The sequence below is a fragment of the Erythrolamprus reginae genome, chromosome 2 (genome assembly GCF_031021105.1).
Source record: "Erythrolamprus reginae isolate rEryReg1 chromosome 2, rEryReg1.hap1, whole genome shotgun sequence".
NCBI classification, from domain to species: Eukaryota; Metazoa; Chordata; class Lepidosauria; order Squamata; family Dipsadidae; genus Erythrolamprus; species Erythrolamprus reginae.
Window position 1 is genome coordinate 157,043,283 of NC_091951.1, and position 262,211 is coordinate 157,305,493.

General features: G+C 43.1%; 5 protein-coding genes across 13 annotated transcripts; 2 read left to right on the top strand and 3 right to left on the bottom strand.

Moving 5' to 3' along the window:
- Window positions 1-9,788: 9,788 nt before the first annotated feature.
- USP36 (ubiquitin specific peptidase 36) lies at window positions 9,789-53,352 on the bottom strand. Of its 3 annotated transcripts, none has more exons than XM_070740151.1 (20): window positions 53,221-53,352; window positions 46,783-47,088; window positions 46,476-46,691; window positions 42,178-42,288; window positions 41,369-41,471; window positions 39,219-39,286; window positions 38,426-38,496; window positions 36,233-36,315; window positions 33,942-34,053; window positions 33,612-33,752; window positions 30,637-30,737; window positions 29,148-29,286; window positions 26,434-27,096; window positions 24,347-24,462; window positions 19,670-20,182; window positions 17,826-18,049; window positions 15,476-15,628; window positions 13,593-13,708; window positions 12,602-12,736; window positions 9,789-11,350 (listed from the first exon to the last, which is right to left on the bottom strand). In XM_070740151.1, exons 2-19 carry the CDS (start codon window positions 47,033-47,035, stop codon window positions 12,605-12,607), a joined length of 3,315 nt encoding a protein of 1,104 aa, XP_070596252.1. In that variant the 5' UTR covers window positions 47,036-47,088; window positions 53,221-53,352; the 3' UTR covers window positions 9,789-11,350; window positions 12,602-12,604. The 3 variants fall into 3 exon arrangements, with proteins under 3 accessions (XP_070596252.1, XP_070596253.1, XP_070596254.1); XM_070740152.1 differs by lacking the exon at window positions 53,221-53,352 and adding an exon at window positions 52,894-53,194; XM_070740153.1 differs by lacking the exons at window positions 46,476-46,691; window positions 46,783-47,088; window positions 53,221-53,352 and adding an exon at window positions 42,442-42,529.
- Window positions 53,353-58,533: 5,181 nt separating this feature from the next.
- On the bottom strand, window positions 58,534-115,315 carry TIMP2 (TIMP metallopeptidase inhibitor 2). Its single transcript, XM_070740157.1, has 5 exons — window positions 114,473-115,315; window positions 80,364-80,464; window positions 78,039-78,147; window positions 67,615-67,739; window positions 58,534-61,078 (listed from the first exon to the last, which is right to left on the bottom strand). The coding sequence occupies exons 1-5, from the start codon at window positions 114,600-114,602 to the stop codon at window positions 60,881-60,883; spliced, it is 663 nt and encodes a 220-aa protein (XP_070596258.1). The 5' UTR covers window positions 114,603-115,315; the 3' UTR covers window positions 58,534-60,880.
- Window positions 115,316-140,105: 24,790 nt separating this feature from the next.
- Window positions 140,106-152,424, bottom strand: CANT1 (calcium activated nucleotidase 1). Of its 6 annotated transcripts, none has more exons than XM_070740159.1 (4): window positions 152,304-152,424; window positions 146,649-147,306; window positions 143,376-143,579; window positions 140,106-141,488 (listed from the first exon to the last, which is right to left on the bottom strand). In XM_070740159.1, exons 1-4 carry the CDS (start codon window positions 152,367-152,369, stop codon window positions 141,118-141,120), a joined length of 1,299 nt encoding a protein of 432 aa, XP_070596260.1. In that variant the 5' UTR covers window positions 152,370-152,424; the 3' UTR covers window positions 140,106-141,117. The 6 variants fall into 6 exon arrangements, with proteins under 6 accessions (XP_070596260.1, XP_070596264.1, XP_070596261.1 ...); XM_070740163.1 differs by having other exon boundaries at window positions 151,769-152,408; XM_070740160.1 differs by lacking the exon at window positions 152,304-152,424 and adding an exon at window positions 151,890-152,284.
- An 18,988-nt stretch (window positions 152,425-171,412) lies between these two features.
- C1QTNF1 (C1q and TNF related 1) lies at window positions 171,413-187,932 on the top strand. The gene is made up of 4 exons (XM_070740166.1): window positions 171,413-171,491; window positions 176,379-176,520; window positions 182,241-182,368; window positions 186,810-187,932. Exons 2-4 carry the CDS (start codon window positions 176,390-176,392, stop codon window positions 187,358-187,360), a joined length of 810 nt encoding a protein of 269 aa, XP_070596267.1. The 5' UTR covers window positions 171,413-171,491; window positions 176,379-176,389; the 3' UTR covers window positions 187,361-187,932.
- A 27,843-nt stretch (window positions 187,933-215,775) lies between these two features.
- Window positions 215,776-251,363, top strand: ENGASE (endo-beta-N-acetylglucosaminidase). Of its 2 annotated transcripts, none has more exons than XM_070740164.1 (14): window positions 215,776-215,909; window positions 223,519-223,595; window positions 223,685-223,886; window positions 226,974-227,122; window positions 228,251-228,408; window positions 234,411-234,559; window positions 236,275-236,440; window positions 237,710-237,813; window positions 238,610-238,718; window positions 239,820-240,004; window positions 247,950-248,101; window positions 248,237-248,342; window positions 249,373-249,487; window positions 250,713-251,363. In XM_070740164.1, exons 1-14 carry the CDS (start codon window positions 215,788-215,790, stop codon window positions 251,154-251,156), a joined length of 2,238 nt encoding a protein of 745 aa, XP_070596265.1. In that variant the 5' UTR covers window positions 215,776-215,787; the 3' UTR covers window positions 251,157-251,363. The 2 variants fall into 2 exon arrangements, with proteins under 2 accessions (XP_070596265.1, XP_070596266.1); XM_070740165.1 differs by having other exon boundaries at window positions 248,240-248,342.
- Window positions 251,364-262,211: the final 10,848 nt, after the last annotated feature.

A 262,211-nucleotide genomic window follows, 5' to 3' on the forward strand; every position in this document is an offset into this window, starting at 1 on the left:
ATTGACGGCAGAAAAAGACCTCGTGGTCCATCTAGTCTGCCCTTATACTATTTCCTGTATTTTATCTTAAGATGAATATATGTTTGTCCCAGGCATGTTTAAATTCAGTTACTGTGGATTTACCAACCACGTCTGCTGGAAGTTTGTTCCAAGCATCTACTCCTCTTTCAGTAAAATAATATTTTCTCATGTTGCTTCTCATCTTTCCCCCAACTAATCTCAGATTGTGCCCCCTTGTTCTTGTGTTCACCTTCCTATTAAAAACACTTCCCTCCTGAATCTTATTTAACCCTTTAACATATTTAAATGTTTCATATTCTTTTTCTTTATTAAAATAGACTTCTTAGATAAGTGGGGTAATTATAACCCCAACTTTATGTTAAATGTTTGTGTGTTTGTCATTTTTATGAAAATTAATAAAGTATTTTAAAAACTGGAAAAAAAACATATTTAAATGTTTCCATCGTCTCCCCACTTCTCTTGTATACAGATTTAGTTCATTAAGTCTTTCCTGATAAGTTTTATGCTGAAGATTTATTTAAAAAATTATTTATTTCATTTGTTTTCTCACGTACGTATTGCTGGTATACAAAGATATAATATTTATATACATGATACAGTAAAAGAGAAACATTAGGACCGGGGACGGAAGGCACTCTGGTGCACTTATGCACACCCCTTACTGACCTCTTAGGAATCAGGTGAGGTCAACAGTGGATAATCTAAGAGTAAAGTTTTGGGGGTTAGGTGATGATACTACAGAGTCTGGTGGTAAGTGAGTTCCATACATCAACTACTCGGTTACTGAAGTTGCATTTCCTGCAGTCGAGTTTGGTGCGCTTTACTTTAAGTTTATATCTGTTGTGTGCTCATGTGTTGTTGTGGTTGAAGCTGAAGTAGTCGTTGACAGGAAGGACGTTGTAGCAGATGATTTTTATGGGCCATGCTTAGGTCATGTTTAATCCAATAAAACTGTAAATTGTAATTCTGCTGCATTATAATTGTAATTTTTAAAATTAATCTAAATAAATAAATAGTCTAAAATTCTAATTGTAATTTAATTGCAATTGCAATTACTAATTCGCCTGGGCCGTAGATAACATCCTACTAACAGCGTTTGGGAGAGTTGAGAGCTAGCAAAAGTTGTTTCTGCTTGGGAGTGGGTTGCGGTGCGTGGCCGACTTTGCTGCCCCCCACTTCCAAGCCAAGCACCCCTTCTCTGGTCCGCCATGTCGTTCTTCAATAAAAAAACAAAACCTCGAATCCAGAATTTTCCTAAGAATAGCTTTAAAAAGCCCCATTGTCCTTTAAAAACAAAAAGAAAGGTTGCTCGCTTCCTATTTTCTTAAGTCGGGTATTTTTACGCTGTGAGTGGAAATGCAGAAACTGATCTTGTAAATTATTAGGAGAAGCTGTTTTTCTAGCTGAGTGGGGGGGTTTTTAACTGCATCAAGTCATTTTTTTAACTGCATCAAGTAGTTTTTTTAACTGCATCAAGTAGTTTTTTTAACTGCATCAACTGCCCCAGAAGAAAGTGCATTGGGGAGATGCCCCCCCCCAAAGATTTAGTAGAGGGAAGAAGAAAATCACCTGCAATGTGAAGTCGAATTTTGAATGCTGGAAAATCACCCATTGCGCAGAAGGTGCTGATTTGGGGAAATTACCTTTCATGCAAGGATATCTGGTCATATCTGGCAATTTAACCAAAAAAAACCCCTGTTGTGTTAGAAAATCGAGAAAAAAAGTGGGAAGGAATAACAAGCAATACTATTTTTCTGCAAAAACCTTTCCAACAACTGCTGGTTTGGGTGATGTTAAATATACCGTGACCAATTACAAAGGAACTGGCAGTATTAGTTAAAAGCAATGAGATGGGAAAATTTAAAGCAATAAAACAAGCAGCAATAGAAAGCGCTCAGGCGGTAATAGTTTTGGGTTGGAAGGATGCGACAAAATGGACAATACAAAATTGGTACAAGTACATGGTGGATCATATTCAATTGGAGATTATGGACAAGAGGATGAATTCAGTTAATGAAACTGATTTGCGAGAACTGATGGGACGATGGGACAAGGTAAGTATGGTTAGTAGAATTCGAGACCAAGCTACAAGGAATAAATTGGAATCACTTTATAATATGTAAATAGATATATTGCTCTTGACTTAAAATGGTATATATAAGAAATTCCTCCATTTTGGTGGAGGGGTGTGAATGTTGTCTGGTGGTGGGCACAAATCACTGAGCCCTTGTTATATGTTGTGTGTGTGTTTTATATTTTATATTGAAATTAAAAAAACTCACTCTGGTTTAGTTGTGTCAGCTCAGTCATTATAGGTGTGCAAATGTAGCCTACATTTGCACACCTTGATGCACTCAAACCAGTAATGGGCTGCTGTGGGGAGGATGCAGTGGTGGTAGTAAGTTTATGCACTATTTATTGAATACTTAATAGTTTTTAAATTGTCCTTCCTTCTCTAATGCCTTAGTATGATCCCTAATTACTTTTAAAATAGGAAATAATTAAATAGTATATTTTTACCCATAAATGCTTTAATCATTTTAATCATTATCTAGAACTGAACTTTTATAGCAATGAAAGAAAATTGAGCTATTTGCTTAATCTGTTATCATACTGAACCTTGTGGGTTCAGTACAAAACCTTAAAATGTTACTGTGCTCCTCAACAAATAATGCTATTGTTTGTCCTTTTGGTGGCTATTCCAAAAATAACAATTTCAGTGGACTTAAATCAACTGAAAAAGAGTCCAAGCACCTATTTGAAAATTTATCTTGGTCAGTGAGCCACTCACATCCAGGCACATGACCATTAAGCCACCCCTGGTCACATGATTGCCAAGCCACTCCCACCTGGTCACATGGCTGGCGAGCCAGGCCTGCCTGGTCACATGACTATCAAGCCACACCCACACAATATGCCACGCCCACAGTGGTAATAAAAAAAATGCAGCCCTTCTCTGGCTCAAACTAACATTGATGATGGAGAAGATGGTGGACTCATCAGAGATTCAGCTACAACAAACATACAGCTGATGCAAAGCAGGTTGAGTTCTGCTGATAATAACTCCTCCCAAGGCTGAAAGGACGCTGGTTGGTACTGCTCTCCTCAGCAACCACCCCTTGCTAAGCCCTCTCAACCCAGCAAAACCATGCCACATTTTGGGAAAACTCTCCCAAGCTGTGACTTTTCTCATGCATAAATTCTACATTGGGCCTCTATGAAGAATCTTCTCTTTCTCCCTGTTCGTTGCTTTTTTTTTGTGTGTGTGTGTGTGTGTGTGTGTGGTGGGGGGGGGTTGGGAGTAGTCTGCAGATGTGCGAGACTTCAGAAACCCCTAACAATAATAAAAACACAGCCCTGCTCATTTATGACACATAAAAGCTATTAATCCAAAATGCTACAGCCGATTTATTTCGGCACCATTCTTCACAACTGAAAAAGGTGCCTCACAGGTATGAGGCTCGTAGGTGGCTCGTGGGAATTCAGATAGCAGAGAATTTTCTGGGTTAAATAATGTAGTATGTCATTCCTATTGCTGTATTAGGATAGAAAGGAAAATATAGAAACTGTTGAAGTTGGGGTGTGTGTGAAATAAGAGACTGGTAGGTTTCTATTATTAATTTGACTTCTATGCCAGCCATTCCCGTGGGACTCTTATCACCTCACTTCCTACACCTCCCTAAAGCTACCATCTTCCAATTGTGTAGTTTTCCAATTAAAAGACTATAAAATGTCAAGTGCTATCCAATCGTATTCAGGTTTCTACATGTGCTCTAGGGACAAATTGGAGGTCTACCCAATAGCTGGGTAGGTGATGGAATTCCCCTGAAATATTTATTTATTTCATTTGTTTTGTCAAGTACATATTGATGGTATACAGAGATATAATAATGTTTATATACATGATACTAGTAAGAGAGAAACATTAGGAGACAGAAGGCACTTTGGTGCTCTTATGCACGCCCCTTACTGACCTCTTAGGAATTGGGAGAGGTCAACAGTGGATAGTCTAAGGGTTGGGAGTTAGGGGATGATACTACAGAGTCTGGTGGTGAGTGTGCTGTCTCCAGAGACAGAGATAGTTGGACTGTATTTAAGATATTGCATTAGGGGAAATGTAGTGAAATTGCACTCTGGGTAATGTAGTTTTACATGTGACCACATTTGTGTATTCCTATTGGCACTAACTCGAGATGAGGGGTAATTGGAGAGAACATTCCAGAGGGTCTTTGTCTTCACTCACTAAGCCAGCCAGCATGTAGATGCTACACCTAGAGCCTGGGTCAATTCAACCTCTTTTTACCTGCACAATGGGAAAGATTGTACTGCAGAAGAATTGCATCATAACTGTGAGTTATTGTGAGAATTCCTGTAATAAAATGATCTGTGATACCTTATTGTGCTGAGTTATCTGACTGGGAAAAGTTGAACTTGTACCAGAACAGTGAGTTCCATGCATCAACTACTAGTCGCATTTCCTGCAATCGAGTTTAGAGCGGTTTTAAGTTTGTATATGTTTCTTCCATATTCTGGGAGTCAAGCTGGGAGTAGTTTAGGATTTTTTGTCCTCCATAACAGCTATAACTTTGTCTTAAGTCATTATCAAACTCATATATTTGGCCACATATTAAATCTTTTTTCTAAAAAAAAAAAAAATCAGAACAGTTCATTCATGATTGAGTGGGTGGGTGGGAGAGTGGGAGGGTTTGTGTTAATATTTTATCATCCCAGGTCATTTCACTCATGCTATTGATTTCTTTTAAATGTGGAGGACCAATTACAATATCCACACCAGGTGCCAAATCCCAAAGTCATGCCTGACTGGAGCATTATATAACCTTATGAAATTTTTAACACCATACTTTGACATTCATATGAGTCTCCCTTTAAATCTTATAAACAGCACGGAGATTGTAATAGAGAAAATCTACATGGTCACTAAACACCAATTTGATGGTACAAGCTTCTGAATCAAGGGGTCTCACACAAACATAAAGAATACATTGATGTTTCTCCTGACCAAATTCTTGTCTTTTCAATAAAGCACACATGCCCATTACCTTATATCTGGCCTACTAGGTAGACCAGAGTAGGAAATCCATTTCATGGGAAGGTTAAAAGTACTTCCGTTGGGATAGACTATAATATCAGAATCTTAAAAGTCTGACTATGCTGTTGTACCTCCTTCTCCTTCTTGTACTTCATTGAATTGGGAGTGTCTGAGTCATTTCTAAATGATTTCTGGATGTTTAAAAATGTTTAACCTTTCCTGCTTAGATAACAGCTTTTACATATCTGTCAAAGTTGTCTCTTTTACCAACTGCACCTTAGGATATGCTACAATAATCTTTAAAAGTGAGAGAAGGCTTTTATACAAATTACTGCAAAACAAAATATTCTCAGCATTTCCTGTCCAACATCAGCAGGCAAAATACCAACTTGTAAAGTGTACGGAGTGGAAAGCTGTAAGGCATCCTTTTATAATGATGAACCATTAAGGCAAACCTCTACTGGATTGTTATAACTCTTCTAATGGCTCTTCTTAAGCCATATTTGCTTTTTCTTTGAGAGCCCTTAGCTCTGCACAGTGTTTTAATTTTTGACAAAGTATATGCTGCATTCCTAATTGGAATGGGAATTCCTATGGGAATATAATTACCTCCATTATTGAGGAATAGATTAATCAGAAATAACAATAGTTCAACTAGATACTGCTTTTATATATCTTTAGATAAATAATTTTGGTGTGGAGTCCTCGGTGTTCTCTAAGCTTGATTGCTTGCAAACATTTCATTATTTAGCTGGGTCACATAGGTACTAGCTAGTGTGGGGTTTGCCCTATGTCATATGCAGTGCAGTGACTTGTCCTGCCAGCGTTGGTGGGGGTATAGTTTTCTCCCTGGTAGTTCCTTGATTGAAGTATTGTTTTCTGTTGGCTTGTCTGGTGATCTGAGTGTTGGCTGCGGAGAGGATGTGTTGTGGTCTTTTTGTTTTCTTTTGAATGGTAAACAAATGTGATTTATCTCTATGTTTGATTCTGATCTCTTTAAGGACCATTACTATTACCATTAGTACTTCAATACCAAGTTGCTAGAGGACATGCCCACAAGTGTGTCTTCTCTTGGAAAAAAAATACATATCATCCCTATTTAACTTCAAATGGGAGGGGGGGTTTGTGAAAAACAAGTTTTAAAAAGCAGCACAACAATTGCATGCTTAAGACCAGATAAAAACATTTGAGTAACCATAGTTATGAATTCCACCTACCTCTACTATATTGTATTCTACAATCCAAAATATTGTGTTGCTAAAATATATCTGTCTGGAACCCATACCCATACCACATCTCAGACATTAACACCCTTGAAAACATCCAAAGATATTTCACCAGAAGAGCCCTTCATTCCTCCACCCGAAACAGAATATCCTACGAAAATAGACTAACAATCCTGGGTCTAGAAAGCCTAGAACTACGGCGCCTAAAACACGATTTAAGTATTGCCCACAAGATCATATGCTGCAACGTCTTACCGGTCAATGACTACTTCAGCTTCAACCGCAACAACACAGGAGCACGCAACAGATTCAAACTTAATACGAACCGCTCCAAACTTGACTGTAAAAAATATGACTTTAACAATCGAGTTGTCGAAGCGTGGAACTCATTACCAGACTCAATAGTGTCAACCCCTAACCCCCAACATTTCTCCCTTAGACTATCCACGATCGACCTCTTCAGGTTCCTAAGAGGCCAATAAGGGGCGTACATAAGTGCACTAGTGTGCCTTTCGTCCCCTGTCCAATTGTCTTTCCTTTATCTCATATATTATATGTTTTCTTCCTTTCATATATCTTCTCTTCTATTTTCACTTTTATCCTTATATATATTACTTCATGTTTATTTTCTTCCTATGTATTTGTGTATTGGACAAACAAACAAACAAACAAATAAATAAATAAATAGAGGAAGTTGATGAAAAAACAAATCAGGCTATTCATTATTCCATCAAAACTAGTATTGTTGATAAGGATCTGGCTACTACATAAAGAGGTTATGTTAATTATTAAATTCATAAGAGAAGACTTAGGGGTAATAGCCATCTCCCAATACTAGAAGGAATGTCATAGTGGAGAGGAGGGTCAATTTATTCTGACACCTGCGGACAGGACAAGAATGGTTGGAAGCTTGTGAGAGGGAAAGCCAATCTGAAAATAGAAATTTCCTGACAGAACAATTAATCAATGGAACAGCTTGCTCCTATAAGTTGTGGGTGCTATATCATTGGAGATTTTAAAGTAGAGACTGGAAAACCATTTGTCTGGGATGGTATAAGGATCCCTACCCTGGCAGGGGGTTGGACTAGAAGACCTCCAAGGGCCCTTTTAGCCCTATAATTTTATACTCCCCTTTCTTTTATAAGTTGAAGGAACAATCAAAACACTCTTCTTTGGTAGCCAGTTCTGAGAAAAGGTTATTGGGATGAAACCATCCAATGGCTGGGATTGAATTTTAATTTTAACTTCCATTTCCTAGCTCTAGTGCAATTTCTGAACCTCTATGTCAGTGTTTCCCAACCTTGGCAACTTGAAGATATTTGGACTTCAACTCCCAGAATTCCCCAGCCAGCGAATGCTGGCTGGGGAATTCTGGGAGTTGAAGTCCAGATATCTTCAAGTTGCCAAGGTTGGGAAACACTGCTCTATGTGACACTGACAAAAACACATGCAACAGCAGGCACTGGTTCTTAAAATTTACACTGGAGATCCCCCCTACCATACATAAGAAGATTGTGGGGGGGGGGATTTCTCTGCTCAAGAGCTGGTATTTCCACTGAAACAGCCAGAAGTGATATAACTTCTAAAATGTTTTGCTTAACCCAATTCAAAAGCTGTTTCTAAACCTTCATTTTCTTCCACGTCTTTGGTAAGAAATCAATTTTACCAAAAAAAAAAAAAGGCCTTACATATATAATTTATCCAGTGTTTCTATGACAATAAGCAAGTAGTGGGAGGAGTTAACATTCATATTAATAGTAACAATGCATTACATAAATTAAACTGAATGACACTAACTCTCAGCTACTGCTTCTTGCTGATGACCCCTTGAAAGGGTACATGTGTTTGTGGGGTCATTTGACATGGATGCACAATGGATACTCCCCAATATACATACAATTCTTAAACATGTTTTAGATGTAGCCACACCCAGCTAAACTCTTCCCACTCGAAGAAAAGGATGGATGATCTCTGGCGGGCCCGGGACAGGGGTTTATCCTCTGTCCTGGTGCTTCTTGACCTCTCAGCGGCTTTCGATACCATCGACCATGGTATCCTTCTGCACCGGCTGGAGGGGTTGGCAGTGGGAGGCACTGTTCTTCAGTGGTTCTCCTCCTACCTCTCCGGTCGCTTGCAGTTGGTGTTAGTAGGGGGTCAGAGGTCGACCCCGAGGTCTCTCCCTTGTGGGGTGCCTCAGGGGTCGGTCCTCTCCCCCCTGCTATTTAATATCTACATGAAACCAGTGAGATCATCCAGGGGCATGGGGTGAGGTATCATCAGTACGCTGATGATACCCAGCTGTACATCTCCACCCCATGTCCAGTCAACGAAGCAGTGGAAGTGATGTGCCAGTGCCTGGAGGCTGTTAGGGTCTGGATGGGTGTCAAGAGACTCAAACTCAACCCTGATAAGACGGAGTGGCTGTGGGTTTTGCCTCCCAAGGACAATTCCATCCGTCCGTCCATTACACTGGGGGGGATTATTGACCCCCTCAGAGAGGGTCTGCAACTTGGGCGTCCTCCTTGATCCACAGCTAACATTAGAGAACCATCTTTCAGCTGTGGCGAGGGGGACGTTTGCCCAGGTTCGCCTGGTGCACCTGTTGCGGCCCTACCTGGACCGGGATTCGCTGATCACAGTCACTCATGCCCTCATCACCTCGAGGTTCGACTACTGCAACACTCTCTACATGGGGCTACCTTTGAAGAGTGTTCGGAAACTTCAGATCATGCAGAATGCAGCTGCGAGAGCAATCATGGGCGTTCCCAGATATGCCCATGTCACACCAACACTCCACAGTCTGCATTGGTTGCCAATCAGTTTCCAGTCACAAGTTTTGGTTGTGACCTATAAAGCCCTTCATGGCATCGGACCAGAATATCTCCGTGGCCGCCTTCTACCGCACAAATCCCAGCGAATCCCAGTCCCACAGAGTGGGCCTTCTCCGGGTCCCGTCGACGAAACAGTCATCTGGCGGGATCCAGGGGAAGAGCCTTCTCTGTGGCGGCCCCAACCCTCTGGAATCAACTTCCCCCCCAGATTAGGATTGCCCCCCCTCCTCGCCTTTCGTAAACTCCTTAAAACCCACCTTTGCCATCAGGCCTGGGGAAATTGATTCCCCCAGGCCGTTCCCGCTTCATGTATGGTTTTTGTCTGGGATGTATGACTGTTTTTATATTAAGGGTTTTAAATCGCTTTTTAAACTATTGGATTTGTACTGTGTTTTTTGTTGTGAGCCGCTCCAAGTCTCCGGAGAGGGGCGGCATACAAATCTAATAAATAAATAAATAAAATAAAATAAAAAGCCGCGCCCCTCCCCCCCAAAAATAAAAAAATTACAGCAGTTGTGTTTATATCTTTGGTACTACTAGTAATCTCTGAAAACTGGACATCTAAGATAATTTATTTAGACCTCCTTATTCTCATTCACCAGACATATTAGAAGAATCCACAAGAGCTTGACTGACAGACTGAATAAACCAGGACACATATTCAAAACATTCCTTTATTGCACCTTGAACCGTTGCTACAATGAGGGCTGTTAACATTAAACCCCAGTATGAGGTGCAAAGTGTGCCCACGTTCAGGTTATCTACATATTGGCAGAAGACTGTAAAACAGAAGACCCTGTTCCCCTCAGAGAAATAAGAGGCCCAGAATCCCTTGCGTCGGAGAAAAACAGCCTTAATGGTGAGCCCAAAATAGATACAAGGGCCAAAATTGGTAACAGTTTTTGTGTGTTGTACAGTGGAAAGAATCGAGTTTTCGAGCTTCACACCCCATCTGTGAATAGAGAAAATGGGTGGCAATGATAAAAAGGCAAATGGATGGACGGGAGAGAGAGATGCAGCATGGATGGAGTCCATTTGGACTGCCCTCTCAGAAGGGATCGTGCAGTACTGGCATATGACAGATGAAATATGTCAGCCTTAGAGAGAGCAGCCATTGTATTGGTGGGTAACAGGTACAAAGGAACCCCTTTTCCTATTGGCAAAATATCCCATTAAAAAAATTCTCGTAGGACTAATGTTCCTTTTTAAATGAGCAAGAAACTGATCCTGCTTTAACGCTAAAGCAGCGATGATTCAGTCAGCTTCTTCCTAACACTAAATCTGTTGCATGAATCAGATCGTCATTCCACTTCTGCCAATCAAATTGTGCAACAATGCCCACCAGAAATTAATTTGCACAAGGGCAGGAAGATGAGAAAAAGAACAGAGAGAGACACGTACTCGAATAGTCAAGACGCCTTATTTCGAGAGTTCCCAGTTTAGGATATGCAATGTTGTTTTCTAAATGTGAAAGGACCTTCAAATGTTCAGTTTTCGGGGTGCACATCCAAAATCGCAAGGATCCACCGATAAATAAATTTCTTCCAAGCTCCTTGAGAATGTAAGCTAATTGAAATCATGTTTAACAAAGGCAGGCCAAGCAGACCACCAGCTTTTCTTGCGGAACAGTTGCAAAGATCTCGTCTGCAACAAGAATAGGTGGTGGAGAATTCCCGAGGGGGGAATGTTTTGTGATGGTGAGGATTTATGCTCATCTGAAAGGCTGAAACCAAGGGCAGGTCATGCAGCAGTAAAGAAAAACCATACAAATCACACTCATAATGACAGCTGTAGGTGGGGGAAGGGTATGTTCCATTTCAGGCAATAATCTTAGAAACTAGGCGGAGTTCTCAGTTTACTTCACGTTCTCCTGGCAGGAAGGGCTGCTGAGGGCATCACAGCTCACCAAGCCTAGATTCCTGGGTGTGGAGCAGCACAAAGTTTCCTTTCCAAGGGGTGACGGCCCAGCCCCCATTCTCAATCCTCATCAAGTTACCCTGGAGCAGCGCGGTATCTGGTCACGCCCCTGATATGGTACGGTCAAGACCCTGTCTTCTCCAGAGGCTGTAGAGACATCCTAGCCCTCTGAAGAGCAGCACCCTACTCGGGGCAAGAAGAGGCCCTTCTCCTCCAGAAGCGGCAACGGGTGATTTGATTCTGGTCACCCGAAGCTCCACGGTTGTGTAGAGGTTGACCACTGCATTTCTTCCGCCAAGGCTCATCTGTTAGGTGGAAAAGGAAATGAGATTAATGACACAAAAAAAGTCCTCATCCTTGTGGAATCAGAATGACAGGATCCCAGGTTCAAACCCAGGTAGGGAAAAGAATGGTAGACGTAGTATGGAATGACTTCATCACTTATGTTCTCTAACTTCAGCGCCAAAATGCATCTTCTCCACCCAAGATAATGCAAAAAAACCCCCCCAAAACAATAAATGTCACATTTGACAACTGTAGTTTAGCTATGTCCAATAATATACATGGGAAAGCCAAGGGGGGAAAACCCAGAACGACAGTTATACAATTTAGCACATACCTAAGATATTTCTACTTGAGATTAGTGTTCCCTCGATTTTTGCGGGTTCGAACTTCGTGGAAAGTCTATACCAGAGTTTTTCAAAAATATTAATTAAAAAAATACTTTGCGGGTTTTTCCCCCCTATACCATGGTTTTTCCCACCCGATGACATCATATGTCATCGCCAAACTTTCGTCCGCCTTTAATAAATATTTTTTAAAATAAACTTTAATAAATAAACATGGTGAGTAATAATCTGAATGGTTGCTAAGGGAATGGAAAATTGCAATTTAGGGCTTTAATGTGTTAAGGGAAGGCTTGTGATACTGTTCATAGCCAAAAATAGTGTATTTACTTCCACATCTCTACTTCGCGGAAATTCAACTTTCGCGGGCGGTCTCGGAACGCATCCCCTGCGAAAAGTGAGGGAACACTGTATTATCAATACTATGCAGAGACCTGCACTTGAAGTGGACTTAGGTGTGAAAGTAACAATTTTCAGGAAAGTGTTAAACTAAATGCTTATTTTCTCAGAACCATTTGTCAATTGTGAAACATTTCAGCATGCAGGAACACACATGCATGCTCCAAGCCATATTTTGCCATCTGAATACACAAATAGCATTTTTACCCATCACGGACACTGGTTACCTTTCATTCTCTAATAACTGGCCATTTCCTACTCCATCTTAAGCAATTCTATATAAAATAACTATCATCAGTGATTCTTAATCTTTTTCTTCAACAGACTTCCTTTAAATACCTTTTGGGGCATGGACCATGGCCATGGACCACCAAGACTTAGGTCAAGATTTAAATCATAACATTTCTTCAAGACTTTGCAGGCCCCCTGTCACGACATTGCAGGCCCCCGGACCATAGGTTGAGAACCACTGCTATCATCACCACCACTGCCAGCCCATCTTTCTGCCAATTGGGTGTTCAATTTACTCACCTTTCAAAGCCGATAGCTCAAGCTAGCTACTTTGGCTGGATGTGTCACAGCCCAGAAGTTACGCCTGCTTTGCAATTTTTGGAAGACATTGTAGTTTCTCCTCCGTTCACGCTTGAACTTCTTACTTTTTTTCACCTATGAATAAGAAGTAGTTTTATTGTCTAATCCCTACTACTGAAACTGTGACATAGAAATTATCCTACAGAAATACAAAATGTAGACTGGACAATGCGTTTCTATAAAAGCTTGGCTTTAAACCAAGAATTGAATTTGCTACAAGTATTTTCAAGCTTTCACTTCTTCCTAAAACCAAAAGTGTTCTATCTATCAAGCATTCCAAGTTTTTCCAAGACTGTGTTCTATATTTATATTAGTATTTACCATATTGCAGAATGGTGGGAACGTGTAGGAGTAGCTGAAGCATCAGAATTTACTACTATGGGGTTCTAACTGAATCCAAGGCCTAACATATCCAGACTATGTTACTTTATCTTTCACTCTTACTCTGCATTCACCAACTCAGATAGCTATCTGAACTCTATAGTATGCTCAGTGAAAATTATGCTTATTTTTCTACTGAATGGAGAAATGCTTATTTCTAAACTTAACAACTTCTGCTGTAGAAATGTAGGCCTCACCTTCCCATCACTCACATTCAGTGGAACCTATTCCTAAACAAATGTCCACACAACGGAAACCATTAAATAAATGATCGTGCCAGCCTTATCTGAGCAGAGGCAGAGAAAAACAAACTCGTTTTCATATTAAAGCAGAATGTAACTTTGTACGCACAAGGGCTGCGTGATCAAAAGTTTTGGGTATGTTCTTGGACTCATTATTGGTATTTTCTGACCATATTGCATTGCAACAGCAATTCTCCACGTGCATGCATATTTACCAAAATTATCAATTTCAAATCAGAAAATTTTGAAACTCAGTTCAAATGGTGGAGTTGGGGCACTGATTAGGCTCACACGAAATGGCTCCATACCTTTCCACCATCGAATTCTTCATCCCAATCATCAAGGATGGACTGCTTCTGGGACCACATAGCATCATGCATGGCATCCTGGCTGATAGCAGATGCTTCACCATTCCATGTTAAAACTGTGGATTAAAAGTAGAGCTGAGATTGGCAGCATCCAGCCTCTTTATTTCCGCTTACAATAAGGATTCCTTATTTTTGCTCTGAAGAATCAAGCAAGCATCTATTTTCAGAAGTACAGGCAGTGAAACAGAAACACCTTACATTCACACATCACCATCATAAACCTCAGGGGGCCATCACAAAATAACCTATCTATATTTGCTTTCTTTCATTAAATGAAATATGAGTCCTTGCTGATTTAGAATGGCAAAGACCATTCCAAACTTGGCACATTTCCAGCCGTTGAAGAATCAGAAACCAGATAGAACTGGTCTGAATTATTTTCATATATTCTAAATCCTATTCCAAGCACTTTTCTTAGCTCCCAAAGTTTCTACTATATGATTCTGATGGAAGAAGTTAGAAAGATGTTAGGTAATATTTTTCAGGTTATAATTTACTGCTAGATATCAAATTCAGAGCCTGCTAGGTTGATCACATTTCATTATATTTTCCAAACCTGTAACTTTCCTTATTTATATAGATGATCCTCATTCAATGGCCACTTCCTCAGCACCTGTTCAAACTCACAACAGTGCTGAAAGAGTACTAGTTATGATCAGTCTTCATGCTTGGGTTAGCCACAGAGTCTCCAGTCACAGTCTCATTACTGGTGACCTTTTTTGCCAGCTTCTGCAAGCAATCACTGGGGAAGCCAGCAGTAGGTTGCTAATAACAGCCATATAAATGCCTTTGGTGATTTGTTGGCAATTGGAAGTTCAAGAATTTCTGCCCCTAATTGGCATGGTCACATTGTTTACTTACTAACTGTTGTGGTTAGCTCTGGCCCAGCTCCTGCCCCAAGGACTGTGGATGTGGGGGAGACATCCACATGCTGCAGGCCTGTTTTGCCCCCCCCCCCGGTGGAATCTGCTGATGAAGGCTCCTCTGACCAAGAAGACATGAATGACAGGGAGGAGGAGAGTGTGGCAGACAGCTCAGAAGGAGATCAATTATCTAGCTCCTCCTCGGATTCAGAACAAGAGTTAATGATACAGCCACGCATGCGGAGAGCGATGCATAGGCACCAACAACTGAGAGATTATTATCAAAGAAAATGAGGCCACCTGTGGTTGGGTGGGGCTGTGGTAATTAGTGAGGCTGCTATAAAGAGCAGCCTGTGGGTTTGGCCATTGAGGAGGATTATCTGATCCTTGTGTTTCGTGACTATTTTACTGACTTTGACCTTTTGAGTGCTATTTTCCCCCGCTTTGAAACTAAACCAGGGCAAAGTGTGTTTCACTTTGTGAAAGAAGAAGGACTGTGAATTGCCTCACAGCTGCAAGCTAAGTATCACAGAACTGATAAGGGACTTGTACAAATTACCAGTTTGTTTGGAGGCCAGTGCTCTTTGCTATACCAAAAGAGGGCTTAGGTTAAGGGAATTTTCATTATAAAGAACATTGTTTTGAATTTTCAAACGTGTGTGTGTCTGAAATTTGTACCTGTGAATTTTTGGGAGGAGTCTACCAGAGAGCCCGACAGAACACTAACAAAAATTCCAACTACTATTATTAACTACCTGTGAATGTGTTGTCTTCCCCTTTTTCCTTTATCTTAATTACAAAGTGAAGTACAACAGTAAAAACGGCATAGTAACGAGCATGGAGCCGTGTGACTCAGTAAAAACTTGGAAGAACATGCATGTTCCCACCGAGAAACGTTTCCAATGTCTTCGTGAAAGCTGTAACTGGAACAGGAGGGAATTCCAAAAGTACTGAGTGTACCTTGCTTTCCATAAGCTTTGTCCAAAGAATCCTTCAATAGCTCCTGAACTACATCAACTGGTCCACGTTCGTGCTGCGTAATTTCCTTCTTTGGGCTCAGGACATTGAGGGAGGACTTGTCCCTATGTCTGAGCTGGTTGCCCAAAGCCAATGCTGTTGTGAGAAGAAAAAAGCAAAGAGCATATTAATTTAATAAAGATGTACATTCATTCATTCATTCATTCATTCATTCGATTTGTATGCCGCCCCTCTCCGTAGACTCGGGGTGGCTCACAGCAATAATAAACAATATATAACAAATCTAATAATTTAAAAGAAACACTAAAAGCCCCATTATTAAAAGCAAACATACACACAAGCATACCATACATAAACTGTATATGTACATCTCTTTTTTGCAGGATACGTAAAGCAGGTAGCACAGAAAATAAATTGGAGAAGCTGATGGCACGATGGAATAAGGTGAAAAATTATATCTTAAGTAGAATTTATGACGACAATGTGAAAAATAAATTCCAATCACTTTTTGTATGTAAAGAAATGTAAACCGGAACTAAGGAAGAAATTAAAACTTATTGCAAATAATTTAACCCCCTAAATGGTGGTGGGGTTTTATTGGTGTTGGGCACTTTTTCTTTAAGTTTTTTGTTTGTTTGTTGTAATAAAATTTAATATATATACATATATATACATATATATACATATACAGTGGAACCTCGACATACGAGCAGCTCTACTTACGAGCTACTCGAGATAAGAGCTGGGAGGGGAGCGACATTTTTGTTCGCCTCCCGAGCTCACATTCGGGATACGAGCGCCAAGGAGCTGTCTCCTGAAGCCGAACACTAACTTCCGCGTTCGGCTTCAGGAGACAGCTCCTTGGCGCTCGTATCCCACGCACCGCTTCGCAGCTGTCTCCTGAAGCCGAACGCTAACTTCCACGTTCAGCGGCAGCGGGTTTTTTTTGTTGTTGCACGGATTAATTGACTTTACATTGTTTCCTATGGGAAACAATGTTTCGTCATACGAGCGTTCCGACTTACGAGCCTCCTTCCGGAACCAATTAGTCTCGTAAGTCGGGGTTCTACTGTATATACATACATACATACATACATACATATATACATACATACATACATATATATATATATTTAAAAAAGCAGGTAGCACAGTAGTGGATTCTAAATCCTGTTGCCACGTGCAACGCTTCTGCACCCGGGTGAGTGGGCGGAGCTTCCCACCGCCACTGCTATCGGTTCACAAAAACGGGCGGAACCAGGAGCAATCCACCGCTGATGTAGCAATAGCAATAGACTTATACAGTGCTTTGCAGCCTTCTCTAAGCATTTCACAGAGTCATCCTATAGCCCCCAACGATCTGGGTCCTCAGGTAGGACACCCATAAATGTTCCTTTAGGGCAGTGCATTCTTTTTTTAAAAAAAATAGAATTTATTAAATTATATACATATTTAAAAGACACACATAAACAGATCATTGTATTCTTAGTTTGTGAGTACAATTATAGGTTGTCTGTTAAAGGACAATACAACATATAATTCCATCCCACCGCTATCCCTTAATGCAGTGGAATGACAGGTAAATTTCTCACTTTCAAGGTGAACATATAATAAAACATTAGCACATACTGAAGTATTTTCAGTTCTCCCAATTATTCTTCACTGCACTAAATATTTTGTGAAATAGTATGTTGTAATTCGAGCATTTGTAGCCAGGATCTACCCTCCAAACCCATTCCTTTTGATAGTATCTTTGCATGTCTGTGTGCAGGGAAGAGAGGGGATGTTTACTTCTGTCAATCAAGGCTGATGAAAAACTAGCAATGTGGCTTATCCAGGAGCAGAAGCCTTATCTGCGAAATCCCCAAATGAGGTTTGGGTATAAACACTAGTGACACAAAAGGATCTTGGCGAAAATATATCTTGGAATTAATACAATACACTGGTGCTAACAGATGCTTCTGCTTTAATTCGGATGGACAGACATCTGCTCTTATTTCTGATGATGTAACAGACTTTTATTTACAATTCAGGTTGAGTGCAGTAAGTGGAAGGTCACTTACACCAGTGTTTCCCAACCTTGGCAACTTGAAGATATCTGGACTTCAACTCCCAGAATTCCCCAGCCAGCATTTGCTGGCTGGGGAATTCTGGGAGTTGAAGTCCAAATATCTTCAAGTTGCCAAGGTTGGGAAACACTGACCTACACCACATAAAGGAAGCCACAACACTATTTCAGGTGGGGATGCGACATGAATACCTTCGTTCCATAGATTTTGACCTCTCTTGCTTCCCCCAACCCAGTCAACTTTGATGCAGGTGTATTACCAACCTGGAGGGCTGTCTCTAGCTAAAGAAAGTCCATTCTCGTTTAGTTCTTCTTGGGGGCTACAGACTTCAGCCACATGAGAATGCAGTATCTTCCTTCGCTGATCTTTGCGGTGCTCACCCTCTCCAGAGGAAGTGCTCTTGTCTGAACTGGGAGAAATCAATTGCTTCTTCTTTTTCTTCTTCTTCTTTGCCCAACAGGAGCCGACTTCAGGTGGAGGAGAGCAGCTGCACATAACAGATAGAAGGGTTTTCTTATGTTGTTTTGTCACCCTTGCCAGATAAGGAAACTGACCAGGAGAAGCTAACTTTCTTCACTGTAAAGCTACTCTTAACAAAATCCTGCAGGTCTAAAAAGCACAATCTTCATGCTATCTCTTTATAGAGAAACATAGAAGAAACATAGAAGACTGACGGCAGAAAAAGACCTCATGGTCCATCTAGTCTGCCCTTATACTATTTCCTGTATTTTATCTTACAATGGATATATGTTTAGCCCAGGCATGTTTAAATTCAGTTACTGTGGATTTACCAATCATGTCTGCTGGAAGTTTGTTCCAAGGATCTACTACTCTTTCAGTGAAATAATATTTTCTCACGTTGCTTTTGATCTTTCCCCCAACTAACTTCAGATTGTGTCCCCTTGTTCTTGGGTTCACTTTCCTATTAAAAACAATTCCCTCCTGGACCTTATTTAACTAAAGTTCCTTTCTGATTCTCTTTGCCCAGCCCACTATCCAGCTGTGGGCTATGCTGTTGTTAGTACTATGTACATAACTGTTTGGGTTTCACAATATATAAACTAACAATGTATGTTTAAATATATTAAAAAACTATTGCTTTAAGAGTTAATGTTGTAGTTAGCCATAAGAGGGAGCCAGAAGCCTCTCCCTCTCTCTCTCTGATTATTCTTTGCTATTACAGCCTCTGTGACTGCTGTGTGTTAAATGCTAGTTTATAAATTTTGTAAGCTGAACAAATAAGACTTGTATATGTATTGACTGAATTAAATGTGTATAACTAGGACTGTTAGAAACATAGAAACATAGAAGTCTGACGGCAGAAAAAGACCTCATGGTCCATCTAGTCTGCCCTTATACTATTTTCTGTATTTTATCTTAGGATGGATATATGTTTATCCCAGGCATGTTTAAATTCAGTTACTGTGGATTTATCTATGTCTGCTGGAAGTTTGTTCCAAGGATCTACTACTCTTTCAGTAAAATAATATTTTCTCATGTTGCTTTTGATCTTTCCCCCAACTAACTTCAGATTGTGTCCCCTTGTTCTTGTGTTCACTTTCCTGTTCTTGACTAAGATATTTGCCACAATAAATTATGTATGTATGTATGTATGTATGTATGTATGTATGTATGTATGCATGCATGCATGCATGTATTTATTTATTTATTTGACTTCTATGCCGCCCTTCTTGAAGCGATTCAGGGCGGCATACAAGAGATACTTAATGTATCTGAATTGTATTACTGAATTATTATTCATATCTATGGGCTATCATTGGATATCTGCCACGTTACCTCTATGTACGTGTATCTTTGACCACTCAGAGATCATTCTGCACACTCTTTAACAGCTATCTTATCATTCCCTATGCCAGTGTTTCCCAACCTTGGGAACTTGAAGATATCTGGACTTCAACTCCCAGAATTCCCCAGCCAGCATTCGCTGGCTGGGGAATTCTGGGAGTTGAAGTCCTAATATCTTCAAGTTGCCAAGTTTGGGAAACACTGCCCTAAGCAGCATCTCTCTTCCCTGTCTTCGAAGGTCTTTCCCATATAACATTACAATTGGCCAAGCAAAACCTTGACTTGAGGACCAAGCACTTACCAGTTCCCAGGGGATAACAAAGATGAGCAATCTTCCTCCCTTTGCTGCAGCCTTTTCTTCTTCTTTTTCTTCTTCTTCTGGGTGGGACTACTTTGACCAGTAGCTGTTGCCCCATCCTCTCCAGCCCTTTTCTCTTCCTCTCCCTTCCTAGTCCTTACCAAGTTGGCTTCCTGTGCCGGGGAGATCACGATGCTGCCATTTCCCTCAAATTGCCTCCTCTTGCTAGGAGAACCGGAGAGCCAGTTCCTCTCACCATTGAAGTCTTTCATGTTTCGGCTACCCTGGTGGTCATCCTGATCGTCCACTGTGGAGCTGTGTTTCCTTTTTTTTCTCTTACTGCTGACAACTGATGGCTCTTTGCTGTCTGGGTAACAGAGGTGTGGTGCCGAGGTGGGTACAACAGGTGATGAAAGAGGGGTGGCAGCGGAGAGGCTGGATGAGGGCATGAAGTTGGCAAAGGGACTGTTGGCTGTTTGCGGAGGTGCCGAAGATTTGGAAGCAGGTGAGAGCACCCTAGAGAACCACATAAGCATAAAGTTAAGAAGTCCCAGCAGATTCAAAAGTTTGAAAATCTTTGGAAAGTATCATTGCTGTTGCAATTCATAGAAACATAGAACATAGAAGATTGATGGCAGAAAAAGATCTCATTGTCTAGTCTGCCCTTATACTATTTCCTGTATTTTATCTTACAATGGATATATGTTTATCCCAGGCATGTTTAAATTCAGTTACTGTGGATTTACCAACCATGTCTGCTGGAAGTTTGTTCCAAGGATCTACTACTCTTTCAGTAAAATAATATTTTCTCATGTTGCTTTTGATCTTTCCCCCAACTAACTTCAGATTGTGTCCCCTTGTTCTTGTGTTCACTTTCCTATTAAAAACACTTCCCTCCTGAACTATATTTAACTCTAAATGTTTCGATCATGTCCCCCCTTTCCCTTCTGTCCTCCAGACTATACAGATTGAGTTCGTGAAGTCTTTCCTGATACGTTTTATGCTTAAGACCTTCCACCATTTTTGTAGCCCGTCTTTGGACCTGTTCAATTTTGTCAATTCTCTAAAGGTCAGGGTCAATTGTTTCACTAATTCAATAAATCTGACAGCTGTGGCTAGGGGGACCTTTGCAAAGGTTTGCCTGGTGCACCAGTTGCAATTCTACTTGGATCATGAGGCTCTTCTCACTGTCACTCATGCCCTTATCACTTCACGGTTAGATTATTGCAATGTGCTCCACATGGGGCTGCCCCCAAAGAGCATTCGGAGACAACAGCTGGTCCAAAATGCAGCTGCGCGAGCTGTTGTGGGTGCACCTAGGTACACCCACGTTACACCAATCCTCCACGGACTGCAGTGGCTCCTTGTCGGTCTCCAGGTGCAATTCAAAGTCTTGGTCATTACCTTTAAAGCCCTATATGGCTTAGAGCCAGATTGTCTTCAAGACCGCCTCCTACCACGTAGCTCCCAGTGACCGATAAGGGCCCAAAGAGTTGGTCTTCTCCGGGTCCCATCAGCTAAACAGTGTCGGTTAGCAGGTCCGCGGGAGAGGGCCTTGTCTGTGTCTGCTCCAGCTCTCTGGAAGCAACTACCCCCTGAGATCCGCACTACCCCTATCTGAGCCACCCCATGTCCCCAGAGAGGGGCGGCATGCAAGTCTAATAAATAATAATAATTATTGGTCTTCTGGAAAGCTGTAAAGACCAGGCTTTACCGACAGGCCTGGGGCCGTTGACCTGATAATGTACCATCGGTATCCGGCCATAAATGGCATGTATGTTTTTTAACTATGGGATTTAAATTGTTTTAAAATGGTTTCTTAGATATTTTAATACTATTTATTAAATCTTTAATAAATCTTTAATTAATCTTCGTTGTGAGCCGCCCAGAGTCCCTTGGGAGATGGGCAGCATACAAATGGAATGAATGAACAAACAAACAAACAAACAGAATGGCATTATTACTTATCTGATTGCTTGCAGGTGAACATTAGAAATATTATTTTTTTCCTTTTTCGAACAGATACAAGAACCAACTTGGATCACAATTATCCCAATTCCAGAACTGGAGCTGTCAAAGATTTCACACCCCTGTTTTTTTCATCCAAAAAGAATCATAGAGCTGGGCATAAATGCAGGATTGTCAACTAACGTACTTCCAAACATGGACATTTTCCAATTACAGAATTTCTATTTCCTTATTTCACTGCCAAATCTGGAACCACTATATCATGTAACAATGGCTGGGCCACACATCGTGCTGGTTCTTAAAGTGGCTTGCACGGTTGCAACCTATGTAATTATATGTGAACTAGGTAATTGCGACTTATTTACCAAATCATTATAATAAATCAAGATTGATGTGAACACTAATTTGTTTTTCTCTTTAAAAATACATTTGAAGATATTTTATAGTCCACAAGAATAGTGATGTTCCAAGGTAGGACGGGAATGAAATGTTGCTGTTCCATATTATTTCTAGTTTATGTCTAGATATTTCCACCATTCATAGAAACATAGAAGATTGACGGCAGAAAAAGACCTCATGATCCATCTAGTCTGCCCTTATACTATTTTCTGTATTTTATCTTAGGATGGATCTATGTTTATCCCAGGCATGTTTAAATTCAGTTACTGTGGATTTACCAACCACGTCTGCTGGAAGTTTGTTCCAAGGATCTACTACTCTTTCAGTAAAATAATATTTTCTCATGTTGCTTTTGATCTTTCCCCCAACTAACTTCAGATTGTGTCCCTTTGTTCTTGTGTTCACTTTCCTATTAAAAACACTTCCCTCCTGGACCTTATTTCATCCTTTAACATATTTAACTGTTTTGATTATGTCTCCCCTTTTCCTTCTGTCCTCCAGACTATGCAGATTGAGTTCATTAAGTCTTTCCTGATAGGTTTTATGGTTAAGACCTTCCACCATTCTTGTAGCCTGTCTTTGGACCCATTCAATTTTATCAATATCTTTTTGTAGGTGAGGTCTCCAGAACTGAACACAGTATTCCAAATGTGGTCTCACCAGCACTCTATACAGCGGGATCACAATCTCCCTCTTCCTGCTTGTTATACCTCTAGCTATGCAGCCAAGCATCCTACTTGCTTTTCCTACCGCCTGACTGCACTGTTCACCCATTTTGAGACTGACTATTCTGTTAATATAGTTGTGTCTTTTGTCCTAGAATTCTCCTTTTTTTGTGGCAGACATCTAAACACTATTCTCAATTTTTTTAAAAAAAAAAATGCACATCCGATGACCTTTTGCTAAGTAAACTGATCTAAACCATTTGTTCAATTTACTTGGAAAAAAAAAGTTCTAGTATGTGAAATATCTACTATTGAACAGCAGGACTACTTTTTGTTTCCAGAGATTGATCTTTTGCTACGAAGCGTATTTATTACTAGAAATTTTAGGCAAGGTGCAGGTAGATTATTGGACCCTAATAGCAGTAGCACTTAAACTTACACACCGCTTCACAATGCTTTACAGGCCCCTCTAAGTGGTTTACAGACTCAGCATATTGCCCTCAACAATCTGGATCCTTATTTTACCATCCTCGGAAGGATGGAAGATTGACTCAACCTTGAGCTGGTAAGGATCGAACTCCTAGCAGTGAACTGAATTAGCCTGTAATACCGCATTCTAACCACTGCATCATCATGGTTCTAATAAAAGCTTTTCAGGAGGTGGAAGAAACAGAATTTACCAATATAAAATTACCATATTTTTCGGAGTACAAGACGCATGTCCCCCACCCCCCAAAAGAGGGTGAAAATGTTGGTGCATTTTATACCATTTTTGGTCTCCCGAATCCCTGCCCCCACTTTAATTTGTGTGAAAAATGGGGTGCAGAGAGGGCTTGGGAGGCCTGCAGAGTGCTCCTGGAGGCAGGCAAAAATACCCTCGGTTTTTTCTATTAAAAAATGGGCATACACCGGGCTATTTTTTGCAAAAACGGTGGTGTTTTTGCCTTATCCCAGGAGCACTCTGCAGGCCTCCCAAACCCTCTTGTGCATCCCGTTTTACACAAAAATGGAGAAAAACAGGTCCATTTTTGCAAAAAATGGGGTACAGATGGGGTTTGGGAGGCCTGCAATGCTCCTGGGGGCTGGAGAATGTCCATTTTTGTGAAAAACGTGGCCGCACAGACAGTTTTGAAGTCTTATGTTCTGAAAAATACCATCTGCAACAAGAAACCATTCTCAGGCATCATCCCTAGCTGATAATTAATGCTCCACCTCCCTGGATGCAATATTCAGTCCCAGAAGAAGGATTAATATATATATATATATATCCCTGAACCAATCAGATTCCTCTGAGCTAGCAGGTTTTTAACCGGGGTGAAATTCAAAAACTTTCTCTACCGGTTCTGTGGGTTTGGGTTGGTGCGCATGGCAGGGGAAGGATACTGCGAAATCTCCATTTCCTCCAGCATTTGCTGGTTCTCCAAACTGGTCGTAATTTCCAATACCGGTTCTCCTGAATTTACTGGATTTCACCCCTTTTAACCCAGATGTATTTATCCAAATCACCGGGAGGGATTCTAACAAGGAGTTTAACTAAGGCCTTATTGAGGAAAAGGATTAAACACGGCAGGTGCCCACATTCCAATGGCACAAGGGTCACTTAGGATGCAGGCTGTCCCGCCCCGAAGCCCCACTGGCCACGGCTTACCTGGTTTGGAGGGGTGCAGCAGCGCAGACGAATTGGGTGGTGTATGTGGCAGCTGGGGGGGAATGGGGCGGTGCCTGGTGCTCATTGCCGCTCACTTTCCTCAGGGTGTTGCTGCCCTGTAGTTATCGACATAAATAAAAACTTGGTGGTCTAAAAAGGAGGTTTCCATGACCCCAGGGATAGCGGGTGGCATAAGAAGAGAGGGCGGGCACAAAACAAAGAGAGGGAGGGGCGGAAGAGGGAGGGAGGGGGGAAGAAGAATCAGAAAAGTGTTTGTAGTTAGAAACAGAGGGAAAAACAAGGAAGGACATGTCAAAAGACAGAAGATGTGTTAGAATAAATCATGGGCTACTACTGACACCTCCCCATTTCCCAGGGCCTGATGGCTTTACCCCTGAAGGTCACTCCCCTGCCCAGCTGCTCTGTTCTGGCCTTATGAAGCAAAAGGCTCTCTCTCACACACACTCCCTGTCTCTCTGTCTGTCTCTCTCTTCTTCCCTCTCCCTCTTTCTTTTTGTCTGTCTCTGTCTGTCTGTCTCACCCGCTCTCTATGTCCCTCTCTCTGTCTGTCTCTCTCTCGGTCCCTCTCTGTCTGTCGGTCTGTCTCCCTCTCCCTCTTTCTCTCTCTCTGTGTTTCTATATGTCCATCTGTCTCTCTCTCTCTGTCTGTGTCTGTCAGTATGTCTCTCTCTCCCTCTCTCTCCCCCCTGTCTGTGTTTCTATCTGTCTCTCTCTCTCTCTTTCTGTACCTGTCTCTCTGTGTCTGTCTCACCCCCTATCTGTCTCTCTCTTTCTGTCCCTCTGTCTGTGTCTGTCAGTGTCTTCCTCTCCCTGTCTCTCCCCTCTCTCTGTTTCTATTAGTCTCTCTTTCTCTTTCTGTCTGTCTCTGTGTTAACCCCCCTCTGTCCTTCTGTTTGTCTCTCTGTCCCTGTCTGTGTCACTCTGTCCCTCTCCCTGTCTCTCTCTCCCTCTGTCTATTTCTATGTCTCTCTTTCTCTCTCTCTCTCTCCTGTCCGTCTCTCTCACTTTCCCTCTCCCTCTTTCTTTCACTGCCTTTCTGTACCTCTCTGTCTGTCTCACCCCCTCTCTGTCCCTCTGTCAGTCTCTCCCTGTCTCTCTCTCTTTCTCTCTCCCTGTGTCTCAATCTGTCTGTCTCTCTTTCTCCCTCTCTCTCCCTTTCTCTAAGCAACCTCATTTACTTGCAGAATGCAGCGTGGGTGGGCAGGTGGGTGGACAGACTGCTCATAAAGCCAAGAGGGCCTTCCTCAAAACTCCACCCCAAGAAGGCTCCCAATTCTCACCATGGCCAAAGGGGGAAATCTGTTGCTTCTCTATTTTAGTTAGTATCACCTCAATCATTCAATTCAATACCATCCCCCCTCCCATCAAAAACAAAAAGGTTCTACATCTTACTCTTCATAGCCAGGAGGGAGAGAAGCAAACTCAACATGTTTCACCCCAAGGCCATGGGAGAACAGTCCCAGTACAGAGACTGCAAGTATAAAGCATCCTTCCTGCAAATGCTCTCAAAGTGCGCTGGGGGCATTGCAAGTTTGCTAAATGAGGTTTCATTTTGGCGACTGCCTGCATATACAGGGAGTCCTCGACTTACCACAGTTTGTTTAGTGACCCTTCAAGGCTGCAACACTGAAAAAAAGTGACTTATGTCCATTTTTCACAGTGACAAACTTTGCAGCATCCCCCCCCCGATCATGTGACCCAATTCATACGCTTGGCAACTGGATCCCATTTGTGACCTTTGCTGCATCCCAAGGTCACCTGATCACCTTCTGAGACCTTCTGATAAACATTGTCAATGGGGAAGCCCAGTTCCCTTAACAACTAGTTATCAACTTATCAACTGCAGCAATTCACTTAACAACTTGAGGCAACCAAGGTCACATAATGGGGCAAAAGCCACTTGACAACAAAAATGTGGCGCTCAATTGTGCCAACAAGTCAAGGACTACCTGCAGATGCCCCTGAGCATGTAGTGCCTTTGCTGATGGGTTTTCCTTTATCGAGCTTCCACTCCACCCCCCATTCCTCCCCCCCCCCCAGTGCTCAATTCCTTCCCCCAAACGCACCTTCCTGGCAGAAAGAGCCAGTTTCTTTGCAGGTGGGGGCGACATGGTGCTTCCCAACTCCAGGTTGGCCAAATTAGCCAACAACGGGGATTTCAGCTTGGCAAACTTGGTGTCCTCAGAAGCGTATTTCCCAGACAAAGAGTCCGATTCCTGAGAGGAAGAGTAGCCACCAGCTCCTACCGTGGCCTGAGAAAGTCCCTTAACTGGCTTGTGAGCTGGGCTGGAGGAAGATGAGCTGCTAGAAGACGATGAAGATGTCAAGGAGGAGTCCTTGCTTGGCAGCTCCGTGCCTTCCTCCTGCGCTTTGGCTTCAGAGGTTCCTCTCGAGCTGCCTGACAGCTGCAAAGATGTCACCAAGTTCTTATCTCCCCAGGAGCTCTGCTTGGCCATCTCCAGCTTAACACTGTGAGCCTGAACGAAGTCCTGAGAAGTCTTGTGAGACGAGGGGGGCTGCTTCTTGGACCGCTTGCCGAAGTCATCCAAGAAAGCAGGCTTACTGCAGAGTTTGGGAGATGAGAATCCAACGGCAGGTATGAGCTTGGGGAGAGGAGAAGGAAGTATCCCGTTCTGAGTTTTGTTGTTGGAAACAAAGGTGTTGCGGGAAACAGGAACACCAGATTCCTCAGGGTCCGAAGCCTTTTTAACCTGAATTGTATCTTGTCTCTATGGAAAAGATAGCCAGAAGCGCTGGATCAATAAAAGCATCCATTGCACCACTATCTGCATACTAGCACATACACATGTATCCTAAACATGAAAAGCTGACTATAACAGGGTGAAGTTTTAAGCTTCGTGTTGCTGTAAATATGGAATATTTATATATATATATATATATATATATATATATATATATATATATATATATATGTATATATATATGTAGACACACACACACACACAGTATATATATATACACATGTATACATATATACACACACACACAGTAGTACCTCATGATACGAACCCCTTGTCTTACTAACTTTCGAGATACGAACCCAGGGTTCGGGATTTTTGTGCCTCTTCTTACGAACTTTTTTCGCCTTACGAACCTGCCGCTGTGAACGCTGAACCCGGAAGTTTGGCAAAAGTTCATGTTCGGCGTTCGAGTTCGTAAGGCTGTTGAGAAGCGCCGCCGCCCGGCTGTTACCTTTTGAAACAGCCGGGAGGCATCTTGGCATTCTCCTGAATGCCGAACCCGTAAGTTCAGCAAAAGTTCAGGTTTGGCATTTGGAATTCCATGGGCGGAGCTTTGACGTCACGAAGACGTCCTTCCTGACTGGCCGAAACGTGGACTCCAGGAAGGACGTCTTCGTGACGTTAAAGCTCCGCCCATGGAATTCCCTATTGGGATTCCCTACCTCCATTTGAGCCTCCCGACCTGCTGACAGCTCTGCGGCGGCGCTTCTCAGCATTCTCCCGAACCCCGAACCTAAACTTTTGCCGAACTTCAGGGTTCGGCGTTGGGGGAACGCCGAGAAGCCCCCCACTGTTTCAAAAGGTGACAGCCGGGCAGCGGCGCTTCTCGGCGGCCTCCCGAACCCGAACTTTTGCAGAACTTTTCGAGTTTGGATTCGGGAGGTGACAGCTGAGCGCCGCCGCCCAGAGGAGCGCCGTTTTTGCAATTTTTTTTCCTTTCACGCATTAATCCATTTTACATTGTTTCCTATGGGAAACATTGTTTTGTCTTACGAACTTTTCGCCTTACGAACCTCCTCCTGGAACCAATTAAGTTCGTAAGACGAGGTATCGCTGTATATATATATATATAAACCCAGCCATCTTAAGATTCAACCCCACTTGATCAACTAAAGTACTATATTTTTCAGAGTATAAGACACATCTTTTTCCTCCCTAAAAGAGGCTAAAACTCCAGGTGTGTTTTATACTCTGAATGCAGCTTCCCACCCACCCCCCAGCCCTAACTAGGTGCTAACTATCTTCCAAGCTCTTACTTTGCAGATTCTTTCATTGTTATTCTTTGCAAATAATGTTTTCGGCCTTAAGTCTTTGCAGGGTTTTTTTCATTGCTCTGCCTTGCTCCAAACATTTCTTTCCAGCCCTACCAAGTTATTAGGTTCCCAGAAATGTTCCCCCAAAAGTTCCCCTTGCAAGCTCTTTCATTGTTACTCTCTGTCAAGAATGTTTTCCAAACCCTGTTTTTGTAGATTTAATTGCTCTAATTTGCTCTAAATGTTTCTTTCCAGCCCTAACCGGGTGCTAATGATTTTCCCAGCTCTTACTGGCTGGCAAACTCTTTCATTGTTACTCTCTCTGAATATGGTTTTTTTTGAAGCCCTAACCAGGGGAAAAATAATGTGCTGAAGCTGACCAGACTAAAGATGCTAGCCAGATAAATATCTGGCAAGCAGATTCTTTTCTCTATTTTCCTCCCCCAAAATTAGGGTGCGTTTTATACTCCTAAAAATACAGTAAATTAAATGGAATTACTACAAATTACTACAGTAAAATTCTGCTGTCTCACCACAAATTTTGACAACAATAAATCTGTTCAGCTAGCAGCCAGATTTGGGAAATTAAAGGCAGAGCAAGATTTTTATTGTCGGGGGCGGGGGGGAGCTCTGCTATATAGATTCCTCTTCACTGGCCCAAAATTGACTACTTGGAAGGCAAATTTTCCCACCCATGTTTTCTGTCCTAGGTTCACACAGACACACTAGACCGACTCTGGAGTGTGGCTCTGGTATGCCACTCACTTTGTTTATCAGTGGTGATGAAAGGGTCCCATTAGTTGCACTTTTCTTAAAGTGTTCAGAGGAGATGCTTGTTCGGCTGGGCATTGAGCAATTGCTTTTGGAGACAAATCCTTCAGGATTCTTCTTAGTGCTTGGGATCCTTAAAGAAAATTATATTACTTCATTAATTTGCTCATACATTTGCCTGATCCTTTGCCTTTCACTAAACATTTTATTCTGAAGTACGCCCAGCAGCTAACTAGGAATGAGGGTAACCACGAGGGTCGCCCAGAAAACAATGCAGCACTTTTTTTTTTCTCAGCCTACAGTGATGGTACGAATGCGAAACTTTAGATACACATTATTTGAATTGTCAAGAGTGAGTGTGTAAATTTTGTGTTTCTTCAGACAGAAGACAGACACTGCAGCTGCAGCAGTGTTTCGAAATGGCGTCTGTAAGTGATGTACATTACAAGCAGCCTATTGTCATTGAATTTCTCACTGCGGAGAAAGAAACTGTTGGAAACATTCACAAACTTTTGGGTACAGTTTATGGAGAATCTGCAGTGGACAGAAGTAGTTAGTCGCAGAAGACATTTTAAGGATGACGAAGAGGTGATTTGCCAGTGCAGAAATGGGTTCGTGACCAGAACAAGGAGTGGTACCGACAGGGCATACATGCCCTTGTGTCTCGCTGGAGGAAGGCCATAGAACGGGATGGAGATTACGCGGAAAAATAGGGAGTGTAGGAGAAATTTTATTCTTTCTTGTGTGTAACTTTCATTGTGTTCAATAAATAATCGTTGGAAGAAAAAAAATGTGGTGCATTGCTTTCCTGGTGACCCTCTTTATTTGAACACTGGAAAGTTGGGAGCTGTTGTCCCAAGGGAGCATTTAGTTGCTATGTATTTTGCATACATTGCTCCCTGTAATAGAGTTCTGAAGACTATTACACTCAAAAGCACTTGGGATTGAGGATGTCCAAAGAAACATAGGAAATCGCTTTATTCCATGTTAACCCAGTCACGTAATCTGACTCTATATATCAACAGGCAGCAAATCAGAATTGGAATCTTCTCCATCTCTGTCTGAAAGTGCTGGGGACTGAACCCAGATCCCCCCCCCCCCGCAGCAACCATGTTGGCCCTTCCCCTAACAGAAAGGATGTGTGGATGCCATGATCCAGTGGACACATGTCCCAACAATTAACCAGACCCATTCAAGTTATGAGTAGCACAAGGAGATGCTTTCCACTTGGGCTACCTCCCAACCATCCAGACTTGCAATGGCACCAACTTCGTTATCCCTAGTATTAATGTTGTTGATTTTTGATAGATCCTGAAGTAGAATGCAATAAAATCCTATCAAATTTCACCAGATTTTAAAAGGACATTAAATAAGAAAACACAACACAAGAATGACTTGGACGACACCAGCTCAGATATCGGGGTGACAGCAACAAGGCCCAAGGGGGAAGTAGGAGAACCCAATAACCGGAAACATCTCTTACCTAAGATAGAAGAGTACATAGGCCTGCTGGTTGAGAACAACTTTGATGTTGCTTGAATGTACCAGAGAGTCATTCATCTGGTACCACTGCCCATTACTAGCCTAGATATACAAAGAAATAATAATTGGTCACTCATCATCATCATCAGCATCCTTCAATATCGAAAGACTAGAGTACCGTGTGCAGAACAGTTCCTAAAACTGCATCTACAGTAGTGGCTAAAAAGGCCAATCTGAGAGTGGCAATGCCTCCCATCCTGAGGGCAGATACATTCTGTCCCCTGCCCGGCCCCCGGATTTTGCTGGTTCCAGGACTGCCTCTTTACCTCAGCCTGCTGGACAGGTGTCTCTTTAAAAGTGTTCGGAAACTCCAGATCGTGCAGAATGCAGCTGCGAGTGCTATCATGGGGTTACCTAAATATGCCCATGTTACACCAACACTCATTGGTTGCCGATCGGTTTCCGGTCACAATTTAAAGTGTTGGTTATGACCTATAAAGCCCTTCATGACATCGGACCAGAATATCTCCGGGATTGCCTTCTGCCGCACGAATCCCAGCGACTGGTTAGGTCCCACAGAGTTGGCCTTCTCCGGGTCACGTCGACTAAACAATGTCGTGTGGCGGGACCCAGAGGAAGAGCCTTCTCTGTGGCGGCCCCGATCCTATGGACCTAACTCTCCCCAGATATCAGAGTTGCCCCCACCCTCCTTGCCTTTCGTAAGCTCTTAAAAACCCACCTCTGTCGTCAGGCATGGGGGAATTGAAATATTCCCTTCCCCTAGGCTTATAAAATTTATGTATGGTATGACTGTATATATGACTGATCTCTTAAATTGGGGTTTTTAGATTTTTTTATATTAGATATGTTTACGTTGTCTTTTTACTGTTGTTAGCCGCCCCAAGTCTGGGGAGAGGGGTGGCATACAAATCAAATCAAATCAAATCAATCAATAAATAAAATGGGGACGACCATGCTGCGTCTTTAGCCTCCAAGCTGAACTATCAGAGATCAAAGTTTCCAAGTTGTTAATGTCCATTCCCAAGGCCTTTAGATCCCTCTTACAGATATCCTTATACCGCAACTGTGTCTCCCTCTGGAGTGCTTTCCCTGCACTAATTCTCTATACAGGAAATCTTTTGGAGTCTGACCGTCAGCCATTCTCACGACATGCCTCAGCCAGCGTAGATGTTGCTGTTTCAATAGTGTATGCATGCTAGAAATTCCAGCACGTTCCAAGACTGCGCTATTTGGAATTGGTCAACTATCCCCTAGCACAGGGGGAGGCAAAGTTGGCTCTTCTATGACACGTGGACTTCAACTCCCAGAATTCCTGAGCCAATCATGCTAGCTGAGGAATTCTGGGAGCTGAAGTCCCCATGTCATAGAAGAGCCAACTTTGCCTACCCCTGACCTAGCAAAATCATCATTACGCTCAAATGATGATTACATGCATGTATTCATTTATGTCATTCATTTATTAGTAGCAGCAAGCCAGGAAAATCAGCCCAAGCACAGCAATGTTTAAACAATAATACTGGAGATTATCTAAGGAGGTGGATAATGTCATACCTAATTCTAATATGCTTTGCCTTTGGTGTCTAGCTAATTAATGTTATTAGACTAAAGACATTAGGACAATCACTGTCTGGACTGAGCTCAACTGAGCTTATGATGTCACATCACTTCCAGTAATCTGTAGCTTGGACATCTCAGAAAACCCCCAAATCAAGGGCCCTTCAATAACCAAGCAAATTTGGAGATGGATCACAAGACATAGAAACATTCTGCATGGATATTTAAAAAATCTTTCTCATATTATGAGAAACATGGTTACAATTATGGTGTGTATAAAACTGTGTGTATTTGAAAGAGATGTGATAGACAGTATACTGCCATTGAGAAATAGAAATGTTATGTATAAGTGTTGTGGTTAGCTCTGGCCCAGCTCCTGCCCCAAGGACTGTGGATGTGGAGAGACATCCACATGCTGCAGGCCTGTTTTGCCCCCGGTGGAATCTGCTGATGAAGGCTCCTCTGACCAAGAAGACAGGAGTGACAGGGAGGAGGAGAGTGTGGCAGACAGCTCAGAAGGAGATCAATTATCTAGCTCCTCCTTGGATTCAGAACAAGAGTTAATGATACAGCCACGCATGCGGAGAGCGATGCATAGGCAACAACTGAGAGATTATTATCAAAGAAAATGAGGCCACCTGTGGTTGGGTGGGGCTGTGGTAATTAGTGAGGCTGCTATAAAGAGCAGCCTGTGGGTTTGGCCATTGTGGAGGATTATCTGATCGTTGTGTTTCGTGACTGCTTTACTGACTTTGACCTTTTGTGTGCTGATTATTCCCTGCTTTGAAACTAAACCAAAGTGTTTCACTTTGTGAAAGAGGAAGGACTGTGAATTGCCTCACAGCTGCAAGCTAAGTATCACAGAACTGATAAGGGAGTTGTACAAATTACCAGTTTCTTTGGAGACCAGTGCTCTTTGCTATATCAGAAGAGGGCTTAGTTTAAGGGAATTTTCATTATAAAGAACATTGTTTTGAATTTTCAAACATGTGTGTGTCTGAAATTTGTACCTGTGAATTTTTGGGAGGAGTGTACCAGAGATCCCGACAGAACAATAACAAAGGAAAATGCATACTAAAAACATTTTTTTTAAAAAAAGAGGAAGAAGAGGGGAGAGAGGAAGAGGAAAGTAATTATTGCCTTTTTCATAACTTACATAGAACATGGTTGTCAGCCAAGAATGGAAGGAAGGAGGAAGACAAGATTCAATGTATCAACAAACCTAGGCTTAACTCAGAGTAACCTTTGGGATTAGATCCTTAGCCACAATAAAAGTGACTATAGTTTAAACAAAAGAATATCCACAGGGAAACAAAGTAAAAAAGTTCTGATATTACACAGCAATTTTGTGAACTTCTGATCAACTGGTACCCACAGGCTAGTGTATCAACGAAAACCCACCTTGACATAGCAGTAATAATGCCCTGCATGGCAGCTGTATCCTGAATGCACAAGTACAGCGTAGAGGCCATACCGGACAGGGTCCCCACTGCTCTGCGACATGTAAGGACGGATATTCAGGAATTCAGGGTAACCCACGTCCTACAGAAGAGAGCGAGAAAGAGTTTGTAAGAATGTGTTTCAACTTCTATTGACCTGCATAAAGAGCATCAGCCTCACCGGGCACAAGTCAGTGATTGAACTATCTGTAGATTGGACTGAGCTATCTAACAGATTGACACCCACTCTTAAGAAGGCCATCTGGATTCCCCCAGGCCCTCTCCTGATCACCTTGGTAATCTTGCCCCCACTGAAGTTGGCAAAGCGCTTGAGGGAGATGGTCAGGACATTAGAGGCCCGGTGGATAGTAAAACGCTTGGTGGCTGGAACTTTCTTCTTGCATCTGCAGGGAAGAGAAATGGGTGAGTTCTATACACCTGCTCAAAACATCAAGTACATTTGAAACACAGACCAGTCCCTAAACGTCTATCCTCAATAGAGGTTGCAGCTTCTGGGCTGCCACCAACAGGCAGGTTTGAAGCATCTTAGGAAGGGCTTTCAGTCTGCCATGTACCTGAAAGGAAGGCAGCCCTAAATTTAAGGACACACCAAAAGAAAGGTGGTTTAAAAAAAAAAAAAAAACCACCTTCTGCTTCTATTACTATACTTGCACTTAGGTTGAAGAGATGCTTCCATTTTAAGGAGAAATTGTTGGAGAAAAAATAAGTCACATGCACTGGATAATTTCTAAATGTTTACACACACACACACACACACACACGCATAGTCAAATTTGTAAAGAACTGATAAAGAAATAGTCTGAGACCAGGATAGATCTATTTCGAGCTTTTTAGCTCTCGTCAGCTAGCCATACCCTCATAGGATTCAAATCTGGGTTAAAGGTTCTAACCAAATTTGAAAACATGATTTGGTGTCTGGATGGCTCCTGGAGTGGGGTTGAGAGGCAAAAGGGAGCAGTGAGTTCCCTCCCATATTTGGATCTCTGGGTGGCTTGACAGAAAAACATATATATATATTCCATTTTTACTCAGTTATTTTTCTTATGACTCCATCCCTGCCAACTGATTAAATTATAAATGATTAGGTGGAGTAACCTTGCTTTCACATTTCTTTAGATCTCATCAGGAGTTGCAGACATGTGGTTAAACAAGGTAAATAATGTTTATTTCACAAAAGGCAAAATACCTATCCCAGGATAACGTTGCATGATCCAATCTGGATCAGTCACCAGGACTTCAAACTGAACCTGGCAACAGGTTGGAATGCATTACTAGACACAACAGAGAGCTTTCGCTTGAGAACCAAGGTCATCTCAGCAGGCAACATATGGTTGGGGAAGGAGTGCCTGACGAGTCCACCAATTAATCCAATTGGCCAACATGACCTGTGACATTTGGGGATGGGGTTATTTCCGAGTTTACTTATATTGAAACTGCAGGAAAGATTTAGAATTGGTTTTCCTTTGAAGATGTGTCGATATAATATACTCCATAAAGACCTTTGAGAAGGATGCTAGTCTCAGAATTCTGATTTGTTTGGGTTCACTAGTTGCAGTCCTGACATAGAGGTTTTGTCCTGGAAGTTCAGAGACAAAACCTCTGGTCCCAGTGACCGACCCAGATTGGATCCTGCAATACTTCCTCCTTCCCTCCCTCCCTGTATGTATATATTTATGTATATATGTATGTATGCATACATGCATGTATAGACAAATGTATATTTATTTTTATTTAATTTATTTAATTTATTAGATTTGTATGCCGCCCCTCTGCGTAGACTCAGGGCGGCTAACAGCAATAATAAGACAATATAAACAAATGTAATATTTCAGTTTAAGTTAAATTAAGAAACTATAATTTGAGAAACCAATCATACACACAGACATACCAAGCATAAATTTTATAAGCCTAGGGGGAAGGGAATATCTCAATTCCCCCATGCCTGACGACAAAGGTGGGTTTTAAGGAGCTTACGAAAGGCAAAGAGGGTGGGGGCAACTCTGATCTCTGGGGGGAGTTAGTTCCAGAGGGTCGGGGCTGCCACAGAAAAGGCTCTTCTCCTGGGTCCCGCCAGACAGGACCTGGAGAAGACCAACTCTGTGGGACCTAACTGGTCGCTAGGATTCATGCGGCAGAAGGCGGTTAGATTTCTATGCCGCCCTTCTCAAAGCGACTGAGGACGGTGATTAATGATCATTTGTTCAGCAACTATTCAAAGTTCCAAAGGTGCTGAACAAGAAGATTTAAAACCAAATCTCAAGGATTCAGCATCACCACAGTCAGATGTTCAGTTCAGGTGTTTCCCAACCAGCTCACAATTACAATCGTTGCAGCCTCCCAGTCTCGTGATTGCATCTGTGACCTGCACTGCCAGGTTCCAACAAGCAAAGTCAATGGGTCACAAATAGCGATCATGTTACTGTTTGGATGCTGTGCTTTAGAATCGTGTCCCTTAGCCAAGACCCAATAAACATTGTTAAACGGGAACTACCTATATGTGAAGGGAAGCGGTTTATGCACATAGCAGACAAATCAAGAAGGAAGACAAGCAAAGTAACTCACTTGGCACACATGTAGGCATTCTCCCCACTCAAGACATCGGCTTTTACAAATAATTCTAATGCCCGCACAATGTTGGCTGCTTGCTGTAATAAAAAAGAGAGAAGAGGAAAATTTAAACATAGAAACATAGAAGACTGATGGCAGAAAAAGACCTCATGGTCCATCTAGTCTGCCCTTGTACTATTTTATCTTACAATGGATATATGTTTATCCCAGGCATGTTTAAATTCAGTTACTGTGGATTTACCAACCACGTCTGCTGGAAGTTTGTTCCAAGGATCTACTACTCTTTCAGTGAAATAATATTTTCTCACGTTGCTTTTGATCTTTCCCACAACTAACTTCAGATTGTGTCCCCTTGTTCTTGTGTTCACTTTCCTATTAAAAACACTTCCCTCCTGGACCTTATTTAACCCTTTGACATATTTAAATGTTTCGATCATGTCCCCCCTTTTCCTTCTGTCCTCCAGACTATGCAGATTGAGTTCATTAAGTCTTTCCTGATACGTTTTATGCTTAAGACCTTCCACCATTCTTGTAGCCCGTCTTTGGACCCGTTCAATTTTGTCAATATCTTTTTGTAGGTGAGGTCTCCAGAACTGAACACAGTATTCCAAATGTGGTCTCACCAGCACTCTATGCAGCGGGATCACAATCTCCCTCTTCCTGCTTGTTATACCTCTAGCTATGCAGCCAAGCATCCTACTTGCTTTCCCTACTGCCCGACCACACTGCTCACCCATTTGAGACTGTCAGAAATCACTACCCCTAAGGAAGTTACAACTTGAGCACCTAGAAGTTCAGACTAGAGGGAAGTAACCTTTATCTCCCTGAGAGCCATCACTGGTGCTTGGGCCCAAAGATGTATCTATAATCATATGCATTCATATGCACAGGCAAACAAACATATGCGCACAGGCAGGCACACAAACTTATCCCCCAATAACCTCTCTCTTTATTTGTCTGCACACTCCCCCCCTTATCAATGTTGAAACTACTATTGTACAGTAGTGCAGTATCCTTTTGGGACATTCCAGATCTAAGTGGGGGGAATAAACCTGAAAAGCAAGCTGGGCAAAAGGATTACAGTGATCCCTCGATTATCGCGAGGGTTCCGTTCCAAGACCCCTCGCGATAATCGATTTTTCGCGATGTAGGGTTGCGGAAGTAAAAACACCATCTGCGCATGCGCGCCCTTTTTTTCATGGCCGCGCATGCGCAGATGGTGGAGTTTGCGTGGGCGGCGGGGAAGACCCAGGGAAGGTTCCTTCGGCCGCCCAGCAGCTGATCTGCTCGGCAGCGCAGCAGCAGCGAGCAGACGAAGATTGGGGTTTCCCCACCGCCCACGCAAAGGGGAAACCCCGATTCGGCTCCTCGCTGCTGCCGCGCTACCGAGCAGATCAGCTGCTGGGCGGCCGAAGGAACCTTCCCTGGGTCTTCCTCGCTGATGCCCCCGCTCGCCCGCCCGCCGCCCGCCAGCAAGAGGGGGAGAGATAGAGAAAGAGAGAGAAGGAAAGAAAGAGATGAGAGAGGGAGGAAGAGAGTGTGAGAGAGGAAGAAGCAAGAGAGAGAAAGAGAGAGAAAGAAAGATGAGAAAGGAAGAGAGTGACGTCATCGGGTGGGAAAAATCGCGATATAGCGTTTCGCGAAGAACGAGATCGCGAAAATCGAGGGATCACTGTATAGTCTTCCAGAAGTGGGTGTGCCCTAGCTACTTCCTCCTAGAACAGGGGTAGGAAAAACTGGCTCTTCTATGACATGTGGACTTCAACTCCTAGAATTCCTGACTCAATCATGCTAGCTCAGGAATTCTGGGAGTTGAAGTCTACATGTCATAGAAGAGCCAACTTTGCCTACCCCTGTCCTAGAAGTATTTTAGCAGCTTTTAATTATTATTATTATTATTATTATTATTATTATTATTATTATTTAGATTTGTATGCCACCCTTCTCCAAAGACTCGGGGCCAAGACTTTATACATGACAGCTGCCCTTTTTCTGCAAAGGCCATGAGCTTTATGAAACAGTATCCTTGGCACAGCTTCCTGAAAACTTATTTACCTCCTGGTTTAAAACAATTCAGAAGCTGGCCAATATTTCATTGTTATCACAACTGACAACTGGCTGATGCAATCCTTTGAATTGGATTTTAAAGATTAAAAAACCCCAAGAGAAATAACAATGCCGGCATACCCTGATTTCCAAAGCCACATCCAGGTAGGGGTCATAAGTATCCGAAACACTCTTGCACACGGAGCACTTCACTGCAAAGAAAGCAGAACAGTTGCCTGGCTGTGTTTCATGGTCGCAGCTCCCTGACAATGTCACATTTCACACTGAGACGACGAGGCATGAGGCTTCCGTCTCTGTGTCTAGTGAAAGCAGCACCAAAAACAGCTAAGCAACCAGATGCTTAAGATCCCCTTCGTAGCCTTGATGGAGGCTCAAAACTAAAAGGAAACATCTACAGCAGTGTCAAAGCCCGCAGGCCTCATCTAGCCCATGAGTGCTTAGATCTGGCCCACGGGGCCACCTTGGAAACAGTGAAGGAACGGTCCGTGGTGTCTCTGCCAGCAAAAATGGAACTTGGGAGGGCCGTGTGCTGCCCTCCCGAGCTCCATTTTCAGCTGCAACAGCCTCCTGCAACCCTCTGCCAGTGAAAATGGAGCTCGGGGGGGGGGCCACGCTGGCGAGCATTCAGGCCTCCACAGGCGCCCCCAAAACAAGTGACGTTGAGCTGGCCACGCCCACCCACCCACCTGAAGGCCAAACACAATCCTGATGTGGCACTCAATTAAATGGAGTTTGACACCCCTGGTGTCTGGAAAGCAACTACAAATCAACTGAATCTACAGAGGTATAATTGGGCACTGAAGGAAATTTTGGAGATGCCATATTATAACAGACAAATTTAAAAAAACCTGGAACATGGAAAGGAAACCTCCCAGCACACCCTCATTTGGGGCCTCGCTTAAGCTGCGCTCACCACGAGATCGGAGGTAGCCGCCAAAGATCTGGTGCACCAACGTAGTAGCCTGAGTCTGGCGATCTAACCTGAAAAGACAAGCAACCGGGTGATTACATTTCAGATATGCTTTTATTTAAAACAGGGATCCCCAAACTCTTCTGCTCATTGATTTCTTCATAATCTTTCAGATGGTTCATTCACCCCCAACATTTATTACATGAAAATGTAATACAATGTGAAATCATAGAACCATAAATAATAACAATCATCATCAATAATCCCATTGATCCTTGGAGATCAATACTGAACACTGGGAAACTGATTTAAAATGGGTGGCCTAAACAAGGATAAGAAATACAGTAGTACCTCTAGATACGAGTTTAATTTGTTCCAGAACGGAGCTCGTATGTTGAACAACTGGTATCTGGAACAAATGGCTTTAGACTTTGTTTTTCCCCTCCGAGATAACCAGAAGCAAGGATTTTTGCACCACCTAGTGGAAGCTCAGCTCGTATCCCGAATTTGAGCTCGGGTGTCGAAAAGAAATTTCGCTCCCGTCGTGGCTCGTAACTTGGAATACTCGCATGTGGAGCAGCTCGTATCTAGAGATACTACTGTATTGCTACACTATCTTTTCCAGGAATTGTAACTAGCATGGCCTGTAACATGGCAAGTATGTGATCAAAATGCAACTCTTCACTTATGAGTTAAAACACAAGCAATCAAAATCACCAGGCATGAATTTCCTCCTCTTAAGAGCAAAGAATACCTGCAACTCTGGGTTAAACTGAGGGGTTTGGGGTTTTCTATGAGCTCAATTCTTCTCAAACGTTTTTGTGAGCAGTGCACTGACAATATTATCTAGCTTGGTAACAAAACATCTTCAGGAAAGTGACCAAGCTCAGAGAACACCAAGAACCTAACGTGCTATGGTGACGCAGTGGTTAGGGTACAGTACTGCAGGCCACTTCTGCTTGCTGCCAGCTGCCTGCAATTTGGCAGTTCAAATCTCACCAGGCTCAAGGCTGACTCAGCCTTCCATCCTTCTGGGGTGGGTCAAATGAGAACCCAGACTGTTGGGGGGGGCAATACTCTAACTCTGTAAAACCGCTTAGAGAGGGCTGAAGCAGTATATAAATCTAAGCGCTGTTGCTATTTTTTCCTTTTTCCTTTGATAGTCTGCGGAGAGGGGCGGCATACAAATCTAATTAACAATAATAATAATAATAATAATAATAATAATAATAATAATAATAATAGAAACAGATGAAACAATCGACCACATACTCAGCTGTTGCAAAAAGATCGCACAGACTGATTACAAGCATAGACATGATGCTGTGGCACAGATGATCCACTGGAACTTGTGCCGGAACTACCATTTCCCAGTGGCAAAGAACTGGTAGGATCATAAGCCCGAAAAAGTGGTCGAAAATGAGCAAGCAAAACTACTGTGGGACTTCAGACTTCAGACTGACCGAATTCTGAAGCATAACACACCAGACATCCTGATTGTGGAGAAAAAGAAAGTATGGATCATCAACATCGCAATCCCAGGGGACAGCAGAATTGAGGAGAAGCAGCTAGAGAAATTAGTGAAATACGAAGATCTAAAAATCGAGCTGCAACGACTCTGGCATAAGCCAGTGAAAGTGGTCCCAGTAGTACTTGGCACGATGGGCGCAGTGCCAAAGGATCTCAGCGGACATTTGAAAACCATCGGAATTGACAAAATCTCCATCTGTCAATTGCAAAAGGCTGCTTTACTGGGATCGGTAAACATAATTCGCTGCTACATCATGCAGTCCTAGGTGCTTGGGAAGCGCCCGGCTGGTGATGAAATACGAAATCCAGCATAGTGATCTCGTTTGCTGTGTTATACTGACATAATAATAATAATAATAATAATAATAATAATAATAATAATAGTAGTAGTAGTAGTAGCAGTAATAATTGCTATCCTTAAAGCAAGGATTTAATATTCCCTTTCATAGCAAGGAAAGGTAGACCTAGTCACTGTTGCTCATGTAGTATGCATTTTCCCCCTTCCCCATATTTGGGAAAGCTAATGCTTCAGTAAGCAAATTTAACGAGAGGACACAATCACAAGATCAGTTCAACCCAGTGTTCTCCCCCAAGCACACAGCAAGTGAGCAAGTTGTTCATACTTGGTGTAACCGTTGAGGCAGGCCTTCTGCATGGCATCAATGGTGTAGCGCAGGAACTCATGGGCATCCTCCTGACTACCGAAACGGAAGTGCCGTGCAATCTCTGCCAAAGGAGATTAAAAAAAGAACTACTTACAGAACACATCAGAACAGTTATCAGAAACAGATGTCATTATCAGCACCCGTTTTTTCTCATGAATTAACTATCTCCAAAAAAACCCAACCTCTGCATCTAGCATATCTATGAAAAATGTTGATGAGTAAAACAAAAAACAAAATATAGTTTTAAAAAAAGTTTTTGAAAGAGCCAGTTTGGTCTAATGGCTAAGGCTAGAAAGTGGAAGACTGGGAGTTCTAGTCCAGCTTTGGCCGTAAAAGTCAGCTGGGTGACCTTGAGCTACTCACTCTTTCAGCCCAGGTCCACCTCACAGGGTGGTTGTTGTGGGGAAAATAGGAGGAAGGTTTGTGGGATATTATCACTGCCTTGAGTTATTTGTAAAACTATAAATAAAATAAAAAATTAAATAACATGTTTAAGTTTCACCCTTACAATTTTTGAGATGATATCTTTAGTTATATCTTGTAAAATCTTGAACAAGAGCATCTTTGGACCACAACTTTTACACTGATGGCTGGCATGTCTTATTGCTTCCCTTAGTAACCATAAATTCTAGAAATCTTGTTTTTTTTTAATTAAAAAAAACTCAATTCGCATGTAAAAGTATTTAAATTATGGTCAACATCTGAAAAGGTCTCTTGCCAACAATGATGAACTGGACAGGTAGACAGTATTCCAACCCCCTGCTTACTTTTAAGATCTCTGATGAAGGACACAGGCTTGATGGCGTTGCCACTATTGGCAAAAGCCTGGATCATGTGATTCTGCATTATGCACATCATGCAGAAGCCTCCTTGGTGACCTGGAACAGAGAGAGAAGAAAAAAAAATCACAATTGGCTATTTTCATCAATAGCTACATTATACACCTTCCGCTGTATCACTCTCTCTCTCTTTTTTGCTAGGGGCAAAATAAAGATAGAACTTGAAACCCTCAGTTTACTGACATAGCTTACCTATTGAATTGTGATCAGACCTATATGGACCATCAGTCAGTCACTCCATCCATCCATCCATTTTCTCTTTTCCTCTTTTATCTGCTGGCTAAAGCCCATAATAAACAATACAGATTGATAACACGGATAATTTAATAACTTCCTGTACCTGCGATGGCAAAACTATGGAGCATATTGATGGGCATGTGAGCTCATCGGTGGGCACATGAGCGCATGCATGCGTGCCCCAGCCAGCTGGTTTTCAGGCCTTTTGGGCCCAGTGGGAGTCAGGAAACGGCCTGTTTTCAGCCTCTGGAGGAGGTGAGGAAGTCATTTTCACCCTCCCCAGGCTCCTAGAAAGGGTCTGGAACTTGGGGAGAGCAAAAAACCAGGCCTTCCAGTTCAACCGGAACTTATTTATTTATTTATTATTTATTTATTACTTAGATTTGTATGCCGCCCCTCTCCGAAGAACTTGGCAAATGGGCCATTTTCTGCCTCCGGAGGGCCTCCTGGGTGGGGGGCATTTTCACCCTCCCAAGGCTCACAGGCCAGGGGGAGTCACACACGCATGCGGGGGGGGGGGATCTAGAATTATAGCTGTGGGCATGTATATGCACAACCCACCCGCACCGTCCTTTTTGGCACGCAAATCAAAAAAGGTTCGCCATCACTGTCCTATACTGATTCCAAACCTTTCCTGTCCCCTACCTGTAAATCTACTCAATGCAATTCTACCCGTTGAACAGCTAAGACAGGCAAACCGTACTCAAGCAAGGGGGGAAATTTCTGGAGTATGTGCATTAAGCTGCTGGCACCTTTTGAGCACAGAATGATCCTTGCTGCTGGTTAAATGGCTCATTTGATTTTTAAAACAAAACCACCAAAGCTGCCATCTACCTACCTCTACCTAATCCTAGATGTACACTCTCCAACTAAGAGTCAGTACCGTTAGTAAGGAAGGTATGGCGTTAATGAAGAAAGCAATTCTTATGTAACCTTACAGCTGGGTGAAGACCTTCACAGCTGCTCACATAGTCTGCCAGTCTCCCATCACAAGGATTGACGCAATGAAAAGCAGCTGCTGGCTGGAACGTGATACAGCACCGCATGTGGGCTAACCTTGGATTACTCATCCTTTCCCCATCCCCACAAGCCAAGAAAAAACCCACCCGTTAATCTCACACAACACTGCAGGTCACGGGTGAAATTCAATTTTTCTCTCTACCAAGTTTCACCCTTACAATCTTTGAGATATCTTTAGTTATACTGTATCTTGAAAAATCTTGAACAAGAGCATCTTTGGACCACGACTTTTACACTGATGGCTGGCATGTCTTATTGCTTCCCTTAGTAACCATAAATTCTAGAAATCTTGCTTTTTTAAATTAAAAAAAACCTCAATTCACATGTAAAAGTATTTAAATTATGGTTAACATCTCAAAAGGTCTCTTGCCCACAGTGATGAACTGGACAGGTAGACGGACAGGTAGACAGTATTCCAACCCCCTGCTTACTTTTAAGATCTCTGATGAAGGACACAGGTTTGATGGCATTGCCACTATTGGCTTGATGGGCATGGCAGGGGAAGGATACTGCAAATTCCCCACTCTGGGGCCAGAGGTTGTATTTGTCGGTTCTCCGAAATACTCAAAATTTCCGCTACTGGTTCTCAAGAACCTGCTGAATTTCACCCCTGCTGCAGGACCATTAAAGATAATCTTCGACTTACAACAATTCATTTAGTGACCGTTCAAAGTTACAACGGCACACTGAAAAAAGCAACTTATGACCATTGCAGCATCTCCATGGCCAAAGGTTTTACACTCAGGTGCTTGACAACCGGTTCATACATATGACAATTGCAGTGACTTGGGATCATGTGATCACCCTTTGTGACCTTTTAACAAATAAAATCAAGGGGAGAAGCCAGGTTCACTTAACAACTGTGTTATTAATTTAACAACTGAAGTGATTCACTTAATAAATAGGGCAAGAAAAATCATAAAAGGAGGAAACCTCACTTAACAAATTTCTCACTTAATGACATACGCTGGGCTCAATTGTGGTTGTAAGTTGAGGACTACCTGTATTACAATTGGGCCCAAAGTAATTCTTTGTCACAAGAAGCACAGCTCCTAGATTTCAGTTACAGAAATCAAAGACCCCAGTAACGGAACATATCCAAATCCTAAACAAAAAACCTCAAATGCAGTAGAATCTAAAATCACAACCTAACTGCATTATATAACACTTCTTTAACAGAAAACTACTTAAGATATTTCCTAGTGTCTTAAACACATTGAGAGTCTTCTCGTGTAAGTCTGTTAAAGCATTACCTCATATAAAAGATATTGGAAAAATCCTAATCTCTTCCTCAAAACACTATCAGAATAGAGGAATCAGAAATTTGTCATTATAAATTGTAGAGAGCAATTCAAAAAATAAGCTCCGGTCGACGGGAGGGGGGTATTTCCACATCAAATGGACAGAATTATTTGAGTGGTCAAATATTTTTACCTGCCTGATCTTGCTATGATCCTGTTATGTAAAAGGGCATAACTTCCTCCCACAATGTATGGAAGATTAACTCCAATTGGAGGAGATCCTATGCTCATGGGATTGATGACCTCATGGCAGAAGCAAAACAAGACATAATTTTCTAGTTTTGGGATAGTAATTCTGCCTGCATCGATGCTCTAAAAGTAATAGTAAAAGTAAAGGTGAGTTGTCATCACCCAGTTGTACATCTCCTTCCCATGTCCACTCGGTGAAGCAGTGGAATTGATGAGACTGTTAGGGTCTGGATGGGTGCCAACAGGCTTAAACTCAACCCTGACAAGATGGAGTGGCTGTGGGTGTGCCTTCCAAGGACAATTCCCCCTGTCCGTCCATTACCCAGGGGTGGGGGAATCACTGACCCCCTCAGAGAGGGTCCACAACTTGGGCGTCCTCCTCAATCCACAACTGACTCTAGAACATCACCTTTCGGCTGTGGCGAGGGGGACGTTTACCCAGGTTCGCCTGGTGCACCAGTTGCGGCCCTATCTGGCTAGGGAGTCCTTGCTCACAGTCACTCATGCTCTTATCACCTTGAGGTTCGACTACTGCAATGCTCTCTACATGGGGCTACCTTTGAAGAGTGTTCGGAAACTTCAAATCATGCAGAATGCAGCCGTGCGAGCGGTCATGGGTCTTCCTAGATATACCCATGTCTCTCCAACACTCCGCAGACTGTACTGGTTGCCGATTGGTTTCCAGACACAATTCAAAGTGTTGGTAATGACCTACAAAGCCCTACATGGCATCGGACCAGATTAATTACAGGACTGCCTTCTGCCGCATAAATCCCAGCGGCTGGTTAGGTCCCACAGAGTTGGCCTTCTCCAGATCTCATCAACCAGACAATGTCATTTGGCAGGGCCTAGGGGAAGAGCCTTCTCTGTGGGAGCCCCAACCCTCTAGAGTCAGCTCCTCCCAGAGATTCGTACTGCCCCCACCCTCCTCGCCTTCCGCAAGAGTCTTAAGACTCGCCTATGTCGCCAGGCCTGGGGCCATTAGATCTTGCCCCCCTGACCAATAAATGTGATGCATGGTGTGATTGGATTGTCTGATTGAGTAATATATAGGGTTTTTAGCTTTAGTTTTTTAATGTATTAGATTTGTTTTGTACGCTTTGTATATATTTATTCTGTGAGCCGCCCCGAGTTTTCAGAGAAGGGCGGCATACAAATCTAATAAACAACAACAATAATAATAATGGGGATGAGAAAGAAGCAGCTTACCAGAAGGAACCCTGAATCCATCCGATCCCTTTCAATTCCCTCAACACACACCAAAAGACATACACCAACAATGTTGTGCACATGTTCCCTCTAAATGCCTCCTTCCCTGGGCTACGCCATAACCTTATATTTTTTAGAACTCCATCCTTCATGGGCCTTTTAAAATGAAACAGATTGTTCCTACAGCCTTTGCTCTAAGGAGAAAAGAGATATGAACCAGTGGGCACATACAGCACTGCAAAACACACACAAACTCAGCCACACACTTACAGTTGCGGCTGTGCTCCTTGGAAAGAAGATAATTGGCTAGAGGTGGGGTGTACGTCAAACACTGTAGAGTTGAGTTGAGGAAGCAGGTGTTGCCCAGGTTGTGGAGACCGGCTCCAACACGGTACACCCGCTCCCATTTTAGAGAGAGTCGCTCCAGAGGGAAGAGGACCTTTTGGGGAGCAGGCACCCCATCACTTCCCGACACATGCTCATTACCTGTCGGAAGGAAAACAAGAGAAGTCAGCAACTCAAAAACAAATTAAGAACTCACTCTCCAAAAGACAAGCACCAGAAACGAGGAAGGCACCTTGTTTTCGTATGGGTCCCTCTTCAGAGTTCTTGTGCCGACTGCAGTTTTCTGTCCTTGGGTTCAACAAAACGTACTTGCTCTTGAGGGTCTCCAGCTGGTAGGAGAAGTTTTTGGAGGCTGGTTCAAACTCGATCTTTTGCAGTAAAATCTTCTTGGCAGAAGCAGCCAACAGTTTACCCAGGTCAACATCGTCAGCAGAGTCTTTGCGCCCAGGCTTTAGGGCTTCTTTTAATTTGTCCACTATCGGCATGGTGCGTCACTTGGTAAAGGCAACAACCACCATCCTAGCAAGGCAACTTCACTCTGCAAAAAAATAATAATATTCCACCTCAAAATCAAATGCCTCCAGCTCAGCCCTCTTTTCTCTGTGCTATGGTAAAATCCACCCTTAAATATGTTATTGAGAAAAGTGAACACAAGAACAAGGGGACACAATCTGAAGTTAGTTGGGGGAAAGATCAAAAGCAACATGAGAAAATATTATTTTACTGAAAGAGTAGTAGATCCTTGGAACAAACTTCCAGCAGACGTGGTTGGTAAATCCACAGTAACTGAATTTAAACATGCCTGGGATAAACATATATCCATCCTAAGATAAAATACAGAAAATAATATAAGGGCAGACTAGATGGATCATGAGGTCTTTTTCTGCCGTCAGTCTTCTATGTTTCTGTGTTTCTATGAGACAATCAGATAGTCTTTACTTTTTCACTTCTACCTCTATCTTGCTTCCCGTGTCTCTCATCTTCCTATGCTGAATAGGGATTATAAGGACATGGCAGGTACCTTTTAAAATTGCCATGAACTTTATGATCCTTTAGAAATCATGATCAACATCAATTTGGTTTCCACAACACAGATTCTGTTAAAAATCTAAAACCAATCTATCTTTAGATTAATTATCAAATCTGTATAAACGGTCAGGTAAATTCAAAGCACATCTGTAATTCAGATTTTCCAATCGTAAGCTTTCAAATAGAAATACATAGCAATAAATATTTACCATCTTTCCCTGAAAATAAAATCCTGCCTTATATTTTTTTTGAACCCTGAAATAAGCGCTCGGCCTTATTGCCATGCATTCAAAAGCCGATTGGGCTTATTATCAGGGAATGTCTTATTTTAGGGAAAACAGGATACTATCTATTAAAATACAGGAATAAAATTCCCATGAAATACACTTTTTTTGAAAGGTAGGATAGAAGAAAAACTTTTCATCTTTCTGAAAACCTTAAATTACCTACATTGTTAAATCCAACAGAGGATTAGATTATATAATAGTTTTGCTGCATATGAGGGCTCTAGATGTACTTTCATGTTGCTTTGCAACTAACTGAAAATTAACTTGTAAATGGTGCATTTCTGTTTTTTGAAATGACTGTGCTCTGGAACATGCAATTCACATTATAGCCTTTAATGAGGTGTGAAATTTGCTTAGTCTTTAGACAGACAAATTAGCAGCCATAGCAAGAAATATAAATAACATAAATAAATTAAAAAGGCTCGCACTATTATCTGACCATTTCCTGGATTGCCTTGAAGTTTGATTGGCAATAGTTTTACTTGCCATTAAGAAACCCCAAGAGTCCCTACTCATAGATTAAAACATGCTGCCAGGTTAAATAGACGAATCCTTCTTATAAATACAACAGGCCTTGCTGAAGGAAAAAAATCATTTAGTGCTCTATTTTTGAGGGGGTTTGCATCTTGTGTCTCTTTTTTGGGGAACCAGGTATTTAACACCCCCTTCTCTCTCTCTCTCTCTCTCTCTCTCTGTGTAAGTGGATGTATACACGGCATGCTATCACACACACATTATAGTGTACAGTGTTCCCTCGATTTCCGCGGGGGATGCGTTCCGAGACCGCCCGCGAAAGTCGAATTTCCACAAAGTAGAGATGCGGAAGTAAATACACCATTTTTGGCTATGGACAGTATCACAAGCCTTCCCTTAACACTTTAAACTCCTAAATTACCATTTCCCATTCCCTTAACAACCATTTACTCACCATTATTACTGGTACTCACCATTGAATAAGACACTTAGTGATCCTGATATTTATAAACATAATTATTTATTAACAATAATTATTTTTTTGTTATTTATTTGCAAAAAATATTAGTTTGCCGATGACATATGACGTCATTGGGTGGGAAAAACCGTGGTATAGGAAAAAAACCGCAAAGTATTTTTTAATTAATATTTTTTGAAAAACCGTGGTGTAGGCTATTCGCGAAGTTCGAACCCGCAAAAATCGAGGGAACACTGTACTATTATCTGAACATGAGCACTTCCTTAAAATAAACAGCAACAGGAGAGTTTCCTCAGTCTACCTTGCTTCAAATTTGCCACCCACATTTTTCCCCATTCTCCCACTGGCACATAGAAGTACAGGGTGCACCCCAAAAGTAATGCAATTGAATTTCCCGTGCCGCTCTTGGGGGCGGAGTGGGATCGAAGCACTTGGAGTAAGTGGGGGGGATGCTAAGCTTTGCCGCGAAACCGGTGTCAGTGTTTTCCAAGCTGTGGAAGCGGCAGGACGTCAGTTATTGTAAACCTCTGCGCGCCGACCGTGTCACGAAAAAAATGGAATCAGAAATTTAAAGTGAACTTTTGCAACGTATAGAAACTGAACCTGATTATTTGGACGTCATCACTGGTGATGAAACCTGGGTTTTTGAATACGACCCAGAAACAAAACGCCAAAGCTCTGAATGGCACACTGACCAGTCCCTCAAGCCCAAAAAGGCAAGAATGAGCAAATCAAAAGTGAAAACAATGCTCATTGTCTTTTTTGACAGCAAAGGAGTGGTCCATAAGGAGTTTGTTCCTCGAGGACAGACAGTTAACGCTGCCTACTACGTGGATGGGCTGGAAAGACTCCAAAAAAGGGTCATCAGGACGAGAAAAGCCAACTCCACTACCTGGCAACTCCATCAGAATGCGCCTTGCCACAACGCACGAGTCTGCAAGTTCCTGGACAAATACCAGATGCCAACATTGCTCCACCCCCCCCCCCCTATAATCCTGATGTTGCCCCAGCAGACTTCTTTTTGTTCCCTCAGATTAAGGCAGCCCTGAAAGGAACCCGTTTTTCATCCATAGAAAAGATCCAATCAGCCGTGACAAAGACCTTGCGAGAGGTTCCCGAAGACACCTTCCAGGGTGCGTACCGGTCATGGCAGAGTCACTGGAAAAAAAGTGTAGAGGCCCAAGGACAGTACTTCGAAAAATTTAACTGTTTGTGCAAATCCATTCAGTAAATTACTTTAAAAAATAATAATAATTGCAGTACTTTTGGAACGCACCCTGTATCACACTTATCTAACAAAACAGTCTCCCACACCTGGGATCTTCTTAGATGCTCTGGATTACATCCCATTATTTTCTGGCTAGTGGGCAATTAAGTACAGCATAGCTGGAGGGCACCAGGTGTCATATGCAAAACAAATCTCACCCACGTGGCAGCCAAGGGCACACAAAGATACAGATGCTAAGGAAACGGCATGGGAAATTGGAGGGGGGGTGGGGAAGGGCAGAGCTGCAGGCGCATTCTTGCACCTGAGAGCATGTCAGGAGAACTGAATCATCGGGGGAGAAGAAAATGTCACGGGGTGGCCTGGAAGCGAGCTTCTCCAGCGCAGCCTCACAAAGCTAATTCTACCCGAGATGAAAGAGGGATGATAGTTAATAATAATACGGTAATTTATTAGATTTGTAGGCCGCCCCTCTCCAGAGACTCGGAGCAGCTCACAACAATAATAAAGTGTACAAATCCAATACTTAAAGAACAATTAAAAACCATTAATCATTAAAATAATCACACAACCCAATGATGGTATGAATGGATCAAAAATAGATAGAAAATATGAAAATATAAAGTGTGAGTGGTTATAAAAATAATGAACATACAGTACCAGTATGACAGTATTATAGGATGAAGGCAGCAACTATAAATATGGTGAATTTTTTACTGTTATATGAGAAGAGAGACTAAAATCTCTTAGAGAATAGAGATCCTATTCTTTTTAATATGTTTGTGAGTGACATAGGGGAAGGTTTGCCTATTTGCCGATGAGTCTAAAGTGTGCAATAGGGTTGATATTCCTGGAGGCGTCTGTAATAGGGTAAATGATTTAGCTTTACTAGATAAATAGTCAAAGCAATGGAAACTGCAGTTTAATGTTTCCAAATGTAAAATAATACACTTGGGGAAAAGGAATCCTCAATCTGAGTATTGTATTGGCAGTCCTGTGTTAGCAAAAACTTCAGAAGAGAAGCATTTAGGGGTAGTGATTTCTGACAGTCTCAAAATGGGTGAGCAGTGGTCGGGTGGTAGGAAAAGAAAGTAGGATTCTTGGCTGCATAGCTAGAGGTATAACAAGCAGGAAGAGGGAGATTATGATCCCGCTATATAGAGCGCTGGTGAGACCACATTTGGAATACTGTGTTCAGTTCTGGAGACCTCACCTACAAAAAGATATTGACAAAATTGAACAGGTCCAAAGACGGGCTACAAGGCACTGTCCTTCAGTGGTTCTCCTCCTACCTCTCCGGTCGGTCGCAGTCGGTGTTAGTGGGGGGTCAGAGGTCAACCTCTAGGTCTCTCCCTTGTGGGGTGCCTCAGGGGTCGGTCCTCTCCCCCCCTGCTATTTAATATCTATATGAAACCGCTGGGCAAGATCATCCAAGGGCATGGGGTGAGGTATCATCAGTATGCTGATGATACCCAGCTGTACATCTCCACCCCATGTCCAGTCAACGAAGCAGTGGAAGTGATGTGCTGGTGCCTGGAGGCTGTTAGGGTCTAGATGGGTGTCAACAGGCTCAAACTTCACCCTGATAAGATGGAGTGGCTGTGGGTTTTGCCTCCCAAGGACAATTCCATCTGTCCATCCATCACCCTGGGGGGGGATTACTGACCCCCTCAGAGAGGGTCTGCCACTTGGGTGTCCTCGATCCACAGCTAACATTAGAGAACCATCTTTAGGCTGTGGCGAGGAGGGCGTTTGCCCAGGTTTACCTGGTGCACCAGTTGCAGCCCTACCTGGACCGGGACTCACTGCTCACAGTCACTCATGCCCTCATCACTTCGAGGTTCGACTACTGTAATGCTCTCTACATGGGGCTACCTTTGAAGAGTGTTCGGAAACTTCAGATCGTGCAGAATGCAGCTGCGAGAACAATCATGGGCTTCCCCAGGTATGTCCATGTCACACCAACACTCTGCAGTCTGCATTGGTTGCCGATCAGTTTCCGGTCACAATTCAAAGTGTTGGTTATGACCTATAAAGCCCTTCATGGCATCAGGCCAGAATATCTCCAGGACCGCCTTCTGCCGCACGAATCCCAGCGACCGATTAGGTCCCACAGAGTTGGCCTTCTCCAGGTCCCATTGACGAAACGTAATCTGGCAGGACCCAGGGGAAGAGCCTTCTCTATGGCGGCCCCAACCCTCTGGAATCAACTCCCCCTGGAGATCAGGACTGCCCCCACCCTCCTTGCCTTTCGCAAACTCCTTAAAACCCACCTCTGCCGTCAGGCATGGGGAAATTGACTCCCCAGTACCTTTCTCATTTTATGTATGCTTTGTCTGGGACTGTTTTTATATTAAGGGTTTTAAATTGTTTTTAATCATTGGATTTGTACTCTGTTTTGTTGTTATGAGCCAGTCCCAATCTCCGGAGAGGGGCGGCATACAAATCTAATAAATAATAATAATAACAACAACAACAACAGGCCAAAACCCAGCCCAGCGGTTCAGCAAAAGGCATTCTTGCAAGGAATCAGCAGAAACGTCCCGGTTCTAAGAGAGGAATGCGTCGTCTAACTCTAACCTGCCGATCTGTTTAAAACGAAACAAGACAAGAAGGGATTCAACTCTTTCCTCCTCTCGCCTTCCCCACCTCCCTTCCTTTTGCAAAGAGCGCGCGCGCATTAGACCCATCAGCCACAGCAGAGTCTGGGGTAAGCTACGGCGTGGTCCCCTTTCCTCCCACCCCCGATTCAGACATGCTGCCCCCCCCTCCGCCTAGCTGAGGTTAATCCGGCGTCCCCCGCAAAGCAAAATCGACAATGCGCTCCGGCGTTCGCGCAAGGGCACCTACACGCGCCGCCTTCCGGGGAGATGGTCAGGCAGGGCCTGGGCTCACGGCGGAGGAGGAGGCTCCTTCTCGGCTTGCGGGCCCGATTCCCCGGGCACGCCACGAGGATTCGAACAGAGGTCGCTCCCCCCCTCCCCCCAGCCCCAGGGACCATCAACCCCAGCAGCCACGGCCGAACAAGGGCTGCACAGGAATATCCACCATGCCGAGAAGGGGCAGGAGGGAAGCGGGGGAAAGAGTCACGGCAAGCCCAGCCTAGTCCGCGAGCAAGCCGACACGCAGCGACCCAAGCCGCCTCCGTCGCACCGGCCCGCGCTGCCCCTCACTCACCATCCAGAGCAATCCCCGCGCTCCTACACAGCGTGCGCGCGTACACAACACGTGTCCAGACGCAGCGCAAAGGAAAGGCGAGAGCGCAGCTGCTAGGCCGCGAAGCCCAGGCCTAATCCGCCTCCTGACGGGGCGGGGAAAGGAAAGCCAAGCCTGCCCTGACGCAAAGCAAGCACGTCAGATGCCCCTTAGCACGTTTCCGGGAGGCAGCGCCGCCTGGCTGAGTCGTCTTTGGCCCAAGCGAGCCAGCCAGCCGCGAAGCGAGGGCTTTGCTGTGGGTAGGCGGCAGAGGCCGCTGTGCCGCTCGACTCCTCGCTTGGCTGCTCTCCGGAATAAAAGTTGCCGCTTGGGCGACTCCCTTGAGCGGCTCTGCCACGGCCTGCTCGAAGCAGGGCAATTTGCCACAGAACAAACTCGCTTGCGGGACCAGCAGCGGTACATTAATATCGAAGAAATAAGCTGCAATAGCGGGATACACTCCAAGGCCAGGGAGGTATTAATACCACTCTATAAGGCCCTGGTCAGATCACACCTGGACTACTGCACTCAGTTCTGGTCAATACCCTTCAAAAGAGACATAGAAACTGGAATGCAAGGTTTAAAAGATTAATAATCAATATGTTTATCTCTTTTTTCAAAATTGGAAACTAGATTTTCTCGCTTTTTTGAAGTCTTTTTTTTCCTATTCTTTTTCAAGTTCTTCTGTAAAATGTTTATTTCCTTTCTTATTTTTTCTTTCATAAAATGTACATTTTGTGTAAAATGTACATTATGCCGCAACGAGTCTTCGGAGAGGGGCGGCATACAAGTCTAATAAATTATTATTATTATGTCAATACAACACAGCAAACGAGATCACTATGCTGGGTTTCGTATTTCATCACCAGTTGGGCGCTTCCCAAGCACCTAGGGCTGAGTGATGTAGCGGCGAATTATGTTTGCCGATCCCAGTAAAGCATCCTTTTGCAATTGACAGATGGAGACTTTGTCAATTCCAATGGTTTTCAAATGTCCGCTGAGATCCTTTGGCACTGCGCCCATCGTGCCAAGTACCACTGGGACCACTCACTGGCTTATGCCAGAGACGTTGCAGCTCGATTTTTAGATCTTCGTATTTCACTAATTTCTCTAGCTGCTTCTCCTCAATTCTGTCCCCTGGGATTGCAATGTCGATGATCCATACTTTCTTTTTCTCCACGGTCAGGATGTCTGGTATGTTATGCTTCAGAATTCGGTCAGTCTGAAGTGGGAAGTCCCGAATTCTGAAGCATAATACACCAGACATCCTGATTGTGGAGAAAAAGAAAGTATGGATCATCGACATCACAATCCCAGGGGACAGCAGAATTGAGAATTATTATTATTATTATTATTATTATTATTATTATTTACAGCGAACGTAGACTAAAATGTTTTCAATTTGATGTAAAATGTTTTAGACTAAGATGTTTTCAATTTGTCATAAAATCATATAAAACCCTGCATGTGCTTCTGACGAGAATCGGGATGTAGATCATCTTGGACATATGTATTTTTCTTTTATGTTTGTGTGTTTTTATATGTCTGTTTCGTTTTAAATAAAAAAAATTAAAGAAATTTTTAGAAAGAAACTGGAGAAGGTGCAGAAAAGAGCAACCAAAATGAATAGGGGACTAGAAATCAAGACTTATGACGAGAGGTTGCTAGAACTGGACATGGATAACCTAGAGAAAAGAAGGGCCAGGGGGGACATGATAGCAGTATTGAGGGGTTGCCACAGAGAGGAGGGGGTCACACTATTTTCCAGGGCACCAGAGGGCCAGATGAGGAACAACGGTTGGAAGCTGACCAAGGAGAGACTCAACCTGAAAATAAGGAAGAACTTCCTGACAGTCAGTGTAATCAACCTGCCAGCAGAGGTTGTGTACTCCCAAACTCTTGACATATTCAAGAAGAAATTGGACTGTCATCTGGCTGGGGTGCTGTAGGATTTCCTGCTTAAGCAGGGGGTAGGACTTGATGACCTGCAGGGTCCCTTTCAACTTTAATAATAAATAAGTGGAACACGGATAGTCCTTGACTTACGACCGCAATCGAGACCATAGTTTCTGTTGCGAAGTGAAATCCTCGTTAAGTGAATTTTGTCTCATTTTACGACCTTTCTTGCCACAGTTGTTAAGTGAATCACTGCTGTTGTTGGTGACATGGTTGTTAAACGAATCCTGCTTCCCCATTGACTTTGCTTGTTAGGTGGTCATGAAAGTTGATCACTGGATCCTGGGACACTGCATCTGTCGTCAACAGGAGTCAGTTGCTGAACGTCTGAATTTTGATCACATGATCTTAGGGATACTGCAAGGGTCATAAGTGTGGAAAATGGTTATAAGTCACTTTTTTCCAGTGCCATTGTAACTTTGAACAGTCATTAAATGAACTGCTACTAGTCGAGGATTACTGCAGGACCCTGGTTCCCAACATGAGGCCTACACCCCATGGGGGGGGGATTTGATTTTTAATGGGGGCAATTGGAACCTTGTTTAAACCAAGTTAATGGCCTTTTAGGCTTCTTCCACATGAGTAGGAGTTCACTTTTTGAATAATAATTATATGTGGGGGAGGGAGGCATCAGGATTTTAGAGATGCTTAGGTGGAGCATGGGCAAAAAAAGGTTGGGAATCACTGCTGTAGAATCATTAAAGATGCCAAAGGAGGAACAAAATGAAATGTGAATGACAATTTTTTAAAAAAAAAATATTTTAAACAATTAAATTGAATTGTCCCGCAGTAATTTGGCCATGGCAAGTTGATCACAGTGAGTTGTCTCATTCAGCTCTTGAGCACCACTGAAAATGAAGAGGGGGAGGTAGGACACTCCCAAGAAGGCTTTGGGTCCAGAAGCCTGGGTCCTGGACAGAACCAATCAAGGCTCCTACCGTGACCCAATTTAAGTGACCGCACATAGCAGTGCTCAGAGGATCCATCATCAGGATTTTATACAACACAAGATGGATGGTTGTCCTTTGAAGCCAAATTTATTATTTGTGTAGTTTTATTCCCAGATACCTAAATTGGGAGAGCTGAGGAGGTGGGGCTATGCTAAATCGGCTTCTAAATTAGTACAGTGGTACCTCTACTTAAGAACCCCTCTACTTAAGAACTTTTCTAAATAAGAACTGGGTGTTCAAGATTTTTTTGCCTCTTAAGAACCATTTTCTACTTAAGAACCCGAGCCTAGAAAAATTTCCCAGGAAATTTCAGAGCGGCACAAAAGCCCGGCCAGTTTTCTGCCATTCCCCCTTTAATCCTGGCCATCTCCAGCTTTTCTGGGCTGCCAGAGGAGCCTTTCAGTGGCGCTTAAGGAGGCCTTGGTAGTCCATAGCGAACGGAAGGAGGCGCGTGCTCTTCCTCACCACCTCAGAGTCCCTCTTTATTTTTTAAGCGTTAAAGTTTTGGATTATTTTTTTATTCCTCTCATCTCACATTCTTCCTTCGGCACCGACTGTCCTCCTCTTCCTCCTCAAATTCCAAGCTTTTATTTCTTTCCTAATGGGTTTGCACGCATTATTTGCTTTTACATTGATACCTATGGGAAAAATTGCTTCTACCGTGTTTCCCCGAAAGTTTTATTATTAATTTCTTTTAATAAAAAAGAAGGGATTTTTTTTCTTATTTATTTATTTATACATACATGCATACATACATACATACATACTTCTATGCCACCCAGTCCCAAGGGGACTGCCGCTCAGACACAATACTTTTCCGCCCACACTGGAAAAAAATTAGAGGGAACATTGCTTAAGAACCTGGTTACAGAACGAATTAAGTTCTTAAGTAGAGGTACCACTGTACTGGATAAGTTATTTAGAGATGTGAATAGCAGTCATGAACCATCAACCCCTTCTACCGATCCAGTGGTTTCTTCTAATTCTAAGATAGGAATGTCAAATTCAAGGCCTGTGGGTCGCATCTGGGCCGCAGGGTGCTTACAGCTGTTTGCCATGGGGCTGGCCTGGAAAGAAGCAAAGCTCCATTTTTTCTGGCAGAGGGCTCTAAAAACAAAACAAAAGAAACGTTTCCCCTTTTGTATTTGAGCGGGCAAGAAGGGACAGGAAACGAGAAGAGAAAGAGGAAAGACAAAAAGAAAAAGAAGGAAAGATGGGAAGAGAACAAGAAAGGAAAAATAAGGAAAGTAGGAAAGGAAGGAAGGAGGGTAGATTGTGAGAATGTTTCAGGGATGTCCTGCCATAGTGCCCCAACATGAGATGTTGAGCTGGCCATGCCAACAATGGCCACAGCTGACAACACCACCCACCTGGCCCTCTGAGATGAAACACAGCCCTCAATGAAATTGAGTTAGGGACTCCAATCCTAACCCTGCCGTAAGATATGTAGAGAGCTTCAATTGGAATTGTGCATAGTTAGTTAGGGGTATTGTATCTGAGCTGCAAGAATTCGAATGATTGCTACACAATAAGTGAAACAAAAATTATATTGGAGTGGGGTATGCCTTTTAGTCTTGACTACTGGCCACTGGACATGTCTGAGCAATTAATTGGCAAGATTTCAGAAGTGATTTGCCCTTACATCTTTCCAACGGCAGAGGAAGCGTGACTGGCTCACTCACCTAACTAGCTTCATAGCTAAGACAGGCCTAGGACTTATGGTTTCCCAGTTCCTAGTCTGGAGCCCTAACCACTAAACCAAATTGGCTCTGTTTGGAAATAGGGCACTTTATATTGCACTGGTTTTAAGTTATTCCAGGAGGAATAAGCAGAATTCCCGAGATCCTTTTTGTAATTTTGCAGTCCTGCTAAACTGAGGGAAGAGTGTGTGTTATATACTGCTCAAAAAAAAAATAAAGGGAACACTCAACACATCCTAGATCTGAATGAATGAAATATTCTCTTGAATCCTTTGTTCTGTACAAAGTTGAAGGTGGACAGTTTGATTTCACAGAAGTTTGATTTACTTGGAGTTATAGTGTTGTTTAAGTGTTTTTTGAACAGTATATATACAGTATGGAGCCTGATGTACTATTAAACAGTATTGCTGGATTTATTAATTGCTATCACTCAGATAATTGGCAACTCCAATTTTGGATTGGGAAGGGAACATCAAGAACATGAGAGAAATACTGAAAATAGACGGGAGGGGGAAATTTAAAGCCACTGATGCTGGGGCTATAGAGAGGGAATGGGGTCCTTCACTGATTTTCCTGCATTCTTCCATTCAAATGTTCTGAACTATTAAGTGGTTAAGAGGCCTTGCAGGAATTTTGGCCACCCCTCAGCAGAAACAAAGTGCGTACCACCCAAAAAGAGCCTGTTTCCATTTTCTTTGATAATACTGTTTATTGTCCGGAGACTCAAGTGTCCACATACGAATTATACAAAGCGTCAGAGACATGCACAGTCTGCTTGTCTATTCAGCAACTTTCATGTGTTCCCAGCACAAGAAAATCTCAGCTTTCAGAATCCAACAACAACAAAAACAACCCACCCCATATTATTCTACCCACCAAACAATCTTCCCACCCCAGCTGCTCCCCAAAAAGCTTTAAATTACGGCTGCAAGTTAATTTATTTTTTCATACTCACTAAGCAAAGATTTGAAAATAATGTAAACTTTATTTATTTATTTTTAAATATTTTCAAATTGCTGGCATGGAGGGGAAACTATTCTGTTGTGGGTGCTTCAGGGAAAGTTATGCATGACACTAAAACCCACAGCTATAAATTAAGCCAATTGAGGTGTCTTTTTTATTGTTTTTCCATAAATAGGTCTTTTGCAGGGGTTGCTTTCAACCGCTACTTAAATGGCCAATTTAGTTTGCTTGCTAGCAGGCTGGGAGCTGCAGTTTGGCTAGCAAGAAGCAGTCATATGTTGCTGCCACCCTCCAATCTCTGTAAAAAACTTACACATGCTGCAGGAGAAACCAGAGGAGAAGACCGGAACAGAATACTGCTTCCACTGGCATCCCGCAATAAGGGAAGGAACATGGTCCTCCATACATTTTGACATTCTTCCCCACTGTATGTTACAAGCTTCCAACGCAGAACCCCTTTACAAAGTAATAAGTGCAAATCTAACCGCTAAAGGACATAAAAAAAAACATAATAGAGGAATGATACAACTGATTGCTGAAACAAACTGAAAAAAATTAAAAATCAAAAAGTATCAACAGAGAGAAAGAAGGTAAATGTCACATAGGATATAACCGTACAGGAAGTAAAACAGGAGTCTTATACTGGACTGAACAGATTTTTTTTTTCCTTTTTCTTGTTTTAAAAATATATTGAAATCAACAGACTGGCCCAGTATGACATCTTTAAATTCTACCTTGATGAACAGCATGAAAAGGCCACAGGGGGCAGGCCTGGCTAAGAATAAGTGAGAGTATCCTTCAGATCTAGGTCTGAGAATCCCAAGGTGGGGGTCACACAGGTTGGGGAAATCCAGGAAAGAAAGGGGAAGATCAGAAGAGGGAATGAAAGGACTGGACTGAACAATACTCCTTTTTCAGACAACGGAGGGTTTTGTCATTGACCCAAAGGAGCATTTATAATCACAGTTTAATAATAAATGTGTGTGCATCACTGGCCAGCTCTCCTAATCACATATTTGAGAAGACCACATGTTTGCCTTCTGCAGAATTCTTTGTTGCAATAATTAGTTTCCCCATTCAGCAGGTCGTAGGGCTTGGAGCTGTGTCGGTCTCATTAAAAATCATTCTGTGCCAAGAACTTTAGAGGATCAGGAGGAAGGTGACAAGTCTACAAGTTCCAAAATCCTAATAGAAATAGCAAACCTAAGAGACTCTGACATCAGAATTACACTAATGGCACAAATACGAAAAAGGTGGTGGATCAAGAATATGGAGTACGTCCATATCCTGAAATACTTTTTTAAAAACTGAAATTTGATCATTCCAGATGCAAAGCTAAAAGTTGCATGTATCTCCCATGTCTTCCAAGCTATATATATATTAACTTTGTAACATAATTAACGTACCCACCCCCAATTTTTGCCCCTGAAAGAGGATACAGTCTCTCTCAGATAGTCAATTTTCAAAGAGTCGCTTAGTCCTTGGAAGATAACACCACTCTTCTCTTTGCCAGTGCAAAAGGATGCCCTGGACTGATGGCATCACCACTTTTCATGGAGCCTAAAATGCTTGTTAAGTGTCAGCCCACCACATGTGTTTCTTTATATGTGTCTAAGAGAAAGGAATGACTCTAAAGAAGTAAGTGTAGAATAATTTCGTAGGTGGAAAGAGGAGGGGTTTTGACTCAGGCAAAAGGTGGGAGAGTGGGAAAGGGAGGGTTTGCGAGTTTTCTTCCCAAGGAGGGATGTCTCTCAAGACAGTAAGAACCTGGTAGGCCTGCTACCCAGAATCAGAGACAACACCTCTCGGCCAATCGTACTGTTGATGCTGCCTTCCTCCATTATACCTTGGCTGAAATCCATAGAGTAAGAAGACACTCCCTGGAGCAGCACAGGGGAAGAAGCAGAAGAAACAATAGCTTACGAATGGCCTCAGCATCCCTTTCCTTAGCACTCTCCGCCCACCACTATTGGCCTGCCCGTAAGATTTTGTTTTCATGCTGTTTCCAGGAAGTGATGTCAAATGTGGACCGATCTAATTCCTTGCAAGCCATGCTGCCGGTGCCAAAGGAACTCAAGGATCCTCGATGTCAAGGAACTCCTGCTTAGGGGGAGCCACTCCGCGGTACCACGCACAGGAACCATCGCTCCGCTTGATGCAGGCATAGTGTTTTGCCTGCCGCCCGTTGATGTTCTTCTCCGTCACCCAGTCAGTCCACAGACACTCGTCCTGAGCAGAGACATAGCAGGGGATGGAGGGGCAGCGGGAAATCTGCAGAGAGAGAGAAAAAATACTAATAGCTTCATGATTTCTGAGCATTACAAGTGAAGATCTGATTGACCCTGCTGGCATTACATTCAGGTCCCAGGTATTGCAGCATTTTGGATCAAATATCCGATCAATTTGACATAAAGTCTGCTTTAGCATGCAAGACTATCAGCAAGACAATACCATCAGTATGGAATCATGTGCATTTTAAAGATTTACATTGGTTACCATTAGGCTTCTGGGTCCAATTTGAAGTGTTTTAAAGCCCCAAATAATGCAACCTTGGACAGGGTGCTGGATCAGAGTAGAACACTTCCTAGATCTCATTCAACTACAGTGATACCTCGTCTTACGAACCCCTCGTCATATGAACTTTTCAAGATACGAACCCGGGGTTTTTTTTGCCTTCCCCCCCTCTTTTTCCAAAGTATTTTCACCTTATGAACCCAAGCCGCCACCGCCGCTGGGATGCCTCGCCTCCGGACTTCCGTTGCCAGCAAAGCGCCTGTTTTTGCGCTGCTGGGATTCCCCTGAGGCTCCCCTCCATGGGACACCTCTGGACTTCCGTGTTTTTGCGATGCTGCAGGGGAATCCTAGCAGGGGAATCCCAGCAGGGGAATCCCAGCAGCGAAATCACAGCATCGCAAAAACACGGAAGTCCGGAAGTGGGGTTTCGAGGACATCTGTGTTTTTGTGATGCTGTGATTTTGCTGAGGCTCCCCTCGCTGGGAAACCCCACCTCCGGACTTCCGTTGCCAGCAAAGTGCCCATTTTTGCGCTGCTGGATTTCCCCTGCTGGGATTCCCCTGCAGCATCGCAAAAACATGGAAGTCCGGAGGTGGGGTATCCCATGGAGGGGAGCCTCAGGGGAACCCCAGCAGCGCAAAACGGGCGCTTTGGCTAGCAAAAGGGGTGAGTTTTGGGGTTGCACGCGTTAATCGCTTTTCCACTGATTCCTATGGGAACCATTGTTTTGTCTTACGAACTTTTCACCTTACAAACCTCGTCCCGGAACTAATTAAGTTCGTAAGACAAGGTATCACTGTATAAGAATCTACAAGGAACTCTGCCTAGTCGTCTGTGCATCATTCACCAGCAGTAGTCCAGGCAGCCCTACCTGTTTGCAATTCTGGAAGCAAGTTAAATCTGTTTCATGTTGGCCTGCCTTCTGAATTAAGATTCTGATTTTGCTACTAATCACCATGGCCTTTTTGTTTTTGTTTTGAGGCTGTATATCACCCAGATCCTTGGGGATTGGGGTAGGTTAATTTGTCGACTGAATAAATACTTTACTCTGCCAGTGCCTCCAAGAAAGCAAACTAAAGAGCAAATAGGAACCATGGACTAAAAGAACAAGCATCTTCTGTTCCTCACAGGTGGTCCAAAGTTGAAGGGGTTCAGGCCAGGTTACAAGTTGAAGAAGGCACTGACCACACTCACGGATGACCTGTGGCAAGAGCAAGGTGAGTGTCATAGTCCCCTCTAAGCTGAGCAGTGAGCAATCGCTCACTTAAAAATCATCATCAACTCAGAGTTTTCCAAACCTGCCCAGAAGCCGAGAGGGAAAGAGTGAGAGGGAAGGAGAGAGAGAGGAAGAGAGGAAGAGAGAGAAACAGATAGAAAAAAGAGAGGAAGGAAAAGAGAAAGAAAAAGAATGGGAGTAAGGAAGAGAGAAAGAAAATCAAAATCTAGTTTGAAACTAGCTCAACTATTTAAGTGGCATTTTGATATTGATAGAGTTGCCCTATTATGAGCTCACTGTTATAGACACACAGTACAGTAGTCCCTCGATTATCGCGAGGGTTCCGTTCCAGGACCCCTTGCGATAATCGAAATTTCGCGATATAGCGGTGCGGAAGTAAAAACACCATCTGCGCATGCGTGCCACTTTTCCATGGTGTTTTTACTTCCGCACCGCCAGCCCGCTGCCCGCCACTTGTCCGCTGCCCGCCCGCTCACCTCGCCAGCAAGAGGGGAAGACCCATGAAAGATTCCTTGGGCCGCCTAGCAGCTGATCTGCTCGGCAGCGCAGCAGCAGCCTGCGCTGCCGAGCAGATCAGCTGCTAGGCGGCCCAAGGAACCTTCCATGGGTCTTCCCCCTCTTGCTTGTGAGGGCGCTTCAACGTTTCCGGACGGCAAGCTCGGACTCTTTCTTTTTCCCTCAGAGGACGCTTATGACAGGCGGCTGAGGCTTCGAGTGTGTCCCCTTCCACCGCCAAGGTCTCCCAGGAGTCCACACCCCCTTTTAAGGCGCCCGCAGATCAAGCGCTCTAGCCAGGCCCGGGCGCACGCCCCCTCTTCCCGCTTCGGTGGGCCTGCCCGGCGCGGGGGTCTCTTCCCCCTCATGGACACTCTTCGTGCCTGGCTTCCTTCTCTCTCCTCCCTTCCCCCCGCTTTCCTCCGGGCGTGTTGGAGAAGAGGGTCTTCTTCCGCTCTTATTGTCTTGGGTGGGCGGGAGGCAGGAGCTGCAGAAAGGGAAACTTTTTTGTTTTCCTTCGCTCCGCCACCCAAGAGAGCGGAGAGGCAGCGGGGGCGCAAGGAAGAAGAAGCGGTGGTGGCGGCGGCTTCCTTCGGGGGCAACGCCAGCAAGAGGGAAGATGACGCGCGGGCGGCACAGGGGGGGGAGGCAAAGCTCTGCGGCTCCAGCCACTTTCAGCCAAGCCTCCCCGGCCACGGAGCCAGGGAAGCCGAGCCGGGCGTGGAACATCGGCGCAGGAGGCAGGACACGATCGGGCGACCGGAGCAGCAGCGCCGCCGCCGTCACGCCCGGCTCGGCTTCCCTGGCTGCGTGGCCGGGGAGGCTTGGCTGAAAGTGGCTGGAGCCGCAGAGCTTTGCCTCCCCCCCCCCTGTGCCGCCCGCGCGTCATCTTCCCTCTTGCTGGCGTTGCCCCCGAAGGAAGCCGCCGCCACCACCGCTTCTTCTTCCTTGCGCCCCCGCTGCCTCTCCGCTCTCTTGGGTGGCGGAGCGAAGGAAAACAAAAAGTTTCCCTTTCTGCAGCTCCTGCCTCCCGCCCACCCAAGACAATAAGAGCGGAAGAAGACCCTCTTCTCCAACACGCCCGGAGGAAAGCGGGGGGAAGGGAGGAGAGGTCTTCCCCCTCTTGCTGGCGTGCGTGGGCGGTGGGGAAGACCCATGGGAGATTCCTTGGGCCGCCTAGCAGCTGAGGGTCTTCCCCACCGCCCACGCACGCCAGCAAGAGGGACACTCTTCGTGCCTGGCTTCCTTCTCTCTCCTCCCTTCCCCCCGCTTTCCTCGGGGCGTGTTGGAGAAGAGGGTCTTCTTCCGCTCTTATTGTCTTGGGTGGGCGGGAGGCAGGAGCTGCAGAAAGGGAAACTTTTTGTTTTCCTTCGCTCCGCCACCCAAGAGAGCGGAGAGGCAGCGGGGGCGCAAGGAAGAAGAAGCGGTGGTGGCGGCGGCTTCCTTCGGGGGCAACGCCAGCAAGAGGGAAGATGACGCGCGGGCGGCACAGGGGGGGGGGAGGCAAAGCTCTGCGGCTCCAGCCACTTTCAGCCAAGCCTCCCCGGCCACGGAGCCAGGGAAGCCGAGCCGGGCGTGGAACATCGGCGCAGGAGGCAGGACACGATCGGGCGACCGGAGCAGCAGCGCCGCCGCCGTCACGCCCGGCTCGGCTTCCCTGGCTGCGTGGCCGGGGAGGCTTGGCTGAAAGTGGCTGGAGCCGCAGAGCTTTGCCTCCCCCCCCCCTGTGCCGCCCGCGCGTCATCTTCCCTCTTGCTGGCGTTGCCCCCGAAGGAAGCCGCCGCCACCACCGCTTCTTCTTCCTTGCGCCCCCGCTGCCTCTCCGCTCTCTTCGCTCCGCCACCCAAGAGAGCGGAGAGGCAGCGGGGGCGCAAGGAAGAAGAAGCGGTGGTGGCGGCGGCTTCCTTGGGGGCAACGCCAGCAAGAGGGTCTTCCCCCTCTTGCTGGCGTGCGTGGGCGGTGGGGAAGACCCATGGGAGATTCCTTGGGCCGCCTAGCAGCTGAGGGTCTTCCCCACCGCCCACGCACGCCAGCAAGAGGGCGAAGACCCTCTTGCTGGCGTTGCCCCCGAAGGAAGCCGCCGCCGCCACGCCCGGCTCGGCTTCCCTGGCTCCTTGGCCGGGTGGGCTCGGCCGAAAGGGGCTGGAACTGCAGAGCCGAAGGGTGGCCTTTTTGTCTGGGAGGGAAGATGACGCGCGGGCGGCACAGGGGGGGGGGGAGGCAAAGCTCTGCGGCTCCAGCCACTTTCAGCCAAGCCTCCCCGGCCACGGAGCCAGGGAAGCCGAGCCGGGCGTGGAACATCGGCGCAGGAGGCAGGACACGATCGGGCGACCGGAGCAGCAGCGCCGCCGCCGTCACGCCCGGCTCGGCTTCCCTGGCTGCTTGGCGGGGGGGGGGGGGGAGGCTTGGCCGAAAGGGGCTGTACCCGCAGAGCTTTGCCTCCCACCCCTCGCCCCTGTGCTGCCGGCGCGTCATCTTCCCTCCCAGACTCCCCCGGCAAAGTGACGTGGAGGAATGGAAAGCTGAAACCGGGCGGTTTGAGTTTCCCATTCCTTCAAGTCACTTCGCCGCTGCTCTCCTGGCTAAACTGTGTGGCAGGAGACAGGCTTTGAGTTTTTGGCTGGGGGGGAGAAGTAGAACCTTCCTAACTCCCCCCCCCCACCAGCCAGAAGGAGCGGCGAAGTGACGTGGAGGAATGGAAAGCTGAAACTGGGCGGTTTGAGTTTCCCATTCCTCCAAGTCACTTTGCCGCTCCTCTCCTGGCTAAACCGGCGGCAGGAGACAGGGTTGGGGGGGGGTACTGGGAAGCCCCCCAGGCCGACTGCCACCTTTTCAAACAGCCGCGCCCTTCCCAGCTGAGTCCTGAAGCCAAGCGCCTTTGGAACTTCTGCGCTTGGCTTCAGGACTCAGCTGGGAAGCGGCACGGGTGTTTTAAAAGGTCTCCCCCGGCATGGGGGGCTTCCTAGCACCCCCCCAAACCCGGGTTGGGGGTTCGGGGGGGTGCTAGGAAGCCTCCCATGCCGGCGGGAAGACCCAGGGAAGGTTCCTTTGGCCGCCTAGCAGCTGATCTGCCCGGCGGTAATGCAAACTCCACCATCTACGCATGCGTGCAGATGGTGGTGTTACTTCCGGGTAGAAAACTCGCGATATAGCGTTTCGCGAAGCTCGAGATCGCGAAACTCGAGGGATCACTGTACAGTATTTTATTTTGAAATTCTCTGAGGCAAAACAGGGTGGGTTTTTTATTTGTTTGTTTGTTTGTTTGTTTGTTTATTTATTTATTTATTATTTCTGTGCCGCCCAGTCCCAAAGGGACTGCCACTCAGACACTATACTTTTCCGCCCACCCCCCAAAAAAATTAGAGGGAACACTGGTGAGTGTAATGTGACTATCCTCACTCTTCTTCACCTATTTATTTATTTGTTTTATTTTTTTTTGTATTTCTATGCCGCCCAACTCCCGAAGGACTTTGGGTGGCTTACAACAGGATATAAAATATATTTTAAAACATCATAAAAGACTAAGATTAAAAACAGTTAAAAACATCACATACATACATAAATATCATTCAAAGCCGGACCTCGTAAAATTGCGAGATCAAATGCCCAAACCTGCTGGAAAAGCCAGGTCATCAATGCTTTCCAGAAAGCCAATAGAGTGGGGGCAATCAGGATCTCAGGGGGTAGTTGGTTGCAGAGAGCCAGAGCAGCCACAGAGAAGGCCCTTCCCTGCAGGCCCGCCAGCCGACACTGTTTGGCTGATGGGACCTGGAGGAGACCAGCTCTGTGGGAACTTACCGGTCACTGGGAACTATGAGGTAGAAGGTGGTCTCGAAGATAACCTGACCCTGACCCATGTAGGGCTTTAAAGGTAATAGCTAACATCTTGAATTGAGCCCAGAGACCAATAAGGAGCCAATTGGTAATAACCAATTGTGAAGGATTGGTGTAATGTAAGTGTACCTAGGTGGTGCACCCACAACCACTTGCACGGCTGCATTCTGGACCAATTGTAGTCTTTGAACACTCTTCAGGGGCAACCCCATGTAGATTGTGCTGCAATAATCCAACCATGAGGTGATAAGGGTATGAGTGACTGTGCAGAGAACCTCCTGATCCAAGTAGGGTTGCAATTAGTGCACCAGACGAATCTGTGCAAAGGTCCCAAATTCATCCCATATAATAGGACTAAGACCTGCCCCTGTCATCTCGGTCGGAATTGCCCAATCGGAGTCCAGGTCCATCTAAATCTGAATTATTTTATCCAACAGAAACTGAGCAAACTCCTCAGCTCTACACTGCAGGGGCTCCTCCATTCCCCCTACACTAAGGAGGGAACGACTCACCCTAAATAGGGCAGCTTGGTGAGAATCAACAGATGCAATAAGTGCGGAGAAATGTGAGCATTTTGACACCCATATCGCCACTAAATAAGTCCTAATAAAGGCTCTTAAAAGGGTTCGGCCAGACTTGAAGTTACTGGTCCTCCAGCATCACTCTAGACGTCTCTTCTGGAGCTTCATCAAAAATAAAAAAAATAAGTAAATAAATTTGGATTTACCTTGCATTCACAGCCCATCTGATACCGCTGGTTGAGACTCTTCTTTTGGGTGGCACTGAGGGAATCCCAAGGAACGATGAAGTCACAAAGGGTGATGTGCATCCTGCCATTACCCTCAGATTTCCCTGAGATAACAAAGCAATTATGAATAGCAGCCTGCAATCCAGAGGTCATTTTCCTGATTATTTCCACAGTTAATTTATGCAGTGGTCACCATCTTAATTTGATTGGGAAACCTAAATTGTAAATGAGAGCTAAAACAAACGTTGATTCGTAAGTAATTGCACTCTCCTGACACAACTTCCAATCAATTGGGGGAGTGAGGCTAGTAGCTGGTAGGCACCACTGGAAATTTCCAGATCACACTTTAGAGTCATAAAATGGCTGCTCTTATGGAGAAACCGAATATTCACAAAATGGCTGCCATATTGGGCATCACCTATTGTAAAAGTAAATTGGCAAATCAACCAATCCCTGCTATTCTAGTCTTGCCTCCCCACCTAACTGCAGTCCCTAACAATCAGACACTTTTTCTTATAAGTCTTGTTAAAAGATACAGGATCAACATATAGTTGCGGAAATCACGAACTGGAAAGCTCAGGTTGTGATGTGTAGTATGCTCATTTCACATTCATTTTTTTGAAAAATGCAATAAAAACAATAGATATATTCTATTCTATATTAAGCTACACATGAAATACAGTGGTACCTCATCTTACGAACGCCTCTTCTAATGAACTTTTCAAGATACAAACCCGGTGTTTAATTTTTTTTGCCTCTTCTTCCGAACTATTTTCACCTTACGAACCCAAGCAGCTGCTGCTGGGATGAAGGGGTTTATTTTTTTCCCCTTTTTTGAAGAAAGAAAAGGGAGGGGCTGCTTGGAGTAGGAAACATTTTGCAGAGAACAGCGTGCTTGCAAAGCAACTGAAAGGGTGTCTTTTTAAGAAAGAAAAGGGAGGGGTGCCCCCCTTGCCTTTCTTCCTTCCCATTCACCCTTTAGCCTAGCCTTGCTTCTTCCACCCGCCCCCTTTAGCTGCTTCTCCCTGCCCTCTGTTCGCCTCCCTTCTAAAGTTTGGGATTTTCCTGAAGGATTTGCACGCATTATTTGCTTTTACATTGATTCCTATGGGAAACATTGTTTCATCTTACGAACTTTTCACCTTACGAACCTCCTCCTGGAACCAATTAAGTTCGTATGATGAGGTACCACTGTACTGTTCTCCATTTCTGGCATCTCATTTTAAGGAGATTGAAAAACTGGAATATGCCCAGAGAAAAAATTTAGTAGGTTGATAAGGGAAGTAAAAGGCAAATCTCATTAAAAAACATTTCAAAGAAGTAAATTTGGATATCCGGTAAACACAAGCATAGGTGGCAAACTGAGATTATGGCAAAACGATGATCCGTGTAAAGTGAGATTTCAACATAAATCTCAGTTACATTGTGGTGTCCCAACAAGCGCATATGCCAGATTTTGCATCATGACATATGGCTGTGTGTTGCATCACTCTCCCACCCTTTGCTGCCCTCACCAATGACTATGCCTGAAAAAGAAAATTATGGGCAATTGATATACGTATGTGGGACTGGCTATCATGAGGAAGACGAAACAGAATTATTCTATTCTTCTAGAAATAATGGGTGGAAATTGCTAGGGAAGCAGATTTCAGCTAATCGTTTGAAGACATATTGCAACTTGGAGAGCTGCAGAGATTTAAGATGAAGCTGGGCAGCCCCCAATTGTGGATGTATTATAAGATCCTGGGCTATGAATCTTCTAGAAGCCTATCAATGAACAGATAAATATAAATAATATCTACGGACTATGCAACAGAAACAATCAACAAGCCAAAAAGAGAACAAAATAGGCGTTGATTGCTTACCTGAACGCCTCTTCTCGTACAGTGAGTGGGTACAGCAGTCACATGGGTTGCTCCTGTCCAATCCGATGGGACTGAGCCTAGTATTAAAAAAGCCTGCTGGATCCGCACCTTCCCCAGAATTCACGAATCCGTAGACTAGGCTCAGTAGTGAAGCTCCATAATGTTCAACTCTCATGTGTTAGAAGAAAGGAATAGAAGTCATAGAAGACCACACAAAAGGGAGGGAAGTGACTGCTGTACCCACTCACCGTACGAGAAGAGGCGTTCAGGTAAGCAATCAACGCCTATTCTCCGTACTGAAGGAGTGGGTCCAGCAGTCACGTGGGACATACCCAATAGATAGGTCCCTAGGGTGGGATTAGATTGCTATCGTGAGAGATAACGGATTGGAGTACCCTTCTGCCGAAGGCAGCGTCCGCTGAGGCGTAAGAATCGATTTTGTAGTGCCTTATGAAGGAATTTGGCGAGGCCCAAGTGGCTGCTTTGCAGACTTCCTCCAACGGGGCTTGAGTCGCCCAAGCAGCAGATGTGGCAGCACTTCTGGTGGAGTGCGCTGTAATATTCTTTGGAATGGAGAGGGAAGCTGTCTCATAGGCCTTAGAGATGGTCCCTCTGATCCAACGGCCTATTACTGTTGAAGACACTTTGGATCCCATGGATCTGGGATGATAGGCCACGAAGAGTGCTTCAGACCTCCGAATGGGTCCTGTGCGTTGAATATAAATTTTTAGCGCTCTAGTAAGATCCAGAGTGTGCCATCTAATTGCCAGGGGGTGCTCCCGTTGGAGACAGAAGGAAGGTAAGACAATATCCTGGGATCTGTGGAACATGGAACTGACCTTGGGTAGAAAGGTGGGGTCGTCGCAGAACCACCTTGTCCTGATGGAACTGACAGAGGTCCTGCCTGATAGAGAGGGCTGCCAACTCAGATATGCATCGGGCGGATGTAATCGCCACCAGGAATGCTACCTTAAAGGATAGGTACCTGAGGGACGCAGATTTCAGGGGTTCGTAGGGTGCCTGAGTAAGGGAATGGAGAACCCGTGGCAAGTCCCAGGAAGGATATCTGTGGATCTTAGCAGGCCTGAGGTTGGCCACTCCTCTGAGAAATTCTTGGATTTCCGGAAAGGAGCGGAGAGGCTGCCTGCGAGGCCCCGCCAAGACAGAAGAGATGGCTGCCAGGTGGCGACGGATGGTGCTGGTAGAGAGGCCTTGGTGGAAACCTTTCATGAGGAAGGAGATTATCCTGTGAATGGGAAGACACAGGGGAGATAAGCCCTCCTGCGAGCACCACTGATGGAATTTGGACCAAGTATGGTCGTATATCCGGTTGGTAGACCCTCTTCTAGACTTCAGGATGATTTCCACTGTGTCTGGGTCGTACCCTCGCAGGTCTAGGTCTCTCCGGATAATAGCCAGGCGGTGAGGTGGAACCACTCCGGATCCGGATGGAAGGAGGCCCCCTGCTGCAACATATCCTCCGAAACGGGGAGTCGCCAGGGGTCCTGGACGGACAGCTGTTGGAGATCCGCGAACCAGGGCCTGCGAGGCCAGTGAGGGGCGATCAGAATTACTCGAGCCCTCTCCAGGATGATCTTGTGAACCACGTCTGGCAGAATTGGAATTGGAGGGAAGGCATACAGAAGACCTGGAGGCCAAGGGATCCTGAGAGCATTGATTGCCTCTGCTCCCGGGGATGGAAACCTGGAGATGAAACAAGGGAGCTGGGCGTTGGCTTTGGTCGCAAACAGATCCAGCACTGGATGGCCGAACCTGAGGCAGATTTGGTGGAACAGTGCTTGATGGAGATTCCACTCTCCTGGATCTATGGTTGCTCGCGATAGCCAGTCCGCTTGGACGTTGAGGCTCCCCGAGATGTGATCGGCTAGGAGCGACTGGAGATGTTTCTCCGCCCAAAGGCCTAACTTTAGGGCCTCCCTCATGAGGGCCTTGGATCTTGTGCCTCCCTGTCTGCAAATGTGGCTTTTGGTGGCTATGTTGTCGGTAAGAATCAGAACATTCTGGTTGGAGATGAGAGGCTTGAATTGCTTTAGAGCTAGAGACACGGCTCTTAATTCTAGCCAATTGATGGGCCTAGAAGCCTCCTCCGGTGACCACGTGCCCTGGGCTAGTAGACCCTGGGCATGGGCTCCCCAGCCCGAGAGGCTGGCATCTGTGGTGACAACAAACTGGTCTGGGCACCGGAAGGGAGATCCCTTGTCTAGGGCTGGAGAAGTCCACCACTTGAGGGATCTGCGAACTGTCGGTGGAATGGCGATGCGACGAGTCGAATTGCTGTGGCCCGATCTCTGGAATGGTAACAGAAGCCACTGTAGTTCCCTGGCGTGAAGGCGGGCCCAGGGGACAATGCCAATACAAGACACCATCTTTCCCAGTAGGGAGGATAGGGTGACGATGGAGGCAGATTGTTGGGATAGGATGCGAGCGATGAGATCCAACATGCTGCGTTTTCTCTCAAGAGAGAGGAAAACCTGGGATATCTCAGAATTAATGACAGTTCCCAGATGTAGAATGGAAGTGGATGGCTTAAGGTGGCTCTTTTTGAAATTTATAGAGAAACCATGGTTCTGTAGAACCGACATGGTGGAGAAGAGATCTGCAGCCACTCCATTTTTTGAATTCCCATGAATTAAAATGTCATCTAAATAACATAAAATATGAATGGGCGTGGCCCGGATATGAGCCGCCAGGGATCCCAAGAGCTTAGTGAAGACTCTGGGAGCTGAGGAGAGCCCAAATGGCATAGCCCTATACTGAAAATGCCTGCCTTGAAAAGCAAAACGCAGAAATTTTCTATGGCCTTTGGCAATGGGGATATGGAGGTAGGCTTCCGTAAGGTCGAAGGAGACCATAAAATCCCCCGGATGCAGGGCGGCCAGGATGGAGGATAAGGAATACATTTTGAATTTCCTATATTTTATGAATTGGTTCAATTTTTTTAGATCTAAAATGGCTCTCCAACCTCCAGAGGTCTTAGGGACCATGAAGAGGATGGAGTAAAAGCCCAAGCCTCTCTGGAGAGAGGGGACCGGCTGGATAGCTTTAATAGCTAACAAATGAGAAATAGCCTCCTCCATTCGGATACGAGATGTGGAGGAGCTGGGAGAAGGACAAGAAATAAAACGGTTAGGGGGAAGAGAAATGAACTCTAAACGGAGACCCCTTTCCACAGTATCAATGACCCAGGGGTCCTTACAAGAACGGTGCCAGGCGGAGGAGAAACAGGCCAGGCGACCGCCTATGGGAAAAGAGGGAGACTCACCATCTGGATTTTTTGGAGGCTCTGGTAGAGGAGGATCCCCTCTGGTAGCGGGAACCTCTGCCCCTGGAGTTTCTAGATTGGGATCGAAATCGAGGGGAATACTGACCTGGATTCCTTTGAAAGGCAAACCCTTGATCCTGTTGACGCCCTGTGCGCCGAAAGGACTGCGGTTTAGAGGCCTTCTTGGTGGTAGGTCCTAAGACCTTTTTCTTGTCCGTGGTCTCTGTGAGGAGAGGGTCCAGAAGGTCTCCGAAGAGGAGATTGCGTTTCAGAGGACCCATGGCTAACTGCCACTTCTGCCTTACTCCCGCCTGCCAAGGGCGGAGCCATAGAAGTCTTCTGGCCGTTGTGGAGGCCGCTACTGACCTGGCTGCAAATCTGGAAGATTGGAGAGTAGCATCCGCTACATATTGGGCAGCTGCGAAGATTTTGTTGAAATCTTGTTGGCCTCGTAGATCATCTGGAGGTAGATGTTGTTGGAGCTGACGAAGCCACAAGAGCATGGCTCTGGAAAAGAAAGATGCTGCTGCAGCACTTTTAATGGCCCATGAGTCAGCGAAGAAACCTCTTTTGAGCATTTGCTCAAGATGCTTGTCTTCTGGATGGAGGACCTCCTCTGCTTCGCCAGGCATGGCAGCAGCCGAGTGAAGAGTCTTCACCGGATCATCTGGCCTGGGACAGGCTAGGAGTTCCTCATAGGAGGGAGAGAGCTTGTAAAGCTTCTTGTCCTTGGAAGTGGGAGTGAAGCCAGAGGTTGGGTGGTCCCACTGTTTGAGCAAGGCGTCCTTAAACAATTTGGGCATAGGAATTACCTCATTGTCTTCCTGTTCTTCCATGAAATAAGGAAGATTTTGCTCCGGAGGGTCTGTGGAAGGAGTAGCCTGCTTCTCTTGCGCGGCTAGCCCCGTGGATACTCTTGCCTTAAGAAGGAGAGATTTGAAGAGTTGAGGTGGAAAGATGGCAGCTGGGGCTGGAATCTTAATTTGAGAGTCCTCATCTTCCGACAGATGCTGAAAAGGGTCATCATCCTCTTCTGCATCCACGTCCTCATTCTCTTCCTGAGAGGAATCAGAGTCCTCCATGACTGGGGCTCTGTAGGAAGGAGAACTCACGGGACGGGAGGAACGTGGAGGGGGATGAGACAAGGAAGGAACATTGATGGCCGAGAGTTTAGCATCAATGGTTTTAGTCAAAACAGACAAGATAGACTGAAACTCCGGAGGCAAGGAAGAAATATGAGCCGGAAAAGTAGGAGGATCCCTGAAGGCCTGAGAAGGTTCTGGCTGGGAGGAATCCTCAGTAATATCTGGCTCCTCTGGACCTAAGCCCCATAGGTTAGGTTGGGGTGGATTTAGGTTTGGCTCATCCAGGGATAGCACAGGAACCCCAGAGAGAGGCAGGTTAGAGACCTCTGGGGGGGTTGGATTCATATGCACTTGGGCCTGCACCTTTAAACGTTTGGCTGATTTATCATGTATTTTTTGTAGGGCTAGGTCCCTTCTCTTCTCAGCCCTGGTGGACTTAGCCAAGGAATGGGCCCCTGAAGAAGAGGAGGAAGAGGCCTGGGGGATATTAGTAGATGCATCACCAGTAGGCCTAACCTCTCTGGGACCTTTAGTAGTGCCTCTCTTGGGAAAGGAAGCCATAGTCTGAACAAATTACAGAAGACGAGGCTTGAGCCAAGAAATTTAGGGGGGAGAAGAATTTAATGAGCTTCCCAAGAGGAGAGGTGACCCTGCTCCTAGGCCCAGGAGCGGCTGCGACTTAGGGGCAATCCGGACAGTACCAAGAGTTCGTGTCCCTAAATGCAGCGTGGCAGGCCTCACAAAACTTAAGTAAACCAAGGCACACTGGTTGGAGGCCACTTCCGTGGAGAATAGACCTGAGGGACTCACAGCTACTCCAGGGTCAAGCGGCGGACTGGAAGCACTGATGGCTGACCAAGAAGGGCAAAACCGAAAGTGCGAAGTTACTGGGCGCGAGGGCCTTCGCGCCAAAAAACCCGCTCCGTTTAAATTGCAACCGGAGGGAACTAAGTCCGGGAGACAATCAAGTCCCACACCGCAGGAGGTAAATAGCCCTTAAATCCTTATGTAAACAGTGGCTTGCCCCGGCAGGACCTCCAGGCCAAGAGGAATAAGGTTAAATTCCAGGCCGGCTGCAGCGACAGCACGGAGGGAAAATAAACCGCGAATGGCTGTGCCGCTCACTTCTCCCCCAAACTCGAAGCCCGATACGGCTGAGTAGATTTCACTGTCGGCAAGCTTTAATAATAGAATAATCTTACTGTTTTTAGAAGAGAAAGATCGAAGGGAAGGTGTTTTGAGAGGAACGAGCGTTCTACCAATACTTGAGATAAATAGGGGAGTCCGTCAAGGTTGTCCTATATCACCACTGCTATTTATTATGGTTCTGGAGACTCTATTAATTAAGATAAGAACAGACTCTAAAATAAAAGGCCTAACTGTAGGAGATGAAACTTATAAAGTCCAAGCCTTTGCAGACGATTTAACGTTTATAATCGAAGAACCGATAACAACAGTTCCTATATTAATGCAAGCTATAGAACAATATGGAAAGGTAGCAGGCTTAAAGATAAATAAAAGTAAAACACAATTTTTAACTAAAAATATGAGTAAAATAAAAGAAATCAAACTAGAAAGCATCTCTGGAATAAAAATTGTTAAAAAAGTAAAATATTTAGGAATATCTCTAACAGCTAAAACAATAACTTTAAAAAATGACAACTACATAAAATTATTAACAGAAATTAAAAAAGACTTAGCAATGTGGAATAACTTGAAAATATCTTTTTTAGGAAGAGTTGCAACAATTAAGATGAATATTTTACCTAAGGTTTTATTTCTCTTCCAGGTAATTCCAATAAATCCAGGGGGTATCTTCTTCAAAACTTTAACAAATGTAGTTAAAAAAAATTTATGGCAAGGGAAAAAAGCAAGGATAAAAATAAACTGTCTAGAAGATATTAAAGAAAGAGGAGGATTTGGTCTTCCAAATTGGAAACTATATTACCAGGCGGCCGCCTTAACATGGATTAGAGAGTGGATAACCCTAGATAATAAAAGAATATTAAATTTAAAAGGACTTGATCTTATGCTTGGATGGCATGCATTTTTATGGTATGATAAGGAGAAAAACCACTCATATTTTAAAAGACACACATTAAGGAAATATTTACTAGAGGTTTGGAAAGATATAAGGAAAAATCACTTTTTAACTATTCCTGAATGGCTTGCCCCTCTAGAAGCAATAACACATCCGAAGTCTATAAAAGACAAGAAAAAAATTATAAGATATAAAGATTTACTAAATGACCAAATGAAGTTAAAATCCAGGACTAAACTACAAGAAGAAGGGATAACAAGATTGGTGGCATTATGCCCAGATTCGATCTAGATATCAGAAGGACAAAATCCTCTATATTTTTAATAAAAGTAAAAATTTGTTAAGCAATTTAATTACTATCAACCAAACAAAAACAATAGGTAAAATATATAAATTCCTTATCGCACATAAAAATATAGAATTGACCTTAAAAGATAACATGATAAGATGGTGCAGAAATATTGATAAGGAAATAGATATTGATACATGGGAGAAAGTTTGGATTAACAATTGGAAAATGACTAAATCAGTATCATTAAAAGAAAACCAAATTAAAATGTTCTATAGGTGGCATCTCCCACCAAACAGGATAGCAAAAATGTTTCCCAAAACATCTCCATTGTGCTGGAAATGTAAGAAAGAAATAGGAACATATTACCATCAATGGTGGACATGTGGTAAAGCTAAAACATATTGGAAGATGATAGAGAAAATGATAAAAGAAATAGTTAAGCAGGATATAGAAAACACTCCGGAATTCTATTTACTAGGAATCACTAATCAGACTTATAAGAAAGAAATCTTATATTTAATTATACATATATTAACTGCGGCTAGAATTATATATGCGCAAAATTGGAAGGGGGAAGAAATCCCCAAAGAAGAAGAAGTTATAGCAAAAGTACTAGACTGCGCTGAAATGGATATGATGACAAGACGTTTAAATGATCAGGAAGATACTAAGTTCTATGAAACGTGGAACAATGTTTATAAATGGATAGATAAGAAAAAATAAGATATATAAACCTATTTTTAGTTAATTTGTTGAATTTGTTTTTATTTGGGTAATATTAATGTCAACATTAGTTTAAATATACTGCTTGATGATTATGGTAGAATTAGTTTATGTATAAGTAACATAGTAAGAATTTTGGTTCATCTACATATATTAGTAAAAATTTGGAAAACTTTAACTCAAATTCATTAAAAAATTTTAATATTCAATATATATCTAACTATGTATTCTTTTTCTGTATTTGAATTTATACTTTCAAGATAAGCGGGGGAAATGTACCCCCACTTTATGTTTAATGTTTGCATGTTTGTTTGTTTGTTATTTTAAAAAAATAATTAAAAAAATTGAAAAAAAAAAGAGAGGAACGAGCGTTCACACGACCGCAGGATAGCGGGACTGAGCGAATTCTGGGGAAGGGGCGGATCCAGCAGGCTTTTTTAATACTAGGCTCAGTCCCATCGGATTGGACAGGAGCAACCCACGTGACTGCTGGACCCACTCCTTCAGTACGGAGAAAGACCAAAACACCTCCCCACCAGCAGTCAGATTCAGTTGAACGCAGATTAACTCCAAAATTAACATCAAACCAACAATCAAATAAACAATACCCCAATCAAGGAACTGCCAAATAAACAGTGGTCAGCCCAACCAAAGAACCTCTAAGACCACCCCTACTAACATGGGGCAAGACACTGAAATATTAACAGAGCTAACCCCACTCCTTACTAGCACCGATGATATTATCCACGGTTTGGGTAATGAAACATCTGCAAGAAAAAAAAAACCAAGCTCAGAGAGCACCAACTGAAGCTGAACTAGAGTCAGACTAAGGTTCCTGTTTATTACTTTATTTTCTGAGAAACAGCCAGTCAAACACCACTGCAAAATCCTAGTACAGTAGTAAGTTGCCAAAAGTACATGATCACCAAATTAGAAGTTGCATTTTTTGCTGCAAAGCTCATTGTCAGAAATATTTTGTGTATTTACAGTGAGATGGTGCTGATAAAAATAGATTTTGGTTTGTTGTTGTTGTTTTGTCTTTCATACCTTCATTTCATTGACTTTCTATTTCTTATGCCTTTTCTATAGGCTTTGAAAATTTATTATGTTTTACCTGCAATGAGATATTCCTTCTTGCCACCAACATCCAGTGATACTCCACACACTGCTGAGGAGGGAGCTGTGAAGATGAATTCAATGTCCTGTTCTGGCCCTTTAAACATCTGAAAAGGAAAGAAGCAAGACCAAGAGTAAAGGTCAGCAACCTACCAGTTAATATTAAAAAAAAAATGGAACACATCCTTTAGAGCAGTGGTTCTCAACCTAGGGGTCAGGACCCCTTTGGGGGTCGAACGACCATTTCACAGAGGTTGCCTAAGACCCTTGGAAAAGACAAATTTCCCACGGTGTTAGGAACTAAAGCTTCTATTCTGGCGCTTTGGAACATATTTTTACAATCCGACCAATCAGGCGTTCACATTGGGGGTGTCCCTCTGACCTTCCTGCCAATCAGCTTAAAGCTCTGTTGGGAGAATTGGCGCTAGAGTTATGGTTGGGGGTCACCACAACAAGAGGAACTGTATTAAGGGGTCACGGCATTAGAAAGGTTGAGAACCACTGCTTTAGAGATTTTAGATGCACTAATCTTTCCTCATGCTAATAATGTCCGGCATGTTTCTGGTGCAGCCTTTTCAAACTGGTACTCTCCAGATGTGCTGTTCTCATTCCAGAAATCCTGGCTAGAAACTGTAAGATTGGTAATCTGGCACATTTGGAGAAGATCAAGGTGGGGAAGACAGTTCTAGTGTTTCCAATGTTATCCCAAGTTCTTTCCCAAACACAGTTTGGGATCAAACAAAGCAATCAGTGTTTCCACAATTTTCTTTAATCCTTTGTATATGCATGTATAGGCATGTATATTTTTTCCTATCTATTTTCCCTCTTGGAGAAATAAATCCATATGCCAATAAAATGTTGCTACCTATTTATTTTTTAAAGGCCGCCCCTTAACCATTATTGCAACAAAGGGATTCACAGACTGTATCATGCCATAAATTGTGATTTAGAAAGTAAAGTTGCCTATGTGGTAAACCCAGTAAAGGGCTACCAAAATTTCTACTACCACACTGTGGACGTGGCTTATGCAGGACGCCCTGCATTTTCTTTCAACATCTTTCAGTGCAAATTGGGTGCTCTGGGGTGGAGCTCCATTTTTGCTACCCCACTGCATCCCACCCACCCAGGCAGTAGCCCACCCATGGGTATACCTAATGTGGTACGTGAATTCTACCATTCAACATGAAATCTTATATCCAACAGATTTCTATTTGACAAATGCTAACTTTATGTTTAAGGTTATTTTAAAAATTCATAAAGCAATAGATAATTAATACATCTAGCAAATGGAATGTTCCACTGAGATCTATGTTCAAGTTATTTTAGTGTAGAGATCTGAGGTATGGAAAAAAGAGCATTTGTTTCCAATTGCTTCTCCAGCAGAGGGAGAAGTTTTTGCAGATGACATGCAAAAAAACCCCACATTAAATGGGTCAGTTCCAAAGAAATTCCAGAAATGAGAAACTAAAGCTGCTCTTAAAGGCTTCTTCTTCCGTATTATTTTCATTAAATCAGTATAGGAATAGAATGCCAACTGAATCTAATTCTAACAAATGTCAAACCCTTGATTCGTTAGCTTTTGAGGGATTTTTCAATGTTTTTACACTATCAGCTGAGACTAGAAGGCTTTTCTTTCTCTTTCTTTCCTTCCTTTCTGATCCTTTTGTTAGCCTAAGTATTCCTGACTTGTAAACTAATAATATTTTAATAGTTCTAAACAAGGCAGCTGGAATTGTGAAATGAAAACAAAACATAGAAAATGTGTAGCACTAAATAGCATTAACATAACAGGTTTATAGATTCTCTGCAGTTTCACTCTGAATTGCTGTTGCTCTTTGTATGTATGCATAAGGCAGTGTTGCACAGGCAGTTCCCAGGTTCGGTAAGTAAGGACTATCAGAGTCCTTTGGGAGTTTGGCAGCATACAAATCAAAATAAATAAATCTCCAAATACAAACGGGCTGCCTATTGCTAAAAATGGAAGACTGTGGTTCCTCCTCCTTCCTTGAGTCGATGAAGTGCTGAATCCATGCAATGCTTTCAGGACCCACTGAAGCTGTGCATTTTTAATAATATAAGCCTGTTTTCAGCCATTTTCAGCAGTTCCTGAAAGCATTTTGCAGCTTCAGCCGTTCATCAGCTCAAGGAAGGACAATGTCATCTGCTTTTATTTAGTGACAGGCTGTCCATTTGTTAAGTACAAATTCCGACTTTCATATAAGTCTGAGTTAAGGACAGCATTAGGAACAGAAGTCATTCTTAACCTGGGGACTGTCTGTATACACAGAGCCCAAGCTAAGGTTCTCATGCAGCTGTTTGTTACCTTTATCTGCTTGATCTCATATTGGATGCGTTTGATGGGATTTCCATAGATGTCGTTCCCAGAGTCCACCTCTTTTTCAGAGACAGCCTTTGCTCTGATCACTGAAATATAAAGAGACAAAAGAAGTTGGTGCCAGTGATGAAGCCAAAGAAGACTACAAATAATATAACCACGAGTCTCACTCTTCTTCCTTTCCCTTATAAGTAACTCAGCAGCTGTTCTCACCAGCAAAACCTGGGGTTATTAATCCTGGGGAAGAGTTTCTGTTGCATGCTGCTAACAAAAAAGCCTTTTGCCCTTTCCTGCTCCTTCCTTTCTGCAGTCCTTTGATTATAGACTCCTTCAAGCTTGCAACAATATTTGAAATGCCACCTTGTTCTATTTATTTCAGAGATAAGGATAATGTCTGCATTATCTGCAAGCAGCCTCCAGGAACAAAGAAGATTACTTTAACTAAAATGTGCTGCTGTAAGAATACTGATAGGAGAAACAGAGGTTAATAGCTTTTCTTGTCAAATGGATTTGCTATTAAAACTCAGGCCTCTTCATCCATAATGAAGCCAAACACATTGAGACTTGACTCAGATGAAAAATATTTTGCATTCAGACTCTTTGTACATAAAATCTTCAGGTTATCGTGGATTTGAGGTGGGAAGAAGGAGAGAGTTCAATTTCAGTAAAGGGACAAGGTGAAAAGTAGGAAAGAAGATACCTTTATTCAAAGACTATCAAGATAATCACACTAGGCTGAGACCAAGCAAGACTGCACTCACTTCCACACTAGGACTGGTTTATCCTGTCTTATTTTCTTAACCTGAGTTTGTTAAAAACCACCATTTGCTTTGATTGCACAAGAACTAAACCATTAACAATCTCAATTGTGCCTAGGAGGCATCAACCGAAATCAGCTTGGGATCTTCTGGAAATATTTCAGAGTATAGGTAGTTCTCGACTTACAAACCACAATGGACCCTCACATTTCCAGTTGCTAAGTGAATCATGTCTCATTTTACATCCTTTTTGCCATGGTTGTTAAGCAAATCACTACAGTTGTTAAATGAATCACATGGTCATTAAGCGAAACTGGCTTTCCCCATTGTCTTTGCTTGTTCAGAAGCTCCTTCGGAAACTTGCAAATGACAACCCTGGGACCTTGCAACTATCGTAGATATATAATGCCAAGCATCCAAATCCAGATCACATGACTGTGGAGATGCTGGAATGGTGCTAAGTATGAGAACAGAGGTAACAAGTCATTTTTTTCAGTGCCATTGTAACTTTGAATGGTCATTAAACGGATGGTTGTTATGTCAAGGACTACCTGTAATTCCTGTTTTTAAACTGGCTAACAGTTCTAACAACTAAGCCAGCTTATTGTTGTGTTTCATCTAAACTACCCATTGAGAAAGTTAACAAAAAATCAGCTTTAATGTACGAAAGGATTGTGATCTCAGTTTAGTTAAGCTGCTGAAAGTTGTTAAGCTCAGAATTAACTAAAAGGCATCTTATTTATTTTAAGCTAAATCTTGTATCTGGAGACAGTGGGGCTTTAGAGCTAAACCACTTAAAACACTGATGAGATTTACCTCTGCTGAAATCTGTCTCAGCCCACCCATGGTTCAAAATAGAAACTTTTTTTTCCTGCTTTGAGTTCCAATTATATTAGTTCATTTATAAGCTCAACCACTCAGATCATAAAATAGCAAAACAATGATCCAAGACGAAACCAAATCTTGCCGTGCAACGTTATAAGCTCAGGTGAAAAAATTTTGCATTCAGACTCAGTGATTGGCGGTTTTCCCTGGCTGAAATCTGAATGCCACCAACTGTGGGCAAAGCTGTCCACCACCTGCCATATAGAACACATTTCAGATGATCCCTGCAAGGTATTCCAGCTGATCATTTTCCCCTTAACTTTGTTTCCCCAAAGACTGTTCACCTATTATCCTAACTATGGCTAAATTGCAAGTTTCTCTATATGAACTGCAAAGTTGTGGCTGTCAGGATTTGCACAGCTCAGATGCTGCCTCTGTGTGAGGATTCTTGGGCCTGGAGTTGAAAATTAGGCCTGAGTCAATGTGTTGAAATTGTGAAATGCTTCAGGTACACTGTAACCTAGAGGTTAATAATCTAAACTTGTCAACCAGAAGGTTGGCAATTCGAGACCCAAGTAACTTGTGACGGGGTGAACTCCTTGACCCAACTCCTGCCAACCTAGCGGTTTGAAAGCATGCAAATGAAAGTAGATAAATAGTTACTTCAGTAGGAGGGTAATTGCATTCCATTCAGTACATAGTCATGCTGGCACATATGACCACAGAAACATCTTTAGACAAGCTGCCTCTCTCAGCAAAGAAAAAAAGATGAGCACACGCCCCTAGATTCTGGACAGAAGAAATCTTTAGCTTTTTAAAAAAATCATACACATAATTGTTTCAAAGCTACGGGTAATTTATCTATTGCCCACTAGGTGGCATGAAATAACTATGGTAGGTTTTTTCTGTATGTCATGAGTGGAGAGATGCTGGATCAGTGTGAGCTTTATGCTGTATGTCCTACGCCAGGGGTAGGCTCTTCTATGATTTGTGGACTTCAACTCCCAGAATTCCTGAACCTACCATGCTAGCTCAGGAATTCTGGGAGTTGAAGTCCACATGTCACAGAAGAGTCAACTTTGCCTACCCCTGACCTAGGCCAGTGGTGGCAAACCTTTTTTTGCTTAGGGCGTGTTCGCGTATGATAATACACATGCGCTTGCCCATACCCATAATGCAATTCTCTCCCCCCTGTGCATGCTCACCCAAGCTCCCCCCCCCCAAGGTGCAGGGAACACCCCACCCCCCACCCCCAGTGCATGAGGAGGCTTTCCTGAAACCTGGGAAGGGCGAAAAAAGGCCCAACAGGCCTACTGGAAGTTTGCTTCCGAACTTCTGGTAGGCCCATTGGGTCCGTTTTTTGCCATCCACAAGTTCTGGAGGCATTCCTGAAGCCTGGGAAAGCCTCCCACTCACCCTCCAGAAGGCTGAAAATCAGCTGGCCAGCACGCATATGTGCACTGGAGCTGACATAGGGCAATGCCTTGGGTGCCCTCAGATATGTCTACGTGTGCCACCTGTGGCACGCGTGTCCTCGGTTCGCCATCACGGTCCTAAGGCCATATCTATAACAGGAAACATTCTATGATTGAATAGATTTTTTTAAAAAAAGAATGTTCCATGTGTAGAGGAATTGAAAAGCCAGGGCCATTGAGAAGGGAATTCCCTGTTGCCAAGGCCACATAAGTTAAAGAGGGGAACCTCTTTAACCGTCCCTTTCAATTACATACTACATTAAATTAGGGATAGGCTCATCAATTTCAGGGCTTCAGCACCCTCTATATCAGGAGTGTCATCAAACTCACATCACGTGACATATCAGGACTTTTTACCCCTCCGCTAAACCGGCCGTGGCTAGCACATGATGGATCCAGCCTGTGGGCCAGGAGGTTTGACAGCCCTGCTCTGAGTTGTTTTTTCTCAAACTTGGCAACTTTAGGATGTGTGGACTTCAATTCCCAGAATTCTCCATCCATCATGAATTCTGAGAGTTGATGTATGAGATTGCCAAGATGAAGAAATGTTGCTCTAAATCAAGTAACTGATTACCAGCTTTAAAAGGGGAGGGAAGGAAGCAGCTGTCTTTCAAGGCTCCCTTGCAGCCAAAATGGTACTGCAGAACCTCCAAGTCCAGTGATCCTGGTGGAAAGGGGGTCCAGTGGGCCAACTGTAGCCCAGTAGATCACTGGGCCCAATCATAATCACATTATCTCAAGCCTCCTTCTCCATGGGGCATGGATTCTCCTTGAAGATTTGGACCAGTTTTAGTTTGTCTCAACAGTGGAATGTCTGAAAGAGAGACATATCCTCAGCAAATGGTAGGTGGTGCATCTTTCAACCACAGTAAGGTTGTTATGTGGACCAGTCTTTCCACACATTAACCACCAACAGACTAACCATTAACCACAGACTGAAGACCATATAAGTAGAAGCTAATCAGGTAAACCACACCCAATCCATAAAAAAGCATGACAATTCATACACGGAAACTGCCAAAACAATCCAATCACTGAGTACAGGATGTGTCAATATAGAAATGCTGTATGTTGCATAATACTTAAAAGTGTTTGAGGAAAATAGCTCTTTCCCTTATTTTTCTGCTGTAAATGAAGATTAATAGTTGAGGCTTCTTCTTTAATGTCTCTGGCCAGATTTTTTTTTTTTGGGGGGGGGGGGGGGTGGCGGTGGCATGAGGGCTTAATTTACCAAAGCCATCCTCTTTTGTCTTTTCCATAAATTTCTCTTGCAATTGTAAAGGAGACAAGTTTTAAAATATATTCCTAGATGCCAGAAGCTGAACTACAGTACAGTATTAGTGTTTTGTAAAAAAAATTATAATATTGTAATTTTTCAGTTTCATCAGCAAGAACTCACAAAATCCTATAGTGACAAATTCCACTGTTCAACGTGCTAAGCCTGGTGTTTTTCATACACATGTTGCCAACCAGTTTAATTAGGCCTACATTCCAGAAGAGCAGCTATGTGAACTTGTTGCAGGCAGCAAAAACAACGGAGACTCTGCCTCACAACCACTCAGCTTTCATGAAGTCAGCTTTGTCAAATAGGCTGCCAACAATATCTTGGTTAGTCTTCAATATACCACATAACTTTGTTATTTTTACTGAATATAGAAGGTTTGTGTGTCTGTGTTAAGCCTGACAAATTTTCCAAGCAATGTTAAAAACAGTACAAAACTGACTCAGCATTCCCGCTTAGAAATAAATTTTCCATATATAGCTGTTTTATTGAAAACGAAATCTTTGGTCCAGCTAGGGTAGTAATGATTCAGTGCGCACATTCCACCAAGCCAAAAGGTGGTTTGGTCTTGGCTTAGTGTTGTGCAAATCTAGCCTTCTGATTTCTCAACCAGTTATGATGATTTTAATACAATATGTGAGCTTCCAACAAATTATTGTTGAAATCCAACCATAGTTTAACGTAAGATGTGAATCTGACCACTGTCTTAATTAACAGGAGTGATTCTCCAGAGCTTTAGGCAGGGATTAGGTAGGTATGTCTGCTTAAAAATGGGGTTTGTTAACTATTTTAAATTGTATATTATTAGATTTGTTATGAATTGTTTTATTGTGTTGTGAGCCGCCCCGAGTCCACGGAAAGGGACGGCATACAAATCTAATAAATAATTATTATTATTATTATTTTCAGCCCTCTCATTCATGACAGGAAATATCATGTACTGAATGTGGCTCACACAGAAGCAAAATATATATATACCTATAGCCAGTGAAGGGCTACCAAAATATTTACTACCACACTGTGGGCGTGGCTTATGCAGGGCGCCCTGCCTTTTCTTTCAACTTCTTTCAGTGCAAATTGGGTGCTCTGGGGTGGGGCTCCATTTCTGCTCCCCCGCTGCATTCCCCCCTCCCCGGTCAGGGCAGCAGCCCACCCCTGCCTATAGCTGAGCAATAGTTCATTTTCACTGTGATTGCCCAGAAAATTCTAACAGTTCTAATTAGGCGATTTCCAATTTGCAACATTTACCCTTATTATTATGCTCTGGTTTACTTAATCTTACTAAACCTTGGCATTGCTGGTTGCTTCCTATGTATTGCCAAGGGTATTTATTATACCTGTCAACATTCAAAAATATCTGCTTTCCTCTCCCTTGCCAATACATTGGTGAGAAAGTGGTGTCCGAAGTGGAGAAAGGTGATAGCTATATAAAGGAACTAAGGAAATGAGGTTGTGCAGAGGGCACACAACAGAAGACAAAGGGCTGCACAGAGGTTAGCTGATGAGCAGAGTAGGGATCATGTGAACACTTGTCAACAATCCCCAAACTCACTTCTTCTTCCCTCCCCTCCAAAAGCAGGCCATCTAAAGTTGCCTCCAAGAGAGTACACAGATGACAAAGCATTACGGATTTTATCAGGGGTGGGCTACTTCCTGGCCAGGGGAGGGGGGGGATGCAGTGGGGTAGCAAAAATGGAGCTCCACCCCAGAGTACACAATTTGCACTGAAAGATATTGAAAGAAAATGCAGGCTGTCCTGCATAAGGCATACCTACAGTGTGGTAGTAAAAAATCTGGTAGCCTTTCACTGGATTTTATACACTATGATATGGAACAGGGTTGATTTACAGAGGAAAAGATTACTCTAAAACCAGTATGGCTAATTCTTGGGTTACATCTACTTCTGTCTTGTGGTTTACAGAATATGCATTGACATACTGTTCCATATCCCCAGGATCCAGTTAGGTACATAAAAATGGAAAACAGGTAACTGCGCTGAGGAATATTTCATTTGTTCATAGGTTCTGAAAACATTTTCTCACGTACAAGGGCAGGTTTTTTTAACCAAAGTTTTCTTTAGTTTTAGTAAAATCCTTGATGACTAGTTTGAATTTATTTGTGGTCTAAAATGCAACTTGTAGGCTTTCTGTTGTCACTCCATGAATCACAACCACCATATTTTCCATATTAAAGGCACTTACAAATAAGCTACCATGTTTCCTGAAAATAAGACCCTGTCTTATATATTTTTGAACCCTGAAATAAGAGCTTGGCCTTATTGCTATACACTCAAAAGCCTGATTGGGCTTATTATTAGGGGATGTCTTATTTTGGGGAACAGGGTAGTGCTTACATGCATGCGTTGTCCTGTTGAAATTTTTATTTTATTAAACTGCTGAATTTGGAATTAGGTTATCCTTTATAGCAGGATCCTGAAAATCAGTTTTAGGTTAATAGTTCTCAGGAATTCCTTTTGCATTTATTATTAGCTATGTGTTTCAAGCATTCTATAAGCAGGGAGGAAGGTAACTGATAGAAACGTGTACAATCCATCACCAGAACGAGGGGGTAAAAAAAAAAATCACCCCCCCCCCCCAAAATGCAAGACACTAAAATGGACACATATCCAATTTACAGGAATATATGAAAAGGAGGAGACAGTACAGCACAGACTTGCAAGATTGATTCTGTAATTACAGCAATTCTCGATAAAAGTAATTTTAGCCTTCTTTTGAAGTTGATTTCCTGGCCTGGTCAATCTGGTGATATCATCTAAGAAAAACAAATATGTTTCCCAGTTTTAGGGGCCTAGAGCAGAACTACACATCTGGTACAGCCATCATCAACTGTAGTGCAGAGTCCCGTCCCGTCCCCCCTTTCTGTCTCTTGAAACTGCTTGTGGCCTGACTTGGATGCCTTTGGTCTGGCTGAGACAACTGTGTGACAGCAGCTGAATTTTTAGGCCTGCTAATAGCTATGGCTCCAGGCTTTTCCACTCACGTGCCGCTGAATCACTGTCAAAAAATGCAACCTCGCAGAAAGATTTCTGTGCTGAACAGACTGGCTTTGTAGATGGGAATTTGCTGCTTTGGATTTTCTTGGCCAAGTTCTGAGGGAGGAGGCTGGGAGGAAGGAGGCAGAAAGAAGTGGGAGAGGAGCAGAGAGAGGACTGAGGAGCATATATATATTTGATTCCTACATATATAGTGGATTCAGAAAGTATTCAGACCCCTATTCACTTTTGTCAATATTGTTATGCTGCAGCCCAATTTGCTGACATTCTTTTTCTCTCTCATTAATCTACACTCAGTATGCCATAATGACAGTGAAAATAGAAGTTTAGAAACGTCTGTAAATTTATTAAAAAGAAAAAACTGAAATATCACATTGGTGTTAAGTATTCACACCCTTCACTCAGTACTTTACTGAAGCGCCTTTGGCAGCAATTATAGCCTCAAGTCTTTGTGGGTTATTGAAATGGATGACCAAGTGCCGCCTCTATGTTGAGTACCATTTGCCTTGAGTACCATTTGCTGGGGGTCAGGGGAAAGGGAGGGTCTTGCCTTCTCTTTCTGCTGAAGATCCCCATGGACAATTGGTGGGCCACAGAGTGACACAGAATGCTGGACTCGATGGGCTTTGGCCCGATTCAGCGTGGCTCTTCTTATGTTCTTATTATATGTTCGTACGAGTACGTGACATGCTTTGCACACCTGGATTGGGGGATTTTCTGCCCTTCTTTCTTGCAAATCCGTTCAAGCTCAGTCAGATTGGATGACGACGGTCAAAATGGACAGTGATTTTCAGGTACTTCCAGAGATGTTCAATGGGGTTCAAGCAGTGATGGGCTACCAAAGGTTTTACTACCACACTGTGGGTGTGGCTTATGCATTTTGTTTCAACATCTTTCAGTGCAAATTGGGTGCCCATCACTGGGTTCAAGTCAGTGCTTTGGCTTGGCCACTCTAGGACATTCATAGAGTTGTCCTTAAATGACTTCTATGTTGTCTTGGCTGTGTGCTTAGGATTGTTATCATGTTGGAAAGTGAAACTTCAGCCCAGTCTGAGGTCCTGAGCACTGTGGAAGAGGCTTTCATCAAGGATATCCCAGTATTTTGCGCCAGTCAGCTTCTTCTCAACCCTGACCAGTCTCCCAGTCCCTGCTGCTGAAAAACACCCTCACAGCACGATACTGCTACCACAATGCTTCACATTTGGGGTGGTATTGAGCAGGTGATGAGCGGTGCCTGGTGTCCTGCAGACATAACATTTAGAAGTGAAGCTAAACAGTTCAATCTTGGTTTCATCTATTTTGTTCCTCACAGTCTGAGAGTCCTTCAGGTGCTTTTTTGCAAACTCCAAGTATGCTTTCATATGATTTGCACTAGGAAAGGCATCTGTCTAGCCACTCTACCACAATTCCAGATCAGGGGAAATCTGCAGTGATGGTTGTCCTTCTGGAACTTTGTCTCATCGCCACACAGGACCTCTGGAGCTCAGTTAGAGTGAACATGGGTTCTTGATCACCTCTCTTACTAAGGTCCTTCTCCAAGTTTGAATGAAAGAGATGCTTTTCAAAGAATCTTGGTTGTGCAAAACTTCTTCCATTTCAGAATTATGGAGGTCAATGTGCTCTTAGGAATCTTCAACAGAAACTTTATTGTAGCATTCCAATAATTGCCTTGCAATAATCCTGTCTCTGAGCTCTGCAGGCAATTCCTTTGACCTTGTGGCTTTTGCTCTCCTACAATATGCATTGTCAGCTGTGAGGCCTCCTTTATAGAGATGTATACCTTTCCAAATCATGTCCAATCAATTTAATTTACCAGAGGGGGACTCCAATCAAGGTGTAAAAGCATGTGGGTGACGATCAAGAGAAATGGGAGGCACAAGAGCTAAATTTCATGTGTAAATTTGCAAAGGATCTGAATACTTATACCAATGTAATTTTTTCTTTTTAATAAATTTACAGACATTTCTACAATTCTGGTTTCACTTTGTTATTATAGGGTTTCAAATATAGAAGTGGGCTGAGCCACACCCAGTCTTAAGGTTAAACTTTCAGTTTCAATTCTCTGCACAGACTTAGAAATGGTTAGCTTTCATTGGCTGACTTAGTTGCTATGCCTATTCATTGGCTAACCCTTTTAACATGGCTCTCCTAGTTCATGACTTTATTAACACATTGTTTGCCAGATAGATCATTATATAATAATCTAGCTGGCAAACAGTATACAGTAGTTTTGTTCCTAACGGGATAACAGTAGTTGCCATATTTCACTTGCAAGCAGCTGCAATAAAATCTTGGATATTCAGTTAGACTGATTCTTCACAAAAAATGACTGCAGATTCCCACAGGAGTATTACATCAACTCAGAGGCTCACAAAACTCAATCCTGCCTTGAGCACCTTGTAAAGATAGACCCCATCATTCTGCAGATCACATTTCAGTCATCATAGCTATAAAATCAAATGGCTTGCCTTTGTGCATGCTTTTGGTTGATTTTAAGTAGGTCTGTGTCTTGAATAAGAAAGAAATTAATTTAGCCCATTAAGAATAGAATTATTTAGCAACTTTAATTTTTGTTACCATAGATACCTTGAGGGTAGGTGAAATTACAGATCAAATTATTTGAATACATCAGCCAGCAGGCTACCCAATCCCATCTTAACTGGTCCTTCATCACATGGGAGAAATAATCCTTTACTTAATTTGATGCAGCAATGAAGGGGCCGGACCAAGGCATTGGAACAGAGAGCTCTACTGAAGCATAAGGATAAATTTTAATAATCCACATATTGTGAGGTAGCAGGTTTTTTTCTGATTTCTACCTTTATTAAATTACTACCTTTAAGATAAATAGATAAATACCTTAACCTAGATAAATATATCATTGCAACATACTGTATTGCTATATAAAATTATCTGAATAAAGTGGGTTGCCAATGAGAAATCGGCAAATGAGTCAAAGCCAAGATTTCAACATTAGCATGTGTACAAATGGGAAAAACCAGCAGGGCTTTTCAAAACTCTAATATACAGTATTGGCAAATACAAAGACAGAGAACCTACAAAATACATATTAGGAACATGATCTCAGTTATAATTTACAGATCTGAAGTAATGGCATCACAATGTGTAATAATGATTAGGATTAAAGACATTCTATATTAGATGTTCCAGGCAAATTCCTACAGGAAAAGTAGCAGAATGAAATGATGTTTGCTAGTATAAGACACACCAATGGCAAACAGTAATGAGGCAGCCATAACGAGGGATTCCATTAGAAATCAGACCTCCCCACTTGGGTCTGTTCATACATCCAGTTATAAGTACATACTCCTTGACTTACAACTATTTGTTTAAAGACTGTTCAAAGTCACAACAGTACTGAGAAAAACCTGTACTGATTCAAGACCATTTTTCACAATCGCTCTGGTTTACGCATCCACATGGTCACGTGATCAAAATTCAGGTGTTTGGATTTAAGACAGTTGCACTGTCCTGGGGTCATGTGATCATCATTTGTAACCTTCCCAGCTGGCTTCCAACAAGCAAAGTCAATTAGGGGACTCAGATTCACTTGATGATCTCATTTCAGTTAACGACTGCAGTGATTCACTTAACAATTGAAAATGGGTTGTAAATGAGGTGCAACTCACTTAACAACAACCTCATTTAGCAACAGAATTTTTGAGCTCAATTGTGATTGTAAGTCAAGGGTTAACAATACAGTATAACTTTCTTTTCACACAGGGATACAGTATATTACCCTTTCCTTTCCCATCATCTTGTGTGTTCCTATCATTCTGCTTGCCTGATTTTATTCACAATCCCTGAAATATGTTGCCAAGCAAATCAAGTCTCAGCAAGCATATTTATTACCCTGCGAAGAATTCTGGCATTGCCTTAGAGACAGCATGTAATCAATACAATTGGCTTTGATGACATTTAAAGAGCTCAGTGCCCCCCTTCTTCACAGCTTTATGGAAGTCAAACTGTACTCTTGCTCTCACAAAGCGGACTTTAATAGAATTTCTGTCATTCAAGAAATAATACATCTTTGGGGGCAAAAAGATAAATTCCCATGCTAGCAGAATTCAGCTTTCTGTGAACAATACAGTGATCCCTCGATTTTCGCGATCTCGATCTTCGCGAAACGCTATATCGCGATTTTTCAAAAAAATAATAAATTAAAAATACGTGCGTGGGTTTTTTTCTACACCACGGTTTTTCCCGCCCGATGACGTCACACGTCATTACCAAACTGACGTCTGCCATTGCTGGTTGGCCGAAATCTCGGCCAATCAGTGTTGTTTGCTCAGCGTGCTTTGAAACTTTTGGAACTGTTGGAACTTGTTAAGACTTGTTGGAAGATGGCTCCTAAACGTTGCACGCGGAGTGGAGGCGGCGACACTAAAAAGAGCAGGAAGATGCTGACAATTAAGGAGAAAATTGAACTTTTGGACATGCTGAAAGCGGGACATTCTAATGTAGATGTTGGTCGGCATTATGGGATCAACGAATCGACTGTGCGATACATTCGGAAAGACGAAAAGAAGATAAGGCAAACTTCTCAGATAATGTTCAACAAGGCTGCAAAAAGAATGGTGACGCCTAGAAACAAACGCCTTATGAAGATGGAAGCTGCTTTGTCCGTGTGGGTACAAGACTGCCGCAAAAAGAGCATTGCTTTGGATACGAACACTATACGAACCAAGGCGCAGCAACTGTACAACCGTCTTGCAGACACAGAAGGAGGCGATGCAGATGAGGGAAACCCAGGTGAGGGCTGGGGTTTTTTATTCTGTCATTATTTAAGTGCTTTTTAAGGAAGGAGGGAAGGAAGGAGGGAGGGAAGGAAGGAAGGAGGGAAGGAAGGAGGGAGGGAAGGAGGGAGGGAGGGAAGGAAGGAGGGAAGGAGGGAGGGAGGGAAGGAGGGAAGGAAGGAGGGAAGGAGGGAGGGAGGGAAGGAGGGAAGGAAGGAGGGAGGGATGGAAGGAAGGAGGCGGGCATTCTAAAAGCCGAGAAGCCGTTGCCACAAGCGCTGCTGAAGGAGGACTCGTGCCCCAAGAAAGCCGGTGAGAGGGGCGAATCAGGCGGGCGGGGGGTAGCGGCGAGGAGCCCGGAGGCGCTGGGGGGGCGGCATGAAAAACAACCATTGCCAGCCTCCGAACTTTTGTCGCTCCACCATCTGCGTGTGCGCGGCCATGGAAAAAGGGTGCGCATGCGCAGATGGTGTTTTTACTTCCGCACCGCTATATCGCGAAAAATCGATTATCGCGAGGGGTCTTGGAACGGAACCCTCGCGATAATCGAGGGATCACTGTATACCATTCCCCCACCTTTCAGTCATCCCCACCTTGTTTTATACATAAAACGTGACTTAAACAGGTATGTCACACCCTTATGTTGCCTCAGGCAAACATATTAAAAAAACGATTGTAATGGAAATTGGATTGAGATCAAAGGAAATTTAACAGGAAGCTTTCTTGTGTTCCTCTCAGAACTGAAGCAGTGCATGGATGTGATGGAAACGAGGATAGTTTGATTGGATGGTTGGTATTTGAGGCTGAAAAGGTACTGTATTTTGAATTGTGTTAAAGGAGACTTAGCTGAATATCCTGTTCTTATCCCATCTCTTTCATTTATTTGGCTTGCTGATCTATCTATGCTCAGCTGATGTACATCTCTGTACTATCAAACAAGGGAAATTTGTATCTGAGGCTGTGAAGTGGAAGCCAGAATCTTTTAAATATGCCTCACCAAATTATTCACAGATACAGCATCTCAGCTGGTAATCCCTCTATGTTGTCCTTCCAATGTAGAGATATCACACTGGCAATTTCGGTCTTCCATCTGTTTCCTGTAGCTCCTCACGCCTCCCATCACTCATCAATCTCTTCTACATTACACACATGCATATGCCTTTATTCTAATATGAATGATAGGTCTTCCTTAATGGCAGCAGCAGCCAAAATTTTCTATTACATTTCTGTGTTTATGAGCTTGATTGCTTAGTTACCTACATCTCTTTAGCCTTTCTGCAAGTCAAAGAATGGTCCCTCTCAAAAATTAGGAATCTTGCAGAGACTAATGATGACCAGCATTTGTGTTCTTATAAATTTGCTTGATGCCCCAGTTCACTACCGAAGTATGACTAAAATCAGCCCAGAGCCATTATAGCTCCATTGCTCTTTGCTTTGTCCATTCCTGTTTGTCGTTCACTGTTGGCTAATCTGGGTATATCTCTACAGCACAGCCATCCACAAAAATATGATTAAGCCTGAGTTGATGCAACTCACATTCCTGGCAGTAACCATAGCAAGGGACCCAGTGGCCTCTCTGCCTGTTTCTTTGGAGAAGTCCAAGGCTTTAACCTAAACCACTTTCAAGGGCTAAATGTGCAGCTTAAATAGCCAGGATGGAAAAACATCAGTCAGGTGCTTTTTTTGGATTAAAAACAACGCAGTACAATCCAAATTAAAGCACTAGTGGCTACTCCTACTGCTTGTGGCAGTCCTACCAGTCTCTGAAATTTTCAAAAACAGAGAGCTGGTTTTCTATTTTCCAGCTGCAAAGAGAACCAGAAATCCAAAGTTGTTCTAAATGCATAGCTAACAAAGCTGTTTGCATTCAAGATTGTTTAAAATAAAAATTCATCGCACAAGAGCACTCTCAACACCATTTTTCCCCAGATTGCAATAAATTATTTTCTAGAGGGAGAAGCTGACACAGTTAAGCAAGCATAAATTTAACCTACATTTAAAGCACACAAAAATGGCCATTTTATTTTGCTGGACAGCCCATACCAACAACAATCTCTCTCTATATAGAATGATTTTGGATTTATGAAAAATGAGAAGACCATACCAAAAAGTGAGAAGGAGTGTTAGATAGATTCCCTCCCAATTTTGACTGCAACCCCACCCATTCGTTCCTTTCTTCAAACTGCCCTCAACAGAACAGAAAATAAGAAGCTTCATTTTTGCTTTGCAGTTCATCACAACTTTACTTCTCGCAGGTAGAACTTACTTTGAGCAAACCTGAGCTCTTTCCATCATTGCCCACATTTGAGAACCGCCCACCCTTCTTACATAGGCACGCCTGAACAGAAAACTGAATTAAATGAAATATTCATTAAATGAAATATTCCAATCTAACGGTAATCTTTTAGCATTCTCAGCCAAAAAGGAAATGAATCTGGTTCAGTTAACACATCCTACACACTATCTGTTTGAGTGTAGTCCCTGTTTTAATAACTATTAGGATATAAAATCAGTTTTCAAATCCCCTCTTCTTTCAACATCCACCCTCCTCTCTTATTTCCCATCCAGATCTTCTCCACAGAGACAATCCATATGTTGTGTTATATCCATATTATAGCATTGAATACTTTAGCCATTAAAGAGTAGCTAGGAGTTTACCTCATAATCACAGAATTTCCTATTTGGCACAAGAAGGAACTTACTCCTGGCACCAGTCATAACTTTTCTCGCACACCAAAATAGCATCTGGAGAAAACACCCCTGCTCTGACACCACAGTCCTAAATCCTTCTATAGGAGAGAAATACCACCCTTGCTACCAGTGTAACATTGTCAGTTCCCAGGTAAGAAAAGAGAAAGTCTCCTCCAAATTGAGCTTAATATTTAGTGATTTGAGACATTACATGATTTTTTTTTTTTTTTGGCAAACAGTGACAGATTGGAGGCCTTCACAAATTTGTGGATTTCATGAGCTCATTCAAGATACTATAAAGTGATGGAAAGTACCCAGGGCTGCCTTGGTTAACCTGGGGGTGGGAAAAACCTTGAATTAAGACTGCTTAATACATGGTTGAGAAAGCCCACAAAATGCCAGGATTGTAGGCTACATTGAGAAGTTGAAAAATAAAAAAAAAATTGAAAAGAAGAAATTAACGGTAAACTACTTCTGTATTGCGACCAATGAAAGTATGTCATTTCAATGAAATCACCAGGAATCAAAGTCGTTTTTATCTTCCTAGTACAGTAATACCTCATGATACGAACTTAATTGGTGCAAGGAGGAGGTTCGTAAGACGAAAGGTTCGTAAGACGAAAGGTTCGTAAGACGAAACATTGTTTCCCATAGGAAACAATGTAAAGTCAATTAATCCGTGCAACAACAAAAAAAACCCCGCAAAAAAAACGCTGCCGCCCGGCTGTCACCTTTTAAAACAGCGGGGGGGGGGGGGCTTCCCAGCAGCCTCCTGAACCCAAACGCCAAACCCGAACTTCCGGGTTCGGCGTTGGGAGGCTGCTGAGAAGCCCCCCGGCTGTTTTAAAAGGTGACAGCCGGGCGGCGGGGCTTCTCAGCGAAAGTTCGGGTTTGGGAGGCTGCTTTGAGGAGGCGGGGAAGCCTCTTGCAGCAGCTGCCACAGCCGCCGGCTTCCCCGCCGCTCGCCCGCCGAGGATGCTGACCTGCTGCCTCGCGGGGAAGCCGGGCAAGAGCGATCTTCTGCCGGCCATGGGCGAGCGGCGGGGAGTCGCCCATGGCCGGCAGAAGATCGCTCTTGCCCGGCTTCCCCGCAAGGCAGCAGGTCAGCAAGAGCGATCTTCTGTCGGCCATGGGCGACTCCCCGCCGCTCGCCCATGGCCGGCAGAAGATCGCTCTTGCCCGGCTTCCCCGCGAGGCTTCCCCCCTCCTCACCTGCCGCCCGCCCGTCCAGAATGCTGACCTGATGCCTCGCGGGGAAGCCGGGCAAGAGCGATCTTCTGCCGGCCATGGGCGAGCGGCGGGGAGTCGCCCATGGCCGGCAGAAGATCGCTCTTGCCCGGCTTCACCGCGAGGCATCAGGTCAGCAAGAGCGATCTTCTGCCGGCCATGGGTGACTCCCCGCCGCTCGCATTGGGGGGGGGGCTGTCAGGACACCCCCCCACCCCAGCACTTTGCATCCCACCGGCTAAGAGCAATCGGGCAGCAGCTTCTGCCGGACACGGGCAATGAGCGGGACAGAGAAGCGGGGAGAATCAGGAGGCTCCTTTGGCGGCTGGAGGCTGCCTGGCTTTGTGTTTTTGGCTGGGGGAGGAGGCAGTAGGACCTTCCTAACTCCCTCCCCCCCAGCCAAAACCCCAAAGCCTGTTTGCTGCCACACGATTTAGCCAGGACAGGAGCGAAGTGACGTGGAGGAATGGGGAGCTGAAACCGGGCGGTTTCAGCTTTCCATCCCTTCACATCACTTCGCCGCTAAATCGTGTGGCAGCAAACATGCTTTGGGGGTTTGGCTGGGGAGGAGGGAGTTAGGAAGGTCCTACTTCTCCCCCCCAGCCAAATCCCCAAAGCATGTTTTCTGCCACACGATTTAGCGGCGAAGGGACGTGAAGGGATGGAAAGCTGAAACAGCCCGGTTTCAGCTCCCCAATCCTCCAGGTCACTTCGCTCCTGTCCTGGCTAAATCGTGTGGCAGCAAACATGCTTTGGGGGTTTGGCTGGGGAGGAGGGAGTTAGGAAGGTCCTACTTCTCCCCCCCAGCCAAATCCCCAAAGCATGTTTTCTGCCACACGATTTAGCGGCGAAGGGACGTGAAGGGATGGAAAGCTGAAACAGCCCGGTTTCAGCTCCCCAATCCTCCAGGTCACTTCGCTCCTGTCCTGGCTAAATCGTGTGGCAGCAAACAGGCTTTGGGGTTTTGGCTGGGGGGGAGGGAGTTAGGAAGGTCCTACTTCTCCCCCCCAGCCAAATCCCCAAAGCATGTTTGCTGCCACACGATTTACCAGCGAAGGGACGTGAAGGGATGGAAAGCTGAAACAGCCCGGTTTCAGCTTTCCATCCATCCACGTCACTTCGCCGCTAAATCGTGTGGCAGCAAACATGCTTTGGGGGTTTGGTTGGGGGGGAGGGAGTTAGGAAGGTCCTACTTCTCCCCCCCAGCCAAAACCCCAAAGCATGTTTGCTGCCACACGATTTAGCGGCGAAGGGACGTGAAGGGATGGAAAGCTGAAACAGCCCGGTTTCAGCTCCCCAATCCTCCACGTCACTTCGCTCCTGTCCTGGCTAAATCGTGTGGCAGCAAACAGGCTTTGGGGTTTTGGCTGGGGGGGGAGGGAGTTAGGAAGGTCCTACTTCTCCCCCCCAGCCAAAACCTCAAAGCATGTTTGCTGCCACACGATTTAGCGGCGAAGTGACGTGAAGGGATGGAAAGCTGAAACCGCCCGGTTTCAGCTCCCCATTCCTCCACGTCACTTCGCTCCTGTCCTGGCTAAATCGTGTGGCAGCAAACAGGCTTTGGGGTTTTGGCTGGGGGGGGGAGAAGTAGGACTTTCCAGCAGCCTCCGAACGCCGAACGTGGAAGTTCGGGTTTGGCATTCGGCTTCGGGAGGCTGCTGGAAAGCCGCCCGGCTGTTTTAAAAGGTGACCGCCGGGCTGGGGGGCTTCCCAGCAACCTCCCGAACCCCGAACTTTTGCCGAACTTCCGGGTTGGGGTTCGGGGGGTTGCTGGGAAGCCCCCCAGCCCGGCGGTCACCTTTTAAAACAGCCGGGGGGCTTCCCAGCAGCCTCCCGAACGCGGAACCCGGAAGTTGTTCGTAACTCGAAAAAAGTTCGTAAGAAGAGGCAAATTTTTTCTGAACCCCGGGTTCGTATCACGAGTTGTTCGTAAGACGAGGGGTTCGTATCTTGAGGTACCACTGTATTTTGATTTATACATTTAACTATTGTCATCCTAAATCACTGACATCCCTTAAACTCTGCTAACCTGGTAACAAAATGTTTGAAAACCAACCCACAAGCTCAGAGAATGAACCTTCACCCTCAACTAACTATTGTGACAAAATAGGGTGCTTATGTGCAAAGTCTACAAAACCATTTACTTAAAAGGAATAATGTTGCATTTTTATTCTTACTATAATTACTGTAACATTTTCAATGCAGTCATTTTCTGAAAATATTTTCTGGGCTTTTTTTGGTTTTACTTTGTTCACAATTCAACATTTACTGGCAGTTTATTCTAAGGCAGCCACTGAGGTTTACTATGAATCTTCTATTTTTAATCAGGCTGAAATAAAGTAAACAGGGTAGTAAGCAATGCAGCATGTTTTAGTCATGTGTATATGAGTGTGGGTGAGAGAGAGAAATGAAGAAAGTAGAAAAAAGAAAAATATATAAAGAAGGGGCGTTGGGCTTACCTGATACACCCATTTTCATGGCACTCCATAGGAGAGGCCAGGATGAGTAGCTCTGGTCTTCCAGCTCTATGACTGAGTGGTAACATTTAGGGCCACTTCCCTGCCAATGGTCCAGTTCAAAACAAAGCTGACACGACATCCAAGGAATTGCAGAAAACATCCGAATGTCACCTGTGCCACCAAATACCAGGTCCTTTGCAATGCAGCGAGTCCTGAGGAAAACTCCTGGCTGGGGCCAGGAAAAATAAAAAACAACCCAAATAAAACCCTGGGGGGGGGGTCTGCCCTCTCCTATGGATCACCATGAGAATGGGCATATCAGGTAAGACCAATGCCCTTCTCCATGGCATCCTCCAGAGAGGCCAGAATGGGACACACCAAAGCTTGGCATGCCCTATGGGGGGGGGGGGTGAGCCCCCTCATGATTGTGGACCTGCCTCAGAACTCTCTTGACAAAGGCAGCCTCCGCTAACGCAAAAGCGTCAAGTCTATAGTGGCAGATGAACGGCAATGGAAAAGTCCATGTCACCGCCCTGCAAATGTCTCCCACTGGAGCTTGAGGGGCCCAGGCAGCGGTAGTAACCATGCTCCTGGTCGAATGAGCAGTGATCCTCCGGGGCACTGGGAGCGACTGAGCCTCATAGGTGCAGGCGATAGCCGCTCGAAGCCAATGGCCCACCGTAGAAGGTGTCACCTTGCAGCATAGAGTCGACGGCAGTCTTCCGGAAGGAAGCAGTAGATGGAAATGGAAATGTGAAGGGCCTTTTCCACATCCAGAGTGTGTCAGATCTGTTCCAAGGCGTGCTGCATCCTGGGCCAGAAGTCTGGCAAGATCATCTTCTGTGCCCAATGAAACAAGAAATTGACCTTTGGAAGAAAGGTGGGGTCCAACCACAGAACCACTTTGTTCAAGTGAAACACACACAGGTATTTTCGCACTGATAAAGCCGCCAACTCTGAAATACGCCTGGTTGATGTGCCGGCCGCCAGGAGTGTCACCTTGGAGAAGAGTAGCCATAAGCTAGCTTCCCGTAATGGTTTGAAGGGACTTTTAGTAAGGGTCTGCAAAACCTTGGTCAAGTCCCAGGTGGGATAACAATGGACCACAGGGGTTTTAAATTGGAGGCCCCCTGCAAAAATGTCCAAATTCTGGGATGATGGGACAGGGAATACAAATCCCCCACCTGTAACAGCATTGATGCTGCTATCCGATGCTGTAGTGTGTAAGGCGACAGCCCCTTGTCCAAGCCCTCCTGCAAAGAGGTAAGAATGTCAAAAAACATCCACTCCCATGGGATCCAAGTGATCCACCGCCAAACAGCTGATCGATCCAAGAGTCGTCCAATACGAAAGAGAAGCTATGTTTTGCTTTTTGGTTAAAAAAAATTCAGGGAGCTTTGTTCAGTGACAATTCTAAATTTAGCTAAGGAGAAATCTCCAGAGCATCCTTCAGAACTAGGAGTTGAAGAACTGGACCGCTGGCAGGGAGGCGGTCCTAAATGTTACAACTCAGTCATAGAGCTGGCGGACTAGAGCTACCCATCCTAACCTCTCGGAGGATAACATGGAGAAAAGTCAATTCAAAAAGAACCAAAGAATGGCAATACTGAATGCTCATTTGGAAGGGAAAGGAACACCACCTTAACTTTTTCCTGCAATCACCTGATAACATCCAGAAATATTTTTCAAAGGAACAGGCCAATGTCTCATTTGGTATAGCAATCAGAATGCCCAATGGCTTGGGAAAGATGATAACATCTTACATTTCCATTTTTCTCCTTTATACTAGGAAAATGGATAGCTGTCTCACCAGGTAACCTCAGGTGTTAAGATCAAGAAATCTCGGATCTAAGCAAATTTAGTAGATAATTGGAAGCTAATGTTAAGGTATTCAGTAAACCCAGATAATCGTTGTTTTCCTTTTCAATAAACCTGGTTAGTAAGACTATAAGAATTTACACTTTTGGTTGGGAGTGGCTACTTATAAAGTTGACAATTATTGCCTATGGACTACCTATTTTGTGAGGTCTTGGTGAGAAGATAGAATACAAATGCAAATGAAGAAACTTCACAAATATGATTATAGGTGTTAGAACCATATTGTCCAACTATTGCTATAGTGCTACCATTGACAAATAAGGTGACTAGGGAGAACAAGTGTTAGCCATTACATTTGGTCAAGACTTCCACTTTCTCATCTCTAACCCAAAGCAAAAATAAACCAACATATACAACTAAGTGGAAGCTGCTTGTTCCTGACTAGATAAAAAAAGAAATAACTTGCAATGAACTAAATAGACTTCTTGCATCCAGAATAGAGATCTGGGTGGCTGTTAACTGCACAACTGCCTTATAGCCCCAAAACCTTTCTTCTGAAGAGTCCTACATCAAGAATTCAAACATTAATGACTGAAGATTGGTTCTAAAAATTCTGATCACTGACCTGGGGATAGTCCAGAAAAAGACTCTGGAGAAATATGCCAAATATGCATACACGCATCCACCCCTTGGCCCCCATGATAAAGAACTCTAGTTATTTCATACTACACGCTTAGATCGACTCAATTTATTCATCATCTTTCCAGCACCCAAGGGAGAGGCACCATTGATTACAAAAATGTTAACAGATCAATTAATGACTCTCAGGTTGAATTAGAGCCTAGTATATACAAGGTTACACTGCCCAGAAGACTGTGAACTCTCAACTGAAGGAGTGGAACCCAAATTGAACACTGTGGAAGTGGAGCTTTGGTACCAAGAATAAGTGTGTGTGTGTGTGTGTGTCCATGTATGGGTGTGTGCGCGCCCACACAGAGGGAGGCAAAGATAAACTCCTAAAAATCTCAACCTCTCAGCACTTTCAATTGCTGCTAAGTCTCAGTTCATAATTCTGTCAACCTAAACCCATTCACAAAATCATATTCAACGTTAGCTGTTCTTACGTCTCTCCTCTATACATATTGAGCATGTTGGCCGTTTCATTTTTGGGGAAGGCTTATGTGTGTGTATCTTCATCCTTTATCTAATTACAGTGGTACCTCATCATACGAACTTAATTGGCTCCAGGAGGAGGTTCGTAAGGTGAAAAGTTCGTAAGATGAAACAATGTTTCCCATAGGAATCAATATAAAAGCAAATAATGCCTGCAAATCCTTCAGGAAAATCCCAAACTTTAGAAGGGAGGAGAACAGAGGGCAGGGAGGAGCAGCTAAAGGGGGCGGGTGGAAGAAGCAAGGCTAGGCTAAAGGGTGAGTGGGAAGGAAGAAAGGCCCCTCCCTGTTCTTTTTTCAAAAGACACCGTTTCAGTGCCTTTGCAAGCATGCAAAATCTTTACTCCTCCAAGCTGCCCCTCCCTTTTCTTTCTTAAAAAGACACGTTTCAGTGCTTTTGCAAGCATGCAAAATCTTTACTCCTCCAAGCTGCCCCTCCCTTTTCTTTCTTAAAAAGACACCGTTTCAGTGCTTTTGCAAGCATGCAAAATCTTTACTCCTCCAAGCTGCCCCTCCCTTTTCTTTCTTAAAAAGACACCGTTTCAGTGCTTTTGCAAGCATGCAAAATCTTTACTCCTCCAAGCTGCCCCTCCCTTTTCTTTCTTAAAAAGACACCGTTTCAGTGCTTTTGCAAGCATGCAAAATCTTTACTCCTCCAAGCTGCCCCTCCCTTTTCTTTCTTCAAAAAAGGGGAAAAAAAGAAACCCCTTCATCCCAGCAGCAGCTGCTTGGGTTCGTAAGGTGAAAATAGTTCGGAAGAAGAGGCAAAAAAATCTTAAACACCGGGTTCGTATCTTGAAATGTTCGTTAGAAAAGGCATTCGTAAGATGAGGTACCACTGTACTTCTGAAACATCAAAATAAAAGTCATTTGAACAGAAAAGAAAGAGTTTGACAAAGGAATATTTTCAGGAAGAACATGAAGCCAGCCCATTAGTGCTGGCCAAGGTGAGCTATACTTTAAAAAGTTTTAAAGGAGGTGGAGAGGGTTGAAGGAATTAGGGCTTGAACCTACAAAAGAAGGGAATTAAGAGTGGGAAGGTTCTTTACACAAGTGTCCTTGTCTCAGTGCGATGCTTCAATCCTGAATGTATACTACCAAAATCATGTGCATTTTCAATATATAAGCAAATTAATGTTCAAATAGGATCTGGATTCCTTACAGTGCATGCTGATCTGATGTAACACACATGGGATTGGGGGGAGGGGAGGGAGAGGCTGTCCTGTGTGGCACTTAGAAGAGTCATAGGAAAATAGGATATTATCTAACAGTCACCAGATATCCAATATTATTCTATGAATAATGCCACAGACTCAAGATCTGCAGGATGGTTCAATGGGATGGGCTGATTGCAGTTGTACAAAGGTTCCTGTGGACCTTTGTGGCTGCATGGCACAAAACAATGCAAATAAAAATAGCATAGTGTTGTGGCTGCCACAACAGAATCTGCAAACTATCTGGTCCTAGATATCTCATTTTCCTGCTTGCTTGCCCTGCCCCACAGCCAAGCTGATTTGCACGCCTCTCCTTCTCCTAACCATGGCTGATCTAACAGGTGTGCAGGAAGCCACCCCCATCGAAAAAGCCTTGGTTTTAGTGTTGCACACAAAACAGGCGTGCACTCTCACATTTTCTGCGAACCGGTTGTTAAAGTATTTGCAACCCACCTCTGTGCATAGGGGAGATGGCCTAAGCACATCAAAAGAACCCTTCTGCCTTCGACTTTTTCCCCCATCTGGAAAGGCCCCTAAAGTTTACAAGGATGGGACAAATATCTCCAGCAGGAACTCATGCGGTTGCACGACTGTTTAAATCCCTCACCAGGGCCAATTCTAACATTATGGCAGAAAGAAATAATCTCTCAGGTAGCAAATGAGCCGGGGTGGCGCAGCAAGTAGAGTGCAGTACTGCAGGCCACTGAAGCTGACTTGTAGATCGGAAGGTCAGCGGTTCAAATCTCATCACCGGCTCAAGGTTGACTCAGCCTTCCATCCTTCCGAGGTGGGTAAAATGAGGACCCGGATTGTGGGGGCAATAGTCTTGCTCTGTTAAAAAAGTGCTATTGCTAACATGTTGTAAGCCGCCCTGAGTCTAAGGAGAAGGGCGGCGTAAAAATCAAAATAAATAAAATAAATAAATAAATAAAATAAATGATGGTGAAGAGAGCAACAATCTCCCCATTCCCTGTGGGGTTCCCAAAGTAATATTTTCTCCTGCCCTTCATTTGCTGCTAATCTGAAATAACATTCAGATGCCTATCCAGTTGCATTGTGCAGGGCGAACTGCAAGACAAAGTATTTTCTTTACTGGGAACAACAAAATGTTTCGACTGGATTTTTTTTAATATACCGGTAATCCTTTTAAAGATTAAAAAATCCAAGTTGTAAGAGACTATGGTGTATCTTATCTTAGTCATCTTGGTGTTCATAGTTTGATACCAGCCATGCTTTTCTTGCCCAAGCTAATTTCCTGCTTCAAGATCTTTCTGCTGAAATAGGAAAAGGAGGAGACCAGGAATTGATTTATAAGTAGCTCATTTATTTTTCTGTCCAGTGTTTGGTGATAAGTTGTACTTCAGTGGTACTACACTGCCTTCAAAAGGCTCTAGGTGTCTGTTTATAAGCAGCAGAATGCCAAACAATGTAGAGAACACTGGATTTGGTGGATCATTAGTCTGATCTGATACAGCTTTCTGTGTTTCCTCTCCTAAAACTGCAGAAATCTGCAGAAAATCCCATGTACCCAGAACAAAAATATAATTAAAAACCAGCGCTGTTCTCTCTGAATAGGATGTGGGCTTCAGATACTTTTTATTTATTTATTTATTTTGTCTAATACACAATGAAGGTAGAGGACACCTTCGAGGAAATAGAATTAAAGAAAGAATAGAAGAGAGAGTATAGGATTAAATAATCAACGAGACAATAGAAGAAAGATATAGGGATAGAAGAGAAGATATATACTTTGTACTTTAATTCCATCAATCCTGATTATCAGAAGAAACTGGGGATTATATCCCCAATCATTACAAACATAAGCATATAAGGGAAAAGTGGAAGGCAAGTGATGAAACATAGATTACAGTGTGATGATGCAAGTCCTATGATATAATCCTGGATATTCCAAACATTGGGAGACAAGAATTCATGGGCAGGCTTTGCACTATGATATTGTCACATACTGTATGTGTCACTCTTCCACCATTGTTCCTAGCTGTACCAATGATTGCAAAGCTACCAATTGCCTACTTTCAGTAGATTAAAAGTCCAAAAGCAGTGCATCCTCAGGGAGGAAACCTAATTAGAGCTCTGTATGATTATTGCTTGCAGCAGATGGAGGCAAGAAATGTTGCTAAACTTCTAGTTGTGGAAAAAAAATAGTATTGCACCAGTCTTCAGTATATATTTCTTATTCCAAATCTATCCTGCTCTGCTCGTCACGCTCTCAGAAAATTTAGTTTTGAAATGGCGTACTCAATGTTTTACACATGTAGTATGTAAAACATGTCATGTTTTTAATTCAGTGGATTCTTTCTCCTCATTCAAACCTTCTGCTAACAAATAGACTTCATGCCAATATCCCAATATCCCACCAAGTTCTCAACACATATTATTTAGTCTGAAACATGACCAGTCTTTCTCTTTTTCCATTGAGCCACCTAGGTTTGGTTCTCAGATGTCTATTGTTTCTGTCACTACAGACAACTGCCACATCTTTGAGAAATCAACATGTTGTGTAGCCTACTGCCATGTAGTTCTCTCCCCATCATTTTTCATACTGAATTTCCTATTATGACCTATATTTTCCTGTGTAGTTATACATCAAGCAATTTCCCCCTGTAATACCTAAAGGATCCAGAATAATTATACTCCATTCTATGGTCAGGGGAATCAACCTTCTGAAATATTAATGAATGTTGGAAAGAAACAGAGGAGGTTCATCTATTTTTCTTGTGACAATTATTTTACCCCTTGGATAGGAAAGAATGTTTATAGCTCAGGGGTTGAGCAAAAGCTAGAGTTCAATTCATCCCTGAGCTACAAATATTGTTTTCTATCGGTACAGCTTAGATTCCAGCTGTTAAAATTAAAACAGAAAAAAATATTATTTAAAATAAAATTATTAATCAGTATGGGTTCTCTCATATCTCGACCACCCTGCTATCAGGCTGTTAACTTTCCTTTTCAAAACTTGTTCTGGCTGATGAAAAGCCAGACTGTGATAGCCAATTTAAGGGATACTAGAAATAATAGGGCAATCCGTAAAAAATAAAGAGTCCTGTGCACATTAAATACTAACAGGATTATTATCATATCAGCAGCCATATGGCTATAGTGGCATAATTGATATTAACCCAAGAGAACTGCTCCTAGAAGGATTGTCTCAATATCCAAGAAAGTGTTAACAAGGATTTCAGCTTATTCTAAGAAACAGAAGGATGTTTTTGCGGTTGAAAAAGTCACAAGACCCTAGTGCAAAATTCTTTGACCCAGAAATTCTCATGAAGGAGGAGGTCTTGGATAGTATAACAAAACAACAAATAAGTGCTGCTGAGAAAAGTCACTCAGTTCCTCCAGACATTACAAAATTAAGAAAGGCAGTTTGGGCATACCAATTCTGCAAATGCTGACAGTCAGAATCAGTGAGACAAATAAGTTACCCCACCAAAATATTTCCAAATCCCAACTGTAGAGCAAGGTCCAGAAAAATAAGAGTTGTTCGCTTATTATGTTAAGGGGGCATCCTCAAGCTATGGCCCGTGGGACAGATCCGGCCCACCAAAGCCATTAAACCAGCCCGTGAGGGACGAGGATGCCCCGCCCACCTCGCCACAACCCCACCAGCCGGCCGCTACCCTTTGGTCAAGTGCAGGACTTATGTTTGTGAGGGCTGGCAGAGTGCTTCTAGGGGGCGGGGGAGACAAAAAAGGAGCCGGTGAAAGTCCTGGAGACTGTCCACACGCCCTACTTTTGGCTGGCAGAGTGCTATGGGGGGGAGGGACAAAACGGGCCACGCCTTTTGCCAGCCAAGGAAATAACTCAAAGATTTGCCAGGGACTTCAGTCCACCCTCACTGCACTGGGGGGTAGGGGAACCAAAGGGTCCCAACAGGAGAGGATGCTGCTTTAATTGCACTGTGTGATGCTTCTTGGAGGCAGCTTTGCTCAAACTAGGGGTGGGGTTTCAGCTGACACAAACGTCTCCTGACTGTTTCTTCATGGATCAAGTGGGGGATGTTTGCTAGCTCAGAAGGTCAATTTTCTCTGGCAACGGTAAGGCAATTTGAGTTTGGGAGAGATTTCGGGCTTGGAATGAGAATCGATCAGGAATCAGGTGAACTTCACTCCTTTCTGTGGATCTGCACAACGTGGGATTCTTTGGACAACCACTTAACTAACTCAGTATCTCCTGCGAGGAGATAAGTGGAGAAATACTGAGGGGTGGGGGCAGGTGTTCAAAGAATCCCACAGGGAGGGAGGGAGATATGAAAGATGTTGATCATAACCTCCTTGGGCTGCAAGAATTGAGAAGAATTGTTGCAAAACTGAGTTTTCTAAAGTGGACCACTGGACTCGTAAACAACTTAAAAATGATTTAGTAAAAAGAAGTCAAACAAAAGCAAATAAAACACATCCACGAGGAAAACAAATTTAAATTTGTGTGTATTATTTAATGCTGGGATCGACAAACCCAGGCGCCTGGTCGCCAGTGGCGCCTAGAAAATGTTGTCTGGCGCCTAGAAAATGTTGCCTGCTGTACTGTATGTATACAGTATATTTTTCCCGCCTTGTGTTTACGCCCAGAAATGGTACATCTTGGCTTCCGTAGCTCCGCCCATCAACCTCGGAGCGAGCTGCTTTCCCAGCGTCCCCTGCGCTTGCGTGCGTCTCTCCCTCCCCCCCCTTGCCTCCATTCCGCCGTTCTTTTTTTAGAAAAAACAAAACCTCCGACGGTTCACTTCTTGGCAGCCTCCCTGTGCCGCTTGCAAAAGAGACGTCCAGCCTTTTATTTTCCCCCTTTTCCCTTCTGGGTGGGTGACAAACACGCATGGGTCCCGAAGCTCGTCCTTGCCTCCCCCCCCCCCCCCATCATCTCATTTTCGCATTCTCCTCTTTCGGCTCCTTTGCCTAGTTTCCCTTCTCTTACTTTGCAGCAGAGATCCTGGGCTCTCTTGGCTAGTGGGAGCCGATTGGCTGTGTGTGCATCGCTCCGTCTTTATTGTATTTATTTATTTGGTACGTATTGGTGGCATACAAAGATCTAATCCTATTGATGTACATGATACTAGTAGAAGAGAAACATTAGGACAGGGGATGGAAGGCACTCTGGTGCACTCATGCACGCCCCTTAATCTTTCTCTCTCTCTCTCTCTCTATTTTCCCCCTTGCTCCTCTCCCGCCTACCTTTTATAGAGGCTACCTTTGCTATTTAGATTGTCTGAATGGCCTCGGTTCGGAGCTTTTGAAATTTGTGCTTGTGCAAGAACTTTACACATCCTTCTGATTGACGCCCAAGTGCTGCTTTTGATCCCAAGAAGCAGGAGAGCAACAAATCCTCTCGGATAGGTTATGGATTTTTTAAAATAAAACTCACCAGGCATTGAAGATCCAGTGATCAGCATTCTTTTGGCCTGTTTGACCAGAACCTAAATCCCTGTGTACACTTATATGGGACTTGCTTTCAAGAAATTGTCCCAAAAATTGTGTTTTAAGTCTGTCTGTGCTGCCCCTGCTGGCTAAATAAGCAAAGAGTAAGATCAGCCCCATAAAGGGTGTATGATTTGTGCATTGAGCAAGTGCATCCACAAGCTCACTCCAGGTCCTGTGCTGGTTTTTGGCATTCTAGTGGATGTGACTCAGATGCCCAATTTTCTATTGGTAAATTAATTTCTGCTGATCCCTGCAGAGGTGGGAGAATGAATTTGCATGCTGCACTTTTTATCTTGGTATGAATCTGGCAAAGTTAACCATGGTTTTTCTGGTGAATTCTGTATAGCTTTTTTCTGCCTGTAGTACAATAAAAGCTTTTCTAACCAATCTTGGATACGGCGTGGCTATTCTTTTCCTTTGGAGGCCCACTGATCTTGGGGTTTGTGTATGTGGGGGGGGGGTGGATGTCTCTTCAAATTAGTGTTAACTCCTGGCAAGATTTACAGATGTATTAGCAAAATTTAACCAATAGAGCAGAATTGGTAAAATAGCTTCAACATCTTTAAAAACTAGTGAAAATGTGTGTACTGTGCTGTCCTTAATGTATAAATTGTCAGGTTTAGAATTACCAGCAATCCTTAGCATCACTGATTAAAAGTTAAGACAGAGGCTGAATCAATAAACTACTTCCTTGAAAGGAACCACTGAATTCCATACCTGGAAATTTATATCTAGCCACTTGCTGTGTTGTTTGCAAAGGGAAATTGTGTCTTGTTTTTGTTACATATTGCTTTTCTGTAGTCCCCAATTCTTCCATTTCTGGTTTTGGGATCAACATTCCAATTTGTTGCCATGGGTCAACTAACTTTGTGTGTAAGATGCAATGTAATATCTGTCTCCAGTATTCTGCAGGGACTTTCCTATTGACAAATATAGATATCTGTGAATTAGTTCCATATTTGTTTTAAGGAGAGTTTTTCCTTTTGCTATTGCATTTTTTTTTTCTTAAAGCAGTGCTAAGGGCTAAGGTTTCTTATTTTGTACATACTGTCAGATTCTCCTTGAAAAATAATGTAGATGAATAGACTATTATTCTCTTAGTTTCCAGAGTAGTTGCACACATGGATGATGGGGATAATGGACATTTGGGATAGAATAGTAATGAAAGAGCTCATTTCTTGAACTAGATTTTTCATGCAACCTATTTTTTTTCTATATTAATTTTGTCTAATAATGGATACCATAATAAGTACATTTTTTATGTTCTACAACCAATTAATACATTTTGTCCTGCATCAGAAACTATTGCATGTGACTAATTTGTACCAATTTCAAAGATTTGTTCACTGATAGCAATTTTCTCTCTATTACATGTGTACTGTACTTTAAGAGCTTTTTATATTAAAACTTGAAATAATGTAAAAGTTATTATCTGAAGATATTTTCTGCAAATATTAATACTACTGCTTATATGTAAATAGTAATGATACATTCCACACAGAGAAAGTTTATAATAGTGGACTGCATATTGAAGAGAAATAAAGTCAGAAGACATTCTATGTGTCTTAAAAAATATTAAAACCTTTACTCCCTTTAGAAATAATACTAAACAGTTAAGATAATTAAGGTCTTCTTTCTCCACTTCTTAATACTTTTTAATTCTGTGTTTTTGGTCTGATTCCCCCCCCCCCTAAATATTACAATTAGAATTCTCTAGGCTACACTAATTTATTCCATTCAGTTTATGTGGCAACCAGCTCACCATTGTGATCCTAGGTGGCTAATAGCAGTTAAAAATATACAATCAAGAATAAAAATAATTAAGAGGAATTCACTTAAAACCCGTTATTTTAAAAAGAGACAAAATCTTTGATGCAAAGCCTATACTTTTGTACTTGAATCCTGATATCAAGCACAAGTTCAGTGTATGTCAGGTTTTGTGTTGTGATGTTACAATATATTTCATAACTTAACAGCCCCATGCGGGTACCAATGGTTGTAACCATGGCTCAGAGTAGAGTAACATATTAATATTAGAGATCATAAAAAATCCTAGGTGGCATAGTGTAGCCTTTTCCCACTCTTAGGAAACTAGGAAAAGAGAACAATGAAAGGAGAGTAAAAAAAGTACACAACCTTGGGAATTGAACAGCTTGCATTCAGAAGTTGTGGGAGCTTCATCACTGGAAGCTTTCAAAAAGAGAATGGACTGCCATGTGTCAGAAATGGTATAGGGTCTGCTTGGGCAGGGGGTTGGACTAGATGACCTATAAGGTCCCTTCCAACTCTGTTAATCTGTACCTGTACTAATGTCAGTTGACATTCCTACTGCAAAGATTTTCTGAAGCTTAAAATATGAAACTAGTTGTGATAGAATAGGATTGCCAACTGTTCATGTGCATCAGTTGGAGATTAAATGCATTATGATGGTATAGAGAAATAATGCCATATAACTTTGTTACTCCATTGCGATATTGCATTTAAAAGTAAAATGTTGTTTATAACGTTTGTAATGTTTTTTTTGTTAAATTAAAAACCAAGTTTGCTTAAAAAAAATTCTGGCTCCTAAATTTTTTGGCTGGCTCCTAGATTCTGAACAACTTTGTCGACCCCTGATTTAATGGACTGCTAAATTGGCAAAATGGACTGCTAAATTGACCACGCCCACTCAGTCACATGGCCACCAAGCCACACCCACCTAGCCAGTTTGACACCCCCCCCCCCCCACAGTCTGAGTGACCATGAAGTGGCCCCCTGTTCAAAAAGCTTGGGGACTCCTGTGTTAAGGTTTAATGAAAGGAATTTCACAGGGAGAAAAAGATGAAACTGAGTCCCGGTGTTTTCAAAAGACAATGTCAAAAAAGAGCAACAAGTGAAGGATGCAACCCAGCATGCCTGGTTTAAACAGGTAAAACAAGTCTCTCTCTCTCTCTCTCCCTTACCTCGTTCATTCTTTATTTCTAACTGCCAAGAAAAAGGGGCATAGGATGATATCACAAGGATTTGATTAAATCAACATGGAAACAAGTATGTTTTTTTCTCATGAGGCCCTCAGCCATGCTGCAATGGAAGCCTTAGTGGAGACATTTTTCCACTCACACAAAAAGCAACTACCCACAATGCACAACTCTGGATGGAATGAAATAAGTAAAATTTATTATGAAGGAGTTTCAGAATCTTATATTCCAAAAGTGGCAGGTGAAATAAAGAATTAAATGGGCAACCAATTCCTGAATCTCAGTTGCTTGGGAACCTTGTACAATTGCTCAGAACCTAGGACAAGATTCTGAAGGTTCAGAAATGTTCTCCCCTCTTTGTTACTACTTCATATATTCAGGTTATGCCTTCACTTTGGTTTTGGGTTCCAAATGATAATCTGACTGCTTTTGGACCACTGGGTCAGAATCCAAAGGTTAGCAAGGCAGAAGCAGATGGCTCTTAATTTTCTGACCTCAGGCCAAAGAAATTATCCCCAAACCAATTATAGGCTGTCCTCAATTTATGACCATTTATTTAACAATGGTCCAAAGTTACAATGATGTCAGAAAAACTGGGTTACCATCCATCCTTGAAGTTATAGCCATCAAGCCATTCACCCAGTCATGTGGTCACAATTTGGGTGCTGGGCAACCAGCTGGTGTTTACAATGGCTGCCATTTGCCAGACAGCTTCCAACAAGCAAAGTCATTTGGGGAGCCAAATTCACTTAATGACCCCATGATTCATTTATCAACCATGCAATTTGCTAAGCAACCAGGGTAAAAAATGGTCATAAAAATCAGGTCCAGTCACACGATCACTCACTTAACAAACAAGTCACTTAGTGACCAAAATTACAGTCCCAATTGTAGTCATAAATCAAGGGCTATCTGTACCTCTCTTAAATACTTTTTTTTACTGGGCATATGGAGGTTGTCAAACACTAGGAAAAAAATTTGGGTCCCTCCTTCGTGATTTTACGTCTGTCTCCAAATATTGCTAGATTACCCTGTGAACAACAGCTCTTAGTTTGATTTCCTCACCCTCATTCCTGCCCCCTCCCACAAAAACTTTGGGCCTCTGGCTTGCTTACCACACAGGAAGTATGTTTGATGATGATGGCACAAGTAAAAAGCCCACAGCTAAGGGACCAATGTTTGCTGGAAGGCTGCTCAAAGCCCTCATTAATGGGGGGGGGGGGATTTAATGACATATAACTAAAAGCAAAAACATACCAAGATGCTTCTCTCAAGAGGAAAACCAAAAAACGTTCTATCCCTGAGTCAGGAGTTTTAAGAGACTGTAAAGAAATTATATTTACTGTATATAATTTATATTAGGGAATGGAAACCTGGTTCATTTCCACTGCCACTTCACAGCTCTTGAGTTTTGTTTTGTTTTTCAATCCTTCTCTGCCTCCGTTTCTGACTTTCTTCTTTCCAAACCCTGGCTCTTTGAACCTCTGTAATTTTGCTTTGCCCAACCTGGAAACAGTGAAGTTCAAGTGGCCCTTTGGGTTTGAGAATTCTGGCAAAATCCCAGGGCACAACTGGAGTATACAGTGGTACCTCTACTTAAGAACGCCTCTACTTAAGAACTTTTCTAGATAAGAACCGGGTGTTCAAGATTATTTTGCCTCTTCTTAAGAACCATTTTCTACTTAAGAACCCAAGCCCGAAAAATTTTCCCTGGAAATTTGAGAGCAGTACGAAGGCCCAGCCAGTTTCCTGCATTTCTCTCTCTGGCGGTGTATTTCGCGCTGGGTGTATGGGAGGTGTGTGCTCCTCCTCATTGCCTCAGAGTCCCTCTTTTTTTTTTAAGCCTTAAAGTTTTGGATATTTTTGATTCACCTCCCCTCCCTTCTTCCTTCAGCAGCTACTGTCCTCCTCCTCTTCTTCCTCTTCCTCCTCCCACCCAAATTCCGAGCTTTTGTTTCTTTCCTAATGGGTTTGTACACATTATTTGCTTTTACATTGATTCCTATGGGAAAAATTGCTTCTACTTAAGAACGTTTCTACTTAAGAACCTGGTCACAGAATGAATACAGTTCTTAAGTAGAGGTACCACTGTATTGGCATTCAGAATTCAAGGCAGGGAGGGACCAGAGAGCTCCGTATACAGTAAATGCAAAATAGAACTGTCCAGCAAGCGATCAGATAGATCTTCTACCTCTGTTGCCAAATTATTTGCGGGTTAGGGAAGGTTGGCTGCAAAACCTCTCATTGCAAAAGTGGAACGTTGTTTTTGCAAAGCCATACAAATCTAAAATCCTACATATCTAAGGGGGGAGGGTCTCATTCCCCCCCCTCTTCTGGGTCATCTGAAGATGGGCCCAATATAGTTCAAGCTATGGCCTTTGTGAAGTTTTCATTTTTTGCAGTCATTTCTCTTTCCAGTTTCCACATACTTCCTCTTCTCCCCTCCCCATTTCGAAGCTGTTCCATCCGAGTCTGGCAACAGCCTACATTTTGCAGGCAGAAAGCCATGGCCAGAAATTAGGAATTTCAGTCCGCGGTTGTCTTTTGTGCTTTCAAATGAAATTCCTGTGGATCGGGTCAGCGAGCGCGCTAGGGCGAAAAGGCGGGGAGGGAGAGAGAGAAAGGAAGCGAACTGCAAGACGAAGCGAGCCGGCACTTCGCTTTTTCTTTTTCTTTAAATCTTGGCTAAGGCGGTGGTTGGTGTTTTTTTAACCCAAGGGATCTGCAGAATCAGCCCGGGGGCATTCAGACGCCCGCATTAACGACGGAAACTGTTGGTCGCCGGCCAAGCAGGGGCCAAAGCGGGAATCGCGAACGTGCGGGCTCCCTTCCAGGTTTCTCCCAACGCCGCTCTTTTCCTTTGCAGGATTAAAGAGATGGGGTTGTTTTGCCCGCTAACAAGTGAGTTTGCAGTAGGGGGAGAGAAGAGAAACGCGGGCTCGATCAAAGCCACGAGAAAAGCCACTAGGGGAGCCGCAGAGGAGGGCGGGCAGCCGTATTTTTTTTTTTCTTACCTACATCTGCATTGCAAAACGCCTGTTGCGGGTGCACCGGGGAGCAGCTGCAGGCGTCGGCGAGGCGGTCCACCCTCCCCAGGAGCAAGACGGCCAGCGAGGCCAGGAGGCTCGGGAGCGTAGCGCTCATCTTGCGGAGCGGGTGGGAGGGAAGGAAGGAAAGGCTGGCGGAGGCGGGGGTGGCCGAGGCTTTGACTGCTTTTCACGGCTCCTGCCGCCTCATCCAGACAAGAGCGCGCGCGCGCGGCCCCGGCTCAGCCCTCCGAGCGCGGGGATCTGTGAGGCGATTCCGGGGGGACGCGGCGCGCCGCTTTCCGCTGGCGGTTGTCCTCCAAACTTTGCCTCGCAGTCGAGCCTGTCTCTCCCGGGATGGGGTGGAGAGACTGAGAGGGGTGGGAGGGAAACAAAAAGGTTCCCGCGGATGGGGAAAAAAGAAAGCCGCCTCTCCGATACAGCTCCTGCTTCTTTTGCCTTCTGGGGATGTTTTTCTTCTCCGGGTTCCAGCCTATAAGCCTGGTTTTTTAATGGGTTCCCCCCAGGGAATTACGGCCCCTCCTCCTGTGGCGCTGGGCCAAAACGGGCGGTTGGCCTGCTGGGCGCTGCTTTTCCTTCCCTCGCCTCGGGCCCTGCGAGGTTGGTTCTCGCTGCCTTTGCTGATGACAGTTGCCACACACCACCACCCTCCTTTCTCAAACTGTATGTAATTCCCCACTCAAGAACAGCCACTCTCCGTGAGTCCGGGCGAGCAGCAAACGGGCTCTTATTTTTTTACAATTTTTTTTGTCAGAATTATAATAGCAGTTGAGCTTAGAAGGAATGCAATTCCTGATGTGACGTTTCCTCAAAACCGTGGTTAGAACTTGGTCTTTTCCCATCGAAATGATGTTATCGAGTCCATTGCTCCCTCAGGTGTTGGACGGCATATAAGCAGTAAGGGCTACTACCCTTACTAAGGGTAGTAAAATTTTTATTACCAGACTGGGGGCGTGGCTTATGCATTTTTTCCCAACATCTTTCAGTGCAAATTGGGTGCTCTGGGGTGGAGCTCCATTTTTGCTATCCCACTGCGTTCCCACCCCCTCCCGGCAGCAGCCCTCCCCTGAATATAAGTCCAAATAAATAAATTGCTGTCCTGATCCGGGCTCTTAATTGGGATCTGCCTCCACCCAGACTTTGCTGTTTAGAAACCCAACCATGGTGCAGGGTACTAGAGAGGGCCTAGCTCAGTGGTTCCCAACATTTTTTTGCCCATGCCCCACCTAAGCATCTCTAAAATCCTGATATCACCCCCCCACACACACACACACATATAATTCTTACTGTTCAAAAAGTGAACTCATACAGAGGAAGCCTTAAAGGCCATTAACTTGGTTTAAACAAGGTTCCAATTGCCCCCATTAAAAATCAAATTGCTCCCCCTATGGAGCGTGAGCCCCACGTTGGGGACCACTGGCCTAGCTGCTGTTAACAAGGCAGTAAAACCTTAATAAATTCTCCAGAACATCTGCTGAAGAAAAAGGACATCACTGTGATGGCAGAGTACCAATCTACTGTAGTTTATCAAGACTCTGAAATGTGGGCAATACTAGTTCCAGAGTCTTGGGAAAGGCATCCTCCATCTTTCTCCCTGCATTAATCTTGACAGAAGATGGTGTTTCTAGGCAACCTTGAGTTCTGGCATCAATAAGAAAGATGATTTTCAATAAATAGGAAGTAAAGGACTTGAAGCTCAAGGCCAATGCATTCTTAATAGTTTTTTGACACAAAATTTGGGAGACTGTTTTTGACTCCTCTGGTAAAGGAGATGGTTTTTGCCAGGTTCTGAGTTTCTTGGTTGAATGCCATTTCAGCCAGGTTCCTAACAAAAAGGAACCAAGTGCGCTCTTCAAAATATTCTTCAGTATTTTAGAGACAGAATATTTTAAATTCCAAGCGTTGCACATATCCTTGGACATTCACACTAGGGCATTTTTATTCCTCTTTTAGAAATAATTTCCATCAAATGATTCTCTGTATGCCAGTTGATACATTTTCCCCATATGGCACAGGTGTCACAGGTGACATGCAGAGCATATCTCCTGGCACACAAGTTGTTGTCGTAGCTCTGCTCCAATGTGCATGTATCCCAGCGACCGATTAGGTCCCACAGAGTTGGTCTTCTCGGGGTCCCGTCGACAAAACAATGCTGTCTGGCGGGACCTAGGGGAAGAGCCTTCTCTGTGGCGGCCCTGACCCTCTGGAATCAACTCCCCCCGGAGATTAGGACTGCTACCACCCTCCTTGCCTTTTGTAAACTCCTAAAAACCCACATTTGCCGCCAGGCATGGGGAAATTGATTCCCCTCGGCTGCTCCGTTTTATGTATGGTTTGGGTTGCATGAGTGTTTTTAAATCAAGGGTTTTTAACTGTTTTCCTGTTTTAATCATTGGATTTGTATTTTGTATTCTTGTTGTGAGCCGCTCCGAGTCTTCGGAGAGAGGCACCATACAAATCTAATTAATTAATTAATTAATTAGCCAGCCAACTGATTTTTGGCTTGCACAGGGGCTCTGGGGGGGGGGGGGCATTTTTGGCTTTTATACAGCTCCAGGGGAATGGGAGAGGGTGTTTTACCCTCCTTCAGCTTCAGGGAAGCCTTTGGAGTCTGGGGAGGGCAAAACAAAAGCCTATTGGGCCTACCAGAAGTTAGGAAACAGGCCATTTTCAGCCTTCAGCATTGAATTATGGGTGTGGGCACTTGTACATGCGGGATACCAAACACAGACACTCTTTCAGCACCCAAGGGGAAAAAGGTTCACCATCACTGTGGTAGGGTATTCCCCATAAGTATCCTCTTGAGAAGAAACTTGGATTTGGTAAGATTGGCACCATATTTCGGTTGAGACAGAGCAGCACAAAAGTTACAAAAGTTGGGGAATGCGGAAGGTTTGAAGTCTCAATTTCAAATTCTCCCTCTTTTCATGTAATTTTGTTTTTTTTCTTTGGAAGTGTCCTAAATGATATTTTTTCACTCCCTTTGAAAATGGTCTTTGTCTAATGTTCTGCATAGTAAACTTTATGGAACTTTGTGAAGACACATCAAGCCTTAACTTCTGCTACTTCAGTGTCCCACATTAGCTCAATGGTGATACCTCCATTCACTCTAAATGTAGATCAGAAGATACTGGAAGAGAAGGATGTTTGCTTACTGTACAATAACCCCCAGAATGTCCTGGGGGCACATAAACAAATTAAATTTATAATAGGCACTGAAAGAGTGTGTATAAGTGTTTTGACAATGCTAGGGTCAGGAAGCCAGGCTGGAGGCGGATCTTGCTGACGGCCAAGGAGTGGAGCCGGCTGAGCGCCCAGCAGTGAGTCATGGCTGCTAGGAGTTAAATGGAAACACATGTGCAACCATTTGCAAGCTTTATTACTCACAGCAGGAAAAGTGTGGACACTTGGTAAACACAGGCCAAAGGCTGGGCTGATGCTTGCATTCAGACTTCCACAGTTCCCACACCCACTGTTGCAGAGTCTCATTGGCTCAAGATATTCACTGTGCAAATTGAAGCCTCCCTACTCTCCCGGACATCCTGCTAAGAGGAATGCTTTATGAAGTTCTGCTGCAGTGTTCAAAATTTCAATTGTGTCTTCCTCAATTCTTCTCCTGGCCCAGGGAGCCATCTGAAGTTGATCATCCTACTGCAGGGCACAATTAACACTCCAAATTCAAGGAAATGATTTCACACATCGTCATTCTAGTTCGCAACTATTCATGTGCAGGTATAGCATTCATAACAATACAAATCTTCAATTTCCACTTCAGTCAGATAAAACAGCAGTAAGAGACCAGTTCTAAACTATGCCACCTTGTTATTAAAGATTCTTAGAGTTGTTTTTCTCTAATGATAAACTGATTCATATCTACTTCTGGTTTTTTTTTCCTTAACTGAACTTGCTAAACATTATTATTGTGTCTATTTATATCCCAAGGAGAATTGGATATTCAGAAGATGTTAAGTAAGGTAGGATAGCTCTTATCATAGAGCAGGCAGGGGCTGGATGTGTCACGCACAAGCCACACCCATTCTAGCTCTGCGAAAGGAAAAAACATTGTGAAATGTCATGTCAGGGCAACATGATGCTGTGAGTTTGACCCCAGTGTCATTGAGAAACTAATAGCAGGAAGCAAAAATTGGAACTGTTCCAAATCTCTGTGAGATGCAATTAAGATGAGTTCGTTCTTTATGAATCTGTTTTAGTCCTTATAGTCCTTTCCTTGACTCCATGTTGGTGGGGGGGCTTTGGAGTCCTTAAAATCATAGAGAATATTCACTAAGCTATTTTTTTCATGGTTCTTTGAGGAAAGCCAAACCTCTGTTGGTATTATGATCCAAATGTGTAGCTGGTAGTACCCATATGTTAGCTGGCAAGATTGATAGAGTAGGAGGGAAAAGAGTTTTAATTTAACCTTGAGGATGCTGGATTAGAAGATTAATATGGTTCTAAAATGGGAGAAAAAACCCTCAATATCTTACCTTATATTTATGAAGTACTGACAGCAGAAAATACAAACAAGCTCTAAGCTTTATAAAAATCTAGGAACCTAATGAAAAATCAGACCATCAAATAATATGTACAAAATGGTTCCCCATGTTAACTGAACCATGCTTATTCCTTTCCCCCAATTTTCATCATGACTTATGAACCTTAAAATAATCTCATTGGCTAGGCTTATTCAACTTGCTAGGCTACAAAGTGGTTTGCCTTTTAGTGGCTCAAAATGTTGCCTCAATCAACCTTTGAATGGCATTATGTGGAATGCAAGAGTCTTAGTAATTTACCTCAGGAAAGCACACTAGCCATCTTATAAAAACTCAAGAGTAAGCTATTCAGGAACAACCACAGGAAAGTGCATTTTTTCCACTGAAACTTGGTATGCTGATCCAACATTCTTGAACTTTCAAAAGTGACCACTCAATCCACTGCATCTTCTTCATGGTCTGGAGTGAAAGCATCAATCAATCACAGATTTCCATGTGTGTCAAATTCTAATTCTTGAAAACTAAGTACTGCTTGACCAGTTAGATAATTAGGCATCTCCATCTCCGCATTTGTCAACAGAAGGAATAGCAATAAATAAAGCCTCATTCTAGTAAATTTAGACCTAACATTTTTCACAGTAAATCCAGTCTATGCAACCTCATCATAATTTCAGTCAGCTTTGAGAAGTTGTACCTGATTATAGCAAATCAAACATGAATCAATTATTGTCAAACAATTAGTTTCATTTGTTTCTTCTCAGATTTGTGAAAGGAAAATAAAAGTAATAAATGTTATTTTAAAATAATGTTTTAATAAAAGTGCAGTTTTTATCTTAACAAGCCACTTTTGCTTGTCTCCAGGAAACAAGTAGACAGGGAAGTATAATTTTAAAATACACTAAAAAAAAAATAAAGGGAACACTCAAAGAACACATCCTAGATCTGAATGAAATAAATTTATTGTCAATCAGTGTTGCTTCCTAAGTGGACAGTTTGATTTCACAGAAGTTTGATTTACTTGGAGTTATTTAAGTGTTCCCTTTATTTTTTTGAGCAGTATATATGTATTGGCCCCTGAAATGGCAATACACCAGCAGCAGATAATGGGTTTGGGTTGTTTTCCTTTTCTTTTCTTTGTATTCATGCTGACGGCATTGTATTGGTAGGTGATTAACCAGTGACTAATATACAATACATTTTTTTATCTACCAATCTTTCTGACATGTTTTTGAGTAAGGAAGTATTTTGTTCAAGATTAACAATTAAGAAAGGAACAATACATACATTACTGTGTTTTTAGTAGCTAATTCAAGATTACCATACCTTCTAATTCACTGAAGACAAAGGCTGAATTCTGCTTCTCACCTGAAAAAATTGTATCCTCCCATTCCCCATGGAGCAGAAAGCTGATTTCATTGTTTATACCAAGAACTGCTTACTTACACAAAGATGAAGGAAATTGTGTAATTTTCTGCTGCCAGCACAGTGAAGCTGAAGTTATGGTCCTGCTGCTGTCACATAGCTTGCCAAAATCATTGGGAAAAACACCCAGAAAAATCCAAAATACCTCCCTTCCCCAATTAAATATGTCTGGAAATAAAACAGCAAGAATTGAATAAGGTCTCAATGACCGGAAAACTGCGAAAGGGAGAACCTTGCTATGGGTTTGCAATGTCATGCTAAAATAAGAGCCCCATACAATTAAAAAAATGCTTATGGAACAATATGAAACTATCCATAACCTGTGTGCTTTAATTTACCATATTCATGATTTTGGGGAATCCAGTTATGAATCCAAACACATTAAAAAAAAATCAAGTAAAATGGCCATCCTTAAGTTCTATATACATAGTAAATTAAGAACAAAATTATTTATATTCAGTCTAGAATTATGCACAATTATGGAACCAGAGTATAGAATATAATGCAATATAAATATATTCCTCTCCCACTACTATTTAAATTATGTCCAAACTCCGACCATGATGGTGATCCAGCTGAACATCTACCGGTAAGTATTTTACTAGAATTTCTATCATGGCAGTCACTTAGGTGAGATGAGCGATGTATACCTTTGATAAATTAATAAATCCCAGCAGATTCCACAGTTCTTCAGCCAGCTGAGTTAGAACTGTGTTGAATATTTTAATTAACAACATTTAAAAAGAGAATGCATGTTTTGATAGAGTATAGATAGAAATATATGTATCTAGGAAGCAAAATGGCTTTTCTGTCATTTCCATAGAGTTTGAGAAAAATTTACCATTTAACAGAAAGATGTCCCGTGTGAAATGGATGGAATTGAAGAGCAGCTTTTCCCAACCATCTATTGGAGAAGCTGTGAGATTACATGGGCAGCCAATATTTTCTTGGAAACTTATGTCCTGACTTCGAATTTGAGATCAGGAAGAAAAGCAGAGAGATGAAAAATAAGGTCAGCCTTTTTATTACTTGAGGCAAAGGTTTCACTCTTTCAATTATGTGCACAAAGACAGCAAGACTGGCATGGGAGTCTTGCTCCAACATTGGTGTTAGATCACATTTTCTATCAGGGAACTTCTGAAAGCAGCAGGAATCACAATTAGGGGACTTGGAGTAGTTAGTATAATATACTCGGGTCCTCTTCTAAAACCTTGTGTCCATCTCTCAGCTACATATGCCACCAAAGATAGCTCCTCCGCTCTATCTATTGGTATAGATGGGTGCAGTAAATAATGCATTCCCAAAACTCATCAGCATTCACAAGCCTTCTAAGAAATGAAAAGTACTTTTGTACCTTCCTCATGGGCTGTACCCACTGTAGCTTCTGATGAAGCTAGGAAGCAGCAGACAAAGGAGGTGTCACCAGAATCTCAGCTATTGTCCTCCACAGGCCCTCATAATAAATGTCCACACAGTTGGGATTTTTAATCACCCAGCTACATGGTACCATTGTACATGCCTGCAAACAGAAAAGAGAAAGTTAGCAATGGCTGGATACAAACCTTCTCCAGCTTGGCACCACTCAATATTCAGGATACTGTTTTCAGAATTCCTATTCAGTGTGGCTACATGGATTGAGCCAATCCATCTGGACAGTAGGAGTACAGGAAGGCTGTACTCAAAGAGGAAGCTTGAAATATCAATTAGCAATTATTTTTGCCTCCAATTCCTATGATAAGCCTTTGCCTCTAGCTAGATAATCCATAATGCTTAGTGTTGGTCCTGGTGATTAGATTGATGGCAATGATGGATACAATTTTAGAGCTGCTACTTTCAATTATTAGCCTAAAATAATTGCTTTAATTAACATTTGTGTCCTTTATCCAGTGAAGGGCTACCAAACTTTTTACTACCACACTGTGCACTGCATTTTCTTTCAACATCTTTCAGTGCAAATTGGGTGCTTTGGGGTGTAGCTCCATTTTCGCTACCCCACTGCGTTCCTCCCCTGTCCGGGCAGCAGCCCACCCTTGCCTGTATCACCTTGTAATGTCACAAATTTTCTTGATCTTTATATCCTGATTCAACAGTTGCTTCCCCTTCCATCATTGTAGTGAATGTTTATCACTTGATTAAATAAATACACCATGATAGTCCTCAAGCATTGCTGTTGCAAGTGAAATTCTGTAAAGTATTGTTTGCTTCTGACAGTCAGAAAGACCACTACATTGATGTGATTATGGAATGCCCAGAAGTTATCCAGAAGATTCCAGATTTGGGGCAATTTGCTAGACTCAGATTCCATCAGAGCACAGTTTGTTGGCATTATTAATAGGAATGCTTCAGATGAGGGTTCAAGCCTATTAAATCGCAATTGAAGTGCTGTAATTCTTACTCCTTTTCTAATGACCAGCATTACATTGAAATTTTTCATCATTTCTTGCAGCTTAAGACATCAACCTATGCTTTATCCACTTCCAGGTAGAATAGTTTGCTCAGATCCTTATTTCATGTCTGATCTTGTTGTCAGGTTAAGTTAGTTTGGATTGCACAGGTCTCCAGAATTAGATTCTAGATTTATCTTCTTTTGTTAAACTGTCAGAATCTTTGAAAAGGCCAGCTTAACAAATAAGTTAAATAAATTTAGCCATAGCAGACAAAGTACTGGCAGCCAAAAGAAAAATATTTGTAACAAACATGATGAAAAAATATGCCCTAACTGAAGGATATCTTTGACTTGCTCAAAGCCTGTCTTGGCCAGCTGGTCCAGAGAGCTAGAGTTGATGTGAAATCATGCCTTCTGCAAATAATAACCAGCCCATCTCTTCAGGCCCAAGGCCAAATCCAATTGAGTTCAGTATTTTACATACTTGTACCTAATAGCAGAATCTTGCCAAACTAAAACTATAAATTTCCAATCTAGTCAATATAGCCAGATAGATGTTTTATAATCTATATACTACTAAATTTTTTGTGTCTGTAACTTTTAACTGGGCAAAACAGTGCATCAAAGAACAGCAATTCTTGATTCAAGATACCTCCAATGAACTAACTTATGGAATGCATCCAAAATCTGGGACACTTAACTCCCATGGAATTGAAATGTGGCAAATTTGTGACGACTTCAGTGCTGCTGCATTGCTGCCTAGCAGTTCAGTTGACCAGACCCAGACTTGCTCTTGGGAAGCCAGGTAGACTAGTCAGCTGCCAGAAGGCAGTCAGCCATGGTCAATTCATCATGAAGTTGGATGTCACCCCTACTCCCACTGCTTTTTTGCGTTTGACCATTCTATTTCTGTTTAAGTAAAGGAAATATCTCTCAAATGACAATCCAACGGGTCACGGGTTGTCCAGTTATTTTAAAATCTAATTTTAAACTATGTTGAAATCTTTTACAAGAAGTGGTATATAAATCCTGCCAAGATGGGGGTGGTTGACTGCAAGCCACTGATGTATTTGAGATGGAAACTGGTTAGATGATTCTCTGTCCCCACCAACATTTGGATGGCCTCCATTCACCCACCGCTCCACTGTAGCTGTCTGACATTCATATGTTCTAAGAATAACTTTAAAGTCTATGTGGAAAACAGAGGCATTAAATAACTTAATGCACCCTGGAGATTAGCTTTGCAATTTCCCTCTCTTTTTTTTTAAAAAAAGGTAAAGTTTGTTTATTTATTTTATTTATTTTTATTTATTTTTATTTATTTTATTTATTTTATTTATTTTATTTATTTTATTTATTTTATTTATTTTATTTATTTTATTTATTTTATTTATTTTATTTATTTTATTTATTTTATTTATTTTATTTATTTTATTTATTTTATTTATTTATTCATTCATTCATTTATTTATTGGATTTGCATGCTGCCCCTCTCCGCAGACTCGGGGCGGCTAACAACAGTAATAAAACAGCATATAATAATAATCCAATACTAAAAACAGTTAAAAACCCATTATTATAAAAACCAAACATACATACAGATATACCATGCATAAAATTGTAAAGGCCTAGGGGGAAAGAGTATCTCAATTCCCCCATGCCTGGCGGCAGAGGTGGGTTTTAAGCAGCTTACGAAAGGCAAGGAGGGTGGGGGCAATTCTAATCTCTTGGGGGAGTTGGTACCAGAGGGCTGGGGACACCACAGAGAAGGCTCTTCCCCTGGGTCCCGCCAAGCAACATTGTTTAGAAGACCCACTCTGTGGGACCTAACTGGTCGCTGGGATTCGTGCAGCAGAAGGCGGTCCCTGAGATAATCTGGTCCGGTGCCATGAAGGGCTTTATAGGTCATAACCAACACTTTGAATTGTGACCGGAAACTGATCGGCAACCAATGCAGACTGCGGAGTGTTGGTGTAACATGGGCATATTTGGGAAAGCCCATGATTGCTCTCGCAGCGGCATAATATCTGCTTGCGTAAGGAATGTGGAAAGAATCTTGAAGCACCTCAATGCTCAAAGGGCATCTAAGCTATTGGCAATAGATACCCGATGTTGAAAACATGAGCTTCTAATCTCTTCCGATCGCCCATTCTGAATGAAAATGAGGGAATTGCCTGCCTAAAGTCTGGCTAGATTTATCACATTAAATTATGATTTCACATTCCTCTTAGTGAACCTCGTGGTCCCTTCTCTCATAATGAGTTTGCTTTTTGAAGAGAACATTCCATATGAGGGAAGGGATGAAAGACTGTACAGTATACTGTATAAAATTTCCCTCTTACTGCTTCTCCATTTCCTCTTTAAGCAAAAAATGTTGGGGGCTCTAATGTCTTTGCATTTAAAATGCTGTAATCTATTAAATATAAAGAATAAAACAACTACTGTATCCCTTGTGTTTTCATATTTGTTGAGGTCTTTCTAGATACTGTCTTTAATCGACAAAGGTTTCAGTACCCTTATTGATCTAGCAATATGCATGCAATAAGGAATTGATCAAGGACAATTCCATCTGTCTGTCCATTACCCTGGGAGGGGGGGAATTACTGACCCCCTCAGAGAGAGTCCACAACTTGAGTGTCCTCCTCGATCTACAGCTAACATTAGAGAAACATCTTTCAGCTGTGGTGAGGGGGGCGTTTGCCCAGGTTCGCTTGGTGTACCAGTTGCGGCCCTATCTGGACTGGGAGTCATTGCTCACAGTCACTCATGCCCTCATCACCTCGAGGTTCAACTACTGCAGTGGACTCACCACTGGTGGACATTGAATTAGAAACTACATTGAGTTAGAAACATTGAATTAGAAACTTAGAAACTACACCTCCTTATTGCAATTATCAATCTTCTACTGCTGTGGAATGTATGGCAATTGTCTTTACATTCTCCTCTTTGCATTGGCTAGAATTCTCTTTAGCCAGCAATGAGAGAGTACCAAAAGGGGATTGGGCAACTTTTTACCCTATCTTAACCTTTACTTCTCAGTGTTACCTTTTTGCTGTTCGGAAGTGACAGAGGAGGAAATGGGACAAAACCACAGTACCATAGTCCCCTGGATTTTGTATAAAGATGTAATACCAAAATTAGGACATGGTGTGAAGCAAGACTGCCTATCTAATATCTATCATCACTGCACAGATTAACTTCTGGGCTTCGTCAGCTTACAGTTTCAAGATGGCTACAGGTGCACCTTGTGAGATCATAGAACGGTGGAATTGATCTGAAATGGGTAGTATCCTCACACATGAGGGTCTGATTCTCCTACCCTGGCAAAGACCAACAATTGTAGATCACTTGCAGAGATGCTGATGGCAAATAGGTAGTTTAATACTGTCACTTGCTTATGCTATCAGATCTGCATTGCAAAACTTTAGATAATAATAATAATAATAATAATAATAATAATAATAATAATAATAATTTATTAGATTTGTATGCCGCCCCTCTCCGAAGACTCGGGGCAGCTCACAACAATAATAAAAAAACAATATTATAGCGAAACAAATCTAATATTAAAAAAGAAGCATATAAAACCCTATCATATTTAAAAACCAAACAACACATACATACCAAACATAAAATATAAAGAGCCTGGGGGAAAGGTGTCTCAACTCCCCCATGCCTGGTGGTATAGGTGGGTCTTGAGTAATTTATGAAATACAAGGAGGGTGGGGGCAGTTCTAATCTAGAGGGGCAGTTGATTCCAGAGGGCCGGGACCACCACAAAGAAGGCTCTTCCCCTGGGGCCTGCCATACGACATTGTTTAGTCGACGGAAACCGGAGAAGGCAACTCTCGTGCGATAGCAGGCGGTTCCGGAGGTATTCTGGTCCAATGCCATGTAGGGGTTTAAAGGTCATAACCAACACTTTGAATTGTGACTGGAAACTTATCGGCAGCTGCGATGTTTATTGTTATCTAGCAGACATCTGGAGTTTTGCAGACCAGAATTGGAAGCCTGGCTTCATATTATTGAAAGATCAAAACAATTAGAATACCCTGCAAAGTTTAAACTGCTTTTCTACCCCATGTACAATACTCAGAGTGCTCAGCTCTTGCAATTGATTGATTTATTTTATATTTTTTATGCCGCCCTTCTCCTTAGACTCAGGGCAGCTTACAACATGTTAGCAATAGCACTTTTTAACAGAGCCAGCATATTGCCCCCACAATCCGGGTCCTCATTTCACCCACCTCGGAAGGATGGAAGGCTGAGTCAACCTTGAGCCGGTGATGAGATTTGAACTGCTGACCTGCAGATCTAGCTTTAGTGACTTGCAGTACTGCACTCTAGCCACTGCGCCACCTCGGCTCCTTATTCTTATTCAATACAGATGCAACAGCATTTAGAAGTAATAGATTAGGAAGTCTTCTCAATAGACTCTTCCTTCTCCCACCGCAACCATGTCATAAGAAAACGTGGCCATCTGTACAGCCTAAGCACAGCAAAGTGAAGCAACACAGCAAGAATTTCTGACTACACATTTCCATAAACCCACACAATGGCTCAGCCCAGGAAGATTCCACTTGAGACAAATATTTTGAAGCCCTTAAATAAATATGTCAGTGAACTGAAAAGAGAAAGTATTTTTTCCATGGACCAAAGCTAGATCTCCCATGCCGATTTTCATCTGCCCCCTTGGTAAACTACCAAATATCCAGGTTTGGGGAATTACTTAGGCATACAGCAAGTTTTAACAATATAAGAATATAATATAATAAAGTTTTTAGAAGCAGCAAGTTCCAGAATTTGAAAGAGTTGGACAGTTAGGGATTTCATGTCATGGGAAGTTTATTCAGGGAATATTTCCTTGGTCTGGAACTCATAAATGTATTAAAAAGTATAAACAGAAACTCATGTTGCTTCCTGTAGATCATTTGCAATTTCTTGTTCCATGTCTGATTCAAAAGTGCAGATGGACACTGAAAAATAAATGAAAGATCAACACCTCTGCAGTCTGCACATCAACCACTTTTCGTAACCGTATCAAACTTTCAAACCAATATCAACGTATAGTAAAAGAGAATAAAATCAGAAGTGATTTATCTAGTCAAACATGATATTATTGTGATAGTTAAAATGGGAAAGAAAGAAAAACATCTCCCAATCCAAAAGATACAAGAGATGTTTGAGTTAATGTGAACTTTAGGCTTGGTGCCATGCACTGATATCTCAAAAGGAGATTTTTTTCCCATTGTTCTTTGTTAAATTTATTTTACCCTAGGACAGTGATGGCAAATCTTTTTTCCCTCGGGTGCCAAAATAGTGCACGTGCTCACTATTTTGTGTGTGCATGCCCACATTCATATTCAATATACACACACACAAACACACACATTCCCCCATTTCCTGCCCCAGTAGGTCTATTTTTCGCCTTCCAAGCTCCAGAGGCTTTCCAGAGAGCAAAAATGCCCTCCCCTGCCCTCCTGGAGGCTTCCCAGACCAAAAAATGTCCTCCCAGAGCCTCTGTGCATCTCCATGCGAGCCAAAAAACAGCTGGTATGCACTAGAATTGAACTAGGGCAAGGATAGGCAAAGTTGGCTCTTCTATGACATGTGCACTTCAATTCCCAGAATTCCTGAGCTAGTATGATTGGCTCAGGAATTCTGGGAGTTGAAGTCCACAAGTCCACTGTGGCACCTGTACCATAGGTTTGCCATCATGGCCCTAGGACCGGGGTAGGCAAAGTTGGCTCTTCTATGACATATGGACTTCAACTCCCAGAATTCCTGAGCTAGCATGATTGGCTCAGGAATTCTGGGAGTTGAAGTCCACAACTCATAGAAGAGCCAACTTTGCCCACCCCTGCCCTAGGATATGACACTTCATCAGTTTCAACCTAAAGTTCACAGTGGGTATTATTTAGACTGCTCTTATATCCTTTGCATCAAAAACCAAAACCTGGAAACTGTTTTACACTTCTAGCACAAGCAACAGTACTGGCAAACAGTAGCATACACATAGTGAGCAATTAATATATGCAAATGGAAGGCGGCATCCTAGGGCATGGCTTGAGAGCATGTGATGTGTGAATAGGTCAATAGTTTTAATGATAAGTTTAGATTGAGAGATTCATTTGTTGAACACAGGACATTCCTCACATCAGCTGAGAGAATAGCCCTGTTCAGCAGATCATACTGAGGTCATAAGTGAAAGACTAAGAAAGTCTCCACCCTAGCAACATGGATTTAGAATTTGGATTCTAAAGTGAAATGAATCCAATTGCAGAGATTTCTATAACTTTTCCCAATCTACTTTGATCAATTTTGTTAAAATTTCTGCTGAAATGAATGGTCAGGTTAGGGTTGTATGGCTGTCTGAGGAATTCCGGGAGTTGAAGTCCAGAAGTCTTAAAATTGCCAAGTTTGCAGATCCCTGACCAAGAGCACAAGTGTGGCTGAATAAATTCCTATGCATTTCACAACGGAAAATAAAATAAGTACAGTGATACCTCATCTTACAAACGCCTCGTCATACAAACTTTTCGAGATACAAACCCGGGGTTTAAGATTTTTTTTGCCTCTTCTTCCAAACTATTTTCACCTTACAAACCCAAGCCGCCGCCACTGATGCCCCGCCTTCAGACTTCTGTTGCCAGCGAAGCGCCTGTTTTTGTACTGCTGGGATTCACCTGAGGCTCCCCTCCATGGGAAACCCCACCTCCGGACTTCCGTGTTTTTGCGATGCTGCAGGGGAATCCCAGCAGCGCAAAAATGGGTGCTTCGCTGGCAACGGAAGTCTGGAGGCTGGGTTTCCCACCGAGGGGAGCCTCAGCGAAATCGCAGCATCACAAAAACACGGAAGTCCGGAGGTGGGGTTTCCCATGGAGGGGAGCCTCAGGGAATCCCAGCAGTGCAAAAACGGGTGCTTCGGCTGGCAAAAGGGGTGAGTTTTGGGCTTGCACGCATTAATTGCTTTTCCATTGATTTCTATGGGAAACATTGTTTCATCTTACAAACTTTTCTCCTTACAAACCACATCCTGGAACCAATTAAGTTCGTAAGATGAGGTATCACTGTACAGTATTTGTACATTTAAGCAGATCTCTCAAATAAAGATGAATGGCATTAAATTCAAGTGAGACATTTTGCTTTTGGTCACATGGATGAGACTTGGAAGAATCAATCTACAATCTGGCTGCTATTAGTTCCCTTAGAGCATTTTTTTCAACTTTTGTCATAACAAGCTCTAGTGAAAATGATATATGACCTTATCCAATGCTAAATATGAGAAAAATGATGCCACTGCTCAGCAGAGTAGAAAAAAATAGCTTCATATTTACTCTGCACCCCTACATGCAATGAGCTACTGGTAATTACCAAGAAATGCCTGGATTAATGTCACACTGATTTTTGAAAGGTATCATTTTTAGTACCTATGCTAATCAGAATGAGATGTACAATCATGCTTCCTTCCTATAAATATATCTTAGGATGGATATATGTTTATCCCAGGCATGTTTAAATTCAGTTACTGTGGATTTACCTACCACATCTGCTGAAAGTTTGTTCCAAGGATCTACTACTCTTTCAGTAAAATAATATTTTCTCAAAAGCAACGTGAGAAAATATTATTTTACTGAAAGAGTAGTAGATCCTTGGAACAAACTTCCAGCAGACGTTGGTAAATCCACAGTAACTGAATTTAAACATGCCTGGGATAAACATAGATCCATCCTAAGATAAAATACAGAAAATAGTATAAGGGCAGACTAGATGGACCATGAGGTCTTTTTCTGCCACCAATCTTCTATGTTTCTATCTATGTGGGTTTGGAAATAAAGATTACAGAAAATATCCAGTGACAAGGAGCTATGGTCAAAACCTAATTTTACATGGCATATGCCAATAGTGTATATATGTGAATTAGAGAAGAGGCATGGGTATGGGACAGAGAAGGGACTTTTATTCCAAACTATTTTTATTCATGAACAGAGGTACTGAGGAGTTGTAGCATTGGTCTTGACAAGCTTTTGAACAGAAGTAGAAGAACATCAAAGAAGTTGCTTTTATAGACCATTAATTATGCATCTGTTCTATATAATCTTTCATGTAACAACTTGTAGATACCATCTCTTAATCTGGTAAAGGCTGGGTGAGTTTACAAATAGCATGAGCATATGTTCATGTAAAATGAGCATGAATCTATCTGTTCTACAGATTATATTGTAGCCTAGGGTGATAAGAAGGCTTCCTTTAGCAAAATGGTAACCATTGTTTTGACCACTGCAAATATGCAGCCATCTCAGAAAATTTAGATTTCACAAAAATGGTGAAAGAACCCTGCAGCTTTTTGTAACATTAGGAATAAATAGTGACAATGTTGTTTTTCAAATTGAAGTGTTCTTATCCCATACCAGAGTCCCAGTTTAAGATAAATAAATAAAAATTCACTGCAGGCGTAAACATCAAAGATGCAACTGAATGAAGCTTGTAAAGACAGTGTAGCACCTAAATATGAGGCTTGATGTGAATAATCTGAAATTAAGTTTATTTTCTCCCATTGGCACTTTGCAAATTGCATAGTATCTATCAATTGCTGTAAAGATTTTTAAAAATGGAGACATGTTATATTCACTTTGGATTGATTTCTTTCTTCTAGAATATGTTGATTCTTCTTGATACATAAGTATCAAGAATTTCAGATTGGAGGATGGTAACTTAAATTATAAAAACATTATTTAATGGTGTACAAGAGGATGATGACAAGTTGGAATTGTGATAAAGACTTTTAGCAATAATACAGTGATACCTCATCTTACAAACGCCTCGTCATATAAACTTTTCGAGATACAAACCCGGGGTTTATGATTTTTTTGCCTCTTCTTACAAACTATTTTCACCTTACAAACCCACCGCCGCTGCAAGGGGAGCCTCAGTGAAATCGCAGCATCGCAAAAACACAGAGGTCCGGAGGTGGGGTTTCGAGGACTTCGGTGTTTTTGCGATGCTGCGATTTCACTGATGCTCCCTTCACTGGGAAACCCCAACTCTGGACTTCTGTTGCCAGCGAAGCGCTCATTTTTGCGATGCTGGGATTCCCCTGCAGCACCGCAAAAACACAGAAGTCCGGAGGTGGGGTTTCCCATGGAGGGGAGCCTCAGGGGATCCCAGCAGTGCAAAAAACGGGTGCTTCGGCTGACAAAAGGGGTGAATTTTGGGCTTGCACGCATTAATCACTTTTCCATTGATTCCTATGGGAAACATTGTTTCGTCTTACAAACTTTTCACCTTAAGAACCTCGTCCTGGAACCAATTAAGTTTGTAAGACAAGGTATCACTGTATATGACTTGCAGTGGTCAAACTTCAATGCTTCAACTCAGGGGTGTTGGTAGAGTTTCTCACATGATTTGCCCACTTCGGGTCTTTCTACCACATTTCTATAGGAATAAGGCCAGGACTTTCACTTGGCCATTCCAAAACCTTTCTTCTGCTTTACCCATTCTTTGGTCATACAACTTCTGTGTTTTGGGTCACTGTCTTGCCACGTGAGCCACTTTCTCTTGAGCTTTCATTCGTGGACACATATCCTGATATTTCCTGTCAAATTTGCTGGTACAATTCAGAATTCATATAATTAATGATGAAAAGCCGTTCTGGTTCAGAGGCAGCAAAGCAGGTCCGAACCATGGAACAATCAGCACTTTGGTTCACAGATGGGATAGGGTTTTTTATGCTGCAATGCAGGATTTATCTTTCACCAAACACAACATTTTCCATTCAAGATAAAAAGTTTGGTCTCATCCATCCTTATTCTTCTGATAGCCTTGTGGCTTATCCACGTGGTCTTTTGCAAACTGTGGATGGACTATGTTTCTGGGAGAGATTTCCTTGTAACCTTGTTGTGCACACCATTGTTGTGCAGTGGTGGTGCTCATGAATACAAATATTTGCCAATGCAAGAGAGGTCTTTAATTCCTTATACTTACCCGGGGTTTTTTGAGACCTCCTGGAGGTCTTGCTCTTAGTGGGAACTTTACAACATGCATTATTTTTAAAGTTGGCTAATTGTTTCAATCTCTTTTATATCCTATGAGAGATTGCTGTTTCAGCACTGTTTTTAATCTTACTGGCAATAAATAATCTTATTCCATCCAGTTTTAATATGATGACCTAAAGGCAAAATATAAGATTACTGTAACTGTTTGGCTTTATGTGCATTTGACAAGCTGAAAGAAAATCTACTCCCTCCTTCTCTTTTTCTTACTTTTAATAACATTGACTTTTAAATCATAAGATGGATTATTTGTTTTCATCTCAACGGGAGACAGAGCAGTGGATTTTTGTCAAAATAAACATTTTGGAAATGGCAACAAGTCAGACAAATCGAGGCTTACTTACTGCTAAAGAAACAAGAGATTATCCTGGATAATCAATTAGATTCAACAGTGTCAAGAACTTCTCTTCTCATGGAAAAATTTCATCTTGATCTATAAAAAAAGAAATGACTAAAGCAGTGTTTCTCAGCCTTGGCAACTTTAAGATATGCAGAACATATGGCTGGAAGAATTCTGGGTGTTGAAGTTAAAGTTCTGCTGAGAAAATTCTGGAGTAAAGTTGTATTGGCTGGGGGATTCTGGAAGTTGAAGTACACATGTCTTCAGGGACAGGAAGGGAGAAAGAGAAAGAGAAAGAGGAAAGACAAATAAAAAGATGGGAAGAATGGAAGGAAACATAAGGAACTAAGGAAAGGAAGAAGGAAGGAGAATGAAGGAAAAAGAGAAGGAAGGAAGGAAGGAAGGAAGGAAGGAAGGAAGGAAGGAAGGAAGGTTATAATGAGAGTGAGTGTCTCAGGGAAGCCCTGCCTTAGTTCTTGGCCACCAAAGGTCCTTCCTCGGAACACGAGTCCCATGTTATGCCTACCATGCTGCCCCACACTGAGGTCACACAAAACCCTCATTCTGCCCTCAATGAAATCAAATTTGATACCCCTGTTATAGATAAATCAGAAAAAGTAAGAAGGTGACTATAACTTCTCAATACAGAGAAAACCTTTGCAAGGATTTTTTGAAGATGAATTGTGGGTCCCACAGTTTGATCTATGTGGATCACATGGATACAGAATATAAGGAACAAGGAGCCATGACCAAATTAGTTAATGGTTTCAATGAAACTATCAATGAAATATGAGTCAGAACAATAAACAAATGAAATGGTATGATTAAATGGATACAGAATTTAGATACAACTATAAATTTGCAATAATACAAATGTTAATAGCAGAGAGACATTAACACCAAATGTTAAAGAAACCTGGTAGGTTGTATATGAGTTTATTACTCCAGTATTAATTGCTAAAACAGACAATTCATTTATTAAAAGTTGGAAATGTAACAACCAAGTTGGTTTATTTTTCCATATTTGCTTGCAATTTAGTAAAGTCTAACAATTTTGGGAAATTACTTACAACAGCATGAAAAAATTAAAAGCTAAATTTTCTCTTAAACTTGTTATTTTTTAAAAAAGTAAATAATTACTAAATTTTATATTCGCACAAAATATTCTTAATTAGTTTTGCATATAGGTAACTATTACAAGAATATTTTATGAGTCTTTATGCAAAAAATATACACTACCTTCTGCAGAAGAATGCTAATTAAATTGTGAGAGTCTGTTTCAGTATCCGAAGTAACATCCTCTCTTAAAAGTAAATTTGATGCTGAATTCAATTTAATTTGGAAATCATATTTGAACTGTAATTCTACAGAGGCTTATATCATATTCAAATTTGGTTTTCTCTTAACATAAAGTCTTAATATTTTAACCTTCAAATAGATCTTCAGCTGCTCTGGCTGATGTTATTACAATCCCTTATTCATTTTATGATCTATATTCTGCTGATACATCACTTGAATGTTAACAATGATGCGGAGTTTAAAAATAATATGTTCAATTATTTAAAGCTAATTAAACACTGAAAAATATAACCTAGTCATATAATGCGTACGTGCCCTTTATTCTTGTTTTTTTCTGTTTCTTTTGTTCTCCTTTTTTCAGCAATTCTCTCTCTCTCTCTCCATCTATCCAAAAAAATCAGTGGTGAAATCCAAAGTATTTTATTAATAAATGTTTGTATGTATTGAAGTACTGTAGCTTTAAGATGTAGTGTTGCAAATTGCCATAAGGGGGAGCCAGAAAGCAGACTCCTCCTGCGATCTGTCAATAGGTGTCCCATCTCCAACATCCAACCAGGTTGTCTGAACCTAGGATATTTGCAAAATACGGAAAATAGGAACCATATATCTTAAATGTTAGCCAATCCCCCAGTAAAACAAGAGAGAGGTGAAGAGAAATCAAAGGCATTAAGAAAAATCTCAGCACGCGCACATAGATACAAGTAGTCCTCAATTTAAGACCACATTTGAACCACAAATTTCTGTTGCTAAGTGAAACATTTGTTAAGAGAATTTTGCCCCATTTTACGACCTTTCTTGCCACAGTTGTTAAGTGAATCTCTGCAATTGATTAGTAACCCAGTTAAGTGAATCTGGCTTCCCCAGTGACTTTGCTTGTCAGCAGGTCACAAAAGGTGATCACAGGACCCTGCAACTGTCATAAATATCAATCAGTTGCCAGGCATCTGAATTTTGATCATGAGGGGTGGGGATACTGGTGTTGTAAGTTGAGAACTGCCTGTAAAAGGTAAGACCAAAGTATATACTGTATACAGTGATCCCCCGGTTATTGCGTCGCCGACCATTGCAAACAGGCTAATTTGCGATTTTACAACCCGGAAGTCAAAACACCATCTGTGCATGCGTGCCCTTTTTTCTATGGGCACGCATGCGTAGATGGCGCCGGGCAGATCAGCTGCTGGGCGGCTTCCCTAGGTCTTCCCCCTCTTGCTGGCGGGAGGGCGAGCGGCGGGCATCAGCAAGGAGTTTCCCCACCGCCCACGCAAACTCCTCGCTGCCGCCCGTCCTTCGCCCGCCCACGCCGTTCATTCTCGCCGCTCCCCAGCTGAGTCCTGAAGCGAATTCGCTTCAGGACTCAGCTGGAAAGCGGCGAGAGCGAGCGTGAGCGAACGGCTTGTCCGCCGCCCGCTCGCGCATCGCCCGCCCACGCCGTTCATTCTCGCCGCTCCCCAGCTGAGTCCTGAAGCGAATTCGCTTCAGGACTCAGCTGGAAAGCGGCGAGAGCGAACGGCGAGAGCGAAGATTGGGGGCGGCACGGCTGTTTTAAAACGTCGCCGCCGGCATGGGGGGCTTGCCAGCACCCCCCGGACCCCCAACCCGGGTTTGGGGGGCTGCTAGGAAGCCCCCCATGCCGGCGGCGACGTTTTAAAACAGTCGCGCGGCTTTCCAATGAGTCCCGAAGACAAACGCGGAAGTTCGCCTTTGACGTTTGTCTTCGGGACTCAGTTGGGAAGCCGCGCGGCTGTTTTAAAACGTCGCCGCCGGCATGGGGGGCTTCCTAGCAGCCCCCCAAACCCGGGTTGGGGGTCCGGGGGGTGCTGGCAAGCCCCCCATGCTGGCGGCGACGTTTTAAAACAGCCGCGCCGCCCCCAATCTTCGGCTCCTCGCTAGCGCTGCGGAAGTAAAAACACCATCTGCGCATGCGCAGATGGTGTTTTTACTTCCGCAGCGCTACTTCGCGAAAACCCGCTCGTTGCGGGGGGTCCTGGAACGGAACCGCCGCAATGATCGGGGGATCACTGTATATCCTATTCACAATAATCAATATTGTAATCTTTTCTTTTGCGAGAAATCTGATTAACAAAATTTTAAAATAATCTCTCTCTTAGGACATTTGATTATTCTCTACTTTTTAAAAACAAAAGTCACTGTTTAAAAATAAAACTTTTATAGAGAACACAATGCTGTATCTGGAGATGTAAGATAAGGTTATTTCCCGAGAGGGAAAAGGGAGTAGCTTTTCCCAAACTTATCCCCTCTATTATAAATGACTTCCAAGCCAACACTACCATTAGTCTTGCCATCTAAAGCTCATGGGAAATGTTTTAATAAATCTAGAGGGCACCACAGTAAAGTGATTATAAGAGAGAGCAACCTGCCAACCAGTTCGCACAAAAATGGTAGAAAATTGGATTGGATTGCTGAATTCTGAACTTTCTTAAATAAATCTGAACTTAAATTTTAAAAAAATTGAGCCAAATCACACAGAATATAATCTTGGACATACAAGGATGGGGTTAAACCAATGGCTCAGGAGCTTAATCAGAAATTTATTTTGTAGATTATGTAGATTAGCTTTCTGACTGTGTTTGGGCTGCCTGATTCAGCAGAAGTCAAACATCCATGGGTCAAAGAGGCAGACAGTCTCAATTAAAAAAAAAATTAGCATGATATCCAAATATGACTTTAATTAGCTAATTTACACAAAACTGAGGATGTTTGACAATTGAACAGTATTTCTAACTGGGATCTGAAATTAACTAATACATAGAAGTATTTGAAATACTTAATACATTGTGAAGTATTTGAAAAAGAATGACATCTTTTATCCTTCTCTTAGAAATCAGATGTCTAGTTGCGTTTTTCTAGAGTTCTGGCATTTTGCCGACAAGAAGGTTCCTACTATGGTAACTAAAATTCAAATCATTATTTTTGCTTCTTGTTATCAACCCCTTCATAACAAAGACATAGCACACAAAGAACTAGAGTGATGCTAATGAACTCACATTTATATATTGTATCTGGGCCTCCAAGAAAAACAAAATCCTTAAATTGTCACTAAGTAATCCTTTAAACTTTGAACTATGGTGCTGGAGAAAACTCCTGCTGAGTACCTTGGGCTGCAAGGCAATCAAACCGGTCAGTCCTACAGGAGATCAACCCTGACTGCTCTTTAGAAGGCCAGATTCTGAAGATGACACTCTAATACTTTGGCCACCGAATGAGAAGGAAGGAGTCACTGGAGAAGAGTCTGATGCTGGGAACGATTGAGGGCAAAAGAAGAAGGGGACGGCAGAGAATGAGGTGGCTGGATGGATGGAGCGAGTGAAGCAGTCCGCATGAGCTTAGATGGACTCCAGAGGATGGTAGAGAACAGGAAGGCTGGAGGAATGTTGCCCTGAGGTCAGACTCGCAATAATAATAATAATAATAATAATAATAATAATAATAATAATAATAATAGATTTGTATGCTGCCCCTTCCGAAGACTCAATGGGTCCAACTTCGTGACTAACAACAACAATCATTTTAACCAATTTAATTCTTATTAGCAGATTACAAAACCCAATTCAATTTTATAGGCCATATTCTCAATACAAAATGGGAGGCAGATATCAAAATGTGGCTTTGGGTGTCTAAACTCATTCGTTATTTTTTGTATGTTTTGGACTCTTACATTTCATATTTAAATCTTAAATATATATATAGCAGCAAATGCCAACACACACAAATACTGATTGGGCTTGACCCATTTGATGTAAATGCTAGCCACGCCCCCAGGGAGTTTGCTGATCCTTCCAAGGGAAGCTGATAAGAGCTCTTTATGTCACCAATGTCACAAGTAAGTACAGTAGCGCCACCTAGTGATCAGCCTTTCTGAATTTCACACAATATTCAAACTATCATTATTTCTATTCTACCCTTCCTACATATGCATCACTTTATGGTTTATGTTTTAAGATACAAACCCAAAGTATTAGGTGGAAGTGTTTGAGGAACATCTACATAAATCCCCCACTAGAATTGCATCCAATTTTATATGATATCTGGACTTCAGCAAAGTCTTTGATATGGTTCCACATAAAGAACTGATAGATAAATTAGTGAAGATTGGACTTAATCCCTAAATAGTTCAGAGGATTTGCAGCTGGCTGAAGCGTAGATATCAGAGGGTTGTTGTTAATGGCGAGTATTCTGAGCAGAGCCTGGTTACAAGCAGTGTGCCACAAGGGTCTGTTCTGGGTCCTATTCTTTTTAATATGTTTGAGAGGGACATAGGGGAAGGTTTGGTAGGGAAGGTTTCCCTATTTGTCGATGACTCTAAAGTGTGCAATAGGGTTGCTATTTCTGGAGGCGTCTGCAATATGGCAAACGATTTAGCTTTACTAGATAAGTGGTCAAAGCAATGGAAACTGCAGTTTAATGTTTCCAAATGTAAAATAATGCACTTGGGGAAAAGTAATTCTCAATCTGAGTATTGTATTGGCAGTTCTGTGTTAGCAAAAACTTCAGAAGAGAAGGGTTTGGGGGTAGTGATTTCTGACAGTTTCAAAATGGGTGAACAGTGCAGTCAGGCGGTAGGGAAAGCAAGTAGAATGATTGGCTGCATAGCTAGAGGTATAACAAGCAGGAAGAGGGAGATTGTGATCCCGCTGTATAGAGCGCTGGTGAGACTCCATTCGGAATACTGTGTTCAGTTCTGGAGACCTCACCTACAAAAAGATATTGATAAAATTGAATCGGTCCAAAGACAGGCTACAAAAATGGTGGAAGGTCTTAAGCATAAAACGTATCAGGAAAGACTTCATGAAATCAATCTGTATAGTCGGGAGGACAGAAGGGAAAGGGGGGGCATGATCGAAACATTTACATGTAAATATGTTAAAGGGTTAAATAAGGTTCAGGAGGGAAGTTTTTTAATAGGAAAGTGAACACAAGAACAAAGGGGCGCAATCTGTGGTTAGTTGAGGGAAAGATCAGAAGCAACGTGAGAAAATATTATTTTACTGAAAGAGTAGTAGATGCTTGGAACAAAGTTCCAGCAGGCGTGGTTGGCAAATCCACAGTAACTGAATTTAAATATGCCTGGGATAAACATATATCCATCCTAAGATAAAATATAGGAAATAGTATAAGGGCAGACTAGATGAACCATGAGGTCTTTTTCTGCCGTCAATCTTCTATATTTCTATGATGTTCTGTGAAAGAGAAACTGTCGTTAAATAGCAAGGGTGAATATTTTGCATGTACATTAGCTGAGCATCAGTATCTAAAGGGAATTACCAGTTGGAAAGGGGAATATTGAGTACGATGAGCACAATTGTTTGGTATAAAGCACATTCCTTTATATTTACACACATTTATGGCACAACCTTCAGCTATATACAATTTGGCATATCCAAAAAAAATCATTACATTTTTAAAATAATTTTGTAGCTCGTCTTCCTTAATGTTTGTATTTCTTAAGCATATATTTTTTATCTTACCTGCTTAAAAGCTGGCATGTTATGACTGTCATCACATTTTTGTTTCATTTCAGGTAATAGGTAAAAAGGGAAAACAGGTTAAAAGTATAGGAAAGTATAAATAAAGTATAGGTAACTCCAGGTAACTTTCAGAATATAAAAGCTGTTGATAATTTATTTGAAAAAATAAGACACAGTGCTGGGATTGAAATAAAACTTACAGAAAATGTCCAACAATGAGGAAGAGACATGGAAGCAATGTAAGTTCACCTGCCCATTTTATTACACATAAAGGAGGAACGAGGAATACTTAAAATTCTGCATCTGGAATAACTTTAGAACCCGATTCCAGCTACACTGTTTTCAATAGATATTGTTTCATAACACTTTATTTTTTTTAAGTGAAGGATCACAAAAAACTATATATATATATATTAGGTTTCTTACCAATAAGAAGCTTGATTTCTCAATATTAAGATTACCAAAAGGAAACTCTTTGTCTTTAGAGACAAGGGCAGAACAGAACCTTTCGAAACAGAAAATGAGCCTTTTGTTCTAGAAAGTTCCAAGTTATGGCATCAGCTCCTTTTCTGCTGTTATCACAAGGTTTCCTGATTAAAGGCCAAAGTCCCACCTGCAATTTCTTATCAAAAACAGGTGCAGACCAAATTAAAATGACTGTTGCAGGGACAATAGATAAGCAGAGTCAAAGGGAAACTTTAGAAATGTTTGACCAATCTCTTTGCTGAATAACTCTGGGTTTGAAGATTTTCTCTTCTCAGCAAAGGCACATGTGAATAGTCAGGGGACAGGAGGGTGGAGGGAATAATAAGGCAATTCATTAGGTTTGCTCTGCCAAATTAACAGCCTGATTGAATAAAGGAGAGGGGACTAAATCCTAGGACGCAATAGAACATAGGGGGGGAAAAGGCTGTACAGGCTTTGTACCACTAGGAGGCAGCACAGAAACAAGCTACTGCCAAATAGTTTTTAAGAGGTGAAAACTATGCCAAGGGAAGCTGTCAATGTCCCATAATGCTCTGCAGCAAAAACACAGAGTAAATAAAACAGGAACAGAACTTCCGCCACGTCACATCAGTTCATCTGACCTCCTTAAAAATATGATTTCTTTTAATTAGATAAAAATCTTTTTAATCAGATAAACTCAATACCCTCATATTTGACGGAACCGATGCGAGTTTCAGGTAACAGGCTACGTCCATCCAGCGTGAAGGCAGTGATATAGGTTGCCACATGTCCAGCATCCTCTTCAGATTTTAACGCCACGATGATCTGATCATCGGTGTCAGGGACAAACTTGAAGGAGGAGAAGCCGTGGGTGGGGATGATGTCACCAATATGGCTCACAGAGATATCAGTGAAGTCTGGTGTGGCGCTCAGAAGCAAGTTGGTGCCACGATGCTCATCCTCCTGCTCGTTGTAGCGTCCATGGCTGGCACGGCGTGGCAGGAAGAACCAGCGCTGCAGTCTCTCACTCCAAGAGGCAGACTCGTGGATCAAGTAACCTGGGAAGGATATAGAACCAAGGTATTTATTTTATTTTATTTTATTGGATTTATATGCCGCCCCTCTCCGAGGACTCAGGGCGGCTCACAGCATGTACAGAAAAACAGGAAACAATAATAACAATCCAATTATACCTTAAAAAACAATCTTAAAATTCTAATTAAAAACTATCAATATCATTCATTCAGCAGTCAAACTAAGCATTCATCGGTCAGGGGGGAAGGTCTAAGGAACCCCAAGATGAGTTTTTAAACTTTTTTGGAAGGCAAGGAGGGTGGGGGCAGTGCAAATCTCTGGGGGGAGCTGATTCCAGAAGGCCGGGGCCCCCACAGAGAAGACTCTTCCCCTAGGTCCCGCCAGCCGACATTGTTTGGTCGACGGGACCCTAAGGAGACCAACTCTGTGGGACCTCATCAGTTGATGGGATTCGTGCGGCAGAAGGCGGTCTCGGAGATAATCTGGTCCTATGCCATGTAGGGCTTTATAGGTCATAACCAACACTTTGAATTGTGTCCGGAAACAAATTGGTAGCCAATGCAGTCCGCGGAGTGATGGTGAGATATGGGCATTTCTTGGAAGGCCCAAGACTGTTCGTGCGGCTGCATTTTGGACGAGCTGAAGTTTCCGAACACTCTTCAAGGGTAGCCCCATGTAGAGAGCATTGCAGTAGTCGAACCTTGAGGTGATATCCTCAAGCATAATCAGAAAGACTTTACAGACTAACAGGACTGGAAGGATCATGGATGGAGTCCATTAAGTAGCAATATAGCAATAGCACCTAGACTTATATACCGCTTCACAGTGCTTTTAAAGCCCTCTCTAAGAGGTATACAGAGTCAGCATATTACCCCCAACAATCTGGGTCCTCATTTTACCCACCTTGGAAGGGTGGAAGGCCGAGTCAATCTTGAGTCTGGTGAGATTTGAACTGGTGAACTACACCAGCAGTTAGCAGAAGCAGCTTGCAGTACTGTACTCTACCTAACGTCTGTTGTTGATGGGGGGGGGGTGTATTATTTTATTCTTATTATTACTTTTATTTCCTTGTAAGCTGCCTTCAGTAACCATGTGTGAGTAGGCGGCAATATACAATTTCTAAATAAATAACTAAGTTTTTTAGTGCAACTGCCGGCTCAAGGACAAAGTTCCAAGGAAGAAGAACCATAGTATTACAAGATTAAACAATGATGGTAGAAACTTTATAGATATTGATCTGGATAAATCATAGCCAGCATAAGAATAGACATTCTATACTGCCTTCTCTAAGGACACTTATAGTTTTCATCCTCAAAATCCTCTTTGACTATTTAATTAAGTGTGCATAAACCTTCATTTTACAAGAAACGAAGTACAGTGGTACCTCTACCTAAGAACGCCTCTACTTATGAACTTTTCTAGATAAAAACCGGGTGTTCAAGGTTTTTTTGCCTCTTCTCAAGAACCATTTTCCACTTACAAACCCGTGCCTTCGAAACTGTAACTGGGAAAGACAGGGAGAAGCCTCCGTGGAGCCTCTCTATGAATCTCCTGGGAGGAAACAGGGCCGGAAAAGGCAGGGAGAAGCCTCCGTGGGGCCTCTCTAGGAATCTCCTGGGAGGAAACAGGGTTGGAAAAGGCGGGGAGAAGCCTCCATGGGGCCTCTCTAGGAATCTCCTGGGTGGAAACAGGGCTTCCACCCTCCCTGTGGTTTCCCCAATCGCACACATTATTTGCTTTTACCTTGATTCCTATGGGAAAAATTGCTTCTTCTTACAAACTTTTCTACTTAAGAACCTGGTTACAGAACGAATTAAGTTCATAAGTAGAAGTACCACTGTATTAGAAGCAGAATTATGCATAACACTTAAGCTGTTGGCAGGTTTATTACATTGATAACAGAAACTCACCTGGAGATTTGATCCCGGCTGCAGTCCGGAGTGCATTGTAATTAACCACCCAGTTCTCGTGAGCCACGTCACCTTTGTAGCCAATGACTTTCACCCATTCTGGATTTTGATTGAGCACCTCTCCGGTAGTTGTAGTCCATTCCTTGCCCAGGCCTCCCACGTAGAGGTGCTCATCCTTCACTGCCAACCATTCTGCCTTAAATCCTGAGCAAAATGTGAGACAATGCAAAGTAGGCAACACTTATCCACCGCCCACACACTTCCCTTAAGACAGGCACCATAGTTTCTCCAGTAGATTGAAAAGGGTCTGTCTGATCTTTAAGACAAATATTAACATTTCTCAGGATTGGTTCAAAGCATGAGTATAATAAAGACTAACCAAAGGTCTATGGAGTTTCTCAAACATCCAAGTCATGATTGTCCCAAAGATACTTTTTCCAAGTGGCAACTGGATTTCCTTGTTTTTTGGGTTTGAAAAATGTTTCGCTTGTGCGTCCTTCTATTCCCCATCAGAAGAAGCTTCTTGGATGAGAAGTGAAACATTTCCAAACAAAAAACCCGAGAAGATCCAGTTGTCTTTTGGAAAAAAAAGCACCTTTGAGACAATTTGACCAAATTACTTGAACAATTATTTCCTTCAACATAAACTTGCCTCCTCTACCATCAATCTGTCTCTTATTTTTTAGGTGCTTCCAGACAGCCTCTGATATTACCACCTCTTTATTCTTCCAATGTAAGTTGAAATTTATAAGAGCCGGGGTGGGCGCAGTGGTTAGAGTGCAACACTGCAGGCTACTTCAGTTAACTGCTAGCTGTAGTTCAGCAGTTCAAATCTCACCACCGGCTCAAGGTTGACTCAGCCTTCCATCCTTCTGAGGTGGAGGACCCAGATTGTTGGGGGAAATATGTTGATTCTGTAAACTGCTTAGAGAGGGCTGTAAAACACTATGAAGCAGTATATAAGTCTAAATGCTAGTGATAAAGTGCAACATACTTTCCCCAAACCATCTGACGTAGTTTCTATGTCTTCTATTTCTTTGCTTCAGAGGTTCTGGGAACTTTTGAGCCTGGAAAACCTTTCAGGGGGTCCACAAGACCAAATAAATTATTTTTTTAAATTAACTAATGCAATAAATAGCAATAGATAAAGCCTACATTAACCAAAATTCTTTGGTGTCCTCCATTATTTTTTAAGAATGTACAATAACCCTCAACTTACTACTGGTCATTTGGCAACCATTCAAAGTTATGACGGACCTACCTGATGGGGTACTTACAACCCAAATTTGAGGTTCTGATAGTTGCCCCCCCCCCCCCCCCCCCGTCATGGTCATATGACTGCACTTTTGGACATGTTTATGGCCACTTGTATCATTCTGCAGTTGTATGACCAGATTTTACAATGGTTTTGTTGAAAATGGACATTTACTTCTGGTTTTCAGCAAATCCAGCCCATAGCAAATCATGGGTTAACAGCTATGGCTTTTGCTTAATGACCCCTGTTAAAAAGGTCATAAAGTTGGGTTGGTCACAAGACCAATCCAATTTATAACCATTGTGACTTACAGCCATAATAGGCAGACTCCATTACAGTTATAACTCAAGGACTAACTGTAAAAGGGGTCCTAAGACCAAAATGTTTGAGAACTGCTGATTTACATTACTATATTCTGCAGGTAAAAATGTCTTGCCATGATTTTTATATGGGTTATAATCTTGTCATAAGTCATAATTTATAAAACATCTGCAGCAGCTCAATACATCCCTTCAATGTTTTACAACAGACATCATTTTTATCAGATTTTTTTTGTTAAAAAACCCTTCATAATACTTGAAAACTGTTCCATCTTTTTCTTTTTGCAGTTTTAACGGTATTTCTATAAACTGCCCTGAATCATTAAAGGTGTGAGAAACAAGACATGCTGAATAATTTAGTATAAAAAGCTATAGCTACAGTGGTACCTCTACTTACGAACTTAATTCATTCTGTGACCAGGTTCTGAAGTAGAAAAGTTTGTTAGAAGAAGCAATTTTCCCATAGGAATCAATGTAAAAGCAAATAATGCGTGTGATTGGGGAAACCACAGGGAGGGTGGAGGCCCTGTTTCCTCCCAGGAGATTCCTAGAGAGGCCCTATGGAGGCTTCTCCCAGCCTTTTCCACCCATTTCCTCCCAGGAGATTCCTAGAGAGGACCCATGGAGGCTTCTCCCCGCATTTCCCAGCCCTGTTTCCTCCCAGGAGATTCCTAGAGAGGACTCACGGATGCTTCTCTCCACCTTTTCCAGCCCTGTTTCCTCCCGGGAGATTCCTGGAGAGTCCCCACAGAGGCTTCTCCCTGCCTTTTGTGGTTACAATTTTGGGGGCTCGGGTTTGTAAGTGGAAAATGGTTCTTGAGAAGAGGCAAAAAAAATCTTGAATACTCTGTTCTTATCTAGAAAGGTTTGTAAGTAGAGGCGTTCTTAGATAGAGGTACCACTGTACTGTAGTCTTCGGAGTAGAAGACATACTTCTTCCCTCCTAAAAGAGGCTGAAAATTTGGGTGCATCTTATACTCCAAATGTAGTCCATTATCCGCCCCCCACCCTTCGGTCTCTGTGTGTCCTCTTCCTGGCTGCAGAGATTGCCACAGACAATGGCTAGCAGTTTTGGACTCCATGCCTTGCGTTTTCAGCCTCCAAATGCTCCATTTGAGAGCTATTCAAGGCTGCAGTGATCTCCAGAGCAGATTGCAGCGGATTACCATCTCCACCCATCGCGTTTTTGGCCTCTGCCTGATGCGTTTTAGGCCTCTGCACACCCCATTTTTTGCCTCTGTTGCGTCGCGTTTTTGGGTGGCAATATGCTTTGTGGATCCCTGTAGCCTTAAACAGCTCTCAAATAAAGAGTTTGCAGGCTGAAAACGTGAGAGGTGCAAAGCCCCAAAAAGCAACCCGGAACAGCTGCTATCTTCTTACAACTTCTGTGCTATGCTTGCTTTACTCCCTGGAGCTCCCTCCAACAATCAGCTGTGCTTTTGAAGCTACTTAGTAGCCCCAATGAGGTGTGTGCGAGCAAAGCGAGTGTGAGCGCACACACACTCACAACCAGTGGACTAATATGCTGAAGCTGACCAGACTAAGGATGCTGGTAGGCACAGGCAGATTTCCCCCCCTCGTTTTCCTCCCCCAAAACAAAGGTGCGTCTTATACTCCAGTGAGTCTTATACTCTGAAAAATACAGTAAAGGTTAGGGAGCCTTCCCGTACAAAACCTAGAACCTAAACCTAAGCTCACCTTTGTCAACCGTGCCATCTCCATCAGATAGTATCACCCAAGGTACTACCCTGGTGTCATCAATCTGGTAGACCACACCCGTTCGATCATCCACGGCATAGAGTTTACCATTAAAGACCACCAGTTCAGAAAGCTCCATGCCACGTCCTTTTTCCGCCAGGTGAGATTCCAGTATATGGTCCTTTGTATCCCACTCAACGGAGACATGGTCCCCACTGGCTGACAATGTGAGATAACCCTTCTTCAAGTAGCTGAACCAGGTGTGCTCAGTGGGACCTTTGGAGTTTGTGTCAAGGTCAGCAATGAGTCCAATACGGTACCGCACACCTTCTGGGATCCGCTGGGGTGATGACAATGGGTAAGTGTCATTATACCTTTCATTGGGTAGAACGTTAAGCCTCCAGGTATGAGCATTGAGAGGAATTGGCCTGTTCGTAGGGGATGAACGCTGGAAACAAAGGAGAAGCAACACTATGACAAGGGCCAGAGTGGTCACCACAATGGCCTTCCAACGCAGGCGGAAACGGGGGTCAGCTGCTTTGGTCATGGACGCCAGCACTGGAAGACTGCCCACACTAATCCTCAAGGGATTCAGAGTATCATCCCATTGCAAGCGTGGACGAGTTGAGATGGGCATCAGCCTGAGGTTCCAGGGAACCTTGGAAAGAAAAGACAGGGTCAGCATGAAAGGATGGAGATAATGAACATACTAACTGAGTACTGTGGTAATTGCCCAGGTCTAGAGGAGAAGGACAAGAAAAAGACAAGAAACCACAGAAAGAGCTGTCAGACAATTAACTGAGAAATTCTGCAGTGGAACAGGAAACAAGTAGGCTGTCGTCCTTCCCAGAATTACATTACTTGGATACCTGGTGGAGCTGGAGGAAATTGCATATGAGAAATTGACACATAGAAAGCAGAACTGCCAAATGACTAAGGAATTTTTGGTGGTTAATGGCTTTCTCTTTAATCATGAATTGGTTAACAAAATATAGATTTAAAACCTTATTAAATGAGTCTTGTTAAAATAACCTAGCTTACAATCTGTCATTTTGCCTTTCTTCCAAAGAATTTAGGATAGCATTAATACCCTTTTATTGGCAAAAACACCTCTGCATGGTAGGTCAGGATAAAAGACATGACTTGAGCGAGACCACTCATTAAGCTCTATCCAAGTTAAGTCTAAATCCTTTGCCACAGAGGCTGTTCACATACAAAACTATCCTACGCTGCTTGAAGATAATGATATCTTTAAAGCTAACCATAAGACCAAAATAGCAAACAGCAGTATACTTACAAAGTGATCCCAACTTACATAATTTGTTCTCAACAATTAAAATAAACTCATAATAATCAGTTAAATCGTTGCTGCTAAACTAATTAAAAGTGAAATTTCAACCCCGAACAAAATGGTACTGGAAGGTGGCAAATAGGAACATAAAAAATGGTGTGCTAAAGTTAATGTAACACACATTCCTTCACCTCTAGCATTTTTTTCAATCCAATTTCCCTCTCCGTATCAATGGGTAAGTTCCATGGCTGTGACCAATAGTGACCACCAAAGTTTCTACATGCTCTTTCAGAAAGCACTAGATTTAATACTTCACCTAGCACTAGGAAATACCCCCTACTCTTTTCATTATACTGAGAAGAAATTAATACTCCTTACAGACCTGTTTGATTGCTCCAGAATCATATCTCGCTGGAACCTCAAGGGAGAAACTTCACTAACAGAATGCAACAGGTGGCAAAGCTCAACTCCTCCTCCAGAAGGATTGAGGAAATTACAATCAGGAAATGTCAACAGGTCAAAAAGATTGCTGACTAGTCCAACCGGTTTCACTGAAAGACCCAAAAGGCATTTTTTTTCTTTTCTGCTCAAACAACTTATATAACAGTTCTCCCTGTGTTACTCTGCATCTACTACCGGTAGATTTATCATACATCCGGGATTAGATAAAACAACATTGCAATGAAATAGTAAAGGGAAAGGAGGCTCTTTTTTTAATGGTAAACATCCAAGATGCCCATGGAGACTGAAAATCAGATGTTAAATTTCCATCAATTCCACAGCCAATTTACCCATAAGAATCTCTTTGCTGGAAGTTATACGAAGAGCTGAAAACATTTTTTTTTCCATTGACAACTCTCAATTGGTGCAATGACAGTGCTGCACCAGAAGTCTTCCTGAATGAGACATTCTGGGAAATAAAAATATTTGATGAGGGATAAATTGCTAAGGCAAGATTTGGCATCTTTGTGCCCAGGCAAGGATCCTATCAAGAGAAGTAATTGCTTCAGCCTTTTACAAAAATGCCTAGAGAAACTTCACAGCATTCCAGAGTTTTGAATATACAGTAAATATCACTGGGACCCAGAGTGAAGCAAATCAATTGATGGAAGCAGGTCTGGCAAAAAAGAAAAGCATGTACATACAGCTGTTGCAAGGACCCAAGATTGTCACTGCTGTTCTGGGCTTCCCTGCTCCAATTATGCATTATCTTTCTTTTTCCACTATCAACATGTTTTTGGCTGCTACTGCAGCAGCATAATTCAGGTATTTCATAACAGGGATGAAAAACCAGAGCAAACTGAAGCTTATTGAGTCTGTCATCTGCACCTCTATAACTGTCTGGTTTGGTGCTGCAACCCAACAGGACTGACACAGACTTCAGAGGGTAATCAGAACTGCAGAAAAAACAATTGCTGCCAATCTGCCTTCCATCAAGGATCTGTATACTGCACGAGTCAAAAAGAGGGTTGTGAAAATATTTACTGACCCCTCACATCCTGGACATAAACTGTTTCAACTCCTTCCCTCAAAACGTCTCTACAGAGCATTGCACACCAACACAACTAGACACAAGAGCAGTTTTTTTCCTGAACACCATCACTCTACTAAACAAATAATTCCCTCAACACTGTCAAACTTTTTACTAAGTCTGCACTTCTATTTCTACTAGTTTTTTCTCATCATTCCTATCACCCTTTTCCTTCCACTTAAGACTGTGTGGCTGTAACTTGTTGCTTGTATCCTAAGATTTTTATTAATATGGATTGTTTCTCTGTTGCTTACTTGACCCCTATGACAATCATTAAGTGTTGTACTATATGATTCTTGTCAAATCTATATTTTCTTTTATGTACACTGAGAGCATATGCACCAAGACAAATTCTTGGTGTGTGCTCCATCACACTTAGGCCAATAAATTCTATTCTATTCTATTCTTTTATTTGTTTATTTGTCCAATACACAATACATATAGAAGAGAATAGACATGAGGTAATATATATAAAGAAAAATATAAAATAGAGGAGAAGATATATGAAAGGAAGAAAATATATATGATATATGAGATAAAGGAAAGACAATTGGACAAGGGATGAAAGGCACACTGGTGCACTTATGTACGCCCCTTACTGACCTCTTAGAAACCTGGAGAGGTCAATTGTGGATAGTCTAACAGAGAAATGTTGGGGGTTAGGGGTTGACACTATTGAGTCTGGTAATGAGTTCCATGCTTCGACAACTCGATTGTTAAAGTCATATTTTTTACAGTCAAATTTTACAGTCAAATTCTATTCTATTCTGAAAAGGCTGCTGTTGTCTTCATCAACTCCTTGCTTGGGGGAAGAGAAGGCAATGGAAGGCAAGTCAGGAAAGGGCATAAGGATGGACCAGAATGATCAGCATCTGTATCACCAGATACCCCCCCCCCCAATGGCTGTGACCTAAATCACAGAGGTCTGCTGCCATCCTATTTGTGCCCCCCTCCCTCTGAAAGCTGACACTAGCCTTGCAGGTTAAAGAAAACAAATTCATCCCATCATAAAGAGCAAAAAGCAACAGCAAACATAGGTTGGCAAAGCCTCCGAGGACTGGAAACTGTAATATGATTAACTGAAAAAATGCCTTACCTAAATCCAAGATAAAATGAAGTTTGGGGGGGCGGGGGAGAGGGGGGGTGCAAACAGAAGCCAATCACATTTAAGAAAAAGGTGGGGAATGCATTTCCCTCTCAATCTCACCAGTTCTTCCTGAAAAAATCTAGGCAAAAGAAACAAAAACCAACCCCCCCTACATTTCCCCTTTTCTAACCACTCACCGACCAGGCTCCTCCCCACACCGGGAACAACCGGAGGAGGGAAGATCTTTCTGCAGCGAGCCCTCCCTCCAAAATGACAGCAGATCCCAACATGCACCACACGCCCGAGAGTTTACTACAGATCCCGACACCCCCTAGTTTAATCAAGAGATTTCACTTCCTGTGCAGAGAAAGACTACATTTCCCACCATTCATTTACACAAGAAATAAACGAGGCCGAAAGCAAGAGGTGAACTATTAAGTACAATACGCCGTTAACTGTTGGTTCAGTAATAATGCATTGCACATCCCGATAGGTATCATCTAAACATAGAAAACATCGCAATCAAAATATGCAAGAAATAATACAAATTCAACCAATTCGGCTCCTCTTTGTTACGTGCGGCTACTTATGCCCATCCCTTCTGTGGGGGAAAAAATCAGTGAACGTGGTGGATAAGCAGAGAATAAGCAACTAATCCGTCTTGAGCAATTAACCTGTTTTCCTAACCACTATCGCGAGGCCCATTTCTGTCAAATGAGTTGGCACACCTGTGCCAGGCACCTGGATCGGAGAGGGGCGGCATACAAATCTAATAAATTATTACTTTTGTTATTATTATTATCACAGCTATCGCTATGTCAAATGCTACAGGGGCAACAAAAAACATGCTTTTTTGCAAGGGAATGCAGGCGGAATGTAGTAAATTGCCTTGTGCGGTTTGTTTTTATCCCGTTTGCTCACAAAATAAATAAATAAATCAAAACGCTGTTGAAACTATCCTATGAACGATTTTCATTCAGAAAAAAAGCAGCAGAATATATTATTACTGGAGAGGTTTTTATTATAGCCTGCATAAGGTATCCGTCCTCTGCTCAAAGTGGCACGGCTTCAATCCACATCTCCAACTAAGCTGAATTGCAAAGTAGTGAGATTCGCCCGTTACATCAACATCGGGAAGACTTTTAGGTCTCCAGCACTTACACCAAACGAGGGCGATTATTTGCAAGAAGTATTTTCAGCTATAGGTGTACCTCGGGAGGCGATTTCTTCCATAATAACGAACATTTGGAATTTTTTCATCCGATTCCCAATACAGTACCTCTATTGATACACCCAAATCGTTTTTCACTTTCGGCGCGTTGCTCGACTTACAGAGTGAAACTAGAGCTTTTGCTGCAGAGGGCACAGAAATCCTGGAGTTTGCATAAACAAAACCCAGATATACTTTTATTTTTGCCTTTTGAGCAGCGTTTGAGCCGTCTGAGCAGCGCACAAAAGGAAGCCCCCGCGAGGGTCTTCGTTGAACGACCTCAACGAGCTTTCTTAGCCTCGGACATTGGAGCAGATCACCTGCCCCGTCGGCGAGGCTGCTGTAAGGTCCAAGAACGCTCGGACGGGGTTGAGAACTCCCGGAGCTTTAACGCCCGTTCCAAACCAGGCGTTCGGAGCCATTTCCCGGGGCGGCTTTAGATTGGATGAGGTCATAAATCTTGTGTGTTCCCGAACTATGAACGGAACGAACGCCGCCCGCTGCCTCCCCGCTCCCCTCGCACACGCTCGCCTCACCGGCGAAAAGGCTTCCGAGGCTGCTCGGAGGAGGGAGGGTGGATGGGTGGGTGGGCTCGCCACCATTTTTATACGGCCCTCTTAGCCCGCCATCTTAAGCTACCCAAAATACCACGCTCGATAGGGGCCAGAGCATTTCGGGTAATTTAAGATGGCGAGCGCTCGGTTTTGTTTTGTTTCTCGCAGAGACGTCCTGGCTGGTCATGTTCTCCCTCTACAAAACTCGTTTGAAGTATTTGGGATAAGCTAGAATAGAGTAGAGTAGAACATAATAGAAAAGAATAGAATATAATTCTTTATTGGCCAAGTGCGATTGGACACAAGGAATTTGTCTTTGGGTGCATATGCTCTCAGTGTAATGAAAGAAAATATACATTTGCCAAGAATCATGAGGTACAACACTTAATGATTGCCATAGGGGTCAAATAAACAATCAGGAAACAATATTAATAAAATCGTAAGGATACAAGCAAAGCGCTCCTTGGGACTCTCAGCAGTTGCTGGTCTTAGCTAGGCTGTTAGGGAAGCAAAATTTAGAGGAGAGGATGCAGCTCTCCCTAGGTATTCCGTAGTCTTTTTAACTCTTCTCATGGATTTTACCAAAAAATCTTGTACCAACCCCTGGAGTTTAAAAAGTGTCCCTCTTGCGGAAAGGAAAATGGTGCTAATATTGTGTATTTTCTTATATGTTCACTGAGAGCATATGCACCAAAGACAAATTTCTTGTGTGTCCAATCACACTAGACCAAGGGTCGGCAAAGTTGGCTCTTCTATGACATGGACTTCAACTTCCAGAATTCCTGAGCCAATCATGCTAGCACAGGAATTCTGGGAGTTTAAGTCCACATGTCATAGAAGAGCCAACTTTGCCTATCCTTGCACTAGGCCAATAAAGAATTCTATTCTAATAATGAGCCAAGAAAGCCCACTGCGCTATAAAACTATTTAGCTTCTGATAAGAAAAGTGTTCTGAGAAATCAGAAATGCAGGGTCTCCTGCTTGGGGGTCAGTGGTAGACTAGATCAGTGTTTTTCAACCAGTGTGCCGTGGCACACTAGTGTGCCGCGAGACATGGTCAGGTGTGCCGCGAAGCTCAGAGAGAGAAAGAAAACAAGAGAAAGAAAGAGAAAGAAAGAAAGAGAGAGAGAAAGCAAGCAAGAGAGAGAGAGAAAGAAAGAAAGAGAACAAGAGAGAAAGAAAGCAAGAGAAAGAAAGAGAGAGAGGGAGGGAAGGTGGGAGAGAGAAAGACATAGAGGGAGGTAGGGAGGTAGAGAGAAAGAGCAAAAAAGAGGAAAGAAGGAAGAGAGAAAGAGAGAAAGGGATGGAGAGAAAAAAGAGGGAGAGAAAGAGGGAGAGAGAAATAGAGCGAAAGGAAGAGAGAATTTTTTTGTCCAAACTTTTTTTAGCCGCCCCCCTCCCCTCAATGTGCCCCATGGTTTTGTAAATGTAAAAAATGTGCCGTGGCTCAAAAAAGGTTGAAAATCACTGGACTAGATGACCTACAAGCTCACTTCCAACTCTTGGTTTTCTGTTAAATTGGGTCAGCATAAAATAGCCACCACAAATAGTAATTTGCGTCAAAATAACACAGAGATATTCCTGAGGAAGGCTAGACATCAAACATTGAAAATGTGTCTTCTGTCCACAGTGCTGCTTGTTACTAAAGGGCTGTATCTGTTATTACGATAGTCGTCTTCACTTATTTTTAGGTTGGGGGGGGGGATATCCAGTACTGCCCTGACATTTCTTGATTCCCATTGCTATTCTTAGTGGCATCTTTTCCCATCTAGTGCCTCAGCTGTTTTAACTAATTTTATATATTTCATATACAGTATTTCAAGAAACACCGAGGCACTTGGGCGGTGGCCAGTGAGAGTGGCTGCTGTCTTGGGGGGAGCGCCCAGCAGAAGCTTTAAGAACGTGCTGGAGGGAGCCTGTTGGTGTCAGCTGCAAAGCCAAAAGAAAACGCCTGAAAACACCGAGGCACTTGGGGCGGTGGCCAGTGAGAGTGGCTGCTGTCTTGGGGGGGGGGGGGCGCCCAGCAGAGGCTTTAAGAACGTAGAGCTACGAAGGGGCGATGGAGATAGAGATGTTATCAAGTGGGACTGAGGACTACTGGAGATTGCCCAGGGCACTTGATGGAAACTGGAGCCCCCAGAGAGGAAGAACTTGGGACATTCTCAATCGAGGCAAAGAGACAGAATTTTTACAGTACTGGTCACCGATCTTGACCAGTCCTAGAAAAACCAAACTGTATTTAGACCCTGTGTCCCAATGGACAATTGATTATACCATCAAACAAAATTAATTTATATTAACTTACAATTTTTATCTTATATTTTATATACTTATATTTTTAATGTTTTAGTGTTTTAAATTGTTATTAACTGCTATTTTACACTGTTACTAATTTAATTGACTTTTAACATAATTGGGGTTCTAAAGTAATGGATGACTGGGATAAATATACTTGTGGGTATGAGTGGAATGACTGGTATGATTGGGTGGGTGGGGGTGGGTGGGGTTATGGTATGAATGAGTTGAGTGATAGTAGTGTGAATGATAGGTCTGGCCCACCTGACGCTCGGGAGACAGGAGAGGAAGGGGCACCGATCTCTGGGGTGGCAGGGGGTCGGAATATCCCTGTGTTGCTGGGGAGAGGCAGTTATGGCGGGGGCCACAGAGTTAGCCGTTCCAGGGGAACGAGGGATCGTTGCTTAATAACGGTCCCTTGTTCTGGCTCTGTGAGCCCAATCTTGGGTACTGGTGGTGAGTGTAACTCTGGCCCTGGGCTCAGGTTGCTGCTGCTTAATGCCAGGTCGGTGGTAAATAAAGCTCTCCTCATCCGGGATTTGATCCTGGATGAGGAGGCCGACCTGGCATGTATTACTGAAACCTGGCTGGGCGCAGAGGGAGGTGTTCCTCTCTCTGAAATTTGCCCAGCCGGGTTTCAGATATGGCATCAACCTTGACCCCAGGGAAGGGGGGGAGGAGTGGCTATTATAGCCAGGGAGAGCCTTTGCCTGCGTAGACTCATTGCTCCAGAAATTGCGGGTTGCGAGTCTCTCTTGATGAAGTTGGACTTAGGGGTTCAGGTGGGCTTATTTCTCACGTACCTGCCTCCCAGCTGCGTGTTAAAAGCCCTGCCTGTGCTACTCGAGGAGGTAGCCGGGTTGGCGGTGGAGTTCCCCGGACTCATTGTCCTGGGGGACTTCAACCTGCCGTCACTCGGCGAAACCTCTGGGTTGGCACAGGAGTTCATGGCCACCATGACAGCCATGGACCTGACTCAAGTAGTACAGGGTCCGACTCACGAGGGAGGGCACGCACCTGACATGGTATTCCTTTCCGAGCAACTGAGTAATAGTCTGAGACTAAGGGGCTTAGAAGCATTGCCTTTGTCATGGTCAGACCATTTTCTACTACGGCTCGACTTCCTGACTCCAATCCTTCCCCGCAGGGAGGCGGAACCAATGAAGATGTTCCACCCCAGACGCCTGATGGACCCAGAGGGCTTTCAGACGGCGCTTGGGGTTATTAGCTCTGGGCGAGATCATCCAAGGACATGGGGTGAGGTATCATCAATATGCGGATGATACCCAGCTTTACATCTCCACCCCATGCCCAGTCAACGAAGCGGTGGAAGTGATGTGCCGGTGCCTGGAGGCTGTTGGGGCCTGGATGGGTGTCAACAGACTCAAGCTCAACCCGGATAAGACGGAGTGGCTGTGGGTTTTGTCTCCCAAGGACAATTCCATCTGTCCGTCCAGTACCCTGGGGGGGGAATTATTGACCCCCTCAGAGAGGATCCGCAACTTGGGCGTCCTCCTCGATCCACAGCTCACATTAGAAAACCATCTCTCAGCTGTGGCGAGGGGGGCGTTTGCCCAGGTTCGCCTGGTGCACCAGTTGCGGCCCTATCTGGACCGGGACTCATTGCTCACAGTCACTCATGCCCTCATCACCTCGAGGTTCGACTACTGTAATGCTCTCTACATGGGGCTACCTTTGAAAAGTGTTCGGAAACTTCAGATCGTGCAGAATGCAGCTGCGAGAGCAGTCATCGGCTTACCTAGGTATGCCCATATTTCACCATCACTCCGCAGTCTGCATTGGCTGCCGATCAGTTTCCGGTCACAATTCAAAGTGTTGGTTATGACCTTTAAAGCCCTTCATGGCATTGGACCAGAATATCTCCGAGACCGCCTCCTGCCGCACGAATCCCAGCGACCGATTAGGTCCCACAGAGTGGGCCTTCTCCGGGTCCCGTCAACTAAACAATGTCGGTTGGCGGGCCCCAGGGGAAGAGCCTTCTCTGTGGCGGCACCGGCCCTCTGGAACCAGCTCCCCCCGGAGATTAGAACTGCCCCTACTCTTCCTGCCTTCCGTAAACTCCTTAAAACCCACCTTTGCCGTCAGCATGTTTAATTTATACATGGTATGCTTGTGTGCGTGTCTGTTAGTATATGGGGTTTTTTAAATCTTCAATTATTTTAAATTTAGTCGGATTATTTATGATTTGTTCCACTTGTTGTGAGCCCCCCGAGTCTTCGGAAAGGGGCGGCATACAAATCCAAATAATAAATAAAATAATAAATAAATAAAATATCCTTGGATGATGTGAAAAGCTACAGTACTGTTTTATTAGCTAAGTATGGTTTAAGCCTGTCTCATACATGGCCTATGAAATGAAGGCAGTGTTGTGGAGATACAGCAGAAAAAATATGCTGCAAGGTAAGGGCAGGTGGGGAGAAGCCTTAAAGGTTCCAAGTAGCAAATCTGAATGCACATTTTTGCCAATATTACCAGGATTTCCTGGAAGGTGAACCCTATATTATTTTTAGTATCTGCTCTAGATAGTTTTTTGTGGCGTCTTTTATGTCTTGCAGAAGTAAGGCTATCTGATGAAATATGTAGAAATCATTTTAAAAGAACAATTCCATACAGAAAAAACCTAGGTAATTAGACAGATGTACCTGTCAACAAAACTAATGAATCCACTTTATTTGGATTCAAGATTAAAAGTAATGAATCCACTTTGTTTGGATTCAAGATTATTTGCAGACAACATTAAGCTGGCAGGAATAACCAGCACCCCAGATGATAAGTTCAAGATCCAGATGGTTCTTGGCAGACTTGAGCATTGGGCCCTATCCAGCAAAATTAAATTCAGTGTAGACAAAAGTAAGATTTTACATTTAGTGAAGAAAAACTAAGTGCAGATACAAATACAGATTTGGTGAAACCTTGCTCAAAAGCAATAGCTAAGAGAGGGATCTTAGAGTCCTAATGGACAGTCACTTAAATACAAGCCAACAGTTTGCAGAAGCAGCCAAAAAAAGTGCATTCAAAATTACATAAACAGAGGGATAGTAGAATCAAGATTACAAGAAGTATTAGTATTGCTTTGTAAAACCTTAGTAAGACCATACTTGCAACACTGCATCCAGTTTTGTTGGTCAAATTATAAAAAAGATGTTGAGACTCTGGAAAGAGCAATAAAGATGATTAGAGGCCTGGAAACTAAAACCTATGAGGAGCAAGGATTGGTTATGGCTAGTCTAGTAAAAAGAAGGACTAGTTGCCACAAAGAAATGGAGGTCAAGCTATTTTCCAAGGCACCAGAAGGCAAGACAAGAAATGATGGAAACTAATCAAAGAGAAAACCTGGAATTAAGGAGAAACTTTCTAGCAGTGAGCATAATTACCATATTTTTCAGAGTATTAAGACACACTTTTCTCCCAAAAAAAGTGGGTGGAAATATCTGTGTGTCTTATAGAGCTAATAAAAGCCCATTTTTGGCCTCCCCAGCTCAGAAGGCTAAAAGCTCTGCAGACTAAAAATGGGCCTATTTTTGGTCTCCCAAACCTTCCATGTGTCCCTGGCATCCAGAAGCACTCTGCAGACTAAAAACAGGCCCGTTTTTGAGGCCTCCACAGGTCCTGTTCCTGAAAACTGGATGCGCAGAGAGTTTGGGATACCAAAAATGAGCCCGTTTTTGGCCCGCAGAGAGCTTCTGAATACTAGGGAGGGCAAAAACGGGACACGCAGAGGCCAAAAACAATTTTTTTCCTTCTCTAAACCTGGGTGCCTCTGATAATCCGAAAAATAAGATAACTAGTGGAACAGAGATTGTGGATGCTCCATCATTGGGGGCTTTTAAGAAGAGATTAGACAACCATTTGTCTGAAATGGTATAGGGCAGTGATGGCGAACCTTTTTTTCCTTGGGTGCCAAAAGAGCGTGGGTGTGCTCTATCACACATGTATGAGTGCCCACATTCATAATTCAATGGCTGGGGAGGGCAAAAACAGCTTTTTCTGCCCCCCTGGAGGCCCTCTGGAGGCCAGAAATAGCCTGTTTCCCAACTTCTGGTGGGCCCAGTAGGCTCGTGTTTCATCCTTCCCAGGCTCCAAAGGCTTCCTTGGAGCTAGGGGAGGGTAAAAACACCCTCTCCCATCCTCCCAGAGGTTCTCTGGAAGCCAAAAACGCCCTCCCAGAGCCTCTGTGCAAGCTAAAAATCAGCTGGCCGGCACACACATGCACACTGTAGCTGAACTAGGGCAACAGCTTGTGTGCCGGCAGATATGGCTCTGCGTACCACCTGTGGCACCTGTGCCATAGGTTCACCATCACTGGCATAGGATCTCCTGCTTGAGCAGGGTGTTGGACTAGAACTCTAAGATCCCTTCCAATTCTGTTATTCTGCTAACTACTAAAATGCTTTTTTAAAATTCAAAATAATTTCTTTTGCCTTAATTGTTTTTCATTTACTCTTTGCCCATATGAATAGGTTTTTTTAAATAATGAAATTTGCCTACTGCCTAAAACCAAAAGGAATCTGAAGGCAGTATACAGAGTTTACTTATAAAATGCAGTAAAGTTAGTGTAATTAAAACAGTAATCTAATTAAATCTCATTTTAAATTACTAAATTAAAAAGCTAAAATGTATCGAATCTGGCACTGCTGCATATAATTAATTCCCTAAAGCCTGCCAGAACACCATGTGTTCACCTGTTTCTGGAAGGCTGAAGGGCCATCAAATGCCTGCAACTGTTCTCCCATGCCCCTGATTGACAGGGATGCTTAGCAATTGTTCTCTAACTGTTCAGGCGTAGAGAGCAGAAACTATAAGGAAATTGTGGTTCCTAAGTTACCAAGGTCCTGAGCCATATAGGGCTTTATAAATGCTAATCGAACTTCTTATAAAGCAATTGGAACTTTGTCATAAACATGCTAGTAACCAAGACATCTTCTGCAAGAGGGATGCAATATGGTCATATTGTGACTGATCACTGAAGTTTCCATGTTTTTGTTATCAAACAAAACTGCAAAAGCCATTCTTGGTGCAATTGCCCTTTGTTCTGTGAGCAAGAGCATGAGTCCCAGAGGACCTTCTGATTGTCAGTCTGCTTTTTTGTGACAAAGCACAATCCCATTAAGAATTAAGGATAGTATAGTTTTGGAATCAGACTCTGATTCAACCATCATTCCATTTTGTTCAGGTTGGCTCTGAGACTATTTTTCCTGATCCAGATCTTAAAAGCCTCCTAACACTTGTGATTTCTGCCATATTTCAGAATAGGCCTAGGATAGAAATGCAAGACTTCATCTTAATGTTGGAAACACTGCCAAATGAAATCAGGGAATAGCCCTGAAATTAAAGGAACTAAAGTTAGGAACAAGGAGTATAAACTACAGGCATTAGCTGACGATTTGGTATTCTTCCTAGAAGACCCTATGGAGTCTAGACAGAAACTAATTAAAGATATAGAATATTATGTAGAGTTGGCAGGATTAAAAATTAATAGTCTGCGGAGAGGGGCGGCATACAAATCTAATAAATTAATAATAATAATAATAATAATAATAATAATAATAATAATAATAATAGAGGGCCAGACGATGAACAACGGCTGGAAGGTGACCAAGGAGAGATTCAACCTCGAACTAAGGAAAATCTTCCTGACGGTCAGAGCGATCAACCATTGGAACAGGCTGCCTGCAGAGGTTGTGAACTCCCCAACTCTGGACACTTTCAAGAGGAGATTAGACTGCCACTTGGCTGGGGTGCTTTAGGATTCCTGCTCAGGCAGGGGGTTGGACTTGATGACCTACATGGTCCCTTTCAACAATAACAATAAATAAATAAATAAATAAATAAATAAATAAATACATACATACATACATACATACATAAATACATAAATACATAAATACATAAATACATAAATAAATAATAATAATACATAAATACATAAATAAATAAATAATAATAATACATAAATACATAAATAAAAAATAATAATAATAATAATAAACAAAAAACCAAATTTCTAACAAAAATATGACAATAAAATAAAAAGATAAATTGGAAAGAACAATATTTGAGTATAATAATAACAAATAAATGCTCATCTATTTAAAAAGATAATTGTGATAAATTAGCAAACCAAACAAAATTGGAATTAGAGAAATGAAATAAACTATAATTATTATTAGGATGTATTGCAGCAATTAAGATGAGCATTCTACCAAAATTTCTGTATTTGTTCCAAATGATTCCTATTAAATTAGAGATGAAATTTTTCAACGATATGAATAAAATTATAACTAAATTTATCTGGCAAAATAAAAAAAACCAAGAATTAAATTAACCAATTTGCAGAATAATAAGAGCAGAAGTGGCCTTGGGCTCCCTGACTGGAAACTCTACTATAAAGTAGCATCCTTGACACGGATTAAGGAATGTATAAATTTATCAAATAAAATATTATTAGTATTAGAGGGCCATGATCTCCATATGGGATGGCCTGCTTATGCATGGAACAATGGAATTAATTTACAATCAAATTTCAATAATCATTTAATTATAAATTCTCTTTTAAAAATATGGTACGAAATCAAAAAGAAAAACTATCTGAAAATTCCTAGATGACTCTCAGTCATGGCAGCTATGATCTATCCAAATTTAATAGCTACAACCAAAACATTAAAGTATAGTAATATACTAGACCCATCAGGAAAATTAAAAAGTAGATAACAGTTGGCAGAACAAAATGTAAACATTGATTGGTGACCCTACTTACAAATAAAATCAAGACGCAAAAAGGATATTAAAGAAACGGGTATAGACACTGAGATACAACAACTAGATAAAATTCTGATGGGCCCAGACGAAAAAATAATATCAAAATTATATAAATACCTAGTAGAATTTGATAAAATGGAAGAAATCACCAAAGATCCTATGATAGCCTGTGCCAAAAATGTAGGACATAATATACATTTAGCTGACTAGGAGGGGACCTGGAATACAAACTGTAAAATAATAAAGCCCATAGCATATAAAGAAAATTATTATAAAATGTTTTATAGATGGCATTTAGCTCCATCAAGATTGGCTAAAATATATTCAAACGCTAAATCAGCTTGCTGGAAATGTAAAAAAGAGTTAGGCACCTTCTTTCATATGTGTTGGACATGCCCCAAAGTGAAGAGTTACTGGAAAAAAGTTATTAAATAGTTGCAAGAAATCATGGAAAGAGTAATGTAATTTACCCCCAAATTCTTCTTGTTGGGAATAATGAGAAAATAGTACCTCTAAAACATACAATATCTAACAGTACACATTATAACAGCAGCAAGAATAGCATGTGCTCAGTATTGGAAGAATAATCAAATTCTACCGGAAAACGTACTAATGGACAAAATTTATAGGTCTGCTGAAACGAAGAGGCTGACTATTGAACTCAAAGGACAAAATATTTCAGAATGTCACAAAATATGGACTAGGTGGTACAATTGGACTAAGAAAAAAAGAAAAGACCGTGAAACAATGTGAGATGAATGACGAAAACACGAAACTTTGTAAATACAGGAAATACTGTATATTATCAAGTTGTATGAAAATGGGTGTGGATCTGTGTTAAAATATTGTGATGTTTAAAAATGAAAAATAATAAAAAAGAAATGCCATCTACATATTGATGATACCTCTAACCAACCAATGGATCTCCCAGTGGTTTCATATAGACCAGAATAACAAAAATGACTGAATCCTGAGGCCCGTAAGTTAAACTTTCTTCCATAATCATTTGAATTCATTTGTTCAGGTATTTATTTATTTTTTAAATTTATTTTATTTGTCATACAAATATAGTATTGTATTGTAGTATGTTCAACCCAATATAAATATAAAGTAGAGATAGAATTGAAATTCTGTTCTAACTCTTGCAGTCCAGAAGGATACTTGTGATTGGCACTATTGAGGGCCACTGAGTGATCTAGGAGGAACATGAGGGTTGAACCACTCACATCCAATACTTTTTACAGGTCAGCCATGAAAGTTACCAATGCAATTTCCATCTAATATCCTGATAGGCCTGAATCCAGGCTGCTAAGTGACCACATCATATCTATCCTTTAGCTCTCTGCACATATACCTTCATCATTTATTCAGTAGCTTTCCCGCCCAAAGGAAGACTTACAGATAGGATAATAGTTGTCCCATTTTAGCAGATGCAGACCACTTGAGGAGGCCTTTTTAATGGCATCTCATTGTCCCTCAAAAAAGCATTAATCAAAGCCCGATTGGCTTATAATTCTCTTCTGGTCACCTTTATTAGCCTGGTGAGGCAGGGGTCCAATCCACAAGTGACAGAGCCACAATAACAGAGGACACTATGGGATACACAGCTGAAAAACCTCCCAGATAAGTCCACAAGGCATCAACTTGACCATCTTAATAGACTATGCCCATTTGGCTTCCAATTTAGCGTGAATGTGATTTATTTATGAAAAACTGAGGTCAAGGTATTCCAAAAGCAACCAGGACAATGTCCAGTATAAAATATACTGTTCAAAAAAATAAATAAAGGGAACACTCAAAGAACACATCCTAGATCTGAATGAATGAAATATTCTCATGGAATACTTTATTCTGTACAAAGTTGAATGTGCACAACAGCATGTGAAATTGATTGACAATCAGTGTTGCTTCCTAAGTGGACAGTTTGATTTCACAGAAGTTTGATTTACTTTGGAGTTATATTGGGTTGTTTAAGTGTTCCCTTTATTTTTTTGAGCAGTGTACATTTTTGGTATAAACTTGCTGTATACCTGAAACTGCCATTGGCCTTTTACTTCTGAGACACTAATAGAAAAGGTAAAGATTCCTTTCACTTAAACATGTCTATTGATAACTTCAGTAACTTCATGAACACACCCATAGAGCGTTCTTGGCAATGGTACAAATGCAGTTTGCTCTTTCAGGATGTTTTTTGGGATTTCCTGGCAGTCCTCCATTTTACTACTCACTTTGTCCAGCTCTCCTTTTTAAAGATCAGTCAAATTTGACTATGTTCTGCCATCTACTGTGCAATTGTAGAATGACTCATATGGTGTTCTGGTATTCTCATGTGGGAATTACCTTTATGAACATTAAAAAACAGTGAATAATGTAAACTTTTGAGCTCCCCAGAACTTCATCATGCCAAGCATTAAGAAAGGTACAGTCATTGGAGTCCAAGTCCAAAATCGGAAGCACCATTTCCACCCCAGTCCCTGTCAAAAGCGGCGTTCCCCAAGGCAGCATACTAGGTCCTACTCTTTTCATCCTATACATCAGTGATTTTCAACCTTTTTTGAGCCGTGGCACATTTTTTACATTTACGAAACCCTGGGGCACATGGAGGGGGGGGCCTAAAAAAAGTTTGGACAAGAAAATTCTCTCTCTCTCTTCCTCCCCTTCGCTCTATTTCTTTCTCCCTCCCTCTTTCTCTCCCTTCCTTCCTCTTTCTTTCTCTCTCTCTCCATCCCTTTCTTTCTCTTCCTTCCTCTTTTTTTCTCTCTTTCTCTCTCCCTCTCTACGTCCCTCTGTCTTTCTCTCTCTCTCCTTCCCTCCCTCTTTTTCCTTCTCTCTCTCTTGCTTTCTTTCTCCCTCTCTTTCTCTTTCTCTGTCTTGCTTTCTTTCTCTCTTGTTCTCTTTCTCTCTCTCTCCATCCCTTGTTCTCTTTCTCTCTCTCCATCCCTTTCTTTCTCTTCCTTCCTCTCTTTTTTTCTCTCTTTCTCTCTCCCTCTCTATGTCCCTCTGTCTTTCTCTCTCTCTCCTTCCCTCCCTCTTTTTCCTTCTCTCTCTCTCTCTTGCTTTCTTTCTCCCTCTCCCTCTCTTTCTCTCTCTTGCTTTCTTTCTCTCTTGTTCTCTTTCTCTCTCTCTCGCTCTTTCTCTCTCTTGCTTTCTCTCTCTCTTGCTTTCTCTCTCTCTTGCTTTCTTTCATTCTGAGCTTCGCGGCACACCTGACCATGTCTCGCGGCACACTGGTTGAAAAACACTGCTATACATCAATGACCTCTGTGATAATATTGCAAGCAACTGTGTGCTTTTTGCCGACGATGTGAAACTTTTCAACACCACTGACAACACACCCACTCTCCAAAAAGACCTTGACTTTGATTCAGATTGGTCTAACTAACACCTGGCTACTTCAAATATCAACCAACAAATGCTCTACCCTCCACATCGGCAAAAAGAATCCAAACCTCATATATGAACTGAATAAACAAATTCTCGCAGCCAACCCACACTCAGTAAAAGACCTTGGAATACTAATATCAAACGACCTAAGTGCTAAAGCCCACTGCAACAATATCGCCAAAAAGGCTTCCAGAGTTGTTAACCTGATCCTATGTAGCTTCTGCTCTGGCAATCTCACACTACTGACTAGAGCCTACAAAACCTATGCCAGACCCATTCTCGAATACAGCTCATCTGTCTGGAACTCACACCACATTTCAGACTCTTGAAAATGTCCAAAGATATTTCACCAGAAGAGCCCTTCATTTCTCCACTCGAAACAGAATACCCTACGAAAATAGACTAACTGTCCTGGGTCTTGAAAGCTTAGAATTGCGGTGCCTAAAACACGATATAAATATTGCCCACAAGATCATATGCTGCAACGTCCTTCCGGTCAATGACTACTTCAGCTTCAACTGCAACAACACAAGAGCACACAACAGATTCAAACTTAATATTAACCGCTCCAAACTTGACTGTAAAAAATATGACTTTAACAATCGAGTTGTCGAAGCGTGGAACTCGTTACCGGACTCAATAGTGTCAACTCCCAACCCCCAACATTCCTAAGAGGCCAGTAAGGGGCGTATATAAGTGCACTGATGTGCCTATCGTCCCCTGTCCAATTGTCTTCCCTTATCTTATATATGATATATATTCTCTCCTTATCTATCTATCTATCTATCTATCTATCTATCTATCTATCTATCTATCTATCTATCTATCTATCTATCTATAATATATATATATATCATATATATTCTCTCCTTATCTCTTATATCATATATATTCTCTCCTTCCCATCTACTCCTCTTCTTTTTTACTTTCTATCTTTATATATATTACTTAATGTCTATTCTCTTCCATATGTATTGTATATTGGACAAAGAATAAATAAAATAAAATAAAAGTAGAATGTCAAACTGATGGCCCGCAGTCTGGATATGTCGTGTACAGGCCACACCCACCCCAGCTCTGCAAAGGAAAAAAATGTCATGCAATGTTACGTGATGGCAATGTGATGCAGTAAGTTTGATACCTGCGATTTGGACTGTTACAGCTATTTTGTGCTTGTGGAAAGGAAATAGTAATTGTTTAGTTTGTCCTCTGTCTGCTTCAAGAGGTACAGAGAGTTTGGCATGTGTAAGATTTTCACAAAGATGATTATACTTGATGGATTATTTCAGGGTTTGAGACTACTACCTGCCTTTTAAGTTGTCTCATTTTCACTTCTGCCAATAAAAAATATATACATCCTTGCAGCATGTTGTTCTAGCATGTTTGTAAGGGATATCATAATAAGTGCTTGGATTATACTGCAACATGAATAATGAAGCCGTCATTTTGCAGTCTTTGTATGGTGAATCCCCTGAGGCTAGTAACAAAGAGAGATAAGACTGACTTTCTCCAGATCTATCCTCCTTGAGTCAAAGCATTGACTTTCTTGTAACTTACTAGATATGGTGCACCTACTTGTATGGGAGATAATTGTAGGGCGAACATCAGAGAGTAGGCAGACAGCAGTTATTAGCATTCTTCCTGAAAATACACATTGATAGGTAGACTGGAATAAAAGTTCAAGATAAAAGAATCAGTGATGTGATTCAGTGTAAACCAGTTATATAAGTAACTATTCTTCAAAGAGCAGCTGTCCCTTGTCAAAGATTCTGTTCCTTTTAACGGAGAAATTCCATTTAACTCCTTCCTCTTTTTGATTTGTTTATTTCAAATTTTGGCACCTCCCTTCTGCAATATATTCCCAACAGGATGGATTTTGAAATTTGAGTCTGGAATTGGCTGAAGTCTGTACTGCAGCTGTCAATCCCTGCAATATCTGACCCTTCTACTATTTCCCTAATGTTGTTGTCTGCCTGTCTCTTAGCCTCCTGTAAGCAAGCAAACAGTGAGAGGATTAATACGTAGTACAGTAATACCTCGTCTTACGAACTTAATTGGTTCCGGAAGGAGGTTCGTAAGGCGAAAAGTTCGTAAGACGAAACAATGTTTCCCATAGGAAACAATGTAAAAGCGATTAATGCGTACAAGGGGGGAAAAATCGCAAAATGGTGCTCTGCTGGGCACCGCCACCCGGCTGTCACCTTTTAAAACAGCCGGGGGGCTTCTCGGCATTCTTCCGAACCTGAACCAGAACCAGAACTTTTGCCGAACTTTTTGGGTTTGGGTTCGGGAGACCGCCGAGAAGCGCCGCTGCCCGCCTGTCACCTTCTGAAACAGCCGGGGGGCTTCTCGGCGTTCTCCTGAACGCCGAACCCGGAAGTTCAGCAAATTTCGGGTTCAGGTTCCGGAGGCCGCCGAGAAGCGCCCAGCTGTTTCAGAAGGTTACAGCCGGGCGGCAGCACCCAGCGGAGCACCGTTTTTGCGATCGACGGCGGCGTTTTTGGCCGATATGGAGGCTGAAATGGAGGTGGGGAATCCCAATAGGGAATTCCATGGGCGGAGCTTTGATGTCACGAAGATTTTTTGCCTCTTCTTATGAACTTGTTTCCATTTACGAATCCACCGCAGATCGCAAAATGGCGCTCCGCTGGGCGCCGCTGCCCGGCTGTCACCTTTTAAAACAGCCGGGGGGCTTCTTGGCGTTCTCCCGAACCCGAACCTGAACTTTTGCCGAACCTTCGGGTTTGGCATTCGGGAGAGCGCCGAGAAGCCCCCTGGCTATTTCAGAAGGTGACAGGCAGGCGGCGGCCCTGAACCTGAACCTGAAAAGTTCGGCAAAAGTTCGGGTTCGGGTGAACGCCGAGAAGCCCCCAGGCTGTTTTAAAAGGTGACAGCCGGGCGGCGGTGCCCAGCGGAGTGCCATTTTGCGATTTGCAGTGGGTTCGTAAGTCAAAACAAGTTTGTAAGAAGAGGCAAAAAATTTCCGAACCCCGGGTTCGTGTCTCGAAATGTTCGTATCACGCGGTACCCCTGTATTTCCACATGGCCATACTTTCCCTCTGAATTATGCAGATTTCAACCAAGAGGCAAGCAAATAGCCAAGGACAAGCTAAAAAGAGGGTACTGAGAAAGCTCAACAGAAGTGTTTTTAATACCATCTTTGCTATCTTTATAAATAATTCAAGGCAGTGAACATACCTAATACTACTTCCTCCTCCTATTTTTTCCACAACAGTCCTGGAAAATGCAGTGGACTGAGAGTGAGTGTTTGGCCTAAAGGGTTTTGTCAAATTTGTAGGTGCCACTGATGAAAAAAGCCAAAAGAATTAACAGTATAACGATTTGCTACCCTACTTAAGAGAAAGATAAATGCAGATGAGCAACTTGCCAATTGGCAAATGTGGAAGACCCTTTGAAAAATCTCCAACCTTTGCTGCTCATTAGACATTGTGGCCACGTTCCTCCTGCCCCCCAGGTCACCATACTCATTAATACAGATGAGTAATCTAAGTGAGGAAAATCTTACAGCTTTATGAGTTGGTTGTCTACATTGGGAATTCCTTAAGTCCAGTAGACTAGAATATAGATGAAAAACCCTGAAAAAAATTCTTATAGCCAGGGCTGTCTTTTATGTATACAAGGAACTGATACTAAGTGCATACCACTTCTGATCTTGGAAGTCCATTTAACCATCATTAGTACTACTTAATGGCTCTGCTTAACATGAATTTGTAATCATAACCACATCTGGTGATAGTGGATATATAACCTAACACGAGTGTATGTTGTATACAAAAACATATTTTATCTGATTTGAATCTCCGCCCAGCAAGTTTTATCAAATGAACTAAAGTTTCTAATGTCCCAAGAGAGAAAGAAAATATGTTCAAAGTACAAAGGTCCATATGTGTGTGTGTGTATGTGTGTGTGTGTAATTGCTAGAATAGATGCTTAAGATAAACAAACTGATTAAGGAAGTGGAGTAGATAATATCAGTTCAAAACCACAAGTTCCTAGATTTAGAAAATAAGTTTTTCTCCAGATTGTTGTTGATTAGCTTTGAACTGGCTTAATTGGATTTTTATTTAGCAAATATAATTTTGGTAAGATTCCTCCTCCCTATGCATTTGTATTTATTTTCTATGGACAGTGGTGAGGCTGGTAAAATAATGGTAATATAAAGGAGAGTACTGTAGTGATATAGGCAATCCTGCCTTTTCTGTCCATTATGTCAGTCTTTTCCTAACAGTCAAGTGAAGGGATTGGACTATTATTGAAAATAGAAATGTGGATTTCCATTAATAATGTTAGTATTTTAATTAATTAATAATGCTAGTATTTTTCTAGCATAATGAATGGTGCAATGCATTTCTTGGCTTGTAAATGAACAATGGAAACAATTGGTAGGTCAATAGGACTTTAGCAAGATTTTCTTGCTTAGATCTTCAGACATTAGAAAAGGTATTTCTATTTTTGAAAAAATGTTTGATATAACAACAAATAGTGAGATGTGGGAAATAATCATGGGGCACATTTTCTAGAGCAGTATTTTAAAAAACTTTGTTCTCCCAGGACTTGCTCCCACTTTTAAAAATTGTTAAACTTTTGACATATTTATTAATATTTACCTTACTGAAACTTAAGATTAATGCATTCACTGCTACTATTCACTTCACAATTATTTGATTAGATTAGATTAGATTAGATTTATTGGATTTATATACCGCCCCTCTCCGCAAACTCGGGGCAGCTCACAACAATAATAAAAAACAGTACATAATAAAAATCCAATGCCCACCAATCTAATTACAATTTAAAATTAGTAATTTCATAAAACAATCCCAATATATATATAAAAAACAGGCACACAGTCAATCAATCAACAAAACAACATGGGCAAGGGAGAGGTGTTTTAGTTCCCCCATGCCTGACGGCATGGGGGAACTAAATAATTGGATTTTAATAATTGTATTATTTTTCAACTTAGGCTGGCAAATAATTTGATTTTGTAGACCCAAGAGAGGATCTTGGGGGATCCCCAGAGCTCCTAGGACTGAACTTTAAGAAACACCATCTTAGAAAAAGCCTGCTAGAAGAAGGTGACAAGGGGAAATTTCTGCCACCAGCTAAAACCATCATTAACCTGAATAGGCAATGCTGGACTAAGCGGCTCAGAGGTAGTATAAAGCATTTTTTTAAAGTATCTGAGCCCTTGGAAATGAGAACAAGATGCGGAAATGAGGATGGGTGAGGAAGATGCTGGTTTAATGAACTCCTAGCTTCATTTCCTCTTTCTTGGTATATTGGTGCACAGGACAAAAGGGAAGCAATTAGGAGGTTCTTTGCTTCCTTTTCTTCTCTCAGACTGGGTTAGTTGAGGCTGCCCACTTGCAGAGGATTCCTTGCTTTTTGTGCTTTCCTTGGCAGATTAGGACAGCAAATGTGAGCCTCCCACAAGATTCTGACCTTCTGTTTTTCTAGTGTTTTCCTATATTCTTCTAATTTTGGTTCCCGGTGCATTTTCTGATTTACTTCTGATATTCCCACTGCAGACTTCATGACTGCAGAAAATGCTCCCAGTGTTCCTTGCATATGATTTATAAAATAAAATGTTCCTTCAGGCTTATAACATGAAAGTCATGACACCAAAAGAGAGAAGGTTGGGGAGGGAAAGCAAAACAACCAAGCCCAGGCCAACAGTTCATAAAACCATACAAGAGTCTCAATTATGACCAGCTGGAATGACAACAAGTCAAGGATAGGAGGAGCTGGCTGGTATCTCAGTAGAACTGACGTGATGCCTCTATTTCCTACTATGTCTCTGTACTTTAATGTTTCTTTATCCCTTTGTACAAAGTCTTTCAACTAAATTACCTATAAGTATTAATTTTGGGGTAATTTATATCATCCCTGAGGTTAAGAAAGCATAGACTGCACAAAGTTAACTAGTCAGAAGAAGCAAAACTCACACAGGCACAGATAGAAGCTAAGTTTCCAACCTCATTGTGATGTACAAGTTTATTATTCAGTGGATGTTTATTGGTCAGTGACTCGCATTTATATTCAGTACTTAAAAGAAGCAGATTTGGGACCAACAGGAGAGAAGGGAGAAAGAGTTGTGAGTTGGTTGCTTGAAGCATACAGAGATCTTGCTAGGGATCGGCTTGGTAGAAATGCATATTGCTTAGCTAGACTTACATGCTGCTGCTTGTAGCAAATAAGCCAGACACATTTGAAAAAAAACAGGGAAAAATAATGATTATGTAATAATATAGAGAGACGGCTTCAGAACTGCCTTTCCCCGCTTATGTGAACAGTGACCGCTATCTTTCCTTTCTTCCATGTTTCACTTCTTGGCTCTGGATCTCTAACATCTGGAGATACTTTCTGGAAGAGGAAACCTGTCTTTTTTCTCTGAGCTGTGGGTGCTGGGCATACATATGGTTAATGGCAGCTGTGCACAACTGAGGGAGGAGGGCTGGCGGCGTGCAGTGTCTGCCCCTTTCTTTCCTTTTCTCTCTCTCTCTCTCTGTTTTCCAGAAAGCGTCTTTCTGCTTGGCGCCTGAGATCTGAAGACTATAGGCGGAACTGCTGGGCTCTGCTCTCTGCCTTCTCGCAGGGAGGGGAAATATTTACGTGGAGCGGGATGCTGTAGACATCCAAAGACAAACGCAAGCAGTGGCTGTGGCAGCCTATCATCCGGTCCCCAAGGTAGGTGCCAGCAAGCTGGGCAGTACCAAGGGTAGGTACTTAAAGCTGTTTGAAACCAAGCAAGCAAAGGGACAGATGTTGATTTGAAAGGGGGGGGGAGAGGGGGAGAGGAGAGATGAAAGACCAAGTCTTCCTGGAGTCTTGTTTGAGAGTCCTTCTTCCAGAATGCACTTCAGAGCTTGGGCAGTGATGCTTTAAATGTTTCAAAGGGTGGAAATAGCCCTGGATCTACCTGGAGTACCTGCCTTCTATTGCAATAACAGATAAGTTGCTTTCTCTCTCTCTCACTCTCTCCATTCTACTGTATAACTTTGTTGGTCAGAGATCTCTATCTAAGATAGGTGTACAGAGTGAGTTAAGGTTCACATTTACAGTAGACAAGCCTAGTCTTATACAAATTCTGCTTTTGAGGAATTGTCAGCTGAAAACCAGCTGGGGCAGTCATGAATGCATCATTGCCCTGGCACGGAGAAGGGATACATTCATTGTCCCTCTGAGTTTGATGCCTATCAACACAGTTCCTGAAACTTAGCTTCTTTATCCCAAATGTCCTTTCTGTGTTTTCCGGAGTGTTAAGAGTTTCTATGGCTGAGAAGATTTTTCTTGCAGGCCGTGATGACTTTAGATTCCCAGGCACTACTGGCTACTATAGCAGACCCTTGGGAAATGGCAAGTTGCCAGAGTGAACCGGAAAAAACACACAGTCTGAGAACACATCTTTGTATGCATTTCTGGACTTCTCTCCATGCCAGTCAACATTGGTCGGGCCTGTCCTGTGTTGTCCTGTCCTGTCCTGTCTCCCTCTGCATGCATACTGATCTTTTAAATAGGCAGCAGCTATTTGACAAGCATCTATTTATAGGCATCGTTTTCTCTTTCTCCAGGATTAATTAGAGGTTCCATTTTCTGCAATATTACTTGCATACATTTTGTGGGAGACTTTGGGGACAGAATGAGGGATAGAAACAGTATATCTATTCAAATTTATTGTTTTCGCCATTCCAAGGCTTTGGGACAAGTGGCTTTGGGAAAGTAGCACGAAAGTTAAATATAATATTAATTATGAAAGATGGTTAAACAAGAGCTCTTTCTTAGTCATAACCATTGCCATTTAACATTTGCCATGCAAAAAGATTTCTGTAGCACATCTCATAATGCTGGAATTCAGTCCAGAGAAACATAAATTTGGAGAAGCTACTAAGAAACAGGTCCCCCCCATCTGTGTAGGATGCTATCGTATATGGAAGCTTGTAAGTCTATATGCAGATATTTTTTGGTTTGCAGCAATTAATATATGCTGGTCTCAGGGCATCAGATCCAGCCTCCCTGTTGAGAACTAACTTCCTGGGAACCTACTGTTTGCTTCTTTGAAGTTCTTGGTGAAATACAATAGGAAACATTATACTGTTAGTAGTATGTTCCTTAATCAATACGAGAGTATGTACATATTCACATACTTGATAATTAAAGTATTGCATGTGTGCTGTCTAAATGTAGCCTGTAAATGTGTGGTTTCTACTTGCAGTGGACTACAGCTGTGTTCCTTTGACAACATGCTATCTCATTCTTTTCCATAAGAAATTCCATGAGAATCTTGTAGACAGTTGCGTGGTATAAAAAAGATGCTGAGATTCTAGAAATAATGTAAAGAAGAGCAACAAAGATGATTAGGGGAGCAGAGGCTTAACAAATAAAGCACAGTTGCAAGAGTTTGTCTAGTTATTAAAAATAAGGATTAAGGGGTTGTCACAAAGAAGAGGGGGCTCAACTTATTCTCCAAAACACTTGAAGGCAAGATAAGAAGCAATGAAACTTACCAAGGAGAAATTCAACCTAGAACTAAGGAGGAATTTCTTGTCAGTGAGAACAATCAGTGGAACGATCTGCCTCCAGAAGTTGTGGGTACTCCATCATTGGAGATTTTTAAGAAAAGATTGGACAACCATTTGTCTGAAATAGTCCCTTCCAACTCTCTTATTCTGCATTTATTGGGACCTTTTGACCACAGATTTTTGTTGGGAACTATTTTCTCTTGGTTTATTACAGACTAAGGATGGGCAAGCTTTCGGCCTTTTTCACGTTTGTAACTGTTATGAACATCATTATGTATTATGCCTTGAAAAACTCAGATGAAAGCCAATTAAGAGGAAATGAAGTTCATTATTGCCTTGAAATGTCCCAGATGCAGTTTTTCAATCAGATTTTTAGAGCAGAATTATGTGTGGGAGAAACGTATCAGTCTCAATCTTCTCTGGAGTCTCCCCCCCCCCTCATTTTGTAGGAAAGTTATTTAGGAAGCATGTGTCTGGAATGTCCACCTTCCAGTTCTCCACAGCAAAGAAATAGAGGAAAAGCAATTTGCAGGAGGTAAAGAATGGATAATGGGGGAGTGGATTGAACCATCCTTCTCCCCCCACCAGTCATATTTTAACCACAGTGACCCTCAGCTTTTTTTTCCTACTGCCCTTCTCAACAATTTTATCCATGAAAGGTTGGACACTCAATGATTGTTAAGTAATATTACTTGATCAAGTGATGATTGCTTGAAAAGATGTTCTATCATCAGTTCTTTCAAGCAGCTAGTAGTATTTCTTTTCCAAGATTTTGCTTTCACCACCCCACAGACCCAGCCTCCTACCACCAAGTTTAGAAGCATTTACAACTAGGAAGAATAGGGATCCAGACTCTAAATGATAGAGTTGATATCACAGAGAATCTTGTCTGCTTCCTCTAGACCAGTGTTTCCCAACCTTGGCAACTTGAAGATATTTGGACTTCAACTCCCAGAATTCCCCAACCTGTGAATACTGGCTGGGGAATTCTGGGAGTTGAAGTCCAGATATCTTCAAGTTGCCAAGGTTGGGAAACACTGCTCTAGACCAGTAGATTTAAACTCATTCCGAACAATCTCACAAGATATAGTCTCACTTCGGGAGGAGTTGCCCAGCTGGCGTTTAAGCCCTCAGACTGATTTTGTCCAGTAGAAATCTCGAAAAAAATATTCTCAGTATTTTTGCAGGTGTCCTTCCACCAACCTTTCTCTTTAAAAGTCCATGTTATTTTGAAAGCAATGGATAACACTAGCAGAGAAATAATTATGCCTTGATGCTTTTCCTGCTACAGTGGAGAAGGAGTGGGATTCTTTTCTTTTTTAAACTACTGATTCTTTGGGTGTGGCTTGGTGGGCGTGTCAGGGGAAGTATACTGCAAAATCCCCATTCCCTCCCCACTCCAGGGGAAGGTTACTGCAAAATCCCCATTTCATACCAATCAGCTGGGACTCGGGAGGCAGAGAATGGATGGGGGCAGGGCCAGTCAGAGGTGGCATTTACCGGTTCTCCGAACTACTCAATATTTCAGCTACCGGTTCTCCATAACTGGTCAGGACCTGCTGAATCCCACCTCTACGTGGATGCTTGAATGTGAGTTGCTATCCATGTTTGTTCAGATTCACTCAGTTTTCTGCTTCCTCTAAGTCAGTTCATCTCCCAGAGTTCCTCAGTAAACTAAGGAATTCCTCCCTGGATTGACAAACTTGGAGTGGTTGCATACTTATTTATTTATTCAACTTCTATGCTGCCCAATCCCAAAGGACTCGGGGCGGTGTACACTTACAATCCTGTCCAAGGTTTTTACCTGCCTCATTCCAGCAGGTGACAAAAGTCTCAGCAAGAACTGCCAACCAGAATCTCAGTAAACTCCCTAAGTGCCTTCTGGAAACTGAATGCTTCTGTTAGACCCCCAAAGTGATCATATAGGTCCTCTTTCTCCTTTATCTGGGACATTCTCATGGTGGCCATGAATTACTAACTGGACTATCTGTGGTCCTTCCTTTGAAAGAAAGAAGATTGAAATCTCCCAGTCTCATAAGTCCAGGGAATTCCACCCCCAGCCCTGTGATGATCATACAATTTGGGACAATACGCTAACAAAAGTATCGCCTTGTCCTTTGGGGTGAAACAGTACAACTGGTATTCCTAGTGCTTTTGATTTAATATTGCCATGGAAGGGAGGGTCTATTTTAGTGATGGCAAACTTATGGCATTTGAGCCATATTTGAGCACACCCAAGGTGTTGCCGTATGTTAGCTCCAGTGCGCATGGGCGTGCTGGCCAGTTGATTTTCTGCCTTCTTTTTGGCTCTTTTCACTGTCCCCAGGCTTCAGGAGAGCCTCCTGAAGTCTGGGTACAACAAAAAACATCCCAATGCGCCAACCAGAAGTTCACTTGTGTGTGTCACCCCCAGCTTCCTTTCCGCTGTCAGGAACTTCTTCAGCTTTGGAAAGTTGCAGCCAGGCCTCGCACATCTCAGCCTAATTTCTTCTGCAGCTGGCAAAGCTTTCCTGAAGGCCTCTGTAGTTAACAGAGCTCCAGATTGATCCGGAGCTCTGTCATCGGCTAGAGAGGACTTCAGGAAAGCTTTGCAGGCTGCAGAACAAATGGGCCAAGGTACTGAGGCATGGTTGCAACTATCTGAGGGTAAGTAGAAGGGCAGCTCCATTTCTGTTTTGTTTCTGCACATCTAATTGGCCCGTTGGGCCATTTTTTGATGTCCCCAGGCTTCAGGAGGTTTTCCTGAATCCTGGGGAGAGCAAAAAACAGTCCAATGGGCCTACTGGACGCTTCAATAAGGCCTGTTCACATGTGCGGAGGGGCAGCATGGGTCAGGTTGCGTGCATACGTAGGGGCATTACATTATGGGTGTAGGCACCCGCACGCACGTACGCTATTGCACATGTGCCCACCCTTTTGGCATGCAAGCAAAAAAAAGGTTCACCATCCCTGCTCTATTTCCTATGAATTGGTAGAAATGAATGGTGAGCAAACAGGTTAATTCCCTGCCTCTTGAGCATCTCCAGCAGTTTTATCAGCCTGTTTTCTCCAACAGGACACAACGCCATGAAGGGGCCACTGGTACACTGTACGTTTTGGCTTCTCTGCCTACTATTTCAGGCTTCTGGAACTGAGAGAGAGGCCGAAGAGAGGCCCGGGAGGCCCACACGACCACCACTCTGGGATCAGACTTCTAGGTGAGTCATTACAATAAAACCAATATGCCATAAATAATGCACACATGCACAAGCACACGCACACACTCTCACACCTGTTCTCTTGAGTAGTGGAAGCTGATCTCAAGGGACCATGTTTAAACAGACCACATATCTAGGCAGCTGTTCAGAACTGTGAAACTTTTAACCAGAACTGCTGACAGTTGAAGAAAACACTTCATGGTTGTACTTCAATGCCCAATTAACTTCATTAATGTGCATCTTCAGTGTGCAGTTTATGCACAATTAACTCACTCTGTCCCACTTTAAATTAAGCCAGAGGCTGCTGGGTACAAATGGCTCTGGAGGAGGTGCAAATGACTGCAAAAAACCTTAATGGTTGAATCATAGGCACACAATTAAGGATCCTGTTTAATCAGAGTGAACATTCTCTAGGCATCTCTGTACTGGAAAGGGCCATGTTTGTTTATGCTAGCACCCACCCACAATCAACGCCTTCACTGTCCGACCTCCATCCAGGCTTAATCTGGCCTGATCGTTGCTAGAAAACGGTATAGAAATTTGGAATGCTTCTGTGTTCTTTGAGAAATGTCCAGTGAGGAAAAAGGATCTCCTGCTGAATTTGTTTAGCTTCTTCTTTTTGTCTCCAAACAGAAAGGAATAGAAATAACTAGACAACCTGTGATCCACTGTGTCATCCTTTCGGATATATTCCCCTACCTAAACCTATAAAGCCCTACATGGCTTAGGGCCTGACTATTTACGGGACCTTCTTCTGCTGCATACCTCCCAGTGACCGATTAGGGCCGACAGGGTTGGCCTACTCCAGATCCCATCAACTAGATCAGTGTTTTTCAACCAGTGTGCTGCGAGACATGGTCAGGTGTGCCGCGAAGCTCAGAGAAAGAAAGCAAGAGAAAGAGAAAGAAAGCAAGAGAGAGAGAGAGAGAAAGAAAGAAAGCAGAAGAGAGAAAGAGCGAGCAAGAAAGAGAACAAGAGAGAGAAAGAAAGAAAGAGAGAGAGAAAGAGAACAAGAAAAAGAAAGCAAGAGAGAGAGCAAGAGAGAGAAAGAAAGCAAGAGAGAGAAAGAAAGAGAGGGAGGGAAGGAGAGAAAGAGAAAGACATAGAGGGAGGTAGGGAGGGAGAGAAAAAGAGAGCAAAAGGGAGAGGAAGGAAGGAAGAGAATGAAAGAGGTATGGAGAGAGAGAGAAAGAAAGAGGAAGGGAGAGAAAGAGGGAGGGACAGAGAAATAGAGCGAAAGGGAGGAAGAGAGAGAGAGAATTTTTTTGTCCAAACTTTTTTTAGCCACCCCCCCCCGCCCGCTCAATGTACCCCAGGGTTTCGTAAATGTAAAAAATGTGCCGCAGCTCAAAAAAGGTTGAAAATCACTGAACTAGATAATGTAGATTGGCGGGGCCACATGGGAGGGCCTTCTCTATGGTGGCTCCAGCTCAATGGAACCAACTGCCCCCGGAGGTATGCACCGCCCCCACCATCCTAGCCTTTAGGAAAGCTGTGAAGACCTGGCTTTGCCGGCAGGCCTGAGGCTGTTGAGCTGTATCACCTAGCTCCAGCCAAGTAGAATGAATGTTTCTTTTATATTCTGGGTTTTTACTTTTTTGATTGTTTTAAACTGTTGTACGCCGTCCAGAGTCAGCAAGGAGTTGAGCGGCTTAGAAATTTAACAAACAAACAAACAAACAAACAAACAAACAAACAAACAAACAAACAAACAAACAGGAATGATCATGGATGGGGGGGAAAAGCAGTGGTAGTGAGAGGAATTTCCAAAGTCTTGCCTGCTTTTCCATTGATCTTGCATGTGGCAGCATTGGAATCAGTCTTCCTTGTCTGACCTATGGAACTACCTACCACTTTGTTGGAGGGAAGGAGGAAGAAAGGGAGCAGTGGGCCACAAAAACCCCCACCCATGCTCCCCATCCCAGTGTGTCTCCAAGGGTCCCTCCTTCCAGGGAAGAACAGGGCTCATCCATCAGCTTCCAATGCTGCCCAGTCAGTCCTGCCTCTCTAGCAGGCACCCAAGTCCATTCCTGACCATCCCTCACCACCCACTACTGAATTGTAGTCTTTGTTCCAAACCAGCCAATTGCCACTCACCTGTTGGACCTTGCTGCCAGCCAATTGGATGCAGGAGCTACAGGGAGGCAGGAAAGAAGCTGGAATACACCCCTTTCATCTTCCGTTGTGACACACAACCTAAGGTTTCTCGGAAGTGTAGTTGGAAGGCACAGTGGGTCTGAAGTGGCCAATGCTTTGCTAAATTTCAATCTTACAGGAATAATGGGTCCTGAATTTTGTATGCCTTTGAAGTACGTTGATTCAAAAATGTTGCCCTCCGATGCACTATTTCAGCCAACGAATAGAGATATAAATATAGATGCTTAATTCGTTCTGTGACCAGGTTCTTAAGTAAAAAAGTTTGTAAGTAGAAGCAATTTTTTCTATAGGAATCAATGTAAAAGTAAATAATGCGTGCAAACCCATTAGGTAAAAGCTTGGAATTTGGGTGGGAGGAGGAGGAGGAAGAAGAGGAGGTGAGGGGAAATTTAAAAAATCCAAAAGTTTAAGGCTTAAAAAAGAAAGAAAGAGGGACTCTGAGGCGGTGAGGAGGAGCACACACTTCTCATACACCCAGCGCGAAGCTGCCTCCCATTCACTGCACCAGAGAGAGAAACCCAGGCGGGCGAGAGGGGGGAACCTCCCACTCCTTTGACTGAAAGGCAGCTGTTGCTGCTGCTGCTACCTGCTTCCTCTTCCTTCCCATGCTGAAGGGCTCCCCTCTCCTCTCATTCACTTGCTTTGTAGCTGGCGCCTTTCCTTCACTGTGGTGACTCCTCAGTTTGGCTGAAGCCGAGTTAATCCGGCCGGGGTGAAATGCCCTCTTTTGCCTTTCTGTGCCCAGACACATCGGCAGGCAACCTTGCGCCGGGTGTATGGGAGGCAGCATGAAGGAGTCACCACAGTGAAGTGGTTTATTCCCTCTTCAAGCACCCAGAGAAAGGAAAACACTCCATTCGCTCTGGGCTGGCCTCCTAAAGCTCCACCGAAAGGCTCCTCTGGCAGCTCAGAAAAGCCCGAGATGGCTGGGATTAAAGAGGGAATGGCCGGGTCTTCGTGCTGCTCTCAAATTTCCTGGGAATTTTTTCCGGGCTCAGGTTCTTAAGTAGAAAATGGTTCTTGAGAAGAGGCAAAAAAGTCTTGAACACCCGGTTCCTATCTAAAAAAGTTCTTAAGTAGAGGCATTCTTAGGTAGAGCCCTCTGAGCCCTCAATACCTTTCATATTGGAACCCCTTGCCCCTGATCTGTCTTCCTGACTACCATCATCTTTCCTAAATATGCCCATGTTACACCAACACTCCGCAGTCTGCATTGGTTGCCGATCAGTTTCTGGTCACAATTCAAAGTGTTGGTTATGACATATAAAGCCCTTCATGGCATCGGACCAGAATATCTCCGGGACCGCCTTCTGCCGCATGAATCCCAGTAACCAGTTAGGTCCCACAGAGTTGGCCTTCTCCGGGTCCCGTCGACTAAACAATGTCATTTGGTGGGACCCAGGGGAAGAGCCTTCTCTGTGGCGGCCCCGACCCTCTGGAACCAACTCCCCCCGGATATCAGAGTTGCCCCCACCCTCCTTGCCTTTCGTAAGCTTCTTAAAACCCACCTCTGTCGTCAGGCATGGGGGAATTAAGATATTCCCTTCCCCCTAGGCTTATAAAATTTATGCATGGTATGTCTGTATGTATTATTGGTTCTTTAAATTGGGGTTTTAAAATTACTTTTAATATTAGATTTGTTTGCATTGTCTTTTTACTATTGTTAGCCGCCCCGAGTCTGCGGAGAGGGGCGGCATACAAATCTAATAAATAAATAAATAAATAAAAATAAAATAAAATCTGCTGGTTTAGGTTTGCAAAGGGTTGGAATAATGGTTTGTAATAAGGGAGCTTGAATACTAGATCACAAGGGGCGAAATACAAAGTAATATCTTGCCACCCCCACCCCACCCCCGCAGCACTAATTACAGGAACTGGGAGGAGGTCCTATCTAGTTACCCTGTCTTGGCAAGTTGATCCCCTATTTCTGCTTTAGGACCAAAGGTTCTTCCCCTGAAGGAGCACAAGCTAGCAATCATCTGCTAAAAGTTGCGAGGGAAAAAGGTATGGCATCTTTTAAATTGAAGTAGCTGAAGGGCATGACTTTTTCTCCAAAAGATGTATAATTAGACGGGTAGCACCAGCCCTCATGGTTGCAGAGTAAATTCAGATTTTGTAGTCCCCTACAGTCATTGGGTGCAGCTTTCTTGTCTACAGTGGCTGGCAATTTTTTCTTCACGTCCAAGGATTTAGATTGCTCTAGGTCTTTTCAGTCTGGTCAATCAATGATCTTTTTCCACTCCCACCTCCATAAAATGTCTAATTCTATTTCATTTTAAATGAATCTTGGCAGGAACTGAGTGCTAGAAAATCTTTGTTATAATGTATATACTAGTTTATATAATACAGTGGTACCTCTACTTAAGAACTTTTCTACATAAGAACTGGGTGTTCAAATTTTTTTTGCCTCTACTTAAGAACCATTTTCCACTTAAGAACCCGAGCCAGGAAAAATCTCCCAGGAAATTTGAGAGCGGCACAAAGGCCCGGCCAGTTTCCTGCCATTCTCCCTTTAATCCTGGCCATCTGGGCTGCCAGAGGAGATTTTTGGTGATGCTTAAGGAGGCTTTGGCAGTCCAGAGCGAACGAAGCATTTTCCTTTCTCTGGATGCTTGGACAGGGAATAAACTTTTTCCAGTGCCCAGAGAAAAGAAACGCTCCCTTCGCTCTGGGCAGCCAAGGAGTCACCACAGCAAAGGAAAGGCGCCGGCTACAAAGCGAGCGAGCAAGAGGAGAGGGGAGCCCTCTAGCATGGGAAGGAAGAGGCAGCAGGTAGCAGCAGCAGCAGAGGCAGTGTATGGGAGGCAGCCTCGTGCCGGGTGTATGGGAGGCGTGTGCTCCTCCTCGCCACCTCAAAGTCCCTCTTTTTTTTTTTAAAGCCTTAAAGTTTTGGATTTTTTTGATTCCCCTCACCTTCTTCCTTCAGCAGTGACTCTCCTCCTCCTCTTCTTTCTCCTCCTCCCACCCAAATTCTGAGCTTTTATTTCTTTCCTAATGAGTTTGCACGCATTATTTGCTTTTACATTGATTCCTATGGGAAAAATTGCTTCCAGTTCCTTATATGATTCCATATATGTTCTAATATTTGAATGAATGCAGGCTAAATTTTTTCCTCTACAGCTCTTGGGTTCTGCCAAAGGACACCTGCCACAGCTTAGATTGAATTATAATATTCAATATAATGAAATATAATTATAATTCACACTTCTACTCTCAAAGTATTCTTTTCCATTATATGGCATTTCTCCGCCATTTTGCTCTCTGGTGCCTAAGTTGGAGGCGGTGACCTTCTTGCACATTTAATCATTATATCTTGGCTTCAAAGTCTGGGTTCAAGGTTGCAGGATTGGGGAAGACAACTGTGGTAGGCCCTGGTTTCTTGGGATTGGATTTGCCCATTGTTTGCTGCCCAGGCAGGGGTTTAACATTGAACTTTTCACATTTTGTGAAACAGTGCTGTCGGGGAGTAGGATGGCCTTACAGAAGTAAAACTCAGGGTCTGAGTTTCCTTTCCCAGTTTGTGGCCTTTTCACCATTCTGTCTATGCTGTTTCTGCCTCCCAGAACAGAATATGGCTATCAGAGACACCACAAGCAACCAGGAAGGTCTGAGTGTGTTCGCTGCTGTGATCCCCCTGCAGCACATCCCATGTATTACCCTGTGCCTCAGATCAACATGACCATCCTGAAAGGTAAGGGGCACTGGGCCAGTCGTGCTGCTTTGCATTCAAAATGTGAGCTTTAGGGAAAGGTTGGCCATTCATTTATCCATGAGCAATATGCACCACAATTACCTTTATGGACAACATGAAAGTAACTTTCATGTTGGGCACATTTATCCATGATCTGTTGGACTGGAGATGTTCTGCTTGCCCTCCTAACATTCCTGATCTGGGTCTTTTTCTTTTTTGTTTTGTCATCCTGGAAAAACAGTTATTGTTCCTGCTGTTAGTCATTCCAAGGCTTAAAATTGGCAATATCCTCTGAGTAACCTTTCTCCAATGCCAAAGCCACCTCCACACAATTGTTTTGCTGTACTCCTGTTCCTGAGCCAGCAGGAAATCATGCTGTGCTAAATCTTGCTGCCCCTATACATGCCCTTATGGGGCCGCTGTCCATAAAGCTTTAATGGGCAGCTCCTAATGATTGTGGTAGGCTGTTTTCTTGTTGACAGCCAAGCTTGTCCAACATCATCCATCATATGAAAAGCTTCCTCCAGTTTTGTAATCACAAAACTCTGATTACTCCATACATTCCTCCCTATTTCTTTCCTGTGATGTTATGGACTGATTTTTAAAAGTACAGGTGAACTACTACTGTAGTTGACTGATGTATCAAAGCACTAGCAGAGAGCTTTTCACTCTCGGTTGCCACCTAATGGTCATTCAGAGTTGAACAATAAAAATGCAGTTGGTTTAATGCTGTTAAAGAATTGGATTTTAAGAAAAAGGGATTAAGATGATTGATGTGAAAGCTATAAATTATTCTAAGAAAATTACATGAGGAAAGGAAATTAGGAGCAAGTGCTTAAGCAATTCCCTACCATCCAAGTTATGAAAGTATAAAAAATGAGTACTTTCAATAATATCCCAAAGTTGCTTTTTCAAGAGGCAACTGGACTGGATGACTGAGGATCTCCATAGACACTTCCAATAATACTTTGAGTAATCTCTCTTAAACCAGTGATTAGTTAAGGTTTCACACTCAGTTGTGAAACCTTAAACCTTAACTAATCACCTGCTTAAGAGCAATTATTAGTTGGACTAGTCAACCAATCCACTGGTGGCTAAAAAATGAGGTTATAGTAGTTGGGGTTCTGGTGTCCCGTGTAGCCGAAAGAAGATTGAGGGGTAGAAGAAATCATTATGGACAGGAAGCCAGCAGAACCATCTGGAGTCTCCAGGTTGTCAATACAGGTGACCTAATTTCAGGCTGCCTCTCCCATGTGCAAAGTTTTCCCTTTATTATCCCACACACAGCAACTGGAGACAGAATAAGAAAAAAAACACAGAACAAAGTACTGAAAAGCATATTTGAGTTGCCTTCTGTGAATGGTGAGATACAGAAGGGGCATGTGGACATGCCCTCTGGAAGTAGTTACTAAGCTGTCCTTATCCTGGTATAAGGCAGTTTTATGGATTTGTCCCAAGGCTGTATAGTGAGCTGGTTGGGGCTAGCCTGAGGGAACATCATTTCCATTTCCTACAATGTCCCCAGCATAACATTGCCCTGGAGCATTGTGAGAAGTTAAAACACTGGCTGAGAAAAAATGAGAACATAAATATAGTTGTATTGGATCTAACTAAGGCATAATGAGCTGGGACTTTGTTCCTATCCAATATTCTTGGTTCATATACAAATGAGATTTTGCCCCTTCTGTTCTCCACCAGTTGGTTTTACAGAATTGAGAAGCCACTCTGATCAGGGAGGTAATAGAGCTATTATGACTCGAAGGCATGGATAAGCCTCATCCCCATTAATTTGCTGAATCCCTTTAAGATATTTAACTGAGCAGCAGCATTATAATCTGAGGTAATGAACACAGCTGTTTGATCAACTTTGGAACAGAGGAGAGAAGAGGGCAAAATATGCCTCGTGTTAAAATCAGTTCTATACTTCTAAATCCTTCACATCAGGGGGCAAGGTAGCCCAGGTTTCTCCATCCATTTTCACCTGGTTTTCAGAATCTGTTCCATCCTTAGGGTGGCCTCCCTGCACTGTGTCTTAGATTATTGCACTAATTCTGCCTATGGAAGCAGATGGGGAGGGAGCATCGTGCACAGCCAGAGGGCGAATAAGCTAACAATATTGCAGCTGCTTCATCTCTTAATTCATGAGGGGATTTCAAAGTGCATAAATTTCAGAGAGCTCTAGGATATGCCCTAACATTTCTAAGTTCCATCATTTCATAAGGGACAGAATCACAACTTATTACTTGGCATCGGCAGCTCAGGTCATGCTTTGAAATCCCTGCCCATCTGACCCAAAACCATTTAGCTGCTAGTTTGGAGCATTTATGGGATAGGCTTTCAGAAGCCATGGAGAACTGGCATTCGGAGTCCTGTCCCTCCCAGATTTTAACCACAGTGTGGAGACAGAACTTTGGGCTCTGCAGAATCTAGATAGTTAAGTTAGGGAGAAGTTGTATGGGTTAAGTAAATTCCTTGGCTGGAAGGAACTGTTATGATAATTTTATCCAAGATCCTTCCGTAACAGAGGCCAAAGGAAACCAACAATTAATTTTGAGTCAAACCTAGGACACCAGAGGTTGCATTAGGACATGGCCTGATTTGGAGGGTGGAGAGGTTGTATCATCAGAAAAGGCCCCGGGACTGCTGAATCTGAGATTTACAAGGAAAATTAAATCCCAGAAACCAACATTGGGTTGGGCAATAGTGCCAACAGGCAGAAACCTTTGTCCACAAACACTCTTTCATAGCTCACCAGTCTTTCTTTCATTCACATCCCATCCTACACACAGTTTTTCTTCCATCAGTGTACCAGTAGCTCGTATTTGTATTTCCTCTACTTATTTTTCTATTTATATCCTGCTACTCCTTCAGGATCTCAAAGCAGTATACACAGTAGGTGTCCACAGTTCTAAAAATAAAACAAGCCTATGAAATTAGGCTAAGAAAGACTGAAAGTCAGCTCTTTCATTTAAGGACTGGGTTAATCCAGGGTTAATAACCATGCATATGCCCATATCTTTGCCCACATAAATCTGTACCACCCTTGCTGTGCAAGTTAGTTTGATAAAATCTTTAAACTGAATTAATGGAGATTTTCCAATCGGACTCTCTCATTCTCTCACACGCAGATGCACACAATGTTCATAACATTCTTATATGCATAACACAATTCCACCCCCTTGGCAACTGCAATTATTCTTTTCTGCTGACTGCAGATTCATTTGGGAAAAGCATTCAGTTGAAACCAAATATAAGTGCTCCTAGCAGGACTGGGGAGCAGTGGAGAGAGGCCAACCAAATCATATGGGGAGACACTGCAGGCTGCATCTGGCCTATGAGCCAGAGGTGCTCCACTTGAGTTACTCTATGGATGTACTGTATATTTATTATAGAGTTCTCCTTTTTTCTTCCGATTCCTTTTGATCATTCTAGATTCAAAACGGAAAACTTTCACAATTTTGAACATTTATTTTTAGATTACATGTTCTGATTACATGAGTATGTTACACATTTTATCTAATGGATAAAACAGAAATCATTGCTCTATACTTAATATTTAAACTGATTTAGCACATATTTCAGTGGTAAGCCTAATTAATATAGGAAAAAAATTCTCATCAGTTTGAAGGCATTGCAATGCAGACATACTTTCATCCATGCAGGAAAAAGGATTTTACCATATATGTATCTCTCTGAAATATAACCCAGGAAGGACATCATATTATGTAGTGGTTTTTCCCTGCCACAAAAATAGAGATGGTGTATAGTTTTATATGGTAAGCCAGCAAGGAATAGCAGTGGACCGACTGGCGCCATTTATGTTCAGGGTTTTCTGCCACAAGTGGGATGCATGGATTCTTTTATTTATCTCTCTGTTGTATTCAAATGTATACATAGATGTTTAGACAAGAGAAATTAGCCATTTTTCTACACCACAGTAATAGAAATAAGATGTAAATGGCAAGGAGGAAGTGTTGTAAAGTGCCAAGAAAAAAAATAATTCAGATCAATATTTTTTGTCCAAAGCATTTTGGACACTTTCCACATTAAGGGCATTTTCTGCTTTCTCGTTTGAAACTTATCATAACAGTTCCTTCCAGCCAAGGAATTTACTTAACCCATACAACTTCTCCCTAACTTAACTATCTAGATTCTGCAGAGCCCCAAGTTTTGTCTCCACACTGTGGTTAAAATCTGGGAGGGACAGGACTCCAAATGCCATTGTCTCTTATTTTGGTGATACCATAAACTCTTGTGGTTGTCTCTCTTCAATTGTTCCTAAAAGATGCCTTCACCAATTGCTACCCTCTAGACGGTTTGGACATTAGTAGCCTTAATCCTCAATTAGCCAGAGTAAAATCCCCACACATCCTGGGAGAAGGTGGGGTGGGCAGGCCAGGTGAAGGAAACTGCGGTCTGTCATGACATCTTTATTTCTCAGGTGAGAAAGGGGACCGTGGTGATCGTGGCTTCCAAGGAAAATTGGGAAAAGCCGGTGCAGCAGGCAAGAAGGGTGAGATGGGCTTCAAGGGGCAAAAGGGCAACATGGGATCCCCCGGCGAGAATTACAAGACCAACTATGCTGCCTTTTCGGTGGGTCGGCGAAAACCCTTGCATAGCAATGACTATTACCAGGTGCTCGTCTTTGACACTGAGTTTGTGAACCTCTACGGCCACTTCAATATGTTTATGGGCAAGTTCTTCTGCTACGTCCCGGGCATATATTTCTTCAGTCTCAACGTGCACACCTGGAACCAGAAGGAGACCTACCTTCATATCATGCACAACACAAAAGAAGCAGCCATTTTATATGCACAGGCTAGTGACCGAAGCATCATGCAGAGCCAGAGCCTCATGATAGAGCTGCAGGACCAGGATGAAATCTGGATACGGCTCTTCAAGGGGGAACGTGAGAATGCTGTGTTCAGTGATGAATATGATACCTACGTCACTTTCAGTGGATATCTGGTTAAGCCCAGCTCAGAGCCTTGAATCAGCTAGCAGACGGACAGCTTGGCCCTATCAGCTTTGGCTTGTCCCCTTTTTTGGTGATTTCTAGCACTGCTCACTGCGGGGAGGCACTCACTTGCACTGGAAGCACCCACTTGATGAGATATTCTAACCTAGGATCTCTCTTTTGATAAACATGGCCTTTTTTCTACATGGCCTTTTCTCTACATCTTACCCGATGCTCTCCTAACATGATGGACTAGAAATTCCAAGATGCTAGTATTGTCCAACTACAATTTTCAGTCTACTTAGGATTGAGCCTTTGGAAAGACGCAATCCAACACATCTTGAGGATCTCAAACTGGAGATTGTATTTTATTATTTTATCTTGAATTTCACTGGTCAAACACTCATATCTTCCCAGATTATAACTTAATGGTTGTCCTAGTAGGCCTGCCATAACTTTGAGTTCTTTCTATGGTACTAGGATACACAGCCATTGTCTCTTTGATTTCTTGTGTTTCCCTTGCTCAGCATTGAGCTTTATCCTTCCTGGTGGAATCTCTTCCATCACAGATATAAACAGCACTACCTCTAATTCATGACCATATTGACCGTAATCTCCAGCATTCATTTGTATTAATTTCCAAATCTTCTCCAGCAGAGTCTGAGTCAGTTGTGCTCCCTGAGTGAGATACCACTACTGTCATGTTTGTGGGTTTTTTGTCCTAAATTCAACAGTCAGATGATCCTTTCTATATAATTTAAACAGCTTTTCCCCATTTTTCTCACTTCTGTCCTTCAGGCCTTCTTTTTCATTTAACCTTTTCGGGTCTTTTGAGTTCTCTGCAATGCACCTAAGCCTCCTTCTGTCCCCTAGTTGGACATTGTGTTAACGCCACCTAATAATAAAAAGCTTATTATTCAGTATAACATTAGTTGAAAAAACTGCACCTTTTCTTTCTTTTGGAAGGCCTTGTTAATTGACTTTTTCATTCAGAAGCTGCTGTTTATCTGCATCCAATGGGGATGCATTAAAAAGCATAACACTAAAGCACTGGTTCCACAAACCACTACCTCCCTCCTGTTGCAAGCACATTCCCTCTAATACAGTTCTCGGGCACTGCCCACAATGGTCACTTTGATTTGGTTTGCAGGGAAGAATTAAGATTGAATTCCTGGCTCCAGTCAGAGGTATCTGACTGTGTAACACCTTTTTTAAAGTGCTTATTGGGTGTTACACAGATTTTTTGCTATAAATGGGTTTAGCACTCTTAAGAGAGTATATTAGTCCCCTGCTGCACAGAAGGTCAATTTAATTATATGTTTCCTGCTGTGCTGGGTCAATGCAGACCCCTTGCCTGGTGTGAAGAGGCAGGAATCTTCAACAGTTTCCCACTTTTCATGTAATGATCAAGGATCACGACAATAGTGATGACAATAATGATGGCGACATTCAATCTTTCCCCACTTTTGGCACCTGGAGAGGGCTGGGAAGTGGAAGCAAATTCCTGTTTTTCCTTTTATTTAGGAGTCTTGGCCTAGGACAGTGATGACGAACCTATGGCATGGGTGCCACAGGTGGCACGCAGAGTTATATCTGCTGGCACTCGAGCCTTTGCCCTAGCTCAGCTCCAACATACATATGTGTGTTAGCCAACTGATTTTTGGTTCACACAGAGGCTCTGGGGGTGTGTTTCCGGCTTCCAGAGAGCCTCCGGGAGGATGGTGGCTGCCCCCAGCTCCAGGGAAGCCTACTGGGCCTACCAGAAGTTGAGAAACAGACCATTTCCGCCCTCCAGAGGGCCTCCAGGGGTGGGGGAAGGTGTTTTTGCCCTTTTGATTATGGGTTTAGGCATTCACACATGCACGATAGCGTGCGCGCAGGCTCTTTCAGCACCCGAGAGAAAAAAGTTCTGCCATCACTGGCCTAGGACTTCAAGGTGGTAATGAATGGATCAGATCCACTTTCAACCTGCAGGCTGAGAAATACGATTGGCTGCTCCCATGCCTGGGAAGGCAGCGAGGGTTCCACATTCTTAAGTCTCTATGCCAAGGATTGGGGCAGGTGAGCCAGGACCACGATGAGTATGAATGATTCAGAGTTGTTGAGAAGAGGGAGGTGTTGCTAGAGAATGGCTGGGTATTTATGTTCTTAAAGGCCACTCTTTTATCTCCACCTTTGCCCATTCTGATTTGCAGAAGCTGCTTGATGGCATAGAAGCACTACAGCCCCCTTCCCATGTGGAAGCCACTTTATACCAAGTACATACACACACAAGGCAGACTGTTTCTTTTTTCCTGAGGATTTTAAAAAAATGTTTTAACTGCCTTTCAACTCCACTGTCTTTTTTTGGCAGTTCTCACATGCAGAGTCTTTTCAACCAGCTCTGCTTTCCATCTTCTGCTGCCTGCGTTTTTTTTCTGACAGTGCCACATTTTCCACAGATGTTATCCATTCCAAAATATTACCCACTCTTTTTCTTACTCCGTTCTTTTGAAGTCTATTCATTCCCCCCATTTGGAGCCCCCAATCTTCTCTCTGAGTGTGACGTTATATAGAGACAAATTATAGGACGTTTCTGCTGGCTGAAGGATTGGAATTGCAGAGTATATCCTGAAATATAACAGGCTCAGCTGTTATAACATGCCTTCGTCCAGTCTCCAAGTACACCATACAACTCAGGTCTTTGGGGCACCCATTTCGGAAGATAGTTTTTAGAAATTGAGAGGGGGAAGACCTGGGAAACAATGAGAGATACTAATGAGCAAAAGCTGAGATAATGTAGGACAAAGAAAGGCTGAAATGACTGGTTTGAGTTCCATTTCAAGGCTACATACCATGTTCCAGTTTGCTGGGTTCTTTGTTCACCATTGTTGCTATACAGCTCACTTTTTCTAATGGAGATCAAATTTTCTATCAGGAAAAGACAGCTTTGTGACTAATGAAGGGGCCTGAGTTATTTTTAATTTGTGCCAGTGATCATCAGTACAGGTAGTCCTGGACTACCTAAACGAACTGTTGTTTCATTTTGTGACAGTTCCAAGTTACAACGACATAGAAAAAAGTGACTTATGACCATTTTTCATGCAGCTTTCCCATGGTCACGTGATTAAAATTTAGATTCTTGGCAACCGGTTCATATTTATGACGGTTGCAATGTTCTGTGGTCATTTGTTCAGCTTTTGTGACCTTCTGACAAGCAAAGTCAATAGGGAAGCCAGATTCACTTAAGAACCCTGTTACTAACTTAACAATTTCACTGATTCATTTAATGGTGGCATTCGTAAAATGGGGTAAAATGCAACAAATGTTTCACTTAATAATAACATAAATTTTGGGCTAAATTGTGGTCGTCAGTCAAAGACCATCTGTACTGGACCTTGTCACTTTTCACCTTCCAGAGGAAAGAAATCAGCTTTACAAGAAACATAAACACAACAACTATAGTTAAGCACTAAAACTATTGTCTTTCTTGTTGTTTTTCATTGATGCTGTCTTATTACCTTGTTCTATAAACGGTATATGAAAATCTCCCAAATCTCTAGAGGAGTGCAGGTTTCACAATCTCCAGGTAACACATTATATTGTTTAATGCATGAAACAATTGCTTGCTATTCATTGGCCACCAGCAGCTTCAGAAAATGCCTGAAGTCATCTGTTTACAGGTTCTTTAGCCTGCACAGTTGGATTGAAGCCATGAGTTGTGATTGCTTTCATGGCCTCATGTTAAAAAAAAGAAATCATTGTATACGATAGCTTCCATATGTTTGTACCTGCATACCATACCATGATCAGGTATATAAAGGTTTTGTATACTATTTTTCTATTTAGCTGACAGCATGTGACACAAAAATGCACCAAACATCTATTATTCAACCACCTCTCATTAAAGCAGCTCCTTAGCAGGTCATTATGGCCTCCTTCATGTAAGCAAATATTTTGCTTCCTCTCTTGAAATCATGATTGCGGAATGGCCTGGTGGGTGTTTGCCTATTTACCAAATGGCTGTCATTGTTATCATCATCATTCACACAACACCTTTTTGCTAGAAGGCAAGTGGTTGAAGTTCTCTCACTGCACTTCAGCTCCCCACCTTACTTTCTCTTATCTCAGTTTTCCTTTACCATTTTCCCCCCTAGACAGCTACATACTTCTACCTCCAATGTTTATTTCCCAAGAATACATGTGAGGCTTATGTGGACTCAGTGGCATCCCTGCGGTACAAATGATGCTGGAGGCTGGTATCAGCATCTTAACTGCCCTGTCCTCACTTTTTTTATTTATGATCTAAAAATAAATTAAAATCAGGTGGGTAGGGATCTCTTGGGTTTCTTCAGTCTTCCAAGTTGTATTTCACAGCATGCCAACAAAAACACAAATGCTTTCTTTTGCCCTCCCTAAACCCCTACTACCCACCAGATGTGTTGGCCTTAAGGATCCTTAGTCCCAATCTGTTGGTCCAATGTAAATGAAAGGCAACAGATTTGGGGAAGTTGTTGTAAAAACATCACACATTTTCAAAAACAAGTACCTAATTATATTCAAGTATATGTTTAAAGGAGGAAGATAGTTATTAGTAAAGCACAAAACGCTGGTGGATTAGTAAGGGCTTGAACTGGAAGTGGCTGCAAAGGATGTTGTTTTCCCTGAAGGTCTGTATGAGCATTAGATCAAAGCAAGGTCTTGGGAGATACATGGAGTTCTGGCAATTTGTTTCCCCATAATATTTGAATGCATTTCATCTCCTTATAATGCTCCTCTTTCAACTTACTCCACCCAGTAATAAAGGATCCGCTAGGACTGATTGAAAAAACAAATAAGCTTCCCGCTGGGAGCATTGTTTGCATTTCAAGAGATCAGAGCTAGGCTGTCTTTTGGAAAACAGTTAAATCTGTAGAGGGCGGAAACTAGATAGAAGTTTTCTAATAGGGGAGCCAAACAGGGTCATGTATCTGAAACACTCCAAATCCCATGGTCAATTCCCTACAAGAAACTATAAGGCACAGATGGCCGGTTTGTTGTGAATGAATATACGTATATTCTTATGCATAACCTTCTAACTCTCAAGATATATGTAAAAACTTTGTTCCGTATTGGATTTTCATATTTCAGCTTTTATCACATCCAGAAATGGTTGCAATATGATATGATAATTCTGCAGTACACAAAAATGCAGTCATAACAATTCATCATTTAGAGGCTCGTGTCTCATTGGGGAAGACATCTAGACTAATCTAAGGAAAATTTTAGTAGAAGTGGGAATCTGGGTTAGAACGAAACACCAGACAAAATTAAGTTTAAGAAGCATATATACTGATATGCTATTAGCATTGTTTCAACTACTTAGTATGTTCAATTTGGTAACAACAAGAGGCTAAAGTTAATTTTCTAGGCTAATTGTGTAAGATTGGATTCAACAACTAAGATTTTCAGTTTCCCAAAAATGGGAGCAAAACACAAAACAAAATAATAAAAAATATCATGTGCAAATGATAGCCAGACAAGGGATATGTAAAGTAAAAGTATTTCTTTTGTTTCTTTTTAACTGTACAATTTAAAAGGACAATTCTTGTTCAGGCAAATAAATGAATAGGATCAAACAAAATTTTGCATTTGAATTTTTGTATTAAAAAACTTTAAATATAAATACAACCCATTTTGTACTGTACATTTTTGTACTATGAACTTTGCTTTATAAAAGATATGTTTAAAAGTCTCTGTGAATTTCTCCAAGCAAATTGTTATCAGCAAACTGTTTTTGAACAGTTAAACTATATACTGTAATTGTAATTTGAAACAGCGTGCTGCATTTCCTGTTTTCTTGTGCTTATCTGGGTATGTGCGGGTCAATACTCAGTAGGCTACTCTTTGACGTGTTTCAGTACGGTATGTAAGATAGCTTTAAAAGGGAATAAAAAGTCTAATCCTATGTCAACTGTACAAGTTAGGTTCTTCTGTGGACCGGGAAAGAAAGCTATTACTTTGCCTAAAGCACTTTTTGCAACTACTGCTGTATATCTGAAATTTCCCCCACAGAACTGCCAGGCTCATCCCTCTTATAATGATCATGGTTATTTTTGAAGGGAAGATAATACGGCATCTTGGTTTCTGCAGATGGGGAATTGTCAAAGATGAGAGTGGGAGAAGCACTTCTGGGGAAATCTCCAGGTCCTCCAGCTCCAAAGAGGCATTGTGAAACAATCATTGACACCTCTGGAGAAGAAGCTGAGCTTAAGAGACAGAGTTGTGCATGCAGGTATCTCAGGAGTATTAAGAAAGATCTCTGAATCTCAAAGCAATGGAGGTCTCCAGTGTGAAGGGAGTTCAGACTGAGGCCCCTGAGGGAAAATAAGAGAAAGGAAAGGGGAGGAGAGAGAAGTGCTGGCACCACCATTTCTTTCCTTCTCCCACATTACTGCTATGTTATGGATTCATTTTCATTTGCAAGACCAAATTTGTTCTTGGTTTGGGGCAAGGGGGAAACCTGTGCCTTTGGACACCCAAGGCAGCCATGTTCCATTTCTTTGTGCATCTATGCCCCTGGCACACATGCAGGGGGAAAGTTCTCAAAGCAGCTATTTTGAGCTTTGGTGAGGGCTGCTCCAATACTCTGTGAAGCCCCTTTTTAAATCTTTGCACTGCCCCAGTATAATCGTCAGACCAGTAAAGTAACAAGCTGCTGCGGCCTAGAGGTGCAGCTCTTGCCTCACAATCAGAAGGTTTGTGAGTTCAATCCTAGGTAGAGGCAGATGTAGGGTCTCCTGCTTTGGGCAGGGGGTTGGACTAGATGACCTGTAAGATCCCTACCAACACTGTGTATCTGTAAAATATCTGTAAAGTGGCCTGGCTGTTAACTTTGAAACACTTAAGAACACAATGAGGATGCTAATCAGTCGTTTCTCTCTTTCCACCTATCAGGAGTGTGTTAAAACGTTATTTGGTCAGCACCTCATGCAAACTACTGCCAGTCCTGAAACAACACAAAGAAGGAGTTAAATGGCTAGCTCAGTACCACCATGATTGCTCCAAAATTTGTAATAGTTGGAACTGCTTGTCATCTTTGTGAGGTGGGCCAATAATAATAATAATAATAATAATAATAACAACAACAACAACAACAACAACAACAATAATATATTAGATTTGTATGCCACCCCTCTCCAGAGACTCGGAGCGGCTCACAACAATTACAGCAATATCATGACTGGATGAGTGTGGTAAATGCTGTATTTGCAAGTCTAAATGTACACCTCACACTACCCATCTCCATTTTCATCCCAATAAACTAGGGAAGGTCTCTTATGTACCTCTTGCCCCTTCCAGATTCCTGCTGAGGGCTCCCTTGCCTTTGATCTGACTGTTCCCTTGGCTGTGTCTCTTTTCCCTGACTTCCCTATTTCATTCCCACATATCATTATATGGCCTGATCACCAGAGGTGGTTTCCTACCAGTTCTAACCAGTTCTTTAGAACAATTAGTAATCTGGCAATGACGTTACAGAGCTGGTTCTGTCAGTGTCTTTGTGGGCGCCGCCATCTTTGATTTTGCTTATGTGCATAAGCTAATTTTTGTTTCTGCGCATTGGCAGAAGCTATTTTTTTTATTGCTGCAGATGCGCACACGGCACGACCCTGAGCGAACTGGCAGCGAAAGGATCCAGAACCCACCCGTGCTGGTCACCAAGCCATTATTTTTCCCTCTATTAAAATCCTGTAGATAACTATGAAGGCAGTGCACCATCAGTTTGGCAACAAGTGCTTTCTCTGATACTTCTAACGTTGGTTGTGGTGAAAGCCAAAATGAGGAGGAGCAAAAAAGTGGCCCTGCAACTGTAAAGAGTTCTAGAAGAAACTAATTTATTTATTTATTTGTTGTTAAAGTTGAAAGGGCCATCGAGTTCAACCCCCTGCCCAAGCAGCAACCCTATAGTACACCAGTCAAGTGGCAGTTCAATCTTCTCTTAAAAATGTCCAAAGTATTGGAGTTCACAACGTCCGCTGGTAGGTTGTTCCATTGGTTGATTGCTCTGACCGTCAGGAAGTTCCTCCTTATCTCCATGTTGAATCTCTCCTTGGTCAGCTTCCAGCCGTTGTTCCTCATCTGGCCCTATGGTGCCCTGGAGAATGAAGTGATCCCCTCCTCTCTGTGACATCCCCTCGTATACTTCATCGGCGTCATGTAGATTGCTCGCTTTCAGGAAAAATGTGAATTTGGACATGTAAGAGGTCCAAGCTTCCGTCTCGGAGTTGAATACAGGCGGCGGTGGAGCCATGGCCGAGTTCATGGCTGCGTTAGTGGGAGTTCGACCTCCTCGTCGCCACTGAAAAGTCAGGACTCCGGTAGTTTAAATCAAACTGGTTTTATTCATAGCGAGGTAAAACACAATCTCTGGAGCAGTAGAAAATCCGAATGAGGGCAACGGCTAACCCGTTGCCCTTTTATACTCTTAAAACGGCGGGCTTTCTTATAACTGACAAACATTTAACTTTCGCGGCTATTTTCTGAATAGCCGCGTCTTAACCAATCACAGATTTTCTGCGATTATTTTTAAACAAACACAACAGATGGGTTATCTGAAGGACTTGTCTTCTCCCTTATCCATCTGCCAATCTAATCTGATTAAACAGGGACAATTCCTTCCAGGTTTTTTCCCTACATGAAGGGGTGTTGTTGGAAGTGAGCATTTCTTTTCCTTTCCTTGTATTCTTAGAAAAACTCCTAGAAGAGTTTTTATCAGCTTCACTCTTCTCAGCAGTTTCAGGAAACCGCTAAAGACCTGCTCCACCTTGCACAGTAAGAAGGTATTTTACAACTTCAGACCGTGCAGAATGCAGCTGCGAGAGCAATCATGGGATTTCCCAAAAATGCTCATGTAACACCAACACTCCGCAGTCTGCATTGGTTGCCGATCAATTTCCGGTCACAATTCAAAGTGTTGGTCATCACCTATAAAGCCCTTCATGGCACCGGACCAGAATATCTCCGAGACCGCCTTCTGCCGCACGAATCCCAGCGACCGGTTAGGTCCCACAGAGTGGGCCTTCTCCGGGTCCCGTCAACAAAACAATGTTGTTTGGCAGGCCCCAGGGGAAGAGCCTTCTCTGTGGCGGCCCCGGCCCTCTGGAACCAACTCCCCCCGGAGATTAGAATTGCCCCCACCCTCCTCGCCTTTCGTAAGCTCCTTAAAACCCACCTCTGCAGTCAGGCATGGGGGAACTGAGATATTCTTTCTCCCCAGGCCTATACAATTTATGCATGGTATGTTTGTTTGTATGTATGTTTGGTTTTACAAATAAGGGTTTTTTAATTGTTTTAGTATTAGTTTTAGTATTGGATTTACATGATGTTTTATATTATTGTTGTTAGCCGCCCCGAGTCTACGGAGAGGGGCGGCATACAAATCCAATAAATAAATAAATAAAATAAATAAACTGAAGTTGCGATTCACAGAAGCTTTGATATTGTGGGTTTTATATTTTCTGACTGGCTATTTTTCTACATCTTTGGGGGCCCTGGGTAATAGTTTATGTTGATGCTGTTGGCCAGCCAAAACCCCCAGTAATGTGTGGCATACAAGTAGTGTAAGTACATAAGAAAAAGTAAGGAAAAGAAATTAAATGTTCTAAGCCAAATCATAATAATCATAATAATCATAATAATAATAATAATAATAATAATAATAATAATAATAATTTATTAGATTTGTATGCCGCCCCTCTCCAAAGACTCGGGGCGGCTCACAACATAAGAGCAATACAATATAAATACAGATCTAATGTTAAAAAATTTAAAAAACTAATTTAAGATACAGTGTTCCCTCGATTTTCGCGGGTTCGAACTTCGCGAAAAGCCTATACCACGTTTTTTCAAAAATATTAATTAAAAAATACTTCGCGGTTTTTTCCCTATACCATGGTTTTTCCCGCCCGATGATGTCATCGCCAAACTTTCATCCGCCTTTAATAAATATTTTTTTTAATAAACTTTAATAAATAAACATGGTGAGTAATAATCTAAATGGTTGCTAAGGGAATGGGAAATTGTAATTTAGGGGTTTAAAGGTGTTAAGGGAAGGCTTGTGATACTGTTCATAGCCAAAAATAGTGTATTTACTTCCGCATCTCTACTTCGCGGAAATTCGACTTTCGCGGGCGGTCTCAGAACGCATCCCCTGCGAAAGTCGAGGGAACACTGTACATTGTTATAAAAGCTTATCTGCTGCACAATCATACACACATGCTTATTGTTTATCTTGAAGAAACTAACTTCTTGTAAAGAGAGTTCCACACACTGTTCTCTGTGCTGCAGTGAACAATATATCCTCATCTCCCATATTTTTAATTGCTTGCTAGTTTGCTTGTTCCTTTCCCCGTAAAATTTCAATTCTGGAGGGTCAGCCCTTTGATCCTAAAAACAAAGAATTCCTTTATTTTTTTTTCACTAATGGGATAAGGAGGTAAACAGGAACAATTTTAATGCTTAAAACTGAATTTACAACTTTCAGCTGCAACTCTATCTGTTGTCACTATCTTTCCCCTTCAACATTTGTCTGAACATCCTACTGGAGCTAAGCACAACTATAAACCTAAGGTTCCATTTCCTTTTTCTTAAAGCATATTTGTTACCATGGTGGTCATGAGGAAAACAATAATACAAACACATCACTACCTCTGCTGAGCCAATCAGAGTTTTAGTTGCAAGCTTTCAAGTTTAGTAACACTTTTCAGCACATTGTTGTTGGTGACGGAAAAACAAACAAGAGAGGAAAATGTTTCTGGTTGATATTAGAGGTTATTTCCATTTCAGCTATATTTTCATGAGCCAGATTCCCGAAGATGAATTCATTACACATTTTGTAATGTGTAGAAGAAGAGATTGGACAATTATTTTAAGAGTAGTAGATCCTTGGAACAAACTTCCAGCAGACGTGGTAGATAAATCCACAGTAACTGAATTTAAACATGCCTGGGATAAACATATATCCATCCTAAGATAAAATACAGAAAATAGTATAAGGGCAGACTAGATGGACCATGAGGTCTTTTTCTGCCGTCAGACTTCTATGTTTCTATTTATTTGTCTGAAATGGTATACGGTTTTCTGCTTGATCGGGTTAAACTAAGGTATGCTGTTCTTGTAATACTCATGGTCCCTGGAAATTATTCCCAAAATTAACAGTGAAGATCTCCACATAATTCAGGTGCTATCAGGGTTACGATGTCTGTCATTCTGATCATTATTGTTAAAGAAAAGTGATCAGTCACCCCTGAGTTATCAGGGACATGCGTTTAGGAATGTGGGATTGCAGTAGATATCCCGTAAATGATGAGTAATGATCCACTCACAAACAGATTAGTTAAAGTGTATAAAATAGTTTACTTTTAGATAAATAGCACAGTCCAATTAATCAGTCAAGGTCGTTCACATTTAGTCAGTCAATATCAAGAAGTACTACTTTTTAACAGTCTGTCTTTGTCTTAAACATCAAACAAAGATTACAGCTACCAAACACTTCAATACTTTCAGAGAGTAACAGAACTCCTTACCAGACACATAGTCAATCAGGAATGAATCAGCAATCCAGAGCACATCAGCCTCCAATTACGATATTTGGCCCCCTGTTATGGCAAACTTAAAACACCATAGCCAATCATCATACAGCAGTACATTTAAAGTTAAAGTACTCAAATATATACAAAGATTGATGTTTTTTTTTACATATATTAACAACCCAACCATTTAGACTTAATCCTAGATTAGATTAGATTAGATTTATTAGATTTGTATGCCGCCCCTCTACGGAGACTAGGAGCGGCTCACAACAGCAAAACACAGTACAAATCCAATGATTAAAAAAACCCAGTTAAAACCCTTAATATAAAAAACAGCCATACATCCCAGACAAACCATACATAAAACGGAACGGCCCAGGAGAATCAATTTCCCCATGCCTGATGGCAAAGGTGGGTTTTAAGGAGTTTGCGAAAGGCAAGGAGGGTGGGGGCAGTCCTGATCTCCGGGGGGAGTTGATTCCAGAGGGTCGGGGCCACCACAGAGAAGGCTCTTCCCCTGGGTCCCACCAGATGACATTGTTTTGTCAATGGGACCCGGAGAAGGCTGACTTTGTTGGACCTAATCGGTCACTGGGATTTATATCAAGAGAAATAAAGATAAGGAGCCATTTTTATGTCCTTATTGTTTCCCCTGTTCCTTCTATAACAGTGGTGATTGCTTATGTACCATAAATTCAGTATTGCCTCTTAGGGAATACATAGTCTTCACCCCCATGATGATTTGTCTCCAATCTGGTCCTTCCGGTCTTCCAAAGGTGAACTTACACAATTGTAAAACTGGGTCCATCCACCTTACTGCTAGTTGTCCTCTTCTCTTTCCTTCCACCTTTCCCAGAATCAGAGCTTTTTCCAGAAAGGATAATGAGAGTCTGGTCATTTGTGCCTGGAGTGAGAACTCCAGATTGAGTAATAGCAGTGCCAATTCTCATTTCAGGAAGGTGCTAAGTGAGGTTTGTTTTGCAGCTCTTTCAACTTGGCATCGGAGAAACAAGTTTTTTTTTCTTTGATGGGTGCTAATTTTTCTTTCAGCCAAGGCAATCTCAGAAGGACGCTTGGCTATACTGCAAATTGCTCCTGGCTTCCTGTTTATCATGTTGCAAATGCTTTTTTCTTTGCCAGGAGTGCCAAATATCGCTTATAGGGCTTTTACCCAGCTGCCTTGCCGCACTTTGCCCTCCTGTAATCCAGCAAAGAGAAATTATTTTCCTGAAAGAAGATTCTGCTTCCCAGGCTCCAAATCTAGATATTTGCAAGCAGAAGGGTTTGTATCCTGTTGGGGTGCTAATGATTCAGTAGTTTTCTCTCATTTCTACTTGCTGAACATACAGGAAGGGGAGAATAAAAGAAGCATTGGTCAGAGATGGCATTAAGAAAAAGAGCTAACCAAGTGCTTGGCCCTTGTTAGATTTGAATGATGACAAGAGCCTTTCTACAGTACTTCAGAATTTCCAAGCACTTAAGAAGATGCTGAGATGTAGGTCACCATTATTCACATTTTAATGAAGGGAACAGTGGCTGAAAGTGTCTGATTCAAAGCCACAAATAGTCTGGGGGAAAGATGAGATTGTACTTGTGTGTCCTCTTGACACCAAATCATTTGTAAGTACAAAAGATTGGTTCACAATACAGCTGTGGAACATTCCCCAAAATTATCAGTCAAGCCTTCCCAGGACATCTTGTCATGAATGAAATGGGGCATATAAAATACAGGCTAGAGTTTTATATCCTTTTGGAAGTAGAACAGCTTGCTGCATTTATTTTATCCGCAGCAATGGAAGAATAATTGCGGTGTTAAATGAGAAGGCCTGAGAAATTATTGGAGTAAGTCAAACTTTTGGGGCTATTGAGTTCTTTATTCCATTGGATTGAGCTGAAAGATAAAAAGAAAAAACAATGTACTTTATAATGAGAGAAGCAGGCAAGAGCTGCCAGAGACTAACAATATGGTCCTAAGAATATGTAGAATGTGTGTGTGTGTGTTTAAATAATTTTTATTAATTTTTAATAATAACAGATACACACTACATAAAAGACAATGTACAGTGATGCATGCTCCCACCACGCAATATCATTCATTCAGACATCTCCACCAAAATAGGGGTGTCCTTTTTAATATTATTTTAAACCAAGAACAATACCATATTTACAAATTATAGAGTGATTCCAGTTTATTCTTTATACCTTGGTGTCAAATTCTACTAACCATCAAAAATAATCCTCTCCCATCTTCCCATCAGTTCTTTCACTTTATTTTCATTAATCATGTTCATCTTTGTATCCATAATTTCAAACTGAATGTGTTCCACCACCCTTCTTCAAGTCTTCGGAGAGGGGCGGCATACAAATCTATTGTATTGCCCATTTTGTTGCATCCTTCCAACTTAAAACTATTACTGCTTGGGCACTTTCTATAGCTGCTTCTTTAATTTCTCTGAATTCACCCATATCACTCCTTATTGCTAATACCGCCATCTCCTTTGTAATCACCCATTTTATGTTTAATATCCTATTAGTTTCCTTTTGCACCTCTTTCCAGAATTTCTACACTCCCAAACACTCCCAAAACATGTGCATGAACACACCTCTCTCCTGGCATCCATGCCAACAGGCGCCCTTAACATTCCAATAAATATAGGCAAGTTGTGCAGGTGTATGATACCACTGATATTTGCCACCATCAAGTTAATCCACACCCATCTGCCTGCGTTAACATCCTGTATATATTACTTGCTTGTGCCTTTGCACACGGTTGCTTTTTTCTCTTAAACATTTCTCTTATTCTGTCTCTTCCCTTAGTAGGGCTTCTTTATTTTCTCTTTCATTCAGGTATGTGCATATTGCATTTATTTGCAACCATCTCTGCTGGCCATAATATGTAGAATGTGTTGTCAACAAACCAGCTTTCTTTTCCTTGGGTCCTCCAGATGTGTTAAATTACAGATCCAGATTGTGGCTGGGCATATCTGTAGATTTCCAGCTTCGGAAGGCAAATGCAAATAGTGTGGCAAAAATAATTTGGAAGTGATTAAGGTTCTACTCAGTGGCGAGTAGCCCCTTACATCACTACCCGGATGGTCCTTGGTGGCTGGTGCGGGCAGGCGTGCTCCCGATACATGCACCCCCCGCACAAGATTTGGCCTCTGTGCATGCGCAAAAAGCCAAATCTCACGAGATTCAGCTATTTTCGCTGATATTTTTGCTTCCATGCATGCGCAGAAACAAAAAATGGCAAAACCCGGCTATTTTTGCCGGTATTTTTACTTCCGTGCATGTATGGGGGCAAAAAAACCAGTGGTTTTTGGTGGAAATCTGTCGGTTGTGCCGTTCCTGGGCCATTTCTATTACTTGGACAGCATCCCCCCATGTGGGGGGAGGAGCCCATGACTGGTTCTAGTCCTCTATGAACTAATCTCCAAGTCCAGCGTTCACTTGGTTGTAGCAATTACATGCAGAGAACCCCAGCACTCATATAAGTATTTTGCTTTTGCCCAACTACTTTCCCCTATCTGAGACAGCCTCTAAAGCCCTAATGGGGGAAAACTGCAATTTTGTATGCCAACTTCAACCCATGGAATCCATGGAGCTCTGTAATGGACTAAGGAAGTACGCTACATTTTTGTTCCTAAAGCAGGCTGAGTTAAGGCAAGGGCAGTGGTGGGCTCCTACGGGTACGGTCAGGTACGCAGTATCGGTAGCAAAATTTTGATCCCCCCCCTTTTTTTTCCCTTCTGGGATCTGGGTATGTTTTTCTTATCACAGTAAATGTGGTTGAATGTGTATAATTTTAGAAGAGCTGTGCATGTGTGTGTGTACATACACTTTATATCATTGGTTCTCAACCTTTCTTTTTTTCTTTTAAATATTTTTTATTTACATATATACGACACAAACATACAGAATTATATACAGAAAAAAAAGAGATACAATATACATCACCTCCTCCCTTTGGCTGTCTCAGCGACAGCCTCCTTTTATACTCTTTTATGGTATTATTACCATTGGTTTTGTCGGTAATATATAACCCATAATAATAGATTTTCATTTCTTACTCTGTAACTTATATAAACATAACAGGTAGAAAAAAAAGTTATATGTAAGTCTTCAAAAATTTTTTAACTTAATTTGTTTCCTTATCACGCAGCACTACTACTATTTGTTCTTTGGTTCAGCCATATGTAAAAATCTTTCCAGATCTGGTAGCATTTTGTGTTTTCTTGCTCTTTTAGCTCCAATGTTAGTTTGTCTGCTTCTGCACAGTCTAGCATTTTTTAAATTAGATTTCGATCTGTTTTTCCTGGTTCTCAACCTTTCTAATGCCGTGACCCCTTAATACAGTTCCTCATGTTGTGGTCACCTCCAACCACAAGTCTAGCGCCAATTCTTCCAACAGAGCTTTAAGCTGATTGGGAGGAAGGTCAGAGGGACACCCCCACTGTAAACACCTGATTGGTCAGATTGTAAAAATATGTTCCAAGGTGCCAGAATAAAAGCTTTAGTTCCTAACACCATGGGAAATTTGTCTTTTCTCAAGGTCTTACGCGACCCCTGTGAAACGGTCGTTCAATCCCCAAAGGGGTCTCGACCCCCAGGTTGAGAACCACTGCTTTATATAGTAGATAATCAGGGGTGGGCTACTGCCCAGATGGGGAGGGGGATGCAGTGGGGTAGCGAAAATGGATCTCCACCCCAGAACACCCAATTTGCACTGAAAGATGTTGAAACAAAATGCATAAGCCACGCCCACAGAGTGGTAGTAAAAATTTTGGTAGCCTTTCACTGGGCAAGGGCAAAGAGCAGTCAGCTCTCTCTGCCTCCCCCCATATTCCCTTAAATAAAGGGTAACGAAGCCTTGCTCTTTGGGGCTCATGAAGTGAGCAGGTGCAACAATGGTAGCAGTCGAAGCGCCTCCTATCGTGCAGAATGCAGCTGCGAGAGCAATCATGGGCTTCCCTAAATATGCCCATGTTACACCAACACTCCGCAGTCTGCATTGGTTGCTGATCAGTTTCCGGTCACAATTCAAAATGTTGGTTATGACCTATAAAGCCCTTCAAGCCATCGGACCAGGATACCTGCGAGACCGCCTTCTGCCGCACGAATCCCAGCGACCGGTTAGGTCCCATAGAGTTGGCCTTCTCCTGGTCCCATCGACAAAACAATGCCATCTGGAGGAACCCAGGGGAAGAGTCTTCTCTGTGGTGGCTCCCACCCTCTGGAACCAGCTCCCCCCAGAGATCAGGATTGCCCCCACCCTCCTTGCCTTTCGTAAATGTCTTAAAACCCACCTCTGCCGTCAGGCATGGGAGAATTGAAACATCTCCCCCTTGCCCATGTAGTTTTTGTGTATGATTCGATTGTGTGTTGTTTTTTATATATTGGGGTTTCCTTTTTTTGGACTTTTAATCTAAAACTGTAACCTAGATTTTTAAATATTAGATGTGTTACTATGTATTGTTCTTCACCATTGTTGTGAGCCTCCCCGAGTCTGCGGAGAGGGGCGGCATATAAATCCAATAAATCTAATCTAATCTCCTTCCCACCTTGTTGTAAGCAATAGAAGCAGAAAGGAAGGAAAAAAGAGATGAATGGAGTGGGGACCAAGGTATAATATGGGCAGAAGGCCCTCCACCTTTTAAGGCTCATTGCAATCTACTGCAGAAGAGATTGAGGGGTGGGAACTACATCAGTACAGTGATGACCTTCAGAAGCAATTATTCACAAAGCTTCTTTTCTCTAGCAGCTGGGAAGAGCCCTGGCAGCCATGAAGGAGCTCTGTTCCTAAATCATAGAAGGCTCTATTTTAGCTACTGCATTTCTGTCTAGATTCCGAAGCTGCCAGGAGACCTTTCGCACACAGGATCTGCCAGAGCTGGAGGGGCACACTGCAATGATTAGGCAAGCGAGTCTCTACTCCACATTCATCAACACCAGCTGCCTCTAGTTTCACTCATCATTTAATAGTTTGTGTATTTAAGCCTTATTTATTATCTATGGCTCAAATTGGCTCTATGCAAACTAGTTTTTTGTGTGCCTTACACAAATTGACTTTGGAACTGAGTTGCTTCTGTATTAGCAGATGATATATCGTGTTGGGATTTACTCTGAACCTTATATTGTTCTGTAACTTTTTTCCATTGGAAGTTCTTTTCGGATGATTGTTTGGAACAGCTCTCTCTCTCTCTGTGTGTGTGTGTGTGTGTGTGTGTGTGTTTTCATAGATTTTCCCGGGTATAGGTCTTGGCACATTTGGGTCTTTTCCTTGTTCGCTTTGTTCGCCCTACCACAAAGCCAAAAACACCAGCCTGAAGATGATGAGTGGGACCTTGTTGAAACGTCACCAAGATTCTATCAATCTTACATGGGAAAAGACCTGAATACGCCCAAGGCATACATATACAGTGTTCCCTCGATTTTCGCGGGTTCGAACTTTGCGAAAAGTCTATACCATGGTTTTTCAAAAATATTAATTAAAAAATACTTCACGGTTTTCCCCCCTATACCACGGTTTTTCCCGCCTGATGATGTCATATGTCATCGCCAAACTTTCATCTGCCTTTAATAATTTTTTTTAAAATAAACTTTAATAAATAAACATGGTGAGTAATAATCTAAATGGTTGCCAAGGGAATGAGAAATTGCAATTTAGGGGTTTAAAGTGTTAAGGGAAGGCTTGTGATACTGTTCATAGCCAAAAATAGTGTATTTACTTCCGCATCTCTACTTCGCGGAAATTCGACTTTCGCGGGCGGTCTCGGAACGCAAATCCCCCACGGAAATCGAGGGAAGACTGTATATATATATATGCAGGTCTTTTCATTATCAGCAAAAATATGTCACACACACATACACACAAATCTATAATCTCTTTTGCTGTTCCCTTACTTGTGACAATTTATAAAAAGGAATTTTCCATTTGCTGTTTTCCTTTTTAAATAAAGCTTTATTTTATTGATCTCTTCATTTTATTGATCTCTACACCAGTGTTTTTCAACCAGTGTGCCGCGAGACATGGTCAGGAAGCTTGGGTTCCGATCTCGCAACTTTTTGCTGAGAGAGAGAGAGTGAGAAAGAGAGAGAGAAGGAAAGCATGATAGAGAAAGAGAGAGAAAGAAAGCAAGAGAGAGAGAGAGAGAAAGAAAGAGAGAGAAAGAAAAGAGAAAGAGAAAGCAAGAGTGAGAGAGAAAGAAAGCAAGAAAGAGAGAAAAAGAGAGAAAGAAAGCAAGAGAGAGAGAGAGATAGAGAATGAGAGGAAGGGAGAGAGAGAGAGAAATGAGCAAAAAGAGGAGGAAAAAAGAGAAATGAGAAAATGATTGAGACAGAGAAGGAGAGGAAAGAGAGAGAAACAAAACAGAGAGAGAAGTGACTCTTGATTTAAAGCATATGATAAAAAGCACCCAAAGAATAAGAGAGAAAACCCCCCCAGCCCTCACCTGTTTTTGGAAATGGTTCAAGAGTGTGTATACACACACAGACACAAGGGGGGGGGGAGGAGACAGGGATGGAAAAAGAGAGGAGAGTGTCTTAGGGTGTCATTTTGTGTCATTTTGGTTGGTGGTGTGCCCCAGGATTTTGTAAATGTAAAAAATGTGCCACGGCTCAAAAAAGGTTGAAAATCACTGCTCTACACTGAGAGCTTATGCACCAAGGCAAATTACTTGTGTGTCCAACCACACTTGGCCAATATTCTATTCTATTCTATTCTATTCCATTCTCTATTCTGCTCTATTCTCTACTCTACTCTACTCTGTTCTGCAATTGGTCTAACTCCAGACATATGAGGAGGGAAATGAATGGCTGATTTATACTTTCCTGAGTTACAGGCATCAGTGCTACAAGCTACCAATTTATTTCCCTTATATATATATATCAATAAAAGTATCTTTCTGGAAGATAGGTGGCAGCAGCTGAAGTACGGTAACTACAGAATTGCACAACAAGGCATGATTTGTAGATCAGAGGAGCTTCTGGAAGAGGAAGGGTAAAATCTCAAACTGTTCACCCTACAAATTTATCCGCCTTGCGCCCTGATTCTTCTACAAGGAGAGGGGAAACTTCAGTAAGTGAATGGGGATAGGGACATTGTACGTGGAGGACGCTTTCACTTAAAAGAATATTAGTTGCAATGATCAAAACACAAAAACTTCATGTTGAGACAATAGTTTTTTTTAGCACAGCTGAACAAAATACCAGTACAGTGTTCCCTCGATTTTCGCGGGTTCGAACTTCACGAAAAGTCTATACCACGGTTTTTCAAAAATATTAATTAAAAAATACTTTGCGGTTTTTTCCCCTATACCACAGTTTTTCCCGCCCAATGACGTCATATGTCATCACCAAACTTTCCTCTGCCTTTAATAAATATTTTTTAAAATAAACTTTAATAAATAAACATGGTGAGTAATAATCTAAATGGTTGCTAAGGGAATGGGAAATTGCAATTCATCGGTGTAAAGTGCTAAGGGAAGGCTTGTGATACTGTTCATAGCCAAAAATAGTGTATTTACTTCCGCATCTCTACTTCGCAGAAATTCAACTTTCGCGGGCGGTCTCGGAACGCATCCCCCGCGAAAATCGAGGGAACACTGTAGTTGAAAGTTTTTGTGCTTCCCCAAAAATTCTTGATGAGGCAAGGCAGTTTCAAAAACCTAAGGATAATTAGTTAAAATCCAGGCAAGTAATTTTTTTTCTACAGTGATAGCTGTCCAAACCATGTGTCTGCCAGATAATATTCCTAGAGGGAGTGACTGAAATTGTCCTAGAATCCAAAATGGTTCTTGTCGGAGACTTGGAATGGCTCTTCCAAAACCTTTAGGGAACACGCAGCAAGCAAATAATTGTTCCCCATTTTGTTACTTAGCATAAATCGATGTTAAGCTGGATTGTAGAAAACAATCGAAAATTACTTCTGAAAAGAACAGGGAATGTAAATAACAGAGCTGTGAACATTTAATTCAGATGTCCTTGGAGGTAGCCATCCTCCCCACGTTTTTTTAAAGAACATTCTTTACTGCCCATCTTCTCCTTGAGATCAAATTGGGAACTTCCAAATCTACTTAAATGGATTTGCATAGTGGCTCTCTGGAGTGCTATGTTGAAGAAGGTCAGGGGTCTCTTAGGGATCAATATTTTGGAATATATGGCTTATGTAATGCTGTCTTGAAATGGTATCTAACCATGCTTTGTGACAGGAGATGCAGTTATATTTACCATAAATGAACATCAAAGGTATTCCCCAGAGAAGGTTAAATCAGAAAAAGAATAAACATGTTTGGATGAAAGGGTACATATCCAAATTTGGGATCCTTTATTGTTGTAATCATAGGTTTTTAGGCACTGAACATTGGAATGGAATATTGCTGAAGGGTGATGTTTTAGCCTAATGGGTGCTGTATAAACCTTATTCTTCCTCTATTGAAAGGAAGCAAAGTCCAGGCTAAGTAAGCAAGCTGCAGAATCCATGACCACGTGGAAAATAATTAACTTGATATACAGCAGGGGTCCCCAAACTTTTTACACAGGGGGCCAGTTCACTGTCCCTCAGACTGTTGGAGGGCCGGACTATTAAAAAAACGTGTGAACAAATCCCTATGCACACTGCACATACATTATTTAAAGTAAAAAACAAAATGGGAACAAATACAATATTTAATATTTATTCTTCCTCTTTCTCTCTCTCTCCCTTTCTCTCTGTCCTTCTGTCTTTCTAGTTCTCTCTCTTTCTCTCTGTCCTCTCTCTCTCTCTCTTTCTCTCTCTTCTCTCTTTCTCTCACTCACTCTTTATATCTCTCCCTCTTTCTCTCTCCCTCTCTCTCTCTCCCTTTCTCTCTCTCTCCCTTTCTATCTCTCCTCTTCCTTTCTCTCTCCCTCTCTATCTTTCCATCTTTCTCTCCCCCCTTTCTTTCTCTCTCTCTTCTCTTTCTCTCACTCTTTCTCTCTCCCTTTCTTTCTCTTTCTCTCTCTCCCTTTCTCTGTCCCTCTTTCTTTCTCTCTGTCCCTCTCTTTCTTTTTCTCTGTCCCTCTTTCTTTTTCTCTGTCCCTCTCTTTCTTTCTCTCTGTCCCTCTCTATCTTTCTCTCTGTCCCTCTTTCTTTCTCTCTGTCCCTCTCTTTCTTACTCTCTATCCCTCTTTCCTTCTCTCTGTCTCTTTCTTTCTCTCTGTCCCTCTCTTTCTTTCTCTCTGTCCCTCTTTCTTTCTCTCTGTCCCTCTCTTTCTTACTCTCTGTCCCTCTCTTTCTTACTCTCTGTCCCTCTTTCTTTCTCTCTGTCCCTCTCTTTCTCTCTGTCCCTCTCTTTCTTTCTCTCTGTCCCTCTTTCTTTCTCTCTGTCCCTCTCTTTCTTTCTCTCTCTTATCTCTGTGTGGGGGGGGGAGGCGGCTGCTTGAAAACCCCTGACCTCCATCGCCTCCCCCCCACGGCACAAGGCGAGCACACCTCGCCGCTGACACAGGCGGCGGGGACTGCCCTGTCCCCCTGTCCCCCTTGCGCAAAACTACGCAGCCCCAGATCGCTCGCTTCTCCAGCCAGCAAAGCCGACTGCCCGGCTTTGCTGGCTGATGCAGGAAAGGAAAGCCTCACATTTAAAAAGCACACCACTTTCTGGGACTGCGGCGCCGTGGTGGCCTTCAAGCGTGGCCCTTCGCGGCGGCCCACCACCCGTTCCTGCAGGAAGAGATCGGGCACTTTACCGGGAGGTGGAGGCGGCGTGGGGCCGGACGCTGGGTGCCGGGGAGGGCGAAGGAGTGGACGCGCCTCTCAGCTGCAGAGCGGAACGGGGATGGAGATCCGCGGCGGAGTCCGGCGCTGGGGCCATGCGGGACCGCTCATCCAGGCGCGCGTGGACCGGCAAGCCTGGATGAGCGGTCCCGCATGGCCCCAGGCCCCCAACGCCGGACTCCGCCGCGGATCTCCATCCCCGTTCCGCTCTGCAGCTGAGAGGCGCGTCCACTCCTTCGCCCTCCCCGGCACCCAGCGTCCGGCCCCACGCCGCCTCCACCTCCCGGTAAAGTGCCCGATCTCTTCCTGCAGGAATGGGTGGTGGGCCGCCGCGAAGGGCCGCGCTTGAAGGCCACCACGGCGCCGCAGTCCCAGAAAGTGGTGTGCTTTTTAAATGTGAGGCTTTCCTTTCCTGCATCAGCCAGCAAAGCCGGGCAATCGGCTTTGCTGGCTGGAGAAGCGAGCGATCTGGGGCTGCATAGTTTTGCGCAGGGGGGACAGGGGGACAGGGCAGTCCCCGCCGCCTGTGTCAGCGGCGAGGTGTGCTCGCCTTGTGCCGTGGGGGGGAGGCGATGGAGGTCAGGGGTTTTCAAGCAGCCGCCTCCCCCCCCCCACAAACTTAGCCATGGTGCACTTAGCTGTGACTTTCAGTGGACAGTTTTTCACTCACCGCGGAGGAGGAGGGGAGGAGGAGGTGGAGAGGCAAGGGGGCGGGGAGGAAAGCGGGCCTGCAATTGGCCAATTTCTTTCTCGCCTTTAGGGAGAGGAACTGTTGCTGCTCTGCCATAGGGCAGCAACAGTTTCTCTCCCTAAAGGCGACAAAGGAAGGGGCCAATTGCAGGCCCGCTTTCCTCCCCGCCCCCTTGCCTCTCCACCTTCTCCTCGCTCAGCAGCCGACCGCGGTGAGTTGACAGGAGATTCGGGAGCTTATTTTATCGACCAGTAAAATCTCGTGAGCTTGCCACGGGCCGGTTAAAAGACCTCGTTGGGCCGCATCCGGCCCGCGGGCCGTAGTTTGGGGACCGCTGATATACAGCATGAAGAAAACGTATAGCTAACTTCCATATAAGGAAATATATGCCTCACTCTCATTCCTTTGCTAATCACCAGTAAACACACAATGCAGGAAAAGGCAAAGAATGGAGCTTTCGTTAATTATTTATAGGGAAGTCACGAGGAGGTTGCCTTATACAGTGCATGAGTGAATGGTAGTTGGAGGATGGCTTAATGTATGTGGCGTCCGCAAATTGGTTATTCTGTACCACATGTCAGGAAAAGTAAAATACAATAAAAGGAGAGATCTTGATTCAATCGAGGTCGTCTCATTGAGAAAATTATCTCCGTTGCTTCATTTGATGTGGCAATCATGGCATTCTGTGCCTCCCTAGAGGTCGACCCACTTGGGTAGGGCTGTTTTCCTTCACTTTATAGAATAAGATGGGCTGAAAATTGCAAGGGGAAACCATGGAGATAAATTGTCTCATGAAGAACTATTGTCCACCAAGTGGAATAAACAATTTCTAAATCAACAAAATAAGTTGTCTTCAGAGAGGGCTTGTGAAATGACAGCCCCCAGCTTCAAATAAATAATCTAGATCAGTGTTTCCCAACCTTGGCAACTTGAAAATATCTGGACTTCAACTCCCAGAATTCCCCAGCCGGCAATTCTGGGAATTGAAGTCCAAATATCTTTAAGTTGCCAAGGTTGGGAAACACTGATCTAGAGAGAAATGGTTTGAACATCCACAGAGGAGAAGCAATGCAATGATGATACCCAGATTAGAGAGGTTGTTCCCAGGGTAAACTGAGAATGAAATTAACAATATCCAAAGCAATTAAAATCCCAACTGAAATAACCTTGTTAGGAATGAAATAGCAGTGGAATGACAGCTACGCCACAGGATTTCTGAGCAACCAGCCTCCTCACCCAACACATTACTTCTGCATACCAATGGCCATAGCAGTCCTTCTACTTCTCCAGCCAAGCACACTTCAGATGTTGCCATAAAATCTGGGATTTTGCAACCCCAATAAGCCTAACACATACTGTGCTTGCTGATTGCTGGAAGCATTTCCCTACGGATGCGCACTGGACATATTGGGAAATATGTGGGCAGTGGGCCTCTCTTTTTCTCTTTTTTACTTCACGTTTGCTTTTCTGATTGTTTGCTTTGATTGTAATTGTTATGCACAGTACAGTGGTACTTCTACTTACGAACTTAATTCGTTCCGTGACCAGGTTCTTAAGTAGAAATGTTTGTAAGAAGAAGCAATTTTTTCCCATAGGAATCAATGTAAAAGCAAATAATGTGTGTGATTGGGGAAACCACAGGGAGGGTGGAGGCCCTGTTTCCTCCCAGGAGATTCCTAGAGAGGCCCCAGTGAGGCTTCTCCACGCCTTTTCCGTCCCTGTTTCCTCCCAGGAGTTTCCTAGAGAGGCCCCACGGAGGCTTCTCCCTGCCTTTTCTGCTTAGTTTCAGAGGCTCAGGTTTGTAAGTGGAAAATGGTTCTTGAGAAGAGGCAAAAAAATCTTGAACACCCAGTTCTTATCTAGAAAAGTTCATAAGTAGAGGTGTTCTTGGGTAGAGGTACCACTGTACTCGTTCCCTGATTGTTCACTTTAGTAGATGTTTTTACAACACAATTACAGTTAGCCCTTAATTTATGGATGGTTATTTAGCGACCATTTGAAGTTAAGACAAACGTACCCAGAGCTATTGGCAACCCAGGTTCAAAGTTTTGATGACCAGATGATTGCATTTTGAATATTTGGCAATTGGGCTGCATTGATGGCAGTCTACAGCATCCTGCAGTCACATGCATATGATTTATGACATTTCCCCCCCAAAACCCACATTTACTTCCAGTTTCTAGCAAGAAATGCCCACGATTACAATGGCTCACTTAGTGCTCATATATTCATATAACCACAAAAAGAATAATAAAATCAGGCACAGCCATCTGCTTAACAATTAGCATGACTAAGACAGTAACTTTGGGCTCAACTAGGGTCATAAGTCCATTAAAGAAAAAAAAAACAAAAAAAAACCATGTTTGGAAGCAATGTAATTAAAATTAAATTAAAAGTAGGTTTAGTGCTGCATATGAAAGTATTTTGTATCAATTTAAGACTTTAGATTTAGAACATTTTTACAATCCCATTTTGTGGTCTCTACCCCAGTTTTACACATTTTGCTGTACCCAAGTGGGTTTTGATAGAATACCCCCTAAATAAGGTGGGGATTATCCTCTTGGCAGTCAAAGGCTTCTTATCCCATGGGGGTGGAAGAGGGGATTGGATAATACATGGATGGAGCCACCCTACATGACAAGTTTGGGGAAGAACAATTTTGTAAGGCAAAGAGTGGTTTGGGGATATTATTATTATTATTATTATTATTATTATTATTATTATTATTAATTAGATTTGTATTCTGCCCTTCTCCGAAGACTTGAAGATTATGTTTTCTTGTTTTTCTCATTTTAATAGGAAACAATAATGTGCATTTGTAGTAATCATAGGTGAAGAGGTGGATCCCAGGGCCTCCCCAAGGGTGAAAAATAGAGCAAAAAGTTATCCACCCCTGGTGGAAGCGATCTGTATCCATTTAAAATGTTTGAATAAACAATGAAAATGTGAGGTATGTTACGCATCAGTAAAATATCCAGCTTGTAGTATGCTGTCTCTTGTATTAAAATTCTTCCCTGAAAAGCTTCAGGAAGATTGCATTCCGGTGCCTGGCCCAGGTTCATTTGATTTCTCTACAGTAACTTACTTACATAACCATTTTTCTTTTCTATGGAGACAGAGAGCAGATCCCGGAATCCAATATTCTTGCCTTGATCTTTCTGACAAAAGAAGGCTGTCTGGTGTTTGCATTCCCCAGCCCTTTTGTGGTGTGTGTGGAGCCAGCTGTTGAAGTTTTCTTGAGTAAACAGTGCAAAGGCACGCAAATCGGGCAGTTACTATTACTGTATATATAAATACAGAAGTCCTTGTTACTTCAATACACTAGTTCATTTATTAAATGTTTATAGACTTTATTCAATGCTTGCATCTAATAGGTACAGTATAGCTTAAATGCTGTACCACAACTACATTCCTGGAATAATTGAGTCTGTCATCTGCAGCTCTATAACTGTCTGGTTTGGTTCTGCAACCCAACAAGACCGACACAGAGTTCAGGGCATGATCAGAACTGCAGAAAAAAACCATTGCTGCCAATCTGCCTTCCAGCATACTCGTGTATTCTACATGAGTCAAAAAGAGGGTTGTGAAAATATTTACTGACCTCTCGCAGCCTGGACATAAATTGTTTCAACTCCCACACTCAAAACGTCGCTATAGAGCACTGCACATCAAGACAGCTAGACACAAGAACCGTTTTCCCCAAACGCCATCACTCCGCTAAACAAATAATTCCCTCAAACTATTTACTAAGTTGGTACTACTATTACTACTATTTTTTTTTCATCATTCCGATCACTCATCTCCTCCCACTTATGATTGTATGACTGTAACTTGTTGCTTGTAATCTTTAAGATTTTTATTAACACTGATTGTTTCCTGATTGCTTATTTGACTCCTATGACAATCATTAAGTGCTGTACCTCATGATTCTTGACAAATGTGTCTTTTCTTTTATGTAGACTGAGAGCATATGCACCAAAGACAAATTCCTTGTGTGTCCAATCACACATGGCTAATAAAGAATTATATTCTATTCTATTAAAAAATGGCTATTGAACCTGCTGCTCTGAGAGATGCTATGACAGGCTTACCTGCCTGCCTGTTTGTCCCAGAGATGAATATTCCGGACATCATTGTACAAAGCTTCAGAAGGATGATCCTTTGAGCAGAATTAAGGAAAAAAGTTCACTGCTCAAAAAAACCCCAAAGGGAACACTTAAACAACACAATATAACTCCAAATAAATCAAACTTCTGTGACATCAAACTGTCCACTTAGGAAGCAACAATAATTGACAATCAATAAAATAATGCATGGGATAGAAAAGGTGGCTAGAGAAAAAATATTTTCTCTATCACACAATACTAGGACGAGGGGGCACTCCCTAAAGGTCATAGGTAAGAAAGTGAGGACAAATAAAGGGAAATATTTCTTCACTCAGAGGGTCGTTAGTTTATGGAATTCACTTCCAGAAGAGGTCGTGACAGCTGTCAGCCTGGATAGCTTCAAGGCAGGATTAGACAGATTCATGGATGACAAGTGTATCAGTGGTTATTGAAACGGATGTCCATGTGCCGCCTCTATGTTGGTTGAGGCAGGCAGGATTCCCTTGAGTACCATTTGTTGGGGGTCAAGGGAAAGGGAGGGTTCTGCCTTCTCTTTCTGCTCAAGATCCCCATGGACAATTGGTGGGCGACTGACACAGAATGCTGGACTCGATGGTCTTTGGCCTGATTCAGCAGGGCTCTTCTTATGTTCTTAATTTCACATGCTATTGTGCGCATTCAACTTGGTACAGAACAAAGTATTCAATGAGAATATTTCATTCATTCAGATCTAGGATGTGTTACTTGAGTGTTCCCTTTATTTTCTTTGAGCAGTATACATCCAGCCCTCAGCCTGACGCTCAGGAGAATTCCCCGTGTGACACCTCCACACGCTCCAAGTTTTGGCCAACGGAGACTCAACCTCTGAACTTGTTTTCGGAAGTTGTGGCTGCTCCCATCATCACTGGAGGCTTTCAAAGAGACTGGCCAACCAGTCTGACATGGTATATAGACTGCTCTTGCAGCGGGGGTTGGACTAGAAGAGCTCCAAAGTCCCTTCCAACTGTATTATATTCTATGTTCTACTTCACAAGGCCGATCAATGGGAGAGCCTCTGAGGATATGCAGAGTGCCGCCTCCCTTGTCCTTAATTGCCACTCTTTCATTGCTAATCCCGGGAGTTAATCGGAAGGCGTGGTTTCCTTTCCTCCGAGAGTGGCCGGCCGGAAAAATCCCGGAAAAAAGGGATCGATGATCGGCTATAAAAAGCGCGCTGGCTCCGGATTGCAGCGGCCGCGTATTTTTGCCCGCTCGCTCTGCTTTGAAACGGAGCGGCCGGAGACGTCGAGCAGCTGCGGGGATTGGCTGGGGATCGGAGGTAGCTTCCACGTGACCTGGGGGAAGAGGAGGAGGAGGAGGAGGAAGCTGCCAGAGAGAGGCAGCAATGGAGGACGGTGATCCCGACGGGAGGCAGAGAGGGGCCAAGCGCGCCCAACAGGAAGAGAGCGTCCGCGGTCTGGAAGAGGACCAGGCTTCCACCAAAGGGCGCTTCAGGCCTGGGCTAGGGTAAGGAAGGAAGGGGAACCGGGCGGGGTGGTGGTGGGTAACGGGACAGCCTGAAACGAGTGCCGATGGGAAGCCCGGGTGATGGTTGCGCTCTTCGCTGGCGAGAGAGAGAGAGAGAGAGAGAGTAGCCTTCTGCAGAAGCTCAGAAGCTATGCCGGCTTCTTCCTCAACATACTGGCACATGGTAAGGTGGTGCTGCTCAAACGATCCTTGGACCGGGGGCTTTTTTTTAAAGTGGACTTTAGTGGCACGCTCCCCTCGTAAGGAGATTGCCTGGTGAGTTTCACTAGCTGATTGGAAACTCCCTTTCCTTATTTGGGCTGTAAAAAAGGGTTCTCGGAAGTCTGATAGGAAACCTTTGTGGCATCCTCTTCAGCCATGGGTTAGAAGTTTCTCTCAACTCTGCATCTCTTGGCTTGTGTTATTTCCCATGAATGGAAGCAGAGCCCTGTCACTTGGGAACCCTGAATATCCAGGTCAAGCTTTGACAGGAGTTGTGAATGGGCACAACCCCCCCCCCAAAAAAAACTTTACCCCCAAAATTTTACCCTTAGACTATCCACTGTTGACCTCACCCGATTCCTAGGAGGTCAGTAAGGGGTGTGCATAAGTGCACCAATGTGCCCACCGTCCCTGTCCTAATGTTTTTCTATTATTAGTACCCATCTCATGTAACAGCATTATATCCCGAGTCTTCGGAGAGGGGCGGCATACAAATCTAAGTAATAAATAAATCTATGTATACTACCAATAGGTACGTGACAAAATCAATCAATCTAGAGTTTTATGTGTCAGCTTCCCCCTCACACATAAGTCCTTCCAGAGTCTGGAAGGAGTTGGATGGCCTATAAGTATAAATAATATCTTAGAGCAGTAATTTTCAACCTTTTTTGAGCCGCGGCACATTTTTTACATTTACAAAATCCTGGGGCACACCACCAACCATAAAGACACAAAATGACACTTGAGCTCTTTAAGAAGATGACCCTTCAGGAGGCCATATACAATATAGATAACATTGTGATGCATTGTATATCACCCTCTGCGGGGGCCTCTTATAAAAAGAAAAAGGTCAAATATCTATATACACCATCAGGATAGACATAATTGGCTGAGGCTTCATCTAGTGGTGGCAACATTTACCGCCAGTCCTGACCAGGATTAGAAATAGGGACTATGGGGAGGAGTAGCCACTTCAACTACTCGCCGCAGCCACACAATGACAAGTGCGCAGCAGCCCGAGTGGGTACCTTCCTGGGTGTGGATGAGAGGTGGCCTGCTATTGGTTCATCGCTAGTGGTCGGGATGAATCCTAGAAGATGATTGGTCAGTGAGCATTCCCTGTGCCTCCATTGTTCCTGTCGTTGATAGCTGGAGGGATTGTGAGGGGAATGTTTATGTTCTGATGGAGGCGGCTGGCGGCGGGCCGGATAAATGGCCTCTGCAGGCCGTAGTTTGGGGACCCATGTTTAATTTCCCCACGGCACACCTGACTGTGTCTCACGGCACACTAATGTGCCGCGGCACACTGGTTGAAAAACACTGTCTTAGAGTCCTCAGAGAGGGGCGGCATACAAATCTAAATAATAATAATAATAATAATTAATTAATAAATAAATAAATAAATAAATAAATAAATAAATAAATAAACTCTGCTTCCCCTCACGTGGTGATCTCCTAATGTCTTGCATCCAGCCCCTCTGCTAAGTCCTCACTTTATGACCTTGCAAGGAAAGCACTTATGCCTGACTCAGGATGGAGAATCTGTCTGAACCTGCTTTGCATGAACCACGGATTTTCCATGCTCTTAGCATCTTATGATTTCTAGAAAAGCCAGATCTTAATCTGGTTCAAAGGGATTCATCAGAATCCTTTTCAGAATTTCAGGCAAAATTAAGGGGCACCTTGATATTTGTAATAATGGCAGCCTTATCTTGTTGCTGAGAGGATCAGATGGAGCTTCCCCCTCACACATCTATGGTGGCTTAACCAGTAAGTCTATGTATCCTTAAATCAGCAGGATTTGTCCATACAGGAAGTCCTCAACTTATAATAATAATTTGTTTAGCAACCTTAAAAACCCACCTCTGTTGTCAGGCATGGGGGAATTGAAATATTCCCTTCCCCTAGGCTTATAAAATTTATGTATGGTATGACTGTATATATGACTGATCTCTTAAATTGGGATTTTTAGATTTTTTAATATTAGATTTGTTTACGTTGTCTTTTTATTGTTGTTAGCCGCCCCGAGTCTGCGGAGAGGGGCGGCATACAAATCTAATAAATAAATAAGTACTGAGAAAGTGACTCATGATCAATGCTCACACTTAACATCACTTAACATCACAGTATCTCCATGGTCACATGACCAAAATTTGAACATGTATCTATAATTTTTACTGCATCCTACATTCATGTGATTGCCATTTGTGACCTTCCCAGCCAGCTTCTGACAAACAAAATCAATGGAGGAAATTGGATTCTCTTAACAACCACACAATTTATTTAACAACTTCAGTGATTCACTTAACCATGCTGTTGTGTTCGCATTTACTATACACTTGTACTGTTTTGGATGTAACGAAATGTAACAATCAGTGTGTAGCAAAAAGGAAACAAAACTAAAAAAAAACCCCACACTCATAGTAAGAACCCCCCAAATGAGGAAAAATCAATTAATCACAAGTTTCAGATCCGCATGACAAATAATCTACAGGGTCCCAAATTTCATTTCGGGTCATATAGACCCGAGCATAGGAGCAGGGTTAACACTACAGCAAAAAAGATAATAAAATCAGGCACAATTTACTGTGTTGCTTAGCAGCAGAAATTCTGGTTCCAATTGTCATAAGTCAAGGACTAGCTTTTTCACCATTATTTATAAAGAAGAGAGATCCACATGAAATCCAGCAGAACATCCTTGCAGGAAACTGTGCAGAGATGATAATCTTTGCGTTCCCAACCTTGAAACAGGTGGAATGGCATTCCAGGGCCAGTGGAATTTGCAGAAACCTGGGATGATGAAGTAGGACTTGCCTACCACAAAATTAAAGCACTTTGAGTCAGCCGAAACCAGCATTGACCTGAAATCATCTGTTCCCACTCTCAATTCTTATCCTGACTCTGTCATGGCATCCACAGAGTGGTTGGTTTAATTCTGCAGCACTCCTTTAGCACATTATCAGCTGCAAAGCAAAACATCTACCAAACATGGCATCAGGGAAAAGTTAAAAAAAAGAAATAAACTCAGTCTTGTGTCAGAACTGCACAACTGGGAAGGCCTTCCTTCCTTGATGTTTTGATATCCCAACCTGGTTAATCTGGGCAGCACCACAGCCCAAAGGGGAGAAGATCGGTCCTAGACTCTGTCATCTCTGGGTACCTCCTCTTAATAACATTTATTTATTTATTTATTCATTCATTCACTCACTCACTCACTCACTTACTTATTTACTTATTTACTTATTGGATTTGTATGCCGCCCCTCTCCGGAGACATAACACAAGTTCAGTAAATTTATCTATTTTACAATTATGATCATTTATATTTTAATAGCTGATTACTCGGCGTTGCCCAGGTATTTATTTATCCCAATCTTGTGTTAGACAGGAAAAGGAATGAATTTTATCTGTAGTGTCAAATCAAAGCAATGTTATTTACAGGGTTTTACGAGTATAGGGACCTTGTTCAAATCCCAGCTACAGAACCTGTGGACAGCTGGGGGATTTAGAAGCGAGTCTACGGAGAGGGACGGCATACAAATCTAATAAATAAATAATAATAATAATCCCCTGCTTCTGCCACCACCCATGTTACCATTTCCTCAAAGTGGGCCTGGGATTGGAACATAAATCCCTGAGCTGCTCCAAGCTGCACCTCTTCCACCCCTGATGAAATAACCTGGTTCTCCTCTCTGGCCTACGTACTTGTTTCAACTCGGTTGATGTAGTCCCATCCTTTGCGCAATGCTTTGAGGCGAGAGGTGGGAATGGACAGTCCGCTTAGGCCATGGGGTGCTCAAAGGCCTCCATTCCTGCCTTGCTGCCTGTACTGGCCTTCCTATACGGTCTCGCAGGGAATAGCTTCAGCCTGTGTTCCCAGGATCATCCTTCGCCCAAACTGAGGCCCAGGCCTCCTTCACACAGTAAGTCTACGAAGCGGAGGGAGCATGATTAGGCCAGTACAGAGGCCTTTGATTGAGCATGCCATGGCCTAACGCTGAGCTAGGCTCAGAACAAGACCACGGTTCCAAAAGGCCACCCCTAGAGGTGTTAGGGGTGTCTTACTGCCATATTATTTTTCACCAGATATTAAGTCATATGTGTACCAAGTTTGGTTGAAATTGCTTGGGGCGTTCCAGAGGAACATATTTTCCTCTTAGCTAGAAATACCCTTACTGGGTTTTGAATCTGGGGAGTCATATATATATATACACACACACACACACACACATATGCAGTGGTACCTCTATTTAAGAACTTAATTCGTTCCGTGACTAGGTTCTTAAGTAGAAAAGTTTGTAAGTAGAAGCAATTTTTCCTATAGGAATCAATGTAAAAGCAAATAATGCGTGTAAACCCATTAGGAAAGAAATAAAAGCTCGGAATTTGGGTGGGAGGAGGAGGAGGAAGAAGAGGAGGAGGACAGTTGCTGCTGAAGGAAGAAGGTGAGGTGAGGTGAATAAAAAAAATCCAAAACTTTAAGGCTTTAAAAAAAAAGAGGGACTCTGAGAGGAGCATGTGCCTCCCATACACCCGGCACGAGGCTGCCTCCCATACACTGCGCCAGAGAGAGAAACCCAGGCAGGTGAGAGGGGGGAGCCTCCCGCTTCTTTGACCAAAAGGCAGCTGCTGCTGTTACCTGCTTCCTCTTCCTTCCCATGCTGAAGGGCTCCCCTCCCCTCTCGCTCGCTCGCTTTGTAGCTGTCGCCTTTCCTTCACTGTGGTGATCCTCGGTTTGGCTGAATCCAAATTGATTCGGCCGGGGTGAAGCGCCCCCTTTTACCTTTCTGCACCCAGAAGCTCCAGGAGGCAACCTTGCGCTGGGTATATGGGAGACAGCGCGAGGGAGTCACCACAGCGAAGTGGTTTATTCCCTCTCCAAGCGCCCAGAGAAAAAAAACCGTTCCCTTCACTCTGGGCTGCCCAGAGCGAAAGGGGCGTTTCTTTTCTCTGGGCGCTGGCAGAGGTTTATTCCTTCTCCAAGCGCCCAGAAAAATGAAAATGCTTCGTTCACTCTGAACTGCCAAAGCCTTCTTAAGCACCACTGAAAGGCTCCTCTGGTAGCCCAGAAAAGCCCAAGATGGCTGGGATTAAAGGGGGAATGGCAGGAAACTGGCCAGGCCTTCGTGCCACTCTCAAATTTCCTGGGAATTTTTTCTGGGCTCAGGTTCTTAAGTAGAAAATGGTTCTTAAGAAGAGGCAAAAAAATCTTGAACGCCCGGTTCTTGTCTAGAAAAGTTCTTAAGTAGAGGGGTTCTTAGGTAGAGGTACCACTGTACATATACATATATATATACATATACATACACCCCCACCCACCCCCACCCCCAAATATGTATTTATGTATGTGTGTATATATAATTAATGCAAGGTCCTTGTTGCTCTCCAAACTCGGTTGTTTTCTTACAAATGTTTCATTATCCAAACTAGGAAACTTCATCAGCACTGAAATGTCTATGAGAAAACAACCAAATTCAGAGAGCACCAACGACCTGTCATTTCAATGCTGAGCCACAAGTATTATTTATCAGTACATGATTTCATATTTGTACATAATTTAATGTTTGTATTAATATCCACACATATTATTTTTTCATTAATTAACTGTTATAAAACAAGTTTAATAAAGAAAGGAAGAATCATGAACCCAGACGAGGCATGGAATCATTTCATGGGAGAGATCATTTTTCTTTAGAATTTCTTTCCTTCTCATCATTTTGCTGTTATGCTATTCAGCCTAACACACAGCTATAGCATAAGTGTTGTTGTGCCAATCTGATTGAATGCTAATGAGTGGTACTCTTTCCTTCCACCTGTTATTTACGTCAAAAAAGCTAAGCAAAGTCTCCATCCAGTTGATCTTGAAATGGTGACCACAAAGCTACCACACCCTTGTTGTTATCTTGGTAAAAATATTCTAATTATATTTTGCTGACGCTACTTTGTAGTTTGCCTGATGGGTTTATACAGCGAACCTTGCAAATCTGATTGCAATTCAGCTTGGTGATATTTTTAAAAGTGGCATAAGTCTTCGGGTTGAACTTGAATCCTGCTGACTTTGTGGTCATTAAGATAAAATACAGGAAATAACATAAGGGCAGACTAGATGGACCATGAGGTCTTTTTCTGTCGTTAATCTTCTATGTTTCTATGATAGACCCATGATATTTTTCTTCACTTCTATGGTCAAGAATGATTGTGCCATGTTTTTGCACAAGCAGGAACATGCCCCTGATTAGAGATTGGAGGTGCAAATAAGACCCTGAATTCATTGGCAAATATTTTGCCCATATCAAGTCACATTGCTATAGGACTGAACTCAGTTTATATTTTGTTTCTCTTCTAGGGAAAATTCTATTGCAATCTCTGCAGAAAATGTATTCATATAAATTTAAATTGTTTAGATAATCCTTCAGATAAATCCTTCACTGGGCAGACATTCAGTATTTCCAGTAAAAGGCTATAAAAAGACTATGTTCATCAAATTATCCACCAAGAAAATTGCCTATTTTGGTGTCTCGTCAGTGACAGTCAAATATTTATTTATTTGTTTGTTCATACAGGCTATCTCTATTTCACTGTATTGAAAGAAATAGGTTATTTTTAACTAGTCATGGTTTTTGTGCATGTTATTCTGTTTAATGATTCTGTACTATTTTTTTTTTGTCCAGACACATATTATTGAATGTGCCTGGATGCAATGTGTTGAATGTAGAGAAATAAATAAATATGACCATCTGTGTGTTAAAGATGTCTTCCCATATTATGGAGCATGTTTGCAGGGTGAGGATGGGAACTTTTAGCAAAGCAAATAGCTCTTTTGGGATGTATTAATTGGACCAAAACATCCAATTCCGAAGAAGTAATCTCTTTACTCAGTCAGGGCCCATTTGAAATAGTGTGTCTAGTTTTGGGAAACACTCTCAAAAAGGCATAGAGGAATTGGACCAAGTTTAGAGGACGCTTGCTAAATTAGTGAGGAAACTGAAAACAAAGTCCTGTGAAGCCTGCTTGAAGGAAGCTACTTCACAGAAGGTAAGACAAAGAGCATCATTGCAAACCTTCAGGTAATAAAAAATTGTCATGGAAAGGAGGAAAGTGGCCAGTTTGCTCTTGGTCTAGAGGTCAGGACCAGATGTGTGTTGAAGTTTCATGGAAGTAGATTCAGATAAGGTATCATTTCCTCTTGTTAAGAGTGTCAGCCAATGGAACAGGCTGCCAGTGGTATGATGTTCTTCTAATGAACATCTAGACTTCTACATGAAGTCTTCAAACAGCAGGGTGGATAGGTGTCTTCAGTAGGGAGGTGGAATAGATGACCTCTGAGGTTATATCCAGTTCTATATTTCTATGATCATTCTGATTCTTTTTTCTTTCTTTTTTTTCAGTTTGCATCTGGATATGGAGAGCCAGAGATCTTCCGTTCTCCATAGAGTGGTCAATTTTGCTCCTGATCCACTCCCTGGTATGATTTGCTGTTGGGTGGCTTGCATTTTCACTCCCAGGGAACCAGAATACTTCTTGAAACCGTAACCTCTGAACTTCTCTTTTCAGCCAGGCAATACGACAGGCACACCACCGAACCAATCAGCTTCTACCTCTCTGGATTGGAAGAGCTGCTTGCTTGGAAACCCACCAAGGACGATGCTTTCAATGTGTCTACTGAACCGTTGGCTAAACGCCAGCCCCCCCTGGAGAGCCCCCGGCCCCGCACACTGGTCTGCCATGACATGAAGGGAGGCTATCTTGAAGACAGGTGGAGAACGAAGCAGGCTTTGTAACTGATTCTCTGCTAAAGTTGCTGGGACCACTCCATACCTCCTGGCTATCCTGGATAGGATTTCATTTGCTCACCTGACAGGGATTCCTGGTTAGTTGGAGTGGCCAGATGCAGCATTCAAACCAAGACTCGTCCAAGCTTTTCATAGAATCTTATAACATTGTAGTCTTATAACTGTGAAAGCGGTCCAGCAGAATATTATTACCTTCATATTGAAATCGGAATGTGCAGGAGGAGTGTTCCGGTAGAGGTTTGAAAAAAAGCTTCCCAGATGACATTTTTAAAGCCAAACTGTGTGTGATATCAGTGGAGATGTTAGCTAATCTTCCCCAACCTGACATTTTCCTACGCACATCCTTGATTTTAATTCCAAAAATGTTCAGCAGTGTTATGTTGGCCTAGGACAGTGATGGCAAACCTTTTTGTGATGGCGAGCCCCTGGGTTATATTATTTATGTATGGTATGAGTGTGTTGCATAGTTTTTAAATAAAGGGTTTTAGATTTCTTTTAATGTATTAGATTTGTTATATTATTACAGCTCCCCCCTGAGATTAGAATTGCCCCCACCCTCCTTGCCTTTCGTAAACTCCTTAAAACTCACCTTTGCCGTCAGGCATGGGGGAACTGAGATAACTTCCCCAGGCCTATACTGTTTATGTATGGTATGTTGTGTGCATGTTTTTTAAATTACGGGTTATGGGTTTTTAGTTTTAATTATTAGATTTGTATTATATATTGTTTCTATTACTGTTGTGAGCCGCCCCGAGTCTACGGAGAGGGGCGGCATACAAATTTAATAAATAAATTTAAAAATAAAAATAAAAAATAAAATAAATAAAATAAATAAAATAAATAAATAAAATAAAACAAAATAAACAAAATAAACAAAATAAATAAAATAAATAAAATAAATAAAATAAATAAAATAAATAAAATAAATAAAATAAATAAAATAAATAATAAAATAAATAATAAAATAAATAAAATAAATAAAATAAAATAAAATAAAATAAAACAAAATAAAATAAAATAAAATAAAATAAAATATAATATAATATAATAAAATAAATAAATATTGTGAGTCTACGGAGAGGGGCGGCATACAAATTTAATAAATAAATTAAAAAATAATAAAAAAATAAAATAAATAAAAAATAAAATAAATAAAATAAATAAATAAAATAAAACAAAATAAACAAAATAAACAAAATAAACAAAATAAATAAAATAAATAAAATAAATAAAATAAATAATAAAATAAATAATAAAATAAATAAAATAAATAAAATAAATAAAATAAATAAAATAAATAAAATAAATAAAATAAATAATAAAATAAATAATAAAATAAAATAAATAAAATAAATAAAAAATAAAATAAATAAAATAAATAAAATAAATAAATAAAATAAAACAAAATACCGGTAAACAAAATAAACAAAATAAACAAAAAAAAAACAAAATAAATAAATAAAATAAATAAAACAAATAAATAAAATAAATAAAATAAATAAAATAAATAAAATAAATAAAATAAATAAAATAAATAAAATAAATAAAATAAATAAAATAAATAAAATAAATAAAATAAATAAAATAAATAAAATAAATAAAATAAATAAAATAAATAAAATAAATAAAATAAATAAAATAAATAAAATATAATAAAATATAATAAAATATAATAAAATAAATAAATATTGTGACTGTTGTGAGCCGCCCCGAGTCTTCAGAGGGGGGTGGCATTCAAATCTAACAAATTATTAATTATTAAATTATTATTATTTTTTCCCTTGGGTGCCGAGTGCCCATAATTTAATGCCTCGGGAGGGCGAAAACGGCCTCTCCCACCCTCTCAGAGGCCCTCTGAAGGCTGGAAATGGCCCATTTCCCAACTTCTGGTGGGCCTGGTAGGCCCGTTGTTTGATCTCCCTAGCCTCCAGAGGCTTCCCCCATCTCCCCAGAGGCCCTCTGGAGGCCAAAACACCCTCCAAGAGCCTCTGTGCGAGCTGAAAACCACCTGGCTGGCATGTACATTGCACTGCAGCTGAGCAAGGGCAACAGCTCACGTGCCGGCAGATGTGGCTCTACGTGCTACCTGTGACACATGTGCCATCACCTAGAAATTCCGGGTGATGAAGTCTATACTTCTGAAACGGCATTCTGGGGATGACTGGGCAAAAATAGAAAGGTTTTTTTTTTAAAAAAATGTGAAAACTGCCTCCCCAGGCCTGTAACTTTTTAAAGGTTTTTTTAAATAAACCAAATAAAAAAATAGAGAACACATAAATATAACATAGAAACAAGTACAGGATGGATCTTCTAGTACAGTGTTTCCCAACCTTGGCAACTTGGAGATATTTGGACTTCAACTCCCAGAATGCTGGCTGGGGAATGCTGGCTGGGGAATGCTGGGAGTTGAAGTCCAAATATCTTCAAGTTACCAAGGTTGGGAAACACTGTTCTAGTATACCCATTTTAAAAATATGAAAACTGCCTCCCCAGGCCTGTAACTTTGTAGAGGTCTTTGGTGGGGATTCTATGGTTTGGAGTAATCTGTGGTGAAAACTACAGCGAGGTGCTAAAATGATCCAAGAGTTTTGCCCTTCCCCCCTCTTCCGCCCAGTCTGCTTCCTGGCATCTATGCTCCACTCAAGGGATTTGGTCCCCAAGCAGTTTCATTAGCTGTATTATGTGTTGTTCAAAACAATCTGTTTATTGGCTTTCTGTACTCCTTGAAATTGGCTCCGGAGTGCTTCCACTAAAAGGGAGCAGGGAATTAAACTTGGCTTCTGCAATTACCAGGGGGAATCCATTTGTTAATGTAAAATCTCCTAAGGGGGCATGGCAGCTAGGGGCCCCTTGCTTCAGGTGGAGTCAAATAAATGATAAATGATAAATAAATAAATGATAAACAGCTTTGGCTGGTTCGAGTAGCCTGAATAGATTGATAAAGTACTCGGGGAACTTTGGCCTGTCGAGTGAATACATTGCATCCTTTTTAGGAAATTAGCATCCTTTGCTAATTTTCTCTCTCTTCTCTCGCCCGGGTGTCTCTGCAGGTTCATCCAGGGCGCGAAGGTGCGCGATCCCTACGTGTTTTACCACTGGTGCTACATTGACATTTTTGTTTACTTCAGTCATCACTTGGTCACCATCCCCCCGGTGGTGTGGACCAACGCTGCTCACTGCAACGGCGTCCTCATGCTAGGTAAGTTTAAGGAGGTGGCGAATGGCTGGACCAGAGCCCCTTCTCTGAAAAGCAACATATTTAGTGCCTGGATGGAAACACTCATGTTCTCTAATCCTTCCCCTGTCCTCCTCCTTTCTGAGATGGAGGGCTCCATTTCTGGAACAGTGGAATCACTTTCTTGCCCATTAGTTGTATTCTTGGCATTGTGCTGTTGGCTGTTGTTGTGTATTCCTATTTACTTTTTCCTCTTTCTGGAAGTTCCTGCAAAATATGAAATTGTCATTGGCCCTGGTCAAAGTCCTGGGTTGGGTCTGGGTAGTCCTGAATTCAAGCTCATCTTCAGCCACTGAGTGTCTAAAGGCCTGTTACTCTCTCAACCCAATCTGAGAATTATTGGGATAAAGTGAGAGGAGATAACTAGATGAGAGGAGATAACTAGATAATCCACCTTCAACTCCCATTTTGTATCTATAATGATTACCATATTTTTCATTCCATAAAACGCACTCCAATCTCCCCCCAAAAGTGGACGGTGCCGGTCCTTTGGTGAATAGCAACTTGGCCGTGGGGTCCTTTTACAGTGCTGAACCCCACGTCTTCTGTCTCTTTTCCACAGTGCAGGAGTCAATAGGCAGAGCTGGCACATGAGAAGACACCTATCTGTGGTCCTCTCATGCACGGCCTGATATTTTTTGGTCTTGTCCTCCTCTAAACCCATGTGCCTCTTATGGACCGGTGCTTTTTATGGAGTGAAAAATACAGCATACAATTTAAAAAATAATGAAAGCAAATTGGACAACTCCCCATAGGGGATAGTTTGCAAAACCAGGAATTGTGGGTATGGCTTCTTAATTCCTCTGATAGGAACTTTCTTTTTTGGTTTTGCTTAATGGCAAAGATTATTTCTGACTTTTTTGACAAAAGTGACTTGGTGTGGCTTTTATATTGCATGGATTTTCCAGAAGGATTTAATTGCCCACTGGTGGCAAGCAAATTATTGGATGTGGCCACTTCTATGCAGCAGGGTTCTCTTATTTTCTTCTTTCACCTCTCTTTGGTTGATCCTCCTTTAAGATCAGTGCTGACTTCCTACTGGCCTGGTCAGAGAAATTTTTAATCTCCTGTGTTGCTTCTCTTGCTTTGCAGGAACGTTCATCACAGAGTGGACGGAGGGGGAGAAGACTTGCGAATCATTTCTGGCAGGCGAGGAGGAAGCCTATCTTGCGGTAGCTAAGCAGCTGGCTGCAATCGCAGAGTTTTATCATTTTGATGGCTGGTTGGTCAACATTGAAAACACTTTGAGTGTAAGTCACAGTTGCTTCCTGCTTGTCTTCTCCCTGTACACCTGGATCTATGCTAGGCCTAAGCCAGGATGGAGCCTCACAGCTGTTCCTGAAACCTGGAGAATCTGCATTCCTGCAGGCATAATGTATATGTTAAACAACCGTGGGTACATTCTGTGTAGAATAGATAGATTCTCTCTCTTGTCAGTTCCAGCCGTAATTCTTTAAAGATCCTGATGTCTGCAAGGGATAAAGGGGAGCAACCAATTCATCTTCCAGCTTGTAAAAAAACTAAAAGTAACAACAATCCAAAGAGTTTGAAGGCGGTGGGCGTTTCATTTTATGACTGGTTAAAGCTTTTTACAGTTTTGACTGGTATATATGGGCTTCCATGTTTGTATATTTTACATTATTTGTATTTGGTCATTTTCAGAAACAAACCCACCCACCCAAGCAACCACCCACCCACCCTTTCTGTCTGTCTGTCTGTCTGTCTGTCTGTCTGTCTGTCTGTCTGTCTGTCTATCATCTATCTATCTATCTATCTATTTATCTATCTATCTATCTATCTATCTATCTATCTATCTATCTATCTATCTATCATCTACCTACCTACCTACCTACCTACCTACCTCCGTACCCATCATCTGTCTGTCTGTCTGTCTATCATCTCTCTCTCTCTCTCTGTCTATCTAATCTACCTACCTACCTACCTACCTACCTATCTATCATCTATCCATCCATCCATCTATCAAGGGGCCTTGCAGGTCATTTAGTCCAACCCCCTGCTCAAGCAAGAATCCTGCACCACCCCATTCAAATGGCAATCTAATCTCTTCTTTAATATGCCGAGTGTTGGAGCATTCACAACCTTTGCTGGCAGGCCATTCCATTGGTTGATCGCTTTCACCTTCACAAGTTCTTCCTTATTTCCAAGTGGTATCTTTCCTTGGTCAGTTTCCATCTATTATTCCTGGTCTGGCCCTCTGGTGCCCTGGAAAATAATGTGACTCCCTCCTCTCTGGGGCAACCCCTCAAGTACCTATATATTGCTATCATGTCCCCCCTGGCCCAGTTCCAGCAGCCTCTCTTCACATGTCTGGGTTTCCTTTATCATTTTGGTTGCTCTCTTCTCTACCTTTTCCAGAGTTTCTGTGTCCTTTTTGTAGTGAGGTGACCAGAACTGAATGCAGTTATCAAATCAGAAATAACGTAAAGCACCCATTGTTAAGAGAAGGGTGTAAAACTTTATTACGAATCAGAATCCCCAACCAGGAATTGATACCCGAGGCCTCATATGTTCCTAGGAAAATTCAGTTCCCAAAGACTTAAAGGTACACGGGCCATCTGGAGTTTGGGTGACAGTGTGTTGCAAAGGATGGTGTCTTTCAGTGAAAAAGTCCGCTTCCGAATTCTTCTTGCCCTAATCCCTGCAAAGCACCTTTTTCTCCCCCCGGTTGCTCAAGCAGGATGTTTGTTTAACTTGTTCTTTATGTGCTTTAGAACTAGCTGTGGCACGCTTTCTTATTTCTTTATTATTAAATCAATTTAAATGGCCTCCCAACCCACAAATTGTAACTCTGGGGGATAGCGTAGGATTACAGCCAATACCACATTCTGTAAGAAAAATGAAAAAACAAAAAGACCTGATGCAGTTGAGGCCAGTTCACAACCATTCAGCTCAAAACCACTTCAGAGGGGCTCACTCACTGCCTTGACCGAGCGGGTTTTTGGGAGAGAAGCCAATCTCTGAGGCCTAATTGAAGGTTTGGGTGTGTGTGTGTCTCACTGAATCTTGGGTGGGTGGGGGGGGGAATTAGGTGTTCCAGAGAGAAGACATCCCAACAGAAACCAATGCTGAGGCTCATAAGTGGAGCAGTACTGAGGACAGCAAGGCAGAGGGTCTTGGGTTCAAGAAAATGACAATCAAGGAAAAGATGTAAAGAAGTGAAATGAGATTCTTCCAGTCTTGTGGGTGGACATGAGTGTCTGTGGAATGACGTTTGTTGTGTGGATGTCCATGTGTCAGATTAAAGAAGTCAGGCTTGTTTGCACAGGGGAGTTAAGATGGCAGGGGTCCACAGGGTAGTTAAAGGCTGGGGTGGTGCAGTGGTTAGAGTGCAGCACTGCAAGCTACTTCAGCTAACTGCTAGCTGTAGTTCAGCAGTTCAAATCTCATCACTGGCTCAAGATTGACTCCTTACATCCTTCTAAGGTGGGTAAAATGAGCACCCAAGTTTGTTTGTTTGTTCATTCATTCATTCATTCATTAGATTTGTATGCCACCCCTCTCCAAAGACTTGGAGCGACTCACAACAGGAATGCAAAATACAAATCCTATGATTAAAAAAAAGCAAAACAGTTACAAGCCCTTGATTAAAAACACTTGTACAACCCAAACAAACCATACATAAAATGGAGCGGCCAAGGGGAATCAATTTCCCCATGCCTGGTGACAAAGGTGGCTTTTTAGGAGTTTCCAAAAGGCAAGGAGGGTGGGGGCAGTCCTAATCTCCATGGGGAACTGGTTCCAGAGGGTTGGGGCCACCACAGAGAAGGCTCTTCCCCTGGGTCCCGCCAGACGGCATTGTTTTGTCGAGGGGACCCGAAAAAGGCCAATTCTGTGGGACCTAATCGGTCGCTGGGATTCGTGCGGCAGAAGGCGGTCCCGAAGGTTGTTAGGTGCAATAGGCTGATTCTGTAAACCGCTTAGGGAGGGCTGTAAAAGCACTACGAAGAGTTATCTAAGTTTAAATGCTATTGCTATTGCTATGGCAGCTATGGCTAAGTGAGCAAGTGAGCAAACATCAATCACATGGATGTGATTGCCATTTTGAATTTTTTGAAGGCCCGCTACCAATGGATTCCCCAGAATTGTATCAAGAGGCAAGATTCCTTTTTACTATTTTGTTAAGTGGAAAACAAATGCGGAGGTTAAGTTTAGATAAGATCACAAGGGAAATTTCTGAACTTAAATCAGAGGATCCATATTTAGGAGGGGGCAAGGAGTATATTTGGCCCTTGATATTCTTTTTCCCTAAAGCAGGGATGGACAGGAAAAAGAAGATATAGCGGCTAAGTTCAAAAACTTGGTTTGATTATGTTGAGATTTAATTCAATGTCAGTATAATTACATTTGATTTAATCGGTTTATTCCCCATAAATTCAAGAATTTTCTCATCCTATGTCATTAAAAATGACACTTTGGTGGCACAATTTAAAAGTGTTTTTTAGAGGTACTAAACAAACCTGTGTGTGGTGATTGTGCGGGATTTAAAACAAAATCCCTAGAGGTGCTTCTTTAAATCTGCGGTATTTATTCCCCCCCCCCCCCCCAATGAAGTCATGAGGACACCTCTCCAGCTTGCTTTAGAGATACCACTTGTCTTTTTTTCAGGCATTTCATTATTTCATTCAATTTTCATTAATTTTCTTTAAAAAAAAAAGTCTGCTGACCATAGTCACCTTCTTTCGCCAGCCAGTAAAATTCTTTTAGTTTTCATTCGTGACAATTCTTTCCTTCAAATATTTTCCTTTAATGGAGATGGTTTGGGTGAAAACAACCTCCATGGTGAATGGAATGTGCATTTTGCATATTCGTGTGTTCTGTGCAGCACTGCTTCTTGGACTATTTTCTGCAGGATATCAACAACTTGAAAACTTGTTTACAAGATATACACACACACACACACACACACTATAGATAGGTAGGTTGGTAGATGTATGGATAGATGGATGGAGTCTTCGGAGAAGGGCGGCATACAAATCTAATTAATAATAATAATAATAATAATAATAATAATAATAATAATAATAATAATAATGGATGGAGGGATGGACTAAACCAGTGATTTTCAACCTTTTTTGAGCCGCGGCACATTTTTTACATTTACGAAACCCTGGGGCACATTGAGCAGGGAGGGGGCGGCGGCTAAAAAAAGTTTGGACAAAAAAATCCTCTCTCTCTTCTTCCCCTTCACTCTATTTCTTTCTCCCTCCCTCTTTCTCTCCCTTCCTTCCTTCCTCTTTCTTTCTCTCTCTCTCCATCCCTCTTTCTTTCTCTTCCTTCCTTCCTCTCTTTTTTGCTCTCTTTCTCCCTCCCTCCCTCTCTTTCTCTCTCTCTCCTTCCCTCCCTCTCTTTCTCTCTCTCTCTCTCTTTCTCTCTTTCTTTCTCTTGTTTTCTCTCTCTCTCTTGTTCTCTTTCTAGCTCTCTCGCGCTCTTTCTCTCTTGCTTTCTTTCTCTCTCTCTCTTGCTTTCTTTCTCTCTTGCTTTCTCTCTCTCTGAGCTTCGCGGCACACCTGACCATGTCTCGCGGCACACTAGTGTGCCCCGGCACACTGGTTGAAAAACACTGGACTAAACAATGTCGTCTGGCGGGACCCAGGGGAAGAGCCTCCTCTGTGGGGGCTCCGACCCTCTGGAACCAGCTCCCCCCTGAGATTAGGATTGCCCCCACCCTCCCTGCCTTTCGTAAACTCCTTAAACCCACCTCTGTTGTCAAGCATGGGGGAACTAAAACATCTCCCCCTTGCCCATATTGTTTTGCCGTCTGATTGATTGACTGTGTGTCTGTTTTTTTAATATATTTTGGGATTGTTTTATGAATTTTTTAATTTAAAATTGTAATTAGATTGGTGGGAATTGGATTTGTTACTATGTACTGTTTTTATTATTGTTGTGAGCCGCCCCGAGTTTCCGGAGAGGGGCGGCATATAAATCCAATAAATCTAATCTAATCTAATCTAATATTTAAATAAATGTACTTATTTATAAATAAATAAATGTAGGATCCATTCCATTTCTTTAGCCATATCCCTTCCCTACCACAAATAAGATAAATAAGATAAATGAGATGGGGGCAGATATCTTTCAGTCCCACTATAACCTGAATATTCATTGCTAGAAGGCTTTTAGAGGGTAGTTCCATCCTCCCAAAGATATTTCATGTGAAAAGTCACTTAAGTAAAGTAAAAAGTGATTTTCGGCACTTGCTGTAATTAAAAAGAAATATTAAAGTAGACTGAATGTTCTGTCATTTTTAAGACTTGAATAAATCTCTTGCCATGTATTGATGAAATAATATTGTTGGACGCAAGGTCATAAACCATACTTTTTACTTCAATACTCCCTTCTCTTTTCTTTTTTAGAAACAGTCATAAATGTTCCTCATTAAAAATGGTATAGATTGTCTGATATTCCATGGACTTTAAAAGTTTAAGGAAAACTCCTATCCAGATGATGGATATAGTTTTATGTAGGGATGGAGATGCTGCTAAGTCCCTGAAAGGAACGAGGTCTTCAAAGGGACTTAAAGCAACCCCAGCCATGGGGGGTCACTCACGAAAGCGAATCCTAGAAAGAAAACTTGGACACATTTCTCTCCGGGTGAAATGACACAGTATTGAGCTGTGTACGCCCTTTTATTGGGGGGAATATGCAAATGGGAATGATTATACGTACATGTCAAGTGATATACAAACATCCAATAACGTAACTCGTAAGATATGACACAACTTCCGTGTCCCTCCTATCTCCATATGGCACGTAACTAGTTTCTACTGAACAAATGTCTCTCATGGCCAATTTCCTGGGCCCCTTTGTTGTTAATACTGCTATCTCCTGTTGACCACAAAGCAAGGTCTTTTTATCGCAGTCTTCGTCCTGTTTACCCCAGGGAATGTAAATTGTGCCTTTTGATCACACAGTTCTTTTCCTGTTGACACATTCTTGTTATTCGAGGAGAGCCACTGAATCGTTTTATGGCCAGTCACTTCCTAAGCAGATTTTGCCAGAAATGCAGACTCACATTGTGACCTACGTGCAGTCCTGTTCCTGGCTAATGGAATTGGAGTGTATAAGGCATTTGTTGTTAGAAGTCCAGATATCAAATCCTATCCTAACATACTATGGCAGCTACATAGGGAGGTATGGCATTCTGTTGCAATCCACAGTTTGAAAACTGCAAAATATGATTGATTGATGGTTTGCAAAGCAGAGTGACTGTGTTTAACTTTCTTGGTAGGCTTCGGCAGCCCAGAAGATGCCCCATTTCTTGAAGCACCTGACAACTGAGGTGCACAGACTGGTACCTGGAGGACAAGTGTTGTGGTATGACAGTGTCCTGAAGAATGGAGAACTCAAGTGGCAGAATGAGCTCAATGAACTAAATAAGTGAGTCCTACATTAACTTCCTTTCAGTTCTCGCTCTCTCTTTCTCTCCAAAAAGCCAAGAAGAGGAAAGGGAGCAGGGCACTCAAGCTGAAAATACTTTGAACTTCCACCCTCATTTAGCATCTTCTTAAAATACTATTCACACAATTGTGGTGGCATACTCAACAAAGTCAATAATTGCATCACATGGAATCTGGTGGCACTTACAAGAGCCAGTAAGTGGATTGCTATCATGAAACTGCTTTGGGCAAATATCTGTCTTCTAACCAAACAAGTTGGAAACCTTGTTTTGAAAATGGAGCAGGAGATTAATTTTGTTACTTGAAAGAAGGCCAAAATATGAATGTCAATGCAAACCCTAAATGTTCAAGCCCTAAATTAAGTCCTGTGCTTAGCAAGGAATCACAAAAACTATTTCTAACCATTGGGGATTAATGCATGATAGTCTGCCCTCTCAAATCCTGGGCGGGGTGGGTGGGAGAGGGGGCAGTCATATCCATTTGGGAATGAACAAAGCACCATAATTGCTTCAGTAGAGAAATTAAGCAGGCTTCGGCTACAAAAAATCATGAAAGTGGAAAATATATTCCTAGTCTGCTGCTGTCCAAATTGGCTTGGATTGGAAATCATAGAAAGTGGCTATTTAATCTGGATTTGTAGGCAAATCTGGAAAGATACCAAGATGAAGAAAATTGAGCTGGAGTTTTCTGGGCATATTAAATGATGAAACATAGAAACATAGAAGACTGACGACAGAAAAAGACCTCATGGTCCATCTGTTCTGTCTGGGTTCCCCCAGACCTCAACACCAACTGGAAAAAACAGCCAGACACTCTGGTAAAAGCCAAAAGTATTTTATAACTGGAAAAATTAAGCACAGAGGAAAACCTGTTCTTCCCAACAGACAGGCTATAATACGTTACAGCAGGGTCCTGATGTCCAGACAATACAGCAAGCTTCTTGCTGGCACCCCCCCCCCCCCCCCAAGGTTTCAATAGTCAAAGGCACAAACCAGGATTCCAAGACGCCAAAGTTCACAGCCAGGTCCCACGACTCTCAAAGATAAAACTCCACAAGCCAGGAAGGGTGGGTCTGCCTTTTAGCCTTTCCCAAGAGCACCACACCCAAACCCAGCTGTTGCCACTTTAATGCTGAAAGTACTTAGCCAATTGATTCCGTCTCTGAGTAGCTCTTCTTTGTCGCAGATCAATTATGGCTTGTGCATTTTCCTCTAAGGAATCCAGGCTGCTTGCTGGGGAGAGCTCCCCCTGGTGGGACTCTGGCTGTCCTCTCTCTTCTTCAGCCTGGGATTCCTCCTCCTCGTCTGTCTGCACCTCCTGTTCCTCAGCCTCTCCCTCTGAGCTGGAAACCGACAGAAGGTCAGCCGTTCCCTGAGGGGCCTCAGACGGAACCACAACACCATCTAGTCTGCCCTTATACTATTTCCTGTATTTTATCTTACAATGGATATATGTTTATCCCAGGCATGTTTCAATTCAGTTACTGTGGATTTACCAACCACGTCTGCTGGAAGTTTGTTCCAAGGATCTACTACTCTTTCAGTAAAATAATATTTTCTCATGTTGCTTTTGATCTTTCCCCCAACTAACTTCAGATTGAAACATGGGGAAGTTTCCTGGCGACCCCTAAATGGGGTCTATGCCTTGGTTGGCAAGGCTGGCTCTAACTTGCCTCTCTTGCTTGTGCACTTGCAGAGTTTATTTTGATGCCTGCGATGGTTTCTTCACCAATTACAACTGGAAAGAGGCACATCTGCTGCAGACTAGAGAGGTGGCCAGTAATCGGCAGGCTGATGTCTATGTGGGGGTTGATGTATTTGGACGAGGCGATGTTGTGAGCAGCGGCTTCGATACCAAGAAGGTAGGTTGGTAGGTGCCTTGAACAATGGGGGGCTGCCTTGCTGGCATTGGCTGTGCCAGGCACAATAGATCACTTGGCCACACTTATTCTGATTCTCTCAGGGAACGACCAAGAACCAAAAGCCTACCACGTTTGACACAAATGATCCTTATAAATTGTATCAGAAATATAGAATTATATGGATAATTATATGGATACATTTATAATACCCTGTTTCCCCGAAAATAAGTCGCCCCCAAAAGTAAGACATAGGAAAGATTTCGTAATATAAGGCATCCCCCGAAAGTAAGACGTAGGAGATGTTTCGTTTCGCAGCCTTCCCGAACAGAACATATATAACACTGCTGTCCATAATTTGCATCCCAAAACGCTGCATCAATCAGATTTAAAACACATCCAACACGCATCCAACATGCGGTTGTGTGTTGGATGCGCTTTTGCTGCAACAGGATACAATTCATTGAAAAAAAATAAGACATCCCCTGAAAATAAGACGTAGCACATCTTTGGAAGCAAAAATTAATATAAGACACTGTCTTATTTTCAGGGAAACACAGTAGTAAAAGATTGATGTGAGTTAATGATAGTGAAATGTTAAGGCTTTAAAAAAAAATACTATCAAAGTTTGAAAATATTGAGATATTATAATATTATGATAAATGTTCAACTAAAACAATGGATAAATTAATAATTAAGATTTTGGTTTTTCTTTTTTCTTCTTTTCTTTTTTATTTATTTTTAAATATTTTAATGGTAATAGTGCTTGGTTCTTTTTTCTTTTCTTTTTTTATTATTCTACTTTCTTTTTTTCTTAGCTTATAATCTTTTATTTATCTTAGTTAGGAAGAGGTAGTAAGGGTCTTTAGTTATTTCTAAGGAGAATGCACGAGAAGGGGGAGTAGACACAACAGATTATTTGTGTTTGCAAGAGTAAGATGAAATTATTTTAATAAAGTTAAAGGAAATCTATCTGGAATTCAATTAGAAGAACATTTGGATATCTAGATGACAAAATTAGAGGTGAAGGTTGGGAGGTACGATGAATACCGAAAATAATTAATTTGGAACTATTAATTTTTTGGGGGATAATTATACATGTTTTATTAACAAAATACTGTTTTGATTGTAATTTGAAGTTATTTTGAAATGTATTGAAAAAAAGTTTATATGGAGGGGAAAATAAAAATAAATATACCCCCCCCCAACCCCCCCAATGATCTTGATAATACCCTGATACTTGTGTTTCTTTTGTTCTTTGTGCCTCTTCAGTCATTGCAGATGATTCGGGAGCAGGGCCTTTCGGTGGCCCTCTTTGCAACTGGCTGGGTATATGAGCACCTGGGCCCAAGAGACTTCCTGAGCAATGAGGACAGGTAAGGCCCATGAAGGACTTTCTTCTAGGGATGGTCTTCAAGAATCCCCAGTGAGGAGGTCACCTCTTCGGGGCTCTGGGCTGGCAGGCCTAAGAGGAGATTTATTTATTTAATTGGATTTATATGCCGCTCCTCTCCGAGGACTCGGGGCGGCTCACAGCATGTACAGAAAAATGAAACAATAATAACAATCCAATTATACCTTAAAAAAACAATCTTAAAATTCTAATTAAAAACTATCAATATCATTCATTCAGCAGTCAAACTAAGCATTCATCGGTCAGGGGGGAAGGTCTAAGGAACCCCAAGATGAGTTTTTAAACTTTTTTGGAAGGCAAAACTTGGTGGGGGCAGTACGAATCTCTGGGGGGAGCTGATTCCAGAGGGCTGGGCCCCCCACAGAGAAGGCTCTTCCCCTAGGCCCCGCAAGCCAACATTGTTTGGTCAACAGGACCCTAAGGAGACCAACTCTGTGGGACCTCACCTGTCGCTGGGATTCGTGCGGCAGAAGGCGGTCTCAGAGATAATCTGGTCCTATGCCATGTAGGGCTTTATAGGTCATAACCAACACATTGAATTGTGTCTGGAAACAAATTGGTAGCCAGTGCAGTCCGTGGAGTGATGGTGAGATATGGGCATTTCTTGGAAGGCCCAAGACTGCTCGTGTGGCTGCGTTTTGGACGAGCTGAAGTTCAAAGATCTTGTAATTTCTCTCTCAGGTTCTTGATGTGGTGGACTCTGGGCCTGTGAGGTTATGCAAAGACTGTTTTTGTGACACCCTCTTTCCTCCTCGTAGATTCTGGGCCCTCCTATCGCAGCTACTATCTATTCACCACGTTGCCACCCTCCCCTTTTGCACCAGCTTCAGTCTGGGTGTGGGTAATCGGCACTTCAGCTATGGACAGGTAGGACAGGTGGAAAAGGGACAATTTGGGTAGGAGGAATGGATCTGGGAATGAGCGGGCAGAAGGTAGTTCTGCCAATCCTTCTTGTGACTTAACCTTCTCGGGGCTAGAGTTAACCTTTCATGACCACCCGACTGATTAGTGAACTCATACAGAGATCAGGGCCGTTGCTATCTTCCAAATTTCATAGAGGACTGTAGGAGATTTTCTGCAAAGGAGTTCTGTGGTTAGTTATTGGTCTTTCATCTTTTTTATAGGACTCTCCCCTTGTAGACATCTTTAATTGTCTACCTTGAGCTTCTAGGACAGTGATGGTGAACCTTTTTTCCCCCGGGTGCTGAAAAAGCATGGGCACGCTCTAACGCGCATGCGTGAATGCCCACACCCATAATTCAATTCCTGGGGAGGGTGAAAAGAGCTTCGCCCGCCCCCCGGAGGCCTTCTGGAGGCCAGAAGTAGTCTGTTTCCCAACTTCTAGTGGGCCTGGTAGGCTTATGTTTTGCCCTCCCCAAGCTCCAAAGGCTTCCCTGGAGCCGGATGAGGGTAAAAACGCCCTCCCCATTCCCCCAGAGGCTCTCTGCAAGCCAAAATGCCCTCCCAGAGCCTCTGTGAGAAGGAAAAATCAGCTGGCCGGCACACACATGCACGTTGGAGCTGAGCTAGGGCAACAGCTCACTTGCCAGCAAATATGGCCCTGCGTGCCACCCGTGCCATAGGTTTGCCATCACTGCTCTAGGATTTCAGCCTCTGTGTCCTTATAACTTCAGTATAGTTTAAATTATGGATAGAAAATGAGACAGCCTTTGCCATAACCATTTTGCCCCCTTTGAGAATGATGGGTGTCAAAATGCTGGGAGCCTCTCTATGTTTTCCTTACTTTTGGAAACAAGAGGCTTATTTATCAGAAAGGTAATGCTTCTTTTGGGCAGGGAAAGAGGGCAGTTCTACTAAAAGCCACATCTTCAAAAGGCTTTTTAAGTGCTTGGGGGCTCCCATTGCAAATGGCCTTTGGGTTGGCAAGAGCAATCCTTACTGGGGGCCGGGTGCTATGGAAGTCACGCTGTCCCAACTCAGCCTGCAGTGACTCGTTTCTTTGCTCAGGAGACAAAGAGGGAGACGTGGTACAACTTAAGCGCTCAAGACATCCAGCCAATATATGGCGGCCACCGAATGCCTGACAAGGGCTGGGTGCGGACACGGTGCTGCCTGCAAGAAGCCTGGTGTGGGGGAAGCTCCTTGCTGCTGGAGGGGGCTATCCTGCCCAAGGCCGATCACATCACAGCCAGGTGAGTGCTGATGGGAGGGGCAAAATCACAGGTAGAGTTTATGCCTTTCTCAGTTGAAATGGCAAGATCCCTGAAACCTTTCTGGGCTCTTCTCCCTCCTACAAGATCCCCTTTGCTCAGGGACCCAGTTCTCAAAAACAAAGGTCTCTGCTAGCCGAGGGCCAAGGTGGATGAAAAACCAGTTTTCTGCATCCGGTCGGCCAATAGCTATGATTGTGGCTCATGGAAGAGATACCACCTGCAAAGCTCTTGCTGGAGAAAGAAAGTTCAAGGGCAGCGTCTCCTTGCCTGCCGTCCTCTTTCCGGGCTCTAGAACTGAAACATTTCCAACTCAGTGTTTCTGCATTAAATTATGACCAGTAGCTTTATGGTGTTGAAAAACTCTGAGGAAGACCAGATACCCACCTGTTTCCTGTGCTCCTTCCCTCACAACTCCAAAGACCTGCTGTCATTTAGAAACATAGAAGACGGACGGCAGAAAAAGACCTCAAGATCCATCTAGTTTGCCCTTATACTATTTCCTGTATTTTATCTTAGGATGGATATTTCCTCTAGAAACTCAAAGGGTTCTCTTTTGGGTTGATATTGGAAGCCTAACTCTGTAGGACTGCAAAACACAGGGGGAGCCTACGCCATTAAACAGACTCCTCACTTCGGGCGTCTTTTGACTCTTAGAGATGGGGGTGGAGAGTGTGACCTCAGAGATGGTAGCTAAGCATAATCCTCCAGAGATGCCTGGTCCTTTCCCCCAAAGTGTAGCATTTTCAGGACAGCTATGCAATGAACCATGTAGGCTGATTACGATAACCAAGGGGGCTCTTGAATCATTTTTGTGGTTCTAATCCTGCAACCCTTTATTAATAGAGTTCCTCATGTTGTGGTGACCCCCAACCATAAGTCAAGCGCCAATTCTCCCAACAGAGCTTTAAGCTGATTGGCAGGGTCCTCATTTTACAGAACTTATAAGGGTGGAAGGCTCAGTCAACCTTCAGCTGGTTAGAATCGAACTCCTGGTCTTGGGAGTATGCTCAACTGGATGTTGATTGCTGGTGGAGAGGTATTTGGGTCTCTTTGTTCCCTTTTGGCCTTGCTGATTGTCTCTTCTGAGCAATATGTAGATGTTGTTTATGTCTATGTGTCTATCGATGGCTAACTTGTCCAAACGAAAAGCTTCTAGAAATCTTCAACCATTTTATTAGTAGTGTTAATGGTCACTAAGCGAAAGGTTGTAAGTCAAGGATTACCAGGCAGGGGTTCCAACTTGCAGCCGCTACCGGTGCTGATGTGCGCACAGCTCCAGGTGGCCGGTGGGAAACAAATCTTGTGAGAAGGTGTGCAAGATTTCGGAGATTTTTTTTCCCCCTGCACATGCGTGGAAGCAAAAAAATGGCTCAAAATTGCCGAAATCTCATGCATGCGGAAATCTTGTCCGCATGTATGTCCTCTCGCAAGATTTGGCTTCCTGTGCATGTGCAGAAGCCAAATCTCGCTGCGATGCGCGCACCCGCCAGTCATCCTGAGCTGCGCGTGCTGCTCCATTTCCGCTATTGGTGCAGTGTCCCTGCTACCGGAATCCAATACGGAGGACTACCTGCATCCCCACAACTAGAAAAGGTGAAGAATTCATATTTTTCATCCTTTCTGAGGCTTAAAGAACTATCTAACTATCTGAGCTGCCCTGGCCTGGATTCCTCACTGCCAGATGTGGCCTTTTGACTGATGGAGCTGCCTCATGTCCGGTATGCTGCTGCTCTGGCTCTCCATCAGCAGCCTGGTAATCAGAACTAGGGTGGCAGCAGGCGGAATAGGAAGTGATGGGACCAATTGTTTGGAAGTGAGGAGAGGAAGCCACTTTCTCCTTAATAGGCTGGGTCCCCATCAAAGTATGGAGGCCCAAAGACAACACTGCAGCCGACATTTCTCCAGTTCTTATGAATGAGTCACAAGCGAGCAAAGGAAAAACATACAGTGGTGCCTCTACCTAGAACGCCTCTACTTGTGAACTTTTCTAGATAAGAACCGGGTGTTCAAGATTTTTTTGCCTTTTCTCAAGGACCTCTTCCCACTTACAAACCCGAGCCTCCGAAACTGTAACCAGAAAAGGCAGGGAGAAACCTTCATGGGGCCTCTCTAGGAATCTCCTGGGAGAAAACAGGGCTGGAAAAGGCAGGGAGAACCCTTTGTGGGGTCTCTCTAGGAATCTCCTGGGAGGAAACAGGGCCAGAAAAGGCTGGGAGAAACCTCCGTGGGGCCTCTCTAGGAATCTCCTAGGAGGAAGCAGGGCCAGAAAAGGCGGGGAGAAGCCTCTGTGGGGCCTCTCTAGGAATCTCCTGGGAGGAAACAGGGCCTCCATCCTTCTTGTGGTTTCTACAATCACACGCATAATTTGCTTTTACCTTGATTCCTATGGGAAAAATTACTTCTTCTTACAAACTTTTCTACTTAAGAACCTGGTCACGGAAAGAATTAAGTTCCTAAGTAGAGGTACCACTGTATACTAATTGTGCTTTGCCTCCTGAGTCACAAAATGCCCTCTCTTGCTTTTTATCAAGCAACCCAAAAGCGTCTCTGTTAGCAGCTCAGCTATTATTTTGGCTCTGCGTTAGTGTGCATCCCAGCTAAAACAAACCCTGGAATGTCAGGTGTTTGGGAGCGGTCTGTGTAAATTTCTCTTCACTGACCCTGCACATTTTGAAGTGCCCCTGATCACAAAGAACGAACAGATGGAGCCCACCCCGAGAGAGGTGATTTTCTCATTGTTTTGCTCATGCGTTTTGAGAATCTGTTGAGCAACATTCTTTTGCGATGTGGTCTGGGCTGCCCTTAATCCCTGGGATTGGCTGTACGCGTGGTCCTAGCCAGGCCTCTGGGCCACCTGTTGAGAAAGAGACCCTTGGGTTGCCTTGAGCTTACAAGACCAGGGTGTGTCCTGTGGAGTGTCTCCTTCCTGGCTGCTGAACAGAGGATTCGGAGTGTTCTCTGTGGAGAACGTCTCATTCCCTCTCTCCCTCAAACCGTTTTTTGGTCCAGGATGCCTCAGGCTGAGAATCTGTTCTTGTTCTGAAGAGAGGATAAAACTGGATTAGATCACATTCTGTGGGGATCTCAGGATAGATTTGATCATAGGAGGTGGGGCTGGCGTGAATAACGAAAACAAGGAAAATAAGAAACATGAACGTGAACTCTTGATTTGATTATACGGGGGAGTGGAGAAGTTGGCATGGCTGTGTTTGATATGGCCAGGAATAGATGAACGTCCTCATAATAAAACACAGCAGCAACAGCAGCAGTTTCCATATTTTTTGAATCAATTTTTATTAACTTTTATCTTATATAAAATACAAACAGAAGTAAAATTAATAGGTGTTCTGCCGGGGAGAGGGCAAGAAAGGAGAAAGAATTAAAAATTAAGAACTTCCAAGTTAGTAAAGTACAAACAAAATTACAACCTCAACTTTTTAACTCATATCTAATTTCCTTTTTTTGCACATACAGTATTCCCGCTGCAATCAACATATATAATAAAGTTTCAATTTCCTTCCAGGTCTAGCAACAGCAGCAGTTTCCAAAAATTGCTGTACTCTTGTACTACTTCTGTAATCTGGTGGTGGAGACGTAGACCCAATTCTTGGTGGAGGAGGGAGGGACGGAGAGAGAGGGGGGGGGAGGGAATGAACAGCAGCTGTCCAATTAAATAATGGAGTAGGCATATTTTAGGGGAATAAAAAATGATGTTTTAATTAAAGTGCAGAAAGTGGAACTCATCAAGGTTTCTATAGTACAGTGATCCCCCGATCATTGCGAGGGTTCCGTTCCAGGACCCCTCGCAATGACCGGTTTTTCGCAATATAGTGGTGCGGAAGTAAAAACACCATCTACGCATGCGCGCCCTTTTTTTCCCATGGCCGCGCATGTGCAGATGTTTTTTACTTCCGCACCTGGGAAGACCCCCGCCCAACAGCTGAGGAGCCGCCTGCCCGCCCGCCTGCCCGCCGCTTGTCCGGCCGCCGCTGGTGCCGCCGCCGCTTGTCCGGCCACCGCTCGTGCCGCCGCTGCTCGTGCTGCCGCCGCTCGTGCGGCCGCCGCTCGTGCCGCCGCTGCTGAGGAGGAGCGAGAGGAGCAGCAAAGTCCCGCGCAAGTGCATCTTCTCCAGGCGGGGGCAAGAGCGGCGGGGCGAGTCTGCAGGAAAAAAGCCGCGGGCGACCGAGTGGATCCTGCCGTTTGGGGCACTCGACGGGCAGGGGCATGAAGGATCTCCCCGCTGGCCTCGGGAGCGCGTGGGAGGGTGGCGAGCCTAGGAAGACGAGGCGACGCCGGCTGCCGTCGAGGTAGAGGAGGAAGCGGATCGGCGCTCCGCCCCGCCAGGGTTCCTCTCCATGAGGGCGTCCGCCGAGCTGCCCGTCTTCAATTCACCGTCTCACCCGGGCTCCCGATCCTGCTGGGCGGCGGGGAGACTCGGCGGGGAGTGCGCGCGTCCGGGACCCAGAGCGCCCTTGTGGCCGCCCATTCATGCCGCTCCGTCGCTCGCCATGCTGGCTTCCCCTCAGGAGACGCGCCTGAGTGGCCTTTTTGCTGTTCCTCTCAAGAGTTCTTGCGGGGGAAAAGCCGCTAGCCGGCTTTCGGAGCTCCTCCGGCGTCACCCGGCTTCTGGTAGAAGCCTTCTCTCTTTTTTTTCTTGCGGCGAGCCCGAGCCGTTCCTCTCTCGACCGCAGCCGAGCTTCCCTCGGCCCCCTTTGGCCCCGTCGCCTCCTCCCCGCCTGCTTTTCCTCGCCAAGCGCACGAAAAAAAGAGAGAAGGCTTCTGCCAGAAGCCGGGTGACGGCGGAGGAGCTCCGAAAGCCGGAGAAGAAGAGTCTCGCAGGCAGGGAGGAGGCGACGGGGCCAAAGGGGGCCGAGGGAAGCTCGGCTGCGGTCGAGAGAGGAACGGCTCGGGCTCGCCGCAAGAAAAAAAAGAGAGAAGGCTTCTACCAGAAGCCGGGTGACGCCGGAGGAGCTCTGAAAGCCGGCTAGCGGCTTTTCCCCCGCAAGAACTCTTGAGAGGAACAGCAAAAAGGCCACTCAGGCGCGTCTCCTGAGGGGAAGCCAGCATGGCGAGCGACGGAGCGGCATGAATGGGCGGCCACAAGGGCGCTCTGGGTCCCGGACGCGCACGCTCCCCGCCGAGTCTCCCCGCCGCCCAGCAGGATCGGGAGCCCGGGTGAGATGGTGAATTGAAGACGGGCAGCTCGGCGGACGCCCTCATAGAGAGGAACCCTGGCGGGGCGGAGCGCCGATCCGCTTCCTCCTCTACCTCGACGGCGGCCGGCGTCGCCTCGTCTTCCTAGGCTCGCCACCCTCCCATGCGCTCCCGAGGCCGGCGGGGAGATCCTTCATGCCCCTGCCCGCCGAGTGCCCCAAACGGCAGGATCCGCTCGGTCGCCCGCGGCTTTTTTCCTGCGGACTCGCCCCGCCGCTCTTGCCCCCGCTTGGAGAAGATGCACTTGCGCGGGACTTTGCTGCTCCTCTCGCTCCTCCTCAGCCGCGGGGAGAGGCGGGCATGTGGGCTGGCGGCATTGGGCTTGGTGGAAAGTCTGGGGGCAGCTGCAGCAACTCCCCTCCCGTGGCTGCTGTTGAGGCGGGAGCGGCGGCAGTCTCTGGCGCGCGGCTCTCTCCATTCTTCTCTTTCCCCCTCTCGGGCTCCGAATGCGGCGGCGGGAAGAGGAAACGAGAGCGCGAGCGAGCAAGAGGAGGGGGGGAAGCCCAGACGGGATGAACCGTTTCTTGGGTGGCGCGTGTGGAAAAGGGGAGCGAGGGGCCGGGCGGGTTGAGGGAATCAAAGAGGGGTGGGGGTGCTGCTCTGAGGCGCTCGGAAAGAGTTTTCGGAAGGCTCTCGTGTTACGGCGAAAGGGCGTGTGGAGAGCCTGATGTTGGCGGAATTGGGGACCAGCGAGGAGCCGAAGAAACCCGCTGCCCACGGAAAGGGGAAACACGGATGTTCGGCTCCTCGCTGCTGCTGGTGCGGCCGCCGCTTGTCCGCGCGTCCGCCGCCCGCCCTTCGCCCGCCCACGCCGTTGCTCGCGCCACTCAGCTGGGAAGCGGCGCTGGGGTTTCCCCGCCGCCCACGCAAAGGGGAAACCCCGGCAAGAGGGGGAAGACCCAGGGAAGCCGCCCAGCAGCTGATCTGCCCGGCAAACTCCACCATCTACGCATGCGTGGCCATAGAAAGAAAATGGCGCACATGCGCAGATGGTGTTGTTTACTTCCGGGTTGAAAAATCGCCATATAGCCGTTTCGCAATGATCGGGATCGCAATACCCGGGGGATCACTGTATACAGTAGAACCTCTGGTCACAAATGCTTCTGACCACAACCAAATCAGGTTCCAACCAAAAAATTCTCATTTTTGTTTGTGGCCAATTTCCCCTTCTTTGTAAGCACCACATTTCCCAAATTATATTTGGACCATGACCAAATCAGTTTGCGACTAAAGTTATGGAACAAATTATGGTCGGGACCAGAGTTTCTCTACTGCATAGGCAAAATAAAGTGACTGTGTCTCAATGAGCATAATGTCCAAGGGCGAACCAACCGTTTGGTGTGTTTGTTACAAAGCATATTCAAAATGTTGGCTAGGACCTGTAAAGCCCTAGATGGCATGGAGCCCACCTTACCTAAGGAACCGTCTTCATAGTTACTGAGCTTTTTTAATTTCAGCTAATTTCAGGTCGTATGGTCAGCTTTGAGGTCCTTCGGAAGGCATAACCACTTGGCTATCCCTTTATTGCTCACCTGAGACAGTTATGTTATTCCGTCCCTGGTGCAAAGTCCCTGGTCATTGATCTGGGCCAGGGGTGGATTCCCATTACCGCCCTTACCACACAGCTTTGGGTCCCTTGCATGCGCCCCTGCGTGTTTTTGCTTCTGCACATGTGCAGGAAGCAAACTCGCAAGGGGATGTGTGCGCGAGAGATTTTGGCGATTTTTTTGCTTTTGGGCATCTGCGGAAGCAAAAAATAAAAAATCACCAAAATCTCTCTCGTATGTGCGTCCCTTCGCAAGGTTTTGCTTCCTGTGCATGCGCAGAAGCAAAAATACACTGGGATGCACATGCGGGCACCCAAGAGACCTGAAGCTGGGCACGCAGCGCAACGATCGCTCCTGGCGCGCTGTCCTCTACTGCAGTGTTTTTCAACCAGTGTGCTGTGATACATGGTCAGGTGGGGAAATTAAACATGGGTCCCCAAACTACAGCCCGCGGAGGCCATTTATCCGGCCCGCCGCCAGCTGCCTCCATCCGAACATAAACGTTCCCCTCACAATCCCTCTAGCTATCAGCTACAGGAAGAGTGGAGGCACAGGGAATGCTCACTGACCAATCACCTTCTAGGATTCATCCCGACCAATAGCGATGACCCAATAGCAGGCCGCCTCTCATAAAGCTAAAGTTTGCTGATAGGACAGTTTTTGGTTATCTGTTGCCAAGGGGTTCCCCATTCTGGCCAACAAAGCTATTTTGACATTGCTCCCGTTTTCAACCACATATCCATGTGAGCTGAGCTTCTCAAGCCTGACTGCGATAAAAACTAAAAACAGAGAGAGACTGAGAACTGTTGAGGAAGAGCTTTCGTGTGTGTCTTTCTACCATTCCTGCCAGGGTATCCCTTTTGTGTTCCTCGAAAGAGGCCCAGGTTTCACACTAAGTGAGTATAAATACATTTAGAAACTATATTGTTAACTATATGTATACTATGTACTGTGTTAGAGTGTCATTTTGTGTCATTTTGGCTGGTGGTGTGTCCCAGGATTTTGTAAATGTAAAAAATGTGCCGCGGCTCAAACAAGGTTGAAAATCACGGCCTTCAAGACCTTTTCACTTTGAGATGGTGCTGTGCTGCCTCCTGGCCCGGAGTTGGCAGTGACGGTGTATTCTCTGTCTCTCTCCCTGTCTGGGGCTTGGGGGTTACCAGGCTATTCTCGTTCCAGATGCCAGCACCCTCACGGCTATTCCTGGTCTTGATTTTTAAACACGAATCCCATTTCGACGACACAGTTCTGGCACCGTTGCTGACCACCCGAGAATCACGGTCGCGCCCTGACAGGGGGGCACCAACTTTATCAGGTAAGGCTTTTTTTGTCTGGAGGGCTCCTTGCATGGACGCTTACAGTGTCCTTGAAGTAGCCTCGCAGATGTGACTTCCAGTTTTTGCTGGCTCATTTCTCTTCCCCCCTGCTCTGTTGGATCTTCCTTCCGCAGCAGAACCAACACAACACACCCCCTCCTTGCTTCACACACCTCCTCCCGACCTCGCCCGGTTACTCAAAGGATGTGAGCAGCATGGGGAGCATGGCTGGCAAAATCGGTGAGTGAATACTAAATGCGCAGAAGGTTGTCATTTTCTCTAATGAAACTCTTCCCTATGTGGCAGCCGCTACCTATTGTTGCTACTCTCCCCTTGTTCGGTGGCATTATATCATGTGCTCCCCTGAAGAGAGGAGCCTGCTGTCACCTTTGCCCATTCAGCACCACGCGTGTGGATGAGGGAAAGAAGGGTCAGAAGGTTAGCCTTTGTGCCTGGCTGGCAGAAGCACCGCGGACAGTCAGAACGGACTTAAGTAATGTTCTGTCGAGCTCTCTGGTAGAATCCTCCCAAAAATGCCCAGATACAATTTCAGACACACACACATTTGAAAATTCAAAACAATGTTCTTTATACCGAAAAATGCAAATAAACGAAGCCCTCTTTTGGTATAGCAAAGAGCACTTGTCTCCAAACAAATTGGTAATTTGTACAAGTCCCTTATCAGTTCTGTGATACTTAGCTTGCAGCTATGAGGCAATTCACAGTCCTTCTTCTTTCACAAAGTGAAACACACTTTGCTCTGGTTTAGTTTCAAAGCGGGGGAAAATCAGCACACAAAAGGTCAAAGTCAGCAAAGCAGTCACGAAACACAAGGATCAGATAATCCTCCACAATGGCCAAACCCACAGGTTGCTCTTTATAGCAGCCTCACTAATTACCACAGCCCCACCCAACCACAGGTGGCCTCATTTTCTTTGATAATAATCTCTCAGTTGTTGTTGCCTATGCATCGCTCTCCGCATGCGTGGCTGTATCATTAACTGTTGTTCTGAATCCAAGGAGGAGCTAGATAATTGATCTCCCTCTGAACTGTCTGCCACACTCCTCCTCCCTGTCACTCATGTCTTCTTGGTCAGAGGAGCCTTCATCATCAGATTCCACCAGGGGGGGGGGCAAAACAGGCCTGCAGAATGTGGATGTCTTCCCCCACATCCACAGTCCTTGGGGCAGGAGCTGGGCCAGAGCTAACCACAACAAGTAATAGCACACCAGCCACTGTGTCTCACCTTTCCCATTACTCCCTTGCTAGATGCTATGAATTGGAGCTCCGGAATTGCTTCCTGGATGAACTCTTCCTCACTGTGTCCCGTCGTCAACCTGGACAGGAGGAGATGCCCTTCACGTGCCGCCTGGGCAAGATCTGGGTGAGGAAATTGAGGAAAGCAATTGGGAACTGCCACAAATAGCTTCCAAAGTGGGGTGGGTGGGTCAGCCACTTTCCATTAGTTTACCCAATATGGCTAGGGAGGTAATTCTACAATCTGGGCCCTTGTCCTTTAAACCATCAGTGGCTTCACAGGAGGCTTTTGCTCCTCATCAGAATGGCTGAAAAGTTGCCATCCCAGCTGCTTTGTCTAGTGCATTCCTTTGTGGTGTCTTATGTTTGCGGAACCCTGGTTGATGCCACTAGATCAGTAATGGCGAACCTTTTTTCCCTCGGGTGCCGAAAGCTATTGGGCCTGCACGAGTGCCCACACCCATAATTCAATGCCAGGAGAGGGCAAAAATTGCCTCCTCCTGCCCCTTGGGAGGCCCTCTGGAGGCCAGAAACAGCCCATTTCCCAACTTTTGGTGGGCCCAATAGGCCCGTTTTTCACTACCCCTAGGCTCCAGAGGCTTCCTGGGAGCCTGGGGAAGGCAAAAACGCTCTCCCCCATCACCCCGGAGGACCTCTGGAAGCTGAAAATGCCCTCTCAGAGCCTGTATGTGAGCCAGAAATCAGCTGGCTTGTGCACACATGTGTGCTGGAGCTGAGCTAGGGCAATGGCTCATGTGCCGGCACATATGGCTCCGGGTGCTACCCGTGCCATATATTTGCCATCACTACACCAGATACTCTTCAGACTAATCCCTTCATTGCCCCCTTCCCAAATCAATGCAAACCATGCCGGATCCTGCAAGCACTTATTCTGAGAAGAGACCTAGGGACAAGGCTATCTAAGCCCCCCCCCCCTTCATTTCCTCACTGCTTGCCAGTCGTCTGCTATGAATTTGTCCAATTAATAAAAATAATAATAATTAATAATAATGTATTAGATTTGTATGCTGCCCCTCTCCGAAGGTGGGTCTTCAGTAACTTATGAAAGGCAAGGAGGCTGGGGGCAATTCTAATCTCTGGGGGGAGTTGATTCCAGAGGGCCGGGGCCGCCACAGAGAAGGCTCTTCCCCTAGGTCCCGCCAGACGACATTGTTTAGTCGATGGGACCTGGAGAAGGCCAACTCTGTGGGACCTTATCGGCCGCTGGGATTCGTGCAGCAGAAGGCGGTTCCGAAGGTATTCTGGTCCGATGCCATGAAGGGCTTTATAGGTCTGATTGCTTGGTGACCATTTCCCTCCCTTTTATAACTCCCCTGTGCTTTTCCCCATAGGTGCTGGATGCTGCCTCCTTGCGCTCGCCCTCCGCTCCCAATGCTACCAGTTCCATGTTGCCCATGGATGCCTCCCATGTCCACTGGCACCGGCCTTCAGCCGAACACCTCTCGGTCAGTCTCACCTTGAGCTGGACGTATCCTCCCAGCAAGGCCACCTGCTTCCGTGTGCATCACCGGAGCGGGTCGTGCGTCAGAGACTCCGAACCGCCTCTTCTCCTGCTTGGCGAAGCTCACACCTGCCTGTACCGCGTGACTCAGCTCGCAGTGCCCAACCCACAAACTGTTTCCTCCTGCCGCCTGGAGTTCCTGGTGGAGCCAGTCCCTGATGATGGGAGCAACATTGATCCTGCCATGTGGGGAAATCTCATCTTTGTGTACTCTGACCCAAAGCTGCCCGAGAACACTCCCACACTTTCTCCACACCCACACCTAGGCCCGTGACCACAACCGCCCCGAGTCTGTGGAGAGGGGCGGCATACAAATCCAATAAATAATAATAATAATAATAATAATAATAATAATAATAATAATAATAATAATAAATAAATAAATAAATAACACAGTCTTAACTTTGGATGGGCGAGGCTTCTGTCTTAAGAGGTGTACGAGAAGGTTAATATCCTTTTAATAAAGCCTCTTTGCTACTTCCCTTAGAGTGACTATTTCTTTGCTCAGGACATGGTCCTGTCGTCTCCGCATAGTTAACGTTCAGAAGCCAAAGCCATTTGGATGTACACGGCTCCTGTGTACTTGGCAGGGAATAGATGCTCAAAGCAGATTTCCTAATGGACAGCGTAGCCTACACAGACCTTGCTTTTCAAGTCTAAACATTCGCTCACTGCAAATGATAAAACACAGCAGCGTTTTGGATGGAAACAGGTGGGAGTTGTCAAATCCGCTGACTCCAGTCTGATCCCTTTAATGAAGGAAAAGGGATGGAAGGAAAAAAATCATTACTTTTCATCAACAGGGAGCTTTATTCTCAAAACGAAATAGGAGGGTGGTGACTTTTGAAAGTGTAGGGATGAAGCCAGGGTTATTTTCACTTCGTTAATAAATAACCAGTACTGCAGACCGGTGTTTCTCAGTAACTTTAAGATGGGTGGACTTCAGCTTCCGGCACAGATTCTGCGTTTCTGCATAGTTGACCCAGGGACCTCTCAATCCTTGAAACCACTTCCCAGCTTCATTGTTGTGGCTTGCAAATAATGAGAAGGGAAGATGGCAGAGATACTCCTGGGCATTTCATTAGGCATATATGGAAGTGGGTTGGGAGTTGGTGCACAATGCAGTGTTCGTTTGTCATGGAATCTGCTTGGGTTGTGGTCATAGTTCCCTCTAAGCTGAGCAGTGAGCAATCGCTCACTTAAAAATCATCATCAACTCAGTTTTCCAAACCTGCCCAGAAGCCGAGAGGGAAAGAGTGAGAGGGAAGGAGAGAGAGAGGAAGAGAGGAAGAGAGAGAAACAGATAGAAAAAAGAGAGGAAGGAAAAGAGAAAGAAAAAGAAGGAGTAAGGAAGAGAGAAAGAAAATCAAAATCTAGTTTGAAACTAGCTCAACTATTTAAGTGGCATTTTGATATTGATAGAGTTGCCCTATTATGAGCTCACTGTTATAGACACACAGTAAAGTATTTTATTTTGAAATTCTCTGAGGCAAAACCGGGTGGGTTTTTTATTTGTTTGTTTGGTTGCTTATTACTTACTTACTTACTTACTTACTTACTTACTTACTTACTTACTTACTTACTTACTTACTTACTTACTTACTTACTTAATATTTCTGTGCCGCCCAGTCCCGAAGGGACTGCCGCTCAGACACTATACTTTTCCGCCCACCCCCCCAAAAAATTAGAGGGAACACTGGTTGTGGTGGTAACTGGACTACTGCAATCAATAGGGATTTGCTCTAAGGGATGCACGGCAATTTGCAGCTCAGTACTGAGTGTACTGCTAAACGTGTAAAGGGTAAGTAAATTACATTGTGAGATCTCTTATTTCTTCAACGGGATTATTCCTATGGTTCCCTGAATATTAAGGTCAAATGCTGGATTTTCACTGCTGCTGCTGCGGAAGCAAACTTGCTAACTTTTAAATTCTTGTTCAATTTCGTATTCATAACTGCGTTGTGCTTCCGTGGCATTTGTTGCGGTTGCCGCAGCTATTAATAATGTTGCAGTAAAATTTCTGTCTTGAATTTATCCTCTTTCATAGATACTCAAAACATAATTGCGTTTCCTTCCCTAGGATTATTAGGAAAGCATACAAAATCCAAAATCTAAAAATACCAACAGCATTTTTGCGCACTTTAGAGTTTGGTTTTACAGAAAATAAAAGAGTGTTAGTAGAGTTCGAAGTTTTGCTTAATGATCAGCCCCTTCTCTCCAGGGGCAAAAGAGCAATTTAAATTTTTTAAATAAAGTTGTTTTTTTCCCTTTCCCCTTGTGGAAAGTGTTGGAGCAGAATCTCCTGATTTAGCTGAAATTAAAAGCAGGGCTATGTAAGGAAAATGCGGGCCTGTGTGCAGAGCAAAACACGAGTTGTAAGCGACACGGAGCAGCTACACTGCCGAGGCACCAAGGGTGAGAAGGGGCCACTGAGCCTTTGCGCGCCACTGCAGCGCTCAGAATTAAAAGTTAACTTAGTCATTGAACTTCCAGAATGTTACATAGTTTTTGTTCTGGTCCCTCGGCCTCTTTGGCAAGAGCTGACCATCCTATTTGTTTCAGAAGAAACCTCTCAGGTGAAATGATTTGTTGTGGCTTGCTTTGGCTGCGTGTTTGGCTCTGCTGCAGGTTAGGCAGTGAGATTTATAGGGAGCCTTGTCTGATCTGAATGAGAAGGAGGCTGAACGGGAAGCTCCCACACTCTTACCGCACCAGGGTGCCGCTGTAATTTCTTCCCCATTTGCTGTACTAGGAATACTTTTTATTTCCCCATAGAAGAGCAAACACCTGGGAGAAGACCATGGTTTGCTGCCAAGAAGACTACAGAGACAGGTCCAGAGGTGGGCTGCTAAGGTAAACACCTCCAAGGTTGCTTTATTGGACGGTGACGTGTGCTTGCCCTCGTGGCTCTGAGTGCTAGCAGAGTCCAGCGCAATTACGCTACTGCACCTGGGCAGGTAGCAAAATCACGGCGCCCCTGCGTGTCCGCACATGATTTTGCTTCCTGCCCAGGTGCAGTAGCGTAATTGTGCTGGACTCCACTAGCACGGGGGCGAGCACACGTCACCGTTCCACCTTAGCAACCCAGCACTGGACAGTTCCCTGGAATTGAGCTTGGCTTGAAGGGGGTGTTGCCTTTAAAATCTTACGGAAGGACCAAACATCGGACCATGCAGTCTCCCGCTTCTCTTCCTGGTCTGCTCTGATCTGGGTATTTGGGGAGTCCCTCTTGTCCAGGGCTTTGCGCAGAACTACCCCCACACCCCCTTTTCTGAATTCCTGATGCAGCAGCGCTGGCGAGAGAATTGATAGCCGCAATTATTCCTTCGCAGTCTGGCATGCAGGCAATTAGCAGCTGGGAGTTTGGCCAAGCACGGCACACATGGGAATCTCGGCTCTTTGCTGCACAGGCCTGTCTCCACATGTTGCCATGGCTCAAGGCAAAGGAAATTGATACAGCGACATTTACGCTGTGCGGTGCTGGTCAGATGGGCATGACTGCAGCGAGAGCAAGAAATTGACATTTTGAAAAACGTCGGCCCTGGCATAGGGATGGACTCATGACATTTTCTCTCTTGGTTTTGGATTTTTGCTCTTTTTAACTTTATGCACCAGAGCGCCCATGTTGCTCAGCTGTAGCCCTTGTTTCAGGCAATGAAGATGCCGTTTTTTAATCTTCTCTGTCCTCTTCCCTCCAGTGGCCCATCTTCATTAATTGATGGAGGCGGCATTTATGATGAAAAGTTCTTGTACAAATCCACCGGGCCCGTTCTGTGGACGTGGATGACAGCCTTCTCCGTGTACTTGGGCTTTGAGTATTTATTTTTAAAGTACAATTCTCATTTAACTCTCCACTAATCATGCTGATTGGCAGTGAACTCTGATGCAGAAATGAAGCATTGGTCCTACCTGGTACACCTCTTATACGATGGTAGATATAGCAGCCATGCATGGATTGATCCTGTCAGCTCAATGATTGGACGGAGCCTTGCCAAAGCTTCTGGTGATGTCGTTGTTGCTCCTCCCTACTCCAGTTCGTACGATGGGAGTGAAGCAGTAGACTCCGTTGCGCTACAGCCATCAACCCTAATGACAAATGCCAACCTAACAGGAATGAATTGGGAGGGTCTTGCAGCTATATCCAACATCGTATAAGATGCATATCAGGTGGGACCAACGCTCTTTCTCCCCCATGGTGGATGCAGCACCCATGCATGGGATATACCCAAGCTGAATGTCCGATACTGGAGTTGGCGAGGTGTCAAGCTTTCACCACCTGTTGTCCAAAGGAAACGTCTGATGATGCATAAGTGTCAAATTTGTAATGTTTCACAAATTTATTTATTTATTTATTGGATTTACATGCCGCCCCTCTCCGAGGACTCTGAGCGGGTTACAACACATAAAAAGCAATAAAAACATCTTTAATCCAATTTAACGTTAAAGTTAAACTAATCTAAAACTCATTTTTTTTAAACAAATCAATCACTTCCATTCACACAGCAAACATACATTTCATCCATCAGCCAGGGGGCGATGGAGTGGGGGGTAGCCCAGGTAGCTGCTCTACACACTTCCTCAAGAGATGTCTGTGTCGTTCACGCCGCTGAAGTCGCCGCACTTCTGTTGAGTGGGCTGTGAGTCTAGCTGGAGGCTTCTTGGCCTGCATCCCATAGGCCTTGGCAATTGTGGACCTGATCCATCTGCCAAATGTAGAAGGAGATACTTTTCATCCCATGAAAGCGGTTGGATCGAAATGAATAATACCTCCAACCCGCTGAAGTCTTTTGTGCGTTTAATGTACCATTGTAAAGCCCGCCTAATATCTAGAGCAGTGTTTCCCAACCTTGGCAACTTGAAGATATCTGGATTTCAACTCCCAGAATTCCCCAGCCAGCGTTCCAAATATCTTCAAGTTGCCAAGGTTGGAAAACAATGATCTAGAGTATGCCATGTCTTTTCCTTAGGATGTACACGATTAGCACAAAAACTGGGTAAGACAATGTCCTGCGCTCTATGGAAGACGGTGTTCACCTTCGGTAAGAAGGTGGGATCCATGCGGAAGACCATATTCGTGTGAAAAATGCATAGGAAAAATGTACTAGCAAGGCCATGAGTTTTGACACCCGTCTGGCAGCTACTAAGAAGGCCACTTTGCATGTGAGACGTCACAATGAGGCCTCTTTGAGAGGTTCGTATGGTGCTCCTGTGAGGGACTTTGGCACCCTGTGTAAGTTCCAAGTTGGATAACGATGTATGACTGGTGGGCCCAGAGGTGTGGCCACTCGAAGGAACCTTTTGATGTGCAGATGACAGCCTACCGAGCACATTGGACCTGAAGTTGAGACAGTAGCTATAGCTGCCACTTGTCTATGCAAGGTATTGGAGCTAAGGCCTTTGTCTAAACCATCTTGAAGGAAGATGAACAGCTCAATTTTAGTTGCTTGTGATGGTATTGCATTCAGTTTGTCACAACAGTGGCAGATTGCTACCCAAGTGGAATTGTAGATTCTGGTTGTCGACGGTCTCTGTGACGACTGCATGATGTTAATGATCCATTCCAGAATCCTGTCCCTCCTCAGAGCGAGCCGCTCAAGCGATAGGTGCTCAGCTTGAGCCACTGAGGGTTCAGATGGAGGACTGAACCCTTGCTGAGCACCTCTGGCCTCTGGGTCAACCACCACAGGTGTGACATGGAGAGGGCTTGAATCTCTGTGAACCATGGCCTGCACGCCCAGAATGGTGCAATCAAGATAGCATTTAGCAATAGAAATTAGACTTATATACCGCTTCATTGTGCTTTTACAGCCTTCTCTAAGCGTTTTACAGAATCAACATATAGCCCCCAACAATCTGGGTCCTCAGATTTACCCACCTCAGAAGGATGGAAGGCTGAGTCAACCTTGAGCTGGTCCACTTATGGGGTGCTGAAACTCTCCACTATCTCACTGAAGAAGTCTTAGTGCAGGTGCCATTCCGCTTGCTTGAGTGATGATCGGTTGAGCCAGTCGGCCTGCACATTGTTTCTGCCTATGATGTGGTCCACACGGATTGACAACAGATGGTTTTCCACCCACAAATTGATCTGCTGAGCGACCAACATCAGTCTTGGACTTGACGATTTATATGGGCCCTGGTTGTAATGTTGTCGGTCTTATCAAGATATGGTGACCGGACAGGAGGTGTTGAAAGTGAAGTAGGGCCAGATAAATAGTCTTCAGTTTCAGGACATTGATGCTTAAGTCTGCTGTCCTCCTTGGTCCAACAGCCTTGGGCCATATGAGATGTCCAATGGGCACCTCAGCCTGTTAGTCTGGCATTATAGTTAAGATGATCCGATCTGGTTCCCAGAACAGCATTCCCTTCTCTAATGTTGGTGAAGCCCACCAGATGAGACTTGCCTTTACATGGGCAGGAACCAGGATACGGGTCAGAGATGAACCCCTGCTGGCTTTCTGTAAGGGCAACAAGAACCATTGAAGTTCCCTGGAATGAGTCCTGGCCCAGGGAATCATATTAAACACTGACACCATATTCCCTAGTAGCTCTGCCAAATCTATAATTGGTGACTTATGAGAATTTCTAAAGTCAGTTACTAAGGTTTGTAAACTGTTCTATCAGGTGAAAAATAGACTCTGCCTAATGAGGAGTTAATGATCGCCCCCAAGTGAAGTATTCTAGTAGAAGGACATAACTGGCTCTTCTCCCAATTTATGGAGAAGCCATGGTGCTCCAGTACTTCAACCATGATGTTTAAGTCTCTCTGTGCAGCGGCGAGTGAGACCGACTGGATTAATATGTCATTAGGTAGCACTGGACCTGTACCGGGACAGCCCTGAGGGTTGCTATTATTGCTTCCAGTAACTTAGTAAAAACTCTAGGGGCTGATGATAAGCCAAAAGGCACCCTCCAACAGATTCCATGCTACTGTTTCTTCCTCTGGAACTTTTGACATTGGCTTCTTCCTCCTCCTCCTCCTCTTCTTCTTCCTTGTCCTTAGAAACATAGAAACATAGAAGTCTGACGGCAGAAAAAGACCTCATGGTCCATCTAGTCTGCCCTTATACTATTTTCTGTATTTTATCGTAGGATGGATAAAATACAGAAAATAGTATAAGGGCAGACTAGATGGACCATGAGGTCTTTTTCTGCCGTCAGACTTCTATGTTTCTAAGGACAAGGAAGAAGAAGTCCTTCTCCTCCCTCTGTAGATGTTCTGATGATACTCATCTGGTTGAGGCATATGTTGATTGCAATTGGGTCATCTGATGATCCTTGTGGTGGCAGGGAGCAGAAGAGGCCCGGTTCTCCTGCTGCCTGGCTTTTTGGATCCCCACCGCAATGCCTCGCTGAATGGCTTCTGCTTCTAGAGTCCCCATGTCATCAGGAAGCATGGAATGCACCTCCTGCACAGCTTGGGAGTCCGGTGCTCTTCCCATGGGGGGAATCCCATCGGTGCAGGTTTGTCATTTCGAGCTGGCTGCTGTCTCCACCACTAAGGATAGAAAATCTGCCCCAGGGCCCCATAACTGTGCACCAGAGTTGGGGACAATAGATTCTAGGCCAGGGCTATCTGTGGCCTCAGATCTGGTAGGAAGGCCGTGTGCTTGCACTTGGCTGCAGCCTTTTTGCAGATTTTATCCACTGCCTGGTGACGCTGCTTCTCAGCTCCTTTAATTGCACTGGTGGTCTTGGAATTGCGCTTTCTAGAGCAGTGGTCCCCAACGTTTTTTCCACCAGGGACCAGTGGTCCGGTGGGGGCGGAAAGGGGTGTGGTTGGGGGCGGGATTAAGCATGGGGGTGCTGGTCCTTCCCGCCCCTCTTTCCCGCCATCGCCCTGTGGCCGGCAGAACCTGCCTCCCAAACCCTCTTGCCCGGCGGCAGGTGAAGCGCTGGAGGGAGGGGGTCAGGCCGACCCTCCTGCCTCCCCCCCCAGCCAAAAACGCAAAGGCGTGCCACGGCAGAAGCCAAAAGAGGCTTGAGCCTCCCGGTCCTTCCCGCCCCTCTGTCCCGTCCATCGCCCTGTGGCCGGCAGAACCTGCCTCCCGAGGCCTCTTTCCCAGCAGGAGATGAAGCACTGGAGGGAGGGGGCGGCGGCAGGAGGACTGGCAGCTGCTGACTCCACGGACCGGTGCAACATGCCCCGCGGCCCGGTACTGGTCCGCGGCCCGGTGGTTGGGGACCCCTGTTCTAGAGGAAAGCTTGCAGGCTTGGTCAATCTGATCTGAGTTGTCAGTTTGGGAGCCTCTGGGCTTCTCCCCTTACTGTGTGGGCCAACTGAATCCATTATTAGGATTGATATCATGGCTTTCTGGTTGAGGACCTTTATTAATTGTGCCCAAGAGCTGAAGTGTGTTGTTCCCTAGGGACATGGCTGGTCTGCAGGCCTGGAGGCTTGGGCTCTAAAGGGGTTCCACTCGTGTTGCTGTGCCCTAGGGGGTGGCTCTGTAGATTGAACTTGCCCTGCCCTAGGGACAAGGCACCCTGCCATCCTGGGAGCGCAAAACTCCACTGGATTGGGTGGCAACTCACTCCAGGACTTATGGTGATGTCCAATAAGCAATGAGGTTGACCACTTGGTGATTTCCACTGATCTTTGGATCGGTAGCCAAATTTTTATTCTGAGGCCTGATCCCCACGTTTGCGATGACAAGAGATTTGAATTCTTAGTAAGCCTGATGACTGAGTTGGAATCCTTTGTTCCTAGGCCCTAGGCCTTCGCTAGAGAGGTGAGGTCAAAGAAGGGCCTTGTGGGCAGACCAGAAATAAAATGGCCGCTGGAGCCATGTGGCTGAGTTGATCGGGAGGGAGAATGGAAGGAGGGCAGCTATTTATGGAACACTTGTGGAATACCTGGCGAATTCAGGCTTTCTGTATTAGCCCGGGCTGTCCAGAATTGAAATCAAGCAGTTTGCAATATAATTTGAGGGCTCAAGGTGATTGGGGCAAAATCAAAATGGCGGACGCGATGCTGCTTGTCAGCTGACAGAAACAACAATGCAAACCTTGCGACGTTATTTAAATGTGAGGGCCAGCTAGCCTTGTTTGAGAAAAGCCCCTGAGAGCCCTTAGGGACCAATGTAGGCAGTGAGAAGGAGAGCAAGGGGATTTGACTAATCCCCCCTCTTTGTAATGCGTGAGCAGCCACCAGTGCCTCGAAAGCCTCTCCAACAGTCAAACTGGAACAAACTCACGTTAGGGGGACAATCAATATGCTTTCAGTATACTCGAAAAAACAGAGAAATCTCTCAGATACGAAGAGCTGTAGCGTAACGATCCGAGCTGAGCGACTGAAGAAGCAAACTGGAGCAGGGAGGAGCAACAACAACATCCCCAGAAGCTTTGGCAAGGCTCAGTCCAATTGTTGAGCTGACAGGATTAACCCATGCATGGCTGCTATATCTCCACCATGAGGGAGAACTGCTAAGAGTTTTCATCCTCCACTTCTACGGCCCCACCTGAGTCTTTCCTTTGCATCCGTTCTTTCTACTCTGATAAGCATTCAAGGCAGCTAACAATGTCCCTTTAAAAGAGTTTCTCCTGCAGATCTGCATAGTTGAACAAATAGGCAAGGAATGAATTGGCTCCCTTAGCCATCAGTCTCAGTCCCTGAAACTGGGCCCAGTAACAGATCACTACTGCCAATGTTCTCCATACCAATGATATAAGGTGTCTTATATATGATATATAACACATAAGGTGACATATCTATCTATCTATCTATCTATCTATCTATCTATCTATCTATCTATCTATCTATCTATCTATCTATCTATCTAATCTATCTATCTATCTATCTATCTATCTATCTATCTATCATCTATCTATCATCTATCTATCTATCTAATCTATCTATCTATCTATCTAATCTATCTATCTATCTATCTATCTATCTATCTATCTATCTATCTATCTATCTATCTATCTATCTATCTAATCTATCTATCTATCTATCTATCTATTTAATCAATCTATCTATCTATCTATCTATCTATCTATCTATCTATCTATCTATCTATCTATCTATCTATCTATCTATCTAATCTATCTATCTATCTATCTATCTATCTATCTATCTATCTATCTATCTATCTATCTATCTATCTATCTATCTATCTATCTATTTGATTTGTATGATCTTTGTAACTTGCACCACTTAGTTTTCTAGCGTGATTTTGCATGACTTGCAACTTCCAGGCATTTCCAGAGTGATAGGAATTGATTCAGAATGAGATGATTTTTATACGAAGACAGAATTACAGCTTGTGGTGGGGAGGGTTCAGTGGTGTCTGCGGGGCAGCGGTGAGGTCATACGACACACAGGAAGAGAGCAGGGTTTCAATTGTGCAGTTGTGGTTGCCATCTTGACTTTACCGCCCAGCTCACACCACACACACCAATTTGTTCAGATACTTACGTGGAGATGACAGAAATGATAGGAGCCTAAAGTTTAGAACAGTGGTTCTCAACCTGGGGTTCAGGACCCTTTGGGGGTTAAATGATCATTTCACAGGGGTTGCCTAAGACCATGGGAAAAGACAAATTTCCCATGGTGTTAGGAACTAAATCTATTCTGGTGCCTTGGAACATATTTTTACAATACAACCAATCAGGCGTTTACAGTGGGGGTGTCCCTCTGACCTTCCTGCCAATCAGCTTAGAGCTCTGTTGGGAGAATTGATGATAGAGTTATGGTTGGAGGTCACCACAACATGAGGAACTGTATTAAGGAGTCACAGCATTAGAAAGGTTGAGAACCACTGGTTTAGAAGGAAATAAATACTATTTATGGGAACAATATACAGTAATTCTGTCAACATATAACCAACTGATCTATGCAAAGTCCTTGCTATGAAGGGGTGCAAAATATGAATCCCTTTGAAGGAGCCATACTTGTGAACCAGCAGAGCAATGAGTCTGGGGCTGCCCAATGCCTTTCCCTACTGATCTTGGACATGGGCAGCTGACACAGAGGAAGCATGGGATGTGGTGTGGTTGTGTGTGTGTGTGTGTGTGTGTGTATGTGTCTGCGCACACTCGCAGACCACTGGCTGGCCCTACTGTACAAGCCTTAGGGGTGGTGGACTGTAAGCAAGGTCATTTCACTGATAGGCAAGTAAGATTTTTTCAATCAAAGAGAATTCATGTGCCCAAGATCTCTTTTAATCCCCTCTCCTGTATCTAGCCTTGGTCTTCTGCCCTAATTAGGTTGGCAGAGCTGAATATAGGTGCAAAAAAGAAAGGCGTGGATTCACAGTGTTTAGAAGTGGGATTTTTAAAAGTCACATCCCAATGCTTTGGAGCATCTAATCAGTGTTTCTCCACTGTG

What these genes read in the sequence shown, in the direction of transcription:
- TIMP2 (XM_070740157.1), bottom strand. Translation starts at nt 114,602, where the DNA reads ATGAGCGCTACGCTCCCGAGCCTCCTGGCCTCGCTGGCCGTCTTGCTC. An exon ending in GAAGGAATATCTCATTGCAG is followed by an intron (nt 67,740 to 78,038) that starts GTAAAACATAAT and finishes TTGTTATCTCAG; the next exon opens with GGAAATCTGAGGGTAATGGC. An exon ending in AGATGGGCTGTGAATGCAAG is followed by an intron (nt 61,079 to 67,614) that starts GTAAATCCAAAT and finishes CTCTCTCTGCAG; the next exon opens with ATTTCCCGCTGCCCCTCCAT.
- USP36 (XM_070740151.1), bottom strand. Translation starts at nt 47,035, where the DNA reads ATGCCGATAGTGGACAAATTAAAAGAAGCCCTAAAGCCTGGGCGCAAA. An exon ending in ATTATTACTGCTATGTCAAG is followed by an intron (nt 30,738 to 33,611) that starts GTGGGTTTTCGT and finishes TTGTATATCTAG; the next exon opens with GCTAGTAATGGGCAGTGGTA. An exon ending in AAGAATTCGATGGTGGAAAG is followed by an intron (nt 12,737 to 13,592) that starts GTATGGAGCCAT and finishes TCTTATTCATAG; the next exon opens with GTGAAAAAAAGTAAGAAGTT.
- C1QTNF1 (XM_070740166.1), top strand. Translation starts at nt 176,390, where the DNA reads ATGAAGGGGCCACTGGTACACTGTACGTTTTGGCTTCTCTGCCTACTA. An exon ending in CTCTGGGATCAGACTTCTAG is followed by an intron (nt 176,521 to 182,240) that starts GTGAGTCATTAC and finishes TCTGCCTCCCAG; the next exon opens with AACAGAATATGGCTATCAGA. An exon ending in CAACATGACCATCCTGAAAG is followed by an intron (nt 182,369 to 186,809) that starts GTAAGGGGCACT and finishes TTTATTTCTCAG; the next exon opens with GTGAGAAAGGGGACCGTGGT.
- CANT1 (XM_070740158.1), bottom strand. Translation starts at nt 150,847, where the DNA reads ATGTTGGGATCTGCTGTCATTTTGGAGGGAGGGCTCGCTGCAGAAAGA. An exon ending in TGTGGGGAGGAGCCTGGTCG is followed by an intron (nt 147,307 to 150,754) that starts GTGAGTGGTTAG and finishes TTTCTTTCCAAG; the next exon opens with GTTCCCTGGAACCTCAGGCT. An exon ending in AGATGGCACGGTTGACAAAG is followed by an intron (nt 143,580 to 146,648) that starts GTGAGCTTAGGT and finishes CATTTTGCTCAG; the next exon opens with GATTTAAGGCAGAATGGTTG.
- ENGASE (XM_070740164.1), top strand. Translation starts at nt 215,788, where the DNA reads ATGGAGGACGGTGATCCCGACGGGAGGCAGAGAGGGGCCAAGCGCGCC. An exon ending in ACATTGAAAACACTTTGAGT is followed by an intron (nt 228,409 to 234,410) that starts GTAAGTCACAGT and finishes CTTTCTTGGTAG; the next exon opens with GCTTCGGCAGCCCAGAAGAT. An exon ending in GAGCTCAATGAACTAAATAA is followed by an intron (nt 234,560 to 236,274) that starts GTGAGTCCTACA and finishes GTGCACTTGCAG; the next exon opens with AGTTTATTTTGATGCCTGCG.